We start from the raw sequence: 288,358 nt of genomic DNA on the forward strand, positions 1-288,358 counted from the left end.
CTAATCTTGACCACTTCCTGTTTGCGCTTTATATTAATTTTAGAAAAAACACTACCACGTACGGCTGTGTTTTTGGCCATCTTACACTCATCAGGTGCCGAGGATTTTTCCCATCGATGAAAAATAAAAGAGTTATTAGTGTTTAAAATATGTTGAGATTCTCTCTCCTGTCAATTACGTCATGAAGGCCACGCCCCTTCTGGTGGGAGGGGGGGAGGGACTATAAAACCCAGACGTGTGGGAGTGGCTCAGTCTCTGCATGATAGAGGAGGGAGAGGTCACGACTCGCTGTCTTTAGTGGCCTTGCACCCTGCTTGAAATGGTATGAAACTGCACTTGAATTTGTTGGCCTTGCACCCTGCTTGAAGTGGTAAGAAACTGCAATTGAATTTGGTGGCCTTGCACCCTGCTTGAAATGGGATTTCAAGGAATAGCCATGAGTCAATTGCCAGCCCACCAGCCGTGATTGTGTGAGCTGCCAGCATAACAGGCTTGAGTGACTGGGCCGCCAGCCCAAGAATCCATTTGGCCCACAATGTCCATACTAGCCCTCTGGAAACCAGTCCCTTCAGCACACAACACTCATACTAGCGCTCCAGAAAGCCCCCCCCCCCCCCCCCCCCACTGGCCACCAATATTGGAATTGGTGGAGAGATGGAATATTGCGTTGGGTGACCAGCCCTCCCGTGTGATGCTGGGACCCAACGGGTCCCACTTAGACTAGTAAGTTTCTATATGGTAAGGTTAGTGCGATGGACTAAGGATGAATTCCTATGTTTTACCCCCATTGTATACCAGGATCTAGTCTTATATGATTAGGTTTAAGAGTTAACATTGACTCATTTATTTGAAAAAACATAATTCAATTAGTTATTCTGAATAAAATGCTTGAATATAAAATTTGATATAAAATAATTTATTATTTTTTCTCTACTGGCTTGGCAGTGGAGCTACTACCTTACAGCGCCAGAATCCCGGGTTCCATCCTGTCTACAGTTGTGTCTGTACGTGAGTTTGTACATTCTCCCCGTGATCTGTGTGGGTTTTCCCCGAGATCTTCAATTTCCTCCCACCCTCAGACATACAAGTTTGTAGGTTAATTGACAGTATAAATGTAAAATGATCCCTAGTGTGTGTAGGATAGTGTTAGTGTGCGGGGATCGCTGGACAGTGCAGACTCGGTGGGCCAAAGGGCCTGTTTCCGCACTGTAACTTTAAACTAAACTAAACTAATTCTAACTCAGGCATGGAACTTTCTTAAAAATTACAAATTGCATCACACTTGAAATACTGTGTTTTGAATTTTTATTTTCCACGTTGGCCATCCTTATAGCCATTTGTGGCAGAACAATGGTTTGTTAAAGTTATACAAAATTGTATGTGACTTTGAGATGTAAATTTACACCCCAGAGACGCAAGATAAAATTGCTCGTTTTTAAGTAAAAAATTACCTTTTGTTTGATATTATCCCCATATTTTAATAAAATTAATCAAACGCTGCATAAAAATGATTGTGGAGCAAGCTAGGCCACCAAGGGAATTTATCACACTTGATTTTACACATTCCAATACAAATTTAGAGACATTCATTAAACATAGTGTCGGTGGACAAGAGAAACTGAGTTATTTTGATCAGGAGATCATTTTGGCCAATTGGTGCAATGACACTAAGACTCACCCTTTTGAAAGTCACCCTATTTTCAGCCTAATTATTGGCTATCATAATTGGAACTTGTTTGGAAATATTGCATCGCAGTCCAGGGAAGTGTTTGAATAGAACCTTGATTGCATATGTACTGCAGCTGGATAATATTGAACTCTGACATCCAGTAGTTGCGTGGAGTTTGCATGTTCTCCTAGTTTCTTTCCCAAATGCCAAAGACAGGCTGATTAATAGGTTAATTGGCTATATAAACTGCCTCTGCTGTAGGTGGATGGTAGGGTGACTTAGTGGTGGAAGGGAGAAGAAAAGGAGACGTTGTGGCGGTACCTGGTAGCGAACCCTCGGTTCAGGAGGGAGGAGTTGAACGTCTCGGAGTAGGAGGCATTGGGTCATGGGGTCCGACCCGGGGTATTCAAGGTCGGGTCACGCCTGGTCACGGGGTTGAAGTTGGAAGCGGCATAATGCAGTAATAAACACCATTTCGTTCACACAACTCGTTTTCGCCTCATTCTTGGCTGGACTCCTGGAGTCCCCGCTACACTGGTGACCCCGACGACCAGAAGTAGGCACCGCGGTGGCCGGCGAAATCCATTGTCTGTACGCCTGGGACCTGTGCTCTGGGCGTAGGTTCCTGGTGGACACGGGAGCAGAAGTTAGTGTTTTGCATCCTTCCAGAGCGGACACGCGGGCCAGTAAGCGGGGCCCCCTCGTGACCGCAGCGAACGGGAGTCCCATCCGCACCTACGGCATCCGAATTATTCCCATTATATTGGGCACGTGCCATTTCACCTGGACTTTTGTCATTGTCGACGTGTCCCAGCTGCTGCTGGGCGCAGATTTTTTGCGAGTGCAAGAGCTCCTAGTGGATGTGAAGTGCCAGCGAGAACATTGGAGGCAATTTTCTTGCGCCCTATTGTGCCCGCACCGTCAAACAGCAATCTGGTGGCAACGGTGGACAACATTTACGCCCAGGTCCGGCCGAGTTTCTGGACATTGTTACACTGGAGTTTGGCTCGGCCAGCCCGAAACACAGGGTCGAGCACCACATTCTCACCTCGGGCCCACCGCTCCATGCCTGCGCCCGCAGGGCTTGCGCCCAACAAGCCTCAAATTGCGAAGGCGGAATATCGCAACTTGGAGGCCATGCGCATTGTCCGGCGCTCCAACAGCCCATGGGAATCCAGGCTACACATGGTGCCGAAGGCTTCTGGGGGCTGGCGGCCTTGTGGGGACTATCGCCACCTTAATGAGGTTATGACTGCCGACCGGTACCCGATTCCTCACATTCAGGACTTCACAGCTCATCTGGCTGGGCGAAGTATTTTTCAAAGATCGACTTAGTCCGTGGGTACCACCAAATCCCCGTGTGATCGGATGATGTCCCCAAGACTGCGATTATCACCCCTTTTGGGTTGCTTGAATTCCTGTGGATGCCATTCGACCTCAAGAACGCCGCGCAGGCCATACGCCAGTTCCCGCGGCCTTCCACGGAACGAGGACTTCACGAGTTCGTGGGCATGGTGACATTCTATCACCGGTTCGTTCCGGCGATGGCTAAGATCATGTGGACGCTGTTCCAATTGATGTCTGGCAAGCGGCAGGAGGTCCATTGGGATGCCGTCTCTGTGGCAGCGTTCAAAGGGGCAAAGGTTGCCCTGGCTCGGGCGGTCATGCTGGTGCACCCACGAACAGATGCTCACACAGCTCTTACCGTGAATGCCTCTGACTCCACAGTCTGTGGGATCCTGTGGTAGTGCTTCGACGGTCAATGGCGGCCTCTCACCTTCTTCAGCCGACAGCTGAACCCAGCGGAGTGTCGCTCCAGTGCCTTTGACCAGGAGTTGCTCGCCTTACAACTCGCGGTGTGGCATTTCCGGTACTTCTTGAAGGGCCGGCACTTCGTGGCCTTCACGGACCATAAGCCCCTCACATTCACGTTCGCCAAGGTCTCGTATCCGTGGTCCGCCCGCCAGCAGCGGCAGCTGACAGCCATATCGGAATACACCACCGACGTCCGGCACATCGCCGGTAAATGCAACCTGGTGGCGGACGCTTTGTCCCGCACGGAGATCGCAGTCGTGCTCAACCTGGCTGTCAGTATAGACTACTCCGCCTTGGCGGCGGCGCAGCTGACAAACGATGAAAGACCAGATTACTGCACCGCAATCTCCGGATTGGTGCTGGAAGACGTGCTGTTGGATCCCTCGGGTGGTTCCATTTTATGCGACGTGTCCATGGGACAGCCGCGGCTGGTTGTCCTGGCGGCCTGGCGCCGTCATGTTTTCGAGGTGATCCACGGCCTGGCCCACCCGTCGATCTGGGCTACGGTTGCCATGGTGGTGGCAAGATTAATCTGGCACGGTCTGTGGAAGCAGGTCGATCGCTGGGCACGGATGTGCATCCCGTGTCAGTCGTCCAATATACATTGGCACGTCTGTGCAACAATACAGGAATTCTCGGTGCCACACCGGTGGGTCGACCACGTGCACGTGGACATTGTGGGGCCGCTGCCGCCATCCCAGGATGTGTCGCATCTACTTTCAGTTCACATCCGAGCTGTGGTCCGCGATGGCCCGTCTGCTGGGGACGCAGCTCCATCATTCGACAGTATACCATCCCCAGTTGAATGGGTTGGTGGAGTGGTTCCACCGGCGTCTCAAGGACGCCCTGAAAGCTCGCCTTACGGGCCCAGAGTGGATGGATGAGCTGCCATGGGTGTTGTTGGGGATTCGGGCTGCCTCTAAGAAGGATTTGGCATCATCCTCGACAGAGTTGGTGTGTGGCGCTCCTGCTCACCGTCACGGGAGAGTTCGTCCCGGCCTCTGATGGGTTCCGGGAACCTCCGTCCTCCATGCTGCTGCACTTACGGGAGAGAGTCAGCACCCTGTCTCCCATCCCGACCTCTTGGGATGGCATGGCCCCTTTCCATGCGCTACCGGCTCTGGCGGACTCACCTTACGTCTTTTTGCGCCGCGACCCTCACCGTTTGCCCTTGCAACGGCCCTATGAATGTCCCTTTCGGGTGCTGCGGCATTGGACAGCAACATTTGTTCTGGATATGTTGGGGGCCGTCAAGAGACCGTGTCCGTGTCGCGCCTTAAGCCAGCCCAGACTTGATCGAGCCGGATCGGGTGGCCCAGCCTCCTCATCGCGGGTTCCTGTATGTTCTTCCGGGCGGGTCAAGGACCCTGTTCGAGCGGACCTGTTTACGCGGTCAGGCCGCCTTGTTCGGCGTCCCGTCCGTTTCAGTGCCTCCGCTTCTGGGGACGGTCATGTGGCGGTACCTGGTGGCTAGCCACCGATAGAGAACCCTCAGCTCAGCAGGGAGGAGTTGAGCGTCTCGGAGTGGGAGGCATTGGATCATGGGGTACGACCCAGGGTATTTCAGTTCGGGTCACGCCCGGTCACGGGGTTGGAGTTGGAAGCAGCACAGTGCAGTAATAAACACCATTTCGTTCACACAACTCGTTTTCGCCTCATTCTTGGCTGGACTCCTGGAGTCCCCGCTACAACATGGAAGGAAAATTAGGATTAACGTGGATGGGTGTATGGATATAATGTGCCAAAAAGACTGTTTCAATGCTGTATGTGACTAAACCAGAAATATACAGCTTCAATACTCAGTTGATGCAAACACCATAGTGCAGTATAGGTGGACTATTGCACAGTCCAGTGCACAGTACATGTTGTAGGATATGCTTAAGACAAAGATAAAGGGTCCTTTGTTTTTTGGATACAGCGCTGGAAGTTCCTGATTGAAGAGATGAGTGATCTGTTTTACCACCTTTCCTCCGTGGGTTGCTATTATGCATCAGTTTCTCCTGTTTTTGCCTTACGGACTCCTCAAAACCCTTGCCTAGACTTGGAGTGACTTCTAGCAAGATGACCAGGGCCAAATATTCCTTTTCTTTTGTTAGCATTTTTAAGGTCTCAAATGACATCCTCCAAGAGGTGCCACACGATTGGGTGTTGACAGTAAGTTTCTGTTTCGGAGGTGCTCATCTCTTGGAACTGAAGAGAAAATGTGTCCCCTTAAATGGAGCTTAAAATCAATATTAGTACAGTAGATTTGTGTTTTAATGGACCTCTTTATAATGGATTTTGGTTATAGCGGGCAGACCGATCAACAGCTCCCGACGCTACCCCTGGATCACACCGCCTCTCCAGCCACTTATGGCCTCGGATGCCGGGGCTCATGTTGTCGACCTTCCCATTTTTAAAATTCGTTTTTTAAATCAAAAATATTTATTCAAACATTAAAATATTATTTATAACACAATAAAACAAAACAGAACCCACCACCATAGTACAAGACAAAATAAATATACCAAGCAAAATTACTAAACAACTAAATTGTCCAGGATACACTCAACCCCCCTCACAGCCCCTTTATGTATTGGAACAATGGCTGCAGCCTCACAGATTCCATTTACACGTGGTACACAGATTCTTCCAGCCCGCAAAAGTGGCAGGCGGCTGGCGAGTCTGTGAACCGCGAGAGAAACAAGTTGCAGGGAACACATCGGTGCAATACCCTCCAGCCTAGGTCCCAATGTAGAGGGGCAGAATCCCTGCGTAGAGGGACCCCCACCGGGGCCCCCCCCCCTCGCAAACGTAAGGCAACACTGACCGCCACTTGGTGTCCGGACGGTGGACCAGGGCGAGGAAGTGCAGGGTGTGGAGGAGGAGCCCGAACAGGACACGCCTCCCTGCGTCTTGGAGAGAGGTGAAGGGTGTCGAGGAAAGGCGGCCCAAGTTGTGTGGGACCGGCTCCCGGGAAGGATTACGGCGCAAGGGGCTGACGAATACTTCCGGCTGAGCGGGGGTTTGCTCAACCGCAATTACTCCACAGGTTTGAGCCCCCCCCGACACCCAGTGGGGTGGGGACAAGGGCCGGCTGCCCTCACGCCCTGGGCCGTCGCCCTCTGCCGGCGGAGGGGGGGCCTGGTCGATGGCAACCAGGTTCCAGACTCTCAACAAGTCCCTGTAGAAGCCGGGCATCCCCAGCAGGATGTCACGGCTGACGCCCACCATCAGGTCCGCGTACCTCCTTGAAGGCAGCGGCTCCGTTGGATAAAGTGCATCGCCAGCACGTGCCACCTGGGAGGACACCCTGAATACAGGTATCTCTGCTGGGTCCTGAGGCAGAGAGCCGCCAACTTGGTGCGAATGCACACCAGCGACTGACCACCCTCCTTGATCGGGAGAAGTCAACCTCCCCATATTGAGCCCTGTCTACCGAACTCAGTCAGGCGAACAACAACAAACAGAGACAGCAGCAGCTTGGCGCCAACCCGGAGCATGCGCCCTTTTTAGGGCGGGCACCTACGCATGTGGAACTGGATGGCATCACCCTGCTGCGGACTTCTGCTGCCTCAAACGTTAGAAGAATAAGCCTCAGATGCCCATGCCCCCACACCCGGCTTGCAACACCTCCCCGGTTGCTTATCGCTCCAGCTGCCCACGCCACCCCCCGGCCCCCACCTTCTCTCCAGCAGACTCGAAGTACTACTATAAAGAACTTTAATAAACATTTTAAAAAGTAGCCAGCTATTGAGTCGATGTTTGGTGGCAGTTCTTAGTACTGGCTTCAATTACTTAACAAAATGCTACAATGGGCTAAATTGACACTGCAGCATAAGATCACATCTAGCCTTCCTGTGTGGCTCTTTAGCAACTGAAATACATTCCAGCACAAACATTTCCAGAATATAAACAGAGAATATAGAGTAAAATTGAGCCTTTAAACAAGACGGGGGGGGGGGAGTAAGATGAAATACCCTGACCTTTTGTTATATTCACAAATAATTGTGAATCGGTATTATTCATCCTAATGTTTAAAAGTGAAGAAGGCCCTATACCTCCGCTCAGTACGCAATAACCAACCTGATCTCCCGGTGGCTCAGCACTTCAACTCCCCCTCCCATTCCGAATCCGACCTTTCTGCTCTGGGCCTCCTCCATAGCCAGAGTAAGGGCCATCGTAAATAGGAGGAGCAGCATCTCATATTTCGTTTGGGCAGTTTGCACCCCAGCGGTATGAACATTGACTTCTCTAATTTCAGGTAGTCCTTACTTTCTCCTCCCCTTCTCAGCTCTCCCTCAGCCCTCTGGCTCCACCTCTTTCTTCCTTCCTTCCTTCTGCCCCCCCCCAACCCACCCCCCCCACCCTCATGTCAGTCTGAAGAAGGGTTTCGACCCGAAACATTGCCTATTTCCTTCGCTCCATAGATGCTGCCTCACCCGCTGAGTTTCTTCAGCAATTTTGTCTACCAAGGGTGAATCTAAAGTAGGTTATGAATAAAAATAAGGATTGGTTCAAAAAAAGTGTTTTACCAAGTTTATCTTAGAGATTAATCTTCCCAAGCCAATAAAGGTCAACAGTAACCGATCTTCTCTATTTCTCAATAGACGAGAATTTGCTTTATTTCTCCAGGTAAATCATCCAGTGCAGAATCATTATTATTACGTTAAACCAACAGCAAGCTCCCATTTGTGTGAATGTGAGAGAAGTAAGGGAGCTAAGGATTTGAGGCCTAGGAGTCGTGATGTCTTAGATCAGGTACAAATTATCAAAGAGGAGGTTTTAGTGATTTGAAAGTGCATTAAGGTGGAAAAATCTCCCAGCTCTGACCAAGTACATCATTGGACCTCATGGGAAGATATTGCTGAGGACCTTCCAGAGATGTTTGCATCAATTTTAGCCACAGCTGAAGTCCTGAAAGCGTGAATGGTGGCTAGTTGATACCGTTATTTAAGAAGGGTAGATGGGCAAACCAGGGAACTGATGTTCATAGCAGTGGGCGTTGTCGACGTGGACAATAGCAAGGCTTTTTGACAAGGTTCTTCACAGTAGGCTTAGCTGGAAGGTTAGATCACAGAATTCAAGGTGAACTAGCCTCTTAGATTCAAAATTAGTAGTAAAAGGGTAGTTGTGGAGAGATACTTTTTTAATTGAAGGCCTGTGACCAGTGGTGTGCTCCAGGTTTAGTACTGAGCCTACTGCTGTTGATTATTATACATTAACAATTTTGATGACAATGCAGTTAACATTGTTAGTACATTTGCAGATAGCGGACAGTGAAGAAGTTTACAACAGGATTGAGATCAGTTGAGAAGGTGTGCCAAGGAATGGCAAATGGGATTTAACTCTGACAAGTGTGAGGCATTGAACTTTGATATGGCAAACTTAAGCAGTAAATGATAGGCTCTGGTGAGTGATGCAGAGCAGAGGTATCTGGGAATACAGGTGCATGGTTCCCTAAAAGGTGCGAGTCAGGTGGACAGTGTGGTATTCTGCAGGCATTCTGCATGCTTGCTTTCATTGGGAAGGGTGCTGAATATAAAAGTTGGAACATCAAAATGCCGCTGTGCAAGTTGTTGACGAGCCGATTTATGTGCAGTTCTGGTTGCCCGGCTATAGGAAGGATATCCTTAAGTTGGAAAGGGTGCAGAAGAGGTTCACTAGGATGTTGCCTGGGCTTGCAGGCTTGAGTTATAGGGAGAGGGTGGATAAGAGCAGACTTTCTTGTCTAGAGTGTAGGAGGCTGAGGGTTAACTTTACTGAGGTGTGCAAGATTAAGAGGGGCATGTACAGCATAAAGTCATCACTCACAATCTATTTCCCAGGATAAAGAATTCCCAAACTATAGCGAATTGGCTTAAGGTGAGAGAGGAGATACTTAAGAGGAATCTCTGGGGTAACTTTTTCACTGCATCTGCAATAACGGCAGTCTGCATTTGCTATAGAAAGAAATAGAAAGCTATAGAAAGAAATACAGTTAATGACTAAAAAAACATTTGGACAGATAAATGAACAAGAAGGGTCTGGAAGGCTAAGGGCCAAATGCAGGCATATGGGATGAATGAATGAATGAATAAGTTAATTGGCCAAGTATGTTCACATACAAGGAATTTGCCTTGGTGCTCCGCTCGCAAGTAACAAAACGATATACAGTGACAATTAAGAATGACACATAAAACATTAAACATTAATTGGTCGCCTTCCAGAGGGAAGTGATTCAAAGAGTTTGTGGCTTGGGTGAGAGGGGTCAGAGATGATCTTGCCCGCTTTACAACAGGATTGAGATCAGTTGAGAAGGTGTGCCAAAGAATGGCAAATGGGATTTAACTCTGACAAGTGTTAACCCTGGCCCTTGCAGTGCACAGTTCGTCAATGGAGGGAAGGTTGCAGTCAACAACTTTTTCAGCTGATCGGACGATACGCTGCAGCCTCCGGATGTCGTGCTTGGTGGCTGAGCCAAACCAGACCATGATGGAGAAGGTGAGGACAGACTCTACAATGGCCGTGTAGAGTTGGACCATCATTGCCTGTGGCAGATTGTGTTTCCTCAGCTGCTGCAGGAAGTACATCCTCTGTTGGGCCTTTTTGACTGTGGAGTCGATGGTGGCTCCCCATTTAAGGTCCTTGGAGATGATGGTTCCCAGGAACTTAAAATACTCCACAGATGTGACTGTGGTGTTGTTGATGGTGAGTGGGGGGAGGGGAGGGGGAGCTCTCCTAAAGTCCACAATCAATTCTACTGTCTTAAGAGCATTGAGCTCTAGGTTGTTGCGATGGCACCAGAACGCCAGCTGTGTCACTTCCAGTCTTTAGGCAGATTCTTCCCCATCCTGGATCAGTCCAATTAGGGTTGTGTCATCCGCAAACTTGAGAAGCTTGACAGAGGAGTCTGTGGAGATGCAGTCGTTGGTGTAGAGAGAGTAAAGGAGAGGAGAGTACGCAGCCTTGCGGTGCTCCTATGCTGAGGGTCTGCAGGTCCAAGATGTGCTTTCCCAGCCTCACATGCTGCTTTCTGTCTATCAGGAAGCTGGTGATCCACCGACAGAGGGGTTCAAGCACAGTCTACTTGGAGTTTGGAGTTTGAAGTGTAGTAGCTCTGGCACAATGGTGTTGAATGCAGAGCTAAAATCAACAAACAAAATCCTTGCATAGTCCCTGGCGGTCTAGGTGCTGGAGGATGAAGTGCAGGCCCAGGTTAGTAATATTTTTCAGCTTGGCCAGCACGTCTTTCAAGGGACTTCATGACTACAGAGGTCAGTGCAACAGGCTTGTAGTCATTAAGACCAGTAATCCTTGTATTTTCGAGTACAGGGACAAAAGTGGAGACTTTGAAGCAGGCAGGGACATTACCGGTTTGCAGGGACTTGTTGAAAATGTCTGTGTAGACCAGTGGCAGTTGTTCGGCACAGAGCTTGAGAGTAGAGTGGGAAGCATTGTCCGGTCCTGGAGAGATTTCCGACTTCTGTCCTCTGAATAGCCTCTCCACCTCCTCAATTTCTATTGTTGGTCATGGAGAAGTGGCCAGATTGATGTTGGGCAGCACAGAGGGGCTGGGTAGTGGACGAGGCCCCAGTCTTTTGCAGTCAGGCTGTAAGTGGGTGTTAAGCGGTGATTGGAGAGGGGTGGGTGGGAAAAGGTCCAGTCTTTTCAGTCTGCAGTCATGCTTTAAGTAGGTGTGAAGTGGTGTTTAGGGAAGGACCAGCCCAATATGCCAATTGGTCAGCATGGACAAGGTCCCGGTGGTCTTTGATAAGATACTGCGTCAAAAGGCATCCTTCATTTTGTTAAATGATTCAGAGAGAATAAAAAATAGATAAAATGGATTTAAATAACAAACAAAATGGAATCATTTAAAAACAATTACACTATTGCGAGTGAATGAAAAACAATATATGAAGTAAAATGTAGAAATATAAACAAAAAGTTTAGCAAAGAAGGCTGGGACCACATCCAATAGGTGCCAGGGTGGAAATCTCTAGGGGGGGGGGGGGGGTGAAGGGACACACACACATATTCCAGCCCATGTTTTGAGAGGTGAGAGTATTGTAATCCGGATTTTGAAATTTGGTGAAAAAAAATCTATTAAAATCTCTGCTTTCCGATAGACAGTGGGGGTGTCCCTGTTAAGCGATTGTTAAATGTCTCTATTAACATCGTATTAACACGATGTGTCACCAATTGTGTTTTAATCAAGTATTACTGAAGATATTCACGGAGAATTTCTTAAAGCTGCCTGATGCGAGTACAATTACCATTTGAACTAACTGGATGTATTGGTGGATGGAAAAGATTTAAATTGGTATCGGATTTAAATGGGTCAGGTCAATAAGGGCTCCGGTCGAAAGGGTTTCCTGGCTGGCTTGCAGGTAAGTCCCTCATTCAGTTCACTCACGTTTTTGTTGTTGTTTTTCTCTCTCTCTCTCTCCCTCTCCCTCTCCCTCTCCCTCTCCCTCTCCCTCTCTCTCCCTCTCCTTCTCTCTCTCTCTCTCTCCCTCTCTCTCTCCCTCCCTCCCCCCCCCCCTCCCCCCCTCCCCCTCCCCCCCCCCCCCCCCCCCCCCCCCTCCCCCTCCCCCTCCCCCCCCCCCTCCCCCCCTCCCTCCCCCTCCCCCCCCCCTCCCCCTCCCCCTCCCCCTCTCCCTCCCCCTCCCCCTCCCCCTCCCCCTCCCCCTCCCCCTCCCTCTCCCCCTCCCTCACCCCCTCCCTCTCCCCCTCCCTCTCCCCCTCCCTCTCCCCATCCCTCTCCCACTCCCACTACCACTTCCTCTCCACCACCCTCTCCCCCTCCCTCTCCCCCTCCCTCTCCCCCTCTCTCTCCCCCTCTCTCTCCCCCTCTCTCTCTCCCTCTCTCTCCCTCTCTCTCTCTCTCCCTCCCTCTCCCCCTCTCTCTCCCTCTCTCTTTCCCTCTCCCTCTCTCCCTCTCCCTCTACATGATAACACTAACTACTCTGACCTCATTACCCATTTCACATAATCCATAAATACACCATACTCATTTCCCTTTTCAAAAAACATGTGTTCCGTAAAGCTTCAGCAGCAATAAATTCTGTATGAATGTCAGGAATAGATTCATCATTCTTTTTGTACCAGTCTACAGCTTTTCTCCTTTTTGTGATTATTAAATCTTACACAGATATTTCAAATATGAATTCGAATAGGAACTAACGATCTTTTCAAACTATGCTTATGATATTCACAACCAAGATCCCAGAGCTGAACCTCATACTTGCTTGCTGATTTCAGTCAGTCAAAATAGTTTCTCCTTTCAACTGGTGCCTCTCAACTCACCCCCAAAACTAGGTTACACCAAGCTTGAATACGTAGGAAGACCATGATGCATTACCAGCTCTGTCAGACGAAAACCATTACTCGACTCTGGACAGTAAGGCATCCAAACAAGAAACTAGCTAATCAATAGTTTATTGTGAAGCTAGAATAACCTTAAAACAAGTTCTTCAGAACTTTCAAAACATTTTCAAACCTGCCCCATTAGAAACAGAATGGTAAGAAATTAAGAGATGTTTGGTGACATTACATCAGATAAAAATCTCAAGCAAATATGATTTGTGGTACTTTTTTGAACACTAATTCTGCCAGTACTCAGTACAACAAGGCTCTCCCTCAACTCTTCAATGGCATATTATCGGAAGTGTTAATACCTACATGTCTGACTTCAATCCATTCTGAATGTGCATCAATGATCAATAGGATATAATCGGTCCCCTTTGGCAAAAATCAATGCGGACTAATTGGAATGATCAATTCAACGTTTCTATGTTTGTGATTGTACTTTGTGTGTTGTTCTTCAGTATTGCTGGCAAATTGTTCACATATGCACTGCCTCTCTCAATTCTTTATTAATATGTACCCTACTCACAAATTATCTGACAATGCCCTTAATGCCATTGTATTTACCATGTACTTTGCCCAGAATTATTTTCCTGATATAACACTTGTAATCGTTATTTAGTTCCCATTTAAAAATTCTTGGGTAATTGATAATTTTTCAGATGTCTGATTATAGAATGACTGCATAGCTTCACTGAGAACTTGCTCTGGCTGCAATATCTCTTCATACATACTGCAGTAATGAGTCTTGCTGAGTTGTATGGCTGGGACCAAGAAATATTCATCTATAAACTGCAATGTGAAAATTGAATTATTTCCTGGAGTTCTTGCTGTGTGCCTTTGACGAGCCATATGGACTTTCTCTGAAAAACAAGTACCCACTCCCCTGGTACTTCTAATTCAATGCAACCCCTATCTTCTCCAGTAAATCTTCTCTAGGTGGTTAGCCTTGACTCCTTGAAGGGAAGCTTTGTCCTTGCACTTCCTGATTCCCTGTTCTTTTTCACCATCTCTCACGGTTCTTTGAAATTTCATCTAATTCATATTCTATAATACCGGATCTTTGTCAAGTTCTGTTCTTTCCTTCATACTGTTATCAATCCTTCCCATCTTTGGCTGTCTGTCTGAGGGTGAGATGATAAAAACACCAGTTTAGTTTTCAAATTTTGAGGGACCGAACTACAGTTGGGTGGTACATTCACAATCCAATCAAGTGTAACAAATTACAATAATACATTACTGACAGGTATTCCAGCCAATTACAGAACCTTCTTACATTTTTGCAGGTGAAGCTTCCAGAAGAGGCTAACAGAACCTTGAATATGCAACATTTACCCTGGGATTCAAACAAACCAGACAGGGTTTAACATTTCAACCAATCAACACTTAACAGGGTAACTGTCTCGCAACATTATTTACAATATATACAAGGCTCTTGCAGAGAACCAATTAACCTCATGCATTTTACATTTCCTATGATGTTCCTTGCAGAAATCTCAGCCATCTGTCAACTGACAATGCAACATTGATCTGGGCCCCAGACTTGCTGGCACCATCAGAGGTTTGTCCCATTTCTACAGAGAGATGTATGTGACCAAAATGACCAAAATGGCCTAGCAATACATAAGTCCATATTAAAGTGTAGGTACTATTGGCTGCTCGATTTCAGCCAGGATTAACAAAAGTCTACAATCAATTCCACTGTTGTAAGAGCATTGAGCTCCAGGTTGATGCGATGGCACCAGGATGCCAGCTGTGTCACTTCCTTTCTGTAGGCAGATTCCTCCCCATCCTGCATCAGTCCAATCAGGGTTGTGTTGTCCGCAAACTTGAGAAGCTTGACAGAGGAATCTTTGGAGTTGCAGTCATCGGTGTAGAGAGAGTAAAGGAGAGGGGAGAGTATGCAGCCTTGCGGTGCTCCAATGCTGAGGGTCAGCGGGTCCAAGATGTACTTTCCCAGCCTCATATGCTGCTTCCTGTCTACTCGGAAGTTGGTGATCCACTGACAGAGGGGTTCAGGCACAGTCAACTGGGAGAGTTTGGAGTGTAGTAGCTCTGGCACAATGGTGTTGAATACCGAGCTAAAATCCACAAACGAAATCCTTGCGTAGGTCCCCTGGCGGTCTAAGTGCTTGAGGATGAAATGCAGGCCTAGGTTGACTGCGTCATCCACTGATCTATTGCAAACTGCAGGGGGCCCAGCATGGGGTTTGTGGTATTTTTCAGGTGTGCCAGCACAGGTCTTTCAAAGGTCTTCATGATTGCAGAGGTCAGTGCGACAGGCCTGTAGTCATTAAGACCAGTAATCCTTGGCTTTTTGGATACAGGAACAATAGTGGAGACTTTGAAACAGGTGGGGACGGTGCAGGTTTGCAGGGACTGGTTGAAAATGTTGTCAGAGCTTGAGGGTAGAGGGGGAGATTTCCGACTAGTCCGACATAGTCCCGGAGATTTCCGACTATGCTGTCTCCTGAATAGCTTTTCCACCTCCTCAATTTTTATTGTTAGTGATGGAGAAGTGGCCAGACTGATGTGAGGCAGTAAGGAGGGGGTGGGTAGTGGACAAGGGCCCAGTCTTTGCAGACTGGTGTCAGGTTGTAAGTGAGTGTGAAGTGATGATTGGGGAGGGGGGGTTGGGGGGTTGGGGAGTGGTCCATTCTTTGCAGACTGGAGTCAGGCTGTAAGTAGGTGTGGAGTGGTGATTGGGGAGGAGTGGGAGGGGGGGAGGGGGTTTTGTTTCTGTCTATCGAACCTGTAGAAGTACTCGTTCAGGTCGTTGGTCAGCTGATGATTGTCCAAGGAGCGATGGTTTTCCCTCTTGTAGCTGGTGATTTCTTGCAAGCCCTTCTGCACTGAAGATGTGCAAGCTCTTCCACACTGAAGAAGAGTCATTAGCTGAGAACTTGCTCCTCAACTTCTCAGAGTACCTTTCCTTGGCAGCTCTGATTCCTCTACTCAGCTTGTACTTCGCCTGCCTGTAGAGGTCTGCATCCCCACTCCTGTAGGCCTCATCTTTAGACTGGCGGAGCTGTCTGAGTTCTGCTGTAATCCAGGGCTACTCGTTGTTCAACCTGATCCACGTCCTAGTGGGAAAGCTGACATATGATGTCAGTATGGTGTCTGTATATTCATCGAGGCTTGTGGTTGCTTCCCTGAACACATTCCAATCAGTGCAGTCAAAGCAGGACTATAGGTTTTCAATGCCCTCGCTTGTCCACTTTTCATTATTCTGGCCACAGGCTCAGCAGATTTTAGTTTATGCCTGAAGGTCGGAATAAGGTGAACTAAACAATAATCAGAGAGTCCCAGAGCTGCATGGGGAACAGAACAATATGCGTTCTTGATTGTAGTATAACAATAATAATAATAATAAATTTTATATTTAATGGGCGCCTTTCATACAAAATCCCAAGGACACCTTACATAGTAAAACATATAATCGGAGTAAAACAAGTAATTAAAGACATCACAATGACACAAATTAAAAACAGAATTCAATCCAAAAACAGAAAATCAAAAACACAGTGTGAAGAGAGAGCAGCGGCAACCAATTCGTGCCAGCGTCCACTCTCTCTTCATGGCAGCCATCTTGGACACAGACCTACAAGACTATAGTTAGACAAAAAAAATCATCCCCCCACAGTGGATAGCACTGTGGGGGAAGGCACAATGTCCAGCCCCCACCCCATGTTCACCCCAAAGTCAGGCCTATTGGGGCCACCGCAATTGCCTCTATGTCCCTAAGACCACCCGATGTCCCTGGCCGTTCTCACCGGGTGGTCTCGCCCCGGCGTCGGGAGAGTCCTTTCGGCGGCTGGGCCACTTGGAACGGCCGCTTCTTGGTTGGAGCCCGCGGCTGCCGAAGCCGACAAGGCCGCGCCGGTTTGGCGCTCCTAGGCTCCAGATGAAAAAGTCGGCGACCGCTCTCCTCACTGCCGCCTTGCCGCCTCTACGCACGCCGTCTCTCCGCACGCCGCCTCTCCGCTCCGCAAGCCCGCAGCCCGGAGATGTTGCTCACGGCGGTCCAGCTCGCCAGAGCTCCAGCGCGGCGACCCAGGCAAGGCATCGCCCGCTCCGCTCCAGCGCTCCAGCGTTCCAATGCAGTGCCGCCACGCAGGCCGAGGTGCTGGGTGGTTCCCGCCAAGAAACGGCGCTCCAAGCCCGCTGGTAGGCCACGACGACGGGTCGACGGGCAGCCCGGAAAAAAGGCTGCCACACCGACCAGGTAGGGACCTATACATAAAGTAACACCTACCCCCCCACATTAAAAGACCATATCCCCTACAAACAAAAAAAACAGGACTCACTAAAAACTAGAAAAAAAACGAATTTAAGACGGACGGCTGCTGCTAGCAGCCGTTCACCAAGATGGCTCCTCCTCTGACCAATGATCGAGTGTTCTCTCCCCTCTGGTGAGGCAGGTAACGTGATGTCTGTATTTTGGAAGCTCTCGGTTAGCCTTGTTAAAATCCCCCTAAACAATGACCATGGAGTCCAGGAAGTCACTCTCTACTCTCATTACCTGGTCAGTGAGTTGCGTTTGCACCTCACGTACGCAGGCTTGGGGGGGATGTGAACTCCAACGAGAATAAAAGAGGCAAATTCCCTCGGAGAATAAAAGGGTTTGCAATTTTTTTGTAAAGAAATAGTCCAGATTAGGAGAACAGAAGTTAGACAGTAGAGTGATGTCTGCACCGGCCCTGATTAGTATAGAAGCATATTCCACCGCCTCTTGATTTCTCCGCTTCCTCCACTTCACGGTCCGCTCTATGTAGGTGAAAGCCAGCTAGATGCAGATCATTGTCCGGGTCGACTCACACAGCCAGGTCTCAGTGAAGCACAGGGCAGCGTCTCGAGAGAAGTCCTTGTTTGTTTTGCACAGGAGTTGCAGTTTGTCCACTTTGTTGTTGAGAGAATGTAGATTTGCAAGGAATTCACTCGGGAGCGGTGTGCGTAATCCTCGTCGCTGGAGTCGGGTGATTGCTCCAGAGTGCTTCCCTCGGGTCCTCCTCCGTCTCAAGACCTTGAACACAGCTATAGTCCTGCTGACAAGTATGTCCAAATGATCCAGCGAGTGAGAGAAATCCAGAACAATGTTGGCGATAACGTATATCTGATGTTAATGAGTACCTCTCTCATGAAAGTGATCTTCAAAAGACACAAACGAACAAACAGACAAAACAGCAAGGAGCAGTACACCGTGGCAGCCACCGTCAGCGCCAATGCAGCAGATCTACCGCTCACCACTCAATTGTTGCCAGTAGCTTTTCTCTTCCATGAAAGTAGGCACTAAAATATTTGTTTAACTTCTCTGCTATTTTATTAATTCCCCATATGAATTCTCCAGTACCAGTTTTTAAGTACTCACATTAACTAATGCTCTCCTGTTTCAATATTCTTAGGAACATTACAGCCTGTTTTATATTTTTCTTTTTATTTGACTTTTCCATACGAATTTCTTGATTCATGTTTCCTGTATTCTGAATATTTCCCACTTCAGGCTAATTGCTTTATCGTCCTTTGATCTCATGCTATTACTGACTTCTCCGACCAGCCACAAATGAACCACATTTGCAGTCTTAAATGTTAGCTATTGTATGTATGGAGTCACACCTATTAGTATGGTTTCCTGATCTATCGTAGACAACTCATACCTCATACCTTCATGGGTTTTCTTTGTTTTGGTTTAAGAAAAAGGTTTCAGATTGAACTAAATTTCTTGTAGGTTTTATGTATTCCCTAAACTATGAGATTACAAGTAACATTTTCCCATTGCACTATTCTTGAGCATACTGATTTATAAATCAACCCTTGTACACTTTATGAATGAATCCTTCATAATATTGATGTTACTTGAATCTTTATGCCCAAGTGTAGATTTGAGCCCTCCATGATTATTTTATAATTCTTATTTTATGTCTCTAATTTCCTGGTTTATACTATGTCCTACATTAGTAACACTATTGGGAAGTTTAAAGTTAACTCTACCAGTGTTTACTGTCCTTTTCAGTTTGTTACTTTCATTCAAACTAATTCTGCCTCTGATTTTCTGAGATGATCTTTTATCATAATCATATTATCAACAAGACTTATTTACAATGAAAATGGTGCGTTATGATCGAAGCCGCATTCTGAAGCGTTCCCATGTGGAGATCACAATATTACCCACTATTATTTGATGAATCGTTAACGTAAATCAAAGTTGATGTGGCAGAAACTATCTTCAACATTCAAGATTATTAATCAGCACCATAGCATTAACCATTGCTACTTGCAAGGGATATTTTGTACAAACAATAATTAAAGATATAAAGCTGCATAATCTATAAGGGATTGGAAAACAAAATAGATTTAAAAACTTCATTTCTTTTCAATAACTTTATCAATCTTCAGAAATTGGACAATTATTAGCTATTTTATCAGCATGTTTCCAAATCATTATTTCTCCGGGTATAAACATATTTTAAACTAAACTAAGTTTAGATTAACATCATATAACTATCGGCATGTGTTCACACCACTAAGATACACAGTACAAAAATAACTACAGCAATACATGTAATCATAAAGAGCAATACAATGTTCATCATGACCTGATTTAACAACCTGTGTCTTGCAGCTTGAATAAAATCCAATGGTCATTATCTCTGCTGTGCTTCACAATTAAATAATAAGGCCACCACAAACAGTTACTGGATGATTTTGATTGTATTTAAATCTTTTATTTGGAAATATCATCAAACAATATGTTACAGTAAGACGTTAAGTTGCATTTATTTTCATATGCACAAGTATGGTGAGGTACAGGTACAATGAAAATCTTGCAGCAGCATCACGGGGACATACAGTAGACACAGACAAAAACACATAACAATATACATTACATATAGGTTACACCATTTCTAAAAAAAAGACAGTCCAAAGAAACAAGACCTTAGTGCAAAAAACAATTAGAAAAAAAACAAGCCCGTGATACTGCAAGAGGTGGTCCATGGTGTTCTGTTGTCAAGGTAGGATTAGGGTTGTGCAGATTGATTCAAGAATCTGATAGTTGTAAGAAAATAGTTGTCCAGAACCTGTTGGTGTGTGACTTCAGACTTCTGTACCTCCTGGCCAATGGTAGCAATGAGAAGAGAGCATGGCTTAGATGGTGTGGACCCTTGACGATAGATGTCACCTTCTGGAGTCATCACTTCACTAAGGGGAGGCCGGTACCCATCTGGGCTGATACCACCATTCACTGCACTCCTATGTATTGGAATTACTGTACCAAGCCATGATCTAACCAATCTACATACTTTCAACAGTACATCTGTGGAGGTTTATTAGCATATTTGGTGACATGCTAAATCTCTTTAGGTTTCCACAATGGTAGAGGTGCAGCCATACCTTCATTCTGTTTACATCTATGACACTTGAATATGTGATCTAGAAATTTGAAGCTGCTAACCACTCTCCACCACCAACCCACCGATGAAAATTGACACGTGGTCTCCTAATCAACTCTTCCTGAAAAATATACTTTGGGACTAACTGTCATGATGCTTTATTTTTAAGGCAGTCATCCATATTAGAAGTTGTCAAGTCAAGAGTGTTTTATTGTCATATGTCCCAGATAGAACAATGAAATTCTTACTTGCAGCAGCACCACAGAATATGTAAACATAGTACACTGTGAACAATATAATAAATGTGGGGGGAAAATGTACAGACAAACAAAACACAGTGCAAGATACCGAAGGCTATCCTCTTCAGCCAACCCTCCAGACACCAGGTCAGTGTATTGCACCAACATTAGAACCATTTGCTATCTATGGGAATCTTAATGTGAAGGTCCAAATATCTTGGACACATCAGGGACTATCTGGTCACATTATCATCTGTAAAAATGATTAGCTACTCTAATAAACATGGAGCAGAGAGAGAGGAAGATGCTAAATCATAACAAAGATCAAACAAAATCTGGATGTGGAGCTGGAAACAATTTCCATTGAATCACCTTTGCAGACAAGATGATCAAAATGATTGACTAGACCATATTCAAAGTGCCTCCTATGGTAGTCCTCTGAAAATTGAGGTACTTGGCCTCTTTCTGTAGACGTCTTTGCTCTTCTGCACAGCGGTGATGAAGCTCTCCTTTAACTAACAGTGGCAGCATTTAATTGCTGTTTCCTGCCCTTCACTGATAGAAAACTGCTGCAGGCAGACCCAATCTAGGCCAGATACTTGCTATGAATAGCCAATGAAGCTGACCTCAGAATATCCAATGACATTGGCCCAGTTCCGCTAGTGCTAAGTTTGCAGCGCTATGGGTTTGCCAATTTAGGCTCCATATTGAAATGTCACCATTTTAGGTCTCTCTCAGCTTTGTAGATGGTTTGCGTTGCATGTTGTGGAATCTGGAAAAGAGTGAAAAATAAGGAAATTATAGAAAAAAAATCCAAAGGGGTAGAAAAACAAAGGAATTAACAAACTGATAAGGAACGCTAGTATTGGAGGGCTGGGAGATAATGAAGGAATTAAGCAGAAAACATGCAAAAGAAGAGAATTGGAAACAAATGAATTGGCATTAGTCTGTAGCAAACCAAACAGTGAAAATGTAAAACAATATAAGCAGTGGCAGCAATCTAAGCTCAGAATGACATTTCCTGCTGTCCACAGTTAGATTTATGAAGAACCCTGAAGCAAACCCTAGCTTTGACCTATCCAATTAAAAGCTAGTCTTCTGTTACAGCAACTTAGATCATTTTGTCTAAATCCTTTTTGAAAAATTGCTGAGCACTTTTGATTCAAATAGCTTTATTTCAAAGTCAGTTTAATTTTGTAATGTGACAGCAAAAAATTAATTGACATATCAAGATGTTAACACAACCACAGGCCAGATGGTACACACTCGTTATGGACCTTAATGAAGCTTCTTAAAGTGAGACTTGGGAGATACGATTTGGTGAGTAATGGACTACTGACGGAAAAATGGTAGAGATTTTTTTATTGTGATAGGATTAAGATGTATCAGAAGGGATGTGACATACATTTAAAGTTATTATCCTTAGCCTACTATTAAGTTCAAACAAGACCTTCTTCAAAAGCCTCTCCTTCAATCAGAATGCAGTCCCTTCTGGTTCCTGCAGTTTGGGTATTTCTTTGACTAGTATTTGATTTCATCCACTCAATATGCACTCTCTCATTTGCCATCGAGATGTTTCGAGTGATATCTCAATAGGTTTAAATCACACATGTTGGCAGTTCATCTAGCTAATGAGAGGTACATTTCAGTAAACTGTTGACAGAACTGACTGAAACCCTCTTTAATTCGCCAACATGCAGCAACACATCAAAAAGCATTATTCAATTAGACAAAGACAAATAAGCATCAAGATCTAGGGCACCTCATATTAACATTTGACAAACTGCAAGTGCTGCTGTCACCGAAACTAATCTGCCGAAGGCAATCTCTAAAATATTGTGGGCTGTCAAAGAAAAACATCTTAAATAAAGGCAGTCAATTTAGAATTCTCTAAATTGCTTCCGACCGAGATAATAACCTGTTTATCAGTGAAAATGAACCATTTTCAAGGTGTAGGAAGGAACTGCAGATGCTGGTTTAAATTGAAGATAGACACAAAAAGCTGAAGTAACTCAGCGGGACGGACAGCATCTCTGGAGAGAAGGAATGGGTAACGTTTCTTGAACCGAAACGTCACCCATTCCTTCTCTCCAGAGATCCTCCCTTTTGTCCTGCTGAGTTATTCCAGCATTTTGTGCCTACCATTTTGAAAGGCAGTGTTTCATTTGCATATTAGGCTGGATTGAAGGAGAGGCTGGCCTGATATTCGCACACTAGAAAATACTGCCAATGGTCCTCCCAACACCAGTTCCCCAGGGCAGGCAGGTGGGGACTTGGCGAAGCGTTAAAAAGGAACTAAAGTCAACTTCTTCTTCTTCTTCTTCTTCTTAAGCCCTTTGCTCCTCTAGGGAGCATAGGTCATTGACAAATGTCCTCCACCTCACTCGGAAGTTGGCAGTTCTTTCGAGCTCCCCAGTTGAGCCCACTCTCAGACATTTCTGTCTGGACACCTCTTCTCCAGCTGTTCCTGGAGCGACTTCTTTTCCTTTTTCCTTGGGGGTTCCATTTCAGGGCTTGCTGGGTGATGTTTGTGGCCGGTTTCCTGAGGGTGTGTCCAATCCAACTCCATTTTCTCCTTCGAATTTGAAAGTCAATGAGCTCCTGGCTTGTTCTTTTCCACAGGTCCACATTGCTTACTTTGCCTCTCCACCAGATGTTAAGTATTCTCCTAAGGCAGGTGTTAATGAATGTTTGCAGCCTGTTTGTCGTGTGTTTTGTTGTTTTCCATGTCTCTGATCCATACAGCATCACCTGTTTCACATTTGAGTTAAAGATGCGTATTTTGGTTTTGTTTGAGATGTGTTTTGAGCTCCAGACCTTCCTGAGCATGTTAAATACCACCCTCCTTACCGATTCTACTTTTAATCTCTGCCTCTGCCCCTCCGGTGATGTCCCAAACACTGCCTAGGTATGTGAATGTTTCTACCTCCTCTAGAGCAGTGCTGTGCATAAGGATAGGGTTACTAGTTTTGGAGTGGATCCTCATCACCTGTGTCTTTTCTGTATTGGGTGTAAGACCAAGTCACTTTCAAGTCAAGTCAAGTCACTTTTATTTCTATAGCACATTTATAACACAACTCTCGTTGACCAGAGTGCTTTACATTGGTGGAGGTACTAACGTTATACAACAGTGGTTCATAGATTTAGTACATACATAAATACATACATATAGCCCTCCCTCAGAGGACGTCAAGAAAGGCTTGAGAGTAAAGATGAGTTTTAAGTCTTGACTTAAAAGAGTCGAAGGAGGGGGCAGTTCTGATGGGAAGAGGGATGCTGTTCCATAGTCTAGGAGCTGCAACCGCAAAGGCCCGGTCGCCCAAGTTTTGTTGCAGCTTGTGAGAGTCTCTCCATCTTCTCCTGCATTTGTATCTGTGTGTGTGAAAGTCAACAGCAAACATATAAAAACATGGATGAATAATTAAAACCACTAACGTGAGGCAAAATAATTTTTAGAAACAAACTACCTTTCCCATTGCCTCAACATTGTCTGCCCTGTAATCTCCATCTAATCTGGCATGGAATCTGAAATGCGTGTCGCTGGGAGTTGTCAGCGTGGCAACGCTCTGTTGCTCCGTTTCATTGTCAGCTTTGGCCTTGTAAATTTGACAATAGGTCCAGGATTTCCTTGTCGGCTGGACACCAGCAATTCCAATATGAACCATGCAGCAGCAGTCAGCACGATCCAGCCCAAACTTATCATTAATTGTTTGACGTTTAAAGCAACCAAGTGTAGCTGTGTTTTTACATCTGTTTACGCAGCCTGAGATGAACATGTTTGATCAAAGTGTAACATAAGACTTGGCCTTGCAGCTTTATTTATCTGCTGACATGTGGTGCCAGATGGTGTGTGGTGAGCAGAATTACAGCTAACAGTGCCTCTCTGTCTTCAACATTGTTTTCTTGACATGAAGATTGATCACTGCTCAGCTAAAACTCACATTGCCAGCTTTGAGACCGTAGACTTGTTTGGAAAGTAATAGGAACCTGTGAAAACAGTTTTCGAGTTGCACCTCTCTATCAACTAAACACCAATTAATGCAAATTTCATAACTCGTATCCTGGAAGACATGGAAGTGGAAATCCTGCAATATTGTAAAAAACAGAACTAGATTATCAGAGGACAAGTTTGAAGACCACGGTATGTTCACAGTGTGCTTTGGTTCGTACCACGTCTGAACAAAGTTAAGGCAAAGAAGAAACTAAAATGCGAGATCATGTCAACTCTAGACTCTTGAATGTTCTACTGCAATTACCTTAAGCACGGGGCATGTTGCAAGCTGAGCTTTTTTGACCTTACAATTTTGAAGAAAGGATAAGAAAAAAAGTAACAGATATTCATCCTGAATCTAAAATTTTGTTGTATGGAATTTTAATTCATTCCCTCTATTTATCTATTTATTTATTTATCGTCAATGTTGAAAATCCTTCAAAGTAATTTAATGTCGATTAGGACATTAAAGGATGGCCACTGGCATGTCCAATGCCACGAATCAAGTGCCCGTAGATCTCAGCAGTCTATAGGAACAGTTGGGCAGAGACCCATGCTTATTCCTCAAAGAAAAACACAAGCTCTCCAAGCTTTCAGCAATATTATTCCGTCCTTGCCTGTGACAGTTTTGGCGAACATTTTTTTAAATGTTCATAGCAGACTGAGCAGTCCAGAGCAATGATGGGAAAGGGTCGTTGTAAAAGCTTGAGCACCCGTGCAAATTGGAAAGTTGGGAAAGATCTGCCTGCAATCTTATAATAAAATGAAGCGTTAGTTTGATTAACAGGGAATATTTCGCATGGGCAGCTTACACCCCATTGGTGTGCATATTGACTTCTCTAATTTCAAGTACCTTGCTTTCCGAGTGGTGGCACCATCGAGTGTGGTTGCCTAGTCTGCAGATGTCTGTCCTTTCATTCTTTTGGGGATTTTTTAGCCTGTTTTAAAGTTTGTTTTGGAGATATTTTAGTAATTTTTATGTGGGGGGGGGGGAAGGGGAGGGGGAGGGGGGAGGGGGGGAGAGAAAAACTGTTTTCTTGGTCACTTCCTGGTCGAGGATGCGACTATTCTCCAAGCCGCATCTTCGCCCCCCTCCTCGCGGCCTACCGCCTGGATTAGCGCAGCCTTTCCTGCCGGAGACCGGCCAGAGCCGCAGCTTCAGCAGCGGCGGCACAGCACTGGATTCCATCGTGGAGCGAGCGATGCCTTATCGGGGTTGCCGTGGTGGAGCTCCGGAATGCTGGGATTGCCGACTTTGACACCGTGGAGCTGTGGTCTGCGGAGCTACCAGCCGCTGGCGGCGCTGATTTTCCAGCCGCGGGCCGCGCTGACGCTGACTTTAACATTGTGGAGCCCTGGGATCTCTCGCCGAGGTCGCCAGCGTTGAATCTCCGCCCAGCTCGGCCTGTGGACTTTAGAAGCCGCAGTCTCCAGTAGGAAGCGGCCGATTCGGAGGCTCCGGGCCGCTGAGAATGTTCGAGGGCCTGAAATATCGGGCTGTAGCGGTAACTGCGGAGGCCCCAGTAGGTCCTGACCATGGCTGAACAAAGGAAGAGGACCGAACCTTGGTGCCTTCCCTCACAGAGGGAAACGTTGATTCCGCTGTGGAGGGATGTTTTTTTATGTTTTATGTTAAATTCTAAAGTGTTATGTTTATCTTATTTGTGTGCTGCATGGTAACTCAAATTTCACTGCACCAATTGGTGTATGTGACAATAAATGTCCTTTGTCCTTCCCTCTCTCTCCATCGCTCCCCCTTCCTAGTTCTCCGACCAACCCGACTGTCCCCCTGATTAATTTTATCTCTGTTTGCTTTGTTGTCACCTTCTCCTAGCCACCAATAATCTATTCTACATTTTCCTTAATCCCCATCCCCTTTTATGTCTCATTTCTCACATCTTACCCTTCCGTATCTCTGTGTCTCCCTCTCCCCTGACTATCAGTCTTGAAGAAGGGTCTTGACACGAAACATCACCCATTCCTTTTCTCCAGAGATGCTGCCTGTCCCCGCTGAGTTACCCCAGCACTTTGTGTCTATCTTGGGAGTGAATCCATCTTATACTCCCAACCTGGAATATCACCTATCCATGATTTTCTGAGATGCTGGCTGACCCATTGAGTTACTCCAGCACTTGCTCTCTTTTTTTTATGAGTAAATACATCTTCATTAGTTCATGCTAATGGTAGGTGTTCCATTACAAAAAAAACTTTCTTAGACTGGTGCCTCAGTAAAGTTAAGTCTACTAAACTTCTCACAGCAAAGCACAAATGCGAAAATCTATATCCATGTGGCACAATGACGTGATGGAGAGTTAGGGTTGCTCTTAGTTTGATATTAAAACACACCGTTGTGCAAAGTAAATCGAGCTTTACTTTCCCTCAGAATATTGTGACTGATGACCCAGCAGCACCTTACAGAGGTCAAACTCCAGAACACTCGAATTTCTCCTGAAGGTGAGCAGAAAAAAAAGGTCAGCAAAAGGTATTGCGAATGCAAAAGAAAGTAATTTGTGGATTGCAAATGGGGAACTGAATTCCAACTCTTTGATGCGCTTGTTAACAGGAGACTAAACAGGTGAAAGGCTGGAAGTTTTCTGCTCTGCTTTTGGAAGGCATGATTTAATGACACATTTCTGTGTCTCCCACCCAATTAGGCTTGGCTGATTTAACGATGAAATGCAGGAGTCAATTTCAGATCCATAATTTAAAGACCCATTGCTGGCATGAAATTTATGTGTTCTGGAGTTGGCTGTATAATCGAGGAGGAGGGAATGGGCGGCCTGCATGCCAAGGCTACCCAAGGTTGCAGGGATGTGTTCTTGGTGTCCTTATTTATTTATGTAGCACTTGGATGTATTTCTAAAACAAGCTATGATATTCTGCATGTCAAGAGGCCATTCAGATTTCTGCTCGACCACATGGAGACTGGACATTCTTGAAATGGTTGAGAAAGGTCAAGTGACAAAGTGGCAGAATGAGATGAGGTGACAAAAACTAAGGGTCTGCAACAAGGAAGGTGTTGCTGGTTCCGAACTGGCTCCAGTCTTCCCACAACTGAGTCTTCCATGTTCGGTCATAAGCACAAAGTATTTTGGGATACAAGAAAGATTAATAGTGGGATGAATCGATTGCTGAGGCACAGGGGATCTGAGGTACGTTGGTGAACTGGATCCAAAATTAAGTATTTTATCAGTATATTAAGAGTAAAAGGGTAGCAAGGAAGATAGTAGATCCCATTAAGGATTTGTGTAGTAATCTATGTGTGGAGTCACAGGAAAAGCGTGTTGTTTTAAATGAATACTTCATGTCTGTATTTACCATGGAGTAGGATGGAGACGCTAGTGAGTTCAGGGAAGCAAACTGATGTCCTGGAGCATATCAACAATACGAAGCAGAAGGTGCTTGAGATTTTGAAACGCATAAACATGGATAAATCCCCAGCACTTGATCAGGTATATCCTAACATTTTATGGGAAGAAAGGGAGGAGAATGCTGGAGCACTGGCAGAGATTTTTGCATTTTTGATAGTCACAGGGGAGGCACCAGAAGGCTAGAGGATAGTTAACGTTGTGCTTTTATTTAAGAAGGGCACCAGGGGTAGGTCAGGGAACTACAGGGCAATGAGCCTCACACCAGTGGTGGGAAAGTTTGCGGGGTTCGGTGAGCCGCGGGACTGTTGTGCCATCGCCCGGTGGGGAATCGCCTCAGCGCAGAGGGAGAAGAGGAGGGAAGAGACAGTAACCCTAAGATTTTTGCCTCCACCACAGTGAGGAGGTGCTTGGAGGATACACTGTGGTGGTGTTAATTTGTGTTTATTGTTGTTTATTATTGTATGATTGTATGTATGACTGCAGGCACGAAATTTCGTTCAGACCGTAAGGTCTGAATGACAATAAAGGTATTCAGTTCAATTCAATTCAATTGAAAGGGTTTCTGAGAGACAGGATTTATTTGCATTGGGAAAGATAAGCACTGATTAGGTATAGTCAGCATGGCATTGTTGTGGGAAATCATATCTCTCGAATTTCATTGATTTGTTTGACGAAGTGACCAAGATGATTAATGAGGGTAGATTGGTAGGCTTGTCTACATGGCCAACATCCCACATGGAATATGGTCTAGAAGTTTAGGACGCATGGGATCCATGGTGAGTTGGACACAAAATGGGCACGTTGATAGGATACGAAAGGTGGTGGTGGTGTAGGGTTGTTCTTCAGATTGGAGGCATGTGACCAGTGGTGTTCCACAGCGATCAGTTTGGGTCCCCTGTTATCTGTCATATATATTAATGATTTGATTAAGAACGTAGATTTGTGGCAGCATAGTGGACAATGAATAAGACTGTCTAAGGTTACAGCAGGATACAGACTAACTGGAAAACTGGAAGATGAGATTATAGTTGGAATTTAATCCAGCCCAGTGTGAGGTTAAAGCAATTTGGGAGGTCAAATTCAATTAGGGCATGTCGAGCAAATGGGAGGGACCTTAGGGGTGTTGACGTGCATAAAGACCTTTGGCTGCAAGTCAATAGTGATCTGAAAGTGGTGACACAGCTAATGAAAACAGCATTTGGTATACTTGCCTTCATGGGACGAGGGGATCCCACTACTGGCCACATCTTCCCATCTCCACCCTTTTCTGCTTTCCACACAGATCGTTCCCTCCACAACTCGTCCCTTCCCACCCAAACCACCCCCTCCCCAGGTACTTTGCCCTGCAAATGCAGGAGATGCAACACCTGTCCCTTTACCTCCCCCCTCAAATCCTTCCAAGGACCCCAATAGTCTTCTCAGGTGAAGCAGAGTTTCACTTGCACCTCCTCTAACCTCATCTATTGTACCCGCTGTTTCAGGTGTCAGCTTCTGTACATCGGCGAGACCAAGCGCAGGCTCGGCGATCGTTTCGCTGAACACCTCCGCTCAGTCCGCCTGAACCTACCTGATCTCCCGGTTGCTCAACACTTTAACTCCCCCTCCCATTCGCAATCTGACCTTTCTGTCCTGGGCCTCCTCCATTGTCAGAGTGAGGCCCAGCACAAATTGGAGGAACAGCACCTCATATTTTGCTTGGGCAGCTTAAACCCCAGCAGTATGAACATTGACTTCTCTAACTTCAAATAGGCCTTGCTTTCCCTCTCTCCATCCCCTCCCCTTCCCTATTCTCCCACCAGTATTACCCTCTCCGACTACTTTTCTATCTCTGTCCCGTCCACTCCCCTGATATCAGTGTGAAGAAGGGTCTCAACCCGGAACGGCACCCATTCCTTCTCTCCAGAGATGCTGCCTGTCACGCTGAGTTACTCCAGCAGTCTACCTTCATAGGCCGAGGATTGAGTGCAAGATTTGGGATGTCATGTTGTGGTAATGCAAAACATTGGTTAGACATCACCACTTAGAGTATTGTGTACAGTTGTGGTTGGCACATTACACAAAGGATATGATAGCAATAGAGAGGTGCAGAAGAATCCATCAGGAATGGAGGATCATAATTACAAGGTGACATTGGAGAGGCTTGGTTTATTTTCACTGGAATGTAGGATGCTGAAGGACCACATAGAGGTTTACAAAATCATGAGAGCATAGATTGCTCTCTATGCAATGGAGGCCGTGCATGACTGAAAGGTCCCAGGACGCCGTGACCTTTGAACACCCAAACTCAAAACCCAGACCAGTGGATCATGGCTTCAGGGGGAACCCGCCGAGCCGGTCCCCCACGTCCCAACGGAATCCCTGGCAGGTTGTGGATTCAGGGGGAGTATGCCGAGCCGGACACTGCTTGTTCCCCGAGGACCAAAGACCAGGAGGAGATGGCTGGTGACAACGAAGATGAGTGAGAAGCGAGGCCGGTTGGAGGGGAGAGAGAACCGAGGTCTGGCCTACTGCACCCACATGGTCGGCTGCGGGAGGAAGCCATGGGGAACAAAGGTGGACTGGGGAGGAGAGGGACATGGCGTCCAAGGAAGCTGATTACTGAATGCCTGCAGCAGCTTGGGATTTGCCTGGAACAAGCACCACTCGTAAGAACTGGAGCGTGGACTTTGAAAATGGTGCCAAAACATGGCGCCTCTAGCATACGGGTTCAGCAGACTATATCTGTCCACTTGCTAATGGAGGACTGCAGGTATGGCAATACTCTTCTAGACTGTTTGTAAGAAGAAGAATTTCACTATGTTAGCACATCGCACATGTGACAATGAAAGCACCATTGAACCATTGATAGATACGATAGCTAGTCAAATTGTTTTGCCCAAAGTAGGGAGTCCATAACTAGAGGGAACAGGGCTAAGGTGAGAGGGGAGACACATAATGGAGATCTGAAAGATAAGTTTTTCCCGCAGAGGGTGGTGAATATTTGGAACAAGCTGCTGGGGAGGCTGTGGAGAAAGATTATTTCATCTTTTAAAAGGTATTTCAACAGGTCCTTGGGTGCAAAAGGAGACGAGGGATAAGGGATTAATGCAGGCAAATAGGATAAGCATAGATAGGCATGGATTGGGTGGGACATAAGGGCCAGTTTCTGTACTTTTATGATTCTATGATAACACCCATGAGGCAATGGTATTCATTGCCTGATTTGATGTCAACTCCTCAGCCCTGTCCAGTAAGATTATCATCTTGGTTTTACTGGGGAATTGCAGGAAGATTGAACATTCATACATCATGAGTTAAGTTCCCAAACTGCTGTTAATTTAACTCACAATGAATAATTTACATATTTAAATTACCATCTCCGATTTCTTCCAGGCTTTTACTGTTCTTAGTGTGACACTTGCAGGCTAAATATCAGAAGTCAAGTTCTAATATTATGAGTGTAATCTGCTGTCCTCACAGAGGTTCAAAATTCCTCCTCGGAATCATCATGTTAATTCTGACACCATCTCCCAAGCCCTGCATTCATTCCTGGAACATCTGGATAACAAGGACACCTACAGTATGCCCTACTGCTATTTATTGACTATGCTCCGCTTTTAATGCCATAATTCCATCCAATATCATCTCCAAACTCCTGGATCCAGGAATCAACAACCACCCCCCCCCCCCCCCCTGCAAAAGAATCACTTGACTTCCTGACCCATAAACCACAATCATTAAGGATAGGTGACAAAATATCCTTCATGATAGCACACCAGTACCCCGCAAGATCCTCAGCTCATTATTATGCTCCCTATGCACTCACAACTGGGTGGCCAAATTCTGTGCTGACTCCATTGACAAGTTTGATATGGTGATGAGATGAAGTAATGGAAGGAGACAGAGAGCTTAAGTCAAGTCAAGTCAAGTTTTATTCGTCACTTGCACATAGAGTGCAGTGAAATGAATTTGCCAGCAGCGGTACAATAAAAAAAGAACACACAATACACAATAAAAATTTAACACAAACATCCACCACAGCATTCATCACTGTGGTGGAAGGCACAACATTTCGTCAGTCCTCCTACATTTTACCCCGTGGTCGGGACCTCAACACTCCGCAGTCGCCTCTGCGGCCATCCAGATATACAGACTAGGTAAGTCCAGGTAAGTCCTGATTCGGTGCCTCCCCACCGGAGACCATGGCTTCAAGTTGGTGTAGGCCACAGGCCGGCGGTCGAAGATCTAAAGTCCCCACCGTGCTGCAGCCAGAAGCACTGCAGACTGCAGGGCCGGCGGTCGGAGATCCTCTCCTCCAGGGTCTCCAACAAGGGATCCCAGGCTCTGGACGCCGCGCCAGCCAGAAACACCAAAGTCCGCGGCTTCTAGATGATGTAGGCTGCGGGCTGGCGGTCGGAGCTCCTCTCCAGGGATCCCCGGCGAGGGACCCCGCCCTGGATGGTAAGTCCCCGCCGCGCCCGCGGTAGAAGTAGGCCGCGGGCCGGCGGTCGGAGCTCTTCTCCTCCCGAGTGCCCTTAGTAACATGGTGTTAAGACAACAACCTCTTCCATAATGTCAACAAAACGAGGGAGCTGGTCATTGAAGCAGGGCAGAGTACATACCCCAGTCTGCATCAATGGTACTGAAGTGGAGATGATCAGGTGCTTCAAGTTCATAGGCCTAAATTGACCTGATCTATCTACATGAATGTCAAGAAAGCACACCAACGTCTCAACTTCCTAACAAAATTGGGCATTGTCTCCAATTAATCTTACCAATTTCTGCAGATGCATCATAGAAAGCTTGGAGTGATGACTTCTACTCCGGACTAAAATATCTGCAGAGACACAAGAAAGGAATCTTGAGCAAAACACAAATTGGTGGAGGAACTCAGGGGCAGAAAGCTAAATGAGAGATGGGAGCGGGACAAAGCCTGGTAAGTTGGTCAGCAATGTTAGAACCAAATAAACAGAATGATTTCCACATCAGCATTCTCTCAACCAACAAAGTGATGTCAAACGTCATCAAGTAGCACCACCAACTTTCTCACAAATGTCACCATTATTGATTTCCAGATTTCATCATAGATTCAATGGGTTTCAGAGATGGGTGTCATTGTTGCCCAAAACCTCAAAGCAGCTCTTAGCCGGTTGTGGCATTGACAACCCTGGAGACACTGGGAGAGAAACTATATGTTGGAGACAAATCTGATGAACAGGAAGAGTTAATTGGTATCAGAGGTGAATTAAACTACTCTTTTGACTTCAGTACAGGGCTGAAGCAGCATTAAATGCTTAGATAGAGTGACAAACTATACTTTTAGATGCTAGCCATCTATGAGATCAATTATTTTGAAGCTACATCATGAAGCTTTCAAAATTATGACATCTTCAACAGGACTAAAATAAATATATTACTTTAAAATTGATGATGGATTAGTTTAATTTAGAGATATAGCATCGAAATGGGCCCTTCGGCCCACACTGACCATTGATCACCAGTTCACTCGCTACACACTTGGGCAATTTACAGAGGCCAAATAACCAACAAACCCGTACATCTTCGGGATGTGGGAGGAAACTGGAGCACCCGGAGGAAACCCACGCTGTCACAGGGAGAAAGTCCAAACTTCACACAAAGAGAACAAGGTCAGGATCGAACTTGGATCTCTGGCGCCGTGAGGCCGCAGTTCTACCAGCTGCACCACTGTGCTGTACTCTTGGAAAACCTATTTACACGATCTGAAACCGAAGTACCTCAGAAAGTTAAACATTTATATGAAATAGAAAATACAACAAAATCCATTCGGTCAGACAGCGTCTGTGGAGAGAGGTGTGATTATTGTTTCAGGTTAATGCCTTTCCAAAAGAACAAGAAAAAGTTATAGAGGAAACTAATTTTTAGATCTAGAAAATGGGAAGTAAAAATGTAGTGAATGTAACTATGAGGATACATTTATAGTTAGAACTTTGTGCTCCACGTGATGTGACGATACATAATTGTATCAAATATTGTTGTTTGGTTAAGATCGCTTAGCTTTTAAAGGGGATTCCTCGTTGATGCTTCCACCTCTGTCATTTCTTGTGCAAGTATTGACAGCAAAGAGCCAACAGACATAAACGGAAAACAAACATAAAAGAAAAGGGAAGGCCCGCAATAAAGTGGAGTCAAAATACCACAGGGCTCAATGACAAAGAGATGCCAGTTCAAAGCAGGAGGGGACAATAAAGATACTAGGAAAGAAATGGATGATAGGTCTGGAGGGTTCAGCAGAATTATTCTCAGCTGCAGCTAACCGAAAAAAATGGAGTAATTGTTATGATGTGATATTTTTGAACGGTGTTGAATCCGTAAGGCTGTAAAATGAAAGATGAGGGGCTGCTCGAAGAGCTGATGCTGAGCACCTTTGGAACGATGTAGGAGGCTGAGGAAGGAGAGGTCAGAATGTGAGTGGGAGGAGGATTCAAATGACAAGTGACGTGATTTATATTTCCATTGATGGGCTGACCTGTGAAAATAAATTTGAAAGAGCTATAATATTTTATAACTGGCCTTGACTTATCCTCAGTGTGCTTCATTCCCATACAAATAATTAGAAAAATATAATATTTCAACTCACGAAACCAAACAAATGTACACATTTGTTATGGGACATTTTTTTTTTACTGTCCTGCTGATTTCTTAGCGGAACAAAAGAAATTCATTATTCTATAAATCAAGACTCTTGCACATACACAGGACATGCAAGTTCATAAAACAGTATTTTATAGGTCAGATCTGCATAGAAGCATCACAGAGTTGCTTAATCTTGGTAAATTAGTAATGTGTTTTTAAATTATTCATATCCTTCAGTCCTCAGGAATTTAATGATATAGTACATACACTGATAGTAATTTACTTCCTACAAGTACATTTATTTAATTATGCCACTAAACTTACCGCACCAATTGGTCATCATGAGGGCTTTAGGCAGGGTAGCTAGGCTAATCAGAAATAATGGTATGTGTTATTTTGTCCCTAGCGGCTAGGTTCTGAAATGCTATTTAGATCTCAGAAGGTTAATGTTCTCCTTATGTAAATTGTCCAATTTAACATTCACTGGCAGTATCATAAATCCTAGCTCCAGGATTTCATTAAACCTATGTTCAAACTAGTTGACCTCAGAGGTTAACAATCACAAGTCACACAGGGCAATTATTTAACTCTCTTCTTATCACAAGTCTGAATCATGCTAAACATTCTGCAATTACTCATACCTCACAGATAGAGTTTACAAAAGTAATTGCTCAATCTATGGGTCATGATTTTCCTAAAGACCACATTTGCTGGGGTCTGTGAATGGGCAAGTAGTGCATGTTCTGCAGAGTTAAGGAGTGTCTTTGATGCTGTAATCCAATTACAGACCCTTGTAAGGGTCATTTTACATCATGGTAAAAAAAAGGCCAATATGAAAAGAGCCTTTCAATTTGCATACAAGCTGAATTAAAGTCTGATCTAAGATTAAACTACATGGTGGGAATGATTTGGAATGTCTTAGTTCAGAATGGAACCAGATAATGTTAGAGTGGACGTTGCTGTCCGTGGTATAATTCTGTGCAGGGAATAACAATGTGGAAACGTAGACTAATATTTCCTGCATGGATAATTAATCCAACCATTGCAGCATTATATTGTTTTTTTTACAGTACCCAATCTAAGGGTAACACTTCAAATCAAGTATATATTTTATATTGAAAAAATATATATTCAAAGCAAACAATTCTCATGTATTATCCGGTCATTCACATAACTCCTAATTAAAAGTTACCATTGAAAATGGGCTTAACTCGAGGCCGAGTAATTTTGTGCATTTTTCAGGAAATTCAACTCCTGTCTTATCAGTGAGATTTTCATTCTTTCCGAAATAAAATCAACATCAGTGCAACACTCGGTATTTGTCTACAGTGAGACTTTTAACCTCATAGTAATAAAAACCGACACTTCTGATTTTACTCCTGAAGAAGGGTCCTGACCCAAAACATCACCTCTCCGTTTGCTGCAGAGATCATAGAATCATAGAAAATAGGTGCAGGAGTAGGCCATTCGGCCCTTCGAGCCTGCACCGCCATTCAATATGATCATGGCTGATCATCCAACTCAGTATCCTGTATCTGCCTTCTCTCCATACACCCTGATCCCTTTAGCCACAAGGGCCACATCTAACTCCCTCTTAAATATAGCCAATGAACTGGCCTCAACTTCCTTCTGTGGCAGAAAGTTCCAGAGATTCACCACTCTCTGTGTGAAAAATGCTTTTCTCATCTCGGTCCCAAAGGATTTCCCCTTTATCCTTAAACTGTGACCCCTTGTCCTGGACTTCCCCAACATCGGGAACAATCTTCCTGCATCTAGCCTGTCCAACCCCTTAAGAATTTTGTAAGTTTCTATAAGACTTCAATCTCCTAAATTCTAGCGAGTACAAGTCGAGTCTATCCAGTCTTTCTTCATATGAAAGTCCTGACATCCCAGGAATCAGTCTGGTGAACCTTTTCTGTACTCCCTCTATGGCAAGAATGTCTTTCCTCAGATTTGGAGACCAAAACTGTACGCAATACTCCAGGTGTGGTCTCACCAAGACCCTGTACAACTGCAGTAGAACCTCCCTGCTCCTATACTCAAATCCTTTTGCTATGAATGCTAACATACCATTCGCTTTCTTCACTGCCTGCTGCACCTGCATGACCACTTTCAATGACTGGTGTACCATGACGACCCAGGTCTCGTTGCATCTCCCCTTTTCCTAATCGGCCACCATTTAGATAATAGACTACTTTCCTGTTTTTGTCACCAAAGTGGATAACCTCACATTTATCCACATTATACTGCATCTGCCATGCATTTGCCCACTCACCCAGCCTATCCAAGTCATCTTGCAGCCTCCTAGCATCCTCCTCACAGCTAACACTGCCCCCCAGCTTCGAGTCATCCGCAAACTTGGAGATGTTGCATTTAATTCCCTCATCCAAATCATTAATATATATTGTAAATAGCTGGGGTCCCAGCACTGAGCCTTGCAGTACCCCACTAGTCACCGCCTGCCATTCTGAAAAGGACCCGATGCTGCCTGACTCACTGGGTTACTCTAACACTTTATGTCCTTTTGTGTAAACCAGCTGCAGTTGCTTGTTTCTACTTCTGATTTGCTCACTGTACAACCAGGTTTTATCATCCCTGTATTTCTTGGAACCATGTTATTTCATGGGTCAATACTCCTTTTGTAATTTTTGGCCTTGCTGAGAGCTGTGATCACCTTTAGAGATGCAGCATGGACACAGGACCTCCGGCTCACTGAGTCCCCACTGACCAGCAATCACCCCGTACACTAGCACTATCCTACACACTAAGGGCACTAAAAGCCAAATAACCTACAAACCTGTATATCTTTGGTATATGGGGGGAAACTGAAGAACCCGGAGAAAACCCTCGTGGTCACAGGGAGAATGTACAAACTCCGTAAAGACAGTGCCTGTAGTCAGGATCAAACCCAGATCTCTGGCGTTGTAAGGCAGCAACTCTACTGCTGCAACACTGTGTTGCCTAGACCTCAAATATGATCTCATTCATGTGCCTTGACTACTTTGGCCATGGAGGTCACGGCCACAGTCATTTCTAGGCAACACAGTGGTGCAGCAGTAGAGTTGCTGCCTTACAACGCCACAGTCATTTATAACCTCCCAACCTCAGCAACATTCCGAGCTTCTGCCAGTGCTGATATCTGCCTTCAGCTCACAGGGGGACTTTTAGTGACTTTCCCACCCATCTCCCTTTATTGCAGAATCCATTCTCTCAGTAGCAACACACCACTGGTGGTGAAATCATCGTTTCTTTACAGCATAAACCTTTAAGAGGTGTCTCCGCAAATTGTGCATGCAGTATAACAAGCCAAGAACATGCTGCACTGAAACTAACAATATCCATTTCAGTGGATCTTTGCACCGTAGTGAACTAAAAAAGATTGCACCTCCAGTAGAATGACTGGTCCTCAAAAATGCTGTATCATTGAGCTGCAATTTGGCAGCACTGAAATCAAATGAGAACTGATCTCGAGTCGACCCAGCCTGTATATTTCAGTGGGAGATGGTGTCTTCTCAATGTGATGATCATAGTTTAGTTTAGTTTAGTTTCAGTTTAGAGATACAGCGTGGAAACAGGCCCTTTGGTCCATCGAGTCCATGCTGACCAGCAAACCCCATATACTATCACTATCCAACACACTAGGGACAATTTACAATTTTTACCAATGTCAATTAACTTACAAACCTGCACATCTTTGGAGTATGCGAAGAAACCGGAGCACCCGGGGGAAACCCACACAGTCATGGGGAGAATGTTCTACAGACAGCATCAGTAGTCAGGATCAAACGTGGGTCTATGGCACTGTAAGGCAGCAAATCTACCGCTGCACCATTGTGCTGCCCTGGCCAGCAACTGGCACCAGAAATGAGTGTGTCTGCACTAAATAACCAATGGAAATACGGTATACAATGCAAAGTCGATGCAAACCACCAGAGCAATTCCACTGCAATTTGCAACCATAAATTCTCTTTTCAATAACAAACAATAAAAACACACTGGAACTGTTGTTGATGATGAACTGGATGCTGGATCACTTTATCAGCCCTTTATGCAGTTTTCTAAAGGAAGAATCACACCATTTTCCAAGATAATTTGTTAAGTCTTGATTCTTGGAAGGGACAGAAATGAATGCAACCAAAAATAAATTCATTTGGCTAATTACTGGATAAACAATCAATGTAATGGTTAACCAAGATATTTTCTCACGTTAAAATGTTGATTGGAAAACTGAAAAATGTCCATCATTATTAAAAAGCTATCAAACATTTCATTATTAATCTCTCCATTTCCTATTCACAATGCTGATCAAATGACTGCTGGAATCAATTTAAGATTTGAAATGTTATACTACTCAGGTATTCAAAATATTTTGCAGAAACACCTTGAATTCTTTGGAAGGACATTTGTTCTTTTCCATATCTTGATGTTTGGAAGACTCGCATGATGATTCATCTAATGTGGAATGCAATTACGAGATGCTACTTTATCTGAGTTCTCTAATAAAGGAAAACATTTCTCTAATAGGATTTGTCTCCTGCAATGTCAATACAGAAGCTGTTTGTATTCAGAGCAGTACCAATTAAGCAATGTCCTACGTGAAACATGAATGTGAATGTCATGACTAACCAGGAGATACCTTTAGATTATCGACCGCAAACCATTATCTCAGCCACCAGAAAAATACTCAGAATATGTGTTGTCAAACATAATGTCACATTACAATATCAAACATTGACCACAATTATGTTACGGCCAAGAAAGCCTCTGCTTCCTCAGAAGGCTAAGGAAATAGCCTTCTGTTTCCTATGTCTCTTATCAGGTGCACCATTGAAAGTATCGTTTCTGGATGCATCACAGCTTGATATAAACACAGCCCAGTCCATCATGCAAATCGGCCTCTCCCGATCAATTCCAACTATATTCCATAATACCTCGGAAAAGCAGCCAACATAATCTAGGATCCGGTCATTCTCTCTTCTCCCCTCTCCTGTCGGACGAAATAATCAAAAGCTTGAAAGCACATAGCACCAGATTCAAGAACAGCTTCTTCTCCACTATTATCAGACTTTTGCACAGACCACTCAAATGCTGATGAATTCCTGATCTTCCAATCTACCTTGTTGCAGCCATTGTGCTTTTTTAAACCTTCAAGATTCAAGATTCAAGAGAGTTTTTGTCATGTGTCCCAGATAGGACAATGAAATTCTTGCTTTGCTTCAGCACAACAGAATATAGAAGGCATAAATACAGAACAGATCAGTGTGTCCATAAGCCATTGTATAAATATATACACACATCAATAAATAAAACAGATAAAGTACAAATAAACAGATAATGGGCTATTGTTCAGAGTTTTGTTTGAGTTGAGTTCAATAGCCTGATGGCTGTGGGGAAGTAGTTATTTCTGAACCTGGACGTGGTAGTCTTCAGGCTGAAGGTAGCGGGGAGATGAGTGTGTGGCCAGAATGATGTGGGTCCTTGATGATATTGCCAGCCTTGTTGAGGCAGCAACTGTGATAGATCCTCTCGATGGTAGGGAGGTCAGAGCCGATGATGGACTGGGCAGTGTTTCTACCTTTTGTAGTCTTTTCCACTCCTGGGCATTCAAGCTGCTGAACCAAGCCACGGTGCAACCGGTCAGCATGCTCTCTACTGTGCACTAGTAGAAGTTAGAGAGAGTCCTCCTTGACAGACCGACTCTCCGTAATCTTCTCAGGAAGTAGAGGCGCTGATGTGCTTTCTTTATAATGGCATCAGTGTTCTCGGACCAGGAGAGATCTTCAGAGATGTTCATGCCCAGGAATTTGAAGCTCTTGACCGTTTCCACCATCGATCCTTTGATATAAACGTGACTCTGGGTCCCCATCCTACCCCTTCCAAAGTCCACAATCAGTTCCTTGGTTTTGCAGGTGTTGAGGGCCAGGTTATTGTGCTGATCTCACTTCTATACTCTGACTCGGCCCCATCAGTGATATGTCCCACAACAGTGGTGTCGTCAGCGAACTTGATGATGGAGTTCGCAACATGACCGGCTACGCAGTCATGAGTATAGAGTGAGTACAGCAGGGGGCTGAGCACACAGCCTTGAGGTGCTTCCGTGCTGATTGTTATCGAGGCTGACACCTTTCCACCAATTCGAACAGTCTGTGGTCTGTGAATGAGGAAGTCAAGGATCCAATTGCAGAGGGATGCGCAGAGACCGAGTTCTGAGAGTTTGATAACCAGCTTGGAGGGGATGATTGTATTAAATGCCGAGCTGTAATCAATGAATAACATCCTGACATGCGTTTTTGTTGTCCAAGTGGTCCAGAGCGGAGTGGAGAGCCAGCGAGATCGCATCCACCGTTGATCAATTGTGGCGGTAAGCGAACTGCAGTGGGTCCAGGTTTTTGTCGAGGTAGGAGTTGATTTGTGCCATGATCAACCTCTCGAAGCACTTCATCACCGCCGACGTTAATGCCACTGGTCGGCACTTCAATTTCTTTCTAGCTGTCACACTATAGGTGCTCTGTTTACTTTCTCATTTGCACTACCTGATGTACTAATGTACGGGATGATTTGCCTGGATAGCACGCAAACTAAAGTTATTCACTGTATCTCATGAACAGAAGACAATAATATGACACCAGACCATACCATTATTTGCTCCCAAGGTTTGAAGCTGAATTATAAATGCAAATAATCCAATTTTCCCTTTCAACATGCTGCAGGTTCCACACTTGTTCTGCATCTGAGATTTTTTCTTTGATGAATGATATTTGCAAAAACTCAATTATAGCTGTTTCTTAACATTTAAAATTCTATAAAAATATTTAGAGACACTTTAATTTGCATCTAAACTATGTACTCTAGCGTTTCATACTTGTATAGAGCAGAGAGAGGAGATATTAAGAGCCACTCAGTATGGAAGCAGTGTCACTGAGCATCATTAGAAAATTACATTGGGAAATTATTCATTTCTATGTTTGCAAAATCACCAGAGCCTTTCCCATAATTTGTGTGTCAATATTTTACCGTATCAATCTCCTGAAAATTGTTTCCTTTGCAGCTTCTAGTGCTGTCCAGTATATTCACCCTGAAAACTATTTGTCAACGATTTAAATGAAGGTAAATCTTAAAGTGTACTATATTTCTCCTAACCAAATGAACTATGTCCTCGACAGGGTAAGTTAGTGAAGAAAGGGGGAAAGAGATACATTGGCACATTAAACAGCTTCAGGGGTGAATTCTGCGGTGAATTCAGGACACCAATTTAAACATTTCAGTGAGTTGCTTGAGTTTTGGATGCGCATTGCAAGAGTCAGCTGAAAATCAGATGATGCAATTTTCTTGCAAAAAGCTATTTGCTTACCAATATTTCTACATGGGCGGCACAATTGTGAAGCGATAGAGTTGCTGCCTTAGAATGCCAGAGTCTCAGGTTCAATCCTGGCTACGGGTGGTGTCTGTATAGGGTTTGTACATTCTCCCTGTGACCACATGGGTTTTCTACGGTTTCTCACTCACTAAAGACGTGAAAGCTTGCAGGTTATTTGGCATCTGTAAAATGGCCTGGAATAACATAGATCTAGTCTACAGACGATTGTGGTTCAGTGTAGACTCGGTGGGCTGAAGGACCTGTTTCCACGCTGTTTCTCTAAAGTAGACTAAACTAAACTAAACTATATGTACGTAAAATGGATGACAAATCGAAATCACCTCAGGACAAATGTCAACATCAACTAACACCTTATGAGGTGTATCATTTCTTCAAAACCTAACAAAGTACATTAGAATTTCGGAGACTGCACATTTTTATTCATACAAAATATTTCCTGTCTGGCTCTGAAATTTACTGGTTTATTAGTTTGACTGAGGTTTGATGGCTCTGAGCCTATACTCGCATTTTTACGGAATGAACCTACAAACCCGCACATTATCCTGAGAAATCTCAGGACAAATGAAGTCCGCAATGAAGTCCTCAATTTCTTTGACACTAGCTTGGAGGTTGGGCACAGAGGTAGACATTGGGTGAGAGGATCAGGGGACCAGTCCAAAACAAATGTAAAAGACCTGATCTGTTTACTAATCACAAATCTGGTGTGTTATTAAATCTAAACATAATCTGCTCACGTTTGTAGTGGACAGTCTATAAAAGATGTAAATAATCTTCCTTTCATAATAAATCTAAGCAGAATTTGTTCAAGTTTGTAGGGGACAGTCCATCAAAGTTGTTAATGATATACATTCCTTTAAGATGGATCTCAACTTGAAACGTCACCCATTCCTTCTCTCCAGAGATGCTGCCTGTCCCACTCAGTTACTCCAGCATTTTAAACCAGCATCTACAGTTCTTTTCTACACATCCCTTCCTTTAAAGTTGGCTTCCTTCTGTTGGAGCCAGTGGTCTATTTGTGATCCGTACTTTTTCTTCATTACATATCCAGGGCTGCCAACATTGGGTGAGAGTTGGGAGTGAGAAATTGCGAGAGACCAAGCCCGAGGGAGCGTAGTGATGGGAGGTGTAGAGGTGTCCCCCCTCCCATTGGTACGGGGCTTTTCTATTTTTCAGCTTGAGTTTGTGCAATATGGTGCATACTGTAGTGAGTCTTAACTTACACTTGAATGCAATATATATGCTTTAAATTGGATTAGCTATGAATAAGGTTAGACTAAATTACATTCCTAATTACATTCCACAGTAGACCCCAGGCTCTGATCAAAATGTGCAGCACATGACTGATCTTAGTATATTCATGTATGGAAATCAGATTATAATCAAACACGGCCCAGGTTGACCAACCTGGGTCTCACTGCACACCGGGTACTACTCCTGACCCTGACTCCAGTTGCATACCTTCTCTCAATCCTGACCCTGAGTCCAGCCTTACACCTGCCCACCACCCCCTCCCCCCTCCCCTATTCTACCCTGATCACAGCTGCTTACCTGCTTAGGTTTCCAGTGCTGAACACTCCCCTGGTCCCAGCTTTGACTGCACACCTAGTACTATTCCAGACCTTGACTCTGGATGCACACTTGGCCTTGCTCCTAGCCCCTCTGCACTGACAATATATCTGGTTTTCACATAAAGCCCCATGTCTGACCCCCTGGACTTAACCTATTACGTTCAAGTCCACAGGTGCTTATCTAATGCAGTAATCTTTTATGGGGCACTTCACAGACCAAATTATCTATAACAAAATTTGCAACATCCATTGACTTCCTTTTTATTTAACATGCTAGTTACTTTGTCAAAGAAGTCATCAATTGGTTGAACACAATTTCTCATCCATAAAATTATACTCACTCAGCTGTATAAGTATTCTGTTACCATTTCTTTCATTTTCCTAACAAACTGTCCTGAAGTCATTTTTACCCCCAATATTTTCAGTATTTTGCTGTCTTCCTCTCAGCTGGGACTTTTCCGAAATGCAAAGTCCAATAACTATATATTTAAGCAATATTACTCTATTAAATGTGATCTTGAGAGCACATAATATTTTCTGTGGTATTCATAACACAACAATGATAAAAAGATCTTTGTTTTGATTGCACCTACCAACATGCATACAATACAATACAATACAATACAATACAATACAATACAATACAATACAATACAATTATTTGTCATTTGGACCCCGTTGAGGTCCAATCGAAATTCCGTTTCTGCAGCCATACATACAAAACAAAAAAGACCCAAGACCCAACACAATTTACACAAACATCCTTCACAGCGCATCTTCTCCTCGCTGTGAAGGAAGGCAAAAAAAAAACACATCTCTCCCCTGCACTCCCCTCTCCCCCCCATGTCAGAGTCAAAGACAGAGTCAAAGCCCCCGGCGGGCGTTGTTAAATGTCCCGCAGCCATTAAAGCCACGCCGGGTGATGCAAGGCCACGCACCGGGTCTTGGTGTTGGAGCCCCGGCGGGCGCTCACAAAGTCCCGCGGCCATTCCAAGCCGCGCGGGGCGGTGATGTAGGCCCCGCTCCAGGTAATCTTCAACCCCGCAACTCGGGCGGGAGAAGTCGCCGTTGCGGAAGCCCCGAAAAGCAGTCTCCCAGCAGGGACCCACGGGCTCCCGGTATTACTGTCCACAGACCTGCGATAGGAGATTCCGAATCTCCGGGTGTCGGGTCACAGCAGCGCTCCACCACAGCTCCACCCGCTCCGGACTCGGCCAGCTCCATGATGGTGAGTAAATCTGCAGCTCCGTGACTGGAGCCCCAGGACGTTCCTGCTGGAGGCTGCTCCACGTTGCAGCCCCAACGACAACGGAGATCCGACAAAGAAAAGGTTGGGTCTCCCGTGCAGGGGAAAGACCTTAAAGTTCCCCCCCCCCCCCCCCTCCCCCACACACATACCGACAAAAAAAAACCAATAAAAACTACATAGAAACAAGACAGAAAACAATAAAAAGACAGACGGACTGCAGAGGCCGCTGCTGACAAGAGTCGCGCTGCCCACCGGATTATTATTATATTACAGTTAATATGTACCGAGGGCAAATTTTTGTTCCAATGCTCCCCATTCCCAATTACTTTTACATTGAAGTGATTGAAATCAAAGTGAAGTTTAAATGGCATCATGAAAGTCAAACCTCCGGAATGGATGATATTCATCACGTGGTTGGTTGGAGTCAGTATCAGCACAATTACTATATTAAACTTTGAATTTTCAGATGTCCTGGTTCAAGCTAAAACTAAAGACAATTAATAATCTCCTCACACATTCCTTTGCAAGTATATCTGTCACTCCTTTAAAATATTCCCCTTCTTTGAACAAGCTCTTAAATATCGCATCTGAATCAGTTTCCATCTGATTACACTCCTTGAGGATGTTCATCTACGTGTTCAATTAATAAAACAACGAGATTGGGGACATTTCTATTCAACCTGTCAAAGGAATTTAGGTGGGGGGGGGGGTTAGAAATAGTCAGTGAGGTAAACAAACATAATAGTTGAGTGGCAAATGACAATTGTGCTACCTTCCCAATATTTAACTGAAGGAAATAATGGGTTATCAGGGCTGTATATTGTGACACCTTGCATGTCATTTTAATATTACACTTATCCCATCCCCCTGGATATTTCAGATGAATAAATTAAGGTTTTGTCAACAAATTACAAATCAGGCTAATTACAAATCAATAACATTAGCCAACTCCGAAACATGAAGCACTGAGCATTGGGATCCAGACATCATGGACAACTGGCCTCAGTTCCCCGCTCACATCTGGCAGTGTTCTCCGTCTAAACCAGGGACCGCGGAGCATTTTTGAAAGTGGGGAGGCTGAGCCATCACTGATCACTGGCTTTGGGGGTACCCGGTGAGGGAGTGGAGCAACCGAGTGGGGAGAGGGTGTGGAAGTGGAGTGTCCCCCCTCCCAGGTTAGGGGCTTTTTGAAATGTGATGTATTAAAATCATGTTTTAGTGCATTGTAGAAGTATGATTTCAATGTTTTTTCAATGTTCAATGTCTCCTCTCTCTTCTCCCTCTCTCCCTCCCACCTCACTCTTCCCCCTCTCTCTCGCCTCCTCTCTCCTCTCTCTCTCCACCCTCCCCTCTCCCCCCCTTCTCCTCTCTCTCTCCCCCTCTCTTACCCCTAACTCTCTATCCCCTCTCTTTCCCCTAACTCTCTCTCCCCCTCTCTCCCCCCTCTCTCTCTCTCCTCTCCCCCTCTCTCCCTCTCTCCCTCTCTCTATCTCCCCCTCTCTCCTTCTCCCTCCTTCTCTATCTCTCTCCCTCTCTCTCTCTCCCCCTCTTGCTCTCTCTTCACACACTCTCTCCCCTCTCTCTCCCCCTCTCCCCCCCCTCTCTCTCTCACTTCTCTCCCTCCCCCTCCCTTCCCCACATCTCTCCCTCATTTCTCCCTCCCACCTCACTCTCCCCCTTGCTCTCTCTACCCTCTCACTCCCCTCTCTTTCTCCTCTGTCTCTATCTCTTCTTTCTCTTTGCCCCCCTCTCTCCCTCTTTCCTCCATTTCTCTCTTTCCCCCCTCTCCCTATTCCCCCTCTCTTTTACCACCCCTCTCTCTTCCCCCTCTCACCCCTCCCTCTCCCCTTCTCTCCTCCCCTCTCTCCTCCCTCTCCACCCCCTCTCCCCCTCTCTTTTTTCACCCTCTCTCCCCCCCTCTTTCCCCCCTCTCTCTCCCTTCCACCTCTCTCCCACCTCACTCTCCCCCCTCTCCTCTCACTCTTCCCCCTCTCCCTCCCCTCTCCCTCCTCTCACTCCCCATTCTCTCCCCCTCTGTCTCACCCCTTCCCTCTCTCCCCCCGTCTCTCTGTCTCCTTTCCCTCTCTCTCTCTCCCCCTCCCTTTGAGAGTCTCTGTCCATTCGGAACAGAGACTCTCACGGCAGCTGTGCAACATTTCCGACACCTCCGACGGCCCGAGACTCTTGGCCGGAGCTGCAGCGAGCGACTCGCCAGCCCGGCAAACACTGGCCAGCCGCGCAAACACTGGCCAGCCCGGCAAACACTGGCCAGCCCCGCAAACACTCGCCAGCCCGGTAAACACTGGCCAGCCCCGCAAACACTCGCCAGCCCGGTAAACACTTGCCAGCCCTGGTTGTCCCTGCCCCCTGCTTCCATCCCTCCCTCAGCCCCGGCTCTCCAACACCCGCTGCCCATGCAGTTTATTTCAGTTTTGACATTTTCGTTGATCACAGAATTTCCCACGACAGAGCGTGAGAAATATGTGATCAGCGTGAGAACGTGAGAATTTGTCCAAATGCGTTATTCTCACGCTCAAAGCGTGAGAGTTGGCAGCCCTGACATATCTGTGATAAAATGTTTCCGCAGAAATTGTGACAAAGCACTGCGGGCTGGCTCATTTCTGCATTGCATGCTCGTCATTCTCTCCAGAGATGCTGCCTGACATGCTGGGTTGCTCCAGCATTCTGTGTCCATCTCTTGCATGCTCACTCATTGCTCTACACCCGTGCATGTGATGTGTTTGTGCACATCACATGCATGGCAATACATAAACTAAAGCTTCAATACACAAGGCTGCCTACATTTTAAACATGTCGCACCTTAAAAAAAACATTTGCAATGTGATTACATTTCCAATCCAAATTTGTTTTAACATGTTGTACAAGACATTGACGAGGTCACATTTGGAGTATAGTGCTCAGTTTTGGTCTCTCTGTTATAGGAAAGATGTTTTTAAGGTAGAAAAGGTGCAGAGTAGATTTATGTGGATATTGCCAGGACTCGAGGGCCTGAGCAAAAGCGAGAGGCTTGAACTATATTAATTAAAGTGCGGTGGGATGATGAACTAGAGATGTAAAAGTTCATGAGAGGAATAGAGAGCGTAAATGCACAGTCTTTTATCCAGAGCAGGGGAATCAAGAACCAGAGGACACAGGTTTAAGATGAGAGGGGAAGATTTAAATTGGTACCTGAGGGGCAACCTTTTCACTCAAAGGGTGGTGGGCTCCCAGAGGAGGTAGTTGAGGCAGATACTATAACAATATTTAAAAGACAATTGGACAGGTACATACATAGGTTTAGAGGAATATGAGCCAAAGCTAGGAAGATGGGACTGGTGTAGATGGGGCATGTTGGTTGGCATGGGCAGGTTAGGCTGAAGGGGCTGTTTCCATGCTGTATGACTGTGACTATTTGATTCTATGTCAATGTAGACTGAATGGAAGGAGACTGCAAGGTGGTCATCCAATCTTCATCTGGCCTTCACAATATAAAAAAAAGACTGCACCTTGTGCAGAAAATACTACAAATGAATTAGAAAGAAGTAAAGGCATGGGCGTCATGGTGGCACAGCGGTAGAGTTGCTGCCGTACAGCACCAGAGACCTGGGTTTGATCCTGACTATGGGTGCTGCCTGTACAGAGTTTATACATTTTCCCTGTGACCGTGTAGGTTTTCAACAGGTGCTCCGGTCTCCTCCCACACTCCAAAGACTTACTGGTTTATAGCTGTGGGGAGATGGGTTATGGAGGGAGGGAGGGAGGGAGGGTAGAGGAAAGGAGGGGAGAGGGAAGGAGTGGTGGAGGGGAGGAGGAGAGGGAAAAGAAGAGGGAAGGTGAAGAGGCTTGGCATGGGCTGAGCATCTGGAGTGTAGCCGGATCAGGGCTTTGGGTGTTGAGGAGTGGACATAGACACGGACTGGGCCCTTAGCGTGGCTCCAGTCCCTGGGCTGGGGTTCGAGCCGGTGCGGGGTCCGGGGGCTGCTGCTCCGGGCCCGCGGGGAGGGAGAGGAGCGGGACCCGGGCAAGGACTAGGCCGCAGCCTCGGCCTCTCCCTCCCCCTCCCGCGGCTCCTGACCACTCGGCCCATCCCCCCCCCCCCCCCCCCCCAGACAGCCCCGCCTCAACTACAACTTAATCGCTGACATGGTAGGGCAAACGGGGTCGGCAGTGGTTTATATCAAAATCCTGGTGAGGTGAGGAAGGAGGCTGGGGGATTGAGGGAGAGGAGGGGCCATGGAAGGGGAGGGAAGGGAAAGTGAGGGGTAGTGAGGAGGGAGAGTGGGGGAGGAGGGGGGGGGTAGATGGAGAGGGAGAGGCATTCATATTGATCTTATATTTCTTATAAGTTATTGCCATTTTAAACTTTAAAAATGTGAGCCAAGCCTGCGCAGATGGGGGGTATGGGTGAATGGTGGAACATTGCGTTGGTGGAACGGGACCCAACGGGTCCGCACTTGGTCTAGTCTACTTTAAATATTGTCCTCATACCTTAAACCTGTGTCCTCTGATCTTTAACATTTCCACCCTCCATCAAACTCCAAAGACACCAGATCTGTTATTTACCTTTTGCTCTTTCTGCACCATCTGGAGTTTCATCAACTCAGTCCAGTGAAGCAGTGATTTACTGACATTCCTTTCAATTTATTATACTGTGTTTGCTGCTACCATTGCAGTCCCCTCTCTTCCAGGGAATCCAAATGCTGACGGGGTGACTATTCAGCTGGGGCATCTCTGTTCAGTCTCATCCTTCAGATGTTGCCTGACTTCCTGAGTAGTTCTGTCATTTTCCATTTTAACACTGTGATAATTAATTTGTGTGCTGCACCTCACCGACAGGTTTCAGATATCAATCAGGAGAGAATTGCAGGCAAATCATGCTCAATGATACTGCACGTAGCAGTCACCTATCAGTTATTTTGTAAAAGGCTGACTTACTTAAAATAAATAGTTCAAAATCTCAATTGAAATAGAAGGCCAGTGAAATACACATCAATGTACAAATACGTGTGTCCAATAAAATGACACAATGCAATTTAACCCCACAAGTGTCATTGAAGCTTTCCCTAAAAAATACTGCAGACGTTCACAGTTGACACCATGTGATATATGCTCCATCATTTTCAGTGACTAGATTTCTAGACCTTCTTAACGTAATGCTCCAAGAGTCTCTGAAGGACACTCCAGGCATCCTTGCTACAGAATTTAAAAACTCCCCAGTGAATAATCCAGGTGTTATGAATCAAAGTTTGCAGTAGATATCGTTTCCCGTGCCATATACGCAAAAAGCCAATTATTTTTGTGAGTCCTCAGGTCTGTGCGGAACTGGAACGGTCTCAGCAACTGTAATAATAGGAGCACTGTTACTGTTTACTGCCATTGTACTGAAAAACTGGCAAAAACATCTGGAGAAGCACGTGCACAGTTCAACCCAAAAAATTGCTATCACTGATATTCTGCCCCTGCAGAGTATTGAACTCCTTGCCTTTGGAAACCATTTTGAAATTGTTTAATTATTAAGGACATCAACTTCTGACATAATATCCTCACTGTAAAAATTCTTCAAAAATATGAAGCTTTGTTGAATGAGGTGCAACGTTTGATAGTGTAATAAACTACAATTTCTGTTGAATACCTCTCAAGTCATTGGGCCCCATTCTGACATGGTTCACCGACAAAATATTCCACCACTCACCCATAGCCCCCAACTGCGCAGGCGCAGCTGACGGGTTCCAGTTGTGGCGCTCCTGATACCCCCTCACCCCCCCCCCCCACTCCGCCCCTTGCCCTTCCACCCCCCACGCAGTCACTCCATCCCCCATCCATTCTTAGCGGCTCTCCGGCAGCGCAGCCATTCCCGCCCATTGGGTTCCCATAGTGACGTAGAATATGCAGGCATTACTGCACAGAACAGCTGACAGGCAAAGCGAGTGGAAAATGGATATATTAATGCTTAAAATGTGAATAACGCTTAAAATACAACAACAATTTGAACGTCAAAGATGAGATTTATTGAGTTCAGTTCTTTCTTGTTGTGGCTCTTGTTGCGTTCTGCTGCTCACGGCGTCTCGATGTCTCTTTGCTGTTGATGGAAAAAAAGACACACAACTTTAATATAAAGTGGTCAAACTTTAACTTGAAGAAAATCTGAGAATTTACCTCAGAAGTCATCGTTCAACCAAGCACGCGTTTAATGCCAACATTCTTGGTTGATGTTCCATCTTTCAGGAAAACTTTGACATTTTCCTTCACCTTTCCTCAGCTAAGAGCCACATATAGTTATCCATGCTGAAATACCACTTTCTCGAGGTTTATCAACACTTTCTCCATGGTTTCCCCTTGCACTTTATGGATCGTCATAGCAAAACTTGACTGAATGGGGAATTGGCTCTGCTGAAGGGGAATGTGTTTGCCTTCTGTCAAATTGCACATTATCCTAGGAATGAGAACAATGTCATCTTTGAAGGCTCCCATGTTGATACTTGCAACAATCAGATTATTGTGTAGCTCTTCCACAATCATCCTCGTTCCATTGCATAGCTTTGGGGGTTCCAAGTTTCTCACTAACATATTCGTCTGCAATTGAATCTTGGTGAAAAGTGTCCACAAGTAGGATTTCTTGATGCAGGAATTTTCAACATCAGCACAATTTCCCCTTTTCACAACAGGAAGGAGTTGTCAAAAATCACCACAATAAATGGTAAGAATACCACGAAAAGGCTTAGTGTTGGCGCATACATCTTGAAGAGTTCTGTCCACCGCAACAATAATTGTGGTATGGAAACTGATGTGCTGTTGTATGATCATTTTTTAAATAAATATTTTACTAATTGCTTGCCATCATTGTATAAGCATCAATTAAAATAAAGATTTAAATAAGGGTAACCCCTTATAGTTCATCGGTAATTTGTATAGTTGTGGATAGATGCAGACAATATTTCATATTATCAAGAGAGTCTCCTTCCAAAACTCAGAGGTAAATGAGCAATTCAGCCACAAGATGAAAATGAATGCCATCAAGGATATTAGATAGATAGATAGATAGATAGATAGATAGATAGATAGATAGATAGATAGATAGATAGATAGATAGATAGATAGATAGACAGACAGACAGACAGACGGACAGATGGACAGATGGACAGACGGGCAGACAGACAGACAATAGGTGCAGGAGTAGGCCATTCCGCCCTTCGAGCCAGCACCGCCATTCAATGTGATCATGGCTGATCATCCACAATCAGTACCCCGATCCTGCCTTCTTCCCATATCCTCATATCCCTAGACTCCGCTATCTTTAAGGGCCCTATCAAGCTCTCCCTTGAAAGTATCCAGAGAACAGGCCTGCACCACCCTCTGAGGTAGAGAATTCCACACTCACAACTCTCTGTGTGAAAAAGTGTTTCCTAGCAGGGATGACAGTGGAACAACAATGGCAGGTAATTCTTGGAATAACACAGAAGGTGCAGGATCAGTTCATTTCAAAGAGGAAGAAAGATTCCAAGGGGAGTAAAGGGCGACCGTGGCTGACAAGGGACGTCAGGGACAGTATAAAAATAAAAGAGAAGAAGTACAACGTAGCAAAGATGAGTGGGAAGCAAGAGGATTGGGTAATGTTTAAAGAGCAACAGAAGATAACTAAAAAGGCAGTCCAGGGAGAAAAGATGAGGTACGAAGGTAAGCTAGCCAAGAATATAAAGGAGGATAGTAAAAGCTTCTTTAGGCATGTGAAGAGGAAAAAATTGGTCAAGACCAAAGTTGGACCATTGAAGACTGAAAAAGGTGAATTTATTATGGGGAACATGGAAATGGCAGATGAGTTGAACAGGTACTTTGGATCCGTCTTCACAAAAGAGGACGCAAACAATCTTCCTGATATAGTAGTGGCCAGAGGATCTGGGGTGACGGAGGAACTGAAGGAAATCCACATTAGGCAGGAAATGGTGTTGGGTAGACTGATGGGACTGAAGGCTGATAAATCCCCAGGGGCCTGATGGTCTGCATCCCAGGGTACTTAAGGAAGTGGCTCTAGAAATCGTTGACGCATTGGCGATAATTTTCCAATGTTCGACAGATTCAGGATCAGTTCCTGTGGATTGGAGGGTAGCTAATGTTATCCCACTTTTTAAGAAAGGCAGGAGAGAGAAAACAGGGAATTATAGACCAGTTAGCCTGACATCGGAGGTGGGGAAGATGCTGGAGTCCATTATAAAAGTTGAAATAGCGGCATATTTGGATAGCAGTAACAGGATCGGTCCGAGTCAGCATGGATTTACGAAGGGCAAATCATGCTTGACTAGTCTTCTGGAATTTTTTGAGGATGTAACTAGGAAAATGAACAAGGGAGAGCCAGTGGATGTAGTGTTCCTGGACTTTCAGAAAACATTTGATAAGGTCCCTCATAGGAGATTAGTGGGCAAAATTAGGGCAAATGGTATTGGGAGTAGAGTGCTGACATGGATAGAAAATTGGTTGGCAGACGGGAAACAAAGAGTAGGGATTAACGGGTCCCTTTCAGAATGGCAGGCAGTGACTAGTGGGGTACCGCAAGGCTCGGTGCTGAGACCACAGCTATTTACAATATACATCAATGATTTAGATGAAGGGATTCAAAGTAACATTAGCAAATTTACAGATGACACAAGGCTGGGTGGCAGTGTGAACTGTGAGGAGGATGCTATGAGAATGCAGGGTGACTTGGACAGGTTGGGTGAATGGGCAGATGCACGACAGATACAGTTTAATGTGAATAATGTGAGGTTATCCACTTTGGTAGCAAAAACAGGAAGGCAGATTAATATCTAAATGGTGTCAAGTTGTGAAAAGGAAAAGTATAACAGGATCTGGGGGTCCTTGTTCATCAGTCAATGAAAGTAAACATGCAGGTACAGCAGGCAGTGGAGAAAGCGAATGGCATGTTGGCCTTTATAACAAGAGGAGTTGAGTATAGGAGCAAAGAGGTCCTTCTGCAGTTGTATAGGGCCCTAGTGAGACCGCACCTGGAGTATTGTGTACAGTTTTGTTCCCCTAATTTGAGGAAGGACATTCTTGCTATTGAGGGAGTGCAACGTAGGTTTAGAAGGTTAATTCCCGGGATGGCGGGACTGTCACATGCTGAGAGAATGGAGCGGCTGGGCTTGTACACCCTGGAGTTTAGAAGGATGAGAGGGGATCTTATTGACATCTCAGATGTTGTAGCATGGAACACCTGATCTTGGGCACAGATGTGGCGTCGACCGAGGAATTGGGAGTTGGGGATAGAGTCTTTGCAGGAAGCAGGGTGGGAAGAAGTGTTCGAGAGATAGACACAAAAAGCTGGAGTAACTCAATGGGACAGGCATCATCTCCAGAGAGAAGGAATCCGGAGCACCAGGGGAAAATCAAGCACTCACAAGCAGATTGTGTAAACTCTGCACAGACCATACCAAAGATTAAGATTGAAACTAGGTCACTTGAACTGTGAAGTAGCAATACCACGTCATGTAGAGTAGATGATTCATCCCGTGCACTGCTTAATATGTAGTTAACAAATCAATGGTTTAAAAACAGATTACACGGCTGTTATTATTTCACTGGTTGATACCATACAAATATTGACTGCACAGCAGTGACAATGTTTCTAAATCACTGAATTGTCTGTGCAATCCATTAAAAAAAAGTTATTTCCCAATTCCACTTCCCTGCAACTTACCCTGTTTTCTTCATCGGTAGGCAACATCAATGCTCACAAACAGCAAGACAGCTTCTTCTGAAAGATTAATTAATTACTGGAAGTGCCATTTAGTGTGAAGCTTAATGAATCAATTAACTTTCACATTTCCTATCATAAAATATGGTGAGAAATGGAACCAAAATGAAGACTGCTCCCATAAAACACTTCTGAATTCTACAGTCATTACAGTTATAACAATCCAGTGCTCAAACCAGTGGCACTTTACAACCTGAACTTTTTATTGGCTACAAATTAATACTTCAAAGCATATAACAAACTTTAATTTTTAATTCCCTTTTACCTTGTAATGATCTAATCATTTTGTAAGTGCACTATTATCATCGCTGGCAACCAAAGAATTTCTTCTTTTAGAAATGACTTTCCTGATGTGATTGCAGTACTTCTGATATTTTTAGACCGGCAAAGTTTGATTCATAGGAAATAATCATAGATTTTCTCTCAAACATAGAGCAATGACATTATAATTCTTAATCATCTTTCATATCGAATTTAGTTTTGGTTCATGCCTGTCTGGTTTGTCAGAAAGAGTTTAGTTAGATATAAGTAAAACTTCTACATAATATTGAGACAGTACAATAAAATAGGTACAGACTTTAGGCTCTAGACTTTAGAGATGCAGTGCAGAAACAGGCCCTTCGACATATCAAATCCACATCGATCCAGGTTCGATCCCGACTATGGGTGTTGTCTGTACGGAGTTTGTATGTTCTCCCCATGACCACATGGGTTTTCTCCAAGAACTTCAGTTTCCTCCTACATTCCAAAGATGTACAGGTTTGTAGATTAATTGGCTTGTTATACGTGCAAATTGTTCCAGGTGTGTGCAGGGTAGTGTTAGAGTGCGGGGATCGCTGGTCGGCGTGGACTCGGTGGGCCGAAGGGCCTGTTTCCAAGCTATATCTCTAAACTAAACTAAATTAAACCCTGTACATTAACGCTATCCTACACATTAGAGGCAGAACCAATTAACCTACAAACCTGTATGTCTTTGGAGTGTGGGAAGATAACGGGGCACCAGGAGAAAACCCACATGGTCACAGGGAGAACATACAAACTCCATACAGATAGCTCCCATAGTCAAGATTGAAGCTGGGTCTTTGGCCCTGTACGGCGGCAACTCAGAGCTCCCGTTGATTTTGAAGCAACAGCAACAAAGAGAAGCAGGAGAAAGCACTGATTGGCTCTAGCCCGAGTGGGAGGAGAGTTAGGTGAGTCAGAGGGGGGAAACAGTTTAAAACTGAGGAATTTGGTTTGTAAATTGGTAAATTAGGCAATTTATCAGTCAATATAAGCAGGACGGCTCTGAGGGAGCGGCCTTGTGAGAAAAGTGCAAGTCTTTGGCTCGAGAGTCTTCGGCGAGGAGGCTGAGGAGAGGAGGCTACGCAAAACGCTGGAGAGGGAGAGACGAAATAAGGAGATGTCAAGCAAGCTGATTCAGTGTGATGCTTGCAGTATGTGGGAGGTCAAGGACACTGCTGGTGCCTCTGGCTGCTATAAATGTGAGAAGTGCATCCAGGTACAGCTCCTGAAGGACCGTGTTGGGGAACTGGAGAAGCAAGTGGATTACCTCAGGTTCGTCCGAGAAACTGAGTCGTTCCTCGACAAGTCCTACAGCAAGATTGTTACACCTAAGGTACTGGAAGAGAGAAGGTGGGTGACGGTGAGAAAGGGAGGGAAACATGGAATGCAAAGGTCCCCGGGTGTTGTACCTCTTGTGAACAGGTTCACCCACTTAGAAGCTGTCGGGACAGAAGACGTTATCGCACTGAGCGGCGGACTGGCTTGCGAAGCAAAAAGGGCTGTTGAGCCAAAACCAAAGAGGCCAACGTCAGGCAATGCCATTGTAGTTGGAGACTCCATTGTGAGAGGTACGGACAGGGGTTTCTGCGGCAACAGATGGGATTCGAGGATGGTGTGCTGCTTGACTGGTGCCAGGATCCATGATGTCATGGACAGAGTGCAGAAAATTCACAAGGGCAAAGGTGAACAGCCGGAAGTGGTAGTGCATGTCGGCACAAACAATGTCGGAAAGGGGATGAATATTCTGCAGCGTGACTTTAGAGAGCTCGGAAAAATGTTGAAAAGCAGGACCTCCAGGGTAGTTATCTCCGGTTTGCTTCCAGTTCCTCGTGTTGGCAAGAGCAGGAATAGGGAGATATGGGACCTGAATGTGTGGCTGAGGAACTGGTGCAGGGGGCAGGGATTTAGATTCTTAGATCACTGGGATCTGTTTTGGAGTAAGGGGGAACTGTAAAAAATGGACGGATTGCATCTTAACAGGTGGGGGACCAGCATACTGGCAGGCAGGTTTGCCACTGCTACACGGGTGGTTTTAAACTGAATAAGGGGGGTCGGGTGTCAAATGGGATAGTCAAGGACAGAGTTAAAGGGAAAGAGAGTAAAGGGATGGTTAATGACCCCAGAATTAACGGGAAAGAAAGCTCACAAAGGGATAGGAGAGTATGGCCAAGTGTAATAGGGATCGATGTGAAAGGTGAGGCGTAAGGAATTAAAAGTATTGTATATGAATGCGCGAAGTATAAAAAGTAAGTAGATGAGCTTGAGGCTTAGTTAGAGGTTGGTAGATATGACATTGTGGGGATTACTGAGACGTGGCTGCAGGAGGATCGGGTCTGGGAACTTAATATTCAGGGTTATACATCCTATAGAAAGGACTGAAGAAGGGTTCGGCCCGAAACGTTGCCTATTTCCTTTGCTCCATAGATGCTGCTGCACCCGCTGAGTTTCTCCAGCTTTTTTGTGTACCTATAGAAAGGACAGGCAGGTGGGCAGAGGAGGGGGGGTAGCTCTTCTGGTGAGGGATGGAATTCAGTCCCTTGCGAGGGAAGACATAGGGACTGACGAGGTAGAGTCACTGTGGATTGAGTTGATGAATTGTAAAGGCAAGAAGACACTAATTGGTGTTATGTACCTCAAATACCTCAAATTGGTGTTATACCCCCAAATAGTAGCCCGGATGTAGGGTGTAAGTTGCAGCAGGAGTTAAAACTGGCATGTAACAAAGGTAATGCCACTGTGGTGATGGGGGATTTCAATATGCAGGTAGACTGGGGAAATCAGGTTGGTTCAGGACCCCAAGAAAGAGAGTTTGTAGAATGCCTCCGAGATGGATTCTTAGAGCAGCTTGTAATGGAGCCGACCAGAGAAAAGGCAATTCTGGATTTAGTGTTGTCCAATGAACCAGATATGATAAGAGAACTCAAGGTAAAGGAACCGCTTGGAGGTAGTGATCATAATATGATTAGTTTTAATCTGCAATTTGAGCAGGAGAACGTTAAATCAGAAGTGACAGTGATGCAGTTGAACAAAGGGGACTATAAAGGCATGAGAGGGGAGCTGGCCAAGGTAGACTGGAAAGGGATCCTAGCAGGAATGACAGTGAAACAGCAATGGCAGGAATTTCTGGGCATAATCCGGAAGACGCAGGATCATTTCAATTCAAAAAGGAAGAAAGATTCTAAGGAGAGTAGGAGGCAACTGTGGCTGACAAGAGAAGTTAGGGATAGTATAAAACTAAAAGAAAAGATGTATAACACAGCAAAAAGTAGCCGGAAGCCAGAGGATTGGGAAACTTTCATAGGACAACAGAAGGAAACAAAACGGGCAATACAGGCTGAAAAGATGAAGTACGAATGGAAGCTGGCCAGGAATATAAAGACGGACAGTAAAAGCTTCTTTAGATATGTTAAGGGGAAAAAGAGTAGCAAAGTCAAATGTGGGTCCCTTGAAGGCAGACACGGGTGAAATTATTATGGGCAACAAGGAAATGGCAGAAGAGTTGAATAGGTACTTCAGATCTGTCTTCACTAAGGAAGACACAAACAATCTCCCAGATGTACTGGATGACAGAGGATCTAAGGGGGTAGAGGAACTGAAAGAAATTTTCATTAGGCGAGAAATAGTATTGGGCGGGCTAATGGGACTGAAGGATGATAAATCCCCTGGGCTTGATGGCCTGCATCCCAGGGTCCTCAGGGAGGTGGCTCTAGAAATAGTGGACGCATTGGTGATCATTTTCCACTGTTCAATAAATTCAGGATCAGTTCCTGTGGATTGGAGGATAGCTAATGTTATCCCACTTTTCAAGAAAGGAGCGAGAGAGAGAAAACAGGGAATTACAGACCAGTTAGCCTGACTTCGGTGGTGGGAAAGATGCTGGAGTCAATTATTAAAGAGGTAATAATGGGACATTTGGATAGCAATAAAAGGATTAGTCCAAGTCAACATGGATTTATGAAAGGGAAATCATGCTTGACTAATCTTCTGGAATTCTTTGAGGATGTGACAAGTAAAATGGATGAAAGGGAGCCAGTGGAAGTAGTGTATCTAGACTTTCAGAAAGCCTTTGATAAGGTCCCGCACGGGAGACTGGTGACTAAAATTAGAGCACATGGTATTGGGGGTAGGGTGTTGACATGGATAGAAAATTGGTTGGCAGACCGGAAGCAAAGAGTAGGAGTGAACGGGTCCTTTTCAGAAGGCAGTGGCGAGTGGAGTGCCGCAAGGCTCGGTGTTGGGGCCGCAACTGTTTACCATATATATTAATGATTTGGAAGAGAGAATTAGGAGCACCACAAGCAAGTTTGCGGATGACACAAAGCTGGATGGCAGTGTGAACTGTGAAGAGGATGTTAGGAGGTTGCAGGGTGAACTGGACAGGTTGAGTTAGTGGGCAGATTTGTGGCAGATGCAGTATAATATAGATAAATGTGAGGTTACCCACTTTGGCGGCAAAAACAAGGGGGCAGGTTATTATCTCAATGGGATTAGGTTAGGTAAGGGGGAGGTGCAGCGAGACTTAGGCATCCTTGTACACCGGTCACTGAAAGTTGGCTTACAGGTACAGCAGGCAGTGAAGAAAGCTAATGGAATGATGGCCTTCATAACAAGAGGATTTCAGTATAGGAGTAAAGAGGTTCTTCTGCAGTTGTATAGGGCTCTGGAGAAACCACATCTGGAGTATTGTGTACAGTTTTGGTCTCCTAATTTGAGGAAGGACATCCTTGTGATTGAGGCAGAACAGCGTAGGTTCACGAGATTGATCCCTAGGATGGCGGGACTGAGGAAAGATTGAAAAGACTAGGCTTGTATTCACTGGAGTTTAGAAGGATGAGGGGGATCTTATAGAAACATATAAAATTATAAAAGGACTGGACAAGCTAGATGCAGGAAAAATGTTCCCAATGTTGGGAGTCCAGAACCAGGGGCCACAGTCTTAGAATAAAGGGGAGGTCATTTAAGACTGAGGTGAGAAAAAGCTTTTTCACCCAGAGAGTTGTGAATTTATGGAATTCCCTGCCACAGAGGGCAGTGGCGGCCAAGTGACTGGATGGATTTAAGAGAGAGTTAGATAGAGCTCTAGGGGCTAGTGGAATCAAGGGATATGGGGAGAAGGCAGGCACGGGTTATTGATAGGGGACGATCAGCCATGATCACAATGAATGGCGGTGACAGCTCGAAGGGCCGAATGGCCTCCTCCTGCACCTATTTTCTATGTTTCTATGTTTCTATCGCTGCGCCACAGTACCACCCTATAAAAGAATAACTTTCAAGTTGTTTTCTAATGTTTTAATTCATGTAGCAGTAAACTGATTTCAGTAATGTTCTTCAAATAGCTTTTAAATATTTGAAGGAAATGTACACTAACTATGTAAGAACATTAAGACATTAGGATGCAATGTGCTGCCAACTAGCTGACAGCAACATAGACAATAGCCAGCTAACAACAGTGTATGCAACAGTGCTTCCTGGATAGACTCAAAATGCTGGAGTAAGTCAGCGGCCCCTCAGCTTCATACCAGCTACAGCTAGGGTAGCCTCATTCATCTGAATACGATTGCCAGTTTTAATTAAATAATTTGTTTTGAAACGCACTTAACTTTACTCTTTTCACAGTTGCTGTCGACCTGTTGAGTGTTTCCAACATTTTTTGTATTCATTTCAAATTTCCAGCATTTCTTTTTATGTGATTACTTTCTACTTAGTGACCTTTTCAGAACAAGTAATGGGGATTAACTACTAATTCTTGGCTTTTTTTTTTTTAGAGATCACAAAATAACTCGCAGAACATTGAAATTGTACAAGATACAAGAAGGGCGTTAGGACCTGAAGCTCTGAGGAAAATAGAAACCTTCAGTCTCTTTAAATGGGATATAGGGTGAGTTTACAAGCAAAATTACTATCCTTGGATACCACAACCTGAATTTAAAAGGCAAGTGTACCTGATGTATTTATTACTGTGTAACTGAATTAAAATTCCTGGTTCCCCAGGCAAAGGTAAGGCTTTGTACTTTCCCTGATGCGTGAAATGTCGGCACTATAGGAGTGGGAGACAGTGCTGAAGGAACTCAGTGGGTCAGACAGCACCTCTGGAGAACATGGATAGGTTACGTTTTGGGACCCTTCTTCAGATGGGTGACTTGCTGTTACTCCAGCACTTTGTGTCTTTTTGTGTAAACCAGCATCTGCAGCTTCCTGTTTCAGCACTATTGGCGTGTTTGGTTCCATGTGCATTATATGTGAAAACCAATCAATTGCCTTTACTTTTGCTTTCTCAATCAACAGGTTAATCCAACCAGGAAACATCTAGTGAAGGAATTGAACCTCACATTTCAACTACTTCCCTCATCTCATCTATCTCTAATCAGGATTCCTCACTTATCTTGGTAAACCTTCTAGCCTCCCCTTTGTCCATTGAAAATTCATTTACTTTCCTTTTTTACCCACTCCCATGTACAAGATCCACATGCCACACAGCAAACATGAACAATGGACACGGATTTCTTTCCCTAATGACCCATGTAGATGATTAGTGCTTTCACATTTTAACTTGGGTTCATCAAGTAAGTTGGAATATCTCCTTTCCATGCAATGGGCAGTTAAATATACTTACAAAACAATTTCAATACGAAACAGTAACTATGTTTCCCTTCCCACAGATTTGGCCTGATCTGCTTAGTATCCCAGCATTTTCTGTTTTTGTTTATACCTGCAGTTTTTTTTCATTAGAAAATAGTTTGTGGTAAGTGCCATTTGATTCCACTGTTAATGACAGTATCCATCCGTTTGCTAATGATTGAGAGCAGATTAATTACCCTGTAATTAGCAGAATTGATTTCTCCTATTTTTTCACTTGTTAAATATATGCTAGTGTTGTAACATTACTAGAACTGCTTGGCTAGAGTACGATGTTTAATTGTCCATTACTATTTATAGCTAACAACATTAAAAAGACATTTGGACAGATGTATGGATAAGAAAGCTTTAGAGGGATATGGGCCAAACGTGGGCAGGTGGGACTAGAGTAGATGGGACATCTTGGCCACAATGGACTAGCTGGGCTGAAGGGCTTGTTTCTGTGTTGTATGACTCTATGAATCTAATATGATAGATTGTAGGAGCTTTAATCTGATGTGAGCTTGCTAAACTCTGCCTATTGCATACTGCTTTTGTTCATGAGCATGCTTGAAGTCTTATACTGCAGTTTCACTTTGCCAGCACCTCATGTTTAGCCATACTAGTTGTTAATCCTTGCAAATCCCCCCACGTTTATCAATGAACCAGTGTTGATCCAGCCTTGATAGTAATGGTACAAAGAAGAAAATGAAGATAACGAGGTTGAAGTTTGTGAGAATGTGCTTTTCTGCTTCTGCTGATGCCCACTTTTATGCAGTTCTGAGTCGATTTAATTCAGCATACTAGTCGTGTCACACAACACGGCAGGTTCAGCAGCAAGTTCAATCTGTGCAAGGAGCTGTCGCCACTGAAAGGGAACGAGACATGTTCAAAGCTTCATGACTTGTTACACATGATCTCAAGTGAAGATGTCTGCATTAAACAGCCTCTTTCCTGACAAAAATACTCAGTTACTCAGTAAAAGAAGTGCTTCTGCTGCTAAAGGAAACTTAAAGTTCCTTAGTGGTTGCTCAACGGTTATTTTGAAGATTGATTAAAATAAACACTTGATTTGGCTTATGCCATTTGGATAATAGCATCAGCTCTGAGCAGGAGGACGTCAATTGCATTTTCTATTCATTGACATTTGTGAATCTCCCATCTCCTTCCTCCTATGACACATTTTTCCATGAACAAGAACCCAAGATGATCATAGCAGCATCTCACTCTACATGGGCCCCCACGAGGCTCGCGGTATTGCTGTGTGGATCATTTCCTTGGTCAACCCTGAACAAAGCACTCAGAACCTCGAACAGCAAACCATTTCATTTTATATCAGATTAATGGTTTAGATCAGAATACCAGTTTCAGAAAAAAAAATGAAACTAGATGGTGCTTATTAAGTTACACATTCTTAGCTCACAGGCAAGTGCCTATAAAATAGAAATTTAAATTTATATTTTAATGTTCCCAAGAGAATTTACATGCTAATATTCTGATCTTTTCTTAACAGCTGAAATAGACCCCATAAAGTACTGATTATGGAAAATGGAAAGATAAAGTTTGATCAAACATTTATGTTGCATATCATTCAAGTACAAAATTGTACATCTGCAAATATATTGCTTTCATTTATAGCTTAAGGGGTTAAAATTGTAGTATATCATAGTTACATTCCAAAATGGTTTTCATTTTTATTTCTAATGCAAATTTAGAACAGTCATTACCACCCTCAAATACTCAGTCCCAGTTCCTGCAGAGTGAGGAACACATTTCTTAGTTATGATTGATCTGAACTATGCTCGGTCTGTGAATATAAATCTTGAATCAGCACTGTAAAATGGTTATGTGAAGGGAAAATGGAGGTCAGGTGAACTGGGTTGAAACTTAAAATGTCTGCTCACCAAAGTTGCTGACTATGTGGCTGCAGGCCTCAGGAAGTTATGATCCTGAGAAATACACATTATCCTGCTGATGCTGCATATTCGCAACTTTGATCTTCCCCGCACTCGTCTGATTGAGGTGGCTGAGTTTCAGAAGGCTGAAGAATATGTAACCCACTGGCTCCCGAATGTCTGAGAAATGTCCCTGTCTTAGCTCTAGTATTGTTCCACTAATTAACATCTCCCATTGTGTACTCCCTGTCTTAGCTCTAGTATTGTTCCACTAATTAACATCTCCCATTGTGTACGTGCCTGTTATCATGACCATTGTGTACAGGTCTGTCGATTGTTTGGGTAATGTGGGAGGGGGCTAAACGGTGGCATTAATGTATATAAAGTATTGCAATTAAGGGCAGTCAGCTGAACTCTTTGCTAGGTTGTTAAACCTGTGTGGAGACTCCTGCTCAATAAACGTACGTTTAAAGCAACCCTGGTGCCTGGTCGATTATTGTCGAAACAACCGATGTGAGAGAAAAACGTGAATCAACATTTGGTGGCAGCGGTGGGATGTCAACCAGCGACTGATCGAGCCGGCGAGTGAATCCACTGGGCGACGGGATCGATGTGAAGGGTGCGCAGCCAAGTGAGTAGATTTAGTTAAATCTCCTCTTGGTCCTTCCTCGTATCCCGGCGTAGCAGGGTAATTCGCTGACTTGCATCAGTTGGTGGGACGACATCCGAACGTTCCGGTTGTGGGCACTGGGATAGGGCCGTCTCGAGGATTATCCTAGTCTGATCGAGCGGATAAAACACCCCGTAGAGGGGGACCGTAGACGGTATATAAGAGGAGTGCACTGTGTATAGGAAGTTAACTAGTATTGAGACGTTAACCGAGACCAAGGTACCCCGTATCTCACAGAAAGTCCGCTTTAAAGTGACTGAGTGAGATACGGTGGAACCAAGGACTCTAGGTTAACCCTGAAAGAGTTAACAAGTATTGAGTGTTAACCGAGACCAAGGTACCCCGTACCTCACAGAAAGTCCGCTTTAAAGTGGCCGAGTGAGATACGGTGGAACCAAGGACTCACGGTTAACCCTGAAATTTTGGTTGGGATATTTGTGTGACCGTCTCGAGGATTATCCTAGTCTGATCGAGCGGATAAAACACCCCGTAGAGGGGGACCGTAGACGGTATATAAGAGGAGTGCACTGTGTATAGGAAGTTAACTGGTATTGAGACGTTAACCGAGACCAAGGTACCTCCGTATCTCACAGAAAGTCCGCCTTAGACTGGTTGTTAAGAGAGGAAATCCTCCACGCGAAGGTCAGGAATTGAAGTGACCAAGTGAGATACGGCGGAACCAAGGACTCGCGGTTAACCCTGAAAGAGTTAACAAGTATTGAGTGTTAACCGAGACCAAGGTACCCCGTACCTCACAGAAAGTCCGCTTTAAAGTGGCCGAGTGAGATACGGCGGAACCAAGGACTCGCGGTTAACCCTGAAAGAGTTAAAAAGTATTGAGTGTTAACCGAGACCAAGGTACCCCGTACCTCACAGAAAGTCCGCTTTAAAGTGGCCGAGTGAGATACGGCGGAACCAAGGACTCACGGTTAACCCTGAACTATTGGTGTGTAATAGCATAAAGTGTATATTGAATCGTCGGATTAAAAAGTATTGAGTGTTAACCGAGACCAAGGTACCTCCGTATCTCACAGAAAGTCCGCCTTAGACTGGTTGTTAAGAGAGGAAATCCTCCACGCGAAGGTCAGGAATTGAAGTGACCGAGTGAGATACGGCGGAACCAAGGACTCGCGGTTAACCCTGAAATATTGTGTGTGATAGTATAAGTTTAAAAATGGGTAATGGTATGGACACCAGTGGTCACCCAGACCGGCCATTACATCAGCTATGTTTCTTGCATCCAGAAATGGAGGAGACCTTTAGGCGTATGTCGGGAGGACTCATTCATAAACTGGGGAAGGATGAATGGCCTGAAGGGGGTTCCAATGATATGGGTGTGTTGTCAAGGGCTCAAAGTGTAATATGGAAAACGGATAGAAAAAATATATATAAAAAGGCCATTCAGTTGTGGATCGATCATTGTAACAGAGAAAAGGCACGGTCTTTAACGGCCAGTTGGCAGAGTAATGCCTTGAAACTAGGAATACCCCTGACCGAGGGGGGTCAGGAGAAGTCAGCGACAGTACTAAAACAAGAATGCAGGCATGCAAAGGAAAGTAAGGATCGTCAGCAGAGAGAGAGACAAAATAAGGCCAAGGTAGATAAAGACTTACGTAAATCGGTGGCTGGCATAGATTTGGGAGGTGACGACGAGGAGGAGGTAGAGGATTATCCTTGGGGAGTCCGTGGAGCACCCCCGTTGAACCAGCCTGCCCCCGTTGCCAGTCCTGTGTCCGCTCCTCCAAATCCCGCTACCCGATCCAAGATTAAAACTCACCCTTCACCGATACCAGTTTCCAAATCTCCCGTACCCTCGCCGAACCCCAGAAGACGGTCCCATTCAGGGGAGACCACCGGGAAGACAGTTGCCCCCAGTGCCCCCCCCGCAGGCCGACCCCCTCCGTACTCACCTGGTGCCCCACAATCCACTGACTCCGTGGGAGGCAGAACTAAACTGAACCCCCGGAACAAAGCCAGAAAGAATATGGCACAGCGGCGAACTCAATCCCTCTCCTACAGTATACATGGACCAGATTGCCACAGGGCTTTGTAAACTCGCTATTTTCTCGTTGTCTGCAACAGCAATTACAAAACCTGCAGTTACCTGAGGGGTCTGCATTGATCCAGTACATCGATGAACTTTTAGTGGCCAGTGAAATGGAGGAGCAGAATAGGGAAGCTATAATTTTGTTGTTGAACTTTGTAAAGACATTGGGGTACGTTGTGTCCCCCTCCAAAGTACATGTCGGACAAAAGGAGGTGAAATTCCTCGGAGTCATAATCTCAGCAGAAGGCCGTCGCTTGGACAAGATCCGCACTGACCCCATTTACAGAACAGCACCCCCCACGTCAGCCAGGGGAATGCGACAGTGGCTGGGAATGATCAACTACTGCCGTTAGTGGATTCCGAATGTGGCCCTGGACATAAAGCACCTGACCCCTTACACCAGCGAGGAAAGTACCTTTGTGTTGTCAGGTGAAGCCTTGACAGCGTTCAATAATCTACGAGAGGCCCTGCAGAAGGCTCCTGCGCTGGGCCGACCCCTGTATGATAGACCTTTTCAGCTCTATTGTACCGTCCTGGGCGAATGTGCCACTGCGGTTTTGACACAGCGGCATGGGGATAAGCACCGACCAGTGGCGTATTATTCATCCAAGTTAGACCCTGTGGCACTGGGGTATCCCCATTGTACACAGATTCTGACAGCAGTGTACAATAGTCTTCAGTCGGCCGCCAACCTGACTCTCCAGCAGGACATTACCGTATATTCCTCCCACTCTGTGACCGCCCTGCTGGGACAACTCCAGACCCAGCATTTGACCTCAGCCAGACAAAATAAATATGAGATCTACCTGTTGAATAATCCCAAGCTACAGTTCCGGCACTGCACTACTATCAACCCCGCTGCGTTTCTCTGTTCTCCTCCTGACCCCCTCGCTCCATGCGACCATAACTGCTTGGAGGCTATTCTCACAGATACCAGTCCGCGCCCTGACCTTAGCGATCAACCTCTAGCCTCCCCAGATTTGATCCTTTATACCGATGGAAGTTCGTCCATCAACGAGCAGGGACGCCGTCTGTCAGGCTTTGCGGTAGTTAAGCAAGATGGAACCTTGCTGGATTGTGGCAGTTTTGACCCACCGTTTTCAGCTCAGCAGGCCGAGTTGTTTGCCCTCACCCGAGCCTGTGTCCTTGCAGAGGGGCACTCCGTCAATATTTACACCAACTCCCGATACGCATTTGGAGTCGTTCACGATTTCGGACAGTTATGGAAAAATAGGGGATTCCTCACCTCGACGGGCCATAAGATTGCCAATTAGATCCTGGTCTCTGACCTGTTGAATGCTATCCTCCTGCCCTCTGCGGTAGCCGCAATCAAATGTGCGGCCCACACGACAGGAGATTCCCCGGTCCAAATCGGTAACAGGTTGGCTGACGAAGTGGCTAAGTGTGCTTCACGCGGTAGATTTAAAGTGGTGGGTAGTATGATGAGGCAGGTGAAAAGCCTTTATATGGGCTCGTCTGAATCTGAGAAACCTATGCCAACCATAAATGATGTATTGCTCTTACAGGGGGACGCCTCTGCTAATGTTATAATGGAATGGGAGCAGCTGGGCTGTCGGAAGGCTGACTCTGGACTGTGGCTCACGCCGGCCGGACAGACCTGTATGACAGACCAGTTAGCGACCTGGGTCATTGATTGCCTACATCTAGCCACTCACTGTGGGGCCACCCTGCTAGTAGACGCTCTCTTACAGGCATGGTGGCATCCTCGACTTAAGGTTTTGGCAGCACAAACTAGCGCACGGTGCCTCACCTGTGCGACACACAACCCAGGTAAAGGAGTTGTCTGCCAGACAGGTCGTACTCCATTACCTACTGCTCCGTTTGAAACCTTACAGATGGATTTTATTGATTTGCCTAAGTGTCAGTGTTATAAACATGTACTTGTTATTGTTGATGTGTTTTCTAGGTGGATTGAAGCCTTTCCCACCACTGATTGTACTGCTTCTACGGTGGTGTCTATTTTATTACGGCAGTTTGTTCCTCGATTTGGGGTTCCAAATACCATCAGTTCAGATAACGGCCCTCACTTTATTGCCGCTATCAATAAAGAATTGTGCCGACAGCTGGGAGTAACTCAGTGGCTGCATTGTGCTTATCGCCCACAGGCTGCAGGAATGGTGGAACGCTTGAACCAGACCCTGAAGACCAAGCTTGCCAAGCTGGTGGACCAATCAGGCTCCACATGGGTTAAAATGTTGCCTGTTGCTTTGTTCCAGATCAGAGTCCTTCCAGCAGGGAAGACAAGGTTGTCTCCTGCAGAGATCATCTATGGCCGACCTCTGCGCACCCCCTGGACAGACATTATCCCGGCCACAATGACATTGCATCACATGACGGAGGAGATGGTCTCTTACGTCCTTGCCCTTACAAGGGCCCTGCGTGAGATTCATGGGGAGGTCAAGGCCGCTTATGTGGGCGACATAGATTTTCCCGTTAATGGACGGATCACCCCGGGCTCTTATGTGTTGATTAAGAATTGGGTTCGTAAGGACACCCTTTCTCCTCGATGGTTGGGCCCCTTCCAGGTTCTCCTCACCACCCCCACCGCAGTAAAGGTAGAAGGACGATCGGCATGGGTGCATTTGCACCATTGCAAAGTGGTTGGTGACACCAAGCAAAGGGGGGAGGTCAAGGTCAGGGAGGGGGATCCAGTCCACGGGAAGCAGGGCTTTGGGTTTGTTCCTGGGCCATGAAATTGCACGTTCTTTTCTTTTTCCCTCCCTTGTCTTCACAGATACGAAATAAATCGCTGAGATGAGGGTCTTTGTGGCATTAATATGTGTGGTGACCACTGCAGGGTTAATCGGTTTTGGCTGGAAATGGACAAAGCCTGAACATGGACGGAACGAACGAGGAAAGAGAGGGGAACGAGAAGACTCCAATTTTTCCATCCAGGCACACAACGAGCTATTCGGGAAGGGGCAGGTGGTTTGTTATCCACAAATGACATCAGTTACCTCCCTGTTTACCCCATCCCCTGCATGGGGCAGAACCGAACGATTGGTGAAGTGCCAGGGAAAAGAAATGGTCCCTGTCAAGCCCGTCAGCATCGACTATGATATGCTTCTTGCTCCACCGGCCAACTGCTTACCGCTACCTAAGAACAATAATCACTCCTACGACAATTGCTATAATGGATCTAGGATGGCGTCAAGAGCACCAGCTAGGCCATCGTGAGCAGGAGAAACTGTTACCATTCCCCAACGACAGCTACAACGATGAAGTGAGTGAGGAAGGAGAATTGGGGGACAAGGGTCGGACGGTCCAAGAAGCCTTGGCCAGGGAACTAGAAGGTTACGAGATTCGGCGAATGGGACTTTTAAATGGACTGTGAGTGTTGCCATAAAAATGGCAAAAGGGGGGAATGTGAATATAAATCTTGAATCAGCACTGTAAAATGGTTATGTGAAGGGAAAATGGAGGTCAGGTGAACTGGGTTGAAACTTAAAATGTCTGCTCACCAAAGTTGCTGACTATGTGGCTGCAGGCCTCAGGAAGTTGTGATCCTGAGAAATACACATTATCCTGCTGATGCTGCATATTCGCAACTTTGATCTTCCCCGCACTCGTCTGATTGAGGTGGCTGAGTTTCAGAAGGCTGAAGAATATGCAAACCGCTGGCTCCCGAATGTCTGAGAAATGTCCCTGTCTTAGCTCTAGTATTGTTCCACTAATTAACATCTCCCATTGTGTACTCCCTGTCTTAGCTCTAGTATTGTTCCACTAATTAACATCTCCCATTGTGTACGTGCCTGTTATCATGACCATTGTGTACAGGTCTGTCGATTGTTTGGGTAATGTGGGAGGGGGCTAAACGGTGGCATTAATGTATATAAAGTATTGCAATTAAGGGCAGTCAGCTTGACTCTTTGCTAGGTTGTTAAACCTGTGTGGAGACTCCTGCTCAATAAACGTTTAAAGCAACCCTGGTGCCTGGTCGATTATTGTCGAAACAACCGATGTGAGAGAAAAACGTGAATCAACAGGTCGTTGGGTCAGATCATGATGGTTCTATTTTACAGTTTCCCTTCATACATATCATCCCAATACGGTCTATCATGCCAGTCAAAATGAGCTCCAGTAGCTCTTACTGAAGTTAATAACTTCAAAACAATACAAATAACAATGTATTTTGCATCCTTTTGCAAAAGAATGAAACTATGGTTTCCATGTTACTTCCATTGCTCCTGATGTTGGAAGACTATACTTCAGAAAAAAAATTAAATTGTTCTTCACAATATTCTTCAGTCAGTTTTGTTTTCATTGCTGCTGTCTGTTAGCAGAGATGTTTTGGGTGTTTATTCATTTTCCAGTTTCATAGTCTCCCTACTGCGAGAAAAAAACATATTATTCAAAATGCAGTAGTTGTCCAAGGAAGATCATCCCATTCAAGTCATGAACTAGATGTTGTCGGCACAGTGGTGCAGCTAGCAGAGCCGCTGCCTCACAGAACCAGAGACCTGGGTTCGATCCTGACCTCGGGTGCTGTCTGAGTGCAGCTTGCACATTTTCTCGTGACCGCGTGGGGTTCCTTCAGGTGTTCCGGTTTCCTCCCACGTCCCAAATGCATATGGGTTTGTCGGTTAATTGGCCTCTGTAAATTGCCCCTTCGTGTGTAAGGCATGGACGCAAAAGTGGAATATCATAGAACTAGTGTGAAACGGTAATCGATGGTCAGTGCAGACGACCATTTGCACAGAGGGCACCCAAGGTCAGGATCTAACCCAGATCTCTGGTACTGTGAGGCATCAGTTCTACCTGTGTTTTCCAGATGTTCCAGAGATGCATATAGATCCAGAAAGTTAGCAACTGATGAGGACAAGTCCTCAGTAAGCAAATTGCAGTGGACCAAGCGTGAAATGGAGAAAGGCAAGAGATAGGACAAATCATTCAACAGGCATAATGGGCCTCTTTTGATATACCACTTAATTTATGACTGGCTTTGGAGGCATAATATGTTATCCAGCCAGTTAATGCTCAACTTGAAATCTAACTAATATTAAGAACATTTGAGAAATGTATTTGAGCTGTCTTTTAACATTATAAATGATTGATGAAGCATAATTCAATATTCATTCTACAGCTCTACACTTTTGCATACTTCACAAGTGTGAAATGATTTATTTTAGTTATACCATTGCTATCTATTGTAGATTTTTGCAAAAAGACAAAGATTTCTTTTTATTCAGCCTTATTCTCCCTGATTATTTTAGTGTATTTTAAAATCTGATCAACATTATTTTGAATGTTTGAACAAAGTACCTGTACAGTGGAGAGGACGTGGTTTGCTTGTCGATCCACATGTCCATGGAAAGCGATGGTTGGAGGACTGCAGCAGCCTCGGGCTTGCTTGGATAGGGCACCGCTCATAATACCTACAGCATTAAGGGGGCGCTGTCCTGTGCGCGGCTGCCCTGCCAGCAGTTGTCTGTTTTTTCACCGTTTTATTTTTATTTTTAATTAGTTAAAGTGTTTTGTTTGGAGGTCTAGACTTTTTTGTGTGGGGGAAAGGGGGAAACTGCCTTTCAGGGTCCCTACCTGGTCGGAGGGGCAGCTTTTCTCCGGGCTGCAGCCTCGACCCGTCCTCGCGGCCTACCAGCGGGCCTGGAGCGGCGTTTCCTGTCGCGGACCGCCAGAACCTCGGCTTCGGTGGCGGCACAGCGCTGGAGCGCTATCGTGGAGCGGGCGATGCCTTGCCTGGGTCGCCGCGCTGGAGCTCCGGTGAGCTGAGACCGCCGGGAACAACATCGCGGAGCTGCGGGACTGTGGAGCGGCCAGCTGCGGGCGGCAGCGCCGAACTTTACACCGGGAGCCTGGGATCTCGCGACGAGATCGCCAGTTGTGGAGCTCCATCCGGCGCGGCCTTGTCGGCTTCGGAAGCCGCGGCCTCCAGTACGGAGGCGGCCGTTCCAGGGTTCCCAGGCCGCTGTGAGGACTCTCCCGACGCCGGAGCACCACCACCCGGCGAGAACGGCCAGGAACATCGGGCCTCCATAGAGGCAACTGTGGAGGCCTCAATAGGCCCGACTATGGGTGAACTGGGGTTGGGGACTGGACTTTGTGCCTTCCCTCATGGTGGGAGCCATTGTGGGGGGATGTTCTTTGTGTTTAAGACTCTCATTGGTGTTATGTCTGTATTCTTTTGTGTACTGCAAAATGGCAAAAAGCATTTCACTTCATTACATCTCGGTGTATGTGAATGTGACTAATAATAAAACCTTTGAGCATGGACAGGTCATTCAAAATGGCATCCAAACATGGTGCCTCTTGCATGCGGGATCTGTAGACTTTTTCTGTACAATTTGCTAATCGGGGATGTGCTTAAATTAGGGAATAATCTACTGGACTGTTAGTAAGATAATAATTTCACTGTGCATTTGCACGTGACAGTAAAAGCACCCTTGATTATTTATCTGAACCTTTACTCTCCATGTATTTGTCTCAATGTATTTTAAACATTGAATTGTATCCACGTCTATAGCTTCCACTAGCTGCTCACTAGCAGCATACCCACCACCTTTGATGTGAAAATGTTGCCCTTCAGGTCCTTTTTAAATGTGTCCTCTCTCACCTTAATTCTATGGTCTCTAATTTACAACTTCCCAACCCTGGGAAAAAGACTCTAACCATCCACTTGATCTATGCTCCTCATGATACATTTACAAGGTCACCTCTCAATCTAGACCTTTAGGGAAAAATGTCCCAACCTATTCAGGCTCTCCTTATAAATAACTCAAGCTTCCAGTCCTAGTGGATCTTTTCTGCATCTTTCCAAAAGCAGGTGACAAAAAATGCACAATATACTCCAAATGTGGTCTCACCAATGATATGTAAGTTGTAATGTGGTCCCAACTCCTGTACCCAATGGTTTAACAATGAATGCAAACATGCCAAACACCTTCTTCACCCCACTGTCGGGGTGGAAGATTGCAACCTTCACGTGGTCCACCCTGTTTCGACTCACTAATGCAATCAACCCGACGTGCACAAACAAATAGATCAAATAGAACAAGTTGACCTACAACTTTAGACTGTGCACGTCATACGCAAGAGGAAGAAGACCCCAGTCTATCTGCTTCACCACTTTCAGGGACACATAGCATAATTAGATTAAGTATTTTAAGATTTAAGCATTGAGCATCTTTCAGTTTTTAGTTTGTTTTGCTTTTCCCCTCTGCACCCAGCGCAGTCCTATGTACTGATTCCCCACATCTAAAAGGGGTTTGGCCTGAAAAAAGTATTTATATTCCCCTTCCCATGGTTGTTGCCAGGAATTCTGAGGAATATAAAAATGTTTTCAGGCGAAACCTACCAGATTATATTCTGATCTAAACCATTTTCTATTTCTCTTCAAAATCTCTATTATCCCCCCCCCAATTTCCTAATGCCTGCTAAACTTAATTTAGTTGTTCAGTAATACACAAAATTATAACAATTTCAATCGGCAATTACGTCTCCAGTTTAATCTGAGCCAAAAATATAGATGTCGTTAAAAGTAGCATCTGTCATGTAGTCTCACCAAGAGAAATATGCATATCAACTTTTACTTAAATTTGGCATACTTTTTTTTCTGAAGAAGGGTTCCGAGCCAAAATGTCACCTATTCGTTTTTTTCTCCAGAGATGCTGCAAGATCGGCTGAATTACACCAGCATTCTGTATCTACCTTCTGTATAAACCAGCATCTGCAGTTCCTTCCAATATACTTTTTTTTTCCTGCCGTAATTCAGGTTTTCTCTTCAGAGCCAATTGTAAACTGAGAGAAAGCAGAGACGCAATGGAGTGCACTCTATCCCAGCATACATTGTGATGGTGAAAGTCCTCTATTGAAACCACAGGCTCTGCATGAAGATAGACAGCTTTCACCCACGCTATGGATTCCGGGAATAACCCACATTGTACGATATCTGTTCGTTTCCCCAACACCGGGAACTACCAGCCGCAACCTTTCAAACAGAATTACTAATTTCAACTGAGTCGTGTGGCCCAAGGTGGAGAATTCATAAAGAGACATTTCCAATGCCACATATTATGTGTACAATAACAGAAAATGTAGCACAATCAAATGCGTCTTAAAAAATCTGGTTAATTTCTTAACAGGTTCAAAACACCTTAAGATTTAAAAAAAATATCTGCCTTAGGTTACTGGCAACTGAAAATTACCCTTTAGTGTTGAAAACAAAAACAAAAATCAAAGGGAGTTGATGACCATGTGTGTGAGATAATGTTGCAAAGAGTACAAGTCGGGGGAGAGGAGGAATCTCCCTCTCAATGGAAAACACGGTGGGTCGAATTGCAACTTTCTAAACCTTTATAAATACAAAATAACAGATAGGCTACTTTGCAGAAGCTGGATCCTAGATTACCCTCGTCCCACCTCCCCCAACACACACACAATGATAGTAGTAGAATTAGGCCATTCGGCCCATCAAGTCTATTATCAAGTATATCAAGAACATCGTACACTACATATAAACCGAAAGCACTTGGGTCTGAAGCAAACGGAGAAACGTCTGGAGAAGAACAGACGAGAGTTAATACTAAAGATAGACACACAGAGCTGGAGTAACTCAGTGGGACAGGCTGGTGTAAAAGTTGCTGCGGTGCTGGGCGAAGATCCTGCAGGAGCTACAGGACCTTTGGTGCTCGGCGCTTCACCCGGAACCATCCGTCCCCGCGCTTCACCCGGAACCATCCGTCCCCGCGCTTCACCCGGGGGAGGATCAGGGCCCGGCCGCCCACCTCAAAGATGGCGACGCAACTGGCAGTTGGTTCGCGTGGACGCGGCGGACAGGAATCCAGCGGTAAATGGACGGGACTGGACCTTGGAGAGGAGGGAGAGGGAGGAGGGGGGAGTGAGTGAGGGGAGGGGAGAGAGAGGGTAACAAAGGGTCTGCATGTAGTTTAGGTCCAACGTGATGAGGCAGAGGAGAGGAGAGCAACGCCAGGGTCGGGACCGCCTGTCTCATTTGCTCTCAGTTCAATAATTCATAAATTATAGGAGCCGAATTAGGCCATTCGTCCCACCCCGTCTGCTCCGCCATTCAGTCATAGCTGAAGCTATATTTAAGAGGGAGTTAGATGTGGCCCTTGTGGCTAAAGGGATCAGGGGGTATGGAGAGAAGGCAGGTACAGGATACTGAGTTGGATGATCAGCCATGATTATATTGAATGGCGGTGCAGGCTCGAAGGGCCGAATGGCCTACTCCTGCACCTATTTTCTATGTTTCTAAGATAGACACAAAAAGCTAGAGTAACTCAGCGGAACAGGCAGCATCTCTGGAGAGAAGGGATGGGTGACGTTACAGGTCAAGACCCTTCAGTCATGGCTGATCTCTCTTTCCCTCTCAACCCCACTCCCCTGCCTTTGTCCCATAACCCCTGACACCCGTACTAATCAAGTAACTCAGTTCAATAATTCTAATTCATTCCACCGTTCATGTTAAACCCTTCTCCATGTTTCCCTCTTGATAGCAACCACCAGCTGCAGGAACTCTGGTCTTTAGAGCGTGTAATATTGCAGCACTGGTGCAGGACCTTTGGCCCACAAAGTATTTGCTGAACAGGTTAGGCACAAGGAACTACAGATGCTGCAATCTTCCTAGAACACAAAGTGCTGGAGTCATTCAGTGGGCCAGGCAGCATCCGTGGAGGACCTGGATGGGTGAAGTTCCAGGTCCAGGAAGCATTTCCCAGCCTATGCCAAGTTAAACTACTCTGCCTGCATGTGATCTATATCCTTCCATTCCCTGCATATCCAAGTGTCTGAAGTAGGGTCTTGGCCCGAAACGTCACCTATTCCTTTTCTCCGGAGATGCTGTTTGACCTGCTGAGTTACTCCAGCTTTTTGTGCTCTTTTAAGCCTCTTTCAGACTTTAATCTCTTGCTTTTTGTAATGTTGGCATTATTTTCCTCCTCTGTCTACAGTCCATGTCTACTGTGGACTCGAACATTCTCCTGAATTTCACGGAACCAAAGAAGCAGGCTTCTGGCCCCATTCCTGTATTGCTGGTGGTGCAGGCACAGAATTCATTCTTGGCCTGCCCTGTGCATTTTATGTGCTACTCTTGATCCATGTTCCTCATTATCCTCATTATGGTCAAATCATTAAAAAAATTCCAATGAACAAATTTAATAATGGTCAAATTGAAAATAATCCCTTTAACAATTAATGAGATTATTTTCCCATGACTTTTGTAGTTGACCTGCCTACATTCTGAAGCTGGATCAGTGAATGTTGTAATGTAACAAGTGTAATGTTGGTAACTATGATTGTGAACTTTGTTCCTTGCATTCATTTCATCCATCTTTGTGATACTTATTTAAAACAAGTTGATTGTCTCTCAATTCTGTGTTTGTGATAGTAATTTAATCTAATTGATCCACACATACCTATTCTCAATTCTGTACTTGCAGTTGTGAAATCTTAATTGCATTCACGGATTGTCATTCCTTACTGGATATGACATCTCAGAAGAAAATTACGCCTTTTGTTTTCTTGGGATCACTCTCCCAATCAACATGATCCAGAGTTATCTTCTTTACCCAGCATCATTTTGTTCTCGTATCTCTATAATCCCTTGATTTCCACTCAGTATCCAGAAATCTATTTCTCTTTGATAGCGATGCAATCAGTAATTAAGCCACCACAGCCTCTGAGGATAAGAAGACCGAAGATGCACCACCCTGAACAAAAATATCTCTATTTAAGTCCAAAATTGCCTACCCCTTAGTTTAAGATTGTGACTCCTAGTTTTAGTCTCCTCAAACATGGGGAAATATGCTCTTCAATTCGGTACTATTGAATTCTAAGAATTTAGTATGTTTTAATGAGCTCACCGTTCCTAAATCCTCTCCTCAATGATTGCCCGAAATCAGTCTGCTAAACCTTTTCTGCACCATGTACAAAAAGTATTCCCCTCTTTAGCAGGGACACCAAATTATGCATATGATTTCAATTATAGTCTCTGTATAATTGTGATATTGGTTTTCGGGTCCTACCTTATCTTTAAATAAGAGCTTGAACCATTGTAGTTACCATTGCTAAAGCCTTCATAATGCTTTTGCTTTGCTTTAGAACTGCCGATCATGTTTTCTCCTTCCTTCTCTCCAGAGACCCATCCCTTCTCTCCAGAGATGCTGCCAGTCCTCCTGAGATACTCCAGCTTTTTATGTCTATCTTTGGGTTAAACCAGTATCTGCAGTTCCTTCCTACACGTCTTCTCCTGCATTGTCCTGCTCATCCATAAATTCTGTTCTCTGCTTGCTCCTGAAACATCTTTCCCTTTATGCTTAAACTCTCCCATGCCATTCCACACATATCATTGTATCTTTACTGCTGTTTCTGTTCTGCGGGATACTCTGTTCCTTCTGGGCCTCACTCGATCTGCTTCTCCCTTGATCAGTTACCTTAGTCATACTCTTTCAACTGCTGACATTGTATATAAACTAAAGCCTTCAGTCGCTGCAGCTATTAAATTCTTGTCAGTTACTTGTTCCATTTCACTTTTAATTCAACTGGTTGGGAAGAAATGCCACTGATATTTTATAAAAGAAAGTAGTCATGGTAATGTGATAATTTTTAATTTTTTTTAGGATGTAACATGTAGAATGGATAAGGGCGAGCCAGTGGATGTGGTGTATCAGGACTTTCAAAAAGCCTTTTGACAAGGTCCCACAAGAGATTAGTGTGCAAAATTACAGCACATAGTATTGGTGGTTGGGTATTGACATGGATGGAGAACTGGTTGGCAGACAGGAAGCAAAGAGTATGAATTAACAGGCCCTTTTCAGAATGGCAGGCAGTGACTAGTGAGGTGCCACGAGGCTCGGTGTTGGGACCCCAGATATTTACAATATATATTCACGATTTAAACGAGGGAATTAAATGTGACATCTCCAAGTTCGCGGATGACACGAAGCTGGGTGGCAGTGTGAGATGCAATGAGGATGCTATGAGGCTGCAGAGTGACTGGGATTGGATGGGTGAGTGGGCAGATGCATGGCAAATGCAGTATAATGTGGATAAATGTGAGGTTATCCATTTTGGTGGCAAGAACAGGAAGGCAGATTATTATCTCAAAGGTGTCAGATTAGGAAAAGGGGTGGTGCAATGAGACCTTGGTACACTTCTAACTTTTTAATTATTGCCACTGTACATCAGTTGTTAATTTAAACTTTGAAATTGGTTATCAAGAACAATCAAAGGTTCAAGCGATACAGAACAAAGATAGGAATACATAAAGTTAGGTAGCATTATATAAATGGATCACTGAAATCCTGTGTCAGGCAAGAAATCAATTTTGTATTTGTGTCATAGAAATTCACTTTTGAAAATATAAGCATCCATAGTGATCCACTGTTATCTTCTATAATTCTGTAAGCAAAGGTTTTATTTTACAATTGTGCTTGTTGGGCTATTGAGAGGAGATTGCTGAAACTCATTTTGACACTAGATGTCAGCATTGCATCAAATGAAAAATCTGAACTGGAGCGCACCCTTTCTAATCCGAGAAACCTGCCTATTCCTCATTTTTAGATTCCGATGGAGACCTTGCAAGTGAGCACTCCTCTTCAATGGAAAATGGGGAAAATCATGAGGCAGCGGCTGAACCTGGAGGGGAATCCCCGGTTGAAAATCCTAATGCTGGCTGGGCAGATGCAATGAGCAGAATTCTCAACAAAAGTACTCCTGGCGACAAACCAATGATACTTGTTAAAAAGAAAGAGAAAGAAAAAGAAAAACTGAAACAAGAGATGTTAGAAAAGATGAAAAAGGTATTGCATTGAGCTCTTGAAATTGAGGCAATTAACAGTTTTTGAATGGGCCCAAGGGAACTAAATATACAACTCTTCTTCAGAAGAATAATGTACTGTGTAAGAAGCAGACAATGTTGAAATGAGAAGGTAAAATAGGGTGACATCTGAAGGGTTAAAATAACAGGGTTCTTGTTTACAGGAGCAAATATAATTGAGATGTAGTAGGAATTGTAAAATATATTGCTTAGGAATCCCATTGAAGCTGTCATGAGTTTAAAAATCAATATGCTTCTGGAGCAGGATGGGGGGAGGTTAAGGGAAGGTTGATAAACTATTGACCAGTATTTCAAAGCAAAGGGTTTTATAGGGATTAATCTTTTCTGCAGGTTCAAGTGAGTTGACAAAATAAATTTTTTCATACCTTCAGAAAATGTGGTTGATTTTTCTGCGCTAATAATACTGGCAACATTGGTTACAAATACAGTGCCCTCCATAATGTTTGGGACAAAGACCCATAATTTATTTATTTGCCTCTGTACTCCACAATTCGAGATTTGTAATAGAACAAAAAATCACATGTGGTTAAAGTGCACATTGTCAAATTTTAATAAAGGCCATTTTTATACATTTTGGATTTCACCATGTAGAAATGACAGCAGTGTTTATACACAGTCCCACCATTTCAGGGCACCATAATGTTTGGGACACACGGCTTTATCGAGGGCACTGTATTTCACATTTTTAACATACAGATTTGTTTTAAGAAAGTTTCCAAATAAATAAGGGATTAATTGATTCCTGAATTATCAGGTTAACATGGTTGAATCCACTGTTGTACATTGACAACATTCTGCTTGCTTTTAGTTCTTGATCACAGATAAACAAAACAAGGGTGTGTGTGTACAGTAAAAAGTGACGAACAAGATGTGAATTTTGTCAAACTGCCAACTTAATTTCAAGTGAAATAAAGCAGCGTTGAACTCGTAATTACAGAAAAGTAATAATACTGAAGAAGACCATTTGACCTGTTGATTCTACACTGGATTCATAATTTCACCTCCTTGCCAAGTGCCTTGTTAGTTGAGTGATCTAATCTAAAAGGATAATGCTGGAATTATCTGGTGTCCTACTAACTTAATCAAGTTTTTTTTTTAATGAGGTGGATGATGTCTACGGATTTTAGTAAGATATTTGATAATTGGAAAATATACAACTAATGGCATGACATCTTAACAGATGTACAGAGGGATCTTGGGGTCCAAGACCATAACTCTCTGAAAGTGGCAACGTATAGTTAGAGTGGTAAATAAGGCATATGGTAAGCCTGCCTTCATTTGTCTTGGCATTGAATATAAAAGGCAGGACTTCATGATGCAGCTTTATGAGACTTTGGTTCAGCCATATTTGGAGTATCATCACAGTTTTGTTCGCATCATCGCCGGAAGGATGTTGAAGATTTGGAGAGGGTGCAAAGGAGGTTTACCAGAATGAACCTGGATTGGGGGTTTTTAGCTACATGGAGAGTTTTGACAAACTTTGATTGTTTTCTCTACAATGCCGGAGATTGCGGCAAGACCTGATAGAAGTATATATAATTGAGAAGCACAGATGGGGTAGGCAGTCAGAACCTTTTCACCAGAGTGAAAAAAAAATCAAATACTATAGGGTATAGTTTTAAAAGCCCTGTCCCACGGTACGAGTTCATTCCAAGAGCTCTCCCGAGTTTAAAAAAAATCAAACTCGTAAGCACGGAGAATGAACGTAGGGGGTACGTCGGAGCTCGGGGACGTCTCTTAGCGCCAATGGCAGGTACTCGGGAAGACTCGCTAATGGCAGGTAAGCACGGGAAGACTCGTGAAGATTTTTCAACATGATGAAAAATGTCCACGAAAGCCCCGAGTACCGACGAGTGGCCATTACCGTAAATCTCCGAGTTCGAATCAGGGCAAACTCGGGAGAACTCTTGGAATGAACTCTTACCGTGGGACAGGGCTTTTAAGGTGAGAGTGGCAGAGTTTAAAGGAAATGTGCAGGGTATGTATATTTACACAGAATGTGGTGAAAGCCTGCAACTGGGTGGTTGCAGCAGATACAATAGTGCAATTGAAAAGACTTTCAGATAGACTAATGGATATGGAGGGATATAGATTAAGTGCACAGATTAGATTTGGTCTTGGCAACATGTTCGGCACAGACATGGTCCGAAAGGCTTTTTCCTGTGTTGTACTGTTATATGGGGTATGTGAATGAGCCATGCTAAACTAGCTATCGCAAAACAATGTTTTCTGCAGACTAATGTGGAATTGCAAAGGTTTGTCTTGGCAATTGTCTCAATGATAACACTTGCATCAGTGGTGCTGGCAATAGATATGGAGGCAGCAATGCCGTTGAACTCCGGAAATGAATTTTAAAGAGTTTGTCAACAAACTCCCAAAATCGGATTGCTGACAGTAATCCTTAGCCAATCCAGTGCAGATGATGTTTAGTAGTAAATTCATACACATTTCAATTAACTCTGAAATTTGAATTTGTAAGATGTTTTGAAAGACCTTGTTCTGACGGGTATGATGGTGCGGTGAGTTGGCATGTTGTTCCTAACTTCTGGAATAGAATCTGACAGGAGGCAAGTTTTTGTTCCCCTGATTACACAGGTTCAATCTGAAATGCATTTGCCTGACTGTGCTACATTTCCTGATGGAGGGAGGCTTACTACACACACTTCCAATTGCTTTAAATGGATCATGCATAGACGGGTGTTGGGATGGAAACCTTACACTTGTGCAAAAGCACATTGTTAGAATAAACTCGACATTCATCCTGTGCTCTACTGATACCCAGGTAGATGAGGCAGACGTTGAATGACGAGGAAAAACACCATTTCAGAACAACATCCTTCATTAATACTGGATTTCATCTTTAGAAAATGTCACTTTACTGATATTAATAACAGCCAGGTGTTTTAAACTTTACAATTTTACAAATGTTAACAACAGTTCGGCATAAGCTTTATCTTTGCTAGTTATTTTCATCAGTTTCCAACAAACATCTGGAGTAATTAAAACAACAATTCATTTATTAAAATCCTATTGGTTTGTGTGAAGTTAAGGGATTATGCAACATGTTGCTAAATGAGCTTTCTTTGGCAGCTGGAGGAAAAGAAAGAATGGGAGCAGATGTGCAGAGTGAAACCCGATGTAGTTCGAGATCGGGAGACTGAGAAAAACTTACAGAGGATAGCCACCAAGTAGGTATTCATTCTGCTGCTCAGCATGAAAAAAAGTTAATTTTTGATGGATACATTTTATGAGCCTTCAACATCTAACTACTTGAAAAAACATAAATTGCTGTGTGGTGATAGGATAAATAGAATGCAAATTAGTCATGAGCGTTTTATTGCCATATGTCAATGAAATTCTTATTTGCAGCAGCCAAACAGAATATGCACACACACGTGCGCGGAGAAGGCTTAAAGTCTGTACATTAAGTTGTGACATTGTATGCAAAAGAAACCCTTCAATTGACATTGCCTCCCTAAGCAACTTTATATCACATGGGAAAGAGTCTATCTCCATTGTGTTAATGACCCCAAAAGATATGCAAGAGGCTCTGTCCATGGCCAGCAAATGTCTCCTACTGCTACTGCTATGCTCAGTCTGAAACTCGTTTTTGATGTTCTTGGATTTCAGCCCTTGCTGGACATTCCTAGTAAGCAGTCAGTGCAGGAGGGTAGCCTGCTCTGCATAATGTATATCTCTGTTTCTTCCTTTTATTGAGTCTGATTGTAATTGTATTATCCAAGCCAATTTGGAAAGACTTAACGGCCTGTCCCACTTTCACGACTTTTTTTACTCGTGGACATTTTTCATCATGCTAGAAAAACACCCCGACCTACTTGATGCCACGAGTACCTACGACTAGCATCACGGCATGCTACCACCTACCTACGACCTCGTGATGACCATGCTGCGAGTATGAGTCAAGGGCAAGTTCGGCAGAGGTCGTGAATTAGGTCGTGAAAGTGGGGCAGGCCCTTTACACCTTGTCATTTATGCTATTATGCTGATTTTACACTTTACACTTTATAAAAAAACATTCCATTTTGTTATCCAAGACAGCAAAAGAAATGGAAAACACAGTCAGACTTGTAGCTATTTAAAAAATTAGTCAGGTTGATAAATCAATGAGGTTATGGCAATACAGCTTGGAACAGGCAGAGAATGTTGTGGATGCATCCCAGACCATCACGTAATATTAAATGTAACATCTCCAGGTTTACAGATGACACAAAGCTGGGTGGCAATGTGAGCTGCGAGGAGGATAATAATAATAATAATACATTTTATTTAATGGGCGCCTTTCAGACATCTCAAGGACACCTTACATAGTAATCGGAATAAAAACATATAATCGGAATATAACAAGTAATAAAGACATCACAGAGACACAAATTAAAAACAGAATTCAATCCAAAAACAGAAAATCAAAAACAGTGTGAAGAGAGAGCAGCGGCAGCCAAAGCGCGCCAGCGTCCACTCATGCTATGAGGCTGCAGGGTAACTTGGATAGGTTGGGTGGGTGGGCAGATGCATGGCAGATGCAGTATAATATAGATAAATATGATGTTATTCACTTTGGTGGCAAGAACAAGAAGGCAGATTATTATCTGAATGGTGCTAGATTAGGCAAAGAGGAGGTGCAACGCAACCTGGATGTACATCAGTCATTGAAAGTAAGCAGCCAGGTACAGCAGGCAGTGAGGATAGCAAATGGCATGTTGGCCTTCATAGCGAGAGGATTTGAGTACAGGAGCAAGGATGTCCTACTGCAGTTGTACAGGGCCCTGTGAGACCACACCTGGAGTATTATGTGCGGTTTTGGTTTCCGAATTTGAGGAAGAACATTCTTGCTATTGAGGGAGTGCAGCGTAGGTTCACCAGGTTAATTCCCGGGATGGCAGGATTGACCTATGATAAAAGAATGGATCGACTGGGTTTATATTCACTGGGATTTAGGATGAGAGGGGATCTTATAGAAACACATACAATTCTTAAAGGATTGGACAGGCTAGATGCAAGAAAAATGTTCTTGATGTTGGGGGAGTCCAGATCCAGGGGTCACAGTTTAAGAATAAGGGGTAGGCCATTTAGGACTGTGATGAGGTAAAACTACATCACCCAATTGTGAATCTGTGGAATTCTCTGCCACAGAAGGCAGTGGGGGCCAATTCTCTGGATGTTTTCAAGAGAGAGTTAGATTTAGCTCTTAGGGCTAAAGGAATCAAGGGATATGGAGAAAAAGCAGGAACGGGGTACTGATTTTAGATGATCGGACATGATCATAATGAATGGCAGTGCTGGCTCGAAAGGCCAAATGGCCTAATCCTGCACCTATTTTCTATGTTTCTATAAACCAACCTTCCTTCCATTAATAGACACAAAATGCTGGAGTAACAGCAGGACAGGCCGCATCTCTGGAGAGAAGGAACGGGCGACGTTTCGGGTCAAGACCCTTCAGACACAAAACCACCCATTCTTTCTCTCCAGAGATGCTGCTTGTCCTGCTGAGTTACTCCAGCATTTTGTGTCTTTCTTCCGTTTAAACCAGCATCTGCAGCTCCTTCCTACACATTCCTTCCATTAATTCCATTTACACCTCACACTGCCTTGGCAAGGCCACCACTATAATCAAGGATGCGTCGCATCTCAGCTACTCCCTCTTCTCCCCTATCCCATCGGGCAAAAGATATAGAAATGTGAAAACAGACCTCCAGATTCAGGGACAGTTTCTTCCAGCTATTATCGGGCAACTGAACGATCCTACCAAGAACTAGAGAGATCGCGGTTCACAGACTCGCCAGCCGCCTGCCACTTTTGCGGGCTGGAAGAGTCTGTGTACCACGTGTACATGGAGTGCGTGAGGCTGCAGCCACTGTTTGAATATCTAAAGGGGCTGCTCCTTGCCTTCTGGCTGCATTTTTCACCCACCATCCTCATCTTTGGACACCCTGTGCGTAGGGGAGAGGGTAGGGCTGAAGATGTCCTGGTTGGGTTGCTCCTGGGCCTGGCCAAGCTGGCCATCCGCGAGTCACGGCGCCAGACGGTGGAGGGCTCTACCCGAGCCAGCTGCCTGCCCCTTTTCCGGGGTTACGTCCGTGCCCGGGTGGGGTTAGAAAGGGAATACGCCCTGTCTACGGGCACCCTGAGGGAGTTCCGGGACCGCTGGGCTCCGCAGGGTGTTGAATGTATCCTCAATAAGGATTGTAACATAGTTGTATAGTAGTATATTATGGATACATGTTTGTACTGTATTATGGTGGTGGGTTCTGGCTTGTTTTATTGTAGTGTAAATATTATTTTTAATAATTGAATAAATTTTTTGAAGAGAAAAAAAAAAAAGAACTAGAGAGCAGTCCTGAGCTACTATCTAACTTTTTGGAGACCCTCGGACTATCTTTGATTGGAGTTTACTGGCACTTTCTTGCACGAAACATTATCACGTTATTCCCCTTATCATGTATCTACACTGTGGTGGCTCGATTGTAATCATGTATTGTCGTTCAGCTGACTGGTTAGCATACAACAACAAAACATTTTCACTGTACCTCGGCACATGTGACAGTAAACTAAACTCAAACTCAGAACTGATCACTTCAGTCTTTCGGTATAGCTGAGGATATATTGAACGAATGTCAACAACTAGACAAATATCAAGTATCAAGTATATCTTTATTGTCATTTTCCTGAGTACTCACATACCCAGAGAAAACAAAAAAACGTTGCTCAACCAGTGTCCATTCAGTGTGCAGTAAAAAATAAATAGAAATAAAAATACATATATCATCATGAACAAATTAAACACTCTACTCTCTACTAAACATCAACAGGCGTTCCGATCGGCAGCGGCACGACAGTGACTCTGCTGCAGTGTGTCCAGGTTGGTGGTTGGTGCGCGATACTTTGGCAGGGGGCAAAGTCCATTTATCAGTCTTATAGCCTGCGGGAAGAAGCTGAGGAGCATCCTGCTGGTTTTGCAGCTAATGCTCCTGTACCTCTATTTGCCTTGTCTAGAGACGAAGATGACTGATCTATTTGTTTAATCTACAGAGGTGTTGTACAGCTATTTAATGCTGTGCGAAAACATCAAACATCTGTGGATGATAAAGTTAAAGAAGTGGGTGGGTCTGAGCGAAAGCGTGCCAAGTTGCTGTCATCGGTCTCGAAGAGAGACTTTATCGATGTGCTTCGTGGATCGTCGCAAAATGTGCAGCGGGACTCAGCAGGAAGAACACCAAAGAGTGTAAAACAGGTGTGTGAAAATTCTTATGATTAATGAGTATTCGCCATTAACTTACTCTTGTGGAGATTGAGGCAATTATGGTAACGGTTGGGGATCAGCTGATTATTATACTACTTCAAATCAAATGCCTTTTATCTTTAATTGGTAAGTAAAACAGTTTCTTGTGATTATTGGGGAAACATTTGTATATGTAGTGTTGGTTTATTGACAAGGTAGATGGAGTATGAGCATAATTAATCTTACAGTTTTACTGCAGTTTAAAGTAGGAATAGAGCTAATCACACACAATTGTATTCAGGTAGCAATGAAGGAATATTGTGCAAATGAGCTACATGACCACTGTTCCTCTTCTACCATGGATCAAGTTATAGGTTATGTTTTATAAAATATGTGAATGTAGCAATAGACAACCCATGCAGTGTAGTTTTATAGCTGGCTGAGGCTACATTGCACCTGCATAAAGCCCAATAGTTGTGAGACCACCTCTTGGCTGCATTGCATTGGGCAGGTCTGGCTTCCGAATTATGGTGTCTCTCTTGTGTAAGTCCTTGAGCTACATCATACTTGCCATTGAGCTTGATCATACCTGCTGTTATGATAGTGCTGGTGAAGTATCATAATTGATTTATAGAATAATTAGACCAAGCGCAGGCAGGTGGGACTCGTGTAGCTGGGACATGTTGGCCGTTGTATGCAAGTTGGGCCGAAGGGCCTGTTTCCACACTGTTTCAGTCTATGACTTCTTGCGTATGGCATGCACAGCCTAAAGTTGTAGGACAACTTGTTCTATTTGATCTTATTTGATTGTGCATGCCAGGTTGATTGCATTTGTTGAAAAAGGGCAGACCACGTGAAGGTTGCAATCTCCCACCCCAGTCTATGACTATGAATAATGATTTTTTAAATTGTAATACATAACAATAGCATCTGATGTTTTGCAACATCTGGCAAGTCGTTCCATGACCTCTGAGCTCTTTATAGTGGTGAACAAATAGAATCCTTAAACAAAAGTACATTGTGGAGGAGGGGGAATATGTCATTTGGGACATGAAACAAGTGGTAGTCAAATGGTCTGTGGTATCTCATTGATAAACTGTGATATCCTGTGTTTCTACTTGGGTCCAAATATTCCTTGTCAATAATTGCCGGCTGGTCACCAATGTGAATCTAAAGGGGAAGGGGAATCTTTTTCACCCAGAGAGTGCAAGTATCCGGAGTACATAGAGACAAGTGGAAACAGTGTTGCTGACACCATTTAATGAGTATCTTGATAAGCACTTAATTTGTTTAGATATAGAAGGCTGTGGACCAAGTTTGAGTCTGACTATCAAAAGCTCTTTTATCTGGGCTCGAAATTAACGGTTGCCCGGGTTGACCACCCAAAGTGCCGCTGGGCAACCTAAACGCCGACTCATTTTGCCTGGCTTGGCACTACAGTTACTGGTTTATACCGAAGATAGACACAAAAAACTGGAGTAACTCAGCGGGTCAGGCAGCATATCTGGAGAAAAGGAAAGTGACGTTTCGTGTCGGCGACGGCTGTAGTGGGGGGCAAAGGTATAAGGTGCAGGGTGACGAAGGGTCGAAGCGAATGACCGGCCCCGAACAGCGGCAGCAGCGGTCGTGATAGCGGCTCCATCTCCTCCTCCTCCCGCACCCCGCCTGCCCTGATAGCGGCCGCTGCCTGCCGACGGCGCTTTCAAAACAAACCCTCTCGCACGTCGAGGCCGGGAGGAGGGAGGGAGGGGGAGGCCTACTTCCGCCATCTGAAGCAGCTGCACCAAAGATCCCATAGCTCGGCCCCGCACCTTGCTGTTGGCTGGCGGAGGAGGGGAGGCAGTGGCGAGGAGATCCCAACCACCTCCCCATTTGACGGCGGCACTTGCGGGGGACAGCCAAGGCAGCGGGGCGATGTTGTCCGAGGAGCGCTGACATTCCTTCCTCCCTACCTCCTCTGCCCCTTTTCCCTCCCCCTCCCCCTCCCCCTCCCCTGTACTGACCCCCCTTCCCATCCATCCTGCACTTCTCCCCCCATTCATACTGCACTGATCCCCCCATTCATCCCGTACTGACCCACCCTCCATTTACCTTGCACCGATTTCCCCCCCCCCATCCATTCTGTAGTGATTTTCCCATTCATCTTTTATTGATCCCCTCATTCATCCTGTACTGATCCCCTAATTTATCCTGTACTGATCCCCTCATTCATCCCATACTGATCCCTCATTCATCCCATACAGATCCCCTCATTCATCCTGTAGTGATCCCCCATTCATCCTGCGCAGACCCTCCGATCCACACTGTACTGACCCCCCCCCCATTCATCCTGTACTGATCCACCCATTCATCCTGTGCTGATCCCCCCCCCCCCATCCATCCTGTACTGATCCCCCCCATTCAAGAAGAATGGGGGGAACAGTCTGAAGAAGGGTCTCGACCCGAAACGTTGCCTATTTCCTTCGCTCCACAGATGCTGCCTCACCCGCTGAATTTCTCCCGCATTTTTGATTCACACACCCCCTGACCCTATTGTGCTGGAAATGTCTTCAGAGCAAACATTGACTATGTTTGATAACGGAATGCAATCAAATGTTATTATTTGTTTTAGTCCATAAAGATGGATTAATTAAATTGTGAACACGTGAAACATTATCGTTACTGTTGACACGTTATTACAGAATTCATTTTAACGGCAAATCAATACTCTTAATATGGAGTATCAGTACTGTCGTTATTTAATGAGGAACATTCACAACTATACGTTGGATTTATCCAGGTTTTACTTCTACAGTCGGTCACATACATCACAAATTTGGTCAGGAGATATTTCAGTTGAAATTTTAACATTAATTCTGAAGTGGGAATGATGGAAACAGCGTTTATCAATAATCTGGTGCGTACAAACTGGGTACCTTCATTGCTGTGCACAACACGTACATCTAACCTGAATGTCCGGTAATGTGGCGTTTTGACACCTTTAAACATATTACCAAAAGAACATTTGCTGCAGTTATGTCCTTTGGCCATCTCTTGTCAGTTAGTGTAATGTTTAACCTGTCAGATGGGTATAGTTGGTTTTAACAGCTATTATCATAAAATGCCTTTAGAAATTTTCTTGCAACCTGTATATTTTGTTAGGGATAAATTATGTCGGAAGCCAGAGTTTTTCTGTGCCAATAGCAATAACGACCCATGCTATGGCCATGTCATGTTATTTTTCAGTCCTTCACAGAAAACATGCTTGCATCAATCTGTAGTGTGCATGGTTAAGCATATATGTTACCATGGTCCAGGATTTATTGACACAGGTTGATCATAGAATGGTTGGGGCGTCTAGATCATCTAGAATGGTTGGGGCGAGGGACTCAAATAGAGAAAGCTAATAGACAGAATGGGAGGCAGGAAGCAGAAAAGGGAAGCACTCGGACACAAGAGGAGAAAGAAGAAAAAGGAAATAAACAGAGAATAAGAGGCGGGGGGTTTCTTAAATGTGCATATTTTAATGCTAGGAGCATTGTAAGAAAGGTGGATGAGCTTAGAGTCTGGATAGACACCTGGAAGTATGATGTTGTGGCGATCAGTGAAACATGGTTGCAGGAGGGCTGTGATTGGAAACTAAATATTCCAGGATTTCGTAGCTTCAGGTGTGATAGAATTGGAGGGGCAAGAGGTGGAGGTGTTGCATTGCTAGTCAGGGAAGATATTACAGCAGTGCTTTGGCAGGATAGATTGGAGGGCTCATCTAGGGAGGCTATTTGGGTGGAACTGAGAAGTGGGAAAGGTGTAGCAACACTTATAGGGGTGTATTATAGACCGCCAAATGGGGATCGAGAATTGGAAGAGCAAATATGTAAGGAGATAGCAGATATTAGTAGTAAGCACAAGGTAGTGATTGTGGGAGATTTCAACTTTCCACACATAGACTGGGAAACACATTCTGTAAATGGGCTGGATGGTTTGGAGTTTGTAAAATGTGTGCAGGATAGTTTTTTGCAGCAATACATAGAGGTACCTACTAGAGGAGGGGCAGTGCTGGACCTCCTGTTAGGAAATGAGACGGGACAGGTGGCGGAGGTATGCGTTGGGGAGCACTTCGGGTCCAGTGATCACAATACCATTAGTTTCAATATAATTATGGAGAGGGTCAGAACTAGACCTAGGGTTGAGATTTTTGATTGGAGAAAGGCTAACTTTGATGAGATGCGAAATGATTTAAAAGGAGTGAACTGGGACATTTTGTTTTATGGGAAGGATGTAGAAGAGAAATGGAGGACATTTAAAGGGGAAATTTTAAGAGTACAGAATCTTTATGTTCCTGTTCGGTTGAAAGGAAACAGTAAAAATTGGAAAGAGCCCTGGTTTTCAAGGGAAATTGGACATCTTGTTCGGAAAAAGAGGGAGATCTACAATAATTATAGGCAGCATGAAGTAAATGAGGTGCTTGAGGAGTATAAGGAATGTAAAAAGAATCTTAAGAAAGAAATTAGAAAAGCTAAAAGAAGACATGAGGTTGCTTTGGCAAGTAAGGTGAAAGTAAATCCAAAGGGTTTCTACAGCTATATTAATAGCAAAAGGATAACGAGGGATAAAATTGGTCCATTGGAGAGACAGAGTGGACAGCTATCTGCAGAGCCAAAAGAGATGGGGGAGATATTGAACAATTTATTTTCTTCGGTATTCACCAAGGAGAAGGGTATTAAATTATGTGAGGTAAGGGAAACTAGTAGTGTAGCTATGGATACTATGAGTTTCAAAGTAAAAGAAGTACTGACACTTTTGAAAAATATAAAAGTGGATAAGTCTCCAGGTCCTGACAGGATATTCCCTAGGACATTGAGGGAAGTTAGTGTAGAAATAGCCGGGGCTATGACAGAAATATTTCAAATGTCATTAGAAACGGGAATAGTCCCCGAGGATTGGCGTACTGCGCATGTTGTTCCATTGTTTAAAAAGGGTTCTAAGAGTAAACCTAGCAATTATAGACCTGTTAGTTTGACTTCAGTGGTGGGCAAATTAATGGAAAAGATACTTAGAGATAATATATATAAGCATCTGGATAAACAGGGTCTGATTAGGAACAGTCAACATGGATTTGTGCCTGGAAGGTCATGTTTGACTAATCTTCTTGAATTTTGTGAAGAGGTTACTAGGGAAATTGACGAGGGTAAAGCAGTGGATGTTGTCTATATGGACTTTAGTAAGGCCTTTGACAAGGTTCCTCATGGAAGGTTGGTTAAGAAGGTTCAACTGTTGGGTATAAATGCAGGAGTAGCAAGATGGATTCAACAGTGGCTGAATGGGAGACGCCAGAGGGTAATGGTGGATGGCTGTTTGTCGGGTTGGAGGCAGGTGACTAGTGGGGTGCCTCAGGGATCTGTGTTGGGTCCTTTGTTGTTTGTCATGTACATCAATGATCTGGATGAAGGTGTGGTAAATTGGATTAGTAAGTATGCAGATGATACCAAGATAGGGGGTGTTGTGGATAATGAAGAGGATTTCCAAAGTCTACAGAGTGATTTAGGCCATTTGGAAGAATGGGCTGAAAGATGGCAGATGGAGTTTAATGCTGATAAATGTGAGGTGCTACACCTTGGCAGGACAAATCAAAATAGGACGTACATGGTAAATGGTAGGGAATTGAAGAATGCAGTTGAACAGAGGGATCTGGGAATAACCGTGCATAGTTCCTTGAAGGTGGAATCTCATATAGATAGGGTGGTAAAGAAAGCTTTTGGTATGCTAGCCTTTATAAATCAGAGCATTGAGTATAGAAGCTGGGATGTAATGTTAAAATTGTACAAGGCATTGGTGAGACCAAATCTGGAGTATGGTGTACAATTTTGGTCGCCCAATTATAGGAAGGATGTCAACAAAATAGAGAGAGTACAGAGGAGATTTACTAGAATGTTGCCTGGGTTTCAACAACTAAGTTACAGAGAAAGGTTGAATAAGTTAGGTCTTTATTCTCTGGAGCGCAGAAGGTTAAGGGGGGACTTGATAGAGGTCTTTAAAATGATGAGAGGGATAGACAGAGTTGATGTGGACAAGCTTTTCCCTTTGAGAATAGGGAAGATTCAAACAAGAGGACATGACTTCAGAATTAAGGGACAGAAGTTTAGGGGTAACATGAGGGGGAACTTCTTTACTCAGAGAGTGGTAGCGGTGTGGAATGAGCTTCCAGTGGAAGTGGTGGAGGCAGGTTCGTTGGTATAATTTAAAAATAAATTGGATAGGCATATGGATGAGAAGGGAATGGAGGGTTATGGTATGAGTGCAGGCAGGTGGGACTAAGGGAAAATAATTGTTCGGCACGGACTTGTAGGGCCGAGATGGCCTGTTTCCGTGCTGTAATTGTTATATGGTTATATGGTTATACGCTGAATAATCCAACCACATTTTTGTTTGGAAGTGGAACGAACTAATGGAAATTGCATTAATTGCAATGTGTAAAAAGAGTTGAGATATTGTATTATAATTTAGCTGCATGTCATTGTGGTATATATCATGTCTTGATTGGTGAATATGTTTAGTTTGTGAGTTATTTGAAGCAGAAATAATATGTGAATGTAGACAAAAGTGCTGGAGAAACTCAGCGGATGCGGCAGCATCTATGGAGCGAAGGAAATAGGCAACGTTTCGGGTCAAAACCTTTCTTCAGACTGATGGGTTTCGGCCTGAAACATTGCCTATTTCCTTCGCTCCATAGATGCTGCCACACCCGCTGAATTTCTCCAGCACTTTTGTCTACCTTTGATTTTCCAGCATCTGCAGTTCCTTCTTGAACATAATATGTGAATGCTTCATTGAGCATAATTCTGACTGGTAACTACGCACTTCGTCCGAGCACATTATCGCACGCGTCATGCAAACCGTCTTAAATGACCACCTAAACTGTCATTTGGCAACCTAAAAGTTAAGTGAGAGCCCTGTTTTATACTAATCCAACTTTATTCTCCCCTTATTGCTATCTATTCACCAACATACAAGGGGCAAGAATGAAATGGAAAAGCAAAAGTTAATCATTGTGGCTGCTCTTTTGCTTATTAAATGAGAAATAGTTGCCAGATCTGACAGAAGTGGTTTGTTCACTTTTAATCTTTACCTTAACTTCTAGAGCTAGTGGCAGTGTAACTATGCGGAGGTGAAATCTGGGAACTCGGTGAACAGTGATCACTGAGAATGAACCCAGAACTACTGAGATTGTGGTGAAAAAGTAAAGTGTAATGAAGCATGTGAAAGTGGGATGGGAAGCACTTTAAACTGGGGATGGTGAAGCCAGTGAGTAAGTTTAGTTTATTGTCACATGTACCAAGGTACAGTGAAAAGCTTTTATGTTGCGTGCTATCCAGTCAGCGGAAAGACTATATGTGTTTACAAGTGTAGGAAGGAATTGCAGATGCAGGTTTAAACCGAAGATAGACTGAATAAGTGTCGAGACCCGAAATGCTACCCACTCCTCTCCAGAGATGCTGCCTGTCCCGCTGAGTTACTCCAGCTTTTTGTGTCTATCATACGTGATTGCAATCAAGCCACCCATAGTGTTCAGGTGCAGGATAAAGAGAATATCGTTTAGTGCAAGATCATGTCCAGAAAAGTTTGATTAAAGATAGTCTTAAGATTTCCAATGATGGTAGGGAAGGACTGCCTCTCGTTGGTGAAAGTATTGTTCAGTTGCCTGATAACAGCAGGGTAGAAACTATCCTTGACTCTGGAGGTATGCATTTTCACACTTCTGTACCTCTTGCCTGCTGGGAGAGGGGAGAAGAGAGTGTCCAGGATGAAAGGTGTGAAGAGATGGGATTAAAAAAAGTGCAAATGTTTAGATTTTTATTTTTAAGATCTCTAATAATTGAATATATTTTAAAATTGTAGAAAAGTGGAGTATCGGGGAAGACCAGTTGGACAATTGTGCATGTGCCTGATCCTTGAAATATCTGAAAAATCAGTACCCTTTCTCTGTCTTCCCTGTAGCTGTGCAATTCTTTCTGCCATTATCAGCACTAATACTTATTACGGAGTCTGCTCCCAGCACACAGGCACTACATTCCAGAGTGTAATAAATGAGACAGTGTGCTACCATAGTAGATCAGAGGTTAGAAACAAGGAATTGCAGATGCAGGTTTACCCAGGAAAGAGTCAAAATTCTGGAGTAACTCGGTGTCTAGGCATTACCAATGGAGAACATGGATCGGCGATTTCCCGACCTGAAACGCCACCTTAGATCAGTTTAGTTTATTGTCACGCGTACCGAGGTACAGTGAAAAGCTTTTCTCCAGGAATGCTGCCTGACCCACTGAGTTCCTCCAGTATTTTTTATCTTTCCCAGATCGGAGGTTTATTGACATTGCAGTAACAATTAGCACATTGTTAAGATGGTAGCTGTGTTCTTCATTAGAAGCCTACACCTTTAGTGGTGTGTATAATGGACAATTATTGTGAAAGGACCGGGTTCTCAAATAATGGAAGTGACGGGTGATATGATGCTAGTTTGGCACATGTCAACCAGCAATATCTGGCGATTGGCATTCTGAGCCATATTACCTAATTCCCCAAGATTGCTGGCTATTTTTGTTTAATTAAAGGTAATGTATGTGTTCTGTTGAGAGTGTGATTATTTGAACATCTGTGTGTGGCTAAGTTTCTAACAAAACATTGTAAACAGTGAATTTAGAAGAAAATGTGTAAAGATCAGCACACTTGGCTATATTTTTTAGATGTTTCTGTTTGTCTTTATCTTTTGATGCATTCCAAAGTTACTGCATGGCTGGTTAGTGAAGGAAAATCTAGGTGGCAGGTCCGACTTTCTATTCTCTCAGTTACATTCCAGATCTCAATGAATGGATAGAATACTTCAATGTGTTCTCATAGTGGCTCAGAGGTCTGTTGACATTGCGGTAACAATTAGCACTTTGTTACTGGTATTCACTTTTTGTGCCTTTTTTAATAAAGCGCCTAAATATTTCAGCATGTGCTAACGTTGCTCTCTGTAATTTGTGCATTGTTGCTCATAAGTGGCACCACATTTAGGCAAAAACTGGTGTCCAGCTAAGGTTTTCAATGATCATAATTGACTGAGGGGAAGCGAGTGATGCATTGAGTTACAGATTTGCAGAATTAATTTGTTAAGATGGGCCACTCTTTCTCGTTTGCTTCAAGCAAACATTTCACTGTTACGTTCCTTGTTAAGAAGCTGCTGCAGTTGCGCATTCACATCCATTAAAGCTGCAGCAACATTTGGATTCTGGTAATACTCAGTGACATACTAGACAGCAATTCTTGCCATTTTAGCTCTTGTCAGAGAAGACTTGAGAAATGATGGCATTGAGAACTTGAAAACTGTAACTACATTCTTTTGTGTATATAACATTTCAATTACTTTAGATTTTTTATCTTTCTCCCACAGCTCCAGGAAGACAAAGGGAATATGTTTATTTAATTGGTATATAAGAAATGCACTGAACATTCTCTTTGTACTCGGGAAAATTCAATCCCCTTTCTTCAATGCTGGATTGAATATTTTCACCCCTTGTCCCCTTTTTCCCCCAACCCATATCGTTACCACAGCATAACCTCTGATGCAGCTTTTGATGAAATCCCATTTACACAGGAAAGTTGGAGCAGGAGTAAGCCTACCCTTCAATGCTAAGGTTCATAAGGTTCATTTATTGTCACAATCCTGCCTAACTATTCAATATGATCATAACTAATGCTATCCCAAGCCTACTCTGTGCTAGACCTCTCTGCCCCCCCGCCTCTCTCTGCCCCCCCGCCTCTCTCTGCCCCCCCGCCTCTCTCTGCCCCCCCGCCTCTCTCTGCCCCCCCGCCTCTCTCTGCCCCCCCGCCTCTCTCTGCCCCCCCGCCTCTCTCTGCCCCCCCGCCTCTCTCTGCCCCCCGCCTCTCTCTGCCCCCCCGCCTCTCTCTGCCCCCCCCCGCTATCTGCCCCACCCGCCTCTCTCTGCCCCACCCCGCCTCTCTCTGCCCACCCCCAGCCTCTCTCTGCCCCCCCGCCTCGCTCGCCCCCCCCCTCCTCTCTCTGCCCCCCCCCGCTCTCTCTTCCCCCCCCGCCTCTCTCTGCCCCCCCTGCCTCTCTCGGCCCCACCCCGCCTCTCTCTGGCCCCCCCCTTCCTCTCTCTGCCCCCCCCGCCTCTCTCTGCCCCCCCCTACTCTCTCTGCCCCCCTCTCTCTGCCCCCCGCCTCTCTCTGCCCCCCGCCTCTCTCTTTCCCCCCCGCCTCTCTCTGCCCCCCCCTCCTCTCTCTGCCGCCCCGCACTCCTCTCTCTGCCCGTTCCCCCCCCGCCTCTCTCTTCCCCCCCCATGCCTCTCTCTTCCCCCTCGCCTCTCTATCTGCCCCCCCCCCCCCCTCTCTCTTATCCCCGGACCCCTCCTCCTCTCTCTGCCCCCCAACGCCCCCCTCTCTCTGCCCCCCCGCCTCTCTCCGCCCCCCCCCTCTCTCCCCCCGCCTCTCTCTGCCCCCCCGCCTCTCTCTGCCCCCCGCCTCTCTCTGCCCCCCCGCCTCTCTCTGCCCCCCGCCTCTCTCTGCTCTCTCTGCCCCCCCGCCTCTCTCTGCCCCCCCCCTCTCGCCTCTCTCTGCCCCCCCCTCTCTCTCTCTCCCCCCCGCCTCTCTCTGCCCCCCCCGCCTCTCTCTGCCCCCCCCTCTCTCTGCCCCCCCCGCCTCTCTCTGCCCCCCCCGCCTCTCTCTGCCCCCCCGCCTCTCTCTGCTCTCCCCCCCCGCCTCTCTCTGCCCCCCGCCTCTCTCCCCCCCGCCTCTCTCTGCCCCCCCGCCTCTCTCTGCCCCCCGCCTCTCTCTCTCTCTGCCCCCCCCCGCCTCTCTCTGCCCCCCCGCCTCTCTCTGCCCCCCCGCCTCTCTCTGCCCCCCTCTCTCTGCCCCCCCGCCTCTCTCCCCCCCCGCCTCTCTCTGCCCCCCCGCCTCTCTCTGCCCCCCCGCCTCTCTCTGCCCCCCCGCCTCTCTCTGCCCCCCCCGCCTCTCTCTGCCCCCCCGCCTCTCTCTGCCCCCCCCGCCTCTCTCTGCCCCCCGCCTCTCTCCCCCCCCGCCTCTCTCTGCCCCCCCCCCCTCTCTGCCCCCCCGCCTCTCTCTGCCCCCCCGCCTCTCTCTTGCCCCCCCGCCCCCTCTCTCTGCCCCCCCCCGCCTCTCTCTGCCCCCCCCGCCTCTCTCTGCCCCCCCCGCCTCTCTCGGCCTCTCTCTGCCCCCCCCGCCTCTCTCTGCCCCCCCCGCCTCTCTCTGCCCCCCCCGCCTCTCTGCCCCCGCCTCTCTGCCCCCCCCCCCCGCCTCTCTCTGCCCCCCCCCGCCTCTCTCTGCCCCCCCCCGCCTCTCTCTGCCCCCCCCCGCCTCTCTCTGCACCCCCGCCTCTCTCTGCACCCCCCCCCCCGCCTCTCTCTGCACCCCCCCCCCCCCTCTCTCTGCCTCCCTCTGCCCCCTCTGCCCGACTGACTAAGCTCAGGTAGACAGTAACATGGATAAGGGAGAGCCAGTGGATGTAGTGTACCTGGACATTCAGAAAGCCTTTGATAAGGTCCCACACAGGAGATTAGTGGGCAAAATCAGAGCACATGGTATTGGGGGTAGGGTATTGACATGGATAGAGAATTGTTTAGCAGACAGGAAACAAAGAGTAGGAATTAATGGTTCCCTTTCAGAATGGCAGGTAGTGACTAGTGGGGTGCTTCAAAGCTCGGCACTGGGACCGCAGCTATTCACAATATATATTAGTGATTTAGATGAAGGAATTAAAAGTAACATTAGCAAATTTGCAGATGACAAAGCTGGATGGCTGTATGAACTGCGAAGAGGATGCTATGAGGATGCAGGGTGACTTGGATAGGTTGGGTGAGTGGGAAGATGCATAGCAGATGCAGTATAATGTGGATAAATGTGAGGTTATCCACTTTAGTGGCAAGAACTAGAGGCAGATTATCCTCTGAATGGCAGGTAGACACAAAATGCTGGAGTAACTCAGCGGGTCAGGCAGCATCTCTGCAGCAATGGAATGGGTGATGTTTCGGGTCGAGACCCTTCTTCTGTACGGTGTCAGATTAGGAAAAGGGGAAGTTTAACGAGACCTGGGTGTACTTGTACATCAGTCACTGAAAGTAAGCATGCAAGAAACAGCAGGCAGTGAAAAAAGCTAATGGCATGTTGGCCCTCATAATGATATGATTTGAGTATAGGAGCAAAGAGGTCCTTCTGCAGTTGTACAGGGCCCTGATGAGAACACACCTGGAGTATTGTGTACAGGTTTGGTCTACTAAATTGAGGAAGGACATTCTTGCTATTGAGGGAGTGCAATGTAGGTTCACGTGGTTAATTCCCGGGATGGCAGAAATGTCATATGATGAAAGAATGGAACGACTGGGCTTGTATCCACTGACAATTAGAAGGATGAGAGGACACCTTATAGAAACATAAAATTATTACGGGATTCGACACGCTAGATGCAGAAAACATGTTCCCGATGTAGGAGTAGTCCAGAACCAGGGGCCACAGTTTAAGAGTATGCGGTAGGCCATTTAGAACTGAGATGAGGAAAAACTTTTTTACCCAGAGTGTTGTGAAGTTGTGGAGTTCTCTGCCTCAGGAGGCAGTGGAGGCTGACTCACTGGATGCATTCAAAAGAGAGTTAGATAGAGCTGTTAGGGCTAGTGGAATCAAGGGATATGGGGAGAAGGCAGGAATGGGGCACTGATTGTGGATGATCAGCTATGATCACATTGAATGGCTCGAAGGGCCGAATGGCCTACTCCTGTACCTATGTTCTATGTATCTATGTAAAATGCTGGAATAACTTGATGGAACAGGCAGCATCTCTGGAGAAAAAGAATGGGTGACGTTTCGGGTTGAGACCCTTTTTCATACTGATGTCAGGGGTGAGTGGGACAGAGATAGAATGTAGTTGGAGACAGTAAGTGGTGGGAGAACTGGGAAGGGGAGGGGATGGAGAGAGAGGGAAAGCAAGGGCTATTTGAAGTTAGAGAAGTCAATGTTCATACCACTGGGGTGTCAGCTACCCAAGCGAAATATGAGGTGCTGTTCCTCCAATTTGCGCTGGGCCTCACTCTGATAATGGAGGAGGCCCAGTACAGAAAGGTCAGATTGGGAATGGGAGGGGGATGGCGTGAATTCGCAGCTTTATGCTGCACTACTTAATCCCAGGGCGAGCGAACGAGCGGACAGACGGACGAAAGCAACGATCATAGAGTGGAATAGATGACATTTCGGGTCGAGATCCTTCTTCAGACTGAGTCAGGGGAAAGAGGAACAAGAGATATAGACGGTGCTAAGGACAAATGAATGGAAGATATGCCTATATCTCCCGTTTCCCTTTCCCTTGACTGTCAGTCTGAAGAAGGGTCTCGACCCGAAATGTCATCTATTCCACTCTATGATCATTGCTTTCGTCTGTCAGAGAGAGAGAGTGCGAGATGCAAGAAAGCAGCTATGACATATAATACACAATAAACTATATTATAAATACACAATAAAGAAGTTATGCATTCTTGTGCTCTTACATGGGTATGACCGCACATAAAAAATCCCCCCCCCCCTTCCTTCCCAACCTCAGCCACACGGACCTGAGAGTACCCCTAGTTCCTAAAACCCATTTCCATCACTGATTATATTGTTTACAGAGTACTGTGAAATATGTATTCTTGCAAGTAAGAATTTCATTGCTCTGTCTGGGACATATGTCAATAAAAGTGAAGACTCTTAAATGTGGATTTGAAGCTATGATCACAGAATGGCGGAGCTGGCTTAAGAGGTTGAGTAGTTAAATCCCGCTCCAAACTTGTACATTCAGTTAGGTTGGAGTCATGACGTCACCCTTGATTCTGTACTCCTTGGCAATTCCCTTTTAAGACTGGAATGGCTGCACCCACACCCACCGAGTCCAACATTGAAGATAATAAGTGCATTCCACTCAGAGCAGGTTGTGACGTAGTGCTAAAATACTTTAAGGACAACTTCAAATCAAATTGATCGTGCTTGACATTAATCATGAAACCTAACATGTCTTCTCTCCCAAACCCTAAAATGATCTAAAGCAGCCTTACTTTAGTATGTTCCATTTTTAAATTTTTGCTTGGGAATCAAGCTTTAGTCAAAAGTAGAATTGACAAAACCAATATCTTATCCAAGAGAGATAAGTACATTCCTCTTCTGGTAGAATGTAACCAGACAGATATAAGAAGTCTAAAAATAATGTGTGTGGGGGCAGAGGAGAGAATCTGCAGATGCTGTAGTTCCGAACGAAAAATTGGAAAAAGCTGGAAAAGCTCAGCAGATTGAACAACATCTCTGGTAAGAGAAAGTTAACATTTCAAGCCAAAGGGTCTTGGTCTGAAGTTTACCAGCAGTGTAAATCAAGAGTGCTCCAATTTATCATTGTCAGAAACTTCAGTCACCTTCATAAATTATACTTAATGAACTAATGTGCTTTATAAACAAAACGATGCAGTCAATTACTTTCAGACCAGAAATTTTACAATATAGGGTTTCCCATTTAAAGACCAGTTATTTTTGTACAATTTTATACCAAGTTGCCTAGGTTACTGATGATTACAGTAGATATTAATCTTTATAGCAAGAGCAGAAAATTGCTGCAATTACACTTTTGTTCCTCTGGTTTTGGGCATTGTTTTGCTGTGTCTATTTAACCTGAGAATGTAGTCGACTAAAATGTTAAATCCCTGATGCTCCCCCTGTTCAGTTACTGCTGACAGCAGCAAGCAGTGCTAGAAATCAAGTAATTATCACATTTCAAGCAAATTGCCTGCAATGCACTGCATTCACCAAAGTTAATAGATACAAAGAGGCCTACTATATTGGTAATCAAACTTCAAAGGTATGTGGGTGTCTTGATTGATTATGCAAATCTGTGTGTTTCCTAAGAATACAATGTACTACGGATTCCATTCTTAAATTAATCGTCTTAAATTAGCTAATGTAAGTGTTGGGCAAGTCTATTTGGATTAATTTATTAGTTTAGCAGCAAATTTTATAATTGAGTGGTTTTGTATTATCTTTATGAATGGGGACAAAGGGGAAAAAAATAAATAAACTGAAATAAAACTCTTTAGTAATTTTGTAGAAGAAATAAAAGCAAGTGCTGACCATCGAGTGCGATGTGCCTGCTGCACCATTCAATAAGATCTTGGCAAATCTTTTATCATAGTGCCTATACTCTTAACACATTTCCTTAATGTCTCAAAATGTTCATCTCTACCCTGAATATACTCTGTGATGACTCTCGGTAGTCTTGTTGATTAGATAGGTGTATAGATTCACCATTCTCTCAGAAGAAGTTTCTTCTCAGCCTTGAATGGCTGACCCTAGTTCTGATTTGTGTATAAGGGCATCCAGGTCCATTTGAACTGATGAGGTTCTGGGCTGCAATTGATTCATAGCTGTTCATGGGAATATTAATTACTATTGAGCAGAAATGTTGAATGTTATTCTGGTTAGATATGATGCACCACAATGTATGGGAAATCGGATATATGGAAAATTATATTTAAAATTGACTTGGCAGCTCGAGTGGGCAATTATGTTTCAGACCTTAATTCCTTTTACTGAAGGGCCTTGGCATTTGATTAAATTGTTTCTTTTCTGCAATATGTAATTTGTTTTCTTGTTGTAAAATGGAGTAGCTAAAATGTCAGAAGAGGTGGAGGAATACTTGCCTTGGTTGTGTATTCGTTTTTCTAGATCGAAGCGCTCCTCAATATTTGGAGGTATGTCTGCTTATTTTGTAGCAGTTGTGATTGAAAGCTGTGGGCTGAAGTCAAATATTTGTTTTCATGGCTTGAAACTGTAGTCTTTTTGCAGAATCTGTATGCCCAGATGGAAACGATTACCTCTGAATGTAAGCCAGATATTTTTTTTTAAACTAACCTAAGGTGTCTTTTTCTCTGTAAATGACTTACACTTGGCATTTCGATATCCTATTTTACAATTAATTTTGTAGTTTCAAAGTAATACTTAGTTGTAAATGAATATGTAACCAATTAGTATTCACTTTTCTTATTCTCCGTTTTAATAACTTTGTTTTTGCGGACTTGAGTGTCAATACTGAGACTTTGCTGAATTGTGGATGGATTGTCCCCAAACAAAGATTGGGTGTTGAAAGTAAATGCTTCAAACTTATAAAGCTTAACTTGTGTACTAATACTGAAATATTTGTAAAGATTTGATGTGTTGCCTAGCAACATGAGGGGACTGAGTTTTCATTGAGCTCATTTCTGAGTGGTGTTGTTAGCCTAAGCCAATGCAGAAGGATACTTTGAACAGTGGACAATAAAAACAATAAGCAAACCAGCTGGATTACTTCTTTTTTGTACATATTTGCAGTGAACTGAAGAAACCCATTTTTAAGGATGAGAAATTGAATTTAACTTGTACAATGTATTGAAACAACTCATAATTTGAACATTGTTTTAAAGAGAGAAAGTTAATTTTGATGGATTAAGTTGGCAACATTTCTGCACTTTTAGAACCACAAGTGCTTCAAATATATTACTTTACTACCATCAACAAAAGATGATAAAAAATGCTTTAAGGCAGCAGTTTTAAATAATGTCCTGGATCACTTCACAACTTGCAAGGCTTCATAAAACAGCATTGGGCCTGTCCCACTTAGGCGACTGCAGGAGACTATGTGGTTGCCACATGTTCACGGGTGGTTGCCAGGTAGTTGCTTTCATGGTCGTGAGGAGTTCCCGCATTCAGGGAACTAGTCGCGGCCTCGTTATGGTCATCACAAATTTTCAACATGTGCTGACCGGTGAATTTCATTGGCTCATTGGGAAAAAAAACGTAAGCAGTAGTTTTCAGAACCAAGGATAACCGATGTTAATGTCCGACGATAAAGAATATTAATGTCTGCCGAGCTTCACTGCTGTTTATCTCTGGCTTCTTAAAAGTTGTCTCCAATCCTTCTTTCCCCCCCCCCCCACTTCCCCACCTCTTTTAAAGGACTTACGTGACCCTTCCCGTACATTGTGATTTCATCGTCTTAATTACAGCGCCTGTTCATCGCGGTGTGTGTCTGTATCACATTGACTTTGCACCATGTGAATTTCACTCAGACAGCGTTCCCCCCACTTGCCCTGTCCCCCGCCTGCATAACGAGCTGGTGACAGTCACCAGCAGTTGCTTGAAAAATCGCCTAAGTGGGACAGACCCATTAGATATCCCAGGGTAGATCTATAAATTTGAATGGTAACGAGTCAGGCTAACACGGCAGTCAGATGCGCTTTATTTATTTTTATCATTTTGTTGGGGAGCTGTATTCAGTATTTACTTTAATGTCATTTTAACTGAGTACTTACATACACAGAAGAAATGAAAAATTGTTTCTCAATCAGTTCCCGTCAGTGCAGTTAATAAAAACAGAATAAATACATATAGCTTTAAAATTAAAATTAACATATCTAAAATAGGCCTAAAAATTGAAATAAATACAGACATTCAGACCGAACAGTGGCTTTGCTTTGACAGATGCCTAGCTGTCAAAGTATGGGCGAGGTTAGATGTGTTGGTGTATGATGTATGGGGAGGGGACACAGTCTGTTAGCCAGTCTTATTGCCATATCATTGCACAGACCCTGTTGCTTTTTGGCATTAGAAAATGCTAATCCCAGGAAGGTGGGAGGGTGACGTTTGGTAATGACATGGAGGTTTGAGGCTGGTTTGACGAATAACAAGAGAACCAAAAGACCTCCTGGGCTATTTGGGGAAAATAAGACTTGCTTTTCAGTTCATTTTCAAGACAACATAGTAGACTTATAGAAATGGAACTGTTGAGTAGTATGCAACCACAACACACAACAAACAGACTTTGCTTAATCAAACAGTTTATCTCCTATTTTGTGCAAGGTATTTGGATAGATCTGATGGCTCTGACTGAAATGCGATGCAGGTGGGCAGCCAAGGTTCCCAGCAGACCTTTGGTTACTAGGTTTTTGTTTGATAAACTGATGCCTAATTATGAAAGTCTGTCCAAGTACCACGATTTGCAAATAGAAGAGCAATGGTGATAATAAGAAGTCTATTAAATGGAACGTTTTGTATGAAAGACTCTTCTATGGGCTTAATTCTCTACTAACTCTGATTTCGTAATGTCTTCTAACAAAAGTATATAATTACTGTGGACCTAATAGAATTATTCAGGAATATGGCAGGGGGCAGATAGCTGAACAAGCATTTTTTTTAAAGATTTTGGTAGGAACCTATATCAAGTATTCAATCATGATATATTAAACAATTCTTTTGGGTTAAACAGTGTGTACTGGTATGGCTTTTTTATTGTCACGTGCCCTTGAATGCAGTGAATGGCTTTGTTTGCACGCTATCCAATCAAATACTATACAGGAATATAAATAAGTCAGACACGGGTACAGCAGGTAATGCAAAGAGAAAATTACCAGCGTACAGAACACTATGGTATAGAATTACAGTTACAGTAGAAGTGCCGATAAAGGTCTGCAAGGAGGTGTTTTGGAAGATTGGGACAACACCCTATCTTAAGGGAGGGCCATTCAGTAGTTTAATTACAAGGAGAAGTTGTTCCCGAACCAGGTGCTCTTTGCTATTGTATCTTCTGCCCAGTGGGCAGAAGAGGGAATAACCAAGGTAAAAATGGTTCTTGATTATGCTGGTGGAGTTCTCTTGGCAACGTGAAATCTGGATGGAGTCAATTGTGGAAGGCTTGTTTGTATGATGGGTAATCAGAGTTGTGTATAGTATTATTCATTAGTAACAAAATCCAGCTGGCTTTAAGGGTTTTTTTCAGTTAATTCAGTTAGCCAGCTACCTAACCAAAAACTCAAATTGCATAATTGAATAAATGCACGTGCAATACTTTTACTAGGCTAGTCCTCGTGTGATTGTGTCAACACATTGGAAAAAAAACAGATCGTTATTTCAACGCAGTGTCATTTTGTTAAATTAGCACTATTTTAAAACTAATGAATGCAACATTTGACAAATTTGGCTTTTCATTTTCTTTCCATTCCATGTTTCTCCTATTCCAACGCAACCTAGCCTTTGCGAATATCTGAGTCATTTTAAACGTGCTTAACAATTGATTTAAACAAAATAATTCTAATGATCATGTGGATGGTGAGCGTAAGTGGAACTTGGTGGGTTCTCTTCCCAATAATTGGCTTCTCTATTGGCTAGTTTTGATTAGCATGTCAATAGTATTAATCAAAACGACTTTTATTTTTCCCTTCAATCTCATCTCTATGATTTCATGGTGGTGCAGGACAGCAAGTAACATGAGTGTTGTATAGCATCGTTTTAAAAATACAATTGCTCTTTTTAGCTAATTGAGCAGCCAATAAAAAGGCATGTTTTAGCGGAGGCTGTGTGAAGGGGGCGGTGCTGTGTTGAGGGTAAGTTTGAGCCTTTGGGTCAATAGGCTTTGGAAAGAATGCTGAACATAGGGGGACAGGCAGGAAAGATCCAGTCTGCTGTTTTTTTGTGTGTGATTGTTGTGCTTTTTTCCCCCTCTTGGGTTTAGTGTAGTAGTGATGGTGGATAGAATGGTGCAATGTTCCTCCTACAGGATGGTGGAAGTGAGGGCAACTGCCGGTGTCCCTGATGACTACACCTGTGGAAATTGTGTCTAGATGCAGCTCCTTACAGGCTGCATTAGGGAACTGAGGTTGCAGCTAGATGACCTTGGGATTTGGTAGAATGAGAGCTTCATAGATGGGAGTTACAGTGAGATGGTCATGCCCAAGGTACTGGAAGAGGGAAGTGGGTACCCATGAGGAAAGGGAGTAGACAGTGAGTCTACTGTGACCATTCCCCTTCAAACCAGGTATACCCTTTTGGAAACTGTTGGGGGAGATGACCTGACAAGGATGAAAAGCAGCAGCAGTCGGAAGCAGTTGGGTAATGCCAGGCAGAGCCATAGTGGTAGGGGACTTGATATTTACAGGGACATGTATGAGATTCTCTGACAGCAATCAAGACTCCAGGATGGTTTATTGCTTTCCTGATGCCAGCGTCCAGGATGTCTCTGAGCAACATGACATTTTCAAATAGGAAGGTGATCAGACATGTCATTGTGCATGTTGGCACAGGTGACATGGGTAGGAAAAGAGATGAGGTCCTGCAAAAAGATTATAGGGAGTTGGGTAAAAGATTAAAAAGCAAGATCCCCATGGTAGTGATCTCTGGATATCTCCTGGTGCCATGTGCTACGTGGTAGAGGACAGGTTGTTGCTTTATTAAGGAAAATGTCATGACAGTAGTCCGAGTGAACATTACTGATGGTTCGTCCTGTGAGGCTATATGGGTGGAACTGTGAAAAAGGTTTGTAGTGCACTATAGGCCCTCAAATTTCAATGGGAATTAGAAGATTAAATATGCCAGGAGATTGCAGGCAGCTGCAAAACTAATAAGGTTGTCATAGTTGGGGATTTTAACTTTCCCAGTATAGACTGGGACTATCATAGTGCTAAGGGCTTAGAGGGGTGCAATTTGACCAATGTGTTCAGGAAAGATGCAACTTTTGGGGTTATGGTCATGGTGCCCAAGATCCTTCTGTACATCTGTTCGGTTATGCCATGAAAACAACGGTCATGCCGTTAAAACAAAGAGATTGTATAAGTACATTAAGGGAAAGAGTATAACCAGAGAGGGAATAGGACCTCTTAGAAACCAAAATTGTTCATCTCTGTGTGGAGCTGCAGGAGATGGACATGGTTCTCAATGAGTATTTCTCTTCCATTTTAAGTATGGAGAAAGACACGAAGACTGGGGAATGTCGGGCAGTTAGTGGACATGCCTTGAGGATATTCTGTATTATGGTCAAGGAGATGCTGAATGACCTTAGGTATATGAAGGTAGATAAATCTCCCGGGCTTGATCAGATAGATTTGAGGATATTATGGGAAGCTAGAGTAGAAATTGCAGAGCCCTGACTGAGATATATGAATCATCATTAGACATAAGTGAGGTGCCAGATGACTAGAAGCTAGCTAATGTTTTGTCTCTATTTAAGAAGGGCTGCAAGGGAAAGTCTGGGAACTTAATCTGCCAAACATCTGTGGTAGGCAGGTTACCGGAGAGTATTCTGAGGGATAATATTTATATGCATTTGGATAGACTGGCTGATCAGGAATAGTCATCATGGTTTGTATGTGGGAGAACGTGTCTTGCGAGTCTTAAGTTCTTTTGAAGAAGTAACCAAAAAGGTTGATGAGTAACCAAAGCCATAGATAGGACTGCTCAAGGATAAAGGAGTAAATTTGTGCTTGGACTCAGGGCTTGTAGATGAGGTACTAAATTAGTATTTTGCATCTGCTTCCACTAAGGAGAAGGGCATGGAGGACAGTGAGATCAGTGTGGCGAATACTAATATGCAAGGGCTGTTTGAGACTAATAAGAGGGGGGGTGGGGGTTGGTATTTTTGAAGAGCGTTAAAGATGATAATTCCTCATTACCTAATGGGATCTACTCCAGGTTGTTGAGCAATGAGATTCTGGGAGCCTTGACGAAAATCTTTGTATCTTCTCTAGCTGCAGGCAAGATCCCTGAGGACTGGAGAGTAGCTAATGTTGTTCCTTTGTATAAGGGAAGTAGAGAGTATCCAGGGAATTATAGGCCGGTGAGCCTCATGTTAGTGGTATGGAAGCTATTGCCGAGAATTCTCTAGTATAGGATTCGCTCCCATTTGTGAGAGAATGGATTAATTAGGGACTGTCAACGTGGCTTTGTATGCAGCAGGTCATGTCTTAATAACTTGATCAAGTTTTTTGAGGAGGTGACCAAGATAATTGGTGAGGATGTGATTTACTCTGAGATTTAAGATATGGCTTTTGTACCACCTTATTAGGAAAGTACCTCAAATTCAGTTTCAATGCACAGGTGTACCCAATTTGGAGTCTTGTACTGATTCAAGACCCAAACATATCCATGCTCTCATGTGCAAGAGAACGGTGGCCTAATAAAGGTCATAGAGTAATTTGTTAAAAATTCTTGAACATATTGAGAAGCAAGACTTTCAGTGCCAAACTATTCCAAATTTATTTCCATTCAGCAGGCTAAGTTATTTAAGCTTCTGATAACCATAATTAGTAAATATTGTTATTAATCTAGATTAAATTATTGTCTTAACTGGACTTTAATGACTTACAAAAACAAATGCATTTACAGTTTACTTGAGTGTAAAACAAACTGCTGGAGAATCTCAGCTGGTCAGGGATAATCTATGGAGGCAGAGGGATGGTCTACATTTCAAGCTGACCCTGCATCAGGATTGAAAGTGTTAAGGGAAGATAGCCAGTATAAAAAGATGAGAGGGATGGATAAGATGGTGGAATCGGATGATGTGAGGAACAATGTTCAGGTGGGGTGAGGGATATGGGTGGTGTTTTAGGCAGGGGCTGGTGGATGGTAGGTAGAAACACAGAAGGAGAACAAAATGGGCAGATGAGCCTGATGAGAAGATGGAGGAAGTTAGAGACAGGCTGGAAGGTGATAAGTGGAACCAGTTTAGGGAGGGATAATGGACAGATGGAACCATATGTGGAAGGGGATAGGAAAGGTAGACCAAGGAGAAGAAACCTAGGTGATGGGTATTCTAGCAGGGGACAAGGTTAGAGGAGGTGGAGTTGGTGGTTTTACAGTAGATATCAGTGGATAGTTTGTCTCCTGAGATGGAAACAGATCTGGAAAAAGCGGGAGGTGTCAAAAAATGTGAATTTGAGGGCAGATTGGAAATTAGAAGCAAAGATGATAAAATACACAAGTTTCACATGAGTGTAGGAAGCAGCAATGTGGTTATTGGTGCAGTTGAGCAAGAGATGTAGAAGGGTGCCAGAGGAGGTTTGGAACAAGGATGGTTCAACATTGCCAACAAAAAGGTAGGTGTAGCTATGGCTCATAGCCACATATTTGATTTGTAGAAAGTGAAATGAATCAAAAAAGAGATTGTTCATGGTAAGAACCAATTCTGCAGGTGGATGAGGGTGTAGTTGAGGTAGCTGTACAACAGTGGGTTTATGGTAGATAGTGGTGAGCAGTTTGATTTCTGAGAAGGAGACAGATCAAAAAAAAAGGAGAAAAGATTGGGAGTTAGTAACAAAGGTTAATTAGTTCTACTTGATTAATAGTGATGGCAGGTGCTGTTGAACCATTCGTTGGACGCAAGGACAGGAAAGCTGATTGTCGGGATGGCATCAATTGTTTATCCGTCATCTGAGGAGAACGCAATACTCCTAAATCTAAAAACTTGGGATTGCTGCCAAGTCCTTATGCTATCAATACATTTGTAATTAGAATAAGCATTTAGCAACCACTCTACTAACAATTGGGTCTTAAAATCTCAAATGCTAAACGTTCAATTCAGCACAACTTTGTGGCTCATTGTATGCGTGATTTATAGTGTTCTTATTGCCATACAGTAATTCTTCCAACTTGTGGGCTTTACACATGGTTTCAATGTGAGTATTAGTGGTCGGCCCCTTCGATCAGCAGCAAGAGAAAAGTAAAGTCTTGTTACTGGCTTCTGATCAGAGCAACTCTAACTCTTGCGCTTTACATTTGATCTGTTCATGAAAGTTTGGCACAGATCCTGATGAAAAGGAAAAAAAAATGTATAGACCCATGTACCAAACTCAGCAAATGGAAAAATAGCTGTAGAAGACCAGAAAGGAAATGGAATTAAGCTGGTATTCTTGTCAATGAAAATTTAATAAATTTAATGGAGTCCAAGTATAATAATTGGCTTGAGTAGCCACCAAAGTTAATTCTGTTGATTTATTTGCATTTATTTAATAGGATGTCTGAGATGATCAAAAGCTAAATTGATTAACTTGACATTTAAGAATTTTTCAATTACCAATAGGCATGCACTTTGGAGCCACACAATTATGTTGTTACTTTTCCCTCAAACCAAGAAATCTAGAATTGCCAAACACAACAGTTCAAAGCCCTTTCGATAGACACAAAAAGTTGGAGTAACAGCATCTCTGGAGAGATGGAATGGGTGACGTTTCAGTTCGAGACCCTTCTTCAGACCCTTCCTTGTTTCTTCTTTGTATAGAGACATTACTTTCCTATGGTCTGTTCAGTGTATAAAATTACTATTTGTAATGTCATAAATGCTCGAGAGAAAATATGGTAAATGCCTTAAAAATTGGAAATTTCTTCATATCGTTTCACACATTTAAATACGAGTTTTCACTTGGAGTAGAGTGAAGGTAGAGGATAGCATAGGAAGGGAGAAGGCAATGAGATTATTTGAGGCCCAAAGTTCTGGAAATTACTGTTCTTGTCTTTGTCTCATTGATAATTTGTAATTTGTATCACAGGTTATGCTTAATGCCAGATCTTGCTAACCCTGGTACTTTTTATTAATTTGCACTAATGGAAACATACAACGAGGTGTTATTTGTATACATAAACCTGCTCCACTATTGATTAAGTTCATAGCCGCTCTGATTGTAACTTCAACTATGCATTCCTGTGTACTTAGTGAAATCTCTTACTCCCCCCCAACTTAAAAATATGAAAATACTCTACTTTGCCCATCCCTTGAAAAGGCATCCAAAGACTTATAACCCACTGAAAGAGAATCTTTTTTTCCCCCCTTGTTTATCTTAAATGGATCAATTTATTTTTGACCAATGACACTTGGGTTTAGACTCTCTCACAGGAGGAAATGTCCACTCCACATTGACCATGTCAAAACCCCTCAGGATCTTGTATTTCAATAAAATCCCCTAACATTCTTCTAAACTTCAGCAGTTACATACTTATTCTGTCTTATCTTACCCACAATACAACTGTATTTTGGGTATCAAACTAGTAAATCTTGGAAGAGCTGTCATTGCATCAATATCCTTTCTTGAATAAGGAGACCAGATGTGGTGTATCCGGTGTCCCACACAACTGAACCATAACTTCCCAGTCCGCCTTTTAACATTTTAATTCCCATTCCCATATTGACCGGAAACGTTGAAGAAGGGTCTCGACCCAAAACGTCACCCATTCCTTCTCTCCAAAGATGCTGCCTGCCCCACTGAGTTACTCCAGCATTTTGGGTCTACACCCACACTGACTTCTTTGTCTTGGGCCTCTGACTTCTTTGTCTTGGGCCTCCTCCATTGTCAGAGTGAGGCCACACACAAATTGGAGGAACAGCACCTTGAATTTGGCTTGGGCAGCTTACAACCCAGTGGTATGAACGTTGAGTTATCTCATTTCAAGTAAACCCTGCATTCCCTCTCTTTTACTCACTCATTTAAACTATTTATATCCCTTTGTAGTTCTCTGTTCTCTTCACAACTTTCCTCAGGATAATGGCACTCGTGTATCATCAACTGCGATCTTGCTGAATGGTGAAGAAGGCCACCATGAAAAAGGCCTGCATTTTCTTTTAGTTTAGTGATGCATGAAACATCTAACAAGATTATCCCATTTAGATTTAATCTCTTGCTACTTTGGATTCCAATTAGTAATGAGAAAAAACTGTAGTCGGGGAGAGGGGGGGCAAAAAGCAAAATCCTGGAGGAACCACATCTGTTGAGGGCAGTGATGGAAATGGGGGGGGGGGGGGGCGAAAACGATTTGTTAACTGCCACTGTTAGCAGTTGTTAACAGCCAGTAGTTAACAGTAGTTATACAATGTGTCGTCAATACATCGATCCACATTCCTCAATAAATGTTTTTCCATCTTGTTTAGTTAAGTTTTTGTTTTTTAGGTTTGTGTTATGTGTGGTGGGGGGGATGGGGGGTTGAAACAGGGCTTTCTGTCTCTCCCTTCGGGAGAATGCGACTTTCTTGTCGTATACCCCTTCTCTGCCTCCGTCTGCGCTGAGGCCTAATGGCGGAGCTGGCGACCTCGAGGCTCCGGAGGCAGAGCCTGTCAGGACTCGCCCTGGGCTCGCTCCCGTGAGGCCGGCCCGGCTCGGGGCTGGAACGGCGTTCCCGTGAGGGGCTGAGACGCTCCCGTGAGGGCGGCCTGGCTCGAGGGTAACGGCGCTCCCGTGAGGGCGGCCTGGCGCGGGGCTGAGACGCTCCCGTGAGGGCGGCCTGGCTCGAGGGTGGAACGGCGCTCACGTGAGGGCGACACGGCTCGGGGCTGGAACGGTGCTCCGGTGGCTGAGACGGCGTTCTGGCGGCGGCGGCCTGAGTCTGGGGTTCGGCCGCGGGCCAGTGGACGACATCGTCAACAGCTGCGTCCGCTGGACTGGAGGGCGGCAGCTTCGACCACCCCCGGGCCGCGGAGTTTGAACCGGCCCGTTCGCGGAGCTCGGTGAGCCGCGGGACTGACTTATCATCGCCCGGTGGGGTATCGCCTCAGCGCAGAGGGAGAAGAGGAGGGAAGAGACAGCAGCCCTAAGATTTTTGCCTCCATCATAGTGGACTCTTGGTGGACTCACTGTGGTGGATGTTAATTTGTGTTTACTGTCTGTTCTGTTGTTTATTATTGTATGTATGGCTGCAGGTAACGACATTTCGTTCAGACCGTAAGGTCTGAATGACAAAGGATCTAATTCTAATTCTAATTCTAAATGTAATTGTGTTTTAACACTGCGTTCCTTTGAATAAATTTCAAGGGAGAATTTCTTAAACTCACTGTCAGGGCTAACGGTAAAGTCACATTAATTTATTATTCCACTTTATTTTATTTGCCCCCCTGCCTCTCGCCGCTCTCTGCTCTCCTCCGCTCTCGAAAACGCGATGATGTATTTTGGGAGGTATTTTGGAGAAAGGAGATGCATAAAATGTGCATATTTTAAAAATCAGGGTTCAGATATACAAACCTTCAAAAACAAATGATATGCTACATTTTCAAATGGGAAATAATGCTTAAGAAGCTAATAGAAAACTTGTATAAATTATTGGTTGTGCTATAGTTAGATTATTGTGTTCAATTTTTCTGGAACGATCTGTCCTTCAGCTAACAAAAATAACGATTAATTAGTCTGAGTTAGTCAATTAGTTAATGGTGCAGTAACGCTTGGCTAGCAGTCACCGTTGAATGGTATTCGATATACTAGTTAAGAGGGAGAAGGATGAGTCAAAACAAGGCTCTAAATTTAAGTAAACTTTGGGAAAGTGAGGCAGAAGAGTAGACTATGCAGAGCATTGACAAACAATGTGAAATGTTCCAAGATCTTCTTGGTAATAGACCTGTATATTTTGAATTGAATTAAAATTATTTGTCATTCAAAAATGAATGAAAATAAATGAATGTTATCCCTGACGACTATGTTCAGGTAGACAGTAGCATGGATAAGGGAGAGCCAGTGGATGTAGTGTACCTGGACATTCAGAAAGCCTTTGATAAGGTCGCACACAGGAGATTAATGGGCAAAATCAGAGCACATGGTATTGGGGGTAGGGTATTGACATGGATAGAAAATTGGTTGGCAGACAGGAAACAAAGAGTAGGAATTAACGGTTCCCTTTCAGAATGGCAGGTAGTGACTAGTGAGGTGCCTCAAGACTCGGTGCTGGGACTGCAGCTATTCACAATAATGATTTAGATGAAGGAATTAAAAGTAACATTGGCAAATTTGCAGATGACACAAAGCTGGATGGCAGTGTGAACTGTGAAGAGGATGCTATGAGGATGCAGGGTGACTTGGATAGGTTGGGTGAGTGGGAAGATCCATGGCAGACGCAGTATAATGTGGATAAATGTGAGGTTATTCACTTTAGTGGCAAGAACAAGAGGCAGATTATCATCTGAATGGAAGGTAGACACAAAATGCTGGAGTAACTCAGCGGGTCAGGCAGCATCTCTGCAGCAATGGAATGGGTGACGTTTTGGGTCGAGACCCTTCTTCTGTATGGTGTCAGATTAGGAAAAGGGTAAGTTTAATGAGACCTGGGTGTACTTGTACATCAGTCACTGAAAGTAAGCATGCAAGAAACAGCAGGCAATGAAGAAAGCTAATGGCATGTTGGCCTTCATAATGATAGGAGTTGAGTATAGGAGCAAAGAGGTCCTTCTGCAGTTGTACAGGGCCCTGATGAGAACACACCTGTAGTATTGTATGCAGTTTTGGTCTCCTAATTTGAGGAAGGACGTTCTTGCTATTGAGGGAGTGCATCGTAGGTTCACGTGGTTAATTCCTGGGATGGCAGAAATGTCATATGATGAAAGAATGGGCTTGTATCCACTGGAATTTAGAAGGATGGGAGGATATCTTATAGAAACATGAAATTATTAAGGGATTGGATACGCTAGATGCAGGAAACATGTTCCCAATGTTGGAGGAGTCCAGAACCTTGGGCCACAGTTTAAGAATATGGGGTAGGCCATTTATAACTGAGATGAGGAAAAACCTTTTCACCTAGAGTATTGTGAATTTGTGGAATTATCTGCCTCAGAAGGCAGTGGAGGCGGACTCACTGGATGCATTCAAAAGAGAGTTAGATAGAGCTCTTAGGGCTAGTGGAATCAAGGGATATGGGGAGAAGGCAGGAATGGGGTACTGATTGTGGATGATCAGCCATGATCACATTGAATGGTTCGAAGGGCCGAATGGCCTACTCCTGTACCTATTTTCTATGTATCTATGTAAAATGCTGGAATAACTCAATGGAACAGGCAGCATCTCTAGAGAGAAGGAATGGGTGACGTTTCGGGTCGAGCCACTTTTTCATACTGATGTCGGGTGAGTGGGACAGAGATAGAATGCAGTCGGAGTCAGTAAGACTGGTGGGAGAACTGGGAAGGGGGAGGAGATGGAGAGAGAGGGAAAGCAAGGGCTATTTGAAGTTAGAGAAATCAAAGTTCATACCACTGGGGTGTAAGCTACACAAGCGAAATATGTGGTGCTATTCCTCCAATTTGCGCTGGGCCTCACTGACAATGGAGGAGGCCCAGGACAGAAAGGTCAGATTGGGAATGGGAGGGGAATGGCGTGAATTCGTAGCTTTATCCTGCGTTACTTAATCCAAGGGCGAGCAAACGAGTGGACAGACGGACGAAAGCAATGATCATAGAGTAGAATAGATGACATTTCGGGTCGAGACCCTTCTTCAGACTGAGTCAGGGGAAAGAGGAACAAGAGATATAGACGGTACTAAGGACAAATGAATGGAAGATATGTCTATATCTCCCGTTTCCCTTTCCCTTGACTGTCAGTCTGAAGAAGGGTCTCGACCCGAAATGTCATCTATTCCACTCTATGATCATTGCTTTCGTCTGTCAGAGAGAGAGAGAGAGAGAGAGAGAGAGAGAGAGATGCAAGAAAGCAGCTATGACATATAATACACAATAACCTATATTATAAATACACAATAAACAAGTTATGCATTCTGTGCTCTTACATGGGTATGACCGCACATAAAAAATCCCCTCCCCCCCCCCTCCCAACCTCAGATTCACGGACCTTGGAGTACCCCTAGTTCCTGAAACCTATTTCCATCACTGGTGGAAGGAATGGACAACAATGTTCCAGGTCGCGACTCTTCAGATGGTCTGATTATACTTGAGATACAAGGACCAGCAGATGCTGGAATCTTGAGTAAAATACAGTGCTGGAGTATAACACAAAGTATCCACCCATATCCCACAAGTGGGTCGGGTGATCAGATTAAATCACAAAATGCTGGATTATCTCTGTGGATCAGGCGGCATCTCTGAAGACAAGGATAGGCGACGTTTCTCATAGATGCTGCCTGACCTGCTTAGTTACTCCAGCACTTTGTGTTCTTCGCAAGATTCCAGCATCTACAGTTCCTTTTGCCTCCAAATGCTGGAGTAGCTGAATCTGAAGATGGATCCCGACCGGAAACGTCGCTTGCCTATTCCCTCCAGAGTTGCGGCCTGACTCGCGGAGCTACTTTGTTTTAATTTGAGTATTTTACCCAGTTGTGGGACAAGGGTGGAATCGTCGTTTGATTAGCAATGCTGTAGAGCACCGCGGAGTGGCGCTCCTGCTCCACTGGACAGGCGTGGGCGCGGAGATCCTGAAGGAGCAGCCAGTTGTGAAATTCTGCATGGACGTGATGCTCGCCCAGTGTAAATAGTAACTCCTGAAAGAGAGAATTGAGGGGGAGATCGCGGCTGATTCCGACTACCGAGCCGGATGCCTCTAGTTTTAAGCTCAAATGCAGGAAATGTTGTACAGGATTGCTTCCGTTTTAACCAACCGACCGCAAGAAAATGAATTAGTGCCACGATAACAACGTTTGAAGGCGTCCAAAGACAGGTCTATTCTGTAGTCGTCAGATTTCCTGCAAGTCAGCGATGTGCCATATGTTAATGTGGTACATAAAGCGGATTTGGTTCAAAGATCAAAAGAAACATTGCTTCTCATTTCAAAACTTTTATTAAGACCACATTTGTATCAGATTGGTGTGCCAGCAAGATTCTAATGAGCCAGCACTAGGGGGTGGGGTGGGGTTAAAGTTACATCAGATGAGAATATTGCCGGGATCCTGTGTTAATTTGTGCTTTTGATTATATTTGGTAATCAACTGGTTTATTTTCAGGTTGTGGTTAAATCAGAAGAAGTTGCAGAATGGAACATATTACGCGATGACTTCATGATGGGAGCTACCATGAAAGACTGGGATAAGGAGAGTGATGAGGAGAAATGTGCTGATGTTGCTGGCGAGGAGAGTGCTTCAGACCGATGAGCCTCTGATCATAAGCACTCCTCGGTTTAAACGTAAACTGATACCGATGTTCATTCTGTGAATGCAAGAAATTGTATCATTTGGAGTTGTTGATAAAAAATAAAGTGAACTATTTCTCTTCAATCATTTTTGTTATTGCTTTCTCAAGTCCAGACATTTAACCTTGTTTCGCTTCCTTTAGAGATGAACGTGACGCTGATCATTGTTGAGATCGTGCTAAAGATGGAGTCAATGAAGGCAGCATTGGGCCAACTTTATTATGCAGCATGATTTTTGCTTTTGATCTTCGTCAGAGTTGCGCCAAGGAGATGGGGTGTTTGGACACCTCAGGCAGTTTAGCCCATTCTGGAAGTTCATAAGGGGAAGGGAGGGGTTTTGCGTTCGGCAATAAGGCAAGTGGGCAATGAATCTTGTCGCTGGGGAAAAGCAGCCATTACACCTGCAAGAACGGGCAGCTTTTCACATCCTTGCTTTTGTGGCGCCCACCTTGGTGGCATTTAAGGGGCTTTTGGATAGGCACCTGGATATGCAAAGAATAGAGGGATATGGATTATGTACAGGCAGATAAGTCGCTTTGGACATCATGTTCGGCGCAGACATTGTGTGCCGAAGGGCCTGTTCCTGTGCTGTAATGTTTTATGTTCTGTGTAGGAAGGAACTGCAGATGCTGATTTAAACCGACGATGGACACAAAAAGCTGGAACAATTCAGCGGGACAGGCAGCATCTCTGGAGAGAAAGAATGGGTGACGTTTCGGGTCGAGACCCTTCTTCAGACCTTATCCCTGACCGCGTAGCGTCCAATGAGAGAAGTGTTAGCCTAGATACGGCACCCGTTTAACACTGACTGTTGTTGGAAGAATATGCTTTCCTATACACCTCCAGTAACAATCTCTAAAACGCCTCAATGGACGTTATGTGTTTAAAATGTGTGCACAACAGCATGACAGATAACGTACATCGTGTGAGTTATGGTGAACCGGGTGCTCGCTGAAAATTCCAGCAGGATAATGCCGATCTAAGTTGGTGGGGGAGGTGGGGAGTTGCTGGAGCAACTGACATTTACTCTGTGTGACCTGTGTCTGTATTTTACTACACTTTTGGATGGGAGAATTCCAATTGCGCTGCCGAGTCTGAATCACTCAATTTCCCCCTGCGGAGTGGAAATATTTGCCCATCTGTCTGTTGGTTTAAAAACTGTGCTCCTTGTGCAACTGTCTCCTCTGATGTTCTGAATGACGAAGGAGGGTTCAAATGATCAGAATAGCAAAGTAACCGGAGCCACAGCGGCCCTGTTACAGAATCTGGAGCCCACCTGGGCCCTAGTGCCCCTTTAAATTAGTTTAAGGGTCCGCTTATACAACACTGGACACTTCCCAGCCAAGTTCGATTGCTTTTAATTCCATTGGATTCGAAATGGATTGTTTGGTTAGAAAGAAACAAAAAACCCACTCGAACTCCACACGCTGCCCCATAAAAACATAAACTTGGAATATTTGTAGTTGGACTGTAAGCGGAATTGTAGCGTGCGCTGACTCCGGGTAGCAAGATTGCAGATGAGGAGGGGAGTTGTTTGATTTCGACGTCGCAGCCAAAGACTGAAGTTCACCTTCCTCGGGCTCTCCAGAGCACTTTCACCCGCGCCCGGAGACTTTATAAAATTGTTCAAAAGGGAACTGCAGATGCTGGAATATCGAAGGTACACAAAATTGCTGGGGAAACTCAGCGGGTGCAGCAGCATCTATGGAGCGAAGGAAATAGGCGACGTTTCGGGCCCGAAACGTCGCCTATTTCCTTCGCTCCATAGATGCTGCTGCACCCGCTGAGTTTCCCCAGCAATTTTGTGTACCGACTTTATAAAATTGTTTGTTTGAATGCAGGTGCTGAGTGGGGCAAAATGTCGTATGGGGTTCAGATCAGGTTGTGTACCCGGTGGCCTCTGTAGTTGTAGATATGCCACAAGGCTCATTGTATGAAGACGCCGTGCCCTTCTATGGACTGAAGTATTGGGGACAGAGAAGGCACATTATAGCAGCAGCATATTTATTGTTACTATCACATTGATCGAACGAGTTGCACAAATATTCGCTTTGTGAGAGGCGTGACACAGGGCAGCCTTTTGGGCAATCAACGTGTGCAGCGAAGCTCGGGATGCTTTTGTGTTTCGCGCGTCCCAATTCCCAGCCGTGGTAAATAACTATATTACTATTGTATGTTCCATACAATCTTACTACTTCTGTAAAATACATAGAACCTATAAACTCACAGAATAGTGCAATGTGGAAACAGGCCCTTCGGCCCAACTTTCCCACACCGGCCAACATGTCCCAGTTACACTAGTCCCACCTGCCCGCGTTTGACCTATATCCCTCCAAACCTGGCCTATCCATGCACCTGTCCAAATGTTTCTTAAATGCTGGGGTAGTCCCTGCCTCAACTACCTCCTCAGACAGCTTGTTCCATACACCCACCACCCTTTGTGTCAAAAGGTTACCCCTCATATTCCTATGAAATATTTTCCCCTTCACTTTAAACCTGTCCTGGACCTCGAATCCGTTTCATGAGAGATCTGTAATCTGTGAAATCCTCCCCCCCCCCCCCCCCCCCCCCCGAACTTTGCTGGCTTTACCATGCACTAAAAGTTTTCCCTTATCATGTACCTATAACGCTGTAAATGGATCGATTGTAAACACGAATACAACAACAGGCGTTTCACTGTACCTTGGTGCACGTGACAATAAACTAAACTAAGATAGACATAAGAAACTGGAGTAACTCAGCGGATCAGGTAGCATCTCTGGAGGGAAGGAATGGATGACGTTTCGGGTCGAGTCCTTTCTTCAGACTGAAATCTAAGATAGACACTAGAAGCTGGAGTAACCCAGCTAAGTAGAAGGAATGGGTGACGTTTCGGGTCGAGACCCTCTTGTCACCTATTCCCGCTCTCCAGAGATGCTGCCTGTCCCGCTGAGTTACTCAAACCATTTTGTGTCTATCAACAGTACCTTCCTTCCAACACGAAGGAGAGCTAGACGCGGGCGCTAGGACAGCGCGGAGCACCAGAGGCGCCAGTCTGTGGGCAGCCTGGTAGCGAGTGGCGAGGAATCCTCCGACCTCGCGTCACTGGATGGAGGCAACACGTGGTCGGATGGGTCATTATAAATGCCTCCGGTGTACGAGCCTGATGTTATCTGCTGGCAACGCTCCCTCTCACACACACGCACTCTCTCTCTCTCGCACACACACACAATCTCCCACTCACTCACTCTCCCATCCAGGGATCTTTTATTAGCAGGAGCAGCGGATATAACGGTTCGCTGCTTAGATTTATTTTAAGTATATAAAGTTATTTTCTAATAAGCAGGACAACTCTGCTTTACTTTTTTTTAAACGTTGCATTTATCAGATTACATTTTTTTTGGCAAGTTTCTCTTTTTTTTTAAATCTCACCGTGGACCCAAGAACTCATCCCTGGTGGAATAAAGCTGGTGTTTTATTTTGCATTTCATTGGAGAAAAAGAGAGAGAGAGAGAGAGAGAGAGAGAGTAAATTGGGCGAAGTTTAAAGACTTGGTGCGGACTGCAATGAAGTGAAGGTGTGTTTATCTTCGGCAGTAGCAGTGTTGGTGTCGGGATTGGCGCTGCGGCGAAGAGGCAGCGCTTGGCTAGTTTGGGAACTGCACCACTTTGAGAATCAAGAATAAGCAACACGAAAGATCCTCGCGCCTTTTTTTGTTGTAAATATCTAATCTGGTATTTTTTTTTCGTGTGGAGATTACGATCTACAGCTGCTTTTCTCCCCCCCCCCCTCTCCTCTCCCCCTCCTCCCTTCAACTTCCAACTGCCCAACTTTGAAAATGCACCACTCCATTTTCACTGTGTTTCTCACGCTGGATTTCGCGATGATCGCCGCTTGCTTGTCGACCTGCAACACTCTCGACCTCAACCAGTTCAAGGATAAGAGAATCAAGGCCATCCGAGGGCAAATCCTCAGCAAACTGAAACTCACAAGCCCCCCGGAACATTACCCGGAGCCAGATGAGGTCTCGACAGAGGTGATCGCGATTTACAACAGCACCAGGGATTTGCTTCAGGAGAAAGCGAACGAGAGGGCTGCCTCTTGTGAACGAGAGAGGAGCGAAGAGGAATATTACGCAAAAGAAGTTTACAAGATCGATACGGATACATATAATTCCCCTGAAAGTAAGCCTTAAAAGTAACTTAAAGAGACTGCATCCCTTTGTGTCAGCTTATGTATGTATTTTACCAATAATTAAGACAACATAAATCTGCTTACTTGAAATGCCCATTATAGTTTGGCTCCAGGGTATGATTGGCATTACTTCGTCTGGAGCGAATGTTTAGCAATTCTAATATGCAACCTGTGCCAGCAAAAAGGGATGTCATTCCTTCTTAAGAATTACTTAAACGTGTTTGCACGTATAATCAACACGACCAAAGAAATAGTTTGGTTCCTGGCCAAAATATTTTTTTGCATTGATATTGTGATATATAAAGCATGAGAGGTGTTCGCCTATTTGAACTGCAGTTTACTGACGTGACTGGGGGAGAAAAAAAACCATATTTTGGTCCTGTTTATTTTTGTAGCGGTAAGTTGAGTTTTGGGCTGTACGTACAGCCGCCCGACCACCAACTGATTTGCGATAACACTCGTGGAAATCACATCTAAAATGTTCCGCACTCAATCTAGAACCTGCAGTCTTCAGTAGAAATGCAGAAATTCCGAGACAGGTGCTTTGTAAACAAACACGACAGACAGGCACCGCGTTGAGTATTCTGATCGCTGAGTAGCATTTAACTCATAGCGCGCTGAACCATAGTTTGCAGGCGTCAAAAAAAAAATGCGCGTTTAGAAAATATGACATAACGTAGTAAAAATTTGCTCGCGGGTGCACAATTTAACGCCGAATATTGTGGAAGTAAAAATAAATACAAAATGATAAGATGGATAACGTTAAAAACAAAATTATATCACTTCATCTGGTCCAGCGCGCATATGGTTAACAATCCGGTATTCCTCTGGGATGAAAATAGCAATCAATGTTGAGAATATAAAACGGTGAATCCAGTAAGTGCTGTATCTATAAGAGCACCCCTGATATTCTTAAATGGTTATATAATTTTTCAGAGGAATAGTCAGAAGCAGGTGAATGGAAGGATGTTGCACCTTGTGGAGACTGGCCTAAGGTGTTTGTTGAAATGATTTATGATGTGTTAAACAACTGGTTACTTACCTTAAAATGTAGCGTGGCATTCTAAAGATTGTCAGTTGAAACCTAAGTTATGAATATAACCTGCAACTGCCAACGAGTGATACTGTAAGTGATTTATTTCAACAAACCAGAGCGTTTGCTGCAAAATGTTTTGGATTCAGACAACAGCTCCCAACAGCCACGTTCATGGCAAACGGGACGGGACCCGTGCTCGTTAAGTTTCTTTGTACCGGGTTAATGGGGGGGAAATGTCGGGCCCCATTGTACAGTTTCACATGCAGAACTATCCTTGGTGATTGCAAAAATACCGCCAGCCTCCAGCTTGGGAGGAATGCCAACATCATTACACAACAAATGGGTCAAAAGGGTAGTTGTGAGATATAAACTGTGCTATCATAGCGATTATGTGTGTACATTATATATGTTTTAACAGTCTAATATTGTTTCTATTGGCTGGAATCTTGTCAATATATATGCTGGATTCACTCTTTCTTCATAACGTTATTTCTACACACACACATACATGTGTGCATATGTGTGTGCATGTATTTACGTGTGTGTGAGTATGTGTATATACATATGTGTGCGTATGTGTATATACATATGTGTGAGTATGTGTACATACATAAGTGTATGTGTATGTGTATATATATATATATGTGTGAGTATGTGTATATACATGTGTGTGAGTATGTATATACAGATGTATATCTACATGTGTGTGTATATACACGTGTGTGTATGTGTATATATATATATATGTGCATGTATAGATGTGTATGTATATATGTGTATGTATATATGTGTGTGGTTATATATATGCATGTATATATATTGTGTATGTGTGTATATGTATATATATATATATATATACATATAAACATGCGCATATATGTATTGGTTATAATTATATTTTATATATAAATTTAGTATTGTATAATTGATATATGTTGTGTATTTATGTGTGTGTGTATATATATATATATATACCTACATATATATATATATAGGTGTGTGTGTGTGTGTGTATATACACACATATATAATATAATACGCAATTATATATACATTACACGATGCCAAATCTATATATATATATATAATATAATTATATCCGATATATTTGTGTGTGTATATATATGTTTGCCCGGTGCAAGTGTGATTGGAGGTTTGGTCACTGGGATGTGCGCCCAGTTACGCCCCTTGCCATAATTGGCAGTGCAAATCTTAAAACATTTACTTTGAATTTACTTAGCGTCAAATTCAAGCTCAAGATTTTAATTTATGGCCGTGAGCTCGTTTTTTTCTATTGAAAGTTTTCAATCCTGGCATTTTGGGAAGAGGAAATAAGTGGGTGAAGTTTCGGGTCGGAACCCTTCTTCAGACTGATTAGTTTGAAATAGGATTGTTGGAAATTAACGTATTGAATTGTGAAATATGTGGACACGGATTATGTTGGATAATTGAAAATGAAGTAACCCAAGAGAAACACAAAATGTTGGAGTAACTCAGCGGGACAGGCAGCATCTCTGGAGAGAAGGAATGGGTGATGTTTCGGGTTCTTGTAACCCAAGAGAGGGCGATGTACAGTGCGGCGTCTGACCATCTTAAACCACACCTCTTATTTCGTTCTGCCTAATTTGGCACCGGGACATCCTTGCTCCAAACTGCATCACCTGTGTTCCAGGTACAATACTCCTGCCTCCACATCAAGTACATCCGCTGTTGAAATGCGTGCTCTGTGCTGGACCCCCAGTTCCCCGAAAGCTCCAGTCATGCTTTGTAGATTGTGTGCTCCGGTGGTCCGAGCCCCTTGTTACAAACTCCGTGCTCTTGCCCGAGTGTGTCCGCACTCGACTCTGCTGGACTCGGGGCTCCGTCCCAATCTGCGCCTGTTCTGATGTGAGTGGTATGCATCTCTATGACCAAGTTTCAACCAATCGGTATCCTGGGGGGGGCACTGCGCTGTGCTGTTGCTGCAGATTCCTGGATACTCTGGGTTTTTGCCACAGATAAAGTGAGCCAGAACACTCCCCAGCAATTTCAAAGAAGATCTTGCATACTACTCACGAATTGGTGGTGTGGCGTCTTAAAGAACGCTAGGAGAGCGAAACCTGCAATGTACCGATCATCCACAATAGGCAGTCTTGTCATAAAACTCCGAGGAAATGCAATGACCCCCCAACACTGAGAGCAGCGAACTTTGTACTTACTTTCCCCGAATTGAAAGCGTTCGCTAGCTTGGGACCTTGGCGAATCATAGATCTTTGTTCTGTCTTAGAAGTTCCTCACCATTGGCTAGGTCCTTCGAATGAGTTTGGCACCAGACTCTACGCCCTGCCTGCCTCGCTTGTATCTCCTGTATTTTCACAGAGCGCTGAAAAGGCTCAGTCATGCTGAGAAATTTGCTTCTGAAAAATGCTTGACAGAACCAAGACGGAGAGGAGATGAGGCAGAATCACACTGAAGCCATGCCTAGTAAAAACCCAGCTTAAATATGCATTTTATTAGCAGTCATGTCAAGCCAGCGTGCGGTCGCGGTTTTAAAACGGCGAGTTTGATGCAGAAGTATCCATCTCGCCGTTTCCCGGGGAGACATATGTCATCAGCCTGAACTAATGGAACCTCCAGAAACTGGCGAATTTTGTGCGGGGCTTTCTGTGTGAACCCCGCTGAGAGGAATTGAGTTGCGGCGCATCGTAACCTGCACGAAGCAAGGGCTGTGACAGGGTCACTATTACGACCAGTGACCTGCCCTTCTACCATGACACTTCATTCTCAGGTGATTTCTGCCCTTGCTGCCCCTTGATCTATGTCATCGTGGTTCCTGCCAGAAGTCATTGGCAGCTGATTTGCCCTTCTAAATGCAAGGGATGTCACAACTGTTCTCCTACACCGAGCCTTGCTTAAGTGCATCGCAACGTGCAAGATTTATAGGGTGGTTGCACTTTAGGTCATCAGGTCCATGGGCGTGACGCATGGATTAGCTCAATCCTTCTGGAGTACAAGGCAGCTTCCGGCATACACTAGTAACACACTAGTATTGTACGTTCTTGCCTGTTAAAAACCGCCAAAATGGTCAATTTTTGCGCTGTAAAAAATTGTGGAAATAGGAGAGAAAACCACCAAAATCACTGCTGCTCACTGACTTGCGAAAGAGCAGCATGCTGGCGGTTTGAGGGCAAGTCCCAGCCCACGCCAGCCCAGGGCTGGAGGGTGACTGAGCGCTCTGAACCAAATGCTCTAGTATCTTTGCTTTGAACCCGAGCACCAAGGTGTAAACGGCCGAAGGAGCGCATCCCTCGGGACGGCCCACACTCTCCACCCGGGGTCAGCATTGTCCGGCCATGGCCGCCCTCTGCCCGTCTCCCCCTGTGTGGCCGCACTGTCATGGGCTGTGAGTTGGCAGCGCTCACACACGAGGCCGCGGCTCCGGGCAGCGCACACACACGGGGCCGGGTGGAGCGAGGCCGCGGCTCCGGGCAGCGGACACACGGGGCCGAAAACCCGGAAATGTCCCTGTCAGCTGCAGCAGAGTTGGGGACAGTCTGGTCCCTCCACCCACCCAGATTCACTGACCGGTACCCGACCCACACACGGGATGATTCTGTGATTCTGATATGTGGCCGGACAGCGCTGACCCCGGGTGGAGAGTGTGGGCCGATATGTGATTCTGTTCCATTCTTTTTTGTAGTTTTTTTGCACAATCCGCAATCATTGCCACTTTTCATTTCACTGCACATCTCGTATGTGTATGTGACGACTAAACTTGACTTGACCCTCCCTATACCTTCACATCAGGTCACATTGAGCTGTGCTGTGACTTCATCTTATTCTAACATAGTGTTCTAACTTCAGTATACACGCAAGGGTTCTTTTTTATAGAGGCAGGCAGAGCGACCTAAATGAGCGGCAGTGGAGCTGGCCACACAAGGAACTGCAGATGCCAAACACAAAGTGCAGGAATTATTCCAGGAAAGAGTAGGTGGACATGAGGAGCATTTGGCGGCACTGGACCTGTACTCGCTGGAGGTTAGAAGAAGACCTCATTGAAACATACAGAATAGCGAAAGGCTTGGGTAGAATGGATGTGGAGAGGATGTTTCCATTAGTGGGAGAGTCTAGGACTAAAGGTCATAGCCTCAGAATTAAAGGACGTTCTTTTAGGAAGGAGAGGAGGATAATTTTATTTAGTCAGAGGGTGGTGAATCTATGGAATTCTTTGCCACAGAAGGCTGTGGAGGCAAAGTCAGTGGATATATCTCTGGCAGAGATAGATAGAGTCAGAGGTTATGGGGAGAAGGCAGAAGAATGAGGTTAGGAGGGAGAGATAGATCAGCCATGATTGAATGGCGGAGTAGACTTGGTGAGCCGAATGGCTAAATTCTACTCCTATCACATTATTTAATGAACTCTGTGGGGCCAGGCAGCATCTGTGGAGGGAATGGACAGGCGACGTTTCGGGTCAGGGCCCTTCTTCAGACTGATGTATCTGAAGAGCAAAATCTTGTGTATATGTGCACTTAGCGATATGACAGGTGTTACTCCTGCGAAAACCAACTGTTTGTTTGGAGAAAAATAAATGTGCTGCAACTCCACTTTTACACCACAGTTTCAGAGGAACGTTCCAGGAAATTCCAGGCCGGCATTCCATCCTCTGAACCTTCTTCCAAACCATTTTCATTGCAGTTTTTTTTTTCATTATTCGTTGGCCCATGAGGGATTTTTTAGACATTTTTGGTCAATAGTTGGACCCGACAGCTTCCAGCTACTGGTGTATTTTACACATGATGGAGAATATTCAGTGTTCACTGCTTTCAAATCCTCCGATCGGCCGCACAACCTACTTGCCAAACAACAAATGGCAAATAATTCCAATAACTTAATGATCCTACAATGTGCTGCCTGGTTAGGAAATCATTTAGGTAATTGTAATATAAATTCTTAACATGCCACTGCATTGCGGTTTTCAGAAAAAGGATTTGTGAAATATCCTAAAATCCTGGTAACCTTCCCAGAATCTCATTTAATATAAACACAGTATGCCTCCAGCCTTTGCAAACCATACGTCCTAAATAGAGATGATTCTGGGTTGCAAAGTCAAAAATAAACTGACAAAAGATCTGATGTAAGTAAAATAGATTAGATAGATTATCCATTGTAAATAAGCTGACAAACGTTTAAAGTTAGTGAACACTAGAAATGTCATTTAACTAAGAGCTGAAACACCAGCTCAACATTGTAGATCTAAATAATCAGCATGGATTTACAAAAGGTAAATCATGTCTGATGAATCTTATAGATTCGTCAGACATCTTTCGAGGATGTAACTAGTAGCGTGGATAGGGGAGAACCAGTGGATGTGGTGTATCTGGACTTCCAGAAGGCTTTCGACAAGGTCCCACATAAGAGATTAGTATACAAACTTAAAGCACACGGCATTGGGGGTTCAGTATTGATGTGGATAGAGAACTGGCTGGCAAACAGGAAGCAAAGAGTAGGAGTAAACGGGTCCTTTTCACAATGGCAGGCAGTGACTAGTGGGGTACCGCAAGGCTCAGTGCTGGGACCCCAGCTATTTACAATATATATTAATGATCTGGATGAGGGAATTGAAGGCAATATCTCCAAGTTTGCGGATGACACTAAGCTGGGGGGCAGTATTAGCTGTGAGGAGGATGCTAGGAGACTGCAAGGTGACTTGGATAGGCTGGGTGAGTGGGCAAATGTTTGGCAGATGCAGTATAATGTGGATAAATGTGAGGTTATCCATTTTGGTGGCAAAAACAGGAAAGCAGACTATTATCTAATGGTGGCCGACTAGGTAAAAGGGGAGATGCAGCGAGACCTGGGTGTCATGGTACACCAGTCATTGAAAGTAGGCATGCAGGTGCAGCAGGCAGTGAAGAAAGCAAATGGTATGTTAGCTTTCATAGCAAAAGGATTTGAGTATAGGAGCAGGGATGTTCTACTGCAGTTGTACAGGGTCTTGGTGAGACCACACCTGGAGTATTGCGTACAGTTTTGGTCTCCAAATCTGAGGAAGGACATTATTGCCATAGAGGGAGTGCAGAGAAGGTTCACCAGACTGATTCCTGGGATGTCAGGACTGTCTTATGAAGAAAGACTGGATAGACTTGGTTTATACTCTCTAGAATTTAGGAGATTGAGAGGGGATCTTATAGAAACTTATAAAATTCTTAAGGGGTTGGACAGGCTAGATGCAGGAAGATTGCTCCCGATGTTGGGGAAGTCCAGGACAAGGGGTCACAGCTTAAGGATAAGGGGGAAATCCTTTAAAACCGAGATGAGAAGAACTTTTTTCACACAGAGAGTGGTGAATCTCTGGAACTCTCTGCCACAGAGGGTAGTCGAGGCCAGTTCATTGGCTATATTTAAGAGGGAGTTAGATGTGGCTCTTGTGGCTAAGGGGATCAGAGGGTATGGAGAGAAGGCAGGTACGGGATACTGAGTTGGATGATCAGCCATGATCATATTGAATGGCGGTGCAGGCTCGAAGGGCCGAATGGCCTACTCCTGCACCTAATTTCTATGTTTCTATGTTTCTAATACATTGGGTTCTTTACCATGGAGCATAGAACAGTATAGCACAAAAATTGGCCCTTTTGGCCGACAATGTCTGTGCTAAACATAATACCAAAATAAACAGATATCGTCTGCACATGATCCATAGAGTCATACAGCATGGAAACAGGCCCTTCAGCCCAATTTGCCCACACCGACCAACATGTCCCATCTACACTCTAGTCCCACCTACCCTTGTTTGGCCTATACCCCTCTAAACCTGTGCTATTCATGTACCTGTCCAAATGCTTTTTAAATGTTGCAATGGTGCATGCCTCAAATACCTCCTCCGGCAGCTGGTTCCATACACCCACTATCCTTTGTGTGAAAAAGTTACCCCTCAGGTTCCTATTAAATCTTCCCCCCCTCACCTTAAACCTATGTGCTCTGGTTCTCAATTCCTGGTCTCTGGGCAAAGGACTCTGTGTCTACCCGATCTATTCCTCTCATGATTTTGTACACCTCTATAAGATTACTCCTCATCCTCCTGTGCTCCAAAGAATAGTCCTGGCCTGCTCAACCTCTCCCCATAGCTATAGGGTGTTGTCAGGCCCTCGAGTCCTGGCAACATCCTCGTAAATCTTCTCTGCACCCATTCCAGCTTGACAACATCTCGACATTCCCTGCATATCCAAAACAATGTCTTAAATGCCACTATCATATCTGCCTTCACCAATATCTCTGTCATCATGTTCCAGACGCCCACCACCCTCTGTTGAAAAAAAAACTTATCTCACACATTCATTTCAATTCAATGGTAACAGGAGGTGAACAATGGGTATGAGTCCAGCTGGGGCGAAGAGAGGGGTAAAAAATGGTGGGAATCTGGGGTTGTTTTTAGGTTAGTTGCTTAAATTTGGAAAATTGAAGTATTAAGTCGTAAGCTACCCAGCGGAATATGTGGTGCTTTCCCTCCAGTTTGTGCATGGCCTCATTCTTGCAATGGAGGAGGCCCGTGATAGAAAGGTAAGTATGGGAATAGGAAGGCGAATTAAAATGGTTATCAAACAGCAGACCCAGGCGGACCAAATGCAAGTGTTCGGTAAACCTGCCGTCTAATCTACACTTGGTTTTGCCGATATAAATAAGGCTACATTTGGAACACCGAATACAGTAGATGAGGTTAGAGGAGGTGCGCGTGAATCTTTCTCTCACTGGAAGGACTGCTGGGGTCTCTGGATGGATGTGAGGGAGGAGCTGTAGGGATGAATGTTACATCTCCTGCAGTTACACCTGGAAGTACCTGGGGAGGTAGTGGTTTGAGCCGGAAGGGGTGAGTGAACCAAGGAGTTGCAGAGGGAGTGGTCTCTGCAGAAGATTGAAAGGGGTGGTAATGGGAAGATGTGACTGATGGTAGGATCACTCTGAAGGTACTCCAGCAAGTTGTGTCTTTCAATGAAAGCAATGGTTGGCTTTCTCGATACAAAGGCTTGGATTCAGTCTCTAAATGCAGTGTTGTGGAATGATTTTATTTCGAAGTCAAAGCCAAGTCTGTGAGACAAGTCCTGTCGGCCGATTTCGGTCAAGGGGATTCTGCTCCCACATCTATGTCAGATGTGATTGGCCATTTGTCTCAATTGGAACATCTGACGAATCAGATGGTGGCATGAAAAATGCTCCGTTACGGCGGCATGCACAGGCAGTTCAAGTCATACGCCTGAGGCAACTCCTGGTTCAGGGTTGCAACATTCCTCCCAATCGGATGAAAGGAGTGTTGGAGATGGTGCCAAATAATATGCTCCGTGTTACGGAGGCATGCACAGGCAGTTCGAGTCATACGCATGTGGCAACGCCTGGTTCGGGGTTGCAATATTCCTCCCACTCGGAAGAGTATCGGAGATGGCGTCACAAAATATGCTCCGTGTTACGGAGGCATGCACAGGCAGTTCGAGTCATACGCATGTGGCAACGCCTGGTTCGGGGTTGCACTATTTCTCCCACTCTAAGAGAGTGTCAGAGATCGGTATGGAGCTGACTCCGTACATGACTCTGAACATGACTCTGTGCCAGAATCCCATGCTTTAATGCATGATGAACGAGAGTCGCATAAGGAAGAGCTGCCTGCTCTTGCCTCTAAATTTGCTGTTCCCTCGGGGACGGGCAAGCCACTACAAGAGGAGTTGGCCAGCGGCATCAGCTATCTAACAGAAATGACAAGCATGACATACAGGGTCTGCAAATGGAACTTCGCTGAAGCTCGAACAAGCAAATCGACCCGGGTTCAGAGACGCTGGCAGGTAAGGTCTCTTTATTAACCTCCGTAAAACTCTGAAATGGAGCAGTCTGTCGGCCCAGGTTTGGGTTTACTGGCAGCATGGGCTGTCTAGTATTTTTTCACTGTCTCTGGGATAGATCAGGTCGATGCAGAGACATTGGCAGGGTGCCTTGCATTGTAACCTCTGTAAGTTCCAAGTAGGAACAGCTTGGTTACCCTGGTTCAGGGTAGACCAACATGGAACTGGCTGGCCATATGGGTCATATTGACCAGGGAAGCACTGCCTCATCATCTGTGATTGAGGTTATCAGGCTGCTCAGTAGAATGAAGTAGTTGAAGTCTCCCTCAACACATGTTTAAATTTCTGCTCAGTTAGTAGAGTTGCCGGTTCATTGGAAATATCATTGCCATCCTCTCTGGCATAGGTAGCTACCAGCAGGAAGCTGGTCTGGCATATAATATTTTTTATCTGACCTGCAGGTTCATGTTGTGAATCAACAACGCATTTATAATAATCCGTCGGCTCTCAATACCAGTATTCCTGATTGAGTGGCGGGTCGAAGAAATTGTGTTGTGCACTCTGGCGACTCAGACAAGTGGTTTCAGTCAGAGGACTGCAAAGCAATTCCTGATTCAGGCTTGTATTCCACTCTGAGGAAGAATGCTGAGAATTCGTGGTGACTCTTATAGTCAAGAGTTGACAGGGAACTTGTATTCCCACATCAAGGAGAGACGGCGTTTTCAGCTCTAGTCATAAGGTTCTGATTATATGTTATCAGCGAAATGTATCAATAACTAAATAATGCATCTTCCGCGGCAAGAGAAGCCAAAAAATGTTCCGTCCGTATGGTCAATAGAGGAACAGTGGTTCCGAGTGGATTCAGTGACATCTCATTGGAGGATGAGTGGTCTGGCCAAGAACAAGAGGGGTATATTTCTGATACTTCTCAAGATTACAGAAACATGGAGCATGCTGAATCAGGTTAGCATTTGGCTAATCTGATCATGTGTTTAGTTACCCAGTTTAAGATGGATGATTGGTTTTCAGCAATTTAACTGATTCAGAGAATCGATCTTGAAGATGCATATTTTGCCATATCTATGAGGCACATGAGGCACAGATTATCTGGTGTTTTGATAACAAAGCCAGTGGTGGAAGCCAATGCTGCCCTACTCAGATCAAAGGGCATTGTGTCATCGAGTTTTTAAATAATATGCATAATTTTGCAGCTGATAAAACTTGGGGGTTATCAGTAGGGGGTTATCTTGCGATATTAAGAATGAGGCAACATGAAATTTAATAGTGCCAATTTTGCCTATTCATTCAGGCCATGGTAAGGCGGCTGAAGCAACTCCTATTTACTCCGTCTTGAGTAATGGCTGGGGCAGCCTGTCTTCTCGGGCAGCTAGCTCTGCACGATTGTATGGGAATTTTGTGAACAAAATATGTGAGTTACTTTTAAATGGAAGTAGCAGAGGTTTTGTGTGGCTTTCAGTTTGAGCCTAGAGAAGCGTTTATGTGATTGGACAATTGACACTGCTTGTGCTGCTTTGTCATTTTCTATAGTGCCATAAGTGGGACAATAGATGATTGGTTATTCACCCGCTGTTCACTAACGTTATGCAGAGTGTCTTTTATATGACCACTCTAATAGCCTACACTCATTGTAGTGTGCGATGTATATCAGTAAATTATTATGCAAATATTCTTCTACTGTATTCCTAATGGGAGCAGTATTTTTAAGATGATTATGCTTTCAGCAACTGATCTCAGCACAAAGAACACAGTCTTTACTCAATCTCTGGCTTGGTCTCTGGGTCATAGTTTGAAATGGGCATGATTGCGTACATTTTAAGTTGACAGCATACCCACCAGAGCAGAGATTGGGGGTGTCATGAGATATACAAGTGCACTGAGCTTGCTAGTACCTATGAGATGAAAGATAGTTTCTTTATTGTTATTCAATAGTCTGAAGATATTGCTGATGGTTCATTAGCAGCCAATAGAATGGATAGTTCCCTTTCATCATACAGCAAAAGGCTTACATAGTGCATGTTAATAAATTATAAAATTTGGTTGAATATGTCTGGATATTTGCAGATAGAATTCTGCACTGTGTTGCATGAGTTATTGTCTAACTCAAAGTCAATTGGGACTATGGTACTGTTAAGAACAATGGCCATGTATGCAAGTTAGCATCATGGTATTAATAACTCATGTTTTTTCTACCATTAATGGTTTATCTGTTTAAGTGTTTAACTGCATGAAACCACAGAGCTTTGAAGTCTTCACGTGACTTTGAAATAAAATAGAAAGATTAAACCAGAACTTACCGTTTGAAGTTTGATCTTTATTTTATGGGAAGTTGATGTGAGGGAATACGTGCCCTCCACTCTCATCCCTACTTCTCATAAAGATCATTCGGTAGTACTAAGGTCGTTAATCTTTCTATAGAATAAGTTCAGCAACTAGTCTGTGGTTTCATACAGCTTCTCTAAAGATTGACGCACATGTGGGCTGGCGGGCTCTTCATGTATTCCCTCACTTCAACTTCTCATAAAATAAAGATCAAACTTCAAACGGTAAGTTCTCGTTTAATCTTTCTATTTCATTGTTTTGATCTTGTGGTTTCAGACAGGAAACCTAATTATTAATAATATTTTTGATGACTAGTTGCTGATCAAAATATATATAAATACTTTCTTTATACATTTTACAAATCACCTAGGAAAACAAATAATCCAAAATCTGAATGATGTCGAATACCAATGGAATACATCAAATGTAGAAAATTTCAAATAAAATAATTAGTTTATTCCCAAATTATCTTGAAAAGGTAAGTGCTATCCTTACGTTATATAATTCTCCAGAGCATTTCACCCATGGTTCTCAAATTCAACCTTTTACGTGAGTGCAATATTGAAAGTGCCCTAACAATAGACTTTTTTTCAGCAATGTAAACATATTTAGAAGATACAGTATTTTCTTTCTTTCAGGGTTTAAATTAAAGCACTTAAGTGGTCCATTAGAACAGCTGGACAAGTTGTAAATTTAGGATTGAGTATTTCTAATGCTGGAATTTCTAAATGGATTCTTAGATCCGTTCGCTCAGCACCATGAATATGCGGAAGCACATGTGCACTTATCTCCTTCCTGTTGGGCAGAGTATAGTTTCCAGCCACGTGTCATCTAGAATATAAGTGAGTACAAAACAAAGCAAGCAAACTTGGCAAGCAGAGGTTGGGGGAGTGCTCCAGGTGAAGCTGAAATGCTTGGTATCCCAGCCTCCCCTCCCCAGCGCACTTCTACCGAAGGTTCAGTCACTCGGGAGCAAGCTTGAAGTGCATAGAGCAAGGCTGCTGCTTCAAAGGGAGATCAGGGACTGCTGTGTTCTTTGTTTTGCTGAAGCAGCACCGACCGCTGACCCACCTGACTTGCCATGCAACCTGAAGGGTTCAACGTTTATCGTGCTGAATCCTCAGGCAAGGGGAAAGGTGGCAGCATCTACTTTTTGGTCAATTAACTACTGTGATGGTCTCGCATTAATTCTGCTCCCCTGACCCTGGAATATCTATTGGTAAAATGTCATCACTTTTATCTACATAGGGAATTCATGTCAACTATCTTGTCAGCAGTGTACGTATTACACCAACCCAATGCTAAGGTGGCACTGGCTGAATTATATTTGGTAGTCAACTCTCGAGAGACTAAACATTGATCTTCACTGTGTGAATTCAATCAAGCAAACATCAGAAGCGTACTCCTCGTATACCATCAGCATGGTATTTGTCCCTCTTCACATGGGCTGCTAATACTTATGGTCACTGCTTCATTACCATCAAGTATTGATCATAGATAGACATGCTCAATTCAGTAAGAGTAATTCAACAGGTCAGGCAGCATCTTTAGAGAAAATGGATAGGTGACGTTTCGGGCCTGGACCCTTCCATCCCTTGTTCTGATTTTTGTCAGTTTTATCATCTGTTGGAGCTGAAGCTGCCCGCTTGCAGACAGAGTTTGAACACAGGGCATCAACAAAGAGAGGAATGCAGCAGTAATCTGAAGAAACTTGGGTTTTACTTCAGGACAGACAAGTGAAGTGGAATATGTTCGAAATGACTTCATCCAGCCTGAAGACTCAGTAGACTTCAGTAGACCTCCGTTTGCTTGTGTAGCTTACAACGCATCAGTATGAACATTGAATTCTCCAATTTTAGGTCATGTCCTCCGTTCTGCCACCCTTTCTTTCCTGTATAGACCTTCCACCCAAATCACATAAATTTATCCTAGTATCTCACCCTGTTTCCCCCCTTATCCCCTTCCACCAATATCCATCTCTCTTGCTTTATATTTCATTCTTCTTAATTTTTGATATATTTTGTCTCTTTTTTATCTTTCGCCTTTGTCAACACCTCTGCCAATCAAGCCCCCCCCCCTCACCTTTATTTACCTATCACTTGCCAGGTATTGTCCCATCCTACCTCTTTTCCTGCTTTCTCCCACCTACTCCAATTAGTCTGAAGAAGGGTCCTGACTTGAAACGTTACCTATCCATGTCCTCCAGTGATGCTGCCTGACCTGCTGAGTTACTCCAGCATTTTGTGTTTTGCTGAAGATTCCAGCGTCTGCAGTTTGTTGTGTATATACACGTCAATGGTTATTGGTCTCATGAAGAAATCCTTTGATGACTGTGTTTTGACAAAGCCAATTAGGATCTTGTTTAATTTAGAGGAGCAGCGTGGAAAGAGGCCTCCTGGTCCACTGAATCAACGCCGACCAGCAATCACTGTACACGCATACTATTCTACACATGATTTTGACAATTTTTTTACTGAAGTCAATTAACCTATAAACCTGTAGGTCTTTGGAATGTGGACGGAAACCAGAGCATCTGGAGAAAACCCACGTGGTCATGAGGAGAATGTACAAACTCCTCCTTCAGACCCGCTGATTTACTCCAGTACTTTGTGTCTATCTCTTGCACTATGTTCAGCTCTGGATCATCTTGACAATAAGAACACCTAAGTATTGATTACAGCTTAGCCTTCAACACCATGATACCGAATAAGCTCATCCCAACATCTCTGGATCTTAAACTTGGGGCCTCCATTTGCAAATGGCTTCTGGAACTTCTGACTGACAGAAATTGGTTATAATATGTCCTCCACCCTGACCCTCAACGCTGGTGCCCCTCAGGGTTGTGTGCTCAAACCCTTGATCAACTCTCTGTGCATCCATGTGTAGGAAGGAACGCCCTCTCTCTCCATCCCTCCCCCACCCAAGTTGTACCAGGTTCCCATTCTTACCCAACAAACTGCTAACATGGCCTGTTTCCTTTATCATCGTTACTTTTTTTCACATATTTCATTCATTTGTTCTGTATCTCTCTACATCACTGTCTATATCTCTCGTTTCCCTTTTCCCTGACTTGCCTGATGGAGGGTCTCGACCTGAAACATCACCCATTCGTTCTCTCCATAGATGCTGCCTGTCCCGCTGAGTTACTCCAGCATTTTGTGTCAATCTCTGTTTCATCCATGATGTGTGGCCAAATGCAATGCCAACTCATTCTTTACATTTGCCAAATGATACCACTGTTGTCGGGTAGATCAATAACAATGATGAGGCAAGGAAGAGGATTGAGAACCTTGTGTCATGGTGCCAGGACAACAACCTAGCCCATGATGTCAGCAAGATGGAAGAGTTGGTTATTGACGTGAGGAAGTGGGTTGGGACGTGGACGGGACGGGGACGGGGGGAGGTTGGTGGGGAGTTGGGTTGTAACGCTTCACAACGCTTCAATGGAGCTGTAAAGTATACTGATGGGATGCATCTCAGCCCTTGTTATGGCAATTACTCTGCTCTCGATTGCCTGAACCTCCAGAGAGTGGTGAAATAGACTTGGCTGCATTCACAACTCTCTGCAATTTCCTGCGGTATTGGCCAGAGCAGTTACAATACCAAACTGTGATGCATCTGGATAAGATGTTTTCTATTGTGCATCTGTAGACATTAATAAGAATCTTTGGAGACGTGCTGAATTTGTGTTTATCATTACTATCTGTATGCTGTTTACTCTGTGCTTCATGTCAGCAAGAAATGTAATTGCCCGCTGGTGTAAATGACCATGATTTAATCTAATCTAATCTAAGATAAATAAATATTGGCTGCATTTCACACTTCTCAATTACAGACTCCATTCATTATACAATCTAACATGCTAATCCTCTGACATTTTCGCCACCTCCAACAGGATCCCACTACTGGCCACATCTTCCCATCTCCTCCCCTTTCTGCTTTCTGCAGAGACCGTTCCCTCCGTAACTCCCTGCTTTTCATCCCTTCCCACACCAACCACCCCCTCTCCTGGTACTTTTCTTCGCAACTGCAGCAAATGCTACACTTGTCGCTTTACCTCCCCCCTCGACTCCATCCAAGGACCCAAGCAGTCTTTCCAGGTGAGGCAGAGGTTCAACTGCACCTCCTCCAACCTCATTTATTGCATCCGCTGTTCCAGGTGTCAACTGCTCTACATCAGTGAGACCAAGCGCAGGCTTGGCGATCGCTTCGCCCAACACCTCTGCTCAGTTCGTAGTAACCAACCTGATCTCCCGGTGGCTCATCACTTCAACTCCCCCTCCCATTCTGAATCCAACCTTATGTCCTGGGCCTCCTCCATTGTCAGAGTGAGGCCCAATGCAAATTGGAGGAACAGCACCTCATATTTCGCTTGGGTAGTTTACACCCCAGCGGTATGAACAGTAACTTCTCCAATTTCAGGTAGTCCTTGCTTTCTCCCTCCTTCCCCTCCCCTTCCCAGCTCTCCCACAGCCCACTGTCTCCGTCTCTTCCTTTCTTTTTCCCGCACCCCCCCCCCCCACAACCGACATCAGTCTGAAGAATGGTCTCGACCTGAAACGGCACCTATTCCTTCGCTCCATAGATGCTGCCTCACCCGCTGAGTTTCTCCAGCATTTTTGTTTACCTACATGCGAAGAAAAGTAGCTGTAAAAAAATAGTTTATATACGTGTGTACATTTTTGTGTGAAGTTTCACAAAGGTCCTATTTAGCCAGGTTCAATAGGGACGATTGATGGATGCAGATGAATAGTACTAAATTCCTTGGTTTATCACATGTCGAAATGGATTTGTAACCCTAGTCCATGTAATGATTTGCTGGTATTTGCACGTTTTTGCAATGAAGAAATGATCTTGGATAAGGTAGCTCTCATCCTTATCTCACAAAGCTCTTCTATAATCACCTTCACAGGAAAAAGACTATCGACTGACGTCTATTACAAACCCACTGACTCCCACAACTATCACGACTACACTTCTTCCTACCCTGCTTCCTGCAAAGACTCTATCGCCTACTCCCAATTCCTGTCTACGCCGTTCTGCGCCCACGATGAGATATTCCACACCAGGACAACCGAGATGTCCACATACTTTATGGAATGGGGGTTCCCCTCTCCCATCGTAGATGAGGCCCTCATTTGTATCTCCTCGGTACCCTGCAGCTCCGCCCTTGCTCCCCCTCCCCTAGTCGCGGCAGAGAGAGTTCCCCTAGTCTTTGCCTTTCACCCGTCGCATACAACACATAATCCTCCGAAATTTCCACCACCTCCAACGGGATCCCACACTAGCCACATCGGGATCCCACCACTAACCACATCTTCCCATCTCCACCCACTTTCCACCTTCCGCAGAGACCATTCCCTCCGCAACTCCCTGATTAATTCATCCCTTCCCACCCAAGCCTCCCCCCCCTCCCCAGGTACCTTCCCCAGCAACCACAGAAGATGCAACACCTGTCCCTATACCTCCTCTCTCAACTCTGTCCAGGGACCCAGACAGTCGTTTCAGGTTAGGCAGAAGTTCACTTGCACCTCCTCCAACCTCATCTACTGTATCCGTTGTTCAAGATGTGGACCCTTATACATCGCCGAGATCAAACGTAGACTGGGCGATCGTTTCACGGAACACCTCGCTCAGCCTGTCTGAACCTACCTGAATCCCGGTTGCCGAACACTTTAATTCGCCATCCCATTCTGTCCTTAGTCTCCTCCATTGTCAGAGTGAGGCTAAACGCAAATTGGAGGAACAGCGTCTCATATTTCGCTTGAGCAGCTTACAGCCCAGTGGTATGAATATTAATTTCTCTCACTTCAGGTAGCCCCGGCATTCCCTCTCTCTCTATCCCTCCCCCACCCAAATCGCACTAGCTTCTCATTTTCACCCTCGCCTTCCATTAAGTTGACGAGTTTACTTCAGTCAACATATTTATACAAGCTAGCATTTTTAGTTATTGGGGATTTTTATGATTTTTGTTACTTATTTCAGCTATCTTCCCAGTAAAATTATTTTTCATACAAAATGGAATAAGGTTATGGACAAAACTTTAGAAATTTAGAAATTTAATATAAAGAGTAAATGTTTTTACTAGTGAGAAAGGTAGTGTATCATTTTTAGGTTGAAAATGCATAATTGCATTAACACATCAAATACAGTTCACCAATTGTAAGTATATAATCTTTTCTTTATGATCTTGATTTCATAATTTTATTAAGAAGAGGAACGATAACATGATTTGATTATTAACACCTAAAAGCAGCAATGTGATTTACCACGTGTTTAGGCATAGTCTGGAAAGATGGCTTAAATCTAAGTGAGCAAAAATAAACAATATATCTAATATTCTAATAATGCATGTTTTAATTTATTAAATGTGCAATTGATGGTCACTTCAATTGGCACATGATAATACATTTTCCCAATGAATTTTAGAATGGTTTTAGTTTCCATCAAGAAGATGCATATCAATTTTAAAGAATAGAATATTTTTCTTGTGAATCATTCTGCGCTAATACTAAGCATTGTAAAACCTGGTGCAGCATGGGGCAGACAAAGAACAAAGTTCTCCCTCCTTTGCACAAATGATGGGCAAAACATCCAACTTGAATTGAAACGTTGTGCCATCTTTTTTATTATCCGCACCAGGTACGTCGTAGCTTTGCTATCCACTATTGGCAACAGAGCATTAAAATTGGCATTGGAAGTAAGATCCTCAATTTATCCATACTTTAGAATACATCAACTGGTACTTCAGGTAATGGCACACAAGCAAGTTCAATGACCAGGTAGTTCCAGGAAGCCTGCTATGCCAATGATACATTTATGGAACTGCGTTAAGGAGATAATGAAAACAGACACAAAGTACTGCAGTAACTAAGCAGGTCATGCAGCATCTCTGAAGAACATGGATAGGCGATCTTTCAGACTGAAGAAAGATTCCGACCCAAAACGTCACCTGTCCATGTTCTCCAGAGATGTTGCCTTACCTGCTAATGTTACTTCAGTATTTTGTGTCTTTTTTTGTATATCAGCATTTGTGGTTCCTAGTTTCTCTAAGGTGATAATGAAGCTGTACGCTATGTTAAGAATCCCTCCTATTTATTGAAGATCTGCATTATGAATCAGCTTTATCGAATTATTCATAATGAATGCTTTTTATGGAAATCACATGGAGTAGATTTTCACTTTCATCAGCGAGTGGGTAAGACTCTCCCTTTTCCTTATCACCCAAAGCAAATATTTGAATGGAATGTGAAACTGATGGTCACACTGTCATTTCCTGTTCCCTATCTACTACTGTTAAGAGGGAAAACCCAGCCTCTTTAAACCTGAGCCACTTTAGGTATATTATTCCTTTAGCCAAGAATAGGCAAAAAGTTCTGAAAAAGCACGAGAAATAATTTATTCGAATGGTTCTTCAAAAGTGTTTACTCTCCAAATAATCTCAGTCCTTTCAATGGACTCTTGAAGAATATATAATGTTTGCCTGCTTTATGAAAATACTTGTTGTAAACAAAGATTGTATAGTTTCCAAAATAAGTGCCAGGCAACATAACCTTCACACCCCTCCCCATCAGTCTTGTTTATGGCATCTGAAATATTTTCCAGTCAGTCAAAATGGCAGCAGGAAACAGTTGCCTTCATTTGTCTGCCTGTAGGTATACTTTCCATTGTCCAATCTAATTGTTGGTTGAAATGGCCCAGAAACATTTGAGAAGTTCAAAAGCCTCATTTGATAATTTAAATTTACATTTTAATAGTAGCAGATTAATTTCCGAGGGTTGTGCCACAGGAGGGACTTTGGACAATGGAGGACTCTCGTGGGGGGAGGGGGAACAACGGCAGACCTGGCGCATGATACTTTATAACGTTGTCAGCTCCCTTTATGTGGAAACTATTCATTCCCTTATAAAGGACTTTACTTTTGGAGAAAGCTGACAGACCATATCTTGGGCCAAGATGCCTACTGTCAAATTCAGTCAAAGAATCTCACTGTGACTTGTGATAATAAAGTATTCAATTCAATACAATTCAACGTTGGCATTGAGAATTTTTCATTAAGTCTGTCTTGGTGTCCAACTTTCCTTCCTTCACTCATCCTGTATTCCTTATAATGCATTGCCAAGATTGGTACTTGATGTTCTGACATAATTTTGCCTTCAATATTTCTTTCATTAAGGGTAAGTTTAAAATCGTATGACTTACATTTCCATGGCATCATTTGGAACTCAGAATCTGGGTTTGGTTCTGAGAAATGTAACATGGTGCGATGTGAGGGCCCAGGGCCACGTGATGTGGTGCACTGAAGTACAGGTCCACCATCGATTTTCCAACAACTGGTGGTCTCCTTTAATCCGGACAATATTACAAGAGTGCATTTGATATCCCCCAGGAAATCACCCCGAAAATATGGCGCCTAGGCCAGGTAAGGCGCCATAAGTAATGTCCTTTACAAGGGGATGAATGCTTCAGCCTTGTTCTGATCATTTGTGAAAACATCTAGTTTTTGTGGTCAATGGAGGCAATTTATGAACGAATAAAGTTAGTATGGTTTTCATTCTTTGACCTTGTTAGTACATGTTATAGCAACAAGGCAAATGTTACTTAAATGTGACAATCAATCTCTTTCAATGTCAATTTACACTGACATGAAGTGACGAAAGTCCTCAGTAGAGGAAAGCTTTTGGAGCCATAGATCAAGATTCCACTGTCCCTTCCCAGCGGGTGATGTTTACCATGTGTCCTGGTATCAAATTACTTGCCGGTTTATCTGTTTACCGTTTACTTGCCTGTTTATCTGTTGAACGCCAGTAAGACTGCAACTTCTACGGGTACGTAATCAAATCACATTTGTAAATTCCAAACTTATTGTCATGTTAGTAGACACAAGTAGTTAGTAGTCGGTGTTGGTTTATTATTGTCATGCTATGTTAGTTTTCAATATGCTGAAGTATTGGACTCTTTGTGGAGTCCAATGGCACTTCCATGAGTTCTCCTACTAATCCATTGATTTCTATGTAGACTGTGAGGCTGCAAAGAACACAGGTGAGAGGGTAAGACTGAAGAAAATTATCTATGGTTTGTTCAGTGTATTTAATTAATTAAAATTGCTCGTGAAAGTCTTTCATTTATATCAATATAACAGTCATGTAGTACTCATGCTTCTTATCACAGCATCAATTGTAACCTATCTTCATAAGGCCTCTTGTCTTGTATCTCGCTCCCCTTCCCCTTAGCTCTGCTTTGAAAATTGGAGATCTTCCCTCAGTCCTGAGAAAGAGTCGTTGACCCAAAACATGAATTGATTTCTCTTCCCGCAGATACTGCTTGACTGGTTGAGTTTGCCTGGCATTTCTGTTTTTGTTTCAGACTCCCATGTCTGCAGTTTAAACTAAACTAAACTAGAGATACAGTGCGGAAAAGAGTCCTTCAGCTCACCAAGTCCGCGCCGACCAGCGATCCCCGTACACTAGCACTATCCTACACACACTAGGGATAATTTACAGCGTTTTACCAAAGCTAATTTACCTACGAAACTGTATGTCTTTGGAGTGTGGGAGGAAACAGGAGCACCCGGGGAAAACCCATGTGGTCACGGGGAGAACGTAGAAACTCCGTACAGACAACACCCATAGTCAGAATCAAACCTGGGTCTCTGACGCTGTAAGGCAGCAATTCTACCACCATGCCACCGTGCTGCAAGTTATATGTCTTTCATTTTTCTACATTTGTAAAATGTATAATATTATTTATTTGAGAGATCTTAACAAAATCACAAAAATATTTAAAATCTTGATTGCTTTGAGAGCTGGCTAAGGTGTGGGGAGGACTTTTCTGGATGTTGAAGTTGAAAGGGCTTCTCTGTCACATGGGGTATGGGGCTTGTTGTTGGACTGTGCTGCTATCATCAGCAATAATAGTCCTTCCTTTAGATCACACGAGAGAGGGGCAATTGCAGGCAGTGATTATAACTCACAGGTCATTACATCCCAAGTTGTAGTCAGATTAAAAAAACTTCTTATTTGACTGGAAACACAAATCTCTATTTAGTAATCCAGATGAATTGAAAGATTAACATTTCCCCAATATCTAATATAATTAGTTTAAGATGTAAACTAAAGAAACAGATCTGTCTCTGGCGCTATTACTTATGTTGTGTGTTTTGGTTGGCTACTGTATATGTGGCTCATCTAACTGGAATTAATTATTGTTTTTGTATCTTCACATTCTTGGCATGGAGAATCAAATGAAATAGTGGATGGGTTTATATCAATTATGAAAGGCCAACACATTCTTTCAAATATAGTAAATGATCATCTTTACTGCAGTCCACAATTCTATAAATTGGTAGTATATCCTTTGACTGCTATGGGTGGAGTGAATCACCCCCATCCACTGGATGAAAATATCATAACGGGATAGAAAACAGAAATTCTCTGCAACTACTTTCCAGGACCCCATGTTTAAGCCTTTGGATAAAATGGGACCATTACACCTTGTAAATAAAATATCGAAATGGTAGTTTTCAACCTAACACTTCATAGAGTCATAGAGCAGTGATAGTGTGGAAACAGGCCCTTCAGCCCAACTTGCCCACACCGGCCAACATTTCCGAGCTACACTAGTCCCACCTGCCTGCGTTTGATCTATATCCCTCCAAACTTGTCCTATCCATGTACCTGTCCAAATGTTTCTTAAACATTGCAATATTACCTGCCTCAACTACCTCCTCTGGCAGCTCGATCCATACACCCTTTGTGTGAAAAAGTTACCCCTCAGATACCAACCAAAAATTTTCCCTTCACCTGAAACCTATGTCCTCTCGTCCTCAATTCCCCCCTCTGGACAAGAGACTATCAACCCGATCTATTCCTCTCATGCTGAAAGTGAATTTGTTATGGTTAATGGTCATTCAGTGATTACTTTGCTATAGTCATTTGCTGATTACAATTAATTAATGGCAAGGATTGTCCAGTTGACACAATCTACCGGTATTCACCATGATTGTTGTGTTACTAACAGCAACATTAGGATTTCTGTGCATTTGCTGCTAAAAGCAAATATATCAATATTGCTGCCAGCCATTCAATGGTCCCACATAAGAAATTAGTATACAAACTTAAAGCACACGGTATTGGGGGTTCAGTATTGATGTGGATAGAGAACTGGCTGGCAGACAGGAAGCAAAGTGTGGGGGTAAACGGGTCCTTTTCAGAATGGCAGGCAGTGACTAGTGGGGTACCGCAAGGCTCAGTGCTGGGACCCCCAGCTATTTACAATATATATTAATGATCTGGATGAGGGAATTGAATGCAACATCTCCAAGTTTGCGGATGACACGAAGCTGGGGGGGCAGTATTAGCTGTGAGGAGGATGCTAGGAGGCTGCAAGGTGACTTGGATAGGTTGGGTGAGTGGGCAAATGCATGGCAGATGCAGTATAATGTGGATAAATGTGAGGTTATCCACTTTGATGGCAAAAACAGGAAAGTAGACTCTTATCTGAATGGTGGCCGATTAGGAAAAGGGGAGATGCAACGAGACCTGGGTGTCATGGTACACCAGTCATTGAAAGTAGGAATGCAGGTGCAGCAGGCAGTGAAGAAAGCAAATGGTATGTTAGCATTCATAGCAAAAGGATTTGAGTATAAGAGCAGGGAGGTTCTACTGCAGGGTCTTGGTGAGACCACACCTGGAGTATTGCGTACAGTTTTGGTCTCCTAATCTGAGGAAAGACATTCTTGCCATAGAGGTAGTACAGAGAAGGTTCACCAGACTGATTCCTGGGATGGCAGGACTTTCATATGAAGAAAGACTGGATAGACTCGGCTTGTACACGCTAGAATTTAGAAGATTGAGGGGGGATCTTATAGAAACTTACAAAATTCTTAAGGGGTTGGACAGGCTAGATGCAGGAAGATTATTCCCGATGTTGGGGAAGTCCAGAACTAGGGGTCACAGTTTAAGGATAAGAGGGAAGTCTTTTAGGACCAAGATGAGAAAATCATCTTTTACACAGAGAATGGTGAATCTGTGGAATTCTCTGCCACACAAGGTAGTTGAGGCCAGTTCATTGGCTATATTTAAGAGGGAGTTAGATGTGGCACTTGTGGCTAAAGGGATCAGGGGGTATGGAGAGAAGGCAGGGATGGGATACTGAGTTGGATGATCAGCCATGATCATATCGAATGGCGGTGCAGGCTCGAAGGGCTGAATGGCCTACTCCTGCACCTATTTTCTATGTTTCTATGTCTGGACAAGCTAGATGCAGGAAAAATGTTCCCAATGTTGGGCGTCCAGAACCAGCGGCCAAAGCCATTTAAGACTGAGGTGAGAAAAGACTTTTTCTCACCTCAGTTGTGAATTTGTGGAATTCCCTGCCACAGTGGGCAATGGAAGTTATATCATAATTTTAGATGTAATCTTTATTTCATGCTTGGTAAAAGGTTTAAAATACTAACCTAAGATTGTGCATTTTCTTTCCTGGTTTGTTCACACTGCAAAGTCTTCAGCGTGATTGGCTGCACATCCATTTTTGTGTCAACACAGTTGCTTAATGTCGGGGATTCCATTGAACAGCCGCCCAACAGGTTATGAAAAGAAAGCCTATTCCTTAGTGATTGGCAGAATTTTGTGCACAAACTTCTTTGAGCTTGGCGGCATATGCCATTGGTTCATTGTTGAGCACAACACCAGGCCTTTACTTCCACAACTTTTAATGTTAGATTGTAAAATGAAACTCATTTACTCGGGAAATTTAAAGTTCAGTCCTGAAACAGTTAAACGTTTGTCCCAATGAAATGGATAGAAAAATTAATTCTGTGCAAAGAAACTGAAATAAGTTTGCCAAAAGTGTTGTCATCGTGACCTCTATATTCAAAAAAATATTTCATATGGGTCAGATAAATTGTTGTGCTGGCCACTAACTGCTCTTTCTATCAACCACCTTGTTCTGAGGGCATGTGGGCTGTAGATTGTGGAAAATAAACCAGAATGTCACTGCCAAGATTTGTGTGGCAACATTTCAAAGCCCACATTGGAAGAATTGCTGTCAATGGTGGCCATTTTGACGAGTTACCAAATAGCATAGATAACAACGTCAAGAAGCTTTATTTTATCACTCCAAATGATGACTCATGACAGCCTTGGCTACAGACTAGAACTAGAACATTGGAAGAGGACCAGGACATTCGGCCCTTCAAGTTTGTTCTGATTTTCAATTAGATAATTGCTAGACTGTGTTTTAGTTTCATTACCTCTCTTGAACCCATGAACCTTAATTATCTGGCTTAATGTGTATCAATCTCAATTGGCCAGTTCCATACTACTTTTACTCTTTATGTGAGGATGTACATCTTGGCTTCACCCCTGAATGGCTTGACTAATTTGAAGGTTATGCCCCCTTGTTCTCAGCTCCCCTACCAGGAGTGCAGACTCATACATAACAGCAGTAATTCATTATTTTCTGTTGCTGGGAAATATCCCTTGGGCTTACTTGGACGGTGTGTTGTTGGACTGTGCCAAGATTTATAGGACTTTGCTCAGAGGCTCAGTAAACAGCATTACTGAGGCTTCATATTTTCCTTTAAATGTAATTAAAATATTCAAGGTTTGCAATGTACGGATCAGTTTCTTTCACATATTGGAAGGATGGATGTCGTGACGGTGGCAGCAGTAAAGTAGATCACTTTTCTGCATTTCCTGACGATATTTCACATTCTGCCAGGTCAGATACAATATTGTCCATCTCCTTTTCAAATCTTGATATAAGATGCATTAAGTCTTTAAGCCTTAGAGATACTGCATTAAAACAGGCCCTTTGGCCCACCGAGTCTGCACCGACCAGCGATCACCCCGTACACTAGAACTATCCTGCACACTAGGGACAATTTACAATTTTACCGTAGCCAATTATCCTACAAGCCTGTACGTCTTTGGAGTGTGGGAGGAAACGGGAGCACCCGGAGAAAACCCATGCAATTACAGGGGGAACGTACAAACTCTGTACAGACCTGTAGTCAGGATCAAACCCAGGTCTCTGGCGCTGTAAGGCAGCAGCTCTACCACTGCGTTACTGCTGCGCGACTGTGCTGTCCACAGTCAATCCCTCATTCCTTTAGAAAGTAGTTCATCACTGCACATGCTAGAGAAAATGCCAAAGGATTCCCAAATACAAAATGATTCAAAAATATCTGGGGTTAGCTTTGTTCTACTGAGCAGAAAGGGTGATCTCACAACATAACTGTTTATTTGTGTTGACTGCAGTAGAACTACATTTCCAAAGGGAAAACATTGCAACATTGAGTTCAGTACTCAATGTTGCTACTCTATATGAATGCTTCACGTAAATGACAGAGAACAAATAGTCAAGTCCCCGAGCTGCGGCAGGTTTGGTTTGACAACTAAGACAATCTTGACAACCCGAGAGCGTTGAAATACTTTGAATTCACACAAAATTGAAATTAAAGCTGAAATTCAGGGCAAATGATGGGCACATAAATTAAATTGCTTAAATGATAGAAATTAGTTAATTAGTGGAAAGGGTGATGTTGGAATTATTGGGGAGTATTGAATAGAATATCCTTAGACGTAGTATTTCCAATATAAATTAAGTGTCAAATGTTCACATTTTTATAAAATGCCAGATTGAGGAGGGTAATTAAATCACCAAGATAGGCCAGGAACAATAGAATTAAATGAAGAAAATACACGAATGGATGGGGTGCTGGACTTTGCGCACGACGTCACGCACAAAGTCCGGCGCCTGGGTCAAAACTCCTCAGCTGGCCCACCGGCTGGGCTTTGTGTGCAGTTCAGCACCTGGGCCGACTCATCATTCACCCAGCCACGGCCGAGTCGGTCAACGAATTACCGTTGGGAATTTGTCCCTTATTTTGACCTTTTGTCCCTTCTTTAGCAGTGAGAAAGTTGGCAATCCTACACTAGAGTGCAGTACAGATGGAAGTAGTGTTAAATTTGCAAGTGGAAGAGAATTTAAAACAGTGGAGCGACTGATATAAGAAGCATTAAATCTTTAGACTTTAGAGATACGGCCTTGAAACAGGCCCTTCGGCCTTCGGCCCTTCTTTCTTACGACATTGACCTCCATTGGATGCAGTCTAATAATTCCACATTTCAAATTGTGTCCAAATTGTTGTTATTTTTAACATTAAAAATTAATCAACCAAGGCTGTAGCTGACACACAAATACATAGGCCATTGTGTTATTGGGAATATTTGTGATCCAAAATAATTGTATTAACTCTACTAATGTCTCAGTCGACACAGATTTTGATTCCCAAAGTTTGTTATATGATTGCATTATCCAAACCACTGAGAATAAGTGATTTGTAAATCAGGTTAACAAGTATTTAACATTATTTTAATTGGTTGAGACCATCAGTACCAATACATTCTGAAACCTGTCAGGATATTTAATGCTTAAATAAATAAAGTAAAAAAGCAATCATAGTCATAGAATCAAACAGTGTGGAAACATGCCCTTCGGCCCAACTTGCTCACACCGACAACATGTCCCATCTACATTATTCCCACCTGCTTGCATTATATATAGGCCCATGATCCCTCTAAACCTGTCCTATCCATGTACCTGTCCAAATGGTACTTAAACACTGCGATAGTACCTGCCTCAACTACCTCCTTTGGCAGCTCGTCCCATATACTCACCACCATTTGTAGGAAAGAGTTACCTTCTAGGTTCCTATTAAATCTTTCTCCCCTCACCCAATCATTACAAATTGGTATATGCGTTTTGTTAATCAAGTAATGGACACCTTTGGATTACATCTAAACCATAGGGAGGTTTTCCTCATCCTGAAGTTGAAATCATTTCGATGTTTTTCACTTTTCCTCAAGGAAAGGAAATTAAATAGCAACAATTGTAAGAAAAAAGCAAATAATTAATCCTATAAAGATTAACTCTCAGGAGAAAAGAGCATGCTTATGTATAGGATGAAGCTTGGTTGAGAACAAATAATGCCATTTTTTTAACTTAAAAATCCAGGTATCATTATTAGTAGCATTGTGACAACTCACATTGTTTAGGGAATTTGGGCTGAACCTCTGAGATCAAATTACATCCTGTTAATTCATAGCAATCATATTATTTGTAATTCAATATTTTATTGAAATAGTTCACGTTAAAGCCTGATATCTTGGGGAATGTGAATACATTTGGTTCCTGTTTGTTGCGGTGAACTACTAATGTCACAGCTACATTAATTCAGATATTTTATGAATATTCCAGAGAGCTACTGTAATGTGTTATCTTCAAAATTGTAATGTCATGTGGTCATTGAGATACAGCATGGAAACAGGCCCTTTGGCGAACCAAGTCTGCCCCGACCAGCGATCACCTCGCACATTAGCACTACCCTACACGCTTGGGACAATTTACAATTTACAGAAGCCAATTAACCTACAAACCTGTATATCTTTGGAGTGTGGGAGGAAACCGGAGCATCCGGAAAAAACCCACATGGTCAAGGGGAGAAAATACACATTCCACACAGACAGCACCCGTAGTCAGGATCAAACCTAGTTCTCTGGTGCTGTAATGCCCCTGTCCCACTTAGGAAACCTGAACTGAAACCTCTGGAGACTTTGCGCCCCACTCAAGGTTTCCGTGCGGTTCCCGGAGGTTCTCGGAGGTTTTTGTCAGTCTCTCTACCTGCTTCCACTACCTGCAACCTCCGGCAACCACCTGCAACCTCCAGGAACCGCATGGACCGCTGTGCCACTGTGTCGCCATACGAAGACAAAAGTGCTGGAGCAACTCAGCGGGTCCAGCAGCATCTCTGGAGAACATTGATGGGTGATGTATCCGGTCAGAACCATTCTTCAGACCTGAGTCTGAAGAAGGAACCTCACCCAAAATGTCACCTATCAATGTTCTCCAGAGATATTGTCTGACCTGATGAGTTACTCCAGCACTTTGGGTCTTCTTTTGTAAATCAGCACTTACATTTTCTCATACACCTGAAGCCCAAATGGGTTGCTTCCATAACATTAAAACATGCTGCCATTTTCTTTCTGAAATAAATTGTTATTAAATAGACCAGTCTCTGTAATAAAACTGATTTCTGATGCAGCTTGGGAATGGGGAATATTTCCTATGCTCTGTTTATATAGGAACATCTAGGGTCACTAATTGACATTATAGATCCTAGTAATTGTGTGTACTTGCTTCAGTTGAAACTACTGTAATGTTTGTTGATCTTTATTGATGTTGCTCCGTACACTTCTACGTAGATGTCATCTCATCCCCACAATACAACCGATACTTCAGACACGTGCCTTTTGATGTCAGTTCAATGGAAAGAAATGCTTCCAACCTGGTGAAGGCAGAGTTCAGAGTATTTCGTATGCAGAATCCAAAGGCAAAAGTCGAAGAACAACGAATAGAACTTTATCAGGTAACCTCTCATTTTTTAAATATAATTTTATTTGATATGCAGTTTATTTGGTGCTACTTCTTCTTCTTGCGTATGGCTTGCACAGCCTAAAGTTGTAGGACAACTTGTTCTATTTGATCTGATTTGATTGTGTACCCCAAGTTGATTGCATTCGTCGAAACATGGCGGACCATGTGAAGGTTACAATCTCTCACCCCTTATTTGGTGTTAATGTGATGAGAATCTGGTTCAGTAATTGTGCATTGGTTTTATGAATCCATTATGTTTCTTCATCTCCAGCAGCCAAGTAAGTGTTACAAATGGGTAAACTTTCTTCTATTTATTTATTTGTCAATAGAGTGTGGGCATCGCTGGTATTCACTGCCCATCCCAGATTGTCTCTTAACTACTTGTCTTGCTCAGCTATTTCAAAGAGCTTTGAACACTCAATCGTATCGTTGCACATTTGAAATCACATATAAACCGGACAGTATAAAGAGGGCAATTTTCCTTTCCTGAAGGGCATTAGTGAATTGGGTATTAGTGAAAAATATACTTGTCATCTTCGAGGATTCTTCACTAGAGATAAACGATGTCAGCAAGTGGCAAAGTTAGTCATTTTGGTTGGTACACAAAAATGCTGGAGAAACTCAGCGGGTGCAGCAACATCTATGGAGCGAAGGAAATAGGCAACGTTTCGGGCCGAAACCCTTCTTTTTGATTTATGGGACCTTCTAATGGCATGGGAAAGTAACGATGCATGCAGAGGTTGAACGAATACATGAATCCTAAGATGGTTCAGTGACAAGTGAGTGGAATTAATGTTCATAACCTTCTTTCAACTAGTGACGTCCGTGTTGTGAAACTTAGCTTTCCTCATTGCCAGCATTGAGTGAACCTTTGGTTATTCCAGGACAAACCATTTGGCTATTAAATTCATACAGCATTTTGCTGTTTTCTACATAGAAATGTAGAGTGCTTGCATTGAATTGTAAATTGCAACAGTAGTAAATCTAAATTCAAAAATGTTTAAAGACTTACAATGGAGACTTCATGATGTTAAGAGGTTTACTGATAAAAAGTTGTATTTCTTGAGGCAAATGGTGGCTGAGCAGCCAGAGGATAATGTAGTTATAAATATTATATCTTCAGTGCACAGATACTCCCACTGCACTCTTGACATAACCATTCATTTAATGTCCCAGGAAAAATAAAATTCTTTCTGATGGAAAAGGATCTGAATTTTCTGATGCAACATTCATATAAATCCTGGAATCACATGCAATGAAATAATGTTTCTCATATTTAATCATACTAGAGCTTTGGCTGTAGCAATAATCCAGTATTCAAGATTTTCTTATGTTATTGATTATTATTTAAATCATAAGCATATGGATCTGTCATTTTTTTCTGAGCTTTTGATTTTGGGTTAGAAATGATAATGTGTTTCGAAACATGCTGAAATGAGTCTGAAGAAGGGTCTCGACCTGAATCGTCATCCATTCCTTCACTCCAGAGATGCTGCATGTCTAGCTGAGTTACTCAAGTATTTTGTGTCTATCTGAAATGATACTAATCCAAAATGGCGCCCAAACCAGGCGACTCTTTGTGTGTTGGTCACAAAAGTGGATCTGCACTCACGCATTACAATCGCTCCACTCTTTTAAATCTCTACTCAACAGCAACATTTCTTACACTGTGGATGGCTTGATTGTAATCATGTATTATCTCTCCGCTGACTAGTTTGCGTACAACAAAAGTTTTTCACTGTACCATGTGACAATACACTAAACTAAACTGTACAGGTGGTTTGTAACAGTTCCTTCCTGGAGCACATGATGAGAATTTTCTAGAGGGGTCTTGAGAAAGATTACCTTTTCAACCTGAGGGTGGTTGAAATCTGGAACACACTGCTTGAGGTGGATGTATGGACAGGTGCTCTCAGTGAAAAAGTAACAAGATGTGAACTTGAAGCATCTTGAACTTGAAGAACATGGCACACAAGGCTACGGATTGAGTGTTGGAGATGGGATCAATAAAGATATATACCTGATCGCCGGCACTAGCTTGGTGGACCTAAGGAGCTATTCTCTTGATCCTACAACTGCAAGATTGTACATGTGTACATTTTCTGATTCCAGATCTTCAGTGGGATAGTACACAGTAATTGTAATACACTGTAATTTCAAGAGGTGCACAGAAAGTGCCAACAACCCTGCAAGATTTCTTGCAAAAGAAGGACTTCTTGAAGCAATTATCTTCATGGGAACTGCTGTTTCTACTGTTGAATCTGTGGACCAACTATAGAAGTATCCATCTGATGATAATTCATCCTCTGATGATGAGATGTCCTCTGATGATAACCCATCCTCTGCTGATGATCTATCTAAAGCTCCTCTGACTGGCCACTGGAATTGTGCCATTTGATTGGAACAGTGGACATTTCATAAAATAGTGTTAGCAAAAAGGGAAAGTATTGAGAAGAAATGGACCAGAAACAAGGACAAGCACTGTGATTGGGAGGATGAGTCAGGATCTGTAACCCATGGACCAAACTGGGCCTAAGTTTTGGCATATTTAAGTCAGATAGATGGATAGACATAGGTATATATCCTGGTTAGATAACATTAAGATGTGATATTTCGTAGGACAGATAGGATGAATAAAGTTGGATTGAGACCCAGATAATTTAATGTCAGGAAGTACCTGTATGTGGGAAGCTAAAAACTACAAAGGGATATATGTCTATACACAAGTAACAGTAAAAGCATCAAAAGGTTACATCATTCAAAATACTAGAGTTTAGAATATACTAGTTTAGAAACACTAGAATACTAGAGACTTTAAGGCCTTTTGTGATTAAATGCCAAAGCATTATTTACTGCCCATTTTCAATTTAGAAAAATGTGTATGTTGTACTTGGATTGTGGAATGGACCATATTATCATGTAGCTCAGGGCTGGAATGGGTGTGAGGCTGAACTGAGATAAATTAATTAGGTGCAGTGTAGAACCACCTAAATTTCATCAATCTTCTTTACGTGAAATTAGGACAGCAGTATGATGAAGCTGAATTTTCTGAAGCCAATTTACAAGGAAATTCAGCGGCGTTGTGATGTAGTTAGGGAATCCTTTATTCACTATTGTACAAGGAGCCATTCTGTTTAAGAGGAGATGTTCAACATTGGTTCTTTATGGAATCTGGAATGTAATCTATAAATTCTTTCATCTTTTGGGCTGTGCAATTTTGACAACTTTTATCTTCTTTTCGTGTCCATCTTGTTACAAATGTTGACCTCGCTATCATCGTCAATCCTGAAAAGGACGCAAGCTTCCGGTGACAATCAATGGAAGCCATCACTTATCGCAATAGATGATGGTGGTAGCAGAATTAGCTCAGGATACTTCCAGTTTCCAGCCCCGCGACGTGGACGCTTCTGCTATAGGGCCGACAAAGTTTATTGCAAATGATTTCTTTGCAAAGAAAACTTCTTGAAAAACCATTAAAAGTTTGTTTTGATTATTTAAAATTGAAAAATTAACATCTTGGTATTTCATTGCGGGCTGTTCATCTTGTTTTGGTGAAAAGTAAATTGACTGTGGATAGGGATGACGGGATTTGTTTATTTCCTTAAGGCCACTGTATAATAGTCTGCATTAAGTCCTCTCTCTACAATGCCAGCACCAAGTACATCAGCGCCATGTTTATTTTGGAGATTGGAAAACCTCCTGATGTGCTGCTGAGAATATAATCTATTCATTGTTTGGATGCCAGATGGCACAATGCCATCAAACTCTTTATACTTCAATAAAATCAAAGATGGCACAGTGGCAGCATAATGACATGACATGGTGCACCAAAGGGGGTGGGGGTGGGGGTGGGGGGGGGGGTGGGTGGGGGGTCGGGGGGGGGGGGGAGGAGTACAGTGACATAAAATGAAAGGTAGCGACATACTACAGAACAGGGGCAGGGGTGGGCCATTAGGCTCTTTCTGGCTTCTTCTGGCATTGAATGAGATCAATGGCTGCAATTTTTCATTTAGCAAGTTTCTGAACACATCAAAAAGGAAACTTTGCACACACACATTTCACAACAGGAAAATCCACAGAGTGAATGGTTTTGCGGTCTCCCAGTTTGGACTCAAATCATTTTCAGATGGCTCAGAGCAGGTCCCCTGACCTTCTGCTCCCTCCCCAGGAGAATAGTTAAGAGATTCTTACAAACTAGCAAAACAGGCTGTTAAAAAACAATCTTTTGAGCCTTTGCTCAAGAGCTGAAATAAGAAGAGATAATGTTGGAAATATTTAACAAGACAGGTCACATCTGTAGCAAGAAGGAGAATGAATGTTTTAGGTCAGTGATGTTTTGGCATAATTCTGTGGGTTGGACAATGACCTGAAATATTCTTCGAGCACTTACCTGCCTGTCCTATTGTATTAGGAAATCTTTGTGTTTCTCTCTCCGCCCACCAACTCCTCCCCCACCCTCCCATCAACTCCCTGCAAAAAAGCAAATATTTGTAGCCGAGGAATTCTGTCATGTGGTGCATGGTTTTATAATTACGATATGATTGATGTAGAGTGTAAAATCAATTGTGAAAGGCGTTTTTGAAGTAATAATGCTCCTAGCACACAATGCAAACTTAAATCAGCAACCTGCAGGCGCATGGTGCACCTGGGAAAGGAGCACAATTGACATAAATCCACAAACAATGCTCGACCGACACATGCCTGTGAAACTGAATCAGTCTGAAGAAGGTTCTCGACCCGAAACGTCTACCATTCTTTCTATCCGGAGATGCTGCCTGTCCCGCTGAGTTACTCCACCAGCATCTGCAGTTCCTTCCTACACAAACTGAATCAATGTTGAGTTAATGCTTAGTGCAGAGGATGCTTAGGGAAGCAAGTCTTATCAGCAGATATAGACTACAGAAAGGGATCATCTGTCACTTGCAGGTAGAGTCTTCTGCTGCAGACCACACGTTGTGTGTGGAGAGAGGCTGCGCACTGTGCTTAATGTTGTGATGTATTTTGGTGCTTTTAATGGGTACTTCAAAGGAAATTACGTTGGGTTTCAACATTATGAGCAGTAAGTAAGAGGAAAGGAGCCAAAGGCAAGAGTAATTTGCCTGAGGAAGTTGAAGGAGGAAGGGTAAGAGGCTTTGATTAAAGGGTCCATCCCCTAAGAGGCTCCTGAGATATGTCATCTCAGTCATCAGTGACAAAGATCTGTCATTTTCTATGGTAGGTGTTCCCGTTAAATGCCCCTGCCAGGAGAGGGAAGGGTTACTGCTGAAAGAGCAGTGACTTGTATACATCACATCGCACAGCTCTAAAGTATTGTGTGTCATAAATGTACTCCACTCGAGGAGAGGAGAATTAGTCTTTTTTCTTGATTAAAGAGCAACAGATGTCATAGGCATGTGGATTTTTCCCAGTTACCAAGGTTTCTGAAGGTTCAGAAATCAATGAAGTGTGCCTATGCAGTGCACCGGGCTCCCTGGGTAGACTGGGACTTCCTCATGGATTGAATGTACAAGTTATGGTCAACACTGTTTATTCAATAAGCTCACGTTCATCCAGAGGCCAATCATCGTGCCCGCCTAGTTTCAGCCACTGTGCTGGCCAGCCACAGGGACGTCTCTTGTGGGACATAGGCTTTCCCCTTCATTCCTGGCCCCAAGCCACAGACCTGGGCTTGCTGGAGGATGTAATTGCAAATGCAGCTTTGCAAGTCGCAGGTCTTTCTTGTTCTCTGGGGTTTCCAGGGGCCTCTAACATGCATAATCTCATGCAGGTGTCTGTCTTTTGCATTAAAGAATCAGAGGGTCTGATCCTTTGCTTATGCTGGCACCATTCTTTTCAATGCTTCCAATGCTGGACAATGGCTTCATGAAGTGTTTATATTCAGTGCTGGCACTTCTCTTCAAGAAGTCAATTCATGAAATCAGCAATGGTACCATGACATTTCTTGCCGTCAGTGGGGAGATTGCGATTGCCACGTCCTTGTAAGTGGTGCATGTAGAGAAGATGTAAAAAACAAAGAACTGCAGAGGCTGGTTTATACCAAAGATAGACACACTGTGCTGGAGCAACTCAGCAGGTCAGGCAGCATATCTGGAGAAAAAGGATGGGTGACGTTTCAGGTGGGGAACCTTCCCCAGACTGAGGATGGGGCCTGACCCGAATATTCACCCATCCTTTTTCTCCAGAGATGTTGCCTGACCCGTTGTTTTACTCCAGCAATTTGTGTCTATCTTGTGCATGTAGAGAAGTTATGCACAACTGGTACCTGTGCAGCCCTCCTGTGCAGCATCACTTTTGAACTTGCTGTTTTGGTCAACCTGACTCGCCATGGGATCCTAATCCAGGCAGAAAATTTGGGCTTCTTCTCCAGTAACTAAATTGTCCTTATGTAATCACACGTAAGTAGTTGTGACAAGAATATAATGCCTATTTATACAGTGCAATTCATTACTAGGTTTCTACTAACATGCTTTTATGTGAGTGCAGTTGTACAAAGAGTTTGCATTCATCTGCACTTTTAACCACCGACCACCGGAGGCTGACTTGCTTCCTTATAGACCTGCAAAAATGATGGTATGTTGCTTTTGTAATTGTATCTTTCCAGGGGCTTATTATCTTTACATGATAAACGTTAAACAGAATCCTTTTTCCTTTGTTTCCTTTTCATTGAAAGGCGGTGTAGATTTGCTGCAAATAGAAACAGTGCCAAAATTGAGTTATGTCAATAATGTCCCAGGAAGGTAAACCAGAATACTCTAAAATCACTTTAAGAAAAATAATGTCCCTTTTGCTGCTTGAAAAAACATTGTGAATTGTAATTTGTGTTTGACAACAAGGGAAATGATGAGAGTTGTCTTCCAGAAGCAGCATTACGTTCCCACCTTTTACAAGGTGATCTCATAAAGTCAAGTAAATAGCGAAAGTGGCACCCAGTGGTAGTTTGGGATCTGAAATTTGATCAAGAATAAAATATTGTCATTGGAACCAAGCCGTAAATGGTAGTATAAAGAAAGAAAGGATTTTGTTTATGGTACCTTTCACATTTCTTTCAGAACATCCTAAAATGCTTTACAGCCAATGAAGTCGTTTTGCGGTTCATAAGTTCAGGAGTAATAGGAGCAGAATTAGGCCATTTGGCCCATCAAGTCTACTCTGCCATTCAATCATGGCTGATCTATCGTTCCTTCTCAACTGCATTTCCTGCCTCCTCCCCGTAAACCGCTGACACCTGACACAGGTGTGGACACGGCTGACATCATTGTGAGAATGACCAGATAACCTGTTGTATAAAAAGAAATTAAGGCATTCATAATAGTTATGGCATCAAGGATGCTCCCCTGTTTTTCTTCAAAATAGTGTCATGGGATCTGTTACGTTTTGGTGAGAGAGCAGACGAGACCCTGACAGTGTTAAATCTGAACTTGTGGTCCACCTGTATCATGAAGGCAATTTCTGAGCCAGCAGCACTCAGCTGTGGGAATATTTTGACTCATGAATCACTTAGAGTCAAAACAGAAATATAATTCAGAAAAGCGTTTGTTGGACGATTTAAATTGATGTCAGCCCAGCTTGCTACCTTTGAGAGTTATCTTGAGCTGCTAGCAATAGAATTTTATTAGCCTGGCTTCGCTGTGCATTTCTGCCTTAAGTAATAATTTCCCAAAGCTCAAGTAGTAAAGCTGATAGTCTTGCTGTGTCTTGAGATATGGAATGTCTGAAGCCAGCCCGGTATCACAGGAAACCTAGCTCTTGACTCCCAACCAAAAGGCTGAAATATTTTGAGTCCTTTTAGCTGACTGATTTCTTTGGAAGAGCATTGTTCATTCTCAGTGAGATTGCTAGATAAAAGTATCACGCAAAAGTGAGTCAATTCAGTTCACACCAGAGCCAAGTAGAAAATACTTAGACAGTTAATTTTATTGAAAGCAGTTATGAAATGCCTGCAGCCAAAATCAATCCAGTTGTTTTTTTTATCATAGAATGTTGGAAGTGGAAAGAGTGTGAATGTTGGGAGGTGGGGTGAGGGTGTGGGGACGTAGGTGATCGCGTGGTGTAGGGAAGCTATACTGACTAAGGTTGATTTATGAGATAAATGAAGATACTTTTAAAGAGAAATGTCTGGAGTATCGACATTTATGCCTTTTTGGTTTTTGCTTTTGGCTTCAGTAGGCTTGTTAAATATAAAATATAATACAACCTGCAATGTTCACAAAGTAGGGGCTGAATATATAGCCCATACTGAAATTAGATGGGAAATTAGAATTAATATTACCACAGCATTGATTTTACTTGCTCAAGCCCCTTCCTTGAATGACCTCATCTGCCACATGTAAATAGATACGGGGACAGGGCAGTGAATATTTCTGATATTCAGGATAGATGTCACCAGAACCAGCTTCGTAGAGGGTCTAAAATAATGTGAGAGGGGAGACACGGGTTACAGAGGATTTATTTCCTACAAATTGCCTCGCTGTTCAAACCCTGAATTTCATATGGGTGCATGGTCTTTTAGTTAATGTACTGGTGTTTCCTGCCTCTTTGTGTGCTGCAGCAGTGATCCTACTATTGTACCATCTAGACCTCTGGTCAATTCTTGCTCACTGGTCGGGATGACAATGAGTTCTTGAACTGAGCCCTTAATTACCCCCAATTCCCCAATGGAGTCATGGCATAGTTGGAACAGGCTTTTGGAACTGAATTAAAAATATCTATGCACAAAAAGGGTACAGATACAGATGCAGATGCAAAGAAACTCAATCTTTTATCTATGGGTCATGAGTGATAATGCATAATGTTCTAAGGAAGGTAGTGTTCATGTAAAATTAATTGTGCCATTAATTCATTTTGAATGGGACATATTTACATATGAACAGATGAAGGTCGATATTATTACACTTCCATTCAATTTATACATGTATATTCACTTCTGAGTGGCTGGCTAGTTGGGTACTGCACAGTTCAGGGTGTCCAGCACGGCTATCATAATATATATATAAATGATTTAGATTAGGAAGCTAAATGTACTAACCCACGTTTGCAGATGAAATAAAGCTGAGTAAGAACTTGAGCTGTGGGGAAGATATGGACAGTGTCCAGTTTCATTTGGGTAGATTTGAGTGAGTCAGCAAATTCATACCAGATGCAATATAACAAATATGAGATAATCCACAATGGTGGCAAAGGCAGGAAGGCAACTTGTTCTCTGACCAGCAGTAGATTAGGCAAGGGATGTATGTAGTAGTCTTGTTCATCAGTCAATTACAGCAAGGATGTGGGAGAAATAAGTGGTAAAGAAGACACTTGGCCCCCATAATGACAACAGTAGGCGCAGGAATGTCACATTGCAATCATATCTGGTCTTGCTGATATCACACTTTGTATTGCGTGGAATTTTGGTCTTATATGAGGAAGGATTTTCTTACTCTGGAAGGAATGCAGCAAGGTTCGCCACACTGATTCCTGTGACGGCAACACTGATATATCAAGGGAGGTTGCAGTGATTGGGCTTATATTCACTCAGGCTTAGAGGGACAAGAGGAGACGCTGCTGAAACATTTTAAATTCGGAGAGAACTGAAACCAAACAGACTACTTACAGGAGCAGTGTTCGTGATAGTGGGATGGTGCAGGCTAAAGGTACGAATAATACTAAAAGTATAATTTAACACATGACCAATATCAAGCTGCAACATAAAGGAGGGCAGAAACAAACTGTGTTTATTTTTTGCAACTAATACTGGCTATTGAGAAATTGCACTAAATCATACTGGACTAAGGTTACATACATATTGTGGTGATTGTTAATATAGTCCATTATTGTTAATGTTGAGGGGTAAAGCAGAAAATATGGCTGGGTTTCAGGATATCTTGCCTAGAACATCCACAGGCAGAAGAAAAAAAAGCCATGATTTACCCGTCTCTTTTTGAAAACGTTGATGTTCCCACCTGCTCCGGATGGGATATTTCAACGCAGGCCGTGGACATGTTCCTATAATAGAGAAGAGCTAAAATTAAATGTCAATGGCAAAGCTGTTGAATTGATTTCCTCTGGATTCCAAACTCAGACATGTCCCCATAGCAATTTGAATAGGGAATATTGGTCTCAAAACCCATTTATTCATTAAAGTCTTTATTTAGTTTCCTTCACTAAAATTACAACAGTTGCCCTCCAGTTAGTGAGATTGCTGGATTGTTGTTTGTTGTGAACAAATTTAAAAGAATTTGTGCGTTGTACTGTGTGTTCGGTTTGATGGCAAAGTGGTGCAGCGGTCGAGTTGCTGCCTCTAACGCCAGAGACTGGGTTCGATCATGACTACGGGTGCTAACCGTATTGAGTTTGCATGTTCACCCTGTGACTGCGTGGGTTTTCTCCTGGTGCTGCAGTTCCCTCCCACACTCCAATGATGTGCAGATTTGAAGGTTAATTGGCTTCTGTAAGATGGCCCTAGTGTGTAGGATAGAACTAGTGTACGGATTGCCACTGGTCAGCATGGACTCGGTGGGCCGAAGGGCTTTTTTTCATGATGTATCCCTAAACTAAACTAATGTAGCGGCACCATACGTGGTGAATAAAGGTGAGACGTCAGGCCGGTTCAAACAGTCGTATATTCAGGTTCGTCTCGTTAGGTTGGTGTGCTAACTATATTAACATTGTTGCTGTAGCTGAGCAAGGTTGTTCTCTCGGGCTCAGCTACCGGTTGACTGCTAAGGTCTCGAGGTGAGATAACCTTAAGTTGCAGGACACTCCCCCCTAGCCCATGACGTCACGTGCCAGCCCTCGTACCTACTGACGAGGGATCGACCATAAGTGGTCCGTGTATTAGCTGATGCCACAGGACCCCCCCCCCAGAACCGGAGGAAGGAATAGAATGGTCGAGGGTGGCTCCTGCATGTGGGTCGGGGACACCCCGGGCGTGGGTCGGGACGGAGGGGCCCACGGGCACAGTCGGCGCTCTGCGTGGGCGATCCCGAGGTACCGAGGGGTGCGAGGAGACCGATGCAGGAGCCGCCAGACAGAAGAGACACAGTCGCATCTCCTCGACCAGCTAAGGGGTCGTGTCCTGAGAAATACGGCCCCTAGCAATGGCTGGGAGACGTCGGCAACAATGAGGAAAAAATAACAAATAAAATAAACAAACTGATTGCTGAACCCGGCGTGGTGATGCAATGTAAACAAAATGAACAGAAACAACACAAACTGCAGTGAGCAATCACGTGCAAATTGTTAAGTTCAAATTGTCCAGTGTCCATGGTGCAGGAAAGGAAGCTGTGCTGGAAAACCAGAGGTTGCAGTGACCGCCTCTGACCTGAATGAGGCGCTGTTGCCGGTGGTCAGGCTGCAGGGACGGCATCCGGCTGGAACGTGGCGCTGTGGACGACGGTCAGGCTGCAGTGACGGCATCCGGCCAGAAGATGGCGGTGTGGACGGCGGTTAGGGAAGTTCGAGCTTCTCTTCCGGCCGGCCGCGGCGGTCATTTTTGTAGTCGGGCGGCCGCTTGTTTCAGGAGACCGCGGCGGCCATTTTGCCAGCCGGCTGAAGTGGCGTTCACCAGCGATTGAAGACCCCGCTGCTGGGCCAGACAGGCAGCCAGCGCCCAGGGATCTTCGGAGTCCGCGCCGGAGAGGAGAAGAAGGGCGTCTTCAGCAGTCGCCCCAGATAAGCCCGCCCTATCGGGTGGCTAGGCCCTGGGCAGCGGCCTGAGGGGCCAGGTGCGGTGCAGGGCGTGCGGCTGCGGGTTGGCACAGTGCGGTGCCAGGTCTGAAGCCATGTCCGCGGTGAGGCCCGGTGTAGGTGAGGTGAGGTGAGGCCGGATCCTGTGCAGGGCCTGGAGCCGTGTCCGCGGTGAGAGGCCAGGCCCTGGTCCGTTGTCGGGAGCGGGAGAGCGGCAGGTACGCTCTCCGCTCCAGGGGCCATCGGGCGTGCGTCGGTGATGCTGTGGGCAGGAGGCTGCTACGCTCACAGCTCCTGCAGCAGCTGGTGGGGCAGCGGCAGCTGGTGCAACCTCTCCGCTCCGGTGTTCGGCTCCGGGCAGGTCATGCGGGAGAGCTCGGCGGCCGTCACACAAGGCCTGGAGCGGTGTGGGGGTTTGAAAGCGGGGCTGCTCCGATGCCGGGAGCGGAAGAGCGATGGCGGCCACGGCATCTCAGCTCCGGTGAGCAGCAGCTGGTGGGGAAGAGGTGGCATCCCAGATGTAGCGGCATACCTTACTGCAGGGCCGGGTTGGCGGCAGCGTCGTTCTGCAGGGCTGGGCAGCCGGCTGCAGACATCAGGTCTCCCGAGGCTGCGTGCTTCAGGAGAAATCCAAATTTCAATTTGGACAGTCGGGGGTCATCAATGTAGCGGCACCATACGTGGTGAATAAAGGTGAGACGTCAGGCCGGTTCAAACAGTCGTATATTCAGGTTCGTCTCGTTAGGTTGGTGCGCTAACTATATTAACATTGTTGCTGTAGCTGAGCGAGGTTGTTCTCTCGGGCTCAGCTACCGGTTGACTGCTAAGGTCTCGAGGTGAGATAACCTTAAGTTGCAGGATACTCCCCCTAGCCCATGACGTCACGTGCCAGCCCTCGTACCTACTGACGAGGGATCGACCATAAGTGGTCCGTGTATTAGCTGACGCCACACTAAACTAATCTAGGTTCTAAGTCGCAGATTCACCGGAAATGATTCAATATCTTAAACTATGTTTGCTCAATAAATTTTCCCTCTGTTGCTAAGCTTTGATGCAAATATCCCACATTTAGCACCCTTGTTCTTCATATAAGTCATGCTCAAGTCCCAAATATACGTTACGTTTTTCTGTATGAATTTTATTTTAAAACAATCCCATTTCTTTATAGTGTTATGGGTGACCTGTGAAAAAAAGTACCAGTGGTAAACATTCAACTTTACTACAATATAAACACTATACAATGTTAATGATTGTACAGTGTTATGGTTGGACATTTGATTATTTTAAAATATTATACGTTAGAGGGTATGAAAGTCAACTTGGATGAAGGTAACAAAAGAAGCGATATAAAATAATTATAGTAAAACCCTCATTCATACCCTTGTGTGTTCAGGCTTAATCAATCCAATATGTTCCTAGCTATTCTTTCTGATTCAAATCTCCAATACCATGATCATTTAAGACTAAATGTAAGTATCCTGACTTTGATGAAGACTTATTCATCGATCCTCATCCTATTTCCAACTTATTCTCAGTCAAGCATAAATTTAATGTGAAAATGCTACAATCCCTTCATGTTCTCACATTTCCATATCTTGGAATCTTTCCCAACCAACATGTCTCTGAATTATCCAGTCTAATACTGCCATCTTGATAATACCCAAACGTAATCACACCACTATGGATGCTATACCTTCAGATGACAAGGGCCTAAACTCTGGAATTATTCTTTCTCTCATTCTATTGTGGTCCATAACTCTTAGCTCAGAACTTGCTCAAAGAATTTTCTACCTAAAAATTTAATTGTGGCTCAGCTTCATTCTTAGCTTGATAATGTTTTGTGAAGCTCATTTTGCTGATAATTGTCGTTATGTGAGGCAGCAATAGGTATCTCAGACACAGCTAATTCCTTCCATACCCATACAAGATTGCCTAATATTAATATGTCGATAACATTTCTAAAGCTCATTTCTTGTGAAGTTCTTTAGATAAAAAGCATGTTGTAATAATGCAATTCACAGAAGCATCTACCCATGATAGCAAAGCCCCAATACAGGACTTCATTAGTAGTAAGTACTGTTGTTCATTTTTCATCACATATACCTAGATACATGAAATGCTTTGTTTTGCATACAATTCAGTAAAATCATACTAAACATAAGCACAATCATACATAAGTAAAAAAGAGAAGAATCATTGTGCGGATGTCTTCTGAGGCAGCCACATTTCTGGCACCATTTTGTCGCTTTTACATATCAAGTTCTAAAAATACCCAGTCTTGTCCTGGGGGCAGCACTTGTTTGTTGATGTCGAGGTCAACCTGGCCTGGGGATTTTTCTCTATCATCATTACATTCGATCCCAGCCAGGTGCTCACCTAGCACAGGAGGAGCTGCACACCATAGTCAACAAACACCAGACTGCATACCTTGACTCATTTCCTGTCACAGCTGATGACTTCAACAAGGCCATTTAGAAGTAGTCACTTCCAAAATATATCCAGCACCACCAGAGGATCAGACCCCTCAACTACTTCCATTCCACCATCAAAGATGCCTTTCATTCCATCCACCACCCTCATTTTGGGAAATCCAACCACTTTATTTCTGGATAAAGGTAGCGATTGAAGAGCGTAGCCCCAGCTATGAGGAGGACTCCACGGAGCTTGGCAGAGGAGACAAAGAAACAACTCCAGGATTGCTTGGAGACGGTAGACTGGACAATGTTCAAGGACTGGACAATGCACCTGAACGAATACACCACAGTTGTTGCTGGCTTCATAAGGAAATAGGTGGAGAAGCGTGTTCCCATGAACACCATCCAAGCGTTCCCCACCAGAAGCCTTGGATGAACCAGGAGGTCTGCCATCTTCTGAGGAGCAGATCTCGGGCATTCACATCTGGCAACATAGATTCATACAAAAAGTCCAGGTACAACCTCGACAAGCCCATCAAAAAGGCTAAAAGGGACCTTTGCCCTAAATTGAAGGATGAGGCGGACGTTCGGCAACTGTGGCAAGGATTGCATGCCATTACTTCCTACAAAACAGCATCATGTGGCAGCTGAAGCAACAGTGAGGCATTAGTTTCGGATGAGCTCAATACGTTCTATGCATGCTTCAATACGGAGACCACTAAAGTGTCTTTTTGACCCCCCTAACCCCTAAAGGTATTGTAATCTCTGTCATCGAGGCCAACGTTAAAAAAAACTTCATGAGGCTGACTCCTCAGAAAGTGTCTGGACCTGAAGGTGTACCTGGTCATGTCCTCAAAATCTGCGCAGGCCAACAGGCAAGAGAGCCTAATCAACTAGCATTGATATTATTGACGTTACTTTTGCTGAGTCCTCCAACGTCACCATCCTCGGGGGATAGACCTTGGCTGACAATTCAACTGAATCATAAATATTTTGACGGCACAAACAGGTCAAAACCTGGATATCCCGCAGCAAATAACACTCCCTCTCACCTAAAGGTTTCCCACCTTCGGTAAAGCATTCTACAAGAATATTCCTACGTCTCCTTCATTTACGCGGATATGTGCAACTCTAACAACACTCAAGAAGCTCAATACCTTCCAGGACAAAGCAACCTCCTTGATTGAGCACAACCATCCATGGACCCATTCTTGATTGGTACCCTTTATCCCAACCCCAAACATTCATCTCAACCACAACCAGCACATCGTGCTGCCTTGTGCATCCTATACCAAGGTGTTATGATCCGAGACTACCTCCCTCTCTTACGATCTCTGCTACCAAGGATTTCAGGTGCGTGAGAACAACACAACCTGCAGATTTCCTTTCAATTGATGCACCACTCTGTCTTGGAAATGCATCTGTAGTTCTTCATTGCGTGGTATAAATTCTGAAACTTCCTCTCAACAGCAGTTCAAGATTGTGGCTCACCACTCTTTCTCAAGGGAAATTAGAGATGGACAATAAATGCTGGGTTTGCGAGCAAAACCTACCTTGTGAAAAATCAATATATATATATATTAATTTTAATATTCGTTGCTACTGTTCCAGCCACACTGGCTTGGAGATAGATATTAGAGGTATTATTACTGGCTTCTACTTGTTATTCCAAGTTTTCAATTGCTTTTAAATCTAGTGTTGAGAAGTAGACGGGAAGTTGTTTGTAGTGAATGTGGCTGTTATTGTCACTGTAAGTACACATATCTTCTTGGTTTAATTTTACTGGGTACTTCCAGTCATTTGCCAACCATTCATCAGGATTTAAAAAAAAGACTCAGACAGTCCGTTTTGGCACACTCATCCAACCCGTAGTGGAAAAGGTACATGTGTACACCACATTGGCATGACCTGATTCCAGCTCTAAAGAAACATAATGGAGGCATGTGTGCCCTGTCTCGCCGCACTGACACTTGGCTGAATAATTGCAAGACCAGACTCCTAATTCTTCAGGCTGCCAGTTGTCCCTGACTTGAAGAAGAGCCAGGCGTACTTGTCGCGCATCTATCTTCTTCACAGCCCATTTAATTGTTTGTATTCAGCATTTTCCCCTTTTTGTCAGGATCCTTTTTCATAGTCCCAGCTGTCTTCCCTCTGGAATGTACAATATTAAAACATTCTTTTCTCAAACCCCCTCAGCTGTCCTTTTGTGGAGTATCCCAGTTTCTAAAGCTGGGGTTGCCACCCATACAGTTTTAGATTAGACGGTCCTGTTTTTGAGAGAGCTGCCCGGAAAGTTTGAAGATATAAACCAGACATCAAACGTCTGATTTTGAAAATATCCTTCAAATCTTTCCGTACTTTCTGCATCTGATACTGTGCAGCCATTAATTGTTAAGTTTATTAAGGCTTTTTTCATCAGCAACACATTGAGTCTCGGCATTCAAGCCGTGATCCCACGCTCTCCTCAGTCCCATTTCCACCCCCTGTCTAGATTTGGATTTGGTAAGAGATGACCTAATCTATTTCATTTGTCTAAAAATGCACAATGAAAGTCTGCTTCTTTGGGCCATTAGTTTTTTTTATTAAGAAAGAAGCCAATATCATTCCTATATTAAACAAACAGTGTTGGAATCAGCATCTGCAGTTCTTTCCTACACAGAGTAAGTTAGCTGATCTGTGTAGGAAGGTGCTGAACTTCCTGTTATCAACCATTATTGACACTGCATATCTGGATCCGGGGCCATAGATTTCTTTACTGTTTAAGCTTGACGCTGTAATCTCATATATCATACCAGGCTCGCAGCTGTTGAGTATCATTGAGTTACAGTTCAGCAACTGCCCTGCTGAGTCTAATTGACAACCAGGAGTGCCTCATTTGTGGGGATATGGTTCAGGAAAACAGAAGTTTGGGTGCAGGGAACGCAACTTCTTTATAGTTGCAGTGACCAAGATTCACTTCTAGTCTCCAATTATGTCTGTGTGGAGTTTGTACGCTCATCCTGTGACCATGTAGGTTTCTCCTGTGACCACATGATTGTTATATTACTGTGCTTCTGATGAAGAAGAAAGTTCTAGATTGCAGTATCGTATAAACAGATTGATTAAGTAGCACTAAAATGGCAACAGAATTTAATCCAGAAAAATGTGAGATAATAATTTGGAGAAACACACCAGCCAAGGGAATACATGCTAAAAAGTAGAATATTAAGAAGGGCAGAGGAACAGGTGAATCTTGGAATGCTCATCCACCATTCTCTGAAAGTAGCTGGAAAGGATGATGGATTGGTTAAGTAGACTTACTTCCCTCAATTGGTCAAGGCATTATTACAAGTGTAGGGTGATTCTGCTGGAACTGTATGAAACAATCAATTAGGCCACAAACAGAGTTAGCATGTGAGAGCAGTAGTTAGAATGCAAAGGAGATTTTGGTGCATGTTGCCAGAGCTGGAGGGCAGTAGATATGAGGATACCTTAAATCAATTGGGGTTGTTTATTTGGGACAAGTGATTCAAAGGGGAGATTTGGGGGCATCGGGGCAGCATGGTGGCTCAGCGGTAGAGCTGCTGCCTTACAGCGTCATAGACCCGGGTTTGATCCTGACTACAGGTGCTGTCCGTGCAGAGTGTGTACGTTCTCCCTGTGATTGCATGGATTTTCTCTGTGTGCTCCGGTTTCCTCCCACACTCCAAAGACGTGCGAGTTTGTAGGTTAATTGGCTTTGGTAAAATTGTAAATTTGTAGTTGAGGCCAGTTCATTGGCTATATTTAAGAGGGAGTTAGATGTGGCCCTTGTGGCTAAAGGGATCAGGGGGTATGGAGAGAAAGCAGGTACAGGATACTGAGTTGGATGATCAGCCATGATCATATTGAATGGCGGTGCAGGCTCGAAGGGCCGAATGGCCTACTCCTGCACCTATTTTCTATGTTTCTATGTTCCGAGTGTAGGATAGTGCTAGTGGGGTGTTCTTTGGTCGGCACGGATTCGGTCGACTAAAGGGCCTGTTTCCGTGCTGTCTCTCTAAAAGTAACTTAAAAGTTGTTTGAGTATCTGCGTATGTACATATATGCTTGTGTGTGCATGTGAATGTATAGAGGATTGTGGAACCAGAAATCATCACCGGATTTAAAGAACTTGCAAAGTCCACACCTGCAGGGATGTAGACCAAAAGGTGAGGTTGGAAAAGTCTAAAATCTGTTTTTGGCTTGTATGAACTTTCTTGATTAGTACAGGTGTCAGAGGTTATGGGGAGTAGGCAGGAGAATGAAGTTAGGAGGGAGAGATAGATCAGCCATGATTGAATGGTGGAGTAAACTTGATGGGCTGAATGGCCTAATTCTACTACTATTCCTTATGACCTAATGATAGCCCAAACTGCTTCTTCCTGTGTCATGAAGTTCTATGAATTTAGCATATGTTATGTTCATAAGTTGTAGGAGCAGAATTAGGCCATGTCTACTCCACCATTCAATCATGGCTGATCTATCTTTCCCTCTCAACCCCATTCTCCTGCCTTCTCCCCATAAACCCCAACACATTTACTAATCAAGAATCAGTCAATCTCTGCCTTAAAAATATCAATTTTATACACAAGCTTTTAATTTCCCAACCTAAGATTTTTCAGGTTTCTGCTAGGGATCTCAGCTCCCTGCCCAGTGATACAGGTATATCATCTGTAGAGATAACTTGCCACACATAGACAGATGAACTAACAAATGGAGATATGGTTTGCTTTGCTCGAACTGAGACAAACAAGAAAAATAAATGTTTTGAAAGGTCAGAACCAAATTTCAAACAAAAATCCAGGTTTGCTGTGGATGACTGTGGGTCAAGAGTGACACAATTATAAAAGGAATTCTTGGCTGGTAGAGCCACTGCCTCACAGTGCCAGAGACACAGGTTCGATCCTGACCTCGGGTGGTATCTGTGTGGAGTTTGCATGTTCTCCCTGTGACTGCGTGGGTTTCCTCTGAGTGGTCCGGTTTCCTCCCACATCCCATAGATGTGCGGGTTTGTTGGTTAATTGGCCCTAATACGTATGGTACGTGGGATAACATAGATCTTGTGTGAATGAATGATCAATAGTTGGCATGGATTCTGTGGGCTGAAGGGCCTGTTTCCATGTATCTCTAAACTAAACTAATCACCAACTAAGAGCTCACTGAATCCATCATTTTGATTCTGTACCAGCAGGTACTATCACAATGTTTAAAAACATTTGCACAGGTACATGGATTAGATAGATTTAGACTTTAGAGGGATATGGGTCAAAAGCAGGCAGGTGGGACTAGTGTAGATGGGGCATCTTGGTAGGCGAGGACAAGCTGGGTCGAGTGCCCAGTTTCCACGTTGTCTGACCCTGTGACTCTATGACTTATAAGGCCCCTCATTTGAGAAAATCTGGCCGTTATTATTTTGTCTAAAAATACTTTAAAAAAGGTTTTTTGAATCAATTTTCCAATACTTTACAGTGTGGTGCAGAGCTATATAGATGAGGAAGGATTGCCCTGACTTCAACTGTAGTCTGTATTGTGTGTCTGAGCAAATGTTTGGGTGTGTCTTTGGAACTTGGCTTAGTGTCTTAGACACTAAGATTGGCTACGTTGTTTAAATGCATGAGGAAATGGATAGCTGGAATCCAATGTGTGATACCTTCAGGAAAAGAGGGAGTTGTTTGGGAAAAAAACTGGAGAGCTTCTTGAAAACAACTCAGCATGAAACCTATTAAAAATAATTTGTGCTTTTGTACAGTAGGTCTAAGATGCAGATTTTCCCTTGCAAGTGCCAGGGTAGAGCTTCTGCTTCAGTTGCAATCAGACCTCTGCACATTTTAAATTTAGATCACCAATTTGTGGCAAATGTGATATTTGATATATGGTGTGATGCTATTTCTATTTAAGAAGCAAAGTACAATATATTGAGAGAATTTACTATTTATGTGGTCCATTCTGTATCATCATATACATTCATCTACTATTTCAATGAAAGTAATAATTACAACATGTAATTCTTTAACATGATGTTGCAACCGCTTTTGTTGTTGTATAACCCTAATTCCTTGATTCAGAAATCATACTTAATTTTAATTCACTAGGCCAATCAGAAAGCATAACATTAATGAGTGATAATCAGACCCAATGAAATTGTTCATTAGATACGAACTTGTATTTTTCTGAAACACACACACACACACACACACACACACACACACACACACACACACACACACACACACACACACACACACACACACACACACACACACACACACACACACACACACACACACACACACACTTCCCATGTATCCACTAGATACAGTAAGGGAACTGCAACACTATGAGCCAAAACTATTCAACAGCTGCTAGTTTCTTTGCCTGGTAGTTTTATATATTCAAGTCCTAATCCTGTGCATGATTAACTGATAGCTGAATGTAATTCCAAACGCTGAGAGTCAAAATATGAACAACAGTCTCACCAGATTCACGAAATGTTCTCACTTAATAAGGACGGAATGATTTGAAATTCTTCCTGAGTAAGTGTGTCATGAAGAGTCAAGGTTAAACATTTTTGATGACTTACATATTTCCAATGCAAAGACACTTTTATTAGAATAGATTAGATTGGAAGGTCAGGCAGAAGAATTTCTGAACCGTATACTCTCCTCATGCATTTCAATCCATGCTCGCATTAGATGAAGGCTTTTCCTGTCGGAAAAACAGGTTCATTTTTGATGTGAGTTTCAGTGCAACAGTTTCTGGTTTGTTTTTTGAACTGCGTTCTTGTGAGTCCATGTCTTTATGCCTTGTAAGAATGAAATACCAGGAACACCATTCATATCGGGGAGGGGGAAAAAACTGGCTCAGCTCTACACTCAGAAAGCAAACTTTTCGTATTCACAGGCGGCCACAAGTATTCATACGTGGCTATGGTGTTTATGCGAATTTTCCAAAAAGTTTTAACCATTGTAGAACTAAATTACGTAACTTTCAATAATAATATGTTGATGCATCAGGACAGGGGAGAGTACAAAACTTTAATATCCAATTCTTAATATTGCAGAATTGGAAAACTATTTGAAGTGTGGAAAAATTCTTAGCTCACTACATTGATCAAACAAATGGAAGCATTCCTTCATTTTGGCATGAGGAATATTCAGATCTCAGAACGCATTGGGTGTTCTACAAGTAAGAATGTTGCAGAGATAAGCCTGAATAAATGTACTTATTGTTACCGGAATGACTGAGAATGAACTTCGATATGCAGTTCCCAGTGTGCGGTTTAGTGAAGGAAAAATAGCCAACTACAATAAAAGGGAGAACACAGGGAGAACAAACTGTCAAAGCACTAAGCCCTTGACCTGTACCATCCCTATTTGACAAGGCAAATAATGAACCCACTCCCCCCTCCCCTCCATGCTAGCCCATAGACCTGACCTTCAGAAACAACAGGAATTTATTTTTGTTCTGGATATAATATATCAGGAAATCTATGTATATCTTAGGACCCAGCAATGGAAACATTATTTACCCCAAATAGATAAATATTTTTAGGACAGCGGGTCAAACATTATAGCCACGTGTGAATATCTTTGTGTGCCAAAGCTTGGAATAATAATTTGTTCCATATATTGCTTTCATGAGGTGAAACAAAATTGTTTTTTTTCTTAAATGGCAAAGTTAGTGAAAATAATTACTCAAATATTTCACAAAGAGAGACATAGACTGAAAGGATTTAGTGGAGATGGCCAAAGATAATGCAATGTTGATGAACTGGATAGTGAGGAGGAATCCCTGAAATTTTTAACAATTTTGTTCATCCATGTTTTTTGTCCAACCAATCTTAATTCAGTCTAGTTTTAGTTTTATCTCACAAAAAAAATGGCACAAATCGCTGCCTGATCAACTGATTCATTCCTCCAGCACTTTGAGCCATTTCTTTTTGTAAACCAGCATCTGCAGTTCCTTGTGTCTAGTCCTTTTGGTGAAAGTATTCCTACAGTGTTGTTGGTGAGCTGTTCTATGGTCCGACCGTTTGTCTTGAAAATCACATGAAAATCTGCAAACGTTGGATGCTAAACCATTCAAGGCTGGTCAATTCCCATTTATCTATGGGGACATTGATTTTTGAAATTATTATATTACACATATCTCATAACACAATGCAAGCATAACACTTTCTAATTGCTCAGTAGTTCAGTTCACTGCTTTCAATGACACTGAATCAAACTGACCTAGTTATTCATGAGTTAAGATCTTCTGATATGTTGTGTTAGGAGATATTAACCAAATACAGGCAGATAGGCCACCTTCAGGCAGCTTTGGTCAAGAAAGGGAAAAATGCTTTTCATTATTTTTCAGGGATCCCTGCTGGGAGAATATGTATGAGAACAAAACTGAGCTCAGATGTGAGATGGTCAAAAATTGAATAGTCGGCCACATCATCAATAAATTGCCCAAACATGGGGTGGCACGGTGGCGCAGCATTAGAGCCTTACTGCACCAAAGACCCTGGTTTGATCCTAACTACGGGTGCTGTCTGTATGGAGTTTGTACGTTCTCCTCGTGATTTGCGTGGGTTTTCTCCGAGATCTTCAGTTTCCTCCCACATTCCAAAGACGCACAGATTTGTAGGATAATTGGCTTGGTGTAAATGTAAAATTGTCCCTAGCGTGTGTAGGGTTGTGTTAATTTGCGGGGATGGCTAGTCGGTACAGACCTGGTGGGCCGAAGGGCCTGTTTCCGTGCTGTATCTCTAAACTAAACTAAACTAAATTAAACTAAATGAAGAATGTGTGTTAAAACTAGATAATCCATCCTAAGAGACAATAGGAGAAAACCAGAAGAACAACCTTTATCTGCTGGTTGTATTGAAGATAACCAACATTACGTTCAAGGCAACTGGTAACTCCAAATTCAGAGCTCTTTTGCAATGTTTACAGGCAGTTTATGATGTAAAGACAGTTCAGTTCAGTTCAAATATATTTGTCACATGCACAGACTAAGGTACAGTGAAATGAATTGGCCATGCAGCGAAGCAATTGAAAAAAGAATACACAAAACATAATAGAATTTAACGTAAACATCCACCAGAGCATTCTTCACTGTGGTGGAAGGCAACAAAGTTCAGTCAGTCCTCCTCCTTTGTTCATCTGACGGGGCCATGAACCCTGCGTAGTCGCCGCTACGGACGACCGGATGTACAGGCCCTCTCGTCGGGATGATCGAAACTCCGACGTCGGGACGGCCGAACACACTCTGCGGCTTGGGGTGCCCGAATGGGCCACTTTCTTACCGGAGACCGCGGCTTCATGATGTTATAATAGACACCTACCGTTATAAAAGACACCTACAAATTCCTGGATTGTATGTTTTATTATTTTGGTTGTAAATCCTGGGAAACAAAATTCCACAAAGGGTGAGCTGCATGGGGGAAAACACAAAATAAGTCGAGGGGATAAGTATCATAAAGGTTATCCACTTTGGTGGCAAAAACAGGAAAGTAGACTATTATCTGAATGGTGGCCGATTAGGAAAAGGGGAGATGCAACGAGACCTGGGTGTCATGGTACACCAGTCATTGAAAGTAGGCATGCAGGTGCAGCAGGCAGTGAAGAAAGCGAATGGCATGTTAGCATTCATAGCAAAAGGATTTGCGTATAAGAGCAGGGAGGTTCTACTGCAGTTGTACAGGGTCTTGGTGAGACCACACCTGGAGTATTGCGTACAGTTTTGGTCTCCTAATCTGAGGAAAGACATTCTTGCCGTACAGAGAAGGTTCACCAGACTGATTCCTGGGATGGCAGGACTTTCATATGAAGAAAGACTGGATAGACTCGGCTTGTACACGCTAGAATTTAGAAGATTGAGGGGGGATCTTATAGAAACTTACTAAATTCTTAAGGGGTTGGACAGGCTGGATGCAGGAAGATTATTCCCGATGTTGGGGAAGTCCAGAACAAGGGGTCACAGTTTAAGGATAAGAGGGAAGTCTTTTAGGACCAAGATGAGAAGATAATTTTTTACACAGAGAGTGGTGAATATGTGGAATTCTCTGCCACAGAAGGTAGTTGAGGCCAGTTCATTGGCTGGATTTAAGAGGGAGTTAGATGTGGCCCTTGTGGCTAAAGGGACCAGGGGGTATGGAGAGAAGGCAGGTATGGGATATTGATTTGGATGATCAGCCATGATCATATTAAATGGCGGTGCAGGCTCGAAGGGCCGAATGGCCTACTCCTGCACCTATTTTCTATGTTTCTATGTTTGGTTCAAAAAGCATGTGGATGAACGATGGATGAAGAATTGAGTTATGGAAGGCACTTGACTATCAGGTACCTTAGAAACACAAAAGTTAGGCAGGGAGAAAGTACGATGAGTTGATTTCAGCTCCACATGGCACAGAAAATGGAAAGTGTGTAGGATGCTGAATCTACAGCTTAGGAAGAACAGGAGTGCCTAATAATTCACCCGTACGTGTCTATTATATTATAACAAATGATGTACTCCAGCACAGATAGTGTTCTGTTTAGATTATGTGTGTGGTCTTGGGCTCTGCGTGTATGGCTGCAGGATGACTTTGAACCATTCTCGTAAGCATTGAGAGAGTGGCTCCACCTTTCTGTGCCCCCTCCCCCCTGTCCTCTCTCAAAAGCCAGTCAGCATCACAGCTAAAATCGTTCCATACTCAAAATTCCACCACTGCAAGTTAACCTAAATGAATAGTTTTTTTATTCTGAGGAAAGTTCATGCAGAAACATTTGAAAAGTGCACGTTCATCCAAGCCAATTGTTAACAGTTTTGGACTTGGTCTGATATTTCTCTTCTTACCGCAAGAGACACATAGCCTTGCCAGGACAATGTTGGTTTAACTACAAGAGGAGTCACTCTTTAGCGATGGTCTGGAGCATTGATGAACTGGGCAATTTTGTAATAAAAAAGGACACAAAGTGCTAGACTAACTCAGCGGGTCAGGTAAAATCTCTGGAGTCTATGGATCAGTGACATTTTGGGTCTGGACCCTTCTTCAGGCAATTTTGCAAGCTGGTGGAGGAAGATGGTAGTTTAAGCATCTTATAATTAGATCAGCTTTCCACTGTAGCCTCTGAGATATGAAATAGAGTGAAGAGAAAGGTACCAGAGTACAGAATATGGTTCTCAGCATTCCACTGCAAGGAGGTTGGGTAGAGATTCGGGACCATACCATAGCTCATGGAAGGACCACTCAGAAGTCTGATTATAGAGGGGAAGAAGCAGTTCCTGAGCCTGGAGGTATATGCTTTCAAGCTACTTATCTTCTGCCTGATGGGGTTCAAGAGAAGATGGAAAAACACAATCAAGCCTTCGATTTTGTTGGCTGCTTTCCCAAGACGGCGTGAAGTGTAGATGGAGTCATAGTTGGGTAGTCTGGTCTGTGTGATGGACTGGGCTACATCCACAATTCTCTGCAATTTCCTGCTCAACATGTGTGTTATTGATTTTGGTGATTGCAAAGAATCATTGAGATTGAAATACATTCACGATGCAGAAGGAGGCCATTTTGCCTGTTGTTTCTAAGCAGGTTAAGAGAGAGCTTCCCAGAATTATTCTCTCACTTTCCACCATCGGTTCTCAGGTCTCACTGGTCACACCATTTCAGATATACATCCAAATACTTTTGATCCTCCTTATCTTCCAATTATTGAGCTGGCCTTTTTTTTTGGAGAAGTTCATGAGAATTTATTGACTTTAATGGAAAGCACGGCAAAAGCAGTGTGTTAATACCAGCCATCAAGCCTTTCTAATATTGTAATAGCACTTTCCTGTTCTCATATTCTATCATTGCCAAAAGTAATAGTTATAGAAGCCAATAATAACATTTTTGCAGTTAGTAAATGTAAAAACATGTGACCTTTCAATGCAAAAATGAATACTAAAGGGGCAAGTATTAAACACAGTGGTAATGAATTAAGATAATAATTTGTAGTGTCTTCCATCTTCTCTAAATACCTGAATTTCTATCTTGCACTGTGGTTTAATGCAGTATTTTTCTCTTGTATTTGTTTAAAGCCAGATTTAAAAATTACTTATTTTATCCCCTTATCACTCATGAATGAAATCCACTACATCTTCCATCATCTGAGCATATCCACATGTTTTAAACATTGTTTTCTTAAATCATTTTGCATTCTCTTTGCTCCCAGTTTCAGTCTTCCATCATTCCTTCCTGCAAACTGAGGCAGTGCTCCACCTGATCGCAATGTGAAAGATAAAGGTTAGGGTAGCACAGTGGTGCAGCAGTGGAGCTGCTGCCTTACAGCAACAGAGACCCTGGTTCGATCCAGACCACGAGTGCTGTCTGTACAGAGTTTGCATGTTCTCCCTGTGACCGCGTGGGTTTCCTCTGGGTACTCCAGTTTCCTCCCACACTCCAACGATGTGCAGGTTTGTTGGTTAATTCGCTTCTGTAAATTGTCCCTAGTGTGTTAGGATAGAACTAGTGTATGGGTGATCATTGGTCGGCATGGACTCAGTGGCCTGTTTCCATGCTGTATCTCTAAAATAAAAACTAAAGTGGGTGTGTGTAAAACTAAGAAGCTTGTCCAGTGGTTATTCTCCCCGCATGATGTAAACATTCACATGTGGTGTATCCTCAAGTTTGGATGATGATCCAAATTGTGTTTCAATTTTCCCATTTGGAGCGAGTGAGGGCAGTCACATTGGTCTGGACTAATCCACAATGTCATCTGTGAGGCAAAGTCTCTGGGCAAATGTCAGAAGCCTAAGGAATATTATTTCATCCTCATTGCATTTTCTATACTTGAGTCAAGCTTATATCATTTGATTATTATCTTTAGTTTAGTTTAGAGATCCAAAAAAAATGAAACTAAACACAAGAATCAAATGATATAAGCTTGACACAAGTATAGAATAAAAGCAATGGGGATGAAATAATATTCCTTAGGTTTCTAGAGCATAATGGGCCTGTCCCACTTAGGCGAGTTTTTAGGCGACTGCCGGCGACTGTCAAGTTGCCGGTAGTCGCCTGAAAAACCAGCAACTGGACCGGCGACTGTCAGAGTGGAACACACACACAAACACATCGTTTCCTTCACCAGCCCGTTATGCAGGCGGGGGACAGGGCAAGCGGGGGGAGGGCTATCTGAGTGAAATTCACACGGTGCAAAGCCAATCATGGCAGCTTCATTCTAGTCGCCGCTAATTTTTCAACTATAATGAGGCCGCGACCAGTTTCCAGAATGCGGGAACTTCTCACGACCATGAAGGCAACTCGCCGGCACCCACCCACGAACATGTGGCGACCATGTGGCTAATAAGTCACCTAAGTGGGACAGGCCCATAAGGAATATTATTTCATCCTCATCACTTTTTTTCTATACTTGAGTCAAGGTTATATCTTTTGAATCTTTTCATTCGTTTAGTTTTTTTTTAGTCTTTATTCTGAGGGGCAAATAGTTTCTCTAATTTCTTGCTCTCAAATTGCCATTCGAGGCTTTCACATAACGGGCCGGATCGTACTGGATCTAGCTCAGTATTGGCCACCTTCGATATCCACACATATAAAACTGATCTGGATATTGAGGATCAAGCTCTTCCATCACACTTGTAAGTCCTCCCACAAAACACTGTAGGCTAGCCAAGCAGCAACTGATCTCCGGGGGGAGGGGGGGCAGATTTTACGCTATCCCACCCGAAAACCCTAATTGGCTTTTGACAGCTTGCAACTGTTAAAGGTCTTTGAATTTTTGATAATCAGAGATAATTAAAAATAGGTTCAAAGAGGCAACAAGTTAAAAAAAAAAATCAATGCACCTTAAATAAGGAGAGGAATAGATCAGGTAGATGCCATAGTAGGGGAATCGAGGACCAGAGGACATAGGTTTAAGGCGATGAGGGAAAGATTTCACAGGAACCTGAGGGGCAACTTTTTTGCACAATGGATGAATACAACAAGTTGCCGGAGGAGGTAGTTGACGCAGGTACTATTGCAATGTTTAAGAAGCATTTAGACAGGTACATTGCTAGGACAGGTTTAGAGGGTTATGGGCCAAATGCAGGCAGGTGGGACTCGTGTAGATGGGGCATTGTGGTCGGTGTGGGCAAGTTGGGCCAAGGGGTCTGTTGCCAAGCTGTCTAATTCTATGAATCTTAAAGTCCTAGAAATTAATTAAAAACACTAAGCTAAGTATACATTTTTGAGTCGTCCTTAAATACAGGAGAGGTGCCGGAAGACTGGAGGGTGGAAAATGTTGTACCTCTTTTCAAGAAGGGCTGCAGGGAAAATGTTGGGAACTGTAGGCCGGTGAGCTTAACATCTGTAGTTGGTAAGTTACTGGGGAGTATTATGAGGGACAGGATATACAGGCATTTGGATGGGCAAAGGCTTATTAGGGACAGTCTGCATGGTTTTGTACGTGGGAGGTCATGTCTCACAAATCTGATTGATTCTTTTGAAGACATGACCAAAAAGGTTGATGAAAGCTGAACTGTAGATGTTGTGTACATGGACTTCAGTAAGGCGTTCGACAAGGTTCCGCATGGTTGGCTGCTCTGGAAGGCTAGATCGCATGGGATCCAAGGAGAGATAGCTGAATGGATAGCAAATGGAAGGAAGCAGAGGGTAATGGTGGAAGGTTGCTTTTCGGACTGGGTGTCTGTGACTAGTGGTGTGCCTCAGGGTTCGGTGCTGGGCCCGTTACTGTTTGTCATCTACATTAATGATTTGGATGAGAACATACAGGGCAAGATTAGCAAGTCTGCTGATGATACAAAAGTTAGTGGTTTTGCAGATGGTGAAGATGATTGTGAACGATTGTAGCAGGATCTGGATCGATTGGCCAGGTGGGCGAAGGAATGGTTAATGGAATTTAATACAGAGAAGTGTGAGGTGTTTCATTTTGGGACTTCGAACAAGGACAGAAACTACACAGTAAATGGTAGGCCTCTGGGTCGTGTTGTAGAGCAGAGGGATCTAGGAGTGCATGGTTCCTTGAAAGTCGAGTTGCAGGCAGATAAGGTGGTCAAATAGGCTTTTGGCACTTTGGCCTTCATCAGTCAGAGTATTGAGTATAGAAGTTGGGAGGTCATGTTGCAGTTATATAAGACTGGTGAGTGCATTTAGAATATTGTGTTCAGTTCTGGGCACGTTATAGGATATTGTCAAGCTTGAAAGGGTTCAGAAAAGATTTATGAGGATGTTGCCAGGACTAGAGTGTATGAGCTATAGCGAGAGTTTGTGTAGGCTGGGTCTCTATTCCAGAGCGCAGGAGGATAAGGGGTGATCTTATAGAGGTGTATAAGATCATGAGAGGAATAGATCAGGTAGATGCACAGAGTCTTTTGCCCAGAGTAGGGAATCGAGGACCAGAGGACATAGGTTCAAGGTGAAGGGGAAATGATTTAATAGGAATCTGAGGGGTAACTTTTTCACACAAAGGGTGGTGGGTGTATAGAAACATAGAAAATAGGCCATTCGGCCCTTTGAGCCTGCACCGCCATTCAATATGATCATGGCTGATCATCCAACTCGGTATCCTGTAACTGCCTTCTCTCCATACCCCCTGACCCCTTTAGCCACAAGGGCCACATCTAACTCCCTCTTAAATATAGCCAATGAACTGGCCTCAACTACCTAATGTGGCAAAGAATTCCAGAGATTCACCACTCTCTGTGTGAAAAATGTTTTTCTCATCTCGGTCATAAAAGATTTTCCCCTTATCCTTAAACTGACCTCTTGTTCTGGACTTCCCCAACAACGGGAACAATCTTCCTGCATCTAGCCTGTCCAACCCCTTAAGAATTTTGTAAGTTTCTATAAGATCCCCCCTCAATCTTCTAAATTCTAGCGTGTACAAGCCGAGTCTATCCAGCCTTTCTTCATATGAAAGTCCTGCCATCCCAGGAATCAGTCTGGTGAACCTTCTCTGTACTCCCTCTATGGCAAGAATGTATTTCCTCAGATTAGGAGACCAAAACTGTACGCAATACTCCAGGTGTGGTCTCACCAAGACCCTGTACAACTGCAGTAGAACCTCCCTGCTCCTATACTCAAATCCTTTTGCTATGAATGCTAACATACCATTCACTTTCTTCACTGCCTGCTGCAACTGCATGCCTACCTTCAATGACTGGTGTACCATGACACCCAGGTCTCGTTGCATCACGTTGTATGGAACAAGCTGCCAGAAGAGGTAGTTGAGGCTGGGACTATCCCATTGTTTAAGAAACAGTTACACGGGTACATAGATAGGACAGGTTTGGAGGAATATGGACCAAGCGCAGGCAAGTGGGACTAGTGTAGCTGGGACAATATGGGCGAGTTGGGCCGAAGAGCCTGTTTTCACACTGTATCACTCTATGACTATGAAATTTAAAAAAAAAAAAAAATTTTCATTCAGGTATAGCAGTGCCAGAAAAAATGAGATGAATCTCTTTCCATACTCCAGCCATGACTGGAGTGAAGCTGAGGTAAAGTAAGTCAGTGTCCCGCTGCGAGTCTCAGTGGTGAGATCCACGGTGGAGCGAGAGGTCAGTTATGCAGGCAGCTGACATATATTTCAATGTACAGGGGTAACAAGCTGCTCTGTGAAGTGAAGATAACCTAAGGTTTTCAATGGAACAACAGACCAGAGATGACCAGGATATGGGCCAAAGCCAAACTTGCAATCCAAACACCTGTGCCTCTGAGATAAGCCAATGGTTGTTTTTTCAAGTGCCTTCCCAAAGTATTGATGCCAGTCCATTGTTCCCTTGTCCCCTGGAGGCAGAATATATTCTAGATCAGAGAACAATTTCAGCAATGGGAAATATTTATGGGAAAAATAGACTGGAGAGCTCCAGCCTATCACAGTGCCAGCACCGTTATCTTATTCCTTCCTACACATTTTGCAAAGTTGGAAGATATTTATTTCTTCTATTTGTTTTCTTCTCTTCTTCGGCTTCCTGAGCAAAGCTATTTTAGAAATGGAGGGGAACATTTGCAAAAAACTATTTAACCATGTGCATGTGTGTGGACTTGCCCATTTTGCTTAACTGGAACAGACTGTGGGAGAGGAAATGGAAAAATAGAAAAATGACTGAAAGAAAAGCTGGAACCAGAAAAGAATTCTGCACTTCCCTTAAAATTGTTGCTTTAGTCAACAGCTGCATGTACAAATTCTATTTGCCATTCTTGAATAAGAAAATGAACCATGGTTCTTGGACTGCTGCTGTTACAGACACTGTCTGCCTACCAGATGTTTTTTAATTTCCAAAAAGAAATGCAGAATGAGTTGTTAGTTGGATATTTTATTATTAGACATGTACATTAAGTGCACTTCAAGATGTTTCTTCATATTGTCATGTGAAGAAAGAGAGAGAACAGAGAAAAAGCGTGTGTGTGGGAGAAAGTGAAAAATACAGAGACAGAGAGAGACACACGCACACGCACACACACACACACCGCACGCACGCACGCGCACACGCACACACACACACCGCACGCACGCGCACACACACGCACACACACACACACCGCACGCACACACACACACACACACACCGCACGCACGCACGCACACACACGCACACACACACACACACACCGCACGCACACACACAAGCACGCACACACGCGTGCACACACACACACCGCACGCACGCACACACACACACACCGCACGCACGCACGCGCACACACACACACACACACACACACACACAAGAAAAAGAGTAAGATTGGAAGTTTTTCTTTCTGGTCAACTGAAGATAGCTCAGGGTGGCAAAACATAAAGAAGGGGAATAAGCGGGGCAGGCGTTGGGAGGTACTGGTAAGATAAATCTTGCTACACCAGCACTTCCAGTGTTTACCGATATATAGCAAATGCCATGCTTGCTGAAATAGAAACCAGGCTTACATTGAAGTCAAATTTTACTTTGATTGAGAGATTTTGTGCACGGAATTAACTCTTTCATTGGTGACTTTTTTTTCATACATTCACTTAACGGGTCCTGAATAGTTATTCCATGTTAAAGTAAAGATTTACACAAACTGCTGAAGATTTATAAGGCACTAGTCAGACTACATTTGGAGTATTGTGAGCAGTTTTGGGACTCATATCTAAGGAAGGATGTGCTGACATTGGAGAGGGTCCAGAGGAGGTTTACGAGAATTACCCCAGGAATGATTGAGTTAACATATGATGAGCGTTTGATGGGTCTGGGCGTGTACTCGCTGGAGTTTAGAAGGATAAGATGCCAGAGCCTCAGAATAAAAAGATGCACCTTTACAAAGGAGGAGGAATTTCTTTAATCAGAGAATGGTAAATCTGTGGAATTCATTGCTACAGAGGCTGTGGAGGCCGTCAATGGATATTTTTAAGGCGGAGATTGACAGATTCTTGACTAGTATGGGTGTCAGGGGTTATGGGGAGAAGGCAGGAGAATAGGGTTGAGAGGGAAAGGTAGATCAGCTATGATTGAATGTTTAAGAAGAAACTGCAGATACTGGAAAATCGAAGGTAGACAAAAGTGCAGGAGAAACTCAGCGGGTGCAGCAGCATCTAAGGAGCGAAGTAAAATAGGCAACGTTTCGGGCCGAAACCCTTTGGTTTCGGCCCGAAACGTTGCCTATTTTACTTCGCTCCTTAGATGCTGCTGCACCCGCTGAGTTTCTCCAGCACTTTTGTCTACCAGCTATGATTGAATGGTGGAGTAAACTTGATGGGCCGATTGGCCTAATTCTTCTCCTACAACTTATGAACTCTATGAAATCAAAGTGGCCCCAGTTTTTTTTCTGAGGAACTTTAACCTAAATTGCTAGCTCTGTTCCTTTTTCCACAGATACTGCTTGACGTGCTGGCTGCGTCCAACACCTTTTAGTTTTATTCACATCTTCAGAATCCGCCATCATTTTGATTTTTCATTCCTGGTACCAATGGTTAAAAAAATGTGCCCATGCCATTGATGGCTCACTGAAAACAGTGTAATGTTACCAGTCTTTCGTTTGGTCTTGTAATAGGAAGAAATTCCAAAGAATTTAGGGTTCTTTCAATTGTCAGGAAGTTCATGATTGCATTCAGAGATTTATTTCTAAGTCAATTATTCAGGAGGACCAATTCCAAAATTACCTTGATGGTGCCCATGTTATACTGGGGTGCAGCCTAGGGTACTCAGTTGTAACCAAATAAGTGCTTTAAGCTATTATACATTGAACATAGTGGTAAGTGGTTAAAACAGCAGGCTCAACATACTGCCAGAGCAAACTTCCCATGACTTACCTTTACCAAATCAATTCATGTTGCTTTTTTTCCTGACCAAAATGGTGAGATTCTGCATAGATGATGCAAAGCCTAAACATGGGCAGCCCAGAGCAGGTCCTGCCCCCAAAATAGCAGAATAAAACAATAGCAGCTGGTTAAGCTACTCCCCCAGGGACATTCAGAAACATTTAAAAACAAATTAAAGCATAATTTAATTTTTAAAAAATATATATATATTTCTTTTTTTTTTTTTTTTTTGAAACATTTAAAAACAAATTAAAGCATAATTTAATTAAAAATATTTAAAAAGCTAATATTCAAATTTGAATAAATAAGTGTTTGAAACTTTTTGACCAATTAAAAATGAGTACTTTAAAGCACTAATTTTTTTCAATAAAATGTAAATGGAATTATACATTCCTAGATGTCTTGAAGCGCCCCCTCTCCATTGAAATGAATGGCTTCTGTTCTAATCCGTTCTAATCTGGCACGGTTTCTGTGGGCCGATATCCTCGTGAAGAAAACCTAATAAGTTTAGGAATCCCAAACTTACTGGGATGTAAAGAATTGCTGTTATTTCAGCCTATTATGCTTTTTTTACAGTGCACATCAGTGGGACTCTGGGTGACTTTATGTGACTTGCCAAGTGCAGGAGTCCATGATTATACTCATGAGGCACTAGTTTAATAACATTAGTTTCGTTTAGATATACAGCGTGGAAACAGGCCCTTCGGTCCACTGAGTCCGCGACGACCCGTACACTAGTTTTATCCTACACCCGAGGGACAATTTATAGAGGGTAATTAACCTACAAACCTGCACATCTTTGGAATGCGGGAGGAAATTGGTGCACCAGGAGAAACCCCACGCGGTCATAGGAAGAATGTACACACTCCGTGCAGACAGCACCTATAGTCAGGATTGAACCTGGGGCTCTGTAAAGCAGTAATTCTACCACTGCGCCACTGTGTCGCCCATTAATAACCATAGAAGTCAACTCTTGGGCCCAACATCCATATCAGCCTTCAAATGTTGATGAAGCAAATGACATAGAAATATAGAGATGGACAGCGCAGAAACAGGTCCTTTGGCCCACCATGTCCATGTCAACCTTTGTACTTATCTGTGTGTGACATTTTCCTGTGTTTGATCTGTAGCTTGGCAATTGAAGCGCTTGCTCAGATGCTTCTTAGATGTTGCAAAAGTCCTTGCCTCTGCCAAATCCTCAGGCAGTGCATTCCAAACTCCAACCACATTCTATATGAAAAAATCCCCCTCAGATCCACTCCAAACCTCTTATCTCTCATCTAACACCTACAGCCTCTTGTTTTAGAAACCACCCGCCAAGGGAAATAGAATTTTAGTATCCTAGTTATCCTCCTCAATATTTTATATGCACATATCACATCACCCCTCTGCTGTTGGACAGAAGATACAAACCCTTAAAAGCACATTCCACTAGATTCAAGAACAGCTTCTTCTCCTCTGTTATCAGTCTCTCCGATGGAACTCTCTAATGGACCTCTCATGTGCTAAGGATGTATTCCTGATCTTCCAACCTACCTTGTTCTTGCCCTTGCACTTTTTTTAATCTGCACTTTCTCTGTATCTGTAACACTACATTCTGCACTCTGTTTCCTTTTTCTTTAAGCACTACCTATTGTACTCATGTCTGGTGTGATTACCTTAATGCCTGTTATGGGTTTGCCTGGATAGCATGCAAAACAACTTTTTTTATTGAAGATAAACACAAATTGCTGGAGTAATTCAGCAGGTCAGGCGGCATCTCCAGGGAAAAGGAATTTGGGTCGAGTATGTTTTTTAGGCTGAGTCAGGGGAGGGAAATTAGAGGTATGAAAAAGTTCAGAACAAATCAAAGCTGGCATCAATTACCAAAGAAAGGTGGAGCCCACAGTGGTTCATTGTTGCCTGTGGAAGAGGTTATAACAAAGGGATATATGGATACAAACAATGAAACTAGCAGTATGACTAGGGTTGGGGAAGGGGGAGAGGGGAGAGAGGGAATGCAAGGGTTACTTGAAATTAGAGAAATCAATATTCATACCACTGAGTTGTAAGCTACCCAAGTGAAATATAAGGTGCTGTTCCTCCAATTTCCGTGTGGTCTTACTCTGACAGTGCAGCAGGCTCAGGATATAAGGGTCAGTATGGGAATGGGAAGGGGAATTAAAATGTTTGGCAACTGGGAGATCGCGCAGGCCAAGGCGGATTGAGCACAGGTGTTCAGCGAAACGATCGCCCCGTCTGCACTTGGTCTCACTGATATATAGGAGTCCACACTGAAAAGAATGGATACAACAGATGGGGTTGGAGGAGGTGCAAGTGAAGCTCTGCCTCACCTGAAAGGACTGTCGGGGTCCCTAAATGGAGTCGAGGGAGGAGGTGCAGGGACAGGTGTTGCATCTCTTGCGTTTGCAGAAGATGCAACACCCGTCCCTCTACGCCCTCCCTCGACTCCATTCAGGGTGCCCCACAGTACTTCACTGCCGTCTGTTCCTTTCTCCGATCACGGTGTTTGATATTCAAAGGAAAGACAAGACACATCATTTTTGTTGATGGAAAGTGATCAGATTAAATTCACCAACATTGCATTCTTATTCTCAGATTCTAAAGAATAAGGAGGTGTCATCTCCGAGTCATCGATACATTGACAGTAAAGTGGTACGAACGAGAACTGAAGGAGAATGGCTATCCTTTGATGTTACAGAGACTGTCCATGAATGGTTACGCTATCGAGGTAAAACTTTCTGATTTTTATCTGTACTTAAGTGTTGAGTGTCTAAAATGACACATTTTGGAATATTTTGGTTTTGTAAAATGTGTGTGGTTATATACATTAAATAGTTCTATTGTTTTGTCTTTTTTAGAGAGAAACCTTGGATTTAAAATAAGTCTACATTGCCCATGTTGCACATTTGTGCCTTCAATTAATTTTATTATACCAAATAAGAGTGAAGAACTGGAAGCCCGATTTGCAGGTAAATAATATAAAGGAAATTCTTAAAACGTTTCTCCCTATTAAGGCCTCTGCCATCTATTTTTGTTTAAGAAGGAACTGCAGATCGAAGGTACACAAAAGGTCTGAAGAAGGGTTTCGGCCCGAAACGTTACCTATTTCCTTAGCTCCATAGATGCTGCTGCACCCGCTGAGTTTCTCCAGCATTTTTGTGTACCTGCCATCTATTTATGCTCTGGATAGCTTTGTTTTTGAATTCAACCTCTTTGCATAAGTCAAGTGTTTAATGGTCCACCATCTTTTGCCTCAGTTTTTTTAAGTAATTTATTTTGCCATTGTACAATCAAAGTCAGTTAAAATTACAACATCAAATTTAATTTTGAATTGACACATGTGGAAAAATGTCAATGATCTGTACTGGGAGACACTGGCATAATAGATCGGTCAATAGTGCTTGGATTGAAACTGGAAGACAAATATGTGTGTGTTTTTTTTTCACTTTGAATCTAACTCACTATGAAGGATCAAGGGTAGTAACAGAAGATCCAGATCATGAAAACTATCTTTTGGGTACCACGTAAATGAAATGAGCTGCCTCCATGCTGTGAGATGTTCATAAACCTTGTCCTTTATAGGCATTCATTAAAATACTTTGAATTTCTTATAGCAAAAGCAACATGAATGAATAATGGCTTGAAAATATTCCTTATCACATACTGATCAGGCAGATTAAGTCCACAGTCGGAACTCTGTTGATACCAAAATAATCTTGACATTTACATACATTTTAAAAACAGATCAGTCGAGCAGCTTAGAATTTTTCTAAAGTTCTGCAAATATTGTTTTGTAACTGTTTTAGCTTGAGGACATCCATTCTCCAATGTCAGCAGCTACAACTAAGAATTGGATAATTACTCTAAAAATGTTTTTGATTTTGTGACAATGAGATCAAAGCTTTCTGGCAATGGGAATATTTTTTCTGATTGGTTAATTTATTGCTATTCTGACAAAGTTTGTTTCTTTGATAAATTGTAATTGTTCAACTCTTCGTGGCATAAATATTTCAATATTGCCAAACTAATGCATCAACTATGCCACTTAACAGTAATGAGAAAGTAGGTAACAAAAGTGGCAAGTTGCCAAAGCAATATATGTACAAGTGCTTTGATATTCTTATATTTAAGAGGATCAAATGCCATAATTTAATACACTAAAAAAATACTTGTTTGATGCCCCAAACTACGGCTAAAACAATGCTTAGAAGTTAATGTTTGTTCTTTCTTAAATCTCCATTTTATTGACCAAACCTCTCACTATCATTACAAAGACCACCATTGGAATTCAAGACTTTGAACAGCTGCAACTGCATTCAGTACACCACCTCAGCGAAGTACATTACAGTTGTTGGAAAAATGGATCTTGCTACTGGAAACAGTAAGCATTCCAGAGATTCCTGAAGTTAACAGACCTTGGTTAGGTCATATTGATGGCATTTCACAGTAATGTTACATTGAATCTAAGTTCTAACAATTAAGCACAGTATTTTAGCTACCACTTTGGTACCTAATTCCAGTGAAAAATCCAAGCACTCTGTCCTGTGGTATTTCGGTGCCATTCATTAGTTTGATTAATTTGTGAAGTGAGATCTAAGGCAGGGAGAATATTGAGGCAGCCTCAAAGGAGAGCTGCAAAATCTAATGATGAATTAGCTGGTTTCCCAGTGTTTTGGATATTGTTATGGCACTCCCTTTGAGAGTTATGAGTATTGTTTTGTATTACCTCATCAATGCTGCATTTTACCTATTTAAGGCCTTCCTAAATTTGGGGGAATGGGTTTTGTTAAAAGAGGCACTCAGGAACAATGGGGGCTTGCTTTCTTGACTGACCTGTGTCCAAGAGCGTGGTATTTTGTGTCATGGCTGGTGTAAGTGCATTCCTTCAACAACAAGGCGGCACAGTGGTGCAGCGGTAGAGTTGCGGCTCACAGCGCCAAAGACCCAGGTTCATTCCTGACTACAGGTGCTGCCTGTACAGAGTTCAAACGTTCTCCTCGTGACCGTGTGGGTTTTCCCCGGGTGCTCCAGTTTCCTCTCACACTCCAAAGACGTATAGGTTTGTTGGTTAATTGGCTTCAGTAAAGATTGTAAATTGTCCCTAATGTGTACCATAGTGCTAGTGTATGGGGTTCGCTGATTTGTGCGGACTTGATGGGCCGAAGGGCCTGTTTCTGCGCTGTATCTCTAAACTACACTAAACTAAACTGTACATACCGAATATTAATAAATGCTATGCACAAAATTGCCCGCTGTTGGCTTTGGGGATTTTTGTTCGTAAATAGCTGCTAAAAGGACTTAGTTTTCTAGACCTGAAAATTAAATTGGTGCTATGATGAAAGGTAGGCACCCTATCTGTTATCCATCTCTTTACTTGTTATATGGTACCTCAGAATCACTAATTTGAGAGGTTCAGGTTCATTGTCAAGGGGTGCTGATGCAAATTATTTGGAAGCAACCAAAGATTACACAGGAGCTCGAGCTAACTTTCCAACTCATTGTTATGTCCGTGTTGAGGCTGAGAATCAAGTGTTAAATAACAGCAGAATAAATATAAGCAAAAGACCATATAGCCCCTTGAATAGATTCCCCATTTCAATATGATCATGAATTGATCCTATGCACCGTCAGAATAACATAAGAAATGTATCTTTTGGATCGTGATGTTTATTATTTGGTTACAATCCAAAACAAAGTAATTAATTACAGTATTCTGTGTGTGGAAAATCTACAGTTCCCAAACGAGGATGTATCTGGTCATTGTAGAAGTGGTCTGAGGTAAACGCTGATCTTAAAAGGATATTTCAAAACACTGAAACTAGAAGCACAGGGTGGTATGAAACATACAGATCAATACGCTGGTTGAATTAATCCCTGGGTTGCTAACATCGGTCTCTGTAAGTTTAGTTCAGAAATACAGCATGGAATCAGGCCCTTTGGCCCACCGAGTCCACGCCGACCATCGATCACCCATACACTGGTTCCATGTTATCCCCATCATACACACTAGCACCAATTTACAGAAGCCACTAAACCTGCACGTCTTTGGAATGTGGGAAGGAACTGGAGCACCTGGAGAAAACCCACGCGGTCACACGGGGAACGTAAAAACTCTGCACAGACAGCACCCGTAGTCAGGATCAAACCCAGGTCTCTGGCGCTGTGAAGTAGCAGCTCTGTCGCTGTGCCACCCTCTAGTCTAGCTCAGAAGAAAGGGTGGGTTGATGGGGAACGTCTTCTATAACACAAAGCCATCTCTTTCGGAGATGTGACAGCCAGTATTGTTTATTTTATGATTCATAAAAGCTTTTGCACAGATTAAAGTACACCTTGCCTCCCTATTGATCTGACCAGGCAGGCTTGAGATCTCACATTCCCTTTTTTGGTGCTCCTCTTATTTACAACAGGGCACTTATCTTAATTGCTGTGTTTTTAAAGTAGGCACGTACAGCCATGGAATCCTCTTGACTTGACAAGACAATACTATCAGGCTGCACTATATATGCACAGATACAGGACTAGTCGAGCATTTACAGTATCTCTAGAGCCTTTCATCTCTCTCCATCTTCTAAACTGAAGCTAATCAGAACATACTCAATGTCAAAGGCAAACTCAATATCTGTACAAAAGATAGACACAAAAAACTGGAGTAACTCACGGGACAGGCAGCATCTTCTCTGGAGAGAAGGACTGGGAGACGTTTTGGGTCGAGACCTTTCTTTGTGTCTATCTTCAGTTTAAACCAGCCTCTGCAGTTCCTTCCTACTCAATATCTGTACAGTACAGGTAATAAAATACTGATGTCTGTAACACCTGATTCAAGGCACAGGTGAAATATTTTCAAGTATATGGATATTTGGAAGGAATTTTCTGACAACAAAAAAAATATATATGCTGAAGTTAACAAATTGTATCGCGACCTAACTCGAGCTGTTGTCTTAAAGGAATTTCCGACAACTATCCACGAGATTTTTCCGGCGTTGACAAGGGGAAGCTTAAAAGTAAACACTATAATGGGAAAGCAGCACATCTCCTGCTCATGCTGTTACCGGCCTACAGACTTGAGTCTCAGCACTCCAGCCGGAGGAAGAAGCGTGCGCTGGATGCCGCGTTTTGCTTTAGGTAATGTGGACGTGCAATGCTGCGATCTGAGTCGGTGTTTGAGAACGGTTTTATTGTCACGTGTACCGAGGTACAGTGAAAAGCTTCTGTTGCGTGCTAACCCATCAGCGTCAATACAATACACGATTACAATCCAGCCATCCACAGTGTACAGATACATGACAATGGGAATAACGTGAATAATGTTTAGTGCAAGATAAAGTCCGAGGGTCTCCAATGAGGTAGATAGCATCTCAGGACTGCCTGATGACAGCTGGGAAGAAACTGTCGCTGAATCTGGAGGTGTGCGTTTTCACACTTCTGTACCTTTTGCCTGATGGGCGAGGGGAGAAGAGGGAGTGGCCGGGGTGCATGTATCATGTTTATTTGCAAGCACAAATATGTTTTGTGGTTGGAACCATTATATATGTAAAACACTGAGACAACATTGTCCTTTCAGTCAACTTGGTTGCTAAAATGTTTAAGCCTGAATCCTACCATCTTTCCAAAGATGTGTGTGTGTATTTGGATTTGTGAATACGATCCAAAGATGGGGGAATTTAAAGTTATCCACTGCAACAAAGTACGAACTCTGTTCTCTAGACACTGATCTCATGCCCCTACCATTCACACCTCCCCGCCTCCACAACTCACCTGCTTCCACCTCAGCCACTGATCCAAGCCCACAAGTCTGAAGAAGGGTCTTGACCCAACCCGCAACATCACTCATTCCTTCTCTCCAGAGATGCTGCCTGGCCCGCTGAGTTACTCCAGCTTTTTGTGTCCATCTTCGGTTTAAACCCAGCATCTGCAGTTCTTCCCTTCACACCTTTCCCCTTTCCCTTCTCTGGTGTTCTGCTTGATCTCAAACCCACATTCTATTTCACACAACTAAGGGAGAAGTGGGTGCACATCCAAGTCAGGCACAAAGAGAAAATGGAGGGGGGGGGGGTGTTGCTTGCAGGTTAGTTACCTGAAATTGAAGAATTCAATGTTCATACCATTGCATTGCAAGCTACCAACGTGGAATATGAAGTACCGTTCCTCCAGTTTGCATGTGGCCTCACGATGAAAGTAGAGGAGGCCCAGGACAGAAAGATTGTTATGGGAATGGGAAGTGGGGTTAAAATGGCTAGCAAACAGGAGATTCAGCAGGCCTAGGCAGACAGAGAGCAAGTGTTCGGTGAAATGTAGCACAAATATTATTTGAGATCGCAGAAAGCTGGGGAAAGAGGATGTGAGTGCCCTCTTACATGAACCACAGAGATTAGGATGCAGATAAAGCTGCGCAGCGGTAATTGCTGCTTTACAGCGCTAGAGACCTCGGGTTTAGCTCTGATCTTGGGTGCTGTCTGTACGGAGTTTGTACGTTCTCCCTGTGACTGTGGGTTTTCTCCGGGTGCACTGGTTTCCTCCCACACAGATGTGCAGGTTTGTAGGTTAGTTGGCTTCGGTAAAATTGTACATTCATTCAGAGTTTGTGGAAGCTGTGAACAGCTTATAGTTGATCACCTTGCAGCAAAGCATTTCACATTCCCATAACCCACTCCCATCTTTTCTAATGTTTTTACTCCTGGTGTGTTTATCCCTGATCATAGCTTCTAATCTCCAATTAAAAATAATATTCCTTGTATCTGAAACTTTATTATCTTGATACTTTTATCACTGTGCCCGCTTCAATCGAATCTGTCTGCAATCTTCTCCATTCCAGAGCATTCACACTAGCCAGATTTGTTGCTGACCTTTCTGCAGTTTATGCTGCTTATTCAAAGCCTCAAATCTGGTGAAAACTCCACTGTTATCATGGCCTCGATGTTAATCCTCCCGTAATGAACAGGTGGCCAGAGGATTTAAGGCTTGAAAAAGGAGGATTGTGTTGGTTTCTGTTTTTAAGGTGGCAGATTTTGAGCTGTGTGAACATACTGTTTGAACAAGGTTGCCCCACTTCACCTCCTCCCATTGGGTTTTCAGTCAATCAATTCGGACAGCATGTGCTGAGTATGGTGGTGATAACCAGTTTCTATTATTAGTAACATTGTGACCCAAGACTAGAGAGGATTTGTCATGCTACCCCAGAACTTTTACCCCAACCCTTAAGTAAAGTGTTTTTAATAAAGACCACAAGTCTGCACAGACTGTTGTAAACCATGTTTTTGGTGCTGTTTAGATTCCCTTCAATATATGTTCGAAATTGCATCAGCCCATTTTTCATATAACATATTTCTACACTCTCACTTCTACATCTACAAGGGGTTGTTGACCAGGAGTGAGGTGGGGGGCGCATGGAGTGGGGATTGGTGATCGAGGGGTATAGTTGATGGTTAGTGCTGGCTTTGGGGGTCAAGGAATGGGTTAATTGTTGGTGGGGTGGTGGTTAGTAACGAAAGTGCTGGGAGTTGGTGTCCGGGGTAGGATAATGGATGGGGTCAGCCATCGGGGTAGAGTCAGTGGTCTAAGATGCGACTGGCAGTCAGGCAGAGGAGTGACCCTCACACCGAGTCCACACTTACTAATGTTCACCGGTACACCAGTTCTAGGTTATAAGGTCATAAGATCATAGGTGATAGGAGAATTAGGCCATCGGCCCATCAAGTCTACTCCGCCATTCAATCATGGCTGATCTATATCTCCCTCCTAACCCATTCTCCTGCCTTCTCTCCATAACCCCTGACACCTGGACTCATCAAGAATTTATCTATCTCTGCCTTAAATATATCCATTGAGATATCCAATTATCCATGGATGTGGAGGCTGTCAGCTTCGATTCAGTATCAGACTGGATATGAGGTCAGGTAAAGTTTACAAGCATGGGGAGTTGACGTTCTGCAACCGGCATACTGTGGGGTCGTGAAGGAGTGCCAGGAGAGTGAATTACTGCAAGGAGGTTTGCTTGTGTCAGGCTCCTGGTGCCTGCATGGTACCTCCTCGGGGAGGTTCCCTTTACGTGGCTTTGAAGCTTGTTCGCAGGTGCTGTGAATGCGTGTTTCTGCACTCATGACCTGCAATTAGATTGGGCGTACATCAGTTCATGAAGGTTCAGCAAAAATCACATACACATGTATATTCCTGATTTTTAAATACGCTTTATTTTTCAGACCAATTGTATTGTGCAGCACAAGAAAGCACGATGTTATGTGATGCAATTTCCAGGCGGTTATATCAACAGTTTAGTCTGTGTATGATCCTTCTACGGGTGTACTAACAGACACAAAGTGTTAAATTTTATACTAGATTTGGCAAACATAAGAACTACTGATTGAATGTTGGGAAATCATCTTACTGAATGTGGTAGCTGTTTCAAGGACAGGAGCCAAGTTGCACCCAGCAATGTCACAATAAAGTAATCAAAATGGGTCCTAACTATCACACCTTGTACCAGAATGGTACCATCTCCTTTCATTTGTACTCTATTTCTCTATTAATATGAAACAAATTTGTTTACCCCTTTTTAACTGTAGGCGACCACTAGGTTGATAGTTTTATAACAATTCCCGCTGCTGATGACATTAGAATCTATGAAGAAATAGGCCAAAAAATATTTATTATAAAAAAAAATTGTGATGTACAGTCTAATTATCTGGGAACACCTTTCCGAAGTGGCTTAACATGGAATGCAGTGTTATCAGTGCCCAGCAGACTGAGATGGGCACAGGTTCTTGATCACACCCACATCTCAAGTAAATAATATATCCTGTTTTAACCTTCCTCTTACATGCCAGATATTCTAGGATTTGCTAGGAAAATAAAATAGAAATTGCAACAAGTAAAGGAGCAGAAATTCACATATTTCGGGCATTAAAATTAGGATTTTTGTTCATTGAACAGAAATTTACAGGACAATTGCTGTTTACGCCCACTGTACATTGACTTCCGAAGAGACCTAGGGTGGAAGTGGATTCATGAACCTAAGGGCTACGATGCCAACTTCTGTGCAGGGGCCTGTCCTTACTTGTGGAGCTCAGATACTCAACACAGTCAGGTAAGTACTATCTGTGGCTGCACGATCATATTAACACCATTATGTTGAACAGTTTGAATGTTCTGATTTTTTTAACTATACTTTTAACTGCACGTGCCATTTATCTTGCTCTATTTATTGTGCTGGGAAACAGCAACATGGTGTTGCTTCTTACGGGAAAGAGGAATGGTTGGACAATTGCCCCAATGCAAGTATGCAGAGACATAGAACTATACAGCATGGAAACAGGCCCTACAAATCAACTTGTCTATGCCAACCAAATTGCTTAACCCAGCTAGTCACACTTACCTGCACTTGAGCCATATTCCTCCAAAGATAAGACACAAAAAGCTGAAGTTAATCAGCGGGACAGGCAGCATCTCTGGAGTGAGGGAATGGATGACGTTTCGGGTCAAGACTCTTCATCAGAAGGGTCTTCTTCGACCCAAAACGTCACCCATTCCTTCTCTCCAGAGATGCTGACTGCCCCGCTAAGTTACTCCAGCATTTTGTGTCTATGGTTTAAACCAGCATCTGCAGTTCCTTCCTGCACCTTATTCATCCAACCTTTCCTGTCCATGCATCTGATTTTGAATCTGAGTATAGGAGCAAAGTCCTTCTGCATTTGTACAAGGCCCTGATGAGACCACTCTGGAGTATTGTGTGCAGTTTTGGTCTCCTACTTTGAGGAAGTACATTCTTGCTATTGAGGGAGTGCAACATAGGTTAATTCCCGGGATGGCAGAATTGTAATATGATGAAAGAATGGAACGACTGGGCTTGTATCCACTGGAATTTAGAAGAATGAGGGGATTTTATCGAAACATAAAATTATTAAGGGATTGGACAAGCTAGATGCAGGAAACATGTTCCCGATGTTGGAGGAGTCCTGAACCAAGGGCCACAGTTTAAGAATATGGGGTAGGCCATTTAGAACTGAGATGAGGAAAAAACTTTTCACCCAGAGTGTTGTGAATTTGTGGAATTATCTGCCTCAGAAGGCAGTGGAGGCCGACTCACTGGATGCATTCAAACGAGAGTTAGATAGAGCTCTTAGGGCTAGTGGAATCAAGGGATATGGGGAGAAGGCAGGAATGGGGTACTGATTGTGGATGATCAGCCATGATCACATTGAATGGCTCGAAGGGCTGAATGGCCTACTCCTGTACCTATTTTCTATGTATTTATGTAAAATGCTGGAATAACTCAATGGAACAGGCAGCATCTCTGGAGAGAAGGAATGGGTGACGTTTCAGGTCAAGACCCATTTTCATACTGATGTCAGGGATGAGTGGGACAGAGATAGAATGCAGTCGGAGTCAGTAAGACTGGTGGGAGAACTGGGAAGGGCAGGGGATGGAGAGAGAGGGAAAGCAAGGGCTATTTGAAGTTAGAGAAGTCAATGTTCATACCGCTGGGGTGTAAGCTACCCAAGCGAAATATGAGGTGCTGTTCCTCCAATTTGCGCGGGGCCTCACTGACAATGGAGGAGGCCCAGGACAGAAAGGTCAGATTGGGAATGGGAGGGGGATGGCGTGAATTCGCAGCTTTATCCTGCGTTACTTAATCCAAGGGCGAGCGAACGTGCGGACAGACGGACGAAAGCAACGATCATAGAGTGGAATAGATGACATTTCGGGTCGAGATCCTTCTTCAGACTGAGTCAGGGGAAAGAGGAACAAGAGATATAGACGGTGCTAAGGACAAATGAATGGAAGATATGCCTATATCTCCCGTTTCCCTTTCCCTTGACTGTCAGTCTGAAGAAGGGTCGACCCGAAATGGCATCTATTCCACTCTATGATCATTGCTTTCGTCTGTCAGAGAGAGAGAGAGAGAGAGAGATGCAAGAAAGCAGCAATGACATATAATACACAATAACCTATATTATGAATACACAATAAACAAGTTATGCATTCTTGTGCTCTTACATGGGGATGACCGCACATAAAAAATCCCCCCCCCCTTCCTTCCCAACCTCAGCCTCACGGACCTGAGAGTACTCCTAGTTCCTAAAACCCATTTGCATTACTGGTTCCCGTCTAATACCATCTAACTTGGTCTTGCCCCAATTTAGGACTTCAACGTTTGGATCAATCGTATCCTTTTCTACTTCTATTATAAAACTAACAGAATTATGGCCACTGGTCCCAAAGTGCTCCCCCATTAACACTTCAGTCACCTCCCCTCCCAAGAGGAGATCAAGATTTGTCCCTGCTCTAGTTGGGTCATCCAGATATCAATAAAGCATTTTTTTTCCTGAACGCAACTTAACAAATGTTACCCCATCCAAGCTCAGAGAACTGTGACAGTTCCAGTTAATATTAGGAAAGTTAAAATGCCACACTATTATAACCATATTATTCTTGCAGCTATCTGTGAAATTCCTACGTATTTGCTCCCTGAACTTTCAATTACCACTGAGAGCCTATTGTACAATCCCATCAAAGTGAGCAACCCATTCTTATTTCTCAATTCCACCCATTTAGCCTCACTAGACAATCCCCTGGGAATATCTTCTCTATGTGCCGCTGTGTTGTTCTGCTTCAACAAAGAAAAAACAAATCCCCTTCTTCCCTTGCCTCCACTTCCAGTCCTCCTGTAGCATTTATATCCCAGCACATTGAACTGACTATCCCTCCTTCAGCTACAATTTAGTAATAGCTAAAATATCCCAGTTCCATGTTGCTATCGATGCACTGAGTTCACCTGCCTTACCTGCCAGGCCTATTGTAGTAAAATCAGATTAAACCATCAGACTTCCTTTGTTCCCTGCCATGCTTCTCTTATCTTGTCAACTTAAATTGCTCTCTTTAAGTTCCGTCTTTGCCCTAGCCTTCACATCTGTCTCACCACTGCTTTATGTCCCAGCCTCCTGCCAAACTAGTATAAACCCTCGCGAGTAGTAGAAGCAAATCTCCCTGCCACAATATTGGTCCCCCTCCAGTCCAGGTGCAACCTATCCCTCTTGTACAGGTCACCTCTGTAGTGCAGTCTAAACTAGGGGGCATAGGTTTAAGGTGCAAAGGGACATCTTTTTCACACAGTGAGGGGTTGTGAGGGAAAGAGCTGGCAGAAAAAGTGGGGGTGGCTGATAAAATTACACCATTTAAAAGATACTTGGACACCTACATGGGAGGATTTGGAGGGATATAGGTCAGGTAAGTTGGACTAGTTCAGTTGGACAACTTGGTGGGCATGGATGAGTTGGTCTGAAGGGCCTGTTTACGTGCTGTATGGCTTTGTGAGCACATTGAAGTGCTGAATAATAGAGCATTTGAGTGCAGTCAGCACATTATACAAAGCTTGTTTAATGAAATTTGAGTTGTAAAAAAAACGTAACAGGAGATGTATCAGGGCCTTTCTTAATCCCTAGGAGACAGTCAAAATATTTACAGATGCCAAAGGTGGCAAACTGTTATAATGGCAACACTTCACACATTGCAATGGAATTATATTAAGTACTTTCACTGCCATCTGGACCCACTAATTGGGTTGATTGCTCTTTAAAAATCAAATCACTTTTTCACTGTAAAAATGTTTCTGTGATGTTGCTTTGTGAAATAGAAAAGCACAAAACAATACACTTTTGCCTATTGAAATGAGCAATGCTCATGCAACAGCACCTTTCTCCCAGTATGGTGGTGTTTGTTTAAGACATTTCTCAAGTGACCATTTACTCTTTCAGTCCTATATACTGTAAACTTCCTACCAGAATGACCACAGGCCATATGACTTTTTTTCTGAAAGATTACTTGGCAGACTAAATGATGTTTTCTTTATTTCAGATACTTGGCCTGTACAACAATATCAACCCCGAAGGCTCCCCTTCCCCTTGCTGCGTTTCTCAAGACCTGGAGCCCCTCACCATCCTCTACTACATTGGCAAAAATCCCAAAATTGAACACCTCTCGAATATGATTGTTAAGTCTTGCAAATGCAGCTAAGAACGATTACATCCCTTGAAAATCCCAGGCTCATCAGTGTTAAACAAAAGAACAATACACGGTACTAGTTTGAACTATTTGGAAACTTTTTTTTCGTTTAACTACCAACAGAAACAAATGGAATAAAAAATGTACATTGAAGGCTTTATTTCTATCCTTCATCTACTATTTTAGTGTGATAGATGAGACACAGAACCTTTAATTTTTAAAAAATAAAACACTGGAAGAATTGTAAGTGTTAATATGTGAAATAAAATGAGTCCCACTTAGTGGAAATGTTGTACAGGTCCCGTGCCTTACTTGATCTCTTGTGTATTGTTATGCAGTTGGCATCCTATATACCCCTTTCTTTGGGCACGTATAATCAAATGTATTGCTGGTAAGTTCATTAAGGGGATGTGTTATTGGGTCAATGTGGCTGGAAAGGATAAGAAAATTTGAAATCAATGTAAATGGTCAAATATCATATTGGCTTGGAATGCTGGCAGTAAGCGTTTGGGCCTAAACATGAGAATTGATAGGAGAAAGTAGGAAGGCCAGGTGGAACACTTAAAATCAAAATCTTGAGATTCTTATCGGAGAAATGTCTTCACGGTGAAGAATTTCTGGCTAGAAAAAGATTTGAATAATTTGGTGAGAAGGCTAACAGTTGGGGTTAATTTTTCAAAACAGAAGTTCAGACAATGCTTTTTCTCTCTCTTTCTCAGTAGTTTCAACCACATATTAACCTCAAAAATGTAGTGGTACAGAGTCTTACTCAATAAGTGCTGTTGGGGTATTAAGCTGCAGCAATCAGATGTGGTTGATGGAGAATGCTCCAAATTTCCCAACTATTAAAGTCAATGGCTAGTAGATCCAGGTGGCAGATATTTTTCTCATTAAATAATTGTACATCTATTTTTATATACTACTTTGCCAATATGATTCCAAAGTTCGCCAGTTCTGGCGAATCTGACCTTGTGTTTACAAATCTTCGTGCAAAATTGTGATGCCCCTTTTGCAGTGCAGGTCAGAAGTGCAGAGGTCAGCATTCACAGTTTGTGAGACTTGTAATATTGTGGGCCTCTATTTTTAATATCTGAAATACTGGCTAAGTATTAACTCAGGTTCAGTGATCTTTTTGCCATCTCTTCAATAATCTGGGCTCCTGTTGAGCAAGACCACACAACAGGAGCAGATTCCTCCAAATCCAGGGCAAATGTATTTGCAAAAACAAATGCAGAGCACAGATATATCTGTTTTCATTGAGTTTTCAGTTTCTTGGGTTCTGTATTTAAACTTCATCATTAAAAGCAGTTCATGAAATGCACTTGCTCCCGCATACCGAAATGAAGGTGTGCAAAATAACACTCGTTTTCTCCTTTCTCCAAATTGTTCATCGACCTATATACAAAATTTCAACTCTGATTCTTCGTTAATTTCTGTTTTCAAATCTATCAGTGTGATGCTTTATTGTTGCCAGTTTAATTATGAGTGAACAATTAGCAAACACAAAACTGAAATGTGTACAGTATTGTTAAAAAATAAAGAAAATAGAACAACAATATGAAAGTGATGCTTCTGTTTACACCGAGGTTAAAACGTTTTATCTATAAGGGCAGCCGAGCAGGCTTCTCTGAGCAGGCACCCATTCTGTTTCAGGCTGGAAACAGGTCAATAGTAATGATACCAGGATTGTGCCTTTTTAATCATGTTACACTAGGGATGCTGTAAGATGCTGCAACATGGAATAAGAGCATGTGAATGAATCTGTGTCTGCAGTTCTTCAAGTGGTATTCATTTTAAGCGGAGACCAACTATTTTTTCCACAGAACTAAAATTATTAGGGTTCATTAATCCATTAAAACCCCATGTCTTATCATCATTAATATAGTTCCTTCATGTGCTTTATGAACACTGGGATGCATCCATTTTCCCCAAGAGCTTCATTACTTTCTTTTGTTGTACGACCTCAGAAGTTTAAGTAATAGTGCTGGATTCTTTTGTAGTGCTCTGCTGGTAGAAGAAGCATGTGTGGTCGGAGCTGTAGCTGAAAGTTGGAGAAGCACAGATCTCTCCTCCCCATCCCATAGGAATATTACTTCCTGAGCAGGAGATCCATGTTTTAATCCTGCTCCACAAAGTCCACAGGATTTCTGAATTTGTTGCCTTTGTGTCTGTGGCCACCTGATATTGTCTCCTCAGCAGGATGCTACTTAAATCTTAGTCAAGAAACAGCATTATAACCAGCAACATGATTATGAGATGACTAACTTGAAATAAAGGCTCTGAATGGCTGGTGCAGACAAAGTCATGGGTTCAGTAGTCATTGTTTTAGGAAAAAAGGCAAGGAAATTGATCAAATTTTCAAGACAAATCAATGCAGGCAAGATTGACTTCCTTCTGCATAGTATGATAGCTGTCCAGAGAGCTATCTACTCTCTGCACAGCTCCAGTAATAGTCCTGGTGGGTGACTCCAGTATGGTGCAGGAACAGCAGGAAAACAGCCTGTATATCTATAATCATAGCATCTCACAGCTGAGGAGGGCAGGAATATCCAAGTGCTCGAGTTTATTTAGTTGGAGAATTATAAAAAGTCAATGTAATCAAACTGTAAGCTCTTTTTTACTTCCAATGTATTTTAATTGTGAAAAACTATTTTAAATATTAATTTCAAAAGTATTCTGTTATTATACTCTGGGAATATCCCACTGTTGTGACTATTTCCATTCATATCTTAAGTGCAAAGTAAATATAAGGTCACTCGAAAAATATGCAAGAAACTCTGTGCTGAAATTTCACAAGTTAACTCATGGAAATAACAGTGACCTTTGACAACTTCCTTAAGATATACAGTGGAAAATATGCTGATGTAGTTGTACAAATAAAATAAATATCCAGATTCCCTTCATTACTTCTTATGACTCACTGATGTGGATAGGGCATTCATTTAAAAATCCCTGTGCCTGCAGTGCTCATCATACCAGATGATAAAACCATGTTAACTATTTTATAACACTGCCTATTCGTTTTAGATCTTTTCCCCTATGATTTACATTGTTCATTGAGATATAAAGAGTAAATCATTTTAAAGGGTCCGTGCCTTCAAACAAAAAGTAGCTGGCAAAATGTCTTTCATTTGGCAAGTGTGAAGACTCATACATCATCTTCATTATTGTAATATTGCCTGCAATGATACATTTTGGCTGGATTTACATGTATGAGGTAATTGCATCATGTGTTTCAGACAAATGACAAAAAAATGTTTGCCAAATACGTTTTTCATGAAGACAGTGGGCTGAACTTAGTTCTCATTTAACACTTTTTAAAGATCAGTTAAAATTCACAAACCATGCATTGTGGATAAATACGTGGAAACCGCTTCTGACATTGAAGATGCCAGTTGCAAGCACTTTTGTCAGGGATAACCTATCTTTAACTCTCTGAGTGTCATTCATTGTGGATGGTGTGAGGGTCTCTATATATGAATGGCATAATTTTTCTTTTAATTCTTATTGAAAGAGATAGGATGCCAGAATGTCAAACTATGCGTGACTGCGCTGGACGCAGGCAAATGTTAAATGCTTTTTTTAAATAGAATCTAAGACCTATCTGTATTTTGCTCAGTAAATGCTTCTGCTGATTTTTTTCTTTGCCCCATTAGGATGAAGTTTATTTTCCTCAGGATTGCACTGATACTATTAAGCTTTCTCTTGTAATGCTGAAGTCCTTGAATCTATTGTTTTTTTTTAAAACTGTACACTTATTCTTGGTCCTTAGTAAATGTTGGACATTTTATGATCTTATCACTTGGGTGGGAGGGTGGCTGATTTTTCCTTACTTTATCTTAAAAACGTACATTTTGGTCAAACATACATATTTGTTGGCTAATTACTATGTATTTTAACACATGGTATATCTGTGAAGCCTGCAAATCTTGTGGTGCTCTAGTGGTTAAATAAATTATTTCGGTTTCACATTTTTTGGCGTTCCTTGACTTATTGTAGAAAGTATTTCACAGATAATATAGCAGCCTAGGATATAAAACGTTCTTACTCAGTTTACGAGGGAGATCATAATTCAGGGGACCTGTTAGCTGAAAACTGGGCTAGAATACACATTAAATTCCATTTTACCACTGCTCTCAAAGACTGTTATGGTTGGAAAAGGCAAAATTAATACATAGAGTATATTTTAGTTAAACATTTTGAAGCTGAACATAATTTATCATTGAAGAATGATCCCTTGATTTGCATTAAATGGATGTAATGGCTAATTACCAATGACAACAGACCCTTCAAAGAAATAATGGGAAGATCCTCATACAGTATATTTTTGCTGTATTTATGAGCAGTCCCCAGAATAGCTCAGCAAGAGCAGTTAATGTATTTTTATTAAAATAAGGCAAATATAAAAACATTTGTGACTTTTTCAATTGTTGGTGCTTGACAGGCTAATTATATTGGTTAAAGCAATGACTGGTCTGAAAAATGGATCAAATGTTTCGCTTTGGTATAATTGACAGACGGGTATGTAGCAGGTGGGACCCACCATGATAATAATGCCAAGATAAGAAAGACATGGAAGTGACAGATGTGCGAATGTTAGTGGTGATCAATTTAATAATACGATCTCCATCGCACACCATTAAAATCAACAGTGCTTTCTACTTCAATTTTTTAACATGCTACAAATGAATGTGTCTTCTGTGCTGATACCGTAAGTGATATGCTTGAGACAAATGTCCCTGTGAAGGAAGTCAGAGATTTGGCCTGATTATGTACTTATGCCAATTTGGAAATATATGGAAGTGATAACTTCATTTTATTAGAATGGCAATTTTCATTTTATTAAAATGACAATTGTTTCAAAACATGTCAAACTTTTAAATGGATGGTGGGACTCAGGGCACATAAAATGTTTGCATCAGCAGAGTAAAATATATTGGCTAGGCAAGAGTGAAATTAAAGGTCAAATTAATGTGGATAAATAAATAAATATGTATGAGAAAGGAAAGGTTAAAGATGCTGATCCTCTGTTTTTGAGCAGGGAATCATGATTGATTCGAGTGTAGCTGTCTGACATGAAAGTAAATAACCACAAGTCTCTGTGGCAAATGTAACATGACGGCCATCTGCTCTATGTCCACACTTGCCTGGATGCTGGGGTGACATGGGCTTCATTATTGGAAAGAATATGGAATATGCTGAACACTGTAGAATTGGTGGCAAGCAACTGACTCTTACTCTTACTGGAATGTCATTGATGGATCAACTATGGAAACGCAGATGGAATGAAAATAGTGCAAGAGTGAGGCGTTGTATTTTGGTAAGTTAAACCAGGGCTGGACCTACACAGTCAATAGTAGAGACCTGGACAGTGATGCAGAACAGATGGACCTAGTGGTACAGGGACATATTTAACTGATAGTGATGACACAGGCGGATAGTGTGGTGAAAAGCACTTGACACAGTTGTCCTCATCGGTCAGGTCATTGAGTACAGGAATTAGGATGTCATGTTACAACTGTGAAAGTCGTTGGTGAGTATGCAGTGATATTTGCTCTACAAAGTTGCCCTTCAACATCATGTTGGTGTGAATATTTATCTCCGACCACAGCTACGTTAAGGCTTCTTGAAACTTTCCTAGTAAAATTCTGCTTTGATGATGGGTGCTGTAACTGTCACTTCTCCTTTGACAATCAGTTCTTGTGCCCATGTTTATTTGAGAATATGATGAGAACTAGAGTTGAGTATTTTAGTGGAACTGAAATGTGCATTGATGAATACCACTTGATAGCAAAATTGATGATTCTATTTGAGGCTTGAAAAAAATAAAGGTGCCCCATTTCTCCCACACACTTGCAGACAGAAACAATGTGCACAACCTCATTGCACTAATTGATTATTTTTATGTTTCGAGTTGGGAAGGGATAATTGGATAATTGACAGGAATCGATCAGTCGGTTTAGGCTCTGATCTTACTCTCTGCAGCGTCATCCTAAAACAAAACATGAACATAGGAAACAGAAGCAGAAGGCTATATATTTCTCTATATATCTCCTAAATGGTCAACTCCTTATCCCAATCATATGCATGAGGGATGGCTTCTCAGTCAAACGTAAATCCCTTGAGTGTCCTGAGGGGTCTTCACCGCTGTTATGACGACTGTGCTCTGATGTTGGACTCCTTGTGTAGCCCTGCATCATAGCACCGATTCCCTGTAGTTACACTGGCAATATCTGCCCAGTTAACCATTGCCAGGTGTAAACTGTACTTCAATGGAAAGACAATAGATAATAGGTGCAGGAGTAGGCCATTCGACCCTTTGAGCCAGCACCGCAGGAGTATGACAACTCCAAGAGAGGTAGGTGATTTACAATAATTTTAATTAATTAGTTAACACTTTTTAATAGTTAATCTAAATGAAATTAATTATTTAGTTGGTTTGACTTTGTTTTAATTCATATGTATATATATATATATATTTTTTTTTTTTGCCATTGTATATTTTTTGTCATCATTGTTTCAGTTTTATATGTCTGGAGTGGACCATGTAGACCTTGTATGTTGATTGCCTTTCCAGCAATACAGACTCCACTGAGTATAGATCAATTCTACTAAAATCTCTCCACAGAGGACAACAAAGGAGTTGGAGGAATTGAGTGAAATCCAGGTTAGCCGGGAAGTGGTGTTGGGTAAATTGAATGGATTAAAGACCGATAAATCCCCAGGGCCAGATAGGCTGCATCCCAGAGTACTTAAGGAAGTAGCTCCAGAAATAGTGGATGCATTAGTAATAATCTTTCAAAACTCTTTAGATTCTGTAGTTCCTGAGGATTGGCGGGTAGCAAACGTAACCCCACTTTTTAAGAAGGGAGGGAGAGAGAAAACGGGGAATTACAGACCAGTTAGTCTAACATCGGTAGTGGGGAAACTGCTAGTCAGTTATTAAAGATGGGATAGCAGCACATTTGGAAAGTGGTGAAATCATTGGACAAAGTCAGCATGGATTTACAAAAGGTAAATCATGTCTGACGAATCTTATAGAATTCTTCGAGGATGTAACTAGTAGCGTGGATAGGGGAGAACCAGTGGATGTGGTGTATCTGGACTTCCAGAAGGCTTTCGACAAGGTCCCACATAAGAGATTAGTATACAAACTTAAAGCACACGGCATTGGGGGTTCAGTATTGATGTGGATAGGGAACTGGCTGGCAAACAGGAAGCAAAGAGTAGGAGTAAACTGGTCCTTTTCACAATGGCAGGCAGTGACTAGTGGGGTACCGCAAGGCTCAGTGCTGGGACCCCAGCTATTTACAATATAAATGATCTGGATGAGGGAATTGAAGGCAATATCTCCAAGTTTGCGGATGACACTAAGCTGGGGGCCAGTGTTAGATGTGAGGAGGATGCTAGGAGACTGCAAGGTGACTTGGATAGGCTGGGTGAGTGGGCAAATGTTTGGCTGATGCAGTATAATGTGGATAAATGTGAGGTTATCCATTTTGGTGGCAAAAACAGGAAAGCAGACTATTATCTAAATGGTGGCCGACTAGGAAAAGGGGAGATGCAGCGAGACCTGGGTGTCATGGTACACCAGTCATTGAAAGTAGGCATGCAGGTGCAGCAGGCAGTGAAGAAAGCGAATGGTATGTTAGCTTTCATAGCAAAAGAAATTGAGTATAGGAGCAGGGAGGTTCTACTGCAGTTGTACAGGGTCTTGGTGAGACCACACCTGGAGTATTGCGTACAGTTTTGGTCTCCAAATCTGAGGAAGGACATTATTGCCATGGAGGGAGTGCAGAGAAGGTTCACCAGACTGATTCCTGGGATGTCAAGACTGTCTTATGAAGAAAGACTGGATAGACTTGGTTTATACTCTCTAGAATTTAGGAGATTGAGAGGGGATCTTATAGAAACTTACAAAATTCTTAAGGGGTTGGACAGGCTAGATGCAGGAAGATTGCTCCCGATGTTGGGGAAGTCCAGGACAAGGGGTCACAGCTTAAGGATAAGGGGGAAATCCTTTAAAACCGAGATGAGAAGAACATTTTTCACACAGAGAGTGGTGAAACTCTGGAACTCTCTGCCACAGAGGGTAGTCGAGGCCAGTTCATTGGCTATATTTAAGAGGGAGTTAGATGTGGCCCTTGTGGCTAAGGGGATCAGAGGGTATGGAGAGAAGGCAGGTACGGGATACTGAGTTGGATGATCAGCCATGATCATATTGAATGGCGGTGCAGGCTCGAAGGGCCGAATGGCCTACTCCTGCACCTAATTTCTATGTCTATGTTTCTAACCCCATTATTCCAGGACACAATTTAGCTGCACTGGCCCCAAGTGAGGTACAGACACCTGGGAATTATTGCATATGATTCCCTCACTGATGTATCACCAAATCATAGCAGCACCTTTCCGAATCAAAAATCCTGGGTGGACAGGTCAGTGTGTGTTGCCTTGAATGCTCGCACCGCTGCATACAACTCTGGCCTGGCATCCGGAAACATGGACGTCTACAAGGTACAGAAGTTCCTTTTGGCCTTTTTGATGGCCTTACCAAGGTCGTATCTGGACTTCTTGTAGACCAATGTATCATCAGACATGAATGCCCGGTGTCTGGTCTTCAGAAGAGTGCGGATCTCAAAGTTCATCCAAGGTTTCTGATTGGGAAACACTCGGAAGGTTTTTGTCGGGATGCAGTCCTCCACACATTTCTTAATGAAGACTGTAACGACTGTGGCGTATTCGTTCAAGTCCGTTGCCGAGCCCTTGAACATTGCCCAGTCTACAGACTCCAAACAGTCCTGGAGTTGTTCCTCTGGTGGTAAATGCCTCGGGGTGGTAAATGGTGGTAAATGCCTCGGGGTAAGACGTCTGGTGTTTGTTGACCACGGCGTGCAGCTCCTCCAGTGCCAGACGGACGTCTGCCTGGTGTGGGATGTAGACCGCGGTCAGGATGATGGAGGTGAATTCCCTCGGAAGGTAGAAGGGACGGCACTTCACCACCAGATGTTCGAGGTGTGGAGAGCAGGAGTTGGACAGGACTGCCACATCTGAGCACCACGCAGAATTGACCATGAGGCAGACGCCCCGCCCCCTCCTCTCCCTTTCCCAGATGCCAGTGTACGGTCCATACGGTGGATGGAGTACCCATCAGGCTGGACCGCTGAGTCTGAGGAGCTGGGGGTGAGCCATGTCTCTGTGAAACAGAATACAGAGCATTCCCTCAGCTCCCTTTGATAAAGCAGCCTTGCCCTGAAGTCCAGGCAACTCTTCCATTGTGAGCAGTCCCACTTCTTCCTCCATAACCCCTTCAGTCCATCATGTCCTGATTTTTAGCTGGTCCTAGGTTGGTGACAGTGTATTCAACTTTCAGGCCCCATGTGCTTGCATCCCTTTTAATATCCCTACTAGACTTTAACCGAAGAAGGAACCTATTGAAGAAGAGAAACCAATTGAAATTATTCTCCAGCAAATGTGCCCTTAACTCTGGGTTATCACAAGGACATGCTGCTTGGCTGCTGCAAATTACCTTTGATGCTGGTGGGTGGTGGGAGAATCAGGGGATGTTTAGTTTAGTTTAGTTTATTGTAACGTACACTGAGGTACAGTGAAAAGCTGTTTTGTTGCGTGATATCCAGTTAGCGGAAAGACAATACATGATTACAATCCAACCATCTATGGTGTAAGAACACAGGATAAAGGGAATAACGTGTAGTGCAAGATAAAGTCCAGTGAAGTCCCATGAAAGATAGTCCGAGAGTCTCCAATGAGGTAGATGGTAGCTCTCTAGTTGTTGATCGGATGGTTCAGTTGCCTGATAACAGCTGGGAAGAAACTGCCTCACAATCTGGATGGTGAGGGGCATATGATAGGGAATAAGTTCCAGGCAAATAAGTGGGAGAATGGGCCATTATGGATTTCAACCCTCCTGAGATGATCTGCTGATGGCTGTTTTGGTCTGGCCTTGTCTCACCTCCAGTCTTCCCCCCGCCCCTGAAGAATGCTTCCGACCCAAAGTGTCACCTGCACCTTTTCTCCAGAGATTCTGTCTGACCCGTTGAATTACTGCAGCATTGTGTGTCTATCTTCGAAAGAATGGGCTTGATGAGACTGTTCTATGAGCTACATGGACTCAATGGCATGAATGGTATTCCTCAATGTTGGCAAGAAATATAACCAGCATAATTATGAGGAACTGTCATGGACTAGAAATTGAAATTAAATCTCTTTTCCACCATAACGCAGAGAACCAAGACGTCATGTCAGAAAATAGTAGTTTGCAATATTTTGTATCATAAAAATACAATTTAGCAAAGGGAAAAAAACTGAAGGAGCAGAGCATACAAACACAAACAGGATGTAGTTGGAATGAGATTTTCTGTGTTCTTTCCTAAGCCCCCCAGTGTGACTGTCATGAGGATTTACAACTGAAACCGTGGTTCCAGCAAGTCTGGATTTTGTTCCATCCCAGCAGCCTTTCAAAGTGGTAAAACATGAGAACTGTCACCAGAGGAAAAACCCATTCAACAACTTGATGAACTCAGACCACTCCCCAATCAAAATATTTCCATTGTGCTCATAGCCGAACAATTACTACAGCAAAGAAATCATTTAAAATCTGTCTCCAGCGAGTGTGCCCTTAACTCATGGTCATCGCAAACACCTGGTGGTGGGTTGGTTAATTGCAAGGTACTCCTGGTGTAGGTGTGTGGTCGGAAAAACTGTGGGGAGTTAACAGCATGAGGAAGAGAATATGAAAACAAGTTGGAGATTGAGATTTGTAGGGAGGAACTGCAGATGCTGGTTTAAATCGAAAATAGACACAAAGTTGGAGGCAGCATCTCTGGAGAGAAGGAATGGGTGACGTTTCAGGTCGAGACCCTTCTTCAGACCAGTACAGGAAAAGGGAAACGAGAGATATAGATGATGATGTAGAGAGATAAAGAACTATGAATGAAAGATATGCCAAAAAAGTTACGATGATAAAGGAAACAGGCCATTGTTAGCTGTTTGTTGGGAGATAACGAGAAGCTGGTGCGACTTGGGTGGGGGAGGGATAGAGAGGGAGGAATAGAGAGAGAGGGATGGAGAGAGAGAGAGAATAAGATTGATGGGTTCACAGAGAGAGGTACAAGAGACTGCAGTTGCTGGAATCTGGAGCAACCAACAATCTGCAAGAGAAAGTCAGCAAGTCGAGCAATATGTGTGGGTTTATTCATTTCAGGTCAAAACCATGCATCGGGACCGATAGAATCATGGACCTAACAAATCTAATAAAGATAATCACAGAGGAAACTGCATAAATAAAGTTGTCACTGATTATACCTTTTGTGTTCTAATATAGGACATTTTCAGAGACTTTGACAACTTGCAGGAAGCATCCTCCTCTATGTAATCCCAGGAGCTGGTTACAGAATGCTCAAAAACATCCAGTGTTAAAGAAGGAAATAATATTTAGAGTTAAATGGCAGATGATGAGGAAACGAGATACAGGATAGGTCACCCGTACATATGGGGATGATCTTCTTTGAGTGATCGCTGGAATGTATTGCATTCAGAACCAGAGTTAAAGAGAGGTACTAGTGGGTATAAGCGATATTTGTGGTTCAAGATAGAAGCTTTGTAGGTTCATATGAGTGTGGACGTCATGTCAGAAAATAGTAGTTTGCAATATTTTGTATCATAAAAATACATTGGTAAATTCTTGTCATATGTTATAATTCTAGTTCTTACATTTATAATGTTTTATTCATAGTGTTTATTCAGTCTTAATATACATTTAAGAGTTCTGCTCTTGTGCTGGCCTGTGAGCCTCAGCTAGTCCAAATTAGAAGATGTAAGATGACTTCTGTGGTCACTGATAACAGCATTGCCATGCATGCTGTTCAGTCTGCGATTCCCAATGGATGTATTTCTTGCCCAATAATGACATTTTACTTTGGGAATTTTATCCAAACCTCTCCTGCACGGACATAAGTATGATGTATGTTTGGTTTTCATTATTATTTCAGTCACTGGAATAAAGGGAATCAAGCAGCATTTCAAGTCCTAATGCAGTTATTGAAAAATGGCAGACTTATGATTCCATGTAACCACTGTGTTGGCGAAGATTGCTACTGAATTACACGCAAGATCAACTCGCAGCGACACAAAGCAAACTATGAGTTGTACAATCATCTGTGAGCCAGAGAAAAAACATAATATACATAAGCATTACCACATGTGTGCAGGAAATATATTCCAGCCTGTATCATCTACTTGATTTAACTGTCCATTTCCTAGTGTTTTTAAATCTGGGCCTTCATTGTTTTCACCTCTGAAGAAGCCTGGAGCAGCCACACGTCAGCAGGTCACAAGTTGTCCCTTGGCCAGATGCTGGCCATTGCAATTGTAGAGTGGTGTCGACAAGGAAGGGTTTGCTCCTCACACCAATCCCAATAATTATTCAGTACACTATAAAACCACATAATCACATATGTGCACATAGGTACAGCATGTCTATTGAATATGCACCTCCAAGAAGAGTCATATTCAAACTCCTGAGGATGTCCATGAAATAGTTCTTTAAAAAAAAGAACTGTAGTTGAATTGACATACATGCAGGTTTGTTGGAATGATGTTGCAAAGTTCCTTACCCATAAAGACAGCATAACTGATAGTAACTGATGCATCGTAACGAACAGTAAAACCGGTTTCAGATTGATGACATTTCGTCCGAGCTGAAGTAAATTGTTCATCAGATTTGCTATCGTTGTAGCCTTGCATGGTAACCTGTCCTACTGCACACTTCTACATATTCCATTGCCATTCTTCCCAAAAATAATATAGTCCTGACTCTTCTCATCTAACTCATCCAAACACATCACCTTGAATTCAATGTACCAACTAGTACTCTCTGGAATTAAGTTATGTAGAGGCTGTTCAACTGGTGGAAGGGTGAAGGCTTGGAGAAACTGTTTCGAGAATCAGTCTGAAGAAGGGTCCCGATCCAAAACGTCATCTGTACATTCCCTCCACAGATGCTGCCTGACTTGCTGAGATCCTCCAGACCTTTGTTTTTTGCCCAAAATTCCAGCCTCTATTGTGTCTTGTGTGTCTCTCTCTCAAACGATGGCTCTGGCTTCAAATAGGATGAGTTATTTGCAGGCTGTCAATAACTCCAAAAGCATGGCAGTGGTTCCCATTTCCCTCACACCCCTTCAAGACTGAAAATTTATTCGTCTTTTGTTTCAAAATAATCTATTTTGTCCCCAAGAAATAAAGATTTAACCTCTGTCAGACTCTTGCAACAAGGATTGTTTGAGTTGAAAATAATAAGACCAAATATATCCAGGAAATCAACTTCTGTAGCTAGGCTTTGGTTATTCTCTGGTTAGAATTTGAAACCCTTAGCATAGCACTAAAACTAAAATTGTTACCCTGCTATTTGAAAAGGTTAACATGGATAGAATGGATTGAGTGGTGGTTTGGTCCAATGCCTTTTTTTTTACACACTTATGGGCCTGTCCCACTTAGGCGACTCTTTAGGCAACTGCCAGGGACTAGTTGTAATGGAATTAACCTACTACACCTGGCGACAACCTACGACAGCACCATCGACATTTTACGACAACACCTACATCAACCTATGAGAACCTACGACAGCAAAAATTGTCGCCATGTTGAATGTTGAAAATGTTGCTGCAGTTGCCTGTAGTCGCCCAAAAAATCACCTAAGTGGGACAGGCCCATGAAGAATCCAAGATTAGAAACTTCGCACTTTTGGCTGTTAGATCTCAACTGAAATAAGCTGAGCTCAGTATTTAGTGGATGTAGAGCATTAACACAGAATGTTTCCTTATCTGCATAAATCGGCAGGCTTATTAAAAAAAATGTTGAAATGTGTCCGGTGGGGGAAATGGAATAATTCACACTGGATGATTCTCTGATGATGGAGCTAAGGCACATTCCTGGACTGAACAGATTATATATTTGACCTTGGAACATTTGATGCTGACACTGGAATACTTCCCGACACTGGCATTCTTCAATATGATGACTGAAAATTTTGAACTAAATGGACTGGATTTTCATCGCATAGATGGAATAGCACAGCTGAACAAAGAATCTATTCATAATTTGTCAAGCAATGAAGTAGACGCACCCTGACGCGAACAAAATCTGCTAATGAGATTGATGTCTGCCAAAGTCCAGCACAATAGCACAATACAAACAGGAATTTGATTGAATCTGTGTTTAAGGTCTGTCGGTAAATGCTGCTCACCACCAAGCAAAAATGAACAGAACATGTAAACCAAAACATAAAGCGCTGGAGTTACTCAGCAGGTGAGACCGCATCTGCAGAGGAAATTGATAGACAACATTACGGTTGGGACGAAATGTGTAGGAAGGAACTGCAGATGCTGGTTTACACCGAAGATAGACACAAAGAGCTGGAGTAACTCAACGGGAGAAGGAATGGGACGAAGCGTGCTGATCCAAGACATCACTTATTCATTCTCTCCACAGATGTTGCTTGACCTGCTGAGTTGCTCCAGCACTTTGTGTTTTACTCAAGATTACATAATCTACAGATCCTTGTGAATATCTAGGCCTCTTATTTGCTTACACATCATCACTGATCCAGTGTGCATTGTCCACACAGTTAGAGACCTAGTCATGAATCCTAAACTGTGGGCTTTGGGCATTTAAGTGGCGAAGCACCTTCTTCCCATCTCTACATTTCTGTTATGGGCTACCACCTTTTCACGGTGGAGCATTAATGTGATATGATGGTTTAAAGAAGATATTATTTTTCTGCTTGCTGGAGTACTATCATTTATAGAAGACATACAGTGCTGGAGCCCCAGCATATCCAATCTTTCTCCATAACTAAACGCCACCAATCCATCTCCTTTGTAATGTCTCCAGCATAATCACATCTTTCCTTGATGGTTGAGACCAAAACTACACACGAAAATCCGAGTGCAGCCTAACCGGTGTTTTGCAAAGTTGCAACGTAACATCTCGGCTCGTATATTCTGTGTCTCCACCTCTGAAGGCAAGCATGCCACATGCCTTCTTTACCACCCTATCCACCTGCATTGCCATTTTCAGGGAACAAGGGACTTATACTCCTAGTTCTCTCTGAATGAATGAATGAATGAATGAATGAATGAATGAATGAATGAATGAATGAATGAATGAATGAATGAATGAATACTTTAATGTCACTTGTGACAAGTCACAGTGAAATTCTTTGCTTGCATTTCCAAGGTATGCAAATAATCACCAAGTAAAGGGCGCTTACAAAGTTATAACGTATCTGCGCCAGGACACCTTTTGTTCTTCCCCTCTCGCCGCCCCCCCCCCTCTCTTCATAGCCCGCCCACGTCGGATCCTCTATTGTTCTTCCCTCTCCCTCACGGCAGTCCATGTTCAACCACACTCCTTAGCGACCAACATGTCTCGTGTCCTACCCCTGTCTGACTTCCCAAAATACATCACCTAGTGCTTTTCAGAATTACAATCCATGTACCAAGTGATATTTATCCTACAGTAACCTCAGACAACCTTGTTTATTACTTAAAACAACACCAACTTTCATGTCATCAGCAAACTTACTTACCACACCATCTACATTTTCATAATAGTTGTTAATATAAATCACAAACAACAGACTTCCCAGAATCTGATCCTGTGGCACACTGCTCTTCACAGTTAGAAAAAATATCCTTTCACCACATCCCTCTGGCTCGTAACACCAAGCCAATTTTGGATTGAATTAGCTGGTTTGCCTTGAAACCCATGTGCATTAAACTAACATGTGGAACCATGTAGGCTGGTCCAGAAGGTTAAGGTACATGGGACAATGTAACCTCACTATTTCTCTCTATGAACTAAAACAAATATGGCAATGCTTGTCTACTCTTTGAACTCACTTTAACTCACTTTGAACTCATTCGATGATGAATGCAGGGTGATAATATCATGACTTTATGTTTATTTTGTGTTTTATTTTTCTATTTGAAAGCTCGAAGCTTTGGGCATCTTTTCCAGAGGGAAATCTTTAAGAACAAAAATGGACAATATTAATAATTAATAATAATTAATGACACAAAAATCATTATCACTAATGTAGCTAAACAAAAAAAAGGCAGCCTTGTTAGAATGATCCTCAATTTTATAACGTTGTCAATAGAGTTATGTACACATTAGAAATTTAAAACATTGCAGTTTAGGATCAATTTAGCATTTATGTAAAAGTATGTTGTTCCATTGACAAGAAGCTTAATCCATTCTTTCTCAACCATCTGGAATTTGGATAACCCAAATACCAAGTTTTAAAAAACAATTTTGATCGGACTCAAAGATTCAGCAAGGAGAGGCTTTCTGGGCTGCCAGGGATATGTACATCTTGGATGGATTGCCCCCTAAGTACCAGTGAAATTCACAGCTCAACTCCTTTGTCGACTGTACAGGAACAACTACGGACATGGGATCGATTAGCTGTCATATTTCATTATGTCATTTAAACCCCTTGACTCTGTTACAGATTTGTAACACTTTCTGCGCTGTTTAGTATGCTTACAGTAGTAGATGTAAAAGTGAACTGATTGTAACTTCTATGGAGTAACTTTAAGGGACCAGTCGAGTGAAAAATGAGATTTCACTGCAATACTTTTATGAATAGTGGAAGAATCCAGTTTTCACAAACATTGCACAACTTTGTTTGCAGCGTTGTTGTCTGTGCAAATTAGGATTTGGGGAGATTCGCCTTTGCCACGGTCAGTCTATCCTGGATATTCTCTTTCAACCAAACTTGTAAAGAGGCAGACACCGTCAGAGTCAGTATATGGTGAGCCTGACTGTGCCCATGCCAGGATTCATGGTGCATGCACTCTGTAAGACCAAAGGACAGCTGGAAATGTGAACAAAGCCAACACCGAGAGCATCAGGTTAAAGGGCCTATCCCACTGACGCGACTTTACAGCGAGTGCCTTCGACCTTCAAGCTCGAGGGCACTTGCCTGGAAAACCTCGAGCTGGATCGTCAGCGATGAAACCGCGAGATGGATCGACCGACCACGCACACACACACACAAACACATTGCAAAGGCGGGGGCCAGGTAAAGCGGGGGAGCACTGTCAGAAATTCACACCCGCGATGACGAGGAAGGTAAAATACGGCTGCATAGTGTATGGTAAGTCCTTTAGAGGGTGCAGAGGGGGTGGGGGGGTAGAGAAGAGGAGAGAGGGGGAGAGAAGGGAAGAGAAGGGGAGAGAGGGGGGGGGGGGGAGAAGGGGGGGAGAAGGAGTGGAGACACTTTTAAGAAGCCAGATAACATTTAATAAAGTTAAGCGGGCACTTAACTCACTGGTCGGTTTTCCTTGGTCCTGAAAACTCCAATGAGTCAATTAAAATGCCCAGTCAGCGAAGGAGATTGTCTACGGCTGCCCTCGACTGCCTGTAACTAAGTAGCGACCCCACTCCACTGCACTACGAGTTCAAAAGAACCATGCCGACCAATTTTTACTCGCATGAAGGAGAGTTCCAGTGACCCTATATGACCTCCTAGGACCACGTGTCGACCATGCTGCGAGTTTGAGTCAAGGGCAAACTCTTCTAAACTCACAGATTAGGTCGCCGCAGTGGGGCAGCCCCTTTATGCTGTGTGCATGGCTCCTCATACTCTGCCTGAACCTCAAGCCAACTGAATGATGCAGATTTAGTGAGAGTCATGGGACCATCAGGTACCGTATAGAGTACACTGGTGCACTACTGAGCAGAAGGTTCAATGCCAAATTTAAGCAGCACAGCGGTAGAGTTGCTTCCTCACAGTGCCAGAGACCCAGGATTAATCCTGACTTTGGGTTCTGTCCATGGGGTGTTTATATGTTCACTCTATGATTGCATGGGTTTCTTCTGGGTGCTCCAGTTTCCTCCCTCATCTCAAGGGAGTGGATGAGACAGTGGGATAGCACAGAACTAACGTGCATGGGTGATTGATGGTCGGCGTGGACTTGGTGGGCCAAAGGACCTGTGTCTATGCTGTATCTTTAAACTAAACATAACTAATGCCTTGTATAGAAAGGAACTGCAGATTTTGGTTTCTGAAGAAGGGTCCCGATCCGAAACGTTACCCATCCATTTTCTCCAAAGATAATGTCTGACCCGCTGAGTTACTCCAGCACTTTGTGTAACCATTCTCACTTTGTCTCTGTCCATTAGCCTGACCTGCTAGGCATCTCTTACTGCTCCACATATCTCAGCTATTGCACTCCAGTTTAGTATTCTCCCCCTCTAGCTACCTTTATTTTATTGCTTTTATGTTTCTTTTGACTTCATCTACACCTTATCCCCCACGGCACCCTAACCTCATCCTATCAGCGGTATTCCCTTTGCCCTCTCCATGCTTCCCACACCCTCCCTGCAACTTAACGCCCAACTTGTTATCTTGTTTAGTAAGCTCAGTCATGACAAAAGGGTCTTTTACCTGAATCGTTAACCCTGTTTCACTTGTCACTGATGGTGCCTGACCTGCTGATGATTTTCAACAATGTCTGTTTCTATTTCAGTATCCACAGAATATAAATGTTCACTCTAGCCAACAATCTTGAAAGGGCTGCAGCTCCAGAGATGGACAATGACCTTCTCTTGTGCTTTGATCAAAAAGTGATGATGCATTAACTAGATGCAACTTCTCACCAGCTCCCTCCATGTTTAACTCTTATTTAATTGTTTAATCTAAATGTGGGATGATCCAGAACGCATTTGCCATTCACTCCTGATCTTCTCAATTAGCCTCACCAACTGCAATGAGAATCAGCTTAGTATTTAATGAAAGTAAATTTTAATACTCCTGAAACATTTTTTTTGGGTCCGAAGCTAAAATCCCACGAGCAATTGAGGATTTACTGGACTGACGTCCAGCTGTTTATTTTCCCTAAGGTAGGAGACTCTTTATTTGATTTCATTTTCAGAAGGGTATCTGGCCCAGTGCTCCATCGTGGACTGTGTGTGAGTCAAAATCACAAACATGAAACTCCTGGTTCCCACCAACAATCAATAAACAGAGTAGACCACCCAGCAGCAAATAACTTCACTGGGGATCCAGATTTGAAAGTAAAGTCATTAGCCCATTAATTGGCTCAAAGGACAAAAATAATCTAAAATATTCCTCTCTTCCTCTGCGTAAATATCGTTCATGTTACTTATATTATACGTGTGTAGAAAACAATAAGTGTAGAACAGCATCCCTCACTTAGTTTGAAGTTCCCATGCAGTGGGGTGATGTTTAGCAACTATGTTACCCATTGACAGGGGCTGCTTTCCCATGTTGGAAATTAGTACAAAGTGTGATGGCAGTGTTGAAGGATGGGCTTGCATTCACATTGAGAGGAGTTCAGCCTGCAGTGTTTAAATGCCATATTAGGCTGCTTTTCTATAGTTAAACGGATTTTGTTTAGTATTGCAAGAGGCACATGTTCTCAGACATTCAGTCTCCACCCGATGTCCAAATATTTCAACTTCCTGATTTCCTAGGGAGATCATACTTGGTTTTGAAGTGGCAACTTTACATCCATAGCCAAAATATTTTTTTAACTAAACATATATCTAAGATAGTAATTTCAAAAATCCTCAATATTTTTCCCAAGCTTGTATTTCCCTTTGGTAAGTTTCAATCATTCTATAATGTGCAATTAAGTTACAGGTGTTTATCCAGAAAATGCAATGATATGATGACCAGTGACAATCCCCCTTCTCCCAGAAGTATAGATATAACACAGAGAGAGCAGACCAGTGGATGGAACGGTGGCGCAGCGGTGGAGTTGCTGCCCTACAGCGCTTGAAGCACCAGAGACCTGGGTTCGATCCTGACTACGGGTGCTGTCTGTACAGAGTTTGTACATTCCTACATCCCCATGACTGCGTTTTCTCGGTTTTCTCCCACACTCCAAAGACCTATAGGTTTGTAGATTAATTAGCTTGGTATAAGTGTAAATTGTCCCTAGCGTGTGTAGGATAGTGTTAATGTGCGGGAATCATTGGTTGATGCGGACACGGTGCGCCAAAGGGCCTGTTTCACTAAACTAAACTAAACTAAACTAAACTAAACTAAACCAGGATTAGAGGAAGCAAAAATTATAAAAGAATGTCTATGGCAGTTATATCTGTATGTCTGAATCAATACGTTTACTGCACAACTTGGAATTAAGTTATACTATGATCACAGGATATCTATCTCTATACTTATAAAACTCTGATCTTGAAAGTGTATATATTTGTGTGTGTGATGATCGTGTGTGTTTCACATCTCCTTGAAAACACAACGCGCTAACGGTGAAATTTTTACATATTCCGATAGAGAATTACACCATGAAGTCAAAAATCACATTATCTGAAAATGTCATGCATTATTTCTCGAGTTATTTATGAAAATGTTTACAAATGTGCAGAAACCTGGAAAAATAACTGCTTTTTCCCTGTGCTTACATCTGTGACATCACAATGGGATTGTAGCCCTGCTTGCAACATTGTTGCTATCCAAGTACAGAGTTCTGCTCGCTCGGAAGTGCAAATGCATTTTTTTTTTAAGTTTAAAAATGAGGGAGTGTGCATAAGGCAAAATGAGCAGCCCCTGCGCAGTTGTCGGCTATGGGTGAGTGGTGGAATATTGCGTTGGGGAATGGGTTGCATTGGGGACCAGGCCTCCCGTGTGACAGGGACCCAACAGGTCCCACTTGGTCTAGTATACTTATAAAACTCTGATCTTGGATGTGTATGTATTTGTGTGTGAGTGTGATGTTCGTGTGCGTTTCATATCTCCTTGAAAACACGACGCGCTAACGGTGAAATTTTTACATATTCCGATAGAGATTTACGCCATAGTCAAAAATCGCCTTATCTGAAAATTTCATGCATTATTTCTCGAGTTATTTATGAAAATGTTCACCAATGTGCAGAAACCTGGACAAAATAACTGCTTTTGCCCTGTGCTTACAGCTGTCACAATGGGATTGTAGCCCTGCTTGCAACATTGTTGCTATCCAAGTATACTGAGTTCTGCTCGCCCTAGCAAGTGCAAATGCATTTATTTTTAAAGTCACAGTACACTGAGTTCTAAGAGCAGATGCATTTTTTTAAAAGTCACAGTACACTGAGTTCTGCTAGGTAGCAAGTGCAAATGCATTTTTTTTTAAAGTTTAAAAATGAGGGAGGGTGCATAAGGCGAAATGAGCAGCCCCTGCGCAGTTGTCGGATATGGGTGAGTGGTGGAATATTGCATTGGGGAACATGTTGCGTAGGGGGACCAGGCCTCCCGTGGGGGCTATGGGTGAGTGGTGGAATATTGTATTGGGGAACGGGTTGCATTGGGGGACCAGGCCTCCCATGTGACAGGGACCCAACGGGTCCCACTTAGTCTAGTAAACCTGCTTCATATTCCTAAATTATCTCCCTTTTACCCAATTATCTTAACGTTCAAAAATCTATTGAACACTGAATTGAATGAATTTAATGACTGCATGTCCAAAGTCTCCAAGAATCTTAGGAATCTTTGGTGTCCAAATGATTCACCAGCCTACAAGTGCAGATATTTCTCTTCACAGTTCCCCCCCATTTCTGGTTCCTGTTTGCAGTTTCATCAGCCAAGACAAACATCATCATTGTAGCATAAGGCATTTTGTAAATCTTAATGAGATTAGCTTTCCTGCACAAGAAGACTAGAGAATACTCGTAAAGTACTATGTCTGTCACTATTTTCTGTGTGCTTAAGCAAAGCAAGAATTACATTGTCCTATACAGGGCCGGTGCTAGGAATTGCGGGGCCCAATTAGAAAACTGATGGCGGGGCCCCTACTCTAGAAAAGTAAAAATTTATGTATGTTTATATTTCGTGTAGTTTCGGGAATTTTAAGGCAAGCTGGTTGGTGATTGGATGCAACCCCCTTAGAGACAGCGTTTGATTGGCCGCCAAATAAATTTGTCAAATCTGTAACAAAAATCGCTGGTCGGTGCGAACTCAGTGGACTATCTGGTTGTATCTCCAAACTAATCTGGTTGTATCTCCAAACTAATCTGGTTGTATCTCCAAACTAATCTGGTTGTATCAACCAGACTATCTGGTGGTATCTCCAAACTAAACAGTATAACATGCAGGTACATTCATTTAAAATTAAATTCAGTGCTTATTTCACATGATTTCTCACTGTGTAAAGCTCAATATCTGACCAATTTCTGTTTAACACGTTTGGTCTGCCGTGAGCACTTTTCGTTGCATCTCGTTGCATCTCCCCTTTTCCTAATCGGCCACAATTCAGATAATAGTCTACTTTCCTGTTTTTGCCACCAAAGTGGATAACCTCACATTTATCCACATTATACTGCATCTCCCATGCATTTGCCCACTCACCCAGCCTATCCAAGTCACCTTGCAGCCTCCTAGTTTAGAGGGGTTTAAACGGTTTAGAGATGTTTAGAGGGCTTCAGATGGGTTCAGGTGTGTTTACAATTGTTTAGAGGGGAATAGAGGGAAATAGGGGGGCTAGAGGAGTTTTAGACGTGTTCAGAGGGGTTTAGAGACATTATAAGCCCCCCGTGAGAAATTGTATTTCTCTGAAATTGAAGATAGACATAAAGCTGGAGTAACTCTGCAGGACAGGCAGCGCAGCGACTTTAGAGGGAAGACCCTTCTTCAGACTAAACTGAACTCTCGTCGGTGAGATTAGTTGTGATTGTCTGAAGAAAGGTCTCGACCAGAAACGCAACCCTCTCCCCAGAGCCCTTGCGCGTCCCGTTGAGCCACCTTCAACTTCAGAGCCAAACAAAAAACACAGAGTGCTGGAGGAACTCAGCGGGCCAGGCGACTGCCTCACCCGCTGGGTTTCTCCAGCATTTTTGTCTACCGCAAAATGTCAATGATTCCGAGAATGCCAAGGCGACAGTGTGAGAGAGCTAGAGAGAGACGAGATGGGGAGCGGGAGAGGGAGAGAGGGAGGGAGAGAGCAAAACACAAAGAGACACAACGTGGGTCGGTAGGTGAATGACTAACCTGCACACCAGGAAGAAGCCCCTTCTCGCGCTCCGGGGCCCTCACTCATGATGGTGAGTTTAAAGAAATTCTCAACGTGTCATCGATCTACATGTAATTGTGTTTTAAACAAGTATTAATGACGCCGCGTGAATTTTATTCAAAGGAACACGACGTTATTAATACTTGTTCAAAACACAATAACATTTACTGAGGAAGGCGGATGGATGCATTGATGACATGATTGTATAACAACGAGTTAAGTACTTGCTGATAAGAAGTGCTAACAGTACTAGTTAACACATTGTTTGTGTCTGATGGCCGTGCAGCGGTTGTTATACACAAAGATCCTATAGTGGAGCTCTGCTAGAAGATCTTTGGTTATACATGTTCGTTTAAAAAAAAAATCCGGATGGCGAATTAAAAAAAACTTTAGTTAACAAAGAGAATTCGTATTTCCATACGAAGTACGGAACATTAGTGCGGGGCCCCCCTAGGCGCGGGGCCCAATTGGGAGCAATCGGTCAAATCGGCTTAAAACCGGCCCTGGTCCTATACATTCTCGGTTTCCTCCCACTTGAACTTGAACTTGAACTAAAGCAAACCATTCACCCTAGGAACCATTTGAGTGAATCTTCCATGCGCTACCTCTATGTCAAGCACACCTTTTTCAGGTAAGTAGACGAGTACTCCAGATGTAGTCAAGAGTCAAGAGTGTTTTATTGTCATATATCTTTAAACGGAACAATGAAATTCATACTCGAAGCAGCACAACAGACACAGTACTCTGTAAAACACATAATAAACAACAACAAAAATGTTCATTATATATATAAATAAAACAAATAGACAAATAAATAGACAGAGTATAGAAAGAATGTCCCCCAGTCCATATAGTTCAGAGCCTATTTGGAGGTTGTATGTCCATAGGCTTTGACTTTCGAGATATAGTGCAGAAACAAGCCCTTCACCCCACCGAGTCTGCGCCGAATAGCGACCACCCAGTACACTAGCACTATTCTACACACTAGGGCCAATTTTACAATTTTACCAAAGCCAATTAACCTATAAGCCTGTACGTCCTTGGAATGTGGAAGGAAACCAGAGCACCTGGAGAAAAGGTCACAGGCACAGCGTACGAACGCCACACGGACAGCAACCATAGTCAGGATTGAAATGTATGTTCACCCTATGAACGTGTGGGTTTTCTTCAAGTGCTTCGATTTCCTCCCACACTCCAAGAACAACAAATGTTTAACATTACAGCACCTGATAACCTAAAGAAATCAATGATAGAGGTAATATAGTTTAGTTTAGTTTAGTTTAGTTTAGTTTAGTTTAGTTTAGAGATACAGTGCGGAAACAGGCTCTTCAGCCCAACAAGTCCGCGCCGACCGGCGATCCCCACACAGCAACGCTATCCTACATACGTTACGGACATTTTACACATACACCAAGTCAATTAACCTACATACCTGTTCGTCTTTGGAATGTGGGAGGAAACCGAGAAATCCCACGTAGTCACGGGCAGAATGTACAAACTCCGTACAGACAGCACCTGTAGTCGGGATTGAACCTGGGTCTCCGGCGCTGCAATGCTGTAAAGGGGCTGTCCCACTTGGGCGGCCTAATCCGCGAGTTAAGAAGAGTGTCTTCGACCTTCAAGCTCGAGGGCACTCGCCTGGAAAGCCTCGAGCTGGATCGACCGCCTGCATTGAAACCGCAAGCTGGATCGACCGCACGCGCGCGCGTGCGCACACACACACACACACACACACACACACACACACACACACACACACACACACACACACACACACACACACACACACACACACACACACACACACACACACACACACACACACACACACACACACATCGCGAAGGCAGGGGCCAGGGAAAACGGGGGAGCGCTGTCTGAAATTCACACCCGCGATGAAGAGGCAGGTAAAACGGCTGCACGGTAACGGTAAGTCCTTTAGAGAGCGCGGGGGGGGGGGAGAAGGGGAGAGAAGGGGAGAGAAGGGGAGAGAAGGGGGAAGGGGAGAGAGAAGGGGGGGAGAAGGAGTGGAGACACTTTTAAGAAGTATAATAAAGTTTAGCGGGCATTTTACCTACCGGTATGTTTTCCTTGGTCCTGAAAATGCCAATGAGCCAATCAAAATGCCCGGTCAGCGAAGGAGATTGCCTACGGCTGCCCTCGGCTGCCTGTAACTACATATCGATCCCACTCCTCTGCACTACGAGTCACAAAGAGCCATGCCAACCAAATATTAATTGCGGAACATTTTTCAACATGCTGAAACATTTTCCACGACCGAGCTGACGCCACGAGTATTCGGGAACTTCCTTCGAGCATGAAGGAGAGTTCCTGCTACCTCATAGGACCTCCTAGGACCTCATGTCGACCATGCTGCGAGTTTGAAGGTTGAAGACATTCTTCTAAACACGCAGGTTAGGTCGCCCAAGTGGGACAGCCCCTTTAGTCAGCAACTCTACCGCTGCGCCACTTTGCTGCCCAGAAAAAAGCCACAGATGATCTTTTACACAAGAGGTGCTGGAGTAACTCAGCAGGTCAAGCAGGCATATAATATAATACAGAACTCTTGAAAAGGAGAGCAATTACTAAAAAAGTTATAACGCCTCAGAAATTGTGACCATGTCTGCTATTCCTAAATTTGTAAATCATAAATTTGCTCTCATTTTTAATGCACAGTTTTAATGGAATTAATTGAGGAACAGTGGAAACTGCATTGTAGTTTTGGTATTAAGCTAACATAAATCAATTACATAGAACAGTACAGCACAGTAACAGGCCCGCCAGCTTTCAATGTCCATGCCTAACGATGCCCAAAATAAACTAATCTCATGACCAAATAGAAAATAGGTGCAGGAGTAGGCCATTCGGCCCTTCGAGCCTGCAATGATCCATACCCTTTCATTCCCTGCATATTCATGTGCCTATCTAAAAACCTCTTAAATATCACTATCAGGATTAAATACCACTTAAATGCCTCCATCACTGTCTCTAACAGAGCCACCCAGGCACCCGTCACCCTCTGCTTAATAAAAACTTGCCCAGTACATTTTCTTTAACCTTTGCACCTTAAAGCTATGCCATCTAGTCTTCGACATTTCCATCCTGAGTAAAAGGTTTTGGCTGTCTACCCTTTCACGTAGATTTATTTGGTAAGGATAAAAGACAGGGCGGCATGGTGGCACAGTGGTAGAGTTGCTGCCTTCCAGTGCCAGGGACCAGGGTTTGATCCTGACTATGGGTGCTGTCTGTATGGAGTTTGTACGTTCTCCCCGTGACCTGCGTGGGTTTTCTCCAAGATCTTCAGTTTTCTCCCACACTCCAAAGACGTACAGGTTTGTAAGCTAATTGGCTTGGTATATATATATATAATTGGCTCCAGTGTGTAGGATTGTGCTAGTCTACGGGGTGATCGATGGTCGGCACATACTCGGTTTGCTAAAGGGCCTGTTTCCACGCTGGTTTCCTGGTGTCCAGGCAGAAATGTCTGAGAGTGGGCTCAACTGGGGAGATCTCAAAAGAACTGCCAACAACCGAGTGAGGTGGAGGACATTTGTCAATGGCCTATGCTCCCTAGAGGAGCAAAGGGGTTAAGAAGAAGAAGAAGAGCGCGTAGAATAGTGTTAGTGTGCGGGGATCGCTGGTCGGTGCAGACTCGGTGGGCCGAAGGGCCTGTTTTCGCATTGAATCTCTAAACTAAACGAAACATGGTTCAACCCTACACCAAAACTTCCTGGGAGGCTTTGGGTTAAAACACGGGTAAACAATCAGTTAGTGTGAGGGAGAGGAGGGGCTCCATGAGCCATTGAGCCTGTGCAGAAGTGAAACAGGCGTTCACTGTTGTGTAATATTTAATGGTTTTTCACTGTAGGTGTTAATGAATTTCTGTTGAGCTGAATCAAGTTTGTTCCTGCCTGCCACCTAGGCTGTGGTCCATTAAGAATATAAGTAGAGACAGACCAGTCGTTCACAACTGCCTGCTCAACCATTTAATAAGACCCTTAACATCACCACAACTTTCCTGGCCTAACCCCGTCTTACCTGGTCGTAATGTGAAGTGCCAAATGAGTTGACGGACCTCACCTGGGATGAATCTATGTAAGGGTTGAGGAGAGGGAAGGCTTCAGACAAAGTCCAACTGAAACCTCAACACTGAAGCACCCAGATCATCCAGAGGCTGAGGGTTAATCTTATCAAGGCTTTACCTTTGATAGTGTGGCAGTGGTGCAGTTGGTAGAGCTGTGGCCTCACAGCCCCAGAGACGTTGGTTCGATTCTGTCCACTTGCGCTGTCTGTGTGGATTTTGTACGTCCTCCCTACTATGACTGGTGAGTTTCCTCCGGATGCTCTGGTTTCCTCCCACATCTCAAAGACGTATGGGTTTGTAGGTTAATTGACCTCTGTAAATGGACCCCAGTGTGTAGGGAATGGATGTGAGTGGGATAACATAGAACTAGTGTGAACTGGGGATCGATGGTCAGCATCAACTCAGTGGCCGAAGGGCCTATTTCCACACTGCATCTTTCAAAAAATCAATCAAATGATATTAAATACAAAAAAAAAGAACAATTTAACAAACAAAGGTTATCTACATATAAAATAAAACAAAATAACAAAAATCAGCTAAGTTGTAAATGGTACAGGATGGGCTTGTGGGCTTGAGTTATAGGGAGAGGTTGGATATAATAATAATAATGGATGGGATTTATATAGCGCCTTTCTAATACTCAAGGCGCTTTACATCGCATTATTCATTCACTCCTCAGTCACACTCGGTGGTGGTAAGCTACTTCTGTAGCCACAGCTGCCCTGGGGCAGACTGACGGAAGCGTGGCTGCCAATCTGCGCCTACGACCCCTCCGACCACCACCAATCACTCACACACATTCACACACATTCACACACAGGCAAAGGAGGGTGAAGTGCCTTGCCCAAGGACACAACAACAGTATGCACTCCAAGCGGGATTCGAACCGGCTACCTTCCGGTCGCCACCCGATTAGCCCATTGTGCCATCTGTCGTCCCAATATATTGGGACCTTTTGCTTTGCAGCATGGGAGGCTGAGTGGTGACCTCGTTGAGGAGTACAAGACCATGAGAGGGATGGACAAAGTGAATGCTCACAGTCTTTTTCCCAGAGTAGAGGATTCCAAAACAAGATGGCATAGGCTTACGGTGATATGGGGGATATTTAAGAGGGACCCCAGGGGCAACATTTTCACTCAGAAGGTAGATTGTTTCTAGAATGCTACCAGCGGAAGCGATAGAAACAATACAATTACAACTTTTAAGAGACATTTGGACAGGTGTATGGATAGGAAGAGTTTAGAGAGATATGCGTGAAATGCAGGCAAATAGGACCAGTGCAGAATGCCAACTTGGACGGCATGGACAAGGTGGGCCAAAGGGCCTGTTTCCATGCTGCACAGCTGCATTACCCTCTGAATCTAAAGGAAAATAAATAACATGTTTTTACCACCATATTTCAAAGTGGGTGTCACCAGTTTACTGCCAGGTTCAGTGACTAGGCATGCAGAGACAGATGCCCCAGAATAATGCTAGGAATGCTCAGTCTCTGCGATTGGATTCAATGTGAGGTCCAGTCATGGACAATGAAACATATTGGGATATTAACACTAACATCAATCAGTAATATTTAGTCAGAGGGTAGTTAATCTGTGAAACTCATTGCCACAGAGGGCTATGGAGGCCAAGTCAGTGGATATTTTTAAGGCAGAGATAGCCAAATTCTTGATTAGAACGGGTGTCAGGGGTTATGGGGAGAAGGAAGGAAAATGGGATGAGGAGGCAGAGATCAGCCATGATTGAATGGTGGAGTAGACTTGATGGGCCGAATGGCCTAATTCCATCCTATAACTTGTGAATATGTGGGTACATGTCATGGCAGTAAAAGGGTGTCAAAGTCATCAATAGCGAGGGAGTCCCATGAAATTCCTGGAGGATACATTCATAGTGAAAGGCTGACCATTGTGACATAGTTACAATGTTAAATTGTTTGTAATCAGGAAATATAAGGTTATTATTAAACATAAACATAATCATAAACATGAACTGATCCAAGATGGCACACAAGCCAGGCGACTCTTTATGTACTACACAGAAGTGGATCTGCTATGGCGCATTACAATCACTCCACGCTTTTAAATCTCTACTCTGACAGCAGCATTTCTTACTTTAACTATGCTCTTCTTAATCTCCTCTCACTTAACGTTATTCCCGTTATTCCCTTTATCATGTATCTGTACACTGTGGATGGCTCGATTGTAATCATGGATTGTCTTTCCGCTGAGTGGTTAGCATGCAACCAAAGCTTTTCACTGCAACTCGGTACACATGACAATAACCATCCTCAAATAGCCTAACCAAATGGTCTCCATTAGCTCCAGACCCCTTTAAAGTGGAAGATATAGAAAAACTGCTTACTTAACCACAAATAATCCATGATCCATTTGAAGCCTTCATTAATTTATATTGACTATAAATGAAATGAACCCTTGCCTCAGAGAGTAGCCAGTTTTCATAAGAGGTATTTTAGAAAGCATTCCATTTCATATGGCTGTCAAGCTGTGAGCTGAGCTATTCATTACTTCATTATATAATAGGATTTCAGATCTTTTAAACCAGCCTAGTCTGGATTAATCTATACTTTTGTCCATTGGCTTTTAACTGATATAAACATCTTGAATCCCGTGATCACGGAGTTTCCAAATATGTTTAGTTAAAGTATCTCCCACTACGATCGTAAAGGTTTCTTTGTGTCAGTTCTTTCCCGTCTGATTTTTAACCTAATTTTTTTTTAAATGACTTTGTTTTTAAAGAAACTGTATAAAGTTCTTCTGTGATCTAAGAGGAAATAACATTTACCTCATAATTTCCTTCTTTATGTCTGTGTAAATCACATTATCCTTCTTGTGAAGGTAGTTTTTCATTTGGGAAAACTGCTAAGATTTTCCCTCACACTTGAAATTTACTTACCCAGGGTAACAGGAAATGGGGAGATCAGAGCCCTCGATTAATATACCAGATGCTGGGCTTAACACATGCATGTAGACCTTCAGTGGGACTGAGTCATCAGCAGGAAAAAAAAACTTAATCTGTTACCAAAACTTAACAAAAGAACATTTTAACAGCTCTTCCTGCAGTGTTTCTGCTAGCGGTAGAAGTGTAACCACTTACAATTTATTGAATATCATCCTTACAGATTTTCTTATGAATAAACGTCATCATAATAAACTATTTTCTCTGGCCCTGAATGGAAATCCATAATGCCAGACATTGACCTTACACCTCAGCAAGGTTTAGACTGATGAGGGAACCATAGCCAAATGTGAGGTTAAAGCATTGTGCTTTATCTTGATCATAGTTTCACTTCATTGAGATTTGCATTACCTTTTTAACACTGGAGATCCTTCTGCCCAGGAATATACTCTTGGAAAAGGAAGTAGGTAAAGCAATGATTAAACTTTGTTTACTTTAGATTGAAACAACGGCAGTACAGTAAACCCTTGCTTTAACAGACCGCTTTATAATGGATTTCAGTTACGGCGGTCGGACATGCTGACGGCTGTCGATGTGACCCCTGGTGTGCAACCTGTCTGCTCCCCGGCAGCCCACACCACCCGCGTCTCGCACCGCCTCGCCGGCTGCAGTCACAAGAGTGAAAATGGCCAAGAAGTCGGAGAAGCTCCAACGGAGCCGAAATGAGTGAAAACCCAAGATGGCAGTGGCCAAGAAATAATGAAAAATTGTAAAGAACTGCACCCGACAGTTCTTCTCAGAGCCATCCACACATCTCTTAAGAAAGAGCTGATCCCGACTCAAGCCATCCAGGACCGGGCTCAGTGCCAAGGGAGAGATAGTTTCCATTACTGGTGATTCCTCATAACTCGCTGACAATCATTGCACTGCTCGATCCCCAGTGTGTGACATAAAACACACTACAAGGACTGGGCTGTCCTGACCAAGGACACTTGGACTGGGGATGTGTTCGGCTTCAGGCTCAGTCCAAATCCATTTCCTTCTCTTTTACACTGAAAAGATACAATGATAATATCTTACTCAGTTATAGTGGACAATTGGCAATAGCGGACACCGTTCCTCCCCCCCCCCCCCCCCCCCCCCAAGGTCCATTATAACGAGGGTTTACTCTAACATTTTTATGGTGAGTGTGTGTAATTAATTATCTAAATCTAACAATGGTGTACGTAATGCTTTCCATTAGTTTCGTTCAATTTAATTCTTTGGTTTGAATGTTACTAACTAAAACCGGGTATTGCAAAAAACCTATACAACCATATAATAACTTTTGAACTGAAAATGTGTAGTCTGGACAAATGTATGACATTGAGTCATTATTGTTAGATGGAAGATACTTTTTGCATAATATAACAATTAAGAAAAATATATTAATGTTGTAAGCTACAAAATTATGAGGTCCCTTCTCCAGAGACAACTACCTACAATTGGAGTAGGAAGGAACTGCAGATGCTTGTTTAAACCGAAGATTGACACAATCTGAGACTATAGGTAGACACAAAAAGCTGGAGTAACTCAGTGGGTCAGACAGCATCTCTTAAGAAAAGGAATAGGTGACGTTTCGGATGAGTAGGGTCTTGCCCCGAAACGTCACCTATTCCTTTTCTCCAGAGTTGCTGTCTGACCTGCCGAGTTACTCCAGCTTTTTGTGTCTACCTATAATCTCAGATTGTATTGAGCAGGTGGTATTGTGTAGAATTACAAAATATATTTGAACTGCTGCAAGAAGCAATCGACTTAAATAATATTTAGGATCCTGGCTTCTCCATTAACCGTATTTCAAGATGCAAGCATTTTGGATGATTTTCCATTCAATCTATTATGATAACTTAGATTATTGCTATGAAGAAGGTAATATCAATAAATCAGAGCAGAGTTGTTGCATAAGAATATGGTCGTATCCAATCCATAGAAAACAATAATTACCCACGATATATTACTCGAATATTACTCACAATGCTTAGGCCACAATGGTGATCACATTTCACTGTGCCAACTGGCACATGTGACAAATACATGTATCTTGTATCTTGTATTGGCCTTTGTTGAAAACCTTTACAATTCATCTTCAGTCTTGTGATTTTTTGTTGAAAATATACCAATGAGATTGAAAACATGCAAGTTTTGTGCCAGTTAATTATTATAACAAACTCTTCTCTGGCCTATGTCACCACGCTGTGTCAGAGAAGCATCGCACAATGGTGTTAATCTAAGGTCTGGACAAATACTTCTCCTGACAATTATCACAATATAAAGATGATCACCAGGCTGGGCAACAAGTGTCGAGAATGAAAAGTAAAGTTAAGTCTGTTTGTCTCTCCACTGTCTGACTTGACGATTAGTTTTAGATTGTGTTTATTTCAGATTTCCAGCACCTGCAATATTTTGATTTTGCAAAGATGGTCTCGTGAGTCCTTACGGAAAAGGACAAAAATTACACACTACACTTTTCACCTAATGGCCATTGTTTGACTTCATCAGCAGCAGTCAGTACATGGAGGAAAAATAAACTTCCTTGGGAACATTAAGCAGGTTGTCCAAACAGAGTCAGAAAGTATTCAGTCTATCAGTTGTGCAAGTCATGGGTGAATTTCAACCCAGGAGATCACAAGGATTGGGTAGTGAGAGATTCATTATTTTACATGGCCTTTTGAGTGCATAGTTAACCCATATCCAAAGAAGAGGCTATGTGAACTTCGAATGATAGACCTTTGCAATGAATGGGCCTTCTTCAGCAGGTCCACGATGTTTCAAAAGAGATGAGAGAAAAGGTCAGTTAAAATTGTCGTTCTTCTAACCTGCTGAGTATTCTTGCCATTTTCTCTTTTTATTTCAGATTTTACAAAAGCGAAATACCGCAGGCTCAGGAAATCTGCGATAAATGGAAAATGTTGAAAATTCTGAGCAAGTCGAGCACTGGGAAAGAAGTCACAAGGAACTGCAGATGTTGGAATCTTGAGAAAACCACAAAGCGAAGGAGGTACTCGGCGGGTGAGGCAGCATCTGTGGAGGGAATGGACGGGAGATGTTTCAGGACGAGACCCTTCTACAGAGTGGAGAGGGAAATGGATTTAACTCTGTTTTAACTCACATTCCACCCCTCTTCACATGAATCAACCTATCACTTGCCAACTCTTGCCAATGTCTCCTCACCTCCTCACCTCTATATATTGTCTTTCTCCCCTCCACTCTTTCAGTCCAAGTGAAGGGTCTTGACCCAAAATATCAACTATCCATTTCCCTCTACAGATGCTGCCTGACTCACTGAGTTCTTCCAGCAAGTTTGCTATTTTTTTAGTTTTTGATTATTTTTCTCAACCTGCAGTAGCCTTACATCCTGGTGATCAATTTAATATTTTTGATCAAATGGATTGGCTCGAACTTTGAAGCATTATCATTATACAACAAACCAACTTCCCTTCTATTTATACCTCACATTGCCTCGGCAAGGCCAGCAGCATAATCAAGGATGAGTCGGACCCTGGCCACTACCTCTTCTCACCTCTCCCAACAGGCAAAAGGTATAGAAGTTTGAAAAAAAAGCACACCACTAGATTCAGGGATAGTTCGATCCCTGAATGTTATCAGGCAACTGAATCTTCCTACCACAACCAGAGAGCAGTGCTGAGCTACTATCTAACTCTTTGGTGACCCTCGGACTATCCTTGATCAGACTTTGCTGGCTTTACCTTGCACTAAACTTTATTCCCTTTTCATGTATCTATACACTGTATGGATCGATTGTAATCATGTATTGTCTTTCTACTGACTGATTAGCATGCAACAAAAGCTTTTCATTGTTTCTCGGTACAGGTGACAAAAAACGAAACTGAACTATGTAGTTCTTTGCTGACATATAATAGTGTTTCAATAAAGACCTGCATTTTGCTTTCGCACTTTTCTGTATAACTCGAGAACATAGAACTTACTAAGAATAAAATCAAGAAAGGAGTTGTATCTTAAAACTGGCTATTAGATTTCTAGTGCTGCAAAGGGGCGTAAAGTAAAATATTGATTTTTTTTCCCCCACTAACTGCATCACTTTTCTTTCCAGCAATTTTATCATGGAAATGAACGGAATGTTTGGAATTGTTAAAGAACAAAAGGCATGTGGTCAAAATCATGGTCAAGCCTTCTCAACAGTTATTGACATGACCTTCTCAGACCTAAAAATAACAAGGCATTTGTCCGCCTAGTATCTAATTCTGTTTATAACTGATCATGATGTTTTGTTCTTGGTTATCTTTCAGGACGGGGTATTACTCATGCTGTAGTGAGTGGTCTCATCAGCAAAGAAAACAATGTCAGTTTGGATGATGTTCATCAGGTCATTGATGGAAGCAGGAAATAGCAGGGGAGGGAGCACGCAGTTTGCAAAGAGCCTCTTGTGTGTGGATGTGGTGCAGCATTGCCAAGTGTTTTTGCAAGGAAGGCCAGAGTAACAACCTGAATCACTAGTGAAATGTGAAATATATTTCATTTTAATTGTACATTAAGGCCACCTACATTAAACGACCTAGTTTCTCTTCTGAGAATGATACCAAATCACAAGCAGATAAATTATTATTTATTTAAATATAGTAGATCACAATTTTTTTTTCAGGATAAATAAAAAAAAAAAATAATTTGCTAGAAATAATTTTTCATGACCCTTATCATTTCTAGAGTTAGTAACGAACGTATTAATGTTTTACAATATTTAATGAATATTAATCATCAAATAAATTAATAATTAAAGAACAACTGCAGGTCATTAGTGATAGGAGTTGAATTAGGCCATTCGGCCCATCAAGTCTACTCCGCCATTCATTCATGGCTGACCTATCTCTCCCTCCTAACCCCATTCTCCTGCCTTCTCCCCATAACCTCTGACATCCATTCTAATCAAGAATCTATCTATCTCAGCCTTAAAAAATATCCTCTGAACCCCGGCATACCCCGGCAACAGACCTGAATCACGTGCTGCAGAACCCGAGAACCAGATTGGAGTGGGAGCCTCATGCAAGACTCATCTCATGGGCGGCCCGGAAGACCAGGAACCAGAAGGTGCAGGGAGTCAGTAACAGTGGTGGACACTGGACGAAGGGCTGGTAAGGAGAACCAGGGGTCTTACCTTCCGTGCCCTTAAGGTCTGCTGTGGGAGGTGTCCCCAGGGCACGAAGGCTGAAGGTGGTTGGGGGTGAGAGGGACGAAGGTTCACTGGTGATCCAGATGGAGGTAACAGGTGCAACAGGCCTTTATGGCGAGCTGCAACTGGGACTTTGAAAATGGCGCCAAAACCTGGCGACTCGTGCAAATGGACTCTGTCAGCTGTTTCTGTACACTCTGTATTTAATCACAGATTGAATGTCAATAATCTTAGTGATGATCTGCACGCAAAAATAAATTTAACTGTAGCTTTGAACATGTGATGATAAAAACGAACCACCATTGAAATACAAATTTGCTCTGAATAATATCTGTGAATAAGTGTGTTTTTAGTTATGTCAGTAAATCATTTTGGGAATCCCAAGGTGTATTATCAATGTTGCCTGACATTTTACAATGTCAAAATTATAATCTGAGGGCCAGTTACTCTGTTTTAATATTTTGAAACTTAGCATTAAAGGGGAATGATCATGAATTAATAATCAGCTAAATAGGCTCTCTATCGTAACTTCAGAATTTAAAACTAATCAAGATAGCTTTAAGAATTGAAAAGATTATCTTTGTGGTAAGTTCAATGAGTTCAAGATGAATACTTGGTGTGTATTTGTATCAGAATTATCTTCTAGTTTAGAGATACAGTGTGGAATCTGGCCCTCTGTCCCACCGATTCCATGTTGACCAGCAATCACCCATACACTAGTTCTATCCTACACACTAGGGACAACTTAGAAAAACTAATTAACCAACAAACCTACTTGTCTTTGGAATGTGGGAAGAAACCAGGGCACCCGGAGAAAACCCATGTGGTCACAGGAACAACGTACAAACTCCATACAAACCGCAGCCGTAGTCAGGACCGAACGTGTGTCTGGTGCTGTAGGGTAGCAACTCTACTACTGGCCCACTGTACCATCTTGTCTTTGTCGTTGTCTCTGAATTTTATCGGCTCAGGCCTTTATGATACTTTTCACTATGGATCTTTTATTTCCTACTAGAAGCATATTAGTGAGCGCTACTGCATGTTAAAGCAATAGGATTAGAATTCATATTAATGGAACAAAGTAATAGATGGCATTATGTAGGAAGGAACTGCAGATGCTGGTTTACGCTGAGGAGAGACACAAAATGCTGGAGTAACTGATTCATTTCTACTGGGAGTTTCATTGAACAAGATTCAACGGCAATGCCAAGCCAGACAGAGTACATGAATGAAATATATTTAAATTGTTTATGATCACTGTATCTTGGTCACACTGCACACTGGATTTGAAACAACTTCTGCCTAGAAACTGGGTTCACCATACGGTTACAACTTTTGAGCAGTATTTAACAAATCCCAAACATACACAATAATACCCTTTAGCCGACTTCATAATTCCTTTGGGAGTGGTTTGGAAAAATCAACTAGTTTGCAAAAACAAATTGTATGTCATGCAACAAAGTTTATAACCCCTATCAGATGCAAGTGATGTAATGATTTATAAGCTCAATTGAATGCAAAAGTTAATGTTGACAATAAAGTAAACTGCAATTAGCTGCTCTGAACTGTATTCTGCTGTATTGTATTACACATGAGTCACATCTACTCTTCATTTAAATAGCCTTAATTGTATTTGTTATGGCTGGAGTTGAAATGGGGATGGTAGTTACAATGTTGTTAACTAGACCGGAAATGAAGAATCTCGTGAACTCTGAGCAAAGTTCTGAGGTTGAATTCACTGAATAATATTTTCTTGACATTGAATATATACTTCATCTAGAATTGGCCATTGCTAAAACATTACAGGAAGCTGTCAAGATTATTGATGATTTGTGATTCTCTTTAGAGAAAGAAAAAACAAAGGCTTTAGTCCTATGTGAATAATATGTAATGTGCACCTATGCATAAATTATAATTACTTCAGGAAGGGAATATCTGTTGTAATTTCTTGTGCCAAATTCTATGCAAACATGAATATCATGGGCACAAATCCTCCATAAGTTCTATTTCTGAATTGTTTTATGCCAAAAACAACCTGTTTGAACTGTAAAGGGGTGCATTTTGAAAGTGATATGTCATTGCACATTTATCCAACAGATGGAGTCTTTGTCAAATGCCACCAGACATTCGGCAACCTTTTGGCTGAGAAATAAAGAAGTCAAGTCAAGATTGCTTTATTGTCCCAGATAGAACAATGAAATTATTATTTGCTGCAGCACAACAGAATATATTATAATAATAAATAATAGAAAAACAACTGAAAAAAAAAGAACAAACAATAACAATGCAATAATAATAATAATAGTCTTTTGTAGTTCATAGCTTATGAGGTTGTCGTGTTTAATAGCCTGATGGCCGTAGGGAAGAAGCTGTTCCTGAACCTGGATGTTACAGTTCTCAGGCTCCTGTACCTTCTTCCCGATGGCAGTGGTCAGATGAGTGTGTGTCCAGGATGGTGCAGCTTTGATGATGTTGCCAGCCTTTTTGAGGCAGTGACTACGATAGATCCCTTCGATGGTGGGGAGGTCAGAGCCGATGATGGCCTGGGCAGTGTTCACAACTTTTTGCAGTCTTTTCCGTTCCTGGACTTTCAAGTTGCCGAACCAGGCCACGATGCAACCAGTCAGTATGCTCACTACTGTGCACCTGTAGGACAAATTATCTTTTTTTGGTGTTGAAATAATAATTTTGTAAGGAATAAAGGAATACACAATGACCTTTGGAGAGCAAGAGATTTAAAAAAAACACAATTTTGCTGTGTATTATGCTGCGGCTTAGGTAGACACGGATATTTTCTGTCTACTGATCTTCGAGTCACACCACACGGCACGAGGTAATTTGGCCCATGTTGCCTATACCAAATCTCTGAATAAGTCCCAATTGGTCCCAATTCAATGCTCTTTCTCCACTGCCTGGCAAGTTTAATTTTTGCTATATATTATGTGGATTATGTAGAGGGAAGGTATTCTGCTTGGGTAGCTTACAACCCAATGGTATGAAGTTTGAATTCTCCAATTTTATGTTACTAACCAACAACCCCTCTCCACTCCCCCCACTCTCTTCACTGTGCCCGCCCATTCTCCCATTATTCCGCCCTCTTTCCCCTTCCCCCATTTCCTTCCACCTGCAATCTTTCCTCTGGACTCACAATTTATACCTCTTCTCTCCTTATTTCACTGGTCTTTGTGCACACATCTGCCAATTAACACACCTCTGCTGTATGTATCACTTTCCTGGCTTTGCTCCTCTCTGCTTGTTGACTGCACCCTTATACAAACAAATTGGATTACTTTGTTCCTACGTCTATTGTCCATATCAAACAAATCACAAATTTTACTTCGGAGTCACGTGATTGATTCCGTGAAGAACCCGTTCAGCACGCATGCACGGCATTACGTCCAGCAGAGCAACAGCGGCACAGCGGGAGTCAGGCGCTCCCGCTATGGAGGTGAAAGAACGGATCGTCAGGTAAGCTGACGACGGCTTTTTCTTTCACAGTGAGAATCAAATACACAGGACAAGATGTTAAGAAGTCCCTTGTGCCAATAGGTGGGGAGCATTTCACGACATTCGTTGATTGTTGAGAGTGGTAGACGCTCAACATCTGTGGGGGGGGGGCGGGGGTGGGGGAGTGGATACGTATATCTTGGCCTGGGTAACCTTTAGGACAGTTGGGCACAGGACACATCATCATTAGTGTACCCTTGCATCACTGGGTGTTTCGGCCTTTTAACACTATACACCCTCCACAAGGGCGGCCCGCTGCAGGATGATCAGCCCTCAGCGCGTGTCCCGTGTCAAACCGTCCCAAAGATTCACCCTGAAAAACTTGGGGCCCAGCATGGGTCTTTCCGCTTGAGCCAAATCCACCGGCTGCTTCTTTCAGCCGCCTCTGAGAGTGATCTTATGGTCTTCCGCAGAGCCTGACCGTGGATTCCAAGCTCCTTCAGCAGTCTGATGGTAGATGACGCAACAAATCCTCTGCATCCCACTTCAACTGGATAGACTTTGGTGTTCCAGCCACGCTGCGTTGCCTCTGCTGCAAGCTCTGCGTAACGCAGCTTCTTACGCTCATAGGCCTCCTCAACAGAGTTCTCCCATGGAACTGTGAGCTCTATGATGCAAGCAGTCTTCTGTGAAGGGGACCAGAACACCAAGTCTGGCCTGAGGTTGGTGGAAGCAATTTCAGGTGGAAAAACTAGTTGTCGGCCGATGTCCGCCAGCATCCTCCAGTCGCGGGCCCTGCATAGGTTTCCTTCTTCTGATCTGGTGGAAGGATGTTTAGATGTTTTCTGTCCTTCTCGGACAAAGGTTGTTGCCCTTAGGGGGAGGGGGTTGCTTGCTCTCGGAGGCAAGGAGTTGGTCGCACACCGCCTGTTCTCAAGGGCTGATGCCAGGCTTTTTAGTACCTGATTATGCCGCCACGTGTATCTCCCTTGCGTGAGGCTGGTCTTGCAGCCTACCATGATGTGTTTGAGGGTCGCTGGAGTTGGGCAGAGGGCACAGGTTGGATCCTCGCCGTACCACTGATGGAGGTTCTTTGGTGATGGAAGCACGTCATAAGTCGCTCTGATGATGAAGCTGATCTTGCTTGCTTCCATTTCCCATAGTTCTTTCCAGCTGATCTTCCTCTGCTCCACACCTTCCCACTGCATCCATTGCCCCTGTTTGGCAAGAGAGACCGCCTTTGCACTTCTTGCGGCCTCCTCTTGTCGCCGCACCTCCTCGACCACCAATGTCCTCCGCTCTGATGTTGTGGCCTTTCGCCAAGTTGGTTTACTTGTCGTAAGGCCAAAGCCTCCTCTTCCCTGCTGGACTTGCCCCACGATGTCTTTGTATCTCAGGGCTGATGAAGCTTGCTGTACTGCATCAGATGGCATCCACTTCCGGCCAGTTACTAGGGGCGGCGCAACAGCACTGATGGTCTTGTCTCTAGAGTCCCTCAGTGTCATCTGAAGTCTTACTTTAGAACACTTGTATTCCTCTGTTAGACTAGTGAGAGGTAGTTCCAGGACCCCTTTGCCATATAGGCCGATGTTAGTTAGACATCGTGGGACCCCGAGCCATTTCTTCGCGTATGAAGTTATGGTTCGCTCCATCTTCTCCACAGTTGTTATTGGGGCTTCATAAATGGTCAGTGGCCACATTGTCCGAGGAAGGAGTCCAAACTGTAGGCACCAGAGCTTCAGTTTCCCAGGCAGTAGGGTCTGATTGATGTTCTCCAGGCCATTGACAATTTCTTGCCTTAGTTGTTCCACCTGCTCTTTATCCTTGAGACTTGCATTGTACCATCTGCCCAGGCTTTTAACTGGCTGTTCAGACACTGTTGGTATAGGGTCGTCACCGATACAGAACCTTGTGTCTCTAAGCACCCCCTTGACTATGGAGATGCTTCGAGATTTACTTGGTTTGATCTTCATTCGGGCCCACTTGATGTTCTCCTGCAGCTTTCCAAGTAGCCGCTTGGTGCATGCTGCAGTAGTGGTTAGTGTGGTCATGTCGTCCATGTATGCCCTGATGGGTGGCAGACGGAGCCCAGCCCTGGTTCGTTCACCGCCCACCACCCATTTTGAGGCCCTGATGATGACTTCCATGGCCATTGTAAAGGCCAAGGGTGAGACTGTGCAGCCTGCCATGATGCCTACTTCCAAGCGCTGCCATGTTGTACTGAAGTCAGCTGTTGTGAAGCACAGCTGCAGGTCTTGGAAATAGCTCTTGACCAGTGTGGTGATGAGCTCTGGTACATGGAAAAAGGCAAAAGATTCCCAAAGGAGTTCATGGGGAACTGAACCAAATGCATTGGCCAGATCGAGGAAGATCACATGTAGGTCTCTCTTCTCCTTCTTAGCTGCTTGGATCTGGTGCCAGATCATGCTTGTATGCTCCAAGCAGCCCGAAAATCCTGGAATTCCTGCTTTCTGTACAGATGTATCAATGTACTTGTTTGTTACCAGATAGGTGGACAGCCTTTGTGATACAATGCTGAAAAAGATTTTTCCCTCGACGTTGAGGAGACATATTGGCCGGAATTGGCTGATGTCTGACGCATCCTTTTCTTTAGGTATTAGCACGCCGCCGGCCCTTCGCCACGCCTTAGTTATTGTTTGCTTCTTCCACACCACCCTCATGAGCTTCCATAGAAAGCGTAACACATCCGGTGCGTTCTTGTAGAGCTTGTATGGTACTCCATTTGGCCCCGGAGCTGATGCTGCTCTTGCTCGCCGGACAGTGTTCTCTACCTCTTTCCATCTTGGAGGGCTGGTGTCCAGGTTGAATTCAGGTGGTTGAATAGGCGGGATGTCATGTGGGATGACTAACTGCTCATGCCTTTTCGTGTCTTGGTGGGCCTTTTCCAGGTGTTCCACCAATTCCCGTTTTGATGTTTTCAAAGTTCCACTTTTTTCCTTTGCGAAGAGGTCTTTGATGAACTTGAAAGGGTCTTTGTAGAACCGTGTTCTTGTGTGTTCTTTCTTCCTGCGAAGTTTCCTCAAGTTCTCTGCTTTTCGCAAGGTTGCCAATCGGCTCTTGATGTCCTCTTGGAGTAGCATGAGACCTTCTCTCTCTGCCTCAGTTGCTTTTTTCCATTGCTTTTTCAACTGTCTCCTCTCTCTGATTAGCCTCTCGATCTCCTGCTGCCTCCTGGACTTGATTGGTGTTGGTAATTTCTTTCCACCTCTCCCTTTACTCACCCCAAACCGTTCTTCTCCATAGCTGTAGATTGTGTTGCCCATCCTTTCAAGCTTTTCCACTGCTGTGCCTGCTTGTTGCTCCAAGATATGTATAAGGTCACTGTTGACCGTCTCCCACTCTTTCTTTTCAACAGCTTTGGGCCATTTCACTCCAGGTTTGTGCCCTTTGATCTTTCCCTCCAATGGAGGTCTTTGTCGTTGTTGCGTGGGCTCCTCCACCGGCATTTCTGTGCTTGTATCACCCTCTTCAGTGACATGGGTGCTGATGCTCTGCAAACTTTGGTTTGAGTCCTGTCGCTGTGCTTCACTCGACTGATTTGACTGGTTGCTTCGTAAGAAGTACTGGTCAATGCGAGGCCCATGTCTCTGCTCTCTCAAGCACTTTTTCCTCCCTTGGTGGATCTTCAAGCCCTTCACTGATGTAATTTTCTCCCAACCACAAATGCACACCTGAGCCTTCTGCTGTCCGGCAGAGAAGAAAGGCTCTGCAACAAACCTGTCCCCCGCTCGACTCCACGGAGGAGCGTCCATCTGGGGGGGGGCAGCAACAGAACAGACCTGTCCCCCGCTCGACTCCACGGAGGAGCGTTCCATTTGGGGGGCAGCATCAAGGCGGTAGGATCGCTTACCCGGCGCTCCGCTATCCCGACACTGTGCCGAGCCCAGCCCCGCTAGCGCCTAAGCAGCGGGCTGGAAGTAACGCCACGGAGGCGTCTGGCCGGTGGCTCCGATTTATCGGACGGGGACGTCTTTCCACCCGCCCGGGGGGAAAGACAGCCGCCTGAACAGACCTGCCCCCCGCTCGACTCCACGGAGGAGCGTTCCATCTCACGGGGGCAGCAACAAGGCGGTAGGACCGCTTACCGGGCGGTCCGCTATACGCCGACACCGCGCCGAGCCCAACCCCGCTAGCGCCTGAGCAGCGGGCTGGATGTAAACCAAGGAAGAGGCATCCTGCCGGTGGCTCCGACTTGTCGGACGGGGACGTCTCTCCACCCAGGCGGGGGAGAGACAGCCGCCTGAGCCGCATGGAGCGGCTCTTGGAGCAGGAGCTCCAGCGAGGTGCACCCCAGGAGGGGCGCTCTCGCAGAGGGGGGGTCGGGCACTCCCTCCACAGTGCCTTGTGCACTGTCCATTGCTTCCTCCTTTCCAGAGGATAGCTTTGGTGACCAGGACTGGGCTGGTCAAGAACAGGGGCAATGGCTGAAGATCTCGGGAGTATGCAAGGGGTGCAGGAACAGGAAGAGCTGCTAGGTGTGGTAGACAGCTATGTGGAAACCCCACGTGCAGGAGGCCGTTAAAAGCCTGACGACAGCCATCACATCGTTTTTTCCTCGTTCCATGGACAAATACGGAGATGACCACAACCTTCGTAAACAAGTCATAAGACCTGCCATAAAATCCTAAATTGCGGGGTTGTGCATACCCCAGCCACTGAGCCAGACCCACTGCTCTTTGGCAAAAACCTCACAAAGCATATGAAGGACATGCAAGAGGTTTTACAAAACTTTCGGCTCATGAGGGCAGGGCCGGGACGAGTAACCAAAAACAGTAATTCCTACGCAGCAGCACCCCATCGCGTCCATCAGTCAACGTCTACCATATCGGACTGATGAAAGCTCGGGGTCCGCATTCTATTACCGAAAGTCTTCTTTAGACCAGGGCCCAGAGCGGACCCCATAGAAAATGTGCCACCTCCCAACGTCACCGCCACGTCAGACGACGTGCAACACTCGTTGGACCGGCAGGAAACCCATAACCATGGAGGTAGGTGGGTCTGGTTCCTATCAGTAATACTAACACATGGGAGTCTATCACCAGTGATCAGTATATACTCAATGGCATTAGTGAATACAAATACAATTCATACTAGAAAAATTGCCACCAGGTCAACATTCACCCCAGAGGGTATTTTTCCCCTCTCCGTTAAAGAAACAAGAGGGACAAGCTGAACTGGTGAGAATAATTACAAAGGGTATCATGGGAAAACCTGAACCCTTGCAATTCGTATCAAATATATTCACTAAACCCAAAAAAGATGGTGGATGTCGCATCATCATTGACTTAACTTCACTAAATATGTTTGTTAAGTATATACATTTCAAAATGGAACCGGTTGTTACTGCCAAACAACTAAATTCCAAAGGATACTTCATGGCAAGCATTCATCTTAAAGATGTTTACTATTTAGTACCATTCACAAGGATCATCGCAGATACCTGAAATTTACCTGGATGGGGCAGCTATAGCAGTTTAAAGCGTTACCCAATGGGTTCACATCAGCCCAAGAGTGTCACCCAGACACTAAAACCAGCTCTGGCAATATTCAGAAGACAAAAACATATTGTCATGGCATATCTTGATGATATCCTAAATGGTAGGCAAGACCATGAATTTGACTATGTTAGCTGTTCAGCTACCAAACAGTTATTCAAAACCCTGGGGTTGTCTTACATCCAGATAAATCTAAGTTGAAGCCATCCTCTATCATGGACTATTGGGCTTCACAATTAATTCAGTCTACGTGACTGTAACATTGCCAAAAGACAACATAGTTGAATTGGCACAATCATGCAACAATTTAATGGTCAACAAACTACCAACTACTCGACAAGTAACAGAGTAATTGGGAAAATGGTAGCAGCATTTCCGGCTACATAATTCGGACCTTTGTACCAAAAACGACATACAGGTCATTATGATCGTTTCATGAAGTTACCCACTGAAGTAATATCAGAACTACAGTGATGGGCAAAAAAAACCCCCAAAAAAAACCCGTTTGACATAGTTTCAGCCTATTATCATCACTAACCCTACGTCAGTTATCCAAACAGATGCCAGTGCTCAAGACTGGGGAGCAACTAACTCTATATCCAGCACAAGTAGTAGATGGACTAACCCAGAATCACCGTTACCACTTACACTGGGCATTAATTATCTAGAGATGTTGGGTGACTTTTATGGTTTAAAAGCATATGCATAAATATGCATCACTTGCATGTACGGTTATAAATAGATAATACTACGGTGGTGGCCTACATTAACCATATGGGCGGCATAAAATCGGTATCATGCGACAAGTTGGTCAACACAATTTGGCAATGGTGTGTCCAAAGACATATGTGGCTACCAGTAACTTACCTGCCAGGTAAGCTAAATACAGTGGCAGACACCAGGTCACGTAAATTTAATGACAACATCGAATGGATGTTAAAACCCCCAAATTTTTTTCACAAAAGTTATCAAGCAATATGGCACGCCAGATATCGATTTATTTGCATCGAGGCTAAATCACCAGGTACCTATGTATGTCGCTTGGGAACCAGACCCTAAGGCAGCAGCGGTGGATGCGTTCGCGCTGGATTGGGGAAATTCTTCTTCTATGCATTTCCTCCCTTCTGCCTCATCAGTCGGGGACTACGCACAGTACAAATGGACTCTGCTTCAGGTATTTTGATAGTACCCGACTGGCCTACACAGCCATGGTTCCCAATACTCCATGACATGGTTGTTGAAACTCCGATGGTATTCCCCAGTGACCCAGAGTTGTTAACACCCAGTGTCGGGCACAAGCCATCCGTGCCATGAAAAAATCAAACTCCTGGGTTGCAGATTCTGCACAAACCACTTCTGGGACTGGGATTATCATAACAAACCGTCGACACCATGTCAGCATCCCTCCGAACATCCACTAAAAAACAGCACTTGTCCAGCATCAAAAAATGGGAGAAGTACTGCTTGGATACAGGGACCACCTACTCAACCGCTACAGTTACCAACGTACTGGAATTCCTGGCGAACCTTCACCACGATGAAGGACTCAGCTACAGAGCCATCAACACAGCTAGAATTGCCCTGCCTGTCTATTTCAAGCCAGCTCCAGGACAACAGGCCATGAGGTCCCACCAGCTGGTGGTCAAACTAATGAAGGGTATTTACAACCCTAACCCCCTAGACCAAGGTACACCCATATATGGGATGTCAGTGTGGTCCTGACATACCTCAGGGGATGGCCACCAGCCAGATCCCTCAACCTGGAACCATCTATGCTCAAAACACTCATGTTGATGGCACTTGTAGCTGCACAGAGGGTCCAGTCACTACACCTATTGCGACTGGACACCATGCTCACAGCTCCAGACCAGATCTCTGTCGTTATCCAGGGAATGATCAAACAGAGCAGACCAGGAACACCTAATCCAGTCGTGGAAGTCCGGGCTTACCCGCCAGAAACACGGTTATGCGCCATGACCCTATTATCCTACATAGACACAACCAAAATATTCGAGGGAGATGAAAAGCCTTGTGGGTCAGTCATAAAAAACCTTATGGTCGGGTGACGAGCCATTTCGAGATGGCTCAAGCAGGTGCTAAAAGCTGCTGGGATAAAAACTAACATGTACAAATTTCATTCCACCAGGGCAGCATCCACGTCGACGGCTAAAAGAATGGACGTGCCTATAAACCACATCCTGGCTACAGCAGGATGGTGGGGGGAAAGACCGTTCAGAAATTTTATAATAAGCCGTTGGCAAAACCTGTTTTATTTGCAGGAAAGATTTTACAGACTGCAAATATTTAATTTAAGCCCAGGGGAGCAATTTAATTTCTTTGTTGTTATTGTTAAAAAATACCATTGTGTTTTTCTACGAACAGATTCATTGGTTGGTTACGATAACACACTTCCTCCCTCAAAGACTTCGGCAGTGATGTAGTAATAACTGTTACACGGTTTGAAATCACAGAGCTTTGAAATCTTCACGGAACCACTCACGTGACTCCTAAGTAAAATAGTAAGATTAAACGAGAACTTACCAGTTTGAATTTTGATCTGTATTTTATGAGGAGTTACGATGAGGGATTACGTGCCCTCCGCTCCCACCCTCAATAATATGGGTCAAATTCATAAACTGATGTCTCCTTATCTTTACTATGTTTACTTCAATAACTGTGTCTATCTGTGATTCCACACCGCTGCTTTGAAGTATGCCGCGCATGCGTGCTGAACGGGTTCTTCACGTAATCCCTCATCGTAACTCCTCATAAAATACAGATCAAACTTCAAACTGGTAAATTCTTGTTTAATCTTACTATTATATTGCATCCGGTCACTGAAATATTCCACACAAGGATGTTTTAAAAGGGCAATGTAAACCGATTTCATGATGATACTCATAGTTTCTGTATGTGGTGGACTGCAGCCTGGACAAATGGATCATACTAACGGTCTTGTGCTGCTTCTAACAGTTCTCATCCCCTGCAAGCCACAGTGAATGTTAATAGAAGGGACTGCACTGAGCTGAAGGATACACACAGCAGTTGCTATTGAGTGCTTTGAGAAGATACTTTATCAGCATTTGCTTAACCAAAGTGCAGACATAGAAATTCCTCAAATTAAGGTGCTTGCAGTTATTTTCTTATCTCCACTTTTTTTCACCGACTCACTTCATCTGATGTACAAATACCCATGTAATCAACTGTGAAGTACTAGAGTATGTCAAAGATGGTGGCACCTCGCGGCAGCGGCCTCTGCAGTCTGTCTGTCTTTTAAAAAAATGTTTGTCCTGTTGAATGTATAATTTGGTTGTAGTTTATATATTGTTTTTAGCTGTGTATATGTGGGAGGGGGGGCAACTTTTAAATCTCTTCCCTATACGGGGGACCCAACCTTTTCCCTGTCGGGTCTCCGTTGTCGTTGGGGCCTAGCACCGTGGAGCGGCCTCCAACCGGAACAACCTGGGGGCTCCAGCCTCGTGGAGCTGGCCGGCTTCGGAGCGTGGAGAGCTGTGGTGATGCGCGGCTGCCATCCGACTTCGGAGCTTCGGAGGCTCCAGCCGCAGGCCCGGTGTACGGTGACATTGGGAGCTCGCGGGTCCCTGGTGGCGGAGCTCCCGCAACAGCAACTTCTCCCGCCCAAATTGCGGGGTTGAAAACGACCCGGCGCGGGGCCTTACATCGCCCGGCGCGGCTTTAACGGCCGCGGGACTTTCCATTGCCCGCCAGGGGCTCCAACATCAAGTCCCGGAGCAGGGCCTTACATCGCCCGGCTCGGCCTTAACGGCTGCAACACTTGCCATCGTCTGCCGGGGGCTTTAACATCGAGAGAAGAATGGAAAACAGGGGAGAGACAATGACTTTGCCTTCCATCACAGTGAGGAGGAGATTCACTTTGATGGATGTTTATGTAAATTGTGTTAATTGTGTGTCTTCTTTTTTTTTCTTGTTAGCAGATAGCAGAGGTAGTGGGGGATTTAAACTTTTATATAGAGTAGGTAATCACTTTCACAAATCGTAAAGACAGTGAATTGCTTCAGTGATATCTGTGCAAATTTGCTGAGATGGTATAACAAGTGTGTAGGTCTTAGAATCAACTAGAATTAGAATCAATAGTGGAGTAGGCTTGCATATTAATTCATAAGTTCATGTCATAGGAGCAGAATTAGGCCATTCAGCCCATCGAATCTACTCTGCCATTCGATTATGGCTGATCTATTTTTCCTTCTTAATCCCATTCTCCTGCTTCTCTCTGTAACCTTTGACACCCTTACTAATCAAGAAATTACATTGAACCAGGTTCATTTAACAACCTAACAGTGTGTTAACAGTGATATCATAAATATATGATCGTTCAATGTAAAATTATAAAAGGTGTAAGATAAAAGAGCCGGCAAGATTTTAGATTTTGATAAGGCTGACTTTATTTTAATGAGACAAGATCTGTCAACAGTAACCTGAGCAAATACTTTAATTGGTAAAACTAGAGAAGATAAGTGGGATGGAGAATGTGATGCAGAACCAGTTAATATCCTAAGGGGCTAGAGTTCTACTTGCCAAAAACATACAACCGTGAATGACGTAGGAGGGAAAAGGCACAGAAAAATAGAAATATAAACAGTACAGAATTGCGTGTCTGGGTGCAGTCCTGGGGATGGAGTGATATAAAGTACATTAAAAGATTATAGAATAGAAGTGTCATGACCCGAAACGTCACATATTCATATCCTCCAGAGATGCTGCCTGACCTGCTGAGTTACTCCAGCACTTTGTGTCTTTTTATTTTAAACCAGCATCTGCAGTTCTTTGTATTCACATACTAGATGCATGATTACAAGAAGATTCAGCAGGATGTACATTCAAGGGACTTCAAAATCCAAGTGTAAGAAAATAAACAACTGCAAAAAGAGAATAGTCAGGAGTTATCTGAGTCGCTTAATAATTGGCAAATGGGGAACATATAGATAGATAAATATATAACGCAATTACCTGTGTAACAAGTCGCACAATTACCTGTGTAACATGTAGGACAGGAATAGGGATTCACCAAAACTAATGCGATAACAGTAAAAGTAATGAGGAAATGATGGCGCCAATATCTGATTAATTTCTCTGCCAGGGTTTTAAAAGATGCAGTGAATAAACCTTTTAACAATCTTCAAAAATTCCCTCAATTTCAAAGCTTTTATATTACACTGAAAATGTTCAGTTTCTTCTTTAGAAATGTGTCAATGTGATAAAGATAACTTAGCCTGAAATCTGTTGTCAAGAAATTGCTTGAGTCCCTACTTAGGGAACACTCTGAAAGTTGTCAACTATTGGAAAAAAACAGCATAGTTATCTGAAAGAGAGCGGCTTTGGCCAAAACCGATTGAATTATTTTAAGAAAGGAAGTGTACTGTGGAGTATCCATGAATATGATTTATAACTTCCATATTACACGGAAATGAGTAAAATGTCATTCACATAGTCATAGAATAACAAGAGGCCTTTGTAAGCCAGGCTTTCAGATATATAAACCATCATTCCAGTAGTCTTCTGGATAATTTCAGAACTTGTCCTTTTATTGAACTATACGCAGGCATCCTAAAATATCCCTGCACCTCTCTGTTTCAGCTTTTGGTTTTGACTATTGTTAAATTTAGGTCCAGAATGGACATTGTTACTATTAGCTAAAATGAAGCCCACTTGAGACAGTTTTATCCCATTACAACAAATAAACATGCTGGACAAGAGCAGAAATGTATTTGCTACAATTAGTAAACAGGTCGGCCGGCATAGCTCTTATGATATAGAATCATACAGTGTGGAAACAGGCCCTTCGGCCCAACTTGCCGATGCTGACCATCTACACTAGTCCCACCTGTGCACGTTTGTCCCATATTCCTCTAAACCTTTCCTAGTCCATGTACCTGTCCATGTACCAGCACTTATTCTACCATTACAATCAAGTCAGCAGATCAAGCCCAGTTCAATGAGAAGAACAGAAGAGCACACTGGAGACAGCATGAGGCATACCTGAAATTAAAGTGACAGTCTGGTGAAGGACTAAACAACAAAAATTGTATAGAGCCACTCAGGAGCATAATGGCCCATTGTCCATTTGGTTGAATCTGTGTAGCTTCAAAAAGATATTCACCATTCACCACCCAAATGGTTTACCCAGTGTCCATACCATGGGCTGGTATGTCACACAAAGAACTATCATTCATATTCAACGGAAGAATAAAAATATTTGGAAAGTAGCAATGTCCAAAGGGATGAGAGTATTTTCAAGATCTCCCCTTCAGCATTGCATCTGCATCCTTCTCTTTTGTCCACATTTCTTTTTCCTTTGGGCCTCATTTAATTCTGCTCATTCTCAAATTATTAAATCTAAAGGCCACTGCAAATAGTGATGATTGAATGCAGTATGCAGATTGCAGAATGCAGATTGAATGCAGTATGCAGATTGCAGAATGCAGATTGAATGCAGTATGCAGATTGCAGAATGCAGATTGAATGCAGTATGCAGATTGCAGAATGCAGATTGAATGCAGTATGCAGATTGCAGAATGCAGATTGAATGCAGTATGCATTCAGTGAGATAGAATAAAGAGCATAAAGTGTAAATAGTCATTTATTATACTTTCATTGCTACCAATTAGCATGATTCATTATTTACACGAAGAATGGACTGGGCTTCAAGCCAATTGGTTACAGTGACTTAGATTATTGGCTCAAGACACCATTCATATATATCTGCCTTTCTGGATACCAAATTTAATTAGTTATAATTTTAACCATTATGTTTGTTGAAGTATGTTATTTTAACGTGCCTTCTATTCAACAAAGCGTTTTGCTTTCACAAGCTCCTGCTGGACATAGAAATTGGAATAATGATTATAGATTATACATTTTAAAGATCAACAACAAGCTTCTTGGAGAAAGTATGGGGTGATAAAGACCTTCAAGTTTGCCTTTTCTGTCATCTGAAGACTATTGTGTTAATGTTCACTTTCCATATATTCACGCATCTTATGCTATTTCAATGCTGTGCATTAGATATAGGAGTCATAGAGCTATGCCACATAGAGACAGGCCCTCCGGCCCTACTCGCCATGCCAATGCTAGCATTTATTTCGAGACGGCTTGTATACAAAAACAGGGATGTGATGTTGAGGCTGGTAAGTCCACATTTGGAATATTATGAGCAATTTTGGGCATCATATCTGAGGAAGGATGTGCTGGTTCTGGAGAGGGTCCAGAGGATGATCCCAGGAATGAGTAGGTTAACTCAGAGCGTTTGTTGGCACTGGGCCTGTACTCACTGGAGTTTAGAAAAATTAGGCGGGATCTCATTAAAACTTACCGATTAATGAAAGGCTTGGATAGAGTGGACGTGGAGAGGATGTTTCCACTAGTGGGAGAGTCTAGGACTAGAGGTCATGGCCTCAGAATTAAAGGACGTTCTTTTAGGAAGGAGACGAGGAGAAATTTCTTTAGTCAGAGGGTGGTGAATCTGTGGAATTCTTTGCCACAGAAGGCTATAGAGGCCAAGTCAGTGGACATATTTAAGGCAGAGATAAATAGATTTTTGATTAGTACAGGTGATAGAGGTTATGGGGAGAAGGCAGGAGGATAGGGTTAGGAGGGAGTGATAGATCAGCCATGATTGAATGGCGGAGTAGACTTGATGGGTCGAATGGCCTAATTCTACTCCTATCGCTTATGACCAAGTTGATAACCAAGTTAGATCATTTGCCTGTACTTGGCCCATCTTCCTCCAAAATGTTCCTATCGATGCAGATGTCCAAGTGTCTTTTAAATGTTATTTTTTGTACGTGCCTCGACCACTTCCTCTTTTTTTAAATCAAAATAAACTATTCAGGATAAAAAATATGTACAAGACAAGAACTGTGCAAAATTCCTCTGTCATTCTCCATTTTCAAGAGAGAGTTAGATTTAGCTCTTAGGGCTAAATGAATTAAGGGATATGGAGAAAAGGCAGGAACGGGGTACTGATTTTAGATGATCAGCCATGATCATATTGAATGCGGTGCTGGCTTGAAGGGCCAAATGGCCTACTCCTGCACCTATTTTTCTATGTTTCTTACAGGTTGCTGCTCAGGTCCCTGTTAAATCTTTAACACTCACCTTATACCTATAACCTCAATCACTCATCTTTAACATTCACCTTATACAAAAGACTGTGGTTATTCACCTTATCTATGGCCCTGATGATTTTATAAACCTCTGAAAAGTCTTGGTTGTCTGCTATACTGATTGTTCATAACAAAACACTCATTCAAATCTGATTTTGCTTACAGGGAAAACAGCCTATTAGAAGCTCATGAGGAGGGAAGTACATTATATGAGAATCAGTAATAAGGTGTGCCTGTTTTGTTAACGTCAAAGGATTATAAAAGTAGCTTTTGTCCCAGTCCTGATTAAAGTACAGCCTGACTTTTACCATGATTGATGAGTGGAACCAACCAGTTGATAAATTTCAATAGGTGATTAGAATCAAATTGCAAAAAAATAATTCAGGGAACTGAAGGGGATTGGGAGCAGAACCAAATGTCAACTCTCTGCTGTTCCATGCCGTGGAGTTTGAAAACATTAACTGCATACTAGTGATGATGACTCAGGCGTTGTTGATAAAAACATAATGTTTTCCATGTGTTTAAAATAAGAAGAGATTGCCTGCAAAGTTGTGCTGCATTGTGCTTCTGACTTGGGTGATACAAGTATCATTTTGACTGGAAGTGTATCGAGGCTGCCCATATATACATCATTAGTGCTTTTCCCAGAATTGGCCACATTTGGAAGGGTGGTGACTCCGCTATCTTTAAGAGCCCTATCAAGCTTTTTCTTGAAAGTATCCAGAGAATCGGCCTCCACCGCCCTCTGAGGCAGAGAATTCCACAGACTCACAACTCTCTGCGTGAAAAAGTGTTTCTTCATCTCTGTTCTAAATGCCTTACCCCTTATTCTTAAACTGTGGCCCCTGGTTCTGGACTCCCCCAACATCGGGAACATGTTTCCTGCCTCTAGCGTGTCCAAACCCTTAATAATCCTATATGTTTCAATAAGATAATAATAATAATAATAATAATGGATGGGATTTATATAGCGCCTTTCTAATACTCAAGGCGCTTTACATCGCATTATTCATTCACTCCTCAGTCACACTCGGTGGTGGTAAGCTACTTCTGTAGCCACAGCTGCCCTGGGGCAGACTGACGGAAGCGTGGCTGCCAATCTGCGCCTACGGCCCCTCCGACCACCATCAATCACTCACACACATTCACACACATTCACACACAGGCAAAGGTGGGTGAAGTGTCTTGCCCAAGATACCCTCTCATCCTAAATTCCAGAGTAGACAAGCCCAACCGTTCCATTCTCTCAGCATATCTCCCGCCATCCTGGGAATTAACCTTGTGAACCTATATTCACAACTCCCTCATTAGCAAGAATGTCCTTCCTCAAATTAGGGGACCATAACTGCACACAATACTCCAGGTGTGGTCTCACTAGGGCCCCGTATAACAGGGAATATACAGGATGCAATGAATCAACCTGGCCAAAGGAGCAATGTGTAAAGTGGTGTTCATTAGGATGCTGGTAGCCACAGAGAACTGCCGTGTCAGAGTGGTCACTGCTGATGCTGCCGCTGTGGACATCAGTAGCATTTCTTAATTTTTCAGCTCATTACTTTTTATTAGGGAAATAAAGAAAATAAAGAAAATTCGGGAAATATAAGAAGATGAAGATTCCCCACTGTTGGCGAGACAGAGTGAACAGACAGTGAGCAGGGGAGATTCCCCGTGTGGGTTTAGGCTTCTGCATGGCACAGTAAACCAACAACTGTACCCACGTTGCCTTGGTTAATCCCAAAATCATGAGGTGCGCAGAAGATTTCTTACACTGAATGTACAGCCGGTGTGCATGACAATTTCCAGTCTCAATATTGATCCGTGCTACAGAGGTATTCTCACCACGAGGAGGTCAGCAGTTCAAATAAATGTTCCATGTCACCTACTTAAGTATGAACCGATCCCCTGGCATCACCCCTTAGGTTTTGATCATCTCAACATTCAGGAAACCCCATTAAGTAAAGATTCCTGATCATATTTATACGTGCATTTGTGACAGAAAACCATAGAAATGTCGCCTAACTCTCTTTAAGTGGAACAGTGAACTAATGTAGAGGTGCTGAGAGACCTTGGGTTCGATCCTGACCTCGGCTGCTGCCTGTGTAGTGTTTTCACAGTCTCCCTGTGATCGCCTGGGTTTACCCCAGTTTCCTCCCACATCCCAAAGAAGTGTGGGATTCGTAGGTTAAATGGCCTCTGTAAATTGTCCCTAGTGTGTAGGGAGTGGATGTGAAAGTGGGATACTGTAGAATTAGTGTGAAAGGGTGATCGAAGGTTGGTGTGGACTTGTTAGGCCAATGAGCCTAGCTGTATCTGTGCTGTATCTTTCAATCAATCAATCAATCAATCAATCAATCAATATACCCTAAGCATCTTTAGCTTGTGTGTAAATTCCCTCTATAATGCTAAAAAAAAAAATCTGGAGCAAGATTAGAGCTCAGCTGCAAACTTGCCAGACTAGAGACACAAATGTGAATCACTGTCTCTCTCTGGAATTCTATAGTCACAGGGATTCAGCACAAGACTTCTGTTGAAGGGCTTTGTCCACAATGTCTCAACAAGCAACAGCATCCAATATGAACAAGCAGATGACTGGGGTCTGAGTATTTTATATTTCCGTGGGGTATTTTCTCCCTGAGTAACCGCGAATGAGAAAATACTGTAAATGGAGTCTCGTCTCCTTCTGCTGGGCTGCAGTCAGATTCATCATGGTGAATCAGCTGCAGAGAGAAAAGTACAAAACATACCCAGTTGATAATATTAAATAATAGCAAGACTGACAACAGACGTGAATGAGTCAGATCCTGCATTTTTTCCCTTGTAACCTTAACACTTAGTTCACTCAGTGTGATCAGTGAGTACACCAGGCTCCATAGAGTCAGACTGCTTTGTAAACAATTCTCCATGCAAGTGGAGTAAATGTTAGTGCTGTAGTAATGATGCTGCATCAAATCGATCTTGAATCTGATACAATTCTATCATTTAACTTTTTTTCGCATAGTCCCAATGTTATGTTTAAGCTTCTATTATAAAAATACACAATTGTTTGGAATAAAACTTCCTTATATAAATAATTGTTATCACTGCTCCATGGTGGAAGGAAGAATTATTGTGATGCTTTGGCACTGTTTTCTTTAAATACATTTACAACATTGCTTCTGACGATAAGAAAGCTATTTCTTCCTCCACCCTTTCCTTCTCATTTTACATTCACCTCCTTTATACTTTTATCAAGCTTATCGTTACTTTTACTTTTTCCTTATCCAGTATTTTAGATATTGAGTAACATTTTCCTCATAGTAAACAGGTCTACAATACCTTCTTTATATTCTCCCTCTGGCTCCTGGCACCATTTTGGCTACAACAATGAGAAAGTTGGCTACAAACTTGCTCTAAGAGATCAGTTTTCCACCCAATCATGAATTATTAGTCTGATGGAAATTGGTGGAGTGCGTGCGGTTAGGTAGCTTGATATTATGGGTGCAACTCGGTATATTTTTCATGTTAAGTTTTGAACAGAGGACTATTACTGCTGGGGAGGTAAATCCATCAGCAATGGAAGAAACCCAAGTGCGTGCACAATTTAGGAACTCATATTTTTTGTTCCCTCAGGACAAATGCAAACAGGCTGCTTTGTCTTTGATGGTGTCAAATATCATCAGAGTTGTTGGAGCTGTATTTTTCCAGGCAAGTGAAGGATCTTCCATCACACTCCTGACTGGTATCCTGTAGCTGATGGAGAGGCCTATGGTATCAGGAGGTTAGTTATTCACCACAGGGTATCAAACCTCCTACTTGTTCTTGTAACCATTGTATTCCTGCACCTGCTCAAGGTGAGTTTCTGGTCAATGATAAATTGCAGGATGTTGATGGTGGGAGACTCTGTGATATTAATGCTAATGCATTTCCTGAATTGATGGTAGGACTCTCCCTTGCTGGATGCACTCATTGTTCAACACATTTACTACATAACTATTAACTTTCCTTTATGAGCCTTTGTCAGGATTGTGTCCAGGTCTCATTGCTTGAAGGAACGCACTGGGTCACTTGCTAAGGAGTTGCGAATGGACTTGGATATTGTATAATCATCAGTGATTAGCCCCATTTCTGATCTTACGATGGAAGGAAGGTGGCTGAAAATGGGTGGACCCAGGATACTGCCCAGATGAACTCTTGCAGGGATATCCTGAGGCTGAGATGAATGACCTCCAACAACCACAGCCTTTGTGCAAGATACAGCTCCAACCATTGGAGTCTTTCCCCCCACTCCTGCCTAGCCAGTTTTAACAGAACTCTTGCTTAGACGCTGCACCTAGTCAACTGCTGCCTTGATGTCAAAGGCAGTCACTAACACTTCACCTCTGGAATGCTGCTCTTTCCTCTAAGCGAACCAAGGCTTTAGAAGGATGAGAGGGTATCTTATAGAAACATATACAATTCTTAAGGTATTGGACAGGTTGGATGCAGGAAAAATGTTCCCAATATTGGGGGAGTCCAGAACCAGGAGTCACAGTTTAAGAATAATGGTTAATGGAATCAAGTGATATGGGGAGAAAGCAGGAACGGGGTACTAATTTTGGATGATCAGCCATAATCATATTGAATGGCGGTGCAGAGAGGGCAGAATTGCCTATTCCTGCACCTATTTTCTATGTTTCTATGATGTCTCATGATAAGTGGTCCTGGTATACTCCAAACTACGCTTTATTGTCACAAATATCTACAGTTCAGTGAAATTCTTTTGGATTGGTATTGGAAAGCAGCCTATTAGGTTAATAACTGCTCCTTGATAGTAAACTCAATGACAGCTTCCATCACCTTGCTGTTTGTTTAGACTAGATTGATCATGTGGTAATTAGCTCCATCTGATTTAACTTGTTTTTTTTTGTGAATAGGACATCCCTTGGCACTTTTCCACATTGTTGAGTAGGTGCTCCTGTGGTAATTTTATTGGAATAGCTCATCTAACAGAGGTAGTAGTTCTGGGGCTCAGACCATCAGCACTGCTGGACTGTCGCTGATCCCATTGCCTTACCTCTTAGCTGTTCCTTGTTATTAGCTGAAGTGAATCAAATTGACTAAAGACTGGCTTCCATTCTGACTGTGATCTCAGGAGGAAACTGAGCTGGATCATCCTCTCGCCATTTCTGGCAGAACATGGTTGTGAATGCGTCAGACTGGTCTTTAGTGTCCTTATTGCTGAGTTGGGGACATTCTTGAAACCTCCTCCTTCCGTTAGCTGTTTAATTGTCCGCCACCATTTATTACTAGACATGCTGGCACTGCAGAGCTTCGGCCTAACCCCTTGGTTGTGCTGTTAATCTCACTTGTAGTCTTCTGTTGCCGCTTCTCTTTGCTGGCTCCTCATCAATTTTAAGTCTGTTTTAAGACTTCCAGCTACACTTCACGTAGAAACAAAATTGATCCCCTGGTTTGACAGTAATGATAGAGTGAGGAATATTCTGGGTCACAGGTTACCTGAGGAGGTTACTGTGAAGCAAAGGTTATTTTCCATACTTTTACATCCGAAGAGAATCTATATATACTCTAATTATATTTATAATATTTTGATGAAGCCGTCTTGTGTGAATTTTTGTGGTCATTGAAATGAGGAATTTCAGTTCTGAGGAATGGAATACTTTCCACTTTTGGCGGTTGCAGTCGGCATAATGTTCTGCCAGGTCAGGTATAATGTGACCAGATGTATAATAAAGCTCCCTCTACAGTATTCTTCTCCAAACTGTTCCTCTAACTATAACCTCAGAACAGCAAACCCTACTTCATCAGTGTGAATTTTTCCACCTTCCATGCCAGTCATTTTTATGCTTTCTCTAAGTAAGCGCCAATTTGAATGGTGATTAATTCTGAATTATGGTTAGAACACCACTGCGGGATTACATTCACTAGGAATTAGACTTAGTCAAACCTTTTTTTAACAGACGACCTTTACAAAAAAATCAAGGAATTCCATCACATTAGCCTGAACTGGAATCAGACCAGGCTCAAGAGGCAATGGGACAATGCTTTCAATTGATGTCCCACCCATATCCCTTTATAAAAACATATATCTCTACTTTATATGTTAGCCAGATGTTGGTGATAATGTTGCACAATTCCCAATTCACTAGCTCTTTTTTTTTTGAAGGGGGAATCCACAGCCACTGTTTTTCCTCAAGTTGGAGAACTCATGACTAACTATTTGCTGCTGTTGAATTTTCCGTAGCTCTTCCTTAATGAGGGACTCCCTGCAGCTACAACTCACCACCATTTTCAATGAGCACTGACATTAGATAGCATATACAAAGAAAGTACTCATAAGCTTGCTACAAGTAGGGCACAGAGTGCATCATGCACGATGAATTTCTAATTTCAATATTATTGGTTTGGAAATAATCTTTTTTTATAGACTGGTGTGAAAGGGTAGATCAGGTGGAAATGTCTCTGTGTTTCCATTAATACATGTTACTCCTGCACCCTGAATGTGTCCTTTCTTCCACAGCATGGATGAATTGTAGATGCATGTTTAACTTTTCACTGCAGTTAGTGTACTAAGTTATCGGAAGATATTATATATGTTGTTGATTATTTCCTATGTGATCTCTTTATCATAGAACATAGAACATAGAAAAGTATGGTATAGGAACTGGTCCATTGGTGCTCAATATCTGTGCCGAGCATGATGTCAGGATAAGCTAATCTCATCTGCCTGCACATGATCCATATCCCTCCACTTCCTGCAAAACCATGTGCCTATCTAAACACCACTTGAACACCACTATCATATCTGTCCACACCATCCCATCATTTCTTTCCCCGCAACATTTAGAATGGACTGTAATATGTTGCCACAACAGTGGTGCAGTTAACAGCACATGCCATTATTTAACGATTTGTAAATGCTGAAGCAGTTTCAGTTAAGGCAGTTCCATGGCTGAAAGCAGAATCCAAAAGTTGCCATTGGAATGATGTCATTTCATCACTGGTTTCCTGAAAATGGCATCTTGCCAAAGACTCACCCTTGGAACTCACTAATTGACCTGAAGTTAATATGGTTGGCAAAGTCATCACGTCCAAGTATCCGTTTAATGTTAATTACAGCTCTTGCACTGAAAATATAAATATAGAGTCTCATTCATACAGGTTTTAATTGTTGAAGATATTAAAAATGTGATATTTATTCTCCTTTTTCCTTTCTAATTTTCTCATTCTCCATTAATTCAAACTTACTTCCCTTTCTGATTCTTCTTTGAATTCATTCACTTTCATTTGAAGTTCCATCTCAGTCCTCATATTGTTAATTCGATTTAGAAAACAATTGTTTGCTTGCCTTGTTCACTCACACAAATAAAAATGAGCAGATTGGTGGTGAATGAACTAACTTCTGGCTCAAGAATATTTGTGGTTCATCATCGTCAATATTTTCACATGCACAAAGATTTTGTTATTCATTTTTTGTGTATCGAGTTTGTAAGGGAAGTTTATAGTGTGATGGGAATGCTAGTGGTAACTTTAGGACAAACATAGACATAGAATAATATAATCATTGTAAAGGATAGATCGATAAGGATCAGCTGTTCTATTTTACTCATGTATCCATTTAAAATTACTTTTTAATCATTTTGTCAAGACATTTATTCACATCTTGCCTGGAGTCTTGCTGTCATATCTCTCCTGCTTTTGTCTGCCTGCCAGAAATATTGGATTTATAATTATGTAACAAATTATTAAACCACATTTGTGAGAAGCGATGACAGACAAATTGTAACATGCATGATACCAAACAGTCATCAGCTTGGACTTCGTAGCACATATTTATCTAATTCCCTCTATTGGTTCTGACTGGAGTCAGTGCACATACAGTACATGCACTGAAGAGTCTATCTTGACTATATGTTACAGTCCATTCACTCTTATGCAGATGCCCCAGATGCCCCAGTGCCTCGCCAACAGTCTGTCTGTCCTTTCTTCTTTTTGTTATTTTTAGTATGTGTTAAAAAGTATGTGTTCCTTGGTTGATTTTATGTGGGGGGGTGGGGGTTGGGGGAAACTTTTTTTCAATCTCTTACCTCAACGGAGATGCAATGTTTTCCATATAGTATCTCCGTCCCCACTGCGGCCTAACATCGTGGAGTTGGCGGCCTTTCCTGGAGTCCGACGGGCGCTCCAATCCGCAGGAGTCTGCGGGACTTTAACATCGCAGAGCTTGCAATGCTTTTGCTGGGGTTCGAAGTACCAACCGAGGAGCCTGTGGAAGCTTTAACATTGTGAAGCCCGCTGTCTCTGGTAAGAAGAGGCTGACTCGGGAGCTCCATGCTGCGGACAAAGTTTCAACCGCCCCGACGCGGGAGTTTCAATCACCCCGACGGAGGCTTCGATTATCGGCTGCGGGAGCTTTGTTCACCCCGTCTGCGAATGGTTTGATTGCGGGGGAACAAGAGGAAGAAGTGGAACTTTATTGCCTTCCATCACAGTGAGCGATGTGGAATCCACTGTGATGGATGTTTATGTTAACTTTTATGCGGTTGTGCTCGTTGTTGCTTTTCACTTAGTATGGCTGTATGGTAACTCAAATTTCACTGTACCTTAATTGGTACATGTGACAATAAACTGACCTTGAAACATTGACCTTGAACCTTAAATCAATGCTTTCATCAAAGGTGGTTTTAAATGCTGCTTTCTTATTTGAAGAAGTCCTTCTTAGTGCCATAGTTGCACTGCACTTTATGATGTTTTTTCTCAACTCCAGGCTCCAATATTTCTGCAATAACTTTATACATCAGTTTAGTTTGGTTTAGTTTAGTTAAGTTTAGAGATACGGCAGGGAAACAGTCACTTTGGCCCACCAATTCTCCGCTGACCAGCGATCCCTGTACACCAGCACTATCCTACACACCAGGGACAATTTATCGAAGCCAATTAACAAACCGGTATGTCTTTGGAGTGTGCAAGGAAACCGGAGCACTCAGAGAAAACCTACACAGTCACAGGGAGAACTTACAAACTCCGTACAGACAGCACCCGCAGTCAGGATCGCTGTACCACCATGCCACCACTAAATGTCTTTTATTCCTATTTCACTGATATTCATGGTTAATTCTGCACCATAGTTTCTGTGATCCTTCATCCTGAACTCCAACTGTATTATACAACACTGTCCATTAAACCTTCATGACCTCAAACTAAGAATTTTGTCGCTCCTCTTCTTCAATTTCCCTTTCCCACTATAATTTTCAGGTATTAATATCCAGAGTCTATGTTACTTGAGCAATTTCAGTTTTCTCTTCTCATTTCTGCGATGGTATTACCCTCCAATGTGGGATGTGGTCTTCTCTGTTTCATAATCAAAAGTAAAATTACACCTGATATCTGTTAGGCGTAATCTGATATCTGTATGACGATATCATATAATCGTACAGAGTTTGCTGAGTAAGTTCATCATTATTAATGATACATTGCTCCTAGACTAGGGAGGGGGTAACTTTTAAATCTCTCCCTGCACGGGAGACCCGACCTTTTCTTTGTCGGGTCTCCGTTGTCGTTGGGGCTGCAACGAGGAGCGGCCTCCAACAGGAAGACCGGGGGCTCTGGTGCCGACTACTCACCTCACCGTCGCGGAGCTGGCCGAGTCCAGAGCGGGTGGAGCGGTGGTGGAGCGCTGCTGCGGCCCGACCTCCGGAGGTTCGGAGGCTGCAACTGCGGGTCTGGCGGACGGCGGCACCGGGAGCCCGCGGGTCCCTGCTGGGAGACCGCTTTTCAGGGCTCCCGCAACGGCGACTTCTCCCGCCTGAGTTGCGGGGTTGAAGAGCTCCTGGAGCGGGGCCTTACACCATCGCCCCGCGCGGCTTGGAATGGCCGCGGGACTCTGCGAGCGCACGCCGGGGGCTCTAACATCAAGAACCCGGTGGGTGACCTTGCATCACCCGGCGTGGCTTTAATGGCCGCGGGACAATTCGCCATCGCCGGCTTTGACTTTGACTCTGACATCGGGGGGGAGAGTGCAGTGGAGAGATAAGTTTTTTTGGCCTTCCATCACAGCAATGTGATGGATGTTTATGTAAATTATGTTGTGTCTTGGGTCTATTTGTTTGTAATGTATGGCTGCAGAAACGTCATTTCGTTTGGACCTCAAGGGGTCCAAATGACAAATAAATTGTATCGTATCGTATCGTAGACTGCCCAATTTCCTGGGATCATCATCCAGAGAACTCTGCTGGAGTATTGGTCTCTATAGATGGGCACAAGTAGTCTGCTGATCACATGGGCAACATAGCACATGATCACATTTACTGCCCCATTGATTGATGCCTGTATTTTTGTTCCAGCCATGCATACACATACAATATTATGCATTGTATAATACACATACAATACATCATTACAATATTAGAGAAAACATGAAAAAAAATCTTAGGAAGCTGCTTAACACACACCTAAAGCCTGAAGAAGGGCCCCAACCCAAAACATTGTTTGTCTATGTCCTTCAGTGATGCCACCTGAGCCTTTGAGGGACTCCAGCACATTGTGTTCTATATGCCTTAAAACACCGTCATAATCTCTGGAGCATTCTTCATATCCTCAGTAGGAGTTGGAATTAACAAACCAAATAGAAAAATGCATGAACCATGTTAGTACATAAATTTCAATCTCCTTTCCAAAATTGAATATCACCATAACCTAATAAAGATGTGACCCATACTCAGGATAAAATGGTAATTTCTACAGTATTTATAGAATTCAAACAAAATTGAAAATGAGTTTTGCGGTACTTGATCTTTTCCACAATGTGAGCGGCCTGTAATTAGCATGGAGAGATTGTTAACTATCTTTTATCTGCAGATTGCAATGTCTATCCTGCATGCTGTGAAAGAAACAATATATAATTTAAAACATACTGTGCTCCTGCATTTCCACACAAATGCAGCCAGCAACATGGAGCAGCACTTGCTTCTGGCCGAATCCACATGGAAATGTTGGAGTTTTTGTGTGTTTTAAATTATCTTCCTTCTTCAACCAGCCTGCAGGATAGTCATTAACACACAGTAAACTGCTTTTCTGTTTAGTCACTGGTAAAAACCTGTCTTAATGAAATCTCCTAATTAAAATGCCCTCCTATGTTGACGTTTATAGTTTCCCTCTGTATTTTTGCCAGCAGCATCACGCAGTGTGACATCATTATATGCTGACAAAAGATGGTTGTAACAGTTGCTCCAATTAGTAAACGGCTCAATTTAGGAGAGTGGGCGCTGTTCACTGTGAAGCCTGTTTTGTTGTATAGGGAGACTAAATGATCAAAACCAATCACTGTTGGTGACTAGATACTAGAAGAATATGTAACAGTTTGGATGAACTCCCCATTCTCTTCACCACTGGTCAAAAAAGGAGGCATTTGCCCCAAGCAGATCCCCAAAAAGTTGCAACATTACAACTGAAATGAAGGCATGAAAGAGGATTACAATTTTCACACGAAAGGTTGAAGGGAATGCCCATAAAACATTTTCCCAACTGCCTTAAAGGCAGAAAAGACCACAGTAGTCAGATTTTATTGGCTAACTTTCAGATAATAACCAAAGTTATTAATAAACAGAATGAAGCAACAGATTAAAAGGCGTTTGTTCTAATTGTGTACTTTTGTATAATGCCCCTGTCCCACTTAGGAAACCTGAACGAAAACCTCTGGAGACCTATCGCCCCACCCAAGGTTTCCGTGTGGTTCCCGGAGGTTGCAGGTGGTTGCCGGAGGTTGCAGGTAGTGGAAGCAGGTAGGGAGACTGACAAAAACCTCAGGGAACCGCACGGAAACCTTGGGTGGGGCGCAAAGTCTCCAGAGGTTTCCGTTCAGGTTTCCTAAGTGGGACAGGGGCATTAATGTCTTATTTATTGCATTTTTTTTCTTTTCACCAACTTGTCGAATGTATGTGTAATTAATGTATAGTTTATATATTTGTGTGTTGTCTGAGTCTATGTGCCTGTTAAGTGGGACCTTAGCGGCATTTTTTTCACACGGTGTACTCTAAACCTGGAATGAACTGCCAGAGGAAGCAATAGAAGCAGATGCAATTACGACTTTTAAAATGACATTTGGTGCAGGTATGGACAGGAAGGGTTCAGATGGCTTTTGGACAAATATAGGCAAATGGAATTAGCCCAGTATGTCAACTTGGTCGGCTTGGACAAGACGGAGGGTCTGTCTCCATATTGTCTAGCTCTATGACTTTATGACACTATGACTCTGATGCGGCTGCAATTAAGATTTCATTGTACTTGTACCTCACTGTAGGTGTGTATGTGACATTCAACTTGATTTGACTAGCAAAAGTAAATACTGTAAGATATCAATACAATGATAATTAAAAGAATGAACGAAGATTGAATCGATTTGTGGGAGGTTATCTCCCCTTTCAATGTTATCTATTACATTATCTACTCTATCTACGAGAGGCATAAATCAGGTAGACAGTCGAATCCTGTTTCTCAGGATAGAAGAGTGAAATACTAGAGGGGATAGGTTTAAGGTGAGAGGGGCAAAATTTAAAAGAGCTGTGTGGAGCAACATTTTTACACAGAGAGAGATGAGTGCCTAAAACACGCTCCCAGGATTGGTGGTTGAGGCAGATACGATAGTGGCATTTTTGAGTCCTTTGGATAGGCATATGGATATGCAGAGAATGGAGGGATATGGATTATGTGCAGGTAGATGAGAGATGGACTTGGCATCATGTTTGACATGGACATTTTGAGCTGAAAGGCCTGTTCTTTTGCTGCAGTGTTCTATGTTCCATGCTCTATAGCCCAATGTTATCTTCCATAGATTGCTTGGCAACTGTGGTTATTTGATCACGGCCACCTGCTTTTAGTTAGAAACAACATTTTGGATGGGAGATTGAGCCAATATTTTTTGCTTTCTGCCTGATGAGAATAATTAAAATCTAAACATTTGAAACTGTTAAAATTGTGTCTTGTATGGTTATCCCATAGGTTCACCAATTGCTGAGTTGAGCAATCTTTTTTGAGTCAACTGAAATAAACTGAGAACGATTGAGAAAGAAGCATCTTTATGATGACAATAGATTTTTTTTGTCTTTAATTTGAGGTGACCATGCACAGTCAGATTAGAGATGAATTTGTCTACAAGCTTGAACACTGACTGGAGTCAACAAGTAGAACCCGTTTCTCCATCTGAATGGAATCTACGGATAAGAGATTAATTTTCATTCTGCAAGTACAATTAGTACATTTAGTACATTCAGTTAGTACATTTGCAGTCTAAGTTGCGTCAATGGATATTTTTCTGATGAATGGCAAAGCTTAATTTATTGCAGCTGTGGTGTTTTTGGCATAATAATCTACAAGTCTGATTAAAAGATGATAATTGGTGAGGTGTAAGCCAAACCTACCCAGAGATTTAGACGGATGTGGTCAAAGGATGTCATTAAAACAGTTGTCTGTATTCTCCTGTCCTGTTTATCGTGCCTTTCTCTGCATGCCAGTGTGTTGAATTTATAATCCTATAATAGCTGTTGAAGCACAGTTGTGGAAGCATTGACAGATAAATTAACGTGCATGATACCAGGCATGAGCTCAGATTCGTAGCAGGTTCCGCCTGTTGGATCTTATCACATACCCCCACTAATAATTCCTCCTCAATTTTGTGCAGATCTCACAATTGAATTAGATTTAAGAAATATTGGTGGTGGCTTAGAAAATTACCAAGACATGGTGCTATGAAAGGGTAGATTTATCGTTTAGGCCCACATACAGCCAATGCAATAAGAAAGAGAAATAAAATGGCCAGAAATATTAGCTCACGATTGCATACCATCACGGAATGGTTAATCTGCTCCTCAAATCGATTTACCTCCACATTGCAGTCAGCTTAATTATGGGGTTTTTTTTCTTGAGGTGCAAAAATGACCCAAAGGCCGCCTAAAGCACAATACCTTGGACAGGGTATGGCCACTGAGTCAGTAAGAGTCTACACAGCTGAAGTATCACTTGTGCACTAACCCCCTGAAGTTAAGGCTATTCGCCTTTTAGTTTAGTTTAGTTTAGCTGAGATCTTTCAAAAGCAGCACAAGAGATCAAATTATTTTGAATGCAAGTGACAATGACTGTTAATTGAGATGTTGTGATCTTTCCTCTGTAGAGCAGCTTTACCAAGAAACAGGCTACACTCCCACATCCAAATGAACCATTGCAAGCATCTGTCAATTATATCTACTCAAGTGTTAGGGGCCCAATTGGAACTATTAAATTATGTGTTTTTTTTAATCAATTAACCATCATTCACCACTGGTAAATATATAGCAAGCTGTGTAGTTTCTTAAAGTTATTTTTAGCTATTTAATATCAGGTTACTTGCTGGTGTTGGAGCAGGCTCTCTGTTCAAATGATTATTTTTGGTGATGAGCCCATTTTGACTACATTGACAATGCACCATTAGGCCAACACATATGGAATATTTTTTTACCCAGTGAAAAAAAAAGAGAAAAATACAATTAACTTGCAGAAAATCAGTCTCCGGCATAAGGTAATGGAAGATTGTAACATTTGTGATTATGTAAATGTGTTTGAGCTGGAATTTGAACTACAATTTCACTTAGGAAACCTGACAACATTTTGAGTGCAATTTGCATCCAGAGTGCTGATTGATCCCAGAGCAGCAACTCTAGCCCAAATTCTTTCTTTCCAAACAGACTGTATTTCTTTCCAGATAGGGATGGCCTGACTGGGATGCTTAAAACAGAAGAGGTGGTTGAATGGAGAAAAGTTTACTCATGCAAAAGGTTATGAGTATATGGAATGCTCACTTTTCTTCAGCCAATGTTAGTTCTAGAAAACATAATGGGGGAAAAAAAACTTAGTTGCCCAGAAATTAGATCATGCAATAGCACACCCCTCCTGTGTACAAAATCAGTAACTTGTTACATAGTTTGTTAATTCCATTAATTTCTTCCATGTTCTTTTGTACACTCAAAGGGCTATTGCAAAGGGGACCTTAGTCACACACAGTGGTGTTCAATGACTTGCGACTCATGCTTGTGGGCCTAACGTGAGGTTTCTGTTCACTTTTGTGGTCTGCATTATTCACGTAACCTCCATGAGGCCTTCGTTCTTAGTTAAAGGCACCTGCATGAGCAAGCTCCAGTCTGGGGTTTAAATTCCAGCCCAGTTAGATCTCCTTGAAGCAAATTATTTACCTCTTTCACCTTTAGCTTCCCTATCTTCCATACCACCACAACCTGGTACTTGCCCATCTCCCATACCCCACAACTTGGTACTTCCACATTTCCCATACCTTCCCTTCCTTTTCTGCTACAAGCTCTCGACATTCACCATTGATATGCCAAAATTACCATTCCCACACACACCCTCATGTATCCTCCCTCTCCTATTATTGGCACTCCCTCCCCTGACCATCGACATTAATGAACTGATGCCTCCGTCTACTAAGCCAATCGCACTGATTCCTGCTAGATTACCCGTGACCCAATCTCGTTAACAACCCTATCCCACCCTGAATATCCCCCAACCCTACCATTCCAATTCCTCACCCTCCTTCCATCCCCAAGGCTCTCCACTATGATCCTCTAATCCTAGTCGCCGCCCCAATTCCCATGCTGTATATCGATGACTCCATGTTTAGTTTACTTTAGTTTAGAGAGAAAGCACGGAAACTCTGTGGCCCTTTGACCCATCGAAACTGCATCGCCCAGTGATCCCCATACACTTCAACATTATCACACACACACAAGGGACAATTTACACATACACCACGACAATTAACCCACATACCTGTACGTCTTTGAAGTGTGGGAGGAAACCGAAGATCTTGGAGAAACCCCACGCATGGTCATGGGGAGAACGTTCAAACTCCGTACAGACAGCAATCGTAGTCAGGATCGAGCCCGGGTCTCCGGCGCTGTAAGGCAGCAAATCTACTGCTGCGCCACCTACGTTTCTTCGACCTAATGCCATTCCACTGCATTTGGTTATAAGTTTTTATTTTCTTTAATGGAGGTACTTTATTATTACTGCTTAAATTTTCTAACTTGGCTTCCTTCTATTTCTTATTCTCCTTTGTGGTTTTGATTTTTGTCTAAATCCCTTGATCGCTTTCCTATCTTTCCTGCTTCCCTTTAGTTGCCAGTTGCCTCTCCTGTGCTTTCTTCAACTGGAGCTCTGCAATGATCCTGATGTAATGGAGCCGGACACTGGGTGGATTATCCGAGGGGAGACAGTCTGGTTGGACCTTCTCTGGGGATCACGAGCACAATTCCCCCCTCGCTCTGTTCCCTCCTCCAGACTTCACTCATGAGAACAAAAAAATAAATGGCAGCCAAATTCAGATACAAAACAAGCCCAAAAAAACATTGGCACTGACCAAGCTCATAAGGGAAAAAAAATTGGCTGCTGGTGCACATAAAAAGAAAAATACTTGTGGTCAAAGAAGACACATCAAGAAGAAAAAAAAATGCCAGGGCATCTATGAACAAAGACAGCAAATTGATATCAAGCTCACAAAACATCCGGCACAAGGTCCCACAGCTTATTAATCTCCCTAGTGACACACATATAGAGAGATGGCCTAAAAGACAACATTAAAAACAAAATCCTGCCCCAAAAGCAGAAAATGGATTGCAACAGGATTAATTAATAAATAGCAATTTTCATTATTTTGATCATTTTATTTTACACCCCTTTTGCAGCAAATGCTGACATATTTACGAGGATGTTGCCAGGATTTGAGGGCTTGAGTTATAGGAAAAGGTTGGGTAGGCTAAGGCTTTATTCCTTGGCATGCAGGAGGATGAGAAGTGATCTTATGGAGGTGTATGAGATCATGAGGCGAATAGATAAGGTAGATGTACAAGAATATTTTACCCAGAGTAGGCAAATCAAGAACCAGAGGGCCTAGATTTAAGTTGAGAGGAGAAAAATGTAATAGGAACTCGAGGGGCAATTTTTTCACACAGAGGGTGGTGGGCATATGGAACGAGTTGCGAGAGGAGGTAGTTGAGGCAGGTATTATAATAACATTTAAAATATATTTGGATAGGTAGATGGATAAGAAAGGTTTAGAGAGATATTGGCCAAATGCAAGGAGGTGGGACTAGTGTAGACGAGGCATCTTGGTCGGCATAGGTAAGTTGGGCCAAAGGATCTGTTTCCATGCTGTGTGACTATGACTCGATAACTCTGTCCAGATGTGCCATGGTAATAATTGCACAGTGAGAAGCTTACCTTTGTGGTCACCAATATAATTTTAACTTTGCGGCTGGTAAGATCTTCCATTGGCTTCGCTGCTCTTCTACCATATCAGGCAGTTTGAGGGGATGTCAGGCAATAAAGAGGAGGGAGTGATAAAAGGAAACTGCATAGCCATCATCCCCTGTCCACAGAAATACACTTCTAGTTGGGAGACTGAATAGTAATCAGAAGTGACGGTTACTGATCATTTATCTCCCATTGTGAGGAACATTGAAAATTGATCCAGTTGTGATAAAAAAAAACATAAAGACCGGGAGTGAATAGTTTAGTTTGGAGATACAGCATGGAAACAGGCCCTCTGTCACACCGAGTCAAGGTTGACCAGTGATCACCCGCATGCTAGTTCTATGTTATCCTAGTTTTGCATCCTACACACTAGGGGCAATTTACACAGGCTAATTAACCTACAAACTTGCAAGTCTTTGGAGTGTGGGAGGAAACTGAAGCACCGGAGAAAACCCACATGTTCACAGGGAGAACGTACAAACTCTGTACAGTCAGCATTCTTAGAATCGAACCTGTGTCTCTGAAGCTGTAAAGCAGCAACTTTATTGCTACACCACTGTGCCACCCTGTGTGGATCTGTGGAGATGAAGAACATTTCTATTGTCTATTGTCTATTGAAAGCCCCATCTCTTGCACTCTCAGTACAGTGCTGTAAAGGGCAGTGGTGTCTTCAGCTGCACTCTGCTCCTTTTTGCACATTCATCGTAACATTCACATGACTGGGTGATGTGAGGTCTTCCATTCCCCCTGCCCATTATCACAGTCACTCCAGCTGTATCTGACATACTTAGAGGCCAGCTGCGTTCTGGATTATCCGAGATCCTGCCTGAATTTTCCTAAATTGTTACATTCTCCATTAACTTGGAACTGGCCCTCTGATCGGAGAATATTTGGGACTCGGTTCTCAATTACTCTTCCAACTATATTCTAATCTTTGCCACTTCCAATAATGAAAATAAACTGCTTCAGCGCATAACCTGTGCTGAGGGATGGAGAAAACTCCAAATACATGTGTGTTAACATCGTGGGTGACCTAAACTAGGCCCAGCACATAGACACAATCACAAAGAAGGCATGCCAGCATTTCTACTTTGTTGGGAGTTTAAAGAGATTTGGTATGTCTCCAGATACCTCACAACCTTCTACAGATGTGCTGTAGAAAGTATCGTAACTGGTTGCATCAAGGCCTGGCATGGCAATTTCAATGTACAGGACAGAAAGAGGTGGCAGAGAGTGGTGAACTCAGCCCGGTTCATTATGGACATAACCCTTCTCTCCATTGAAGGCATCTATATGAGGCGCTACCTCAAGAAGGCAGCATCTACCATCAAGGATCTCAACCACCTGGCTCTTTTCACTGCTCTCATCGGGCAGGAGATACAGAAGCCTGAAGTCGCACACCACCAGGTTCAGGAACAGCTACTTTCCTGCAACTACCAGGTGCTTGAACCAACCTACACAACCCTAATCCTACCTCGACAATGGAACACTGCGGCACACAACCTGCACTACTATGGACTTGTTTGTTTTTTTCAATTAGGTAAGTGTTTGCAATAATGTCTTGTTTTTTTTTCCACAGTCTTTTTTCTTTTGGAATTTTAAGTGTAATTTATACATAATCTATGTATGATTTTTTGGGGGTCTGTTTATCTGAATCTATATGCCTGTGATGCCACAGCAGGCAAGATTTTTCATATAACTGTACCCTAGCATTCTTGTGCATATAACAATAGACTTAAAGTTGAACCTGAACTTTTAATGGCATTATGAAAGGACATTCCTTCCCAACCTTGCAATAGGAACAAGACAGTTTCACTGAATAATGTGGTAGAGAGCACAACTTTAATTATTCAAACAAATTAAGTAAGAGTGACAGGGAGATATAATACCAGCTTCTGAATGATTGCAAAAACATGCTGTTGGCATCATCTTAATGATGAATATAAACCAAAGCCAAATCAGACTCAGGCAATGATCAACATGCTCATTCAATTGAGTTTACATTGGACAGTAAACCAAACTGACATTCATTCAGAGTGGTTCCATTATGTTCTTTGGTCTAGAGATTTAACTTAGAACAATTAAAGATGATTCATTAAAACGTCTTGGTTTCAAAGATTTCATACATAAGAAAGACATTTGGGAAAAAAACCGTAGAAGAATAATAATTCGCAACAGAATAAAGCTACTTTTAAAAGGATATAATTTTCCAGCTTCTGGGAAAATGGAAACAATTTTCTCGGAAAGGAGCAGTTGAATTTGCTGGAAATCTATGGTGAAATTTCAGAAAAGTTGTTAAGGTTGTGAGTCAGGACTTTATGTTACAGGACCCTTGCTTCTCTACCTCTTCACTCAACACAAACATATTATACTCTGACAAAGCATTACGTGCCAAGAAAGCAAATTCTTTGATTTTCTGGCAGTGAATTTTGTGACAAGGAAGCAGACAGAATATTTCACGTTCTCTATCCTTGCCCTTTGTGTTCTCGAGACAGCGTAAAAGACCTGGCCCACTGACATGGAGAAAATTCCAATATAATGGCAGAGACATTAAAAAAAAAAGTTGTAAAAGACTGTAACACTTGGCTCATGGCAAGGAATACATGGCATCTGAATCAAGTACATGCTTGTTAATTGATATCAAAGGCCGCGAAGAAAGGAATTCTGCTTATTTTTTAAATATGTTTTTACACTACTCATTAATTTAAGGTTGCTCAGGCTTGCTGATGTTCTCTCAGACATAATGGCATTGTGAGGTGGGTTATTTGGGAGCATGTGAGAGAAGTCTCGGATTGCTCACTGTCTCATTAACCCCCTTTTGGCTGAAACACATGTCTCCTTGGCTGACGAAGGCAGAGTTGAAATCTCGAGCATACTGTGTGGGAGATCACCAAACACACCCAACAAACCTATGTGGTATGAACTAACATTAAGGTGCCGCGCCAATGCCAATGCACGACAAGTTGTACGTGTGAACATGAATGAATGTCCACACATTAGGACAATTCCAGGTTTTTAGTTCAATACAGGTCAACCACCAAATTTCTGGCACCCTAGGTTCCAATACCTTGCCGTATTATCCATTTTGCTGAACCAACACAGGTCACATAATAATGATACAACAATGCAAATCTGACCCACTAATTACACCCCTCTCTTAAAGCACCATGGACTGCTAGAAACTTAAATAAAGCAAATATTAAGTGTAAATTAATTTTCCAGTGAAACTTTTATTTCCTGCATGGGCAACCCGGGCACCGGTTAACAAGTAGCCCTTGGAAGTGGATTGCGGCTGCCATGGGTCTTTCCCGGCAAGATTACCAGGCCAATATCCGTCGACTCTGTATTCAAGAGAGACTTATGGGCCTGTCCCACTTACGCAACTTTTTCGGCGACTGCTGGCACGCGTCATAGGTCGTTGCAGGTCACCAACATTTTTAACGTTGAAAATCCAGCGGCGACCAGAAGTACGACTCTTTGGGCAACTACTCACGACCATACAGGCTTCACCCCCCGACATGTCGCCAGGGTGTCGCCTGTATGGTCGTGAGTAGTCTCCTCAGTCGCCCAAAGAGTCGTAGCTTCTTTCTGGTCATCGCTGGATTTGCAACATGTTGAACATTTTCGACGACCTGCAACGACCTATGATGGGTGCTGGCAGTCGCCGAAAAAGTCAGGTAAGTGGGACAGGCCCATTAGGGCTAAAGGAGTCAAGGGATATGGGGAGAAAGCAGGAACAGGGGACTGATTTTGGATGATCAGCCATATTGAATGGCAGTGCTCGCTTGATGGGCCGAATGGCTTACTCCTGCACCTATTTTCTATGTTTCTATGACCCGAGATTTGCCAAAACTGCCATAAATATAGTAAGGGGTGCGGTCGTCGACCCCGCTGTCCGACACAGGCTTCTGAGAGGAGTCAAGCGAGATCAGAACAGTACACCGAGGCAGCCGGGAGGCCAAGAAACGAGCCTGCAAAATCAGTCCCGTAAGTCGGCAATGTGTACGGATCCGCTGGCTCTGGCCAGGCTGGAGTTCCGGAGCCCCGACGGAGGGGGCAAATGCAACCCGCTGATCGACTACGGAAGTCCCAATGAGGTCGAGATCGGCCTGAGCACCACATTATTGGGGGGACCTCCTGAGGGTGCGGGGGATCAAATGCGCTGTCAAGAATTTGTCTGGATTGAAGGTGCCAGACCACCATAAATCTGTGTGGATCTGTATTATAATCATTTCTCAAGATGTCTGAGAAAACAGTGGCAATGTGACCTTAGGACTGCAGTTTGTACCCACGACATCACTGAAATCTATTTATATTTAGCGTAAAGGGTATTGTTAATTGTTGCTATATAAAATGTTATCAAAATTAGGCCAATAGGAACTACAATTTGTGGATAGGAAAGGTAAACATATATAAGATTTCTATAAAAATGAAATACATTTTCAAAAGGGTTTTTAGCAGGACAGCAAAGTCAGATTTCCATTGACATATTGCTTCACAAGTTTCCTTAATCAATGGTGCAATTAATAAGTTACAGTATATCTATCAAAAACATACATGATTTTACTGCAAAAATCTTCCTCAGCAAAAAAACCAGGGAACATATTAATGTCTAAAGAATAGTTAAAAATCGTAAGTACAGTGGGATTTGAATTCACAATTCATGATGTGTTACAGCAATTTCTCCTTTCTGAAAGCCTAAGTCTATATTACATACTTTTTGAATTTGTATCTGTGACAACTGTAAACTGATACTTTAAAAAGAATGGGGTTTTAATGCAGTTTCGTTTTCCAAGACACACTTAAGCCTAATGTGCGTAAACAATGGCTTCAACCATTAAGTTTCATAACATGAGTGATTTAAAGGAAAACTTAAAATAAAAGCTTCACTTTCTGGGGTTTTATTGTGCCTTGCAATAATTGCAGCTTTTTTTTTTTGCCTGCTCGTATGCTCTGTCTGTATGGAGACAGTGGGAAGCTATCCGATTTCTTACCCTTTCACATTTTTCTGTTGGATCCTGGCTGATATACTTCTCAACACACCCACCCTTTTCCTTATATGCCTTGATAGACTTACACATACTTCATAGAGTCATAGAATCATAGTCATACAGCGTGGAAACAGGCCCTTCGGCCCAACGCCCACATTCACCAACATGTCCCATCCACATCAAACCTGCTTGTGTTTGGTCCATATGCCTCTAAACCTATCCTATCCATGTACCTGTCTAAATGTTTCTTAAATGTTGCGATAGTACTTCGCAAAAAAATATTGATCTTTCAACACACAACTTCACAAATGGGCAAGTTCTGATATTCACATCCTTTATGATTCCTCATTTTGCTCATTAATTGTCTTGTGATTATTAAAATTAGGTATTTTAAATTTGAATTCCGCAACAAGACAAAGTAGAAATATTCCTATCAAATCAAATCTCTCTCATTCGTAATGGTTTGTACAGATCACGTATGATCTCCCTAAACTTAAACAAATATGCACCATATCTTTACACAATCTGACTTCATAATTTAAATTTAAACTCGCACCATCCTACTGAACTTATGATACATTAACTTCTTCCCCTCTATTATCAGATGATTGAACAGTCCTTCCATAAGCAAGGCTGCTGTCCAATCCACCACTACCTCATTTAAGGCATTGGGACTTTTTCTAAGGAACCGATGTGCTGCAAGGCTAGGAACTATATTCTGCACTCTGTATCTATTCCTTTGCTATATCTATTGTACATGAGTTTTAACTGATTGTACCTATGTATGGCATATCTGATCTATTTGGATTGCATGCAAAACAAAGCTTTGCTCTGTACCTCAACACATGTAACAATAATAAACCTAAACCTAAACCTAACCTAAACCTAAGCTATAGCTCAATACCCAAAACTGAATGTTGTGTTTGAGATATCGTCTGACCAAGTCTCTTTACAACTAAATCGTCACTGCCTCTTGTTTATATTCCAAGCTTCCACTCCTTTCAAATAAAAGTCTCACAGAACATAAATCTTGCTGATCTCTTCTTACTTACCAATGAGTTTTTTAACGATGTACTTGGATCAAATCCATTTGCTCTGCAATAGCTCCTAGTCTGTCTTCATTCGTGGAATAGGACATAGAGCACAGAAACCGCCCAGTTTATACTGTGTACCATCTTTACCATTCTATCTACTGTCATAGGGAGTGTTGCAAATCAGAGGGATCTAAGAGTGCAGGTACATAGTTCCCTGAAAGTGGCATTGCACGTAGAAAGGGTGGTCAAGAAGGCTTTCAATACATTGGGCTTCATCAGTTGGGGTATTGAGTATATAAGTTTGAACGTATATGGTGCAGTTGTACAACATGTTAGTGAGGTCGAATTTGGAGTAAAGTGGTCCATTTTTCTCATCTTTCTGTAGGAAGGATGCTGTTGAACTGGAAAGAGTGCAGAGAAGATTTACAAGAATGTTTCCAGGACTCAAGGGCCTGAACTGTAGAGAGATCAAATAGCCTGGGACGTTATTCATTGGAGGTTGAGGGATGGTCTTATAGATATGTGTACAATCACCCTATTTATTCCCCTTTTATAGAGTGGAATAGATCGTGTGCAGACGCGGCGCTGATGGACAAGAGGCCGAAGCAAAGAAGTCGAAGCCAAAGAACCGAATCAAAACGAGGCCGAAACGCCAATAAACCGAAAGATTATGAAGACAAAACGCCTACTAACCGAAAGGATGGGACGCCTAAATGCAAACTAACCAAAAGGGCGGGATGCCTAAAAGCCAACGAACTGAAAAGCTGCGTCGCCGAAAAGCAAACTTACTGAATGGCCGCTCTGTCGAAACGCCACCTATCCGAAAGGCGGCGTCGCCTACAAGCCAAAGGACCGACTGCCGCTCAACAGAAAAGTCCAATAACGGACATGACGTTGCCGGGGGGCGGGACTTTTCAGCGATTGGTCCAGACCCCCGCCTCCATCACATCACTGTGAAGGCATGAACGTTGTCCCAAACCTCTGCTCCCTCCGACCCGCAGCCCGCGGAGGGAGGCCGTGGGAGAGTGGGGGCTGTCCCGAGGGATGCACACCTTCGGCCGCTTTCAACGGTGCTTGCGTTCAGATTGCCCAGTCACCTATGGCTTGTGTGGGAAAATGAACCCCACGCTCCCGTCTCCCCCTTCTCTCTCCCCTCTTCTCTTTCTCTCTCCCTTCTCTCTCTCCCTTCTCTCTCTCCCTTCTCTCTCCTCCCCTCTTTCCCCTCTTCTCTCTCTCCTCCTCTCTCTCCACTCTTCTCTCTCTCCTCCTCTCTCTCCACTCTTCTCTCTCTCCTCCTCTCTCCTCCCCTCCTCTCTCCCCCTCTCCTTCCTTCTCTCTCCCTACACTCTCTCTCTCCCCCTTCTCTCTCCCCCCCCTCTCTCTCCCTTCTCTCTCTCCCCTTCTCTCCCCCTTCTCTCTCTCCTCCGTCTCCACCCGCGGGAGTGTCCCATAGTCACTGACCGCGATGCACCGCCATCGGACCCCAACCCCCACACCAGGGTCATTCCCCCCCCTCCCTCCGACCGCGGTCAGTGACTGTGGGTATTTGGAACGAGCTGCCTGAGGAGGTAGTTGAGCCAAGTACTATAACAACATTTAAAATGTATTACAACAGGTTTGTAGACAGGAAATGTTTAAACATGGGCAGGTGGGACAGGTCGATGGGATATCTTGGTCAGCATGGCCAAGTTGGGTCAAAGGGCCTGTTTCCGTGCTCTATGGCTATGACATGCAAACATGGAAATGCTGGTATGGCCCGCATGATCCTTGAACTTTTCTCCCTCTCACTCACTCATAACTTAATCTCCTCCCTCATCAATACCATCATAAACAAGGAACAAGGATATGGCGGACCAATTGAATAACTACTTTGGTTCCGTCTTCACTAAGGAAGACATAAATAATCTGCCGGAAATAGCAGGGGACCGCGGGTCAAAGGAGTTGGAGGAATTGAGTGAAATCCAGGTTAGCCGGGAAGTGGTGTTGGGTAAATTGAATGGATTAAAGGCCGATAAATCCCCAGGGCCAGATAGGCTGCATCCCAGAGTACTTAAGGAAGTAGCTCCAGAAATAGTGGATGCATTAGTAATAATCTTTCAAAACTCTTTAGATTCTGGAGTAGTTTCTGAGGATTGGCGGGTAGCAAACGTAACCCCACTTTTTAAGAAGGGAGGGAGAGAGAAAACGGGGAATTACAGGCCAGTTAGTCTAACATCGGTAGTGGGGAAACTGCTAGTCAGTTATTAAAGATGGGATAGCAGCACATTTGGAAAGTGGTGAAATCATTGGACAAAGTCAGCATGGATTTACAAAAGGTAAATCATGTCTGACGAATCTTATAGAATTTTTCAAGGATGTAACTAGTAGCGTGGATAGGGGAGAACCAGTGGATGTGGTGTATCTGGACTTCCAGAAGGCTTTCGACAAGGTCCCACATAAGAGATTAGTATACAAACTTAAAGCACACGGCATTGGGGGTTCAGTATTGATGTGGATAGAGAACTGGCTGGCAAGCAGGAAGCAAAGAGTAGGAGTAAACGGGTCCTTTTCACAATGGCAGGCAGTGACTAGTGGGGTACCGCAAGGCTCAGTGCTGGGACCCCAGCTATTTACAATATATATTAATGATCTGGATGAGGGAATTGAAGGCAATATCTCCAAGTTTGCGGATGACACTAAGCTGGGGGGCAGTGTTAGCTGTGAGGAGGATGCTAGGAGACTGCAAGGTGACTTGGATAGGCTGGGTGAGTGGGCAAATGTTTGGCAGATGCAGTATAATGTGGATAAATGTGAGGCTATCCATTTTGGTGGCAAAAACAGGAAAGCAGACTATTATCTAAATGGTGGCCAACTAGGAAAAGGGGAGATGCAGCGAGACGTGGGTGTCATGGTGCACCAGTCATTGAAAGTGGGCATGCAGGTGCAGCAGGCAGTGAAGAAAGCGAATGGTATGTTAGCTTTCATAGCAAAAGGATTTGAGTATAGGAGCAGGGAGGTTCTACTGCAGTTGTACAGGGTCTTGGTGAGACCACACCTGGAGTATTGCGTACAGTTTTGGTCTCCAAATCTGAGGAAGGACATTATTGCCATAGAGGGAGTACAGAGAAGGTTCACCAGACTGATTCCTGGGATGTCAGGACTGTCTTATGAAGAAAGACTGGATAGACTTGGATTATACTCTCTAGAATTTAGGAGATTGAGAGGGGATCTTATAGAAACTTATAAAATTCTTAAGGGGTTGGACAGGCTAGATGCAGGAAGATTGCTCCCGATGTTGGGGAAGTCCAGGACAAGGAGTCACAGCTTAAGGATAAGGGGAAATCCTTTAAAACCGAGATGAGAAGAACTTTTTTCACACAGAGAGTGGTGAATCTCTGGAACTCCCTGCCACAGAGGGTAGTCGAGGCCAGTTCATTGGCTATATTTAAGAGGGAGTTAGATGTGGCCCTTGTGGCTAAGGGGATCAGAGGGTATGGAGAGAAGGCAGGTACGGGATACTGAGTTGGATGATCAGCCATGATCATATTGAATGGCGGTGCAGGCTCGAAGGGCCGAATGGCCTACTCCTGCACCTAATTTCTATGTTTCTATGTTTCTAAATAGAGTTTCATGCTCGTTTTCTAGGTCTGCACAAAACTTGAGAGTCTTCAATTTACAACAGAATTATTTAATACTTTCCTCAATGCTGCACACACACTGTCTACAGACATGATAAACTATATACAACACATCTCCCTTTGTCGTGTGCAGCGCCACCTGATGCACGGGAGGAGCAAAGGGTCCTCCCACCCCACACAGTCCACCAACATCACACATAGTATCTGTTCTGTCAAGCACTTAGACAATAGACAATATGTGCAGGAGTAGGCCATTCGGCCTTTCGAGCCAGCACTGCTATTCAATGTGATCATGGCTGTTCATCCACAATCAGTACCCCGTTCCTGCCTTCTCCCCATATCCCCTGACTCTGTTATCTTTAAGATTTGCTGTTTTTGAACTGTGAATGGAGCGACAGATGTCAATGGTGACTGCTTATTGTCTGTCAAATGTGCCAATCAAAAAAGGGCAATATATCAATACATCACAACACATCTTGGCATTCAGGAGCAGAGGAAAATCAGCAAATTAATGCACCAGATAAGTGGCAAGTAAACACCACTGAGCAATTTATAGACACCAAATTCTGCAAAGGTAGCTCGGTTTTTCAAGTGGGACTGCACAGCTTCACAATTAGTGGCTTCTTGTAAAACTCATAGTGTCTTTGAAATAAATTAACTCAAAGAAGCTGATGGCAGACCTGGATAAATGCTCCAGTCATATTTTATTGGTCCATAAAAGTTAAAGCATATTATTCAGCTAAAATGTTCAAAAGGAGAACTGTGCACAATTTAAAGAACATTGGCAAGAATTCAGAAGGTGATGTTATACAGATTTGGATTTTGAAAATTGAGCAATCTACTTAAAATAGCAAGATCTGTTTTGACAACGTTAAAGATTTCTTGAAAAAACTTGAATAAAGGGGTTGACATTGATACAAAATCACTGAGGTATTGTGCTTGTAAATATAATTTCTCTTATGTGCTTGCTGATTACAGAGAGACTAACACATGGCTGTGCATTGCAAAGCAGCAACTTCATCAAGGGGTTAGCTTCAGAACTAACAACCTTTATATGGCAGTTAAATCGTTTCCAGATGCACGCTATTCCAACTTCAATGTCCTAATGCAGGGTCCCAACCTGAAATGTAGATGATTCCTCTGTCTTTGCAGACAAATTTACCTGCAGCAGTATGGAGTGGTGGAGTGGCAGGGGAGGACACCGACAGCATCGCCAGGCCAGACCACTAGAAGTTGCAGAGACTTGTGGATGTAGCCCATGCCATCAAGCCAACCAACCTTCCTTCCATTGACTTAATCTTCACTTCACGCTGCCCCGGCAAGGCCACGAGCATAATCAAGGAATAGTCTCTATTCCTGGTCTCTCCCTCCTCTCCTCTCTCCCATCAGGCAAGAGGTGCAGAAGTTTGAAAACGCATACCTGAAGATTCACAAATAATTAGTTCCCAGCTGTTATCAGGCAACTGAACTATCCTCTCACCAGCTAGAGTGTGGTCTTGACCCCCCCCCCCCCCCCCCCCCCCCCCCCCACTCCCCCCCCCCCCCCCCTCTCATTGGAGACCTTTGAATTATATTTAATCAAACTTTATTGGACTTTATCTTGTACTAAGCTCTATACCCTTTATCCTGTATCCGTACACTGTGGACGGCTCTATAGTCTTTTCGCTGACTGGATAGCATGCAACAAAAAGCTATTCACTCTACCTCGGTATACGTGACAACAATAAACTAATTAACCCCCTGCCACACTGACCTAATGCCGCCACCGGGACAACAGGCTCTCAAGGCCAAGATAAGACTTTATTTTAAGAAGTTGAAATTTGAAGGGCAGGAGAAGCCAGCGACTCTTTGTGTACTGCCTTCGTGAAATCTGCTATTCTTACATGACAATCGTTGCACTTTTGTATTTATTTGTATTTATTCATAATTGTGCTTATGTATAGTATGATTTTAGTGATGTATAGGCAAAATGTAGAATTTCACTATATGTTTGCAAATGTGGCACTAATGCACCATTGAACCACTACCCACTGGGTTCGTCCAGCAGTTTGTTTTTTGCTCCAGATTCTCGAATCTGCAGTTTCTCGTGCCTCAATATCATTGTTCTTTAGACTGTAACAATTCATTTAACATAAATTATTTTAATTAGATTTGAATTCAAAGAAACATTATTTCCCATGGTCGTTAACCTCACATTTAATGGAGGGTTTCATTTAACAGAAGCTCGGACTGGACACTTGGCATTGACTGCATGCCTGATTACATTCTACCTAATTAACTGGTCAGTTTAACAACAGGACGATCATGAGTCTTACAAAAGAAGCAATCTGCTGTCAATCTACCACATATACTAACATTTGTTTGAAGGTGGAACCATACTGGATCATGAAGCCAAATAGATCTTTTAATATCATGATTTTTTCAGACTTCTATATTTCTGTCTTTAGCTTGAACTGATATCCAAGCAACACTCATCAATCCATTCCTACCACTGTGGAATATTGAATAGTTTATCATTGCTACACCTTGGCCCTATGAGTAATGACAACAATTTAATTATTTGTATATTTTACGAATTTCCTTCTCATTTTGCACATTTGTTTGGATAATAATAGCATACATTAAGTCAGAGCTTACATAATGATTCTATAGCCACCTTAAGAAGGATGTTACGGCTTTGGAGGGAGAGTGGTGCAGATGTGCCAGATCCGTACCCCAAGGGTTTATTGACAAGGAGACATCACCAAAATGAGGATTGTATTTCCTTCAGTTTCAAAAGCTGTGGAGTGATCCGATCTGACCTCGTTTTCCAAAGTTTGAGAGGAAACTGATACAGATAAAGAGAAATGTTTATGAATTATATTGTGTGGCATCACATTGTTACATGCTATGCAACACAATTTCTATGAAAATACAACATGAGCAATCGCCACAAGGATTGCATAATCTGTGATTTTGTTCTGAGTTCTCCATGCATTGGATAAGTATCAGGTAAGGAAACTGAAAATGCAAGTTGGCTTTTGATGTGCCGCTACACTTGTTTGGATTTCTTTGTGGATTTTCATTTACAATGGGGTGACTTACTCCCATAGACGGAGAGGTCCAGTATGTCTGTGAAGCTGCTTCCTTGGGGCCCACCTTGAGCAGAGACTCGCCAAATGATAACTATCACACAAAGTGCTGGAGTAACTCAATGGTTCAGGCAGCATCTCTGGTGGAAATGGGCATGCAACGTTTTGGGCTGGGGCTCTTCTTCAGTCTGAGGAAGTATCCAGGCCAAACTATTTTTACTGCTTGAAGGAACAAGGGAGAATGATCCACAAATCAAAGACAGGCTCTACAGAGGTTAGCAAAATGATGCTAAGCCAGATATTTAACTTGAAACCTAGCTTTGTGCTTTATTTGACAGTCATGTATTTAGTTTAGTTTAGTTTAGTTTAGTTTAGTTCAGAGATATAATGTGGAAACAAGCCTTCCGGCTCATCGAGTCTGTGCCAACCAACGATCACCCATAAACTAGTTCTATCCTACACACTAGGGACAATTGATAGAAGCCAATTAACCTACAAACTTGCATGTCTTTGGAATGTGGGAGGAACCCGGAGCACCCGGAGAAAACCCACATGGTCGCAGGGAGAACATACAAACTCCATACAGGCAGCACCATCAATTTGATCTGTTCAAAACCAATCAAAATGTTAAGTGTCTCTAGTGCTTGATGGGAACATATGTATGAACTATAATTACACTCTGTGACATTAGTAACATTAATGTATATCGTCTATGTTGTACGAAGGCAAGTACAAGCGTTGGAATTGCCAACAACAAATCCTTTATTAAAGATAATCCATACTCTGCTTACCACAGTAACTAGTACAACAATGCTTCACAAGTCATACCACATGGATCTTAAAAGTACATTCACAGTTAAATGTACTGGAGTGATCAAAGCATCAGAAATTTGTTCGAAAACAACAATGTCTTATTTCATTCAAAAAAAACACCCAGAGATTTGATCAGATAAATTTAAGGTTTAGTACTAAAGTTGCACAGTAAAACGTTATTGTTGAGAGATGTTCTTGGTATCTATGAGCAGAAGTTGGCTCAGGATCCAGCTGGTGTTGAGGCTGTGCTTTGATCACCCGGGCCTGTTGGGGCAGGAGCATACGAGGAAGTTGCATTTACTTTGACAAGTTTCACTTTTCTGCTAAATCATGGGTCAACAGATTCAAAGCTTCTGCAATACAATGTGTCCTGGCTTCAAACTGTGTTCTAGAGCATTATGTGCACAGAGCCATGAGATGTGGGGAAAGGTCAAGTGAGAAGTTGTGCTGTTTTCTGGAGTTAATATCACCTCTGGGTCAAGTATGATATCAAGTCTTGAAAACATTTTTGGTCAGTTTCACTGTTATCAGTGGATGGAGTCAATGGACAGTGACCTGGGTTTGCCCCTGGAACTGATGGCAATAGTTTTGGACTTTCTAAACTATAGTTTGATTGAAACTTTGCTTATACTGCACAGAATATTTGACAATAAATCTAACACTCCTGAGACAGCAGAGGTGCACGAGAGGTGGTGATGAGGTAGAACTGAAGACTTTCTGTGGAAGCTGGCACCATGATCTTGGATGTTGCTGCTTGGTGTTGGCATCGTTGAGACATAGGAAGAGAGCAAGGGTGGAACTAAGAGCAAGGTGTGAGCATGGAGAGAGAAGCCATTGCTGGTTCCTATCTCACTGTAATTTGATAGGCAAAATTGTAACAGGCAAATACTTTCTAACCAACCCGGAAGTGAGGGAGAGTTGTTGAAGCAAATGATTTGATTGTAAAGACTTTGAACAGGTTGGAGAGAGATAGAGGCTCAAGGAACTGCAGAATTTGGAATCTTGAGCAGAACACTAAGTGCGGGATGATCTCAGTGGGTCAGGCAACGTGTAGAAATTCTCCCGCAATTGGTATTTTGAAAAAAGATAGGTTCCTCCCCACAATTATACAAGATTTCATAACTCTTTCATAATAGTGGCAGGGCCAGAATGTTTATTTCTTGTTGCAGGAATTCAGATAATCAGGTCAGGATAAGACAGCATGACTTTGAGAAAACGTTACTCATTGAACTTTGGGGAGAGGAGAGAAAATGCAGATGCAAGAATAATTTATGAAACGCTAGAGTTTAGTTTTTGGGGAAAGGGACCATGAAGGTTGATATAAAGGGGAGGGAGACAGTGGATGAAGAGAGAAAATTTTGTTAATTGCATCAGACAGCATGAAGGCCAGACAAATAAAGGATTCAATTCAATTCAATTCAATTCAAGGGAACTTGAGTGGTCATCAGTATGGGGAGGATATGCGGATATAACAAACAAAGTGAATACTGAGAGTGCAGGAAGAAGGATAGGAGAGAAACAGGTAAACATACAAAAATGGATCTAGGACTGGATTTGGGGCTTGTTGCACCAGTGGACAAGGGAAGGTCTTGAACTAGAGAAAGCCAGATGCCGAGGTGGAGACAGATGACCAGACAGCCTCAGGGAGAGGTGTGACATATCATGCTGTTGGAGGAAAGGCAGTGGTTTAGGTGGCAAGGGATGAATGAAGCAAGGAGTTGCAGTTTGTTTTTGCACGCTACTGTCGCAAATAACATCTTATCCCCCCCCCCCCCCCCTTGTCCCCACCTCTCTTCCAGCTTTCTCCCTCCTACTACAATTGATCTGAAGAAGGATTTAATATTCCCACCCTGAGAAAATAATTTTGACTGTCAATCCTATCTATGTCCCTCATAATTCCATGCCCACCAGAGATGCTGCCTGGCCCATTGAGGTTCCACCAGCACTGTCCGTTTTTGTAACTTTTCCTGTGTTCTTAGCTTTGCCGTGGGAGCTTTGGCACTGAACTCTGGAATTGCTTCCCTGACTTAATTCAAAGACACTCCTTAATGCGTACCTTTGACCAAGCTTTTAGTAACTATCATCTTCGCACTCAATGTCAGATGTTGTTGATTATGAACTATAAAAAATGTTTTAACTGTGTCTTACTACATTAAAGGTCCTGTATGAAGTGCAGTTATGCTGAGAATGATCAGAATATCTCCCACTTACTGATAAATTCAGCAAATGTGTTAATTCTATTTGCCTACATTTTGCTTCAGGTTGCTTTTGGCAACATTTCCTTGCTGGGAAGGAGTAAACACAAAACTAGAATCCTTTATTTGGAAACAACAGAATGGGAAAATAGTCTTCCAGTCTTGAAGAAGGGTCTCGACGCGAAACATTGCCTATTTCCTTCGCTCCATAGATGCTGCCTCACCCGCTGAGTTTCTCCAGCATTTTTGTCTACCTTTGATAGCTCAGCTGTGAAATCTACAACTCCAAAAATCCACATAACAGCCCCAATGATAAGTTGCAACAGATGCGGCAAAGGTGAGAGATCTTTTTCAGAGTGTGGCAGGTATTCTGCGAAATACTTTGTTTTCCTGTAAGTCTCACAGCCTGGCTGCTTTGATAGTTCTTCCATTCCCCCTTTTCGGGCAAAAGGCTGTGACAGTTGTGCAAGGGTGTAACTGGGTCAAGCTACCAAAGAACAAAGTATTTGTTGACTAGGGAGCGAATAAACAATGTTTATCCTCAAAGGGGGTGGGTGTCCAAGCACACAATCACCAGGAGCTGCAGAGAGCAATTTAGAAGGCATCTGGTACTTTGGACCCAATTAGGGCAGCACAGTGGTGCAACAGTAGTGTTGCTGCCTGACAGTGCCAGAGTCCCGGGTTTATGGGTGCTGTCTAAATGGAGTTTGTATGTTCTCCCTGGGTCCGCATGGGTTTCTCCTGGTGCTCCGGTTGCCTCCCACATTCTAATGACGTACAGGTTTGTAGGTTATTGGCTTTTATATATGTAAATTGTAAATTGTCTCTAGTGGGTAGGATATTGCTAGTGTATGGGGTGATTGCTGGTTGGCGCGGACCTGGTGGGCCGAAGGTCCTGTTTCCACACTGTATGTCTAGAGTCTAAAGTAAAGTAAAAGGATTTGAATGGATGAGTAAATATGTCTAAATGTATTTGTATAGGGTGTATACTCAGAGTATTGTGTAGAGTTTTAGTCTCGCTATCTAAGTATGGATATACTTGCCAAAGAAGATATGCGGTGAGGTTTCTCTAGAGTGGTTTTAGGGATGGAGGGTTTGCTGTATGTCAAGGGATTGGATGGCCTGGAATTGCAAAACTCTAAAGTTTAGAAGAATGAGAGTAGGATACCATTGAAACGCACTAAATTATTGAAGGAGAAAAGTTCCCTCTGACTCAAGAGCCTAGGACCAAGAAACACAATCTGACAATAAGTAGTAGGACAGCTTAAGTATATTCATATATGCTCTTTATTTTTGACTGGATAGCATGCAAATAAAAACTTTTCACTGTAGTTTAGTATATGTGACAATAATATACTAAACTAAACTAAATAAGAGTTGGACACAATGTGCTGGGGTAACTCAACCGGTCAGGCAGAACATGGATAGGTGACATTTCGGGTCTTCAATATTGGGTAACTCTAAAGAGCGAAATTTGGAAGCCTATTGGCTTCTCACATGTTATTTATTGGAGGACTCGGTGTGGGGGGACCACCGTGAGGGGGGGGGGGGGAGAACAAAGAGGGATTCGACACGGGTGTGCATTGTAACTTTGTAAGCATCCTTTATGGACGACTATTTACATACCTTGGGTAATGCAAGCAAAGAATTTCACTGTGCCTTGTCACACGTGACAGTAAAGTATTCATTCGTTCATTGCTGCTCCTGCATTAACCTGTCACATAACAACGTCGCCTAGGTGTAGTACCTGTGCCCAGGTGGAGAATCTCCACTGCAACCCCTGTCTCCAGCCTCTGCACCCAGCTGTCTTTCTTTGTCACCCCACGAGCTCGTGAGTAACTGAGCTGGTGCCGAGCTGACATAAGATCTGCGTTGGTGAATCCTCATAGAGACCGACCTCCTCTGAGGGAAGGTTGTTATCGTGTAACTTCACATCTCGCAAGACAGGTGAATGCCCTGTGGGAGATTAATCACATGAATTACAACTGTCAAGATAAGAATGTTTAAGCAAATCATTATCCGGATGATCATTTTTCACTTACTTCGAGTGAATGGTGCACATGTAGCTGGATAATATTGAACTCTGGCATCCGGTAGCTGTGGGAGCCCCATCATCATCTGTGACAGCTCTGCATCGTTCTATGTTGGTTATCACCAGAGCCACCTCCACTGCATGTAGCGAGGCACCCTGCATCTCGCTTGTCCCTGGGTGAGTTTCACTGAATGAGTAGTGGCGTAGGTTGTGGAAGAAAGAAGATGACAATCCATGTAGTTCCAATGCAGCTCCACCATTTAAGGGGACATTGTAAAGAAGATACTAACTTGATTCTGGAGCTGGCTGCACGACAACCAGAGTGGATAAAAAGAGGAAAGAACGAGCCTGGGCCATTCCTGGACTTAAAGTCCTCCCTTTGGGTGAACAGCGACATCATTATTCCATCCTGACAGGTGAAAGCATGTCTTCAAGTGCAGGATGGTATGAACCTATGGAAGGTGAGCATTCTTTTAAACCTGACATAAAGGGAGAGACATGAATTTCAACAAAGAGTAAACTGAATGTCAAGACTGGGTGGAGAGATAGGGTGAGAGAAAATGCATTGGTAGAAAGCTTACATTTTGCTTGGGCACCTTACAACCCAGTGGTGTGAACATCAATACCTCTAATTTCAAGTAACTCCTGCATTCCCTCCCCTCTCCCCCCCCCTCCCCCCCCACTCCTCCACCCCTTCCCAAGCATAGTGATCCCACCCACAGCTCGGATCCTCGTATCCCTTTGTTTTCACACCTTCCCCAGCCAACAATGGGCCATTCTAGGCTCCACCCTGCCTGAGGTCATCTCTTTCCGACCCTGATTGTTCTGTCCTTTTATCGCATCCAGTTTATTTCCACTCCCCTCCCCCCCATCCCCACCTCTACTTTCAGTCTGAAGAAGGGTTCCGACACGAAACGCCACCTGTTGTTGTTCTCCAGAGATGCTGCCTGACCCGCTGAGTTACTCCAGCACTTTGTGTCTATCTTGGGCAGAAAGAGATGGGTTTAACTACAAAGTAAGCAGGTGTAAGATATGATGTGCTGGAGTAGAGCTGCGAATGGATAAAGATGAAGATCGGCACATCAGGACATTGGTGAATGTACCACTGTACTGACCTTTCCTGAGCTGAATTAAAACAAATGAAATTCAGATGAAAAGTACAACACACTGACATGACAATACAACATGTTTAGTGCTGTGACTAGTGAAATGAGTGACTTGGAGACATTGAAGTTATAGAAATGAGATTCTCTTCATCACGAGAAGCAGACATTCGGTTGGAGGTCCACTCGGTAAAGTCTTCGCAAACTCAAATGACATCAAGTTTTTATATTCTTAACAATAAAGATAAGAGCGGGTGGTTCAATACAATTTCAACATAGAGTCATAGGGCCGTAGAGATATACAGCATGGAAACAGCCCTCTTGTCCCATCTACACTAGTTCCACCTGCCTGTGTTTGGCCCCATATCCCTCTTAACCTGTCCTATCCATGTACCTGTCTAAATGTTTCAATAGCTACAATCACATCAATTACTTCAAGATTTTGAATGTGACAGTGGTTCCATTGAATAACACATTTACAACGGGGGCACGTTGTAATTGGCAAGACACCTCTCCTAATACAATATGAAATAACAAATACTCATGATAACTTCAGAAACATCTTGAGTTAAATTACACGAAGAAGATAACAATACATAGCATTTGATCACATTTTGTTTAGTTTAGTTTAGAGATACAGTGTGGAAACAGGCCCTTCACCCCACCGAATCCTCGCCGATCAGGGATGATCCTACCCTAGTTCTATCCTACACTCAAAGGACAATTTTGCAGAAGCCAATGTGGAAGGAAACGGGATCACCCAGAGGAAACCTACACAGTTACTTGGAGAATGTAACACTTCTCACAGATGGCACCCATAGTCGCAATCGAAACCGGATCCCGGGCTGTAAGTCAGCAACTCCACCGCTGTGCCACAATGCTGCCCTATCCACAGTGTACTTGTATGAAATACATATGATGTCACAAGGCCAACTTTCTTTCAAATGCTTTGAAATGCATTTGCATTTAATTATGTGAAGCTTTTCTTGCCTTAATGTTGCTCAGCACAATTTTGTGCCTGTTATGCCATCTATCAACTCAGAAGCCTCTTTGAATCCAGGACTTCAGCTCAGTTCGTAGAGTGACTTTTGTGCTTGTTTACTTTCAGAGATTCAGCTGGCTACAGCCTTCCCTCCCTGTAATCATTACAGTGACAATGCTCTTTTGACA

At 43.3% G+C, this 288,358-nt stretch overlaps 2 protein-coding genes and 1 long non-coding RNA gene across 4 annotated transcripts; 2 read left to right on the forward strand and 1 right to left on the reverse strand.

The window, feature by feature from the left end:
• Nucleotides 1-69,858: 69,858 nt before the first annotated feature.
• LOC116975947 lies at nucleotides 69,859-123,989 on the reverse strand. Of its 2 annotated transcripts, none has more exons than XR_004412823.1 (3): nucleotides 123,857-123,989; nucleotides 71,130-71,242; nucleotides 69,859-70,196 (listed from the first exon to the last, which is right to left on the reverse strand). It is a non-coding gene; the product is annotated as an uncharacterized LOC116975947 (long non-coding RNA). The 2 variants fall into 2 exon arrangements; XR_004412822.1 differs by lacking the exon at nucleotides 123,857-123,989 and adding an exon at nucleotides 74,331-74,522.
• Nucleotides 74,578-116,677, forward strand: rrp15 (ribosomal RNA processing 15 homolog). Its single transcript, XM_033025372.1, has 5 exons — nucleotides 74,578-74,670; nucleotides 78,405-78,643; nucleotides 81,772-81,869; nucleotides 85,729-85,930; nucleotides 116,408-116,677. The coding sequence occupies exons 1-5, from the start codon at nucleotides 74,616-74,618 to the stop codon at nucleotides 116,552-116,554; spliced, it is 741 nt and encodes a 246-aa protein (XP_032881263.1). The 5' UTR covers nucleotides 74,578-74,615; the 3' UTR covers nucleotides 116,555-116,677.
• Nucleotides 119,734-202,460, forward strand: tgfb2 (transforming growth factor beta 2). Its single transcript, XM_033025371.1, has 7 exons — nucleotides 119,734-120,755; nucleotides 150,213-150,376; nucleotides 186,323-186,455; nucleotides 186,586-186,696; nucleotides 190,672-190,849; nucleotides 194,654-194,807; nucleotides 198,575-202,460. The coding sequence occupies exons 1-7, from the start codon at nucleotides 120,410-120,412 to the stop codon at nucleotides 198,731-198,733; spliced, it is 1,245 nt and encodes a 414-aa protein (XP_032881262.1). The 5' UTR covers nucleotides 119,734-120,409; the 3' UTR covers nucleotides 198,734-202,460.
• The last annotated feature ends 85,898 nt before the right edge of the window (nucleotides 202,461-288,358 follow it).

This window comes from Amblyraja radiata, chromosome 8, assembly GCF_010909765.2.
Source record: "Amblyraja radiata isolate CabotCenter1 chromosome 8, sAmbRad1.1.pri, whole genome shotgun sequence".
NCBI lineage: Eukaryota > Metazoa > Chordata > Chondrichthyes > Rajiformes > Rajidae > Amblyraja > Amblyraja radiata.

Bases quoted from the DNA above. Each gene is read 5' to 3' on its own strand.
- rrp15 (XM_033025372.1), top strand. From the start codon at position 74,616: ATGGCGACGCAACTGGCAGTTGGTTCGCGTGGACGCGGCGGACAGGAA. The intron at 78,644-81,771 runs GTATTGCATTGA...TTTCTTTGGCAG, and splicing joins TGTTAGAAAAGATGAAAAAG to CTGGAGGAAAAGAAAGAATG. The intron at 85,931-116,407 runs GTGTGTGAAAAT...GTTTATTTTCAG, and splicing joins CACCAAAGAGTGTAAAACAG to GTTGTGGTTAAATCAGAAGA.
- tgfb2 (XM_033025371.1), top strand. From the start codon at position 120,410: ATGCACCACTCCATTTTCACTGTGTTTCTCACGCTGGATTTCGCGATG. The intron at 186,697-190,671 runs GTAAATAATATA...GTTGTCTTAAAG, and splicing joins ACTGGAAGCCCGATTTGCAG to GAATTTCCGACAACTATCCA. The intron at 190,850-194,653 runs GTAATGTGGACG...TTCATTGAACAG, and splicing joins GATGCCGCGTTTTGCTTTAG to AAATTTACAGGACAATTGCT.